Source organism: Netta rufina (assembly GCF_964035555.1).
Source record: "Netta rufina genome assembly, chromosome: 1".
Taxonomy (NCBI): Eukaryota; Metazoa; Chordata; class Aves; order Anseriformes; family Anatidae; genus Netta; species Netta rufina.
This window is the reverse complement of record NC_140123.1, coordinates 8,326,603-8,614,960: the sequence shown is the minus strand read 5'-3', so window position 1 is coordinate 8,614,960 and position 288,358 is coordinate 8,326,603. Positions and strand designations below refer to the sequence as shown.

The 288,358-nt window shown below is 44.2% G+C and overlaps 2 protein-coding genes across 3 annotated transcripts; one reads left to right on the top strand and one right to left on the bottom strand.

The window, feature by feature from the left end:
• Nucleotides 1-56,309: 56,309 nt before the first annotated feature.
• Nucleotides 56,310-64,591, bottom strand: PRSS23 (serine protease 23). Of its 2 annotated transcripts, XM_084292713.1 has the most exons (3): nt 64,361-64,591; nt 62,708-63,306; nt 56,310-59,578 (listed from the first exon to the last, which is right to left on the bottom strand). In XM_084292713.1, exon 3 carries the CDS (start codon nt 59,563-59,565, stop codon nt 58,450-58,452), a length of 1,116 nt encoding a protein of 371 aa, XP_084148839.1. In that variant the 5' UTR covers nt 59,566-59,578; nt 62,708-63,306; nt 64,361-64,591; the 3' UTR covers nt 56,310-58,449. The 2 variants fall into 2 exon arrangements, with proteins under 2 accessions (XP_084148839.1, XP_084148838.1); XM_084292712.1 differs by lacking the exon at nt 62,708-63,306.
• A 48,311-nt stretch (nt 64,592-112,902) lies between these two features.
• ME3 (malic enzyme 3) lies at nt 112,903-235,984 on the top strand. The gene is made up of 14 exons (XM_084282485.1): nt 112,903-113,259; nt 178,813-178,946; nt 179,833-179,982; nt 198,141-198,216; nt 203,129-203,290; nt 207,124-207,227; nt 221,286-221,395; nt 231,286-231,383; nt 232,061-232,174; nt 232,876-232,981; nt 233,562-233,704; nt 233,996-234,169; nt 234,822-234,920; nt 235,768-235,984. Exons 1-14 carry the CDS (start codon nt 113,068-113,070, stop codon nt 235,927-235,929), a joined length of 1,824 nt encoding a protein of 607 aa, XP_084138611.1. The 5' UTR covers nt 112,903-113,067; the 3' UTR covers nt 235,930-235,984.
• Nucleotides 235,985-288,358: the final 52,374 nt, after the last annotated feature.

Sequence of the window (288,358 nt, the reverse complement as noted above, 5' to 3'; positions counted from 1 at the left end):
ACAAACAAACAAACAAAAAACCAGTAAGATTCTTGGGAATCTACCTTGGGAATCTACCAGCACTAGCTATGAGGTGGAAAGGAGGACTGAAAAATTCCAGCCTGTACTCCACATTCCAGTGCATCATTGTAGCTCATTTACACCTTCTGCAAATGCAGATGATAACTAAATACCATTTTGATAATTCAGGTTAATCTCTCAGACTGTATCCACTTCCTGGTCAACTCAAACTCCCCAGTGCTTGCTGTAATTACCTGCTGTCCCTCAGCCATGGCTGTGGACATACATTGAACAAGCTATACTACGAACAAGCATTGGAGCTTAAGGCATATAGCTGGTGTATATGACACAGTGGTAGCTAAGGAGTTACTACAAAGCATAAGAAAATGGTCCCTCAGTTGTCAAGTAGTAAATTATCTACTTTGGAGTAGAGCTGCTGTTATTTTGGCTTGTGGAAGGCGTTTTAAAATGTCTTGATCTGGGACAAGTTAATGGCAACCTCCTAACTGCTTATGATTTCTTGGCCAGGTAGCAAACTATTTGGACTAGAAACAGTGTATTTTAGCTAGGTATTCCGTAATGCCTGGCACAATAGATTAAGATTATTTAGGCACAAGCACAGTATAAACAATAAGTATAATGTTGTAAATAAATAAACACTCACGGCACAAAGAAGTAGAAAGTAATTTTTGCGTTTCATTTTCCAATCGATTTACCAAGACAGTAAAAATATGTGGGCAGGGAAAAGATTTTATAGAGTAAGACATCACTTGCTTCATCAAGCAAAACTAGGCTTGCCAAACTGAAGGCACAAGTAATCCATAATTAATCCTAAACTAAGTAAAGACCCTTTACTTAAAAATCAGCTAATGAAAAGTCTTTCACCAGTTTATGTAAAAATAATTCAATGCCTGAATGTCTGAGTGAGAGATGTTTTCCTTTTGGGAAAAGCTTTTCCCTTCTCTCACCTGAAATAACAGATTTTTTCCAAACATTAACACAGAGAAACTTTTCTGTGATGGTGCTTTGAGCCCACAGCACTTTCAATGAAAACAATCATGAGATGTAACCTCCCTCTCCAGTGAAAGCCTCAACCAATGCACCCAGCAGGTGGTATAAGACACAAGCTGTCCCCAGACTGTCATGCGCAATGTGCATTGCTAGAATTTTGTAGACAAAAAAACCTGCCTGTTGCTTGGGAAAATCTTTTTACTTCCATTACTGATACATTATTCTGTATAAACACAAGCACTCTCCCTGTGCACATTCAGCTTTCTAGGCCTCTCTGCTGAGATGTAGCTAAGAAACTATTTTGTAAAATATGCATGTCCCCTTCCCGCCCACCTCAAGTATGGATTCCACATGCATGGATTTCTTTATCGTACAGACCACAAGCTCATGTCACAACTTTTGCTGCCATCTTAGAACCATTACAGAACCACAGGATCACAGAATGGCTGAGGTTGGAAGGGACCTCTGAAGATCATCTAGTCCAACCCCCCTGCCAAGCAGGATCACCGTGTGCTTAGATGATCTCTGACCCTATCCTCTTTGACCAAGGGAAACTCCTCCTGTCTCTGGACTTCATCTCTTGTCTCCAGGGTCTGAGATTCCTGAGGGCTAATCTTAGCAGTAAAGACTGAAGCAAAAAAGGCATTAAGCAACTCTGCCTTTTCCATATCTTTTGTCACTAGGGCACCCACCTCATTCAGCAGTGGGCCGACATTTTCCCCAGTCTTCCTTTTTCTACTGATATATTTGAAGAAGCCCTTCTTGTTGTCCTTGACAATCCTTGCCAGATTTAATTCAAAATGGGCCTTGGCCTTCCTTGTCGCATCCCTGCATATTCTGACAGTGGCCCTATATTCCTCTCAAATGTCCTGTCCCTTTTTCCACATGCTGTAGACATGTGGAAAAGCTTGATTTATAGCAGGCATGGTTCATCTCTGTTCCAAGCTCCAGCACAAATCCACAGATACCAAATGATTTTGCAGGTATAAAGCTGAGATATGATGATCAGCATGGAGAGCTCGAGTTTGGGAAGAAAAGGAAGAACTCTCTGATGGTTGGATTTTGGCCAGTCATCTGCTGGTGTGGAGCCAAAGCTCAGACCTTCCAGCTATTTATCTCCCATGTCCCCAAAAGGGGGTAGTGACTGTGGATAGGAAGGTGAAGGAGAAGAAGGAAAGGAAAGCAGAAAACCTTCAATTCTTCTGAACAAATGTTCAGGACATACTGCAATACATTTCTTCTAACAAAAATAACCTGGTAGTAATGTGCTTTTCAGTGCAAGGAATATCATTGTAAAGAGAGGGTGTGGGAGCAATACATTAGCTGTATATGAAAGAGAAGGGTTGGCAGCAGAGGACATCTAGTGGTGTTTGGCTGTAAATTGCAAGAACAAACAGGAGTATCAGTTTGTGCAGTATTTTTTTGGCAATGCTGGCTCCCAGAGTAAGGTCGTTGTGTTCAAGTGCTGTGGCAGCAGCTGTGTGCCTTCGGAAAGCACTTGAATGCCTGCTCTTTGCAACTCAACAACACAGACCTGCATTGCACAAAGATGAGGTATTCAGGTACACAGTCTAGGAGCATAATTATAATTTATATACACATGTAAAGATGGAGGAAATCTACTACAAGCTTGTCCTTAATGCAGCTATGAATTAAGCTTATACAGGTGTGTGAACATGATCACTTATAGCCTTTACTTACAAGAGTATAATGCTGAGGTGTATCAGAAAAATAAATGTATTTTATTATCCATCTATAATCTATTTGTCTATCTATTTGTCTGTCTGTCTATCTATCTATCTATCTATCTATCTATCTATCTATCTATTTTTAAAAATGTAGTTGAAAAGGAAGACAAAGAGAACCATTGAAAAATCTGTCTCTTTTGTTGAGCAAAAAAGCATACCTTTGGCAGGAATTTTCAGCATAGTAGCCTCCCTGGCCTTGGTCCAGCAAAGCACTGAAATCTAAGGTTGAAGTTAAGCATTTACTTACATGCTTTGCTGGCCTGGGGCCAGAATGCTGGCTACTTCGCACAGCCATATCTCAGGACCATTTGTACAGTAAAGAAAAATAACATCAGTCTCCAGAAGTTCCAACTGTGTTCTGAGAATTTGTGCATTTCTCGACTACTGGAAAATCAATTTGATTGCTGAGCAGAAACCAATCAGTAGGATGAAATCCAATGCATAAGGCAAACTGTTTGGTGTAGTTAACACTGTGAGACTGTGTTTGCAGTTTTTCACTGAACATCCAGTCCTGTAAACAAGAACTTTTAAAATTACCTTATTGTTGAAGACAAAGACAATTAGGTAATTCTATGATTGCTCAAATTGTCAAAACTCATATAAAAACATTTTTCTTGCAGTAATATATTTCCTTTCTTAATTTCCAAGCAGAGGACTTTGCATCTGTCTTTGCTGAATTTTGTAAGGTCGACCATTGGAGGAATGGTCGACCCATTCCTCCAGCCTGTCCATGTCTTTTTTAACAGCAGCCCAGCTCTCAAGTGTACCAGCTGCTCTTCCCCTCACTGTCCCTCAGTTTAGTGCCACTTGTAAAATTGATGAAGTGTGTTTTATCTCCTCTTCCAGGTCATTGATAGCAATATTAAAAAAGGACAGTACAAATATCTGACAAACTCCATTTATAATCAGCTTTCAGGAAGAGTACAAATCCTTCATAAGAACCCTTTGAGATGGACAGCCCAGCTAGCTTTTCAGCCCAACATAAAAATCCACCTAGTCAGAGCTTAATAACCTGGCTTGGAAACAGGGATGCTGTAGCAGATTGTGCCTAGGCCTTGCTAAGGTTAAGGTAAGCAACGTCTATCATTCCTTCTTCATCCACAGATGTATGTGTGTCATCTTAGGAGTTAGAAATGGTTTACCCTTGGCAAACCTACATTGACTATTAAATATGTGACCTTACTCTACTGTCTTACTACAAGTAAACGCTAAGTCACTTAGATCAACAGAGTACTATTACAATATGCTAAATTCAATTTTTTCTTGTTATTGAGTGGGTAAACAAAGGAAGAAGTGACACAGCAGGCTTTGGAGGGAGTGAGGAATTTTATTTCACTTATACCACGCTGGTGACTCTTAAGCATGGCTGCAGTCTCTTCAGCTGAATGTTTTTACCTCATCAGAGCTGCTCTTTTATATGCCTGATATTGTGTGATGTGAGATAGTAAACAAAAATTTCCTTTCCTTTTTAGCTCCTGAATATAAAGAACACAAAAAGCTCAGTAGGGGAAAAGTGGAATCATTTTACAAGGAATCATGCCTCATAATTTTACAAAATGAGGCAAATCAATGGTTATTTCTTTATGTTTCTGGAGAGAAAGAGAGCACCACTTTTTTTGCTTGCTGGTTTTCTAACATAACTTCTGCATAGTAAGACTGAATGTAAATACTGAGAAGTCCACTGATGTCTGACACATCTCCCTGTCACTCATACACTTTCCCTCAAGAAGACCTCACCATGACAGAAACAGTAGTAGTTAATTTTACGCTGCAAGCACTGGTGTCTAACTTGGGAAAACAAAACAAATGAAACCCAAAACAAAATAAAACACAAAACTCCACAACTTTATTACCATTTCTTCCTTTCTTTCCTATACACAAAACTCTAACTATTCCTGTGCACCATGGGAGGTTTTTGCTGCTTCAGTTGGAGCACAGCTTCACAAGCAGTAAATGTCCTAAATGAGCTGAAACTTCTACCCTAGGGCAAGGTGGGAATGAACAAGAGAGGTCTGGGGCAGGACCTTCTAAATATGGATATGCTGCTGACTGGAAAAGACCTTTGATTTTTTTTTTTTTTTTTTTGAAAAGACCACGATTTTCCTTCTCCCTGTTGCTCTGGGGTCCTCAGCAGAGCTAGACCTCATTAACAGAAAGGAGGGCTGATTGAACTGGCCATGCTCTGGGTTGACAGAAAGCATCGAAATAGAAAACTTGTGATTAACAAGTGAGTTGGTGGCAGGGCAGGAGTACACCACCCAGAGAGGTTTTGGAGTCTCCGTCCCTGGGGATACTCAAAACTCACCTGGATGCCATCCTGCACAACATGCACCAGGTGATCCTGCTTGGCAGGCGGTTGGATGAGATGATCTCCAGAGGTCCCTTCCAACCTCAACCGTTCTGTGATCCCATGGCAGTCCGAGGGCTGTTGTGCTTCAGCACCCTGGCCAGCACCCAGCCATGGGCGACCAGCGGCCGTGCCACGTGGCTGCTGTGGGGCTCTGCTGGGCACGGTGCTGCCAGGGGCTGCAAACATGCCTCGTCTGCCGACTTTGTGGAAAGGAACAAGAGTACACAGCCCTCAACATGAGGCGAACATTTCTTAGGTCTCTTCCACAAAATCTGCAAAAGCCCTGGCCTTTAGGTGAAGGGTGGAAGAGGATTTGGATGCATCTGTTTGTGGGTCTGGGCTATGCTTTTCGTGCTGGGGAGGAAATGTTGCTCAGCTTTTTGAACATCGAGATTTGACCTGGCTGAAAGAGAGTTGTTTATGTGTCTCTACCCTCAGTCATTTCTTGGCTTGTGTTAAAAGTGCTCACAAATCTCTTAGGAAATGTCAAGTTACTTTCCTGTGACATTTCAGACTTTTTCTTTCCTCTCTTCAGCTAACAGTGGCTTATTATTGTTCGCAATGCTTTTCAAGAGAAAAAAAAATATCCAAAAGCAAAACCACAGTGAACTTCTTAGGATGAGATAATAAATAGATGTCAGGAATTCTTGACTTTCCAACCCATTACATGCAATTAAATGGGTGAGTATGAAAGAAGAGAAAGGTCTGCAAAATGGGAGATGTCACAGTCACAGAGTGGTTGGGGTTGGAAAAGATCCCTGGAGGTCATCTGGGCCAACTCCCCTGCTCAGTAAGGCCACCTACAGTAGGCCTAGGAGATCCTGAAGCACTGGGGAGCCTGGAGCAGGAGAAGAAGAGGGATGAGACTAGGATGAGACTATAACCAGTCCCCAGCAGCAACTGTGGGATGTGGTGGTTTCATACCAAGGGGCAGCTGAACACCACCATGCCACTCTCTCACTCCCCTCCCCAAAAAAGAGGAGGAGGAGAAAATATAATGAAAAAAAAAAGCTCATTGGTTGAGATAAAGACAGGGAGATCACTCACCAATTACCATCATGGGCAAAACAGACTAAACGTAGGGAGATTAATGCAATTTACTGCCTACTGATAAGACTAGAGTAATGAGAACTAAAAGCAAACTAAAAACACCTTCCCCCCAACCACCCTCTTCCACCTCCTCCCCCTGAGTGGTGCAAGGGAACAGGGAATGGGGGCTGCGGTCAGTCCCTGACTCTTCGTCTCTGCTGTTCCTTCACAGTCACTCTCTGCCCCTGCTCCATGTTGGGTCCCTCCCACGGGATGCCATCCTGAGGACAGGATGGAAGTGAGGACCTCCACCTGTGTGGCAGGCAGCTGGAACGAACACCACAGCCACCCCCATCTGCCACATCTGTGGGGCAGTGGCATTGAATGCATCCCCAGACCTGTGGGGTGGCTGTGAGGACACAGCTCCCTCAGCTCTGGTGGCAGGGAGAGGATCCGGTACCAGGCAGGTACAGAGGATGGGACACGGTCCCATGGAGCAGGCCAGGGCTGTGCCACTACCCCCACTGCTGCTGCTGCTGGGGGACCCAGGGCCATGGAACTGGGGAAAAGACATGGATGAAGTCTTAGCCCCAATCCTGACCTGGTGGGGGCTGAGGTGAACACGCCTGCCTGTGTGGGGTGTTCAAGGTGGCAACTAGAAGATTAGAAGAAGTTAAAAAATAACAATCAACAAAAGAATTAACTATTTATTCCTTTTTAATTATTATTATTTTTTCTTTTTTAAAATTTAAATCAAAGCCTTATCTGTATTTTTGTAAAAAAAATCTGCTTGAAACAGAAATTTGGATGGGAGCAAATTGGTTTTGATTTGCTTGTTTGTTGGGAAATGCTAGCATGTCCTTTAGCAAGAGCTACATGCCTCATATTCATTTTCCCTTTTTTCATTGTTGGGCCTTGGCATACTTACATATTCACTGAGTGCTGCATTACTGCAAGACGATAGGAGGCGGCACTCTCAGCTGCCTGTGCTGCCTTCTCCCCCATGCATTCATAGAATCACAGAATTATTTAGCTTGGAAAAGACCTCCAAGATCACCAAGTCCAACCATCAGCCTGCCCTCCCAAGTCCCATCACTAACCCATGTCCCTTAGTGCCACGTCCACATGTTTCCTAAATACCTCCAGGGACTGGGACTCCACCGCTTCCCTGGGCAGCCCATTCCAGTGCTTGGCCACCCTCTTGTGAAGCAATTCTTCCTGATATTACCCTACAAAGAGCATGGGCAACTTCTGAGGTAAAGATGATGAGAAAATCACCAGAGTGAGTGAACCTACCCTAACTCCTCTGAACCTGCCTGAACTGCCTATCCAGCAGCCTTGATCTCCATCACCACCCACCTCCTCAGCTGCTTAAGTACAGCACTGCTGTTGTAGATCTAGAGAGACTCCTTTAGCAGGAGGCCTGGGGTGTCTAGTATTTTCCTCCCTCATTCAGCATTAACTTCATTCTCATCTCCTCTTCTGTCCCCATAAACTACCTGCAAAAGATGGAAGCATTGCTATCGCCATGCATTTCTCCCCCAGCCACGTATGTTCTGCTTTGAGGATAGGGGAGCAGTGTCATGGATCTCCACAGTCCCAACTCTTTCTCCTTCTGATGCTCCACAGCTGGAGGTACTCAAACTGTCAAGATCTCACAAATAGGCATCTGTGCTAATTTAGAGTTTGATGTCTCTCTCCAATCAGTTTGGTTTCCTTCTTTCAAGGAAGAAGGAAATATTTTGTGATCTTCAGTGAGGAAAGCACAGCTGAAATGTCTTTACGGTCCTTATATCTACTGCCTAGAAAGAGGCAGCAATAAAATAGCATAATTATTGTAAAATATAGCTGTGGTGGTTGGAGATATTTTTACTCATAATTTAGGAAGCATAAAGAAAGATAAGAGCCATATACTTATTTCCAGGACTAAGATTTCAGTAGTCTGAAAGTGAAATGTCTCCTGAGTAGGTTTAATTGTGGACTCTCAGGGCAAGTAATTATCGCTACTGTTCCAACTGGAAAAGGGCATAAAATATACACAATATACATATTCTGTTACAAGAAATAGCACTGAAGTCTACCAAAAGTGTTAATGCTGATGGAAAAAAAGAGACCTAATAGTAAAAAAGAAAAAAGAACAACTTTTGGTCCGTCCTGCTGCCTATTAAACTATGGCTGTGGATTAGAAGCATTTCTGCTGAATGAAATAGCTGGGGTGACACCATGAGAAACCAGGACAAGGCCACCAACAGTGACATACTAGAATATAGCAGAAACTTGGTAGGGGGAAAAAAAAATGAGAGAGAGAGAGGAAATGCTTTCCCATGAAACACATTGAGATCTTTCATGTTTTAAAGTAACAACCCAATTTTGAGAATGCTTGTGGACTTACTTTCTGTTGTTCATATCCTGAATTAATGTTCTGCTGCCAAGAACGTGAATGAGATAAATACACCATTGACAGCTGCTGTGAGCATCAGACACACATCAGCAGTATCTGTTATATACAGTTATCAGCCTGTCAAGTCCTATTAGAACAGATCATAGGTCCGCTGGACACCATAAGAACTCGGTGCAATTCACCTAATAAACCGAGTGTAACAGTATTGTTTTAACTCTTTTCTTTCTGCTGCATATTCTAAAAAGCGCGTTGTGTGTTTTTTATATCAACAGGTCTGTCAGAGCATTGTGATTTGGGCAGGAAGAAATCAGATGCCATGGAAAAAGTGTTTTCAGAGGCTGGTCAATGGAGAAACGTCCTTTGGACCCTGTGGCATGTGTCCAGCACAGACACACACCTTTAGGACAGAGGCAGCCTGTCCTAACAGCATGCATAGGAGCCCAAATGTTCTTGTGGTCCTAGGGCCATGGCTCTGTACCTAGCACTTCATTTGTTATCTTTAGTGGCTCAATGTCAGCTATCCTAAGTCCTAAGCTAGTGGAAAAGCCATAAGCTGTCCCTCCTTCATTTACATGAATTTATTTTTAGAATTTTGTAGATCTTAGAAGTTTTCTCTTCTGAACAGTGCCACAAATACTCTTACAGTTATCACTATAAGCACTGTGATCCTGCATACTGGCAAAATGCTAATGCACAGGGATATGGTTTCATGTCTTAATTTTTATTACTAAAAACTTATCTTTACATTGTTAGCTGCTTATAACTGTGTGTGTTCACCCCACAGTCTCATTTCTAATGACAAATATTTAACATTCAAACTTATGTTTCTGTCTTATGTGTCTAAAACATCTGCTCCCTTTGTACAACCAGTCTACCAAGGTAACAAATTCAAGATAACACATTATATTTCCTCATACCTACTAAGCTTTTGCAATCTGAATTATTTGCTTAATGTGTGGAGGACTAGTTTTCCATTAATAAGGGCAATGTTCCCCTAACAACCTTACCTTTGCTTTTCAAGAATGTCTCCCACTTAACTATGTGAAAGAATTGCAGAGGTATAGCTTGCTTTCATCATAAAGACGTGTGTGATGTTTATTTGGATGACCACTGTAGATTCAGAAATAAATTCAATATTTAAAAAAAAAATAATGAAAGCATAGATTAAAGTTTCATATAGTATTGCAGATTAATTAAGTAGAATTATCTGTTATGTTCTACATATTTTGTAAGAAAAAAGAAAAGCACACATTCAGACTCAGCCATAGACTTATGCTTTTCTTGAATTTGTTTGCAGAGGAGGTAGGAAAAATCTGATTTTAGATGAAGAAGCTATCAAATAAACTAAATACTGGGCTAGGTTAAAATAAAACAAAAAGGCTGAGTAAATAAATTATATATATATATATATATATATATAAAGCAAGTCGCAGATGATTTAATTGGCTGGGAAGAAATCTAACTAGATTACACTAGAGACTTCTGTGGAACAAACAAATTTGCACAGTCAGACTGCACAAATTACCTTGAGAAAACTGCAAAGCCTCTTATCATCCTCAGCTTACTTTACCATTTATTCACAATTTCCAGTCTCAGAGAAGCAAACACTAGTAATCTCTGCTCCATCAGAATTGTCAGATGAACCAGACATCTCTACATATGAGAATTTTGCAGGTCCACACTACCTTTTGTAAAAAAACATTTATCCAGTTTGTGAGGAGCAGGGACCTGCCTGATTCTTGTACAAACCAAATCACAAAATTACAGAATCACAGAATGGTTGAGGTAGAAAGGCACCTCTGGGTCCATCTGGTCCAACCCCTGCTCAAGCAGGGACACCCAGAGCAGGCTGCCCAGTACCATGTCCAGGTGTTTTTTGGAGATCTCCAAAGAGGAGACTCCAGAGCCTCTCTGAGCAACCTGTGCTTAAGGGACTAGAGTCACTACAGAACCTCCATGGTGGTTCCATCTCTCCCCATTTCCTTTGCCAGTGCTGCAAAGATTGGATACATCCCTGTGGGATATGTGAAAGTGGGATGGAGGATGCCAGCTAGTTCTTTTCCCGCTTCTGCTTTGAAATGCCAAAGAGTCAATTTGGGGATGATTTCTCAGTGTTTCCTGCCTCACCTGGAAATTAGACATAAACAAGTAATTCCACGAGCAGGAGAAGTGATAGCGCATGCCTTCCTGTGACCTCTCATCTCCTGTTTGGATGACTCTGCAACCATGAATGTGAGCTTTGTTCCAAGCTTTTCCTGCAGTGTGGATTCTTTACTATTCATCCTGCCAGAGGCGAGCCCTTATCCTTATGCAAAGAGGTGAGATAGATAGACGTGTAGGTTCAACGAACTCTAGGCAGTGGGGAATCACACGCACAAAGATCATAAAAAGATCAAGAAAGCAGTCGATGTAGAAGAACAAGCTGTAATAATAACAGTCTTCAGATATTTTGCTTCCACAAATTCCTTGTAGGAGCAAAGGGACCCTTTGCTTCATTTTTATTTTCCTCATTGGCATGGGTGCCTTTGGGGTTATTCTGGACATGCCACAGCTTTAATCCTGTTTGGCTAATTTTACTGTTGTATCTGGTGCCGTATCTGGAAAGAATAGTTTAGAAGAAACATGTGAAAGGAAATATTTGGAAACACAGATTACTGGAAAAGTGTATCTTTGGTTAGGATTTAGTAAATATGGGTGACAGATGTTAAGAATGACATATTACAGCAGATGTTCTATGTATGTAAGGAAAAGGAAGCTTTAAGGTTATAGCACATTGAATGCATTTGCTAACCTTTCTGGCAGGTGCTGAAGGGAGATATATACAGGAAAATGTAATTTCCATAAACTTTGGAAAGAGTAATCACCCTGCAAGCTTGGGTCAGATCCTCAGCTGACACGAACTGATGTCATAGATGTAATTCCACTGGACTCAGTGCAATTATCCTGATCTATACCAGCTAAAGATATCACACCTACCCCTATATGTAATTCGTTTTCCTAATTAAAATTTATATTAGAACGTAAGGCATGTTCAGCATTACTTATTCCCTCATTTTAATTGACAGTAGCACAGGATACTATAACCTTAATTTCCTACATTGAAAGTTACAGAATGTAGCTGAACACAGAATATGAGGGGAGGAGGAATTGTTCTTGATCGGTTTGCAATTTTTATTCTCAGCCACTTAGGAATTAAAATCAATTATGAACAGCCCAAAGGGCTCTCAATCAATATAAGCCAGGATAAAGCTTGGAGTAGGTTTGATAGGATCAAGATGATAATAACCTCCTGCGGGTCTTGGAAAAATCAAATTGTTAGAACCTACAAATAATTATAAGTCTCTAAATTAAATCCATTCCCTTTACATTTTTATAATGTACCCCAGTGATCTTGTTAACTCATGTGACCTGCAAAGAATTTAAAGAGTAATTTTATAGGCATTTGAAACTTTCAATGCTGCCCAGAAATATACAGAGAAAAAGAAAACTTTTCAAAGCACTTGAGTGACTTCATCTTCCAAATTACATTCTCAAAAGTTCATGCTCCGAAGGAGCATAAAACAGACAGAAAGTAGCAGAGCTTCTGGTGCTGCACACCTTACCACATCTGAGCTGAGCCTAGAAATCCGCTGTGCACTTGACCAACCAGCAAAGAACACGTTGCCATAAACCACCAAGAGAATAGCTTGGGTAGTTATAACTGTGTGACCATCTGTTGAGTTCCATGGTGTACTGGGTTTACATGGCAAGGGTTTGCTAGCAGGGGGGCTGCAGGGGTGGCCTCTGTGAGCAGAGCCCAGCAGCTTCCCCATGTCAGAGCAGAACCAGCTCCAGACAGCTCCAAAATGGACCCGCTGCTGGCAAGAGCTGAGCCAATAATTGATGTTGTTTGTGCCTCTGGGAGAGCAGATTTAAGAAAGGGAAAAGAACTGCGCAAAAGCAGATGGGAGAGAGGGGCGTGAACCAGCCTTGCAGCCACCGAGGTCATAGAATCATAGATGGTGTTTGAGCTCCCAGTAGAAAATCTCTCCAAGCCGTGCCAAAGGGTGAAGGCACCACAGAAGAAATAGATGCCAACATAAATGGAAATAAGAAGAGACTCCAACTGTCCCTGGTGTTGGAAGTCAGCTGCTGAGAAAGCAAGGGGCAGAAAGTTGTTACAGCAAGGGGAGAGAACTGCACTGTAAGGGCTGCAGAGGGGCTGTGGGGCTATTCCTGCAGCTTCTCCTTCTCCTGGCACTGGGGTGGGAAAGGAAGGGCTCCCTCAGTAGTAATTTCACATCTCTCAGTGCCCTCATCATAAGCTGCAATTTGGATGTGGTTTCTGAGAACTGTTAAGGGAAGAATGTAATGTACTGGCAGCTGCTGGAGGTGTTTTTTTGCTGGTCATTTTAGAGGCAACATGATTTTTTCTACTGGTTCTGAAAAAATGTCTTTCTGATTTCTGATGCCAAGCAGATTTCCTCATCCCGTTCAGTGGAAAATTCTGTCTTTTTCATCATTCACAGACCACAAAACAGGTGATGCCTGGAAATATCTCCAAAGCAATAATTGGCCACTTCTTAATCTTACATACTTGAGGAGATAAATTGGAAAAGCTTTTTCAGTTTAAAATGCTCTGTTTACTCTTGCATAGGACAGCAATGATTGGTCATACCAGAAATTACCAGAAATTCCAAAGTTATTTTTGAACTGTAGTATTTTGTTCGTCTGTTCTCTAACAGTTCTTTCACCTTTACCGTTGTATATTTCTTTCCTGCAAGTTTGATTTAATGATACTCACAATTACTTTTTATCTTTGCGCTAGGGATTACACTCCAAAGATATTTAGGAACTTAAAAGGCAGATAGGAAGGACATAAAATCTTTCTTCCAAGGTGCTTTTAAAAATCCTGCTAGGCAACCCCATGTTTCTTTAGGCATGCAGATACCTTACAAAATCTGGGTTGAGCCTTTAGAAAAATAGGCTCATGGAAACTTTAGTTGATTAAAATGTGCTATTAGATATCTACTGTCATCCACAGAGGCTGCTAAGGGACCAGTCTCAAACATCTTGTAGCTAGAATAGCTAAGAGATTGTTTTCAGGTGAAAAATATTGGAATTTTCCTGCTTCCTTTGGGAATCTATGAGTCTGAACTACCTCAGTGAAACTAATTATTTTTTCCTGTAATTCATCCTAAAGTTTCCTTTGCATAACTTCATCCTATTACTCATAGTCTTACCTCATGGCCTATCGTCCCTCTGAAATTTAAACTTACATGCGCCTGTATGATAGCTACTTTCTATGTTCCCTAGCAGTGCCATTAAATTTTGATAAACATGGCTAAATTTTGAAAATCTTGTTGTTTTTATAAAAACATTGTTGTGTCACTAATATGCAATCAATTGCTGATGTATTGCAAATACCTGATAAGAGAAGATAGGAAAGAGCTCCAAATGAAATCAAGTTTATTAATGTCTTTCAGTTGCTCTATTGCCACCCATCTGAACAGTGTATTAACCTGGACTGCTAGGTCGGTATTGCAACCAAACTGTGATAGAAATCCACACAATTCTAAACAAACCAACAAAAAAAACCCACCTTGTAGATGGTCTGATATAGTGTTTAAAAGGGGCTAGTCGACACATTCCCCTTCCTACACTCCATTTGCCTTAATTTTCTAGCATGAGGGCATTATCTTTTATTTTCCATGGCATTTCTTTCTTTTGCAACTGTATAAAATGTGAAATAGAAGGGGAATCTTCACTGAGAGTAAGAAAGTCTGCAGATTTTTATACTTGAAAGGAAATAGAAAATGGCAGAAGCCATTTATCTGTCTTTAAAAGTCTCTACATTTGGTATTGAGGGACACACAGAGAACAGAACATCTTTTTTTTCAATGAAGAGGGCAGAGGAGATAATACCCAGGAAAAATGTGCCCTGAGTGGTTCTACAGGTGGGGCCAGGGGGACAGCAGGAGAGTTACATTTGACTTGTGAAGAACTTTACAAGTTTATTTTTTTATGTGATTGGCACTTTCAGTACCATACAGCAGGGCTAATTCCTAATTCTGGAGCTCTTTCTAAGCCATTAAAATCCCAAAGCTAAAGCACAGCCTTTCCTTCCCCCTCACCTCAACTCGAAGTATCGTGCCCAGCAGGTGATACTTCTGTAATGGCAGGAGATGGAAGCCATTGCTGCAGCTCTTCCTTCAGTAGGCTTCAAGACTCTGCAGGAATCACAGTCAAGTGAACCAACTTGTGCCACTTGCTCAGTGTGGCACCAGTGTATGTGCAAGGAGGGGAGCTGCTGCCGAGGTGTTTCCCTGCTAGACAAAGCTACCCCATCACCATCATGAGAACTTTTTTTAAAGATAAACCATTGCATCTTCATATTTCTCAGCTGTTTTCTGCACCTTTGTCTCAAGTCACTTCGCATTTCCAAGCCTTTTTGCAGAGGAAGGTTCATTTACAACCCAAGCTGTGACAATTGCATGACCAGCATCGCCAACATCAGCATGCAGATAACAGCCCTACAGCCTGCCTCAGCAGACCAGCCAGGAAATGTGTTCAGAACACATTTTTAATTTTTAATGTGTTCTGACTAAATCCTCCAATGACTGAGTTGTCTTCTGATTCAGGATGAATTCTTCACCATTGACTTGGAGGAATGATTATTGTAACTTGTTTTATAAGAAGGGATAGCGATGGAGATGATAAATCAAGGGGAATTATTCTGTCCATTGGAGACAGAAGTTCCACTACATGCACTTTATTTTATTTTATTTTATTTTATTTTATTTTATTTTATTTTATTTTATTTTATTTTATTTTATTTTATTTTATTTTATTATTTTATTTTATTTTATTTTATTTTATTTTATTTTATTTTATTTTATTTTATTTTATTTTATTTTATTTTATTTTATTTTATTTTTTATTATTTTATTTTATTTTATTTTATTTTATTTTTTATTATTTTATTTTTTATTATTTATTTTTTTTTAATCAAATACTTTCTGTTCCAGTAGACTACAAAGCTTCTTGTTCATAAAATATAAGCAGTGTAAACTTAAAGAGAACTATAATCACAAGGGATATCCCCAAGATCAAAATTATCTTTTTAAAATGTCTTCTTTTGTTTCCTTTAATAACTTGGGTTACTGCAACTCAAATAAATTAGAAGAACCAAATTTCTTTTGCAAGTTGATAGACCAGACAATAAAATCCATTCATATAGTGCAAGTTTCATAAAATAAGTTTTCTGCAGGATGTCAGTCATTTTCAATTGCACTCATCTTGCAAAATTAGACAATCCACGATAACTTCTACAGTTTTCTGGGACAAATAAATGAGATCCAGAGCACAATCTCTGGCCATTTTGTATCTGTCCCAGACCCAAAGCTCTAGGTCTGAAACCTTACCTAAAACAAGATTTCAGTTTGGATCCAAACTTCATAACATGGGCAAGATGAAGACAGATGCAAGTCCTTATGGAGGATGAGAAGGCAAGTCAGTACTAAATTCATACCTTGGTGCACTCCAAGTCAGGAATATCTGAGATAAGACAGACTTAAAAAATGAAAGCAAATTTGATGGCCAGCTCAACAGCTTGGTCAGTCACTTCAGCAGTGCTACTCATATTTAAAATACAGGGAAACAGTGCAGAAGGCAGAAAAATACCTTCTCTACTCCAGGCTGGAGGATGTTATCAGGTATGATGTCTGTACTAGGACAGAGTCAGTAAAAGTGGTTTCTCAGGAGACCATAGTCTCAGGTTAGGAAATACATCTCCATGTTAACGAGTTCCTTAAATTCTAGGATAGACTCCCATGGTAGGAAGTCTAAAAAAGGGTACAGGAAACAATGAAATAGAGATAAACTGCTACAGTGACCAAGAAATATGCCTGAGTTCTTTCTTTATTGCCTTTGTGCCGAGCACATAAATTATTACGAATTAAATAAAAAATAAAACCTTAGTCACCCAACAGAGGAATTGAAAGAGCTTTGGCCTATGTCTTCTTTAAGTAGTGAGATTGGACTATTTCCTACTCCCTTACACATTAGCATTAATGTATTACTGCCCTGCAACCTTAAGAAAAAAAACACAAGGACTTAGCTGCTCACTGCTGCATCTTTCATAGGCATGGAGCAGGGTGGTCCCCAAGGCCAGGAGAAATGTTGGGACACCACCACTTGCTCATGGGCCATTTGCTCTTCAGTATGGGTCTGAAATCACAAACTGGGTCTGGCTTGGCTGGCACTGAACAAAAAAAGGGACACTCTTGGTCTGTACCACTGTCGGGAAGAGGAACAAATGCAAGACAAAGAGAGTTTCTTCATTGCTCATACTGGATGCTTTGAGGAACACATTTAGATGCTCAGAATGGTAGACAAAGAAGAAGGAACTCTATTAGTGAACTACTTGTCACGCTAGGCTAAGCATAATGAATATTTTGTGGACTGGATAATCAAAAACATTTGGTGCCTAGACAGAACAGCTGAAAGAAGTCCCAAGTATAAGACGTAATGGATGTGTGCTCTATGGCTGTGTCTCTAAGTGGCTTTCTTCCTGAGGCAACTCTACATTCCTAGAGATATGAACATCTCTGTGTTAAGGGTAAAATAATGTAAAATCTGGTAGTTATAGCATGCCTTCTGGTTATCATCCTCATTCAGTGAACCCTCCAGCACAGTGCAAGTCATCAGCCTGGTGCTTCTGTATGTCTACTCTGGATTATAGCACTTGACACGGTGAGTGAATTAGTGAGCCAGATCGGCTTCACAGTACCTGGAGGAGAACACTGCGTGCCTTTTTGCTGAAAGCGTGGCTAACTCCAGAGACAAATGCTCCGTGGATAAGACCCTGAAACTTTTACTTTACGCAGCCTTTGGAAAACAATTATACAGTTGATTCATCAGCAATCATATTAATATGTTGAATTGTAGGGTTTCAACTAAGCACTGAAAAAGGACCAAATAAACAAAAATGTTGTTACTAGAAATGAGAAATAAGACTTTTCCAGGCACTTACTGTTTGCTTTGGTAGCAAAACAAAAATGTAAGGCAAGAGTCAGGAAGGACAGCAGTCAGATATGCTCTACGCATCTTGCGAAATATGGTGCCTTTCTGAAGTCCCAAGTGCTGGAGCAATATGTCTACGTGACAGCCTGACCTTTCCTGTTCATATCTGTATACTTGAGTATGCAAAGAGAAGCTTGAATTCACTGGACCTTCAGTTTCATGGACAAGCAAAAATAGCCCATAAAGCAAAAAAAAAAAAAAAATTTAAAACCTTAAAATATATATTTTACTGTTAAAACATTATAGTGTTTTGAACTGGTGTCATAGACCTCAAACATTTGTAGTTAGTGGTGTTTTAATACAGCCTGAATCTAGATGGCTGCACAATTATCTTATGATGCTTACTAATAAAGCTGCACCAGAAGAAGACTAAAAAAAAAATAAAAATAAAAATAATAATAAAAAAGTTGAACATCTGGCTATCATTTCTCATCTATGTAGCCATGCCTTTTACATTTCTCTTACTCCAGGGTGAAGTAAGCTACTGTTGGAGGCTTGGTGGGCTTCCTCTTCCACTCTTCAGTATTGTTAGTAGGAGCTTGGGGGCACACAAGCTGGAAAAGTGCTACTGATTTCTCTATTTCTGCAAGTTCTTGCTCACTCATGGGCCCATGAGTGGATCTGCAGAGCTTACACTTTTCCAACACTCCATGGTCTTTTGAACTTGGTAATTCTACCTGATGCTTATATCTCCAAAAAGTTATTCTACAATTGCAGGCTATCTGAGCCTACATAGTTTTATCACAAGTAAAATTTTACCTTAAACCTGAAAAGGAAACCTAAAAGCCAAAATGCAGCCTTATAATACCCTTCAAAGACAACTGCTCTGCTCCAACATCAAATTCTTACTCAACTTACAGAAACCCTTGTTCTTTCTTTAATTCTTAGACTAACATTTTCAGTAAATAAGATAATGGATATTTTGACACAAGAATCCTGGTTTTCATTTCTTTTGTATCCAGTCCTCCATCAGAGATTTTTTTTTTTCTTCAGAGAAGGCAGATTCATTCCTCCAGTTAGTAATAGTGAGTTTAAAGGGATTTTTCATGGAAATTAGTGTTGCTTTGAAAAAATCTTGAGTTATTTTTTTCAATTGTTGAAGACGGTCACAAATGGCAGGAAATCTATGGAGCTTTATTCAAAAGCATAGTCACTTCCTGAGAGTTTTCACATTTTCCTTGGTTCAGATTTGAAAAATAAAGCATTAAGCCATATTTCTGGGTTTTTGAATACTGTGGACTGACTCCACAGGAATGAAAGCTATTGTATCACAGAAGGCAGAAGAGGAAGGGCAGGAAAATCACTATGGCTGCCCACTGTTTGTCCTGGCATCTTTGCTGTTTGCCTACCAGTCATTGAAATGCAATAATGCTTTTCATGAGTATGAAGCTGTGGCAACTTGTTTCATGTTGTGGTTAAATTCCGCTTTGGATAAATACAAGGAGGGGACTTTTATTTTTCCTGTTATTTCTTTAGCAGCTGCAGAGTCTCATTCTTATACAATACCATTTGCAAAACAACATTATCAGGCTCTACCATAAGATGCTTCACAGATTTTCTAGCACAATAGAAACACTGAGAGAAATGAGAAATAAGGATACAATTTAATATTTTTCACAAAAGCTTTGGATTTTACTCTCTTGAGTAAAGGCAAAAGATTTGTAGACAAGCTAAGGTGAGCATTTCAGTGTTAAGAGGAGTTATGAATCCATCTTCTACTTCTGCAGTAATTTGTTTAGATACCAGTCACTAATGACAGCATACTACACCAAAATCCCTTTGTATTTCCTTATTATTAGTGCCCCCAGCCTGATGGTACATGGGTCCTATGCTTATATGTGTTCCAGAAAATGTTCTTGATACTTCTACCTCAAATATCTCCAGAATTTTCTTCCCCTTTTTTGTTTCCACTCTCACCTGATTGTATCTCCTGCCTTCTGACTAGTTAGTTATGTTAATTCTCCCAGGTCCAACTGATTTACAGATAGGACTGAAATCTTTTTTGTGTGTGTGTCTTTATGCTTGCAGAACATACCACAGGTAAAGAAGATGTATAGAGAGTCTTCTTCAGGTAGCTGAATAGCATGATTTTTGTGCAATCTACTACCTAAAGGTACTGTGTTTTGCTCCCCCAGTACATTCTTATATATCACAGGCATTGTGAAATCACTGCTGTAAACTGAAGGTGGCAGACAGCGAGTGACTTGCTGAGGACAGCCATCTCCACAGGACCAGAAGTGGCCTCACGCTGTTACTCAGGATTTGATGAACAGGTGGCTGACTTTGGTTCTGACAAGCTGCAGGGTGAATTATGGGGCTGGAGAGAGAAAATGGCAGACAGGGACCTTGGAGAACAGCTGGAGACTTTACTGCTAATCGCATCTCTAGTGAGGTGTTCTTGGCATCGAGCTTTGTGACAGAAGGAATTACAGTGTCTGATTGCTGGCCAGAAATACCTGAGCATCAAATCCACCTTGTGAAAGGAGATGGGAGAATGGCTGGCCCTCTGCATGGGAAGAGGCTTAGGGGGCATACAGAATTATTTGCAATGAACTACATGATCTCATGAGCACTCCCCAGGGCCATATACCTTTTGTCCATGCAAGGGGGAAATAATTCCTTGTCTTCACATCATTACACTTGAGCAAAAAATGTGCCTTTCCCCTTAGCACTTGAAAAATCCTGAAAGGACTTTATGAATCCTTAAAAGTTTCCTGAAGGTAGGTACCATTATCCTAGGAATGAAAAGTTAAATTAATTGTGTGGTAAAATGTGGTTGTCAGACTTCACTTGACACACATCTCATTCCTTTGGGCATGTAAGCCCTGCTCTAAGGATTCAGTGCAGTACTACTGCAAGACCTTGCACACACACTATCATAGAGTCATAAAATCTCAGAACAAGGTAAAGAATTATGAAAGCTGCCAAATCAGTGAAACTAAATGTGAAAATGACTGAATTATCTGACAAACTCTTTTAAAAGCTCACAAAGTTAGGCTCTTTTGATCCAATAAATAAGGAGTAGCTTGCATTTCTGTGGTGTAGGCGGAATACTGTATTTTACATTTCAGGATGAATTTGCACAATCTTTTCCTGGCCTCCACCTCCTCTTCCCACCGTCTGGGCCCTGCAGGGAGTGAAATTAGCTGGACTAATGAATTCTGACCATGCCCAAGATTTGATGATTTGCTTCATGATTACTGAATTCTATTTCATGGGTCGTACCAATATGAACAGGATCCAAGTGAAAGCATATGTTAATAGAATCAGTGACTCAGAACTGAAGTAGTGATTCACCACTAGTTTATTTTCTAGACAACATCCCAGAGACCTTCCCTGAGTGCTGGGCTATGAACTCTGTGTTTGTTACCACGTGGCTATTTCAACAAAGTCCCGATGCTAAGAGCCAGTTCTCACAAAGCCGACATGCAGGCTTTGACTTCACGAGAGGTTTGCATTCAGGAAGATCTAAATATTAGGTGTGACTGGTGCTGAAAGCCACTAGAGAAGAGACAAATCCTGAGGAGCGCAGAGTGGTTGCATACTTGCTAGCTTTGCTTCACCAGCACGCCTCTGCAGGGTGATTGCAGTGTTGGTCTTTTCCACTTTGCCAAGAGCTAAAAGACCTTGGGTCTTTCGAGAAAATTTGTCCCAAGAGAAGGGATATCTCTTAAGAGGAGAATTGCTTAACCTCAGCCTGAGCTCAACTCCACTGTGCTCAGACTTTTTGATCCCACTCATTGTAGAGAGTACTCACAGTGAAGGAAGGAGTTGTAAAAAAATGACTTAAAAGCTGATCTCAAATTCTTTCCAAATCACTTAACATACTCATAGATGAGGTCAGTTTTAGTGCATTGGCTTGTATAAAAGAAAAACAAAAAGCAAGATTCCTGCATGCAATTCTGTAGATGCGTCCTTCTATGACCAAAGGCTTTATCTTAGTCAGTAACACATTAAATATATTATGGCAGTTTTATCCTGGAAATTTTTCCAGCATGAGAAGGCAAACAGAAGAATTTGAGTAGCTGAAGAGACAGTCAAAGAACACACAATTCTACTTACGTAAATAGCCTTTTTTTTTAACAGGCTAAGTAAGAGCTGTCTGGTTTTATTCATCTATAGGAGAATATCAGTAAATCAGGACACTTATGGACTCATCAGTTTTAAATGGTGCAAGCAGATCAGGAGTGCTCTCCACTCCACCCAGGATGTGCTGGTTGATTCTTTTACAAGAAGAGAGAATTAGGTCTTCAAGAGGACTTTCAAAGAGAGAAAGATTGTAACCTTCAAGATGAGCTCAGAGCAAGATGTAAAGTGTAAATAGGAACATGGGAAAATATAAACAAATATAAACAAATATAAAAGTGGTGTTCCCCAGGGCTCAGTGTGGGGCTCGTTCTGTTTAATATTTTTGTCAACGATCTTGATGAGGGGATTGAGTGCACCCTCAGTTAGCTTGCAGATGATTGCATGTTAGGCAGGAATGTTGGTTTTCTGGAGGGTAGGAAGGCTCTGCAGAGGATTTGGATAAGTGGATCGATGGGCCATATCCAGCTGTGTGACATCCAACAAGGTAAGTGCTGGGTCCTGCACCTGGGGCACAACAACCCCGTGCAGCGGTATGGGCTTGGGGAAGAGAGTCTGGAAAGCTGTCTGGCAGGAAAGGACCTGTGGGTGCTGGTTGACAGCCAGTGGTGTGCCCAGGTGTGTAAGAAGGCCAAAGGTATCCTTGAATCAGGAATAGTGTGGCCAGAAGGACCAGGTAGGTGATTGTCCCCTTGTACATGGCACTGGTGAGGCCGCACTTTGAGATCTGTGTTTCATGTTGGGCCCCTCACCACAAAAAGGGTGTGGAATTGATCAAGCATGTGAAGGGAAGTTCAACAAAGCTGGTAAAGGGACGGAAACAAGAGTTTTGAGCTATGTGGGTCCTTGGGTGTGAGGACACATAACTTGTAGCTGATGCAATAGAGACGTAAAATCTGAGCTCAACCTCTTCCTCTCTCCCATGCAGCCTTGCTTCCCATCCTGGTCTGTAAGGGTGACACTTGTTATTTTCCCTTCCTCGGTGGAGCAGCCTGCTGACAAAGAACTGCAGGGTCTGCGCTGTGGGTAGCCAAGCTGGCAATCACTCCATCATTAAATCAGGGGGCAGAGAAACTTAATAGGAAAAGTCAACACTGCAGAGAAAGAATAAGCCTGAACAGCCCTCTGTGTTCTCCCCGAGCAGGGGGAACGGCCCAGACACTTCTTGTATCTGTGCATGCAATTAGCATATCATTTATTTGCTGAAAGAGAGGGCTTGTATACCAGCAGCAGCTCTGATGGACATGATCCTGGGCCAGCTGCATTCCCCCTTTCTGTGGTGTTGCCATGCATCCATTTCTACAGTTGCTCAGATGCAGAAGCAAACAGATGGGTTAGGTGAAAAATGAACCCATACTTGGAGCAGCTGAGAACAGTGCAAAGGAAAAAGGAGACCTGCCTGTGGCATTCACGGATGCCAAGCACCCTTGTGTCACGATCCGAATGCTTTGTCAGTGCTGCACATTTTGCACTGACTTTGCTTTCTCTGCTGATGGCACACAAGGGCTGCTCTTGTTGCTTGTTTGTATGACAGGAGCAAGAAGTCGCTCTGCTCACAGACCCACCTTTCTCGTTAGCAAGCCCTGGGCACCCATTTAACGAGTCCTTGCACTACACAACTTACAGCCTGTACGCAAGGCAAGACAAAGGGCAGGGGAAAAGATAATAGGTGAAAAGGAGAAAGTAACAGTGAAATTATAAATTTAGCTAGTTACAACGATACTTGATGCACCCAGAATCAAGCCTGGCATTCCCACAGCCAGACTCTGCTGGGGAGTATTTTGTTTGGCATCCTAACAGAGGTGAGTGTTTAATTAGTAGGATCCTGAAATCAGTGGGATATCAGCACAGTAGGAGCAGTGGCTGTACTTTGAGACCTCCCATTTAAAGTAGCTAAAGTGCTGGAGAGAGAAGTCATAGATGAGAAACATAAATATAAGCCACAGTTTATTTCAGACTTCTGAAAACTTTAATCAGAATCACTGTTCTGCTCACAAGATGAAGGATGGAAAAATCTGGCCCCTATTAAAGAAAAACTCTTGATTAAAATGGTGATTTTAGTGCAGCTTTCAAAGGAAAATCCTATTTAAAGCTCCTGTTTCCTCATTTTGATAGATTCCCCTGGGAAATGTACATAAGGATAACTCTTTTAGAAAACACAGCATGCTGTCCTTTGAACTTAGATGAAATTGCAGATGGAAAATCTAACAGCTTGGTCTTCTTTTCGCTAACAGTCTGCAGAGAAATATAGGTATGCAGAATACACAACAAGTATATAGATAAATAAATTATTTGGGCCAAAAGAAAGAAAACAAGCTCAGGGTTAAAAAAGACGACCAAAAATAGCGAGTTTTGTTTCTGCTCTAACTTTGACAGCAGGATTCTGAAGCCAGGTCCTGTAAAATTGTCCTACCTGTGCTAAGAGAAAGTGAGTTTCTGTGCAGAAATCAGACCTATTTCTGTCTATGCAGAGGGGTAAACATGCTGTCACTCTTTGTGTCAGTGAAAAAATAGTTTTAAAAATAACACCAGTATAAGATATTCTCTATAAAGTACAGACAGGAATGTCTATGCTATAAAGTACAGAATTATACAGGAATGTTGATAAGCCAGGAACTGGAAAGGAAAACAGAAAGTAGGCTTAGACACAGATTTCTGACCAATCTTACCACATTCTTAACCCAAGCACATATGTGCTTTTCATGCTCCCCACACTCTTGATCAAGGACCATACAGGGACAGGATTGCAGAGCTCTGAATTGGAGCAGGGGGCATTGGCATTGGTTGGGACATTAAACAGCAACTCAGTGGGCAAGAATGATGTAGTCTGTGCTGCTGGACAAGTGTATAATATTTTTAAGCAGGATTCTGGGGAGAAACTGGTATACTGACTGGCAAAAAAATAAAATAAAATAAATAAAATAAAATCACAACTAAATATTACTGCTAGTCAGCAGAGCATCAGCCAAGTGACAGATTCTGGGTGTTCGTGGTTCTAAATGTCATTGCTTGCATGCAGGGAGCATCTAACCCTAAGGTAAGTGTCAGTGCCAAGGACAGTTCAAATGGATTTATTAAGCTAAATCAGGGTCAAAGTTTATCAGAGAGCATCTTACCTTTCAATAACAGGAATGACCCCAACAACATTTCCAGGTACTATAGCAGCCTATCCTTGTAGTCACTGCACTGATTTTAATTCCCATGCCACCCATAAGGATGTTACCACAGAGCCAGGTCTAATAGCTGTTTTATATTTTCTTTTTCCAAGAATGAAAAACATCATGTGTGGGATTCATTTGACCAAATATAGCCATCTGTTTCCAAGCTAGTCAGCCTCTGACTTCCTTTAGTACCATTGCAGAGAAAAAGCACTTTGAGGGAGAAATCTGTCTCATGCTAGAGACAGCTAGAATTAGGCACATTAACTGTGTCTCCAAAGAGCACATTTCTTGGTTTTCATTGCAAGGAAGCTAAGAGAAACCAGCTCAGATGTTCACATGTACACTGAAAACATCTGAACTTAACTGAGATGAATGCCAATGTGCTCTATTATTTTTCTTTCTTTCTTTAAGTACCTCTGTGAAGTAGTAATTTTGTTTAAGCAACCTTTGTGAAAGGTTATGTATTTTTGCTCAATTCATGATGTGATTTCTGATGTGTGACTGCTCTCTTATTGCCAGGTGAGAGCATGAGTTGCCTCCCTTCTCTGCAGCAGGAGGACACCACTCAGTTCTGGACAATATGCTGTCACGATATCTTAGTGCCACAGTCATTACCATGGTCACTGACATCATACCTGGGAGTGCTCTGCTTATGTTTCCTGAAATACGTCTGCTCCGGATGCTGAAAACTACCCAAGGGGTACCAGCCAGAAGGCATGATCATGGCAGGTCTGAAGAACAAGTCTAATCCCACCTCAGCATTTTCTCAGGTGATTTATTGAGCATATCTGTAAAGCATATCTAGAACTAAAAAGAAATATCAGAGAGCAGAGGAGACATTCTGTTCAGTGAACAACAACTAACAGATCCCTACTTAATATCAGGGATTTGCCACACTATTTACTTTGTATCTGTAATTGATCCTTCCCAGGTATAGTTAATCTTCAGAAGCTTTCTCATGAGTTGCTAGTATAGGACACATCTTCCAGTACTATTTGGCTCTCTTGAAAATGTCTTTCAATCTCTTTGATAACATCTGGTTTAATGCATTTTTCTTGATACCCCTCTGCCTTCATACTTGATAATGGACTTGGTTCCAGAGATCTGCCATTGCTACCAAACATTCTCTTATTCTCTCTTAAGTTGGGGGAGAGAGAGAGGGAGAGAGCAGGAGAGCAGGATTGGACACCTTGGGAAGTATCTGAATTTGCTATCTTTTGAAACTGTAAAGACAAACTGGGCAAATTTCTGGAGCTCCAGAGACAAGGCTTTGGTCTCCATAAACAGGTAACTGATCAGGTAACAGATACACTACAGTTTGCATTATATCAGAGGGCAAAATAGATGTTTTAATGATCTAACCTTAAATCTATGTGAACAAATGCCAATATTTCTGTTACTAGCAGATCTTTAAAAGTCCATATGTTGCTTTTTTTTGTGCTGTTTAAACATCCCTGATTTGCCATGTAACCAAGATGTTAATGGGCATAATAGCTGTAGCCAGCACTACAACTATATTGACCTTTTTATAAAATTCTCAGTGGATAGCATTCTGGCCATGCAAGTGCTATTCCTTCAATTGCATATCCTATCCAGTGAGTGAAACATATTTGAATCATGTTAGCTGTAGGGAAAAAATAGTTAAACAAACAAATAAATAAATAAAGATGAAATGCTTTTCTTGGGGCACTCTAGCTTCAATTGAACAAGGAAGTACTGAAAAGCTGTTTTGGAAGAAAAATAGAACTGTGGGATTTGCCGTGCAGTTCCTAAAGCAAAAGAGGTACAGATTAATAAAGTTAAATATCCAGAGATGTCCTATTTGAAACCTACTGCATCAAGCCTTTAAAATGTGTGTTGTTTATCAATAATAAGTTCACTGAGGCAAAATACAACTATATTTGCTCTCTTTTAATGGTACAGCTCCAGGAGACACTGCTTAATGCTAGCCTCTCCCCTCCCCTTCCCCTTTAAAACAAAACCTAAACACTTCTGGTCTTTGTGTTTACACTAAAAAGCTTGAAAATGGGAAATTTGAAATGCCCAAGAGGAAAATTTGAAAAAGAAAGTAGCTCTTATTTTTACAAATCTGCATGTGCAGGCTGAGCCAGTTCACATTTTTGGAAGAGCTGAGTTGCCAACAGTGGATGCCAGGCAGGTTTTGGGCCTGGTTTGTGTCCCCTGGGCATCCTGAGCTCCTAATCCCAGCTGCAGAGATGAAATACAAGAACCAGAACCAGTGTTATTGTGGGAGAGGGCCAACAAAAAGCAATGCAGATCTGCATTCAGATCTGGATATCATAGTGTGGATAAAATTTGTTATTTTTATTCAGATTTCACCTGCAATTGATCAGTAGTATTTATGCTCAAAACTGAAATGTTTATCAAGCCAAGTCAGCACTGTATATTGTGTTTTGCCTCTTAAATCTCCAAGTATCTCATTAGCATTATGTATCTGTGTCACTGATAAGTAAGAATGGTTTTGTATCAGATGAAGACCAGCCTTAAGAAATCTACTTCACAGCTGTGCATATTGGTGAAGAAAACAAAATAAATCTTGATTCCTCTTTCTTGGTATACAGTGACCACTGTATTTTTATCTGTAAAAGTTTCCATGGCTCTTCATTCCATACCAGATAGCTATTTGTGAATATCATCCAGCAAGCCTCAGAAGTCCAAGAAAAGCTCATGAGCTGGGCTGGCAGCTATAAATATATGCTGGTAGTTGTCAGTATTTTGACAACTATATTGACAACACAGTACTTAGTGCTTTGATTGGACTGTTTTCATTAAACCCTTTTCTCACATCTTGAGCATTTCTGACTAATAATTCTAAACAAATGCATAACACCAAACAGTTTTGATTACTGATGTGTTTGGGTTGGTTGCTTCCATTGCATGTTCCTGTTCTGCTTGTATATGGAGGGGTTGTTCTACCCTTGTTTGTTCTGACACGCAATCACCCTGCTGCTGGGGCATGGCCAGCTATGAACAAGGACGTCCCCCTGTATAGGCTGCACCTGGATTTCTTGCTCTTTCATGGATCTTCTAGGTGAGCATCACTGAAGCTTGGGAGGACCTACACCGACATTTCCCACCCAACGCCCACCCACTTGGCTGCAGTTTCCTTCCTTTCCTCCACCGGGATCTGCTTCACTGGGCAAATACCTTAATTAACTTCACCAAAGAAGAAGCAGAAACAGCTCAGTGGGTGGGGTTCTGCCTCAGGAGGTACAGGCAGTGCTCCCTTTCCCCAGGACTTGTTCCTGTATTTGCCGTTAACTTTTGGAGAAGAGCACACAACTGGTGCTGGCAGCAGACCAGCAAGCACTGCTCTCCCAGGTCAGCTGCCAGGTGAGATGGAGAGATGTGGGCCTGATTGATTCATAGCATCACAGAATGGTTGGGCTGCAAGGGAGCTTAAAGCCCATCCAGTCCCAGCCCCCTGCCATGAGCAGGGACATCTCCCATCAGACCAGGTTGCTCAAAGTCCCATCCAAGGTGACTTTAAACGCTTGCAGGGATGGGGCATCCACAGCTTCTCTGGGCAGCCTGTGCCAGTGCCTCACCATTGTCGGAGTGAAGATTTTTTTCTGAATATCTAACCTAAATCTACCTTCTTGTAGTTTAAAGCCATTCCCCCATGTCCTATCACTGCATCCCCTGACAAAGAGTCCCTCCCCAGCTTTCCTGTAGCCCCCTTTAGGTACTGGCAGGCCACTGTAAGGTCTCCCTGGAGCCTTCTCCAGGCTGAACAACCCCAACTCCCTCAGCCTGTCTTCACAGGAGAGGTACTCCAGCCCTCTGATATCTTTCTGTGGCCCTCCTCTGGACTTGCTCTAATACTTGTAGGTCGTTCTTGTGCTGTGGGCCCCAGAGCTGAATGCAGGGCTCCAGGTGGGGTCTCAGGAGAGCAGAGCAGAGGGGGACAATCCCCTCCCTCGCCCTGCTGGCCACGCTGCTTTTGGTGCAGCCCAGGGTACAGCTGGCTTTCTGGGCTTCTGTGCCAGGCAGCAGCACCGAACATCACAAGAGCTGGAAGGAAAGAGGAGAAAGATAAAAAATAAAAATAAATAAAAAAATAATTAAAAAAAAGGGGCATCAGATCCAAGGAACCAGTGTCGCACAGGGCCATCTTGACCCTTAATCCTCCCTTTTTTTTAAGCCCATTTTGCAAAACTCTCCTTTTTTCCTCTCAGAAGCCCTCCCCTCCCAGCGGCGGCGGCAGCCAGCAGGGGGAGACGCGGCCACGCGGAGGGGTTTGGGGCGCCGAGGGCCGTAAGGGTGCAGGGCCAGGGCCGGGGGCTGGGGTGGGGTTGGGGCTGGGGCTGGGGAGAGCCCTGGGGAGGGCCTGGAGGCAAAACCCGGCGGAGTTTTTGTCCAGGCTGCCTCCGACAGGGCTGAGGCCTGTGGCTCTGCCCTAGAGGAAACGCTGAGATGATGGCAGCCACCCTTAACATTGGAGAAATCCCTCGTTTGGCACGAAGCTCACCTCTCGGACCCATCCACCTTCAGCCAAAGCACCCTTTTTGTCCACTTCACCTTAATACTGTTCCCAGCCTAATGGCACTTCACATCCCTTTACCACAGTCTGCCAACCCTTCCTGCGCCCCTCGCCACCAAAAAGCAGGCAAAGGATGGAAATGTGTCATGGAAATGTCCCAGATTAAAAATACCGTATTAGAGCTTTTGTTTAGTGCCTCTCCTGGGTCTTGAACAAACTTTAAATGATAATAATAATAATAGCAATAATAATAATAGGAATAGGAATACAATCTTTAAATAAGAATAATAACCATAACAACAAAACAATAATGAACCTAAATAATAAATAAATAAATAAAGATAAAAAGCAGAAATGTTCTTACTCCACCCTTCTGGACAGCTCAGTCCAAATTCTTCTTTATAAAAGAATAAAGGAGCACAAGGAGTTAATCCCATTTATGTACTTTGACACAACTCCTAGCTCAAGGCTAGCAGAGGCTGGGAGAAGATATTAAATGAAGGTGGTATTCCTGCCCTGATGAGATTATTTTCTAATAAGAAAAAAAAAAAAATAATAAGGCACAACAATATTAGAAAAGGAGCAGGTTGTTGTTTCTGTGCAGGAGCTGTCAGAGGAACAGGAGAGGGTTAGGACATTCCTGAGCCAAAATTCCAACCCCAAAAGCAGCTGACCAGCAGCATAGCCCTTTGTCACCTCTCCTCCTCTGTGAACCCAGCCTCTCAATACCCCCACTTTTCACAGGAATGCTGAACAAAATGTCTTGAAGATGAAGTGCCTGTGTAGCTGTCACGCCGCCAGTTCTCCTGTGCTGGGAGGATTCATATGGTAACAGGAGACAAGGCCAAGGAAGCATTAGTCAGCCTGAATTTGGCAAACGGGGGTGTCCGTATCTGATGTCCCTCACTGGTGGATTAGATAGGTGTGAAATGCACCCCTGGGTTATCCGTCACCATCCCCTCAGCTGCTGCAGGAGGTGGTTGTGCATTGCACCACCAGATGGTTACCTTCAGCTGGCCTTTGCTTCGCCATCCTGACCTTCTGGGTTGACAGTGTTGGCTTAAACATCTATGATCAGACTGTAAGTATCCCTGGTCTCTTTTATGGGGTGTTATCAATCTGCTCATATTTAAGCTGATGTTGCCTCCCTGTTTTTCCTCTTTTCATATTTTTTTCAAGCATATCTGAAACATACCTGCTGACAGGCCATTTTCAATGAGGTTTCCCTCGCTGTGGAGTCTGGTCTGTTCTAGCTGGGGCTGCACATTTGGTACAATGAAACACTGTAAAAAGACCATGATTTAAGTCTTACTGAGCCCACACATCAATGGGGTGCAGAGCAACACACAATACTCGTTCAGCAAAGCAGGACATCCACATCAGTGCAATTTTTTACCTGACGAGCCATGCTGTAAGCACAGCTGATGAGCTTGTGTACAGTGCCCCACGCCTGTTGCACTCCCATTTTGGGGACAGCCAGCTGTGCCCCAGCCACCAGGCACCACACTACGCTGGTCCACAGAGACCACAGTGGGTCCAGCTTTCTCTGCTGCAGTGGAGAAAATGTCTGGCAGGTAACCTGGGTCCTGTGACATGAGATGAGTAGGTCAGGTCCCTGAGGCTTGTTTGGACCTTAGTAAGAATGTCCTTCGCAAATCTAACATATTTATTTTAAAAATATTTTTGTGATAGAGAGGCAACATTAAGAGTGAAATAGAGAATGCCAAGTGGGTTCTCAATACTGTTTGCCAGTCACCTTTCGTCTGGTGTCACTTGTCGTCGAGGGAAAAGGCAAGTCCTTTGAAGTACCACTGATATTATTAGAAATCTAAATATTTGCACTACCTCTCGGTGTCTCCATGAGTCTCACACAAGACACTAGCTTCTCTGTTAGCAGCCAGGCAGGTTAAAGTCCCGATACCAGCCGTGCTGTGCTTGCCAGGAGGCTGGGTCACAAGGAGGTGGGGAGTCAATGTGGATCCAAGTCACCTCGCTGCTTTTCTGCCACTGTGCATAAAATGTGACACTTAAAAGGATGCTCAAGCTGGCAAAAGCAGGGCCTGCTCTTGCTTCAGCTCTGCTGCATTTATGCCTCTTCCCTCCTGCTCTCAACACGTGCACCCAACCTCTTATGGCAAGCTTTTGTCCCCTTTGCAACACTAAAAAAGCACAAAGTGAAATGCCAAGACCAAGACTCTATCATACTTGGGAAAAATGCCAATAAACCTTCTCTGGAGCATTATTCATTTAATTCCATGGAACTCTGACAATAAATATATGTTCTTGTGGTAGTCCTTGCTATTCTACACACCCTGACCTCCAAAAGAGTGTGAAGCAATCATCCCAGAGGGGAGACATCTCCCAGTTCTATAGTCATCCTGTTGGAGGCCTGTTTTGCTCTATACAGGCAAATCAGGTTCCAAAAAGCATCATGTTTCTGGAGGAAGAACACTGACAAAATCAAAGCATGCGTGGGGAAGATCCAAGCTGAAGCCAGGAAGGCGTTCATCTGTCGGTAAGTACTCCCCTCCCTTTGTTCCCTTCTTCTCCCTTATCCCCTTTTTCTCTGGCACAGGGAAAGCATTCCTGATGGAGACACAAATGACACAAGGAACATTTAATTGTTGCAGTGAAACCAGTGCAAAAAAGCATTGAATTGAAGCCACATAAACTGGGAATAAGTCAGAGAAGTTTGTGTAGGAGCATCCTAGGGCAGTCGCAATGCTGCTGAAGCCTGTGATGGAAGCAGGGCCAGGCATCACATGGAGATGAGTCTTTGCAAAGAATCAGTCCTAATATAATCAAAGTCCAAATGCAGTCCAAAATGAGATTGCTGTAAATAAAAGAGAAATTTATTAGTTCCAGATGGCTTCATAACACTTAAGTTTCAGAGAAATCAAAGCCAACGTCTTGGAGAAAATAAACACCCCTTTTGGACCATCTTGTAGATTGAGGTATTGGCATAAACCAGATGCTTAGAATATGGAAAAGGTTATTCATATACATGCTCCCTACAAAATAATAATAATAATAGGAACAATATTAATAAGAATGAAAAAAAAATAAAAAATAAAGGTATTCTTTCCTTCATTCTCCACATTTCTGTTACAGTTTGGTCTCTATACATTTCACCAGGTGAGACCATGGAAAACTTTTTTTTTTTTCTTCCTGATTAATTTTGTTTGTTTCAAACTTGTTTAAGTCACTAATTTCAGCCTGAAAAGTCAGCTATGCTGTGCACTGCTACTGGCAGGGAATAGAAGTCAGGGCTATTTGTGCCTTGATTCTCTCTGAAGCAAGAAAGCCAAGTTTATGAGAAAATTGAAAATGGAAAATTGAACCCCAAAATGTATCTTAATTCAGCAATGGTGGGTTCAAGATTTCACCCCAAATGTTCTTCCTGCAGTCTGTAAACTAAACCTGAATCCAAATCTGAAGTCAGATTTGGCCCTTTCGTACTTTTCCATCAGCAATAATCTGTTTGGAATTTTGTAAACATTAATGTTTATAATCCATAATGTTTATAATCCATAAACCAGAAACCCACTTTAATGTTGTGAACTTTGTTGTCTCTACAGAGCTCGCAAGGAGAAGCAGCAGTGCAAATTTATTTTAGTCAACTGAGTCAGTTGGTAAGGTTCTGTCTGTATGCAGCAATTCAGTCTGCTGTATAAGCCAGGGTCAGACATGTTTACGTTTTTCCATAGTCACTTCATAGCCACCACCATATACAAAATACCCACATTCTGCATGCTTTCAGATGAACAAAATTGCACCTGGATCTTAGACGCCATCCTGTTCCCATTAAGCCTTCCCTAGCTTTAGCTGATATTTTGGGGCTCAACAAAATGGTTGTCTACACTTTGCCCGGATGTGAAATAATAAATTTTTGCTCAGTTCTGGCTACTTGTTTGGCTGGCTGTTTCTATCTGTACCTCTAATTCTCATAAACATTGTAAGATAGCCTGTCCACATTTTTTAAGTGATTTGCTCCTCTTTGCCCTTCCTTGCTCTATGCATGGCTTATTCCTGTTTACAAGCTGCTATGGGCCTTTTTGCTGATGTTTCCTTTCTCTCTGCAGCTGGGATGACAGCATCTCTTCCAGGAAACCAAAAAACCTCTTAAAACATCTTCAGAAACTTAACAGGTAGGTATAGTTTCTAGTTTTATTAATTCCTCTGCTATGTTTGGAAGTCATTGACATCTCAGAGTAGCAAAACTGAAAACACTCACAAGGAAATAAAGTCCTGTCCTAATAGCATGAAAAATGACATTTTTTATAGCTGTGGCCTCTGCTAAGAGGTACATTTCCTTTCTGAAGGGCTCCTCTGCTGCTCTGGGATGCCCCAGCACCCTGCACTGCAGCTGTGGTGCTGCAGGTGCCCAGCAGGGCGGTCATTGGTCATTTATCTCCAGTAGTGAGGTGATACCTAAAACCATAGCCTCTGTCTGGGGGGGTGTCAGGGAAATGTTCACTCTTGTTCCACCTTCCAAGCACAGGTCTCTCCACTGGCTGCCAAGCAGCTCCTGACACTGGCAACCAAGCCCATTTTAGTTCAGGAACCATGGTGCTATCCCAGGAGTAATGAAAAGATAGGATAAAGCTCAAGCTGAAACAAAGAGATATTTTTTTTCCCCTCACTATTAGAGGAGATCAGACAAATTCAGTCCCTGAGAATCTTTAGGAAATTAGGTAAACCCTTCCTGCCTGGATCATCTCTGTCAAGACGTGACTCAGTCTCTGTGACTGCAAGCAATTATTGTTTCTGTCTCAGCTGCAAGGTCATGGCTGAAAATATTTACTTTTGATGAATATTCACCATCTGAAGGCAAATGACGAAGGCATTTCATTTTCCTCCAAAACACTTTGTCACTTACACAGACATAACCATCCCTTCCTCCAGGCCAATGTCACTTACATGAAGCTGAACTTCCTAAATAAAGCTAAAACCAGCTACTAGGAAAAAAATGAAGTTCACTAAACACTAGGAAATGAGGGAAATGCCATTACACATGGAAAATTTGGACATGTATTATTTTTTCCAAAGCTTTTTCTTATTATAGTTAGTCTTACAATAGCACCTACATAAAGCAATTCAGATAAGACCCCCCCTGAGATAAGTATTGTGCGAAGTACTTATAGTAAGAGGCAATCCCTGTAATTGCAAGGAGATTAATGTTAAAGAGATTGAAGCATTTCATAGCTGAACGTCCTGTCAGTGAAGCTGGATAATAAGCCTTCTTTTCACACACCATTTGCCTTTAATGAAGGAGGATAAATTAACCTGCACGGTTCACTAATGGCTTCCAGTACCCAGGCTAGGTCACTTTGGCTAAATCTACATGGGAGAGGTTGGGCAGACAAGAACTCAGAGCAGGTGGAATGGAAGCCAGCTTTGATCTGAAGGCTGAGCAACTGCCTTGGCACAGTGCTGAGGTTGCATTCCTCTACCTTGCTGATGTAGCTGAGGGAGAGGGCGAAGAGTAGGGGAAAGGATGACTCAACAGATAGCAAGAGTTGAAGAAGAAAGCATGTAAATGGCTTGCCTAAGGTCACCCAGAGCTTGTGAGGCCGTGGCTGGGGTTACAGCAGGGCACACTGGCAAAGAGCAGCAATGACCGGCCTGACATGGTGCAGACAAAGCATTTGTCTTCTCTTTCTTACTGTGCTGGCTGTAACTTTATCAAGCTCAAATTTTTCTTCACTAATTTCTCTCAGACTTTCTCTATTCCACCACAGGAGCCCAGGGTGAAGTGTTAGGTAGCAGTGGGGAAGTTGAGTGTGCACAGAAGGAATGCAAGTGTTGGAGGAAGCTGGGCTGCTGGACAGAGTCTGCATCTACTGCTGAAGGCCACATTGGTTCTGACACACTGGGTTATTTCTGCCGTGATATTACCCGGGTGTCCAATTAAAGGCAAGGTTAAATATGCTTTGAGATTTAAAGTTGTGAATACTTCCAAGAGGAGATTTCAGATTTTGCTTTAGTGTTTGAAAGGTCAGAAGCTTTACAGCTCCTGCTAATCTCCACTGAGATGCCTCCCAAACAACCTCTCAGGTAGCACAAGACTAGTTGTAGGACATTGGGACAGCAGGGATTAATGGGAAAAGGTTGCACTAATGGGAAAATTACTGAGATTTGTTTGAATTTAAAATGGTTGGCTGTCCTCCCTCCCTCCCCCCCCATTTTCTTTTCATTTTTTAATGTAGGGTATTAAACAGCTTTGTTATTGCAACAAAGTCAGTGTATTTTTAAGACACAAAATGCAGGGATAAATAATATTTTTCCACTAGACTTTATTTGGGAATCAAAAGTACAAAACCATATTTTAAATCTAGCTTCTTATCCATGCCAAAGAGTGTGAGTCACACATGATGGTATTCACAGAGAAGCCAGCAGAGCTTGGAGAAATATTTTGGTGTTAGATTTCTGTTCCATATCCAGAACCAGACAAACTGAACTGTCCAAAGGGTGAAATCCAAGAATAACAACAGCAGTCAAGATTTTCAAACTCAGGTGCCTAAGAGATCCCCATGTGGGGGGATTATGATAAAAGTTAATATCTTTTGACTCCTATAAAATATATGAACAGGCATAGTCATGAATATGTATATGAATATATATATGAATATATATGAATAGGCAAGGTTTGTACCACAAAGGAAACTGGGATGGGATTTGGGAACCTACTTACAGGTGTCTGCATGTGAACGAGGGACTAAACTCTCATTATATTAAAGAAGGATGGAGAGTCCAATAGCTTCATAGTCCACGGAGTTTGGAAATGAGTCAATTGACTAACTGCCAAGTGACTCCTTCAGAGTGAACCAATTTATGCTGGGGGCTCCATGGTCTGTGTTGGTTGGATCTCCATTGACTATAGTGGGAGCATAGACAGTCCTCATGTCCTCCACCTGCACTTAGGTGTTTGATTGTCTAAATCCCACACTAGATTTTAAACTATGAACCATTTGTGTAATTGTAGTTGACGTGTCTCAAGCTATGTCTAACCAGCAGTGTGTCCCAGGTGCACCCATTCTGTACAGAGGTTGCTCATTCGTGCACACTGCTCTTTTCCCCGAGTACATCTATTTCTTTACAGCAAGGAAACTACAAGTTCTCAAAGCACCCGTGAACCAAACCCCAGAGGTGAACACCATAGCTCAAAGCAAAGTGACAAAAGAGTTTCTAGCTCTGTCCTTATGAAAAATACAACCCAGTCTCAAACTGCATGAAATGCTGCACCATGTTCTGTATCTACAAGTAACAGGCTCTCCTTGCTTATAACCTGAGCCTGAAGTTTGGATTCTGACCATGAGAAAATTACAGAATCATAGAATCATTAAGGTTGGAAAAGACCTCCAGGATCATCTGGTCCAACCATCACGCTACTACCACTGTCACCCAATAAGCCATGTCCCTAAGTGCCAGGTCCAACATTTCCTTGAACACCCCCTGGGATGGTGACTCCACCACCTCCCTGGGCAACCCATCCCAGTGCCTGACTGCTCTTTCTGAGATGAAATCTCTCCTAATTTCCAACCTGAACCTCCCCTGGCACAACTTGGGGCCATTCCTTCTAGTCCTATCACTAGTTATGTATGAGAAGAGGCCAACCCCCAGCTCCCCACACCTTCCTTTCAGGTAGCTGCAAAGAGCAATAAGGTCTCCCCTGAGCCTCTTCTTCTCCAGACCAAACACCCCCAGTTCCCTCAGCCACTCCTCATAAGACTTGTGTTTTAGTCCCTTCACCAGCTTCATAGCCCTTCTCTGGACACACTCCAGGTCCTCGATGTCCTTCTTGTAGTGAGGGTCTCAAAGCTGAACGCACTACTCAAGGTGTGGCCTCACCAGAGCAGAGTACAGGGGGACGATCACCTCCCTGGCCCTGCTGGCTGCATTATTCCTGATCCACGCCAGGATGCTGTTGGCCTTCTTGGCCACCTGGGCACACTGCCAGCAGCTCATGTTCAGGTGAGCATCAACCAGCACCCCCAGCTCCTTTTCCTCTTTACAGCTTTCTAGCCACTCTGCCCCAAGCCTGTAGCACTGAATGGGGTCAGCGCTAGCCCTGACAGCCTGGACTATCTGCTTTGGACTGTGCTGTCATGAAAGATTTTGAGATTTCTGACCAAACCCACTTTCTATCATGCTGTTTCCATGAAATTCAGTCTTAGAAACCAAACACATACAAACAGTCTACTACCAGCCCTTGCAACCTCCCCTGGCACATCTGAGAACTGGCCCAAACTTCCAAATATTTTAAGAAATCTTCAGGGACTTTTTTTTTTTCTTTTCTTTTTTTCCTCCCTTGTTTTATCCATTTTTCCATAGGGAAATTATAACCTGCTGGCTCCTGCTACGTGGACCTACACATTTCTGCAGGGTGACCCTGGAAATCAAGGTCTTCATAAAGCTCCCCCAGCAATATCTAATCTATATAACAGAAGACAGGAAGGGAGAGAAAAGCAGCCCCGAGGTCCTCAGAGTTAAATGTCCGAGAGGGTGAGGAATGCCAGCGGGGGGGGGAGGCGTGTGCATGCAGACCAGCCAGCTGAGATGCTGCAACTGTGCTGGAGCAAGGCTGGTAATCAGAAACACCCACAGCACTCGGCTTCACCCTCGCTGGGAAAGGCATCACGGAGATCAGAAGTGTATAAAATGACGAGTGCTTTGCTTTTCTCCTGGGGTTAAGCTTCTTGAAGGGCCAGGGCTGAAGTGTGGAGTGCTAAGTGGTGAGTGCCCCATCGTGCAGCCCAGCCACGCAGACCTCATGTGATCCCACAGGGGTGATAGAAGAACACACAGATGAAAGCCTGAAAAGGCCTCCTTGGAAGGGGTGGGCCTCACCAAATATCCAGTATATTTTTATAACCCTGCTACTCAGACTGAGATTAAGAAAACAACAAACAAGCCGATCACAAAGGGTCACAATGCCAAGTAAGGCAGTTGAAACTAATGATATAAATACACTTTGAACAGGGCATCTTTATCAAGAGAGGAAGTAATAAGGGCTGCAGTGACCAGGCAACATGGGAGAAAGGAGGATAAAGAAGGACTGAGATAAGGTTAATGAAGAATGACAAATAGAGCCAAGTGGCTTTTTCCTGTTAAAATAAAAGCCCCTGTCCTTATCTAGGTCAAGGACAGGGAGGGGAGTTTCCTCAGCCAAAGAACTGCACAAAGTGATCCCTGGCAGCTAAAGGGACATGGGGACACTGCTGCTCCTGCCCTCCCTGGAGCCAGGAAAAGGCAGACACAATCAGATGCAGGTTCAGCCCTACAAAAACATTACTCCATTGGCCAGATTAGTCATTTTGTCATTCCAGAAATGTTCCAAGAAGGATAATAAATTGAAAGGATTAAATGAAGAGCAAGAATTGGCTGAAAGCAGATCAGTGCCTTCTGGCTACCAGACCCCATTGCACTTACAGCAAGAGCTGTTTGCAGCTCTCCCTGGTGTGGTTTTAATTTCTAATAAGTGAGCTCCTCACAGTTGTTTGTGAGCAGACATCCCTGGCTGTCACCCGACATGGACCTCTCCCTGATGATGGCCTTCTTGGTGGATGGAAAATGCTGCGTACTCAGCAGCAGTGCCGGGAGACTGGGAAGAGCCCATGAACTGGCTGGCTTGGTTAAAACCAGGGCCAGTGGAAAGAATCCAAATTACTTTCGAGGATGCTGGCTCAGGGCTTTTGAGACTTCAGGCCAAGATGACAGGGCTAGATGGCATAAAAGCAGAGCAGGTGAGAAGGTCAGACAGAGATTTATGTGACAGCACTTGTGGCCTGTTGCAGCGTCCTCCTGAGTAAGGCCTGCCTGCCACCACACCATCTTGCTAAAGAGTGAGCTTTGGCAAAGCAGTGTCAGGGCCCTGAGGAGAACCATAAGCATTAATTACTGCCCAGACCTCCCCACACCCATGCTGTAAGCAATTTTGTTTCCAGTTCTGTCTCCGGCCCCTCTCCATCTGCTCCTGACCAGGTTGGCTGCCTGGACCCCAGACGTAGCCTTGTCAGATGGTTGGCAGATGGTCAGCAGAGGTGGTTGGACATACTGAGACTGTGCCCTGTTTGGGGTGGCACCACCCATGCCAAGGTCACAGCCAGCTCCCAGTTTGGCCCCACTCTTGCAGCTGGACAGGTACCTAGATATCAAATACCTAGTGCCCACGTGGGGACCCCAGGAGTAACAATGGTTTTTGCAGGCACCTCAAAGTGCTTTCCATACACTGTGACACCAACTTTCCCAGCTTTGGTGAGTGTGCTAGCGATGCAGCTAGGCACAGGTCTCCCCACTGCGAGCTGAATTGAGATGGCTGACCTTCAAGAGCACCTTGAAGACATTTGTATGTTCTTCAGGAGAAGAGGGATTCAGTTTCCAGGCCAGCCAACACAATTCTCCATCCAATTTTAGATTCTGAAGAAAGGGGTTAAGTGAAAGCTTGGATTTGAACATAGATATAAGCAGGTTAAAGGTACAAAGTTATGTTCTGGTAAGCTGTATGTTATATCCAAACTAAGGAAAAAAACAAACAAACAAACAAACAAACAAACAAACAAACAAAAAACCACTTCATATACACACATCCATGCACTTTCGTGGCTTCTTCTAGCTCAGCTTGGAAAAAAAAAGGACCCAGACATTCTTATCATGCAGTCACAAAATCAGATTTGGGAACTTTGGCAATACTATTTATAGCCTAATTTACCCAGCAATAATATAAGGTTGTAATGTCCCTTATCATTTCACAGAATTGCTCTCAGTCTTAACACATTACTGTTTACAAAGAACGTGAGCAACACAGATGGGTGCTTTCCTCGTGTGATGTGCACTTAGATTGCCATCTGAAAAGCATATGTGAGCAGCAGAGCATGATGCAATGATCACCTGTGCTTTGATAAGAGTGAAAAAAAAAAAAAAAGAGAGAGAGAGAAAGAGCTGGGGTAATAATAATAATAATAATAATATATATATATATATTTTTTTTTTTAAAGTGGGAAACTCACAGTAGCATTTCTTTGCTGAAACAAAACTGAAAGATTTACAAACTCCCATGGAAGCTGCAGAGGGACATCCTAGCTCTTGCCTCCAGACAACGCACTGAGACGTTGCACTGAGAAGTTGTTGCTGCTGAGGATATCTGAAATGAAATATTCCATATGGCATCCTTTGTGTTTCCACATGGAGCCTCTTTTGACCTCTAAAAGCTAGTCCTTCTCACTGCTTTTATCCCATGAAGATATAAAAGTTCATCATAACTTCATTTCATTAGCGAACACGTGTATGTGAGAGGACTCCCAGCTTCAAAGCAGCCCATTCTTTACAGGTGGAGGTGGGCAGCACAGGCAGGTCTCTGCCCAATTACCTCATCACTCAGGATAGCTGGTGATAATTTGTTCCAATAACTTCTTAAATATTCTTTTTAACAATAATTTAGTTTTGTCTTTTAATAAAAAATGCAGATGTAGGCTCCAGTAGAATAAATCCTGCATGAAATACCCTCTGAACTCCAGACAAATGTTTTTTAATAGATTTGCGTTACATATAATTTAAGGAGATATTCAGGTGTACAGACTTCGCTGGCAGCTGCTTCACAGGCCTTTCCTTCCACTAAAAAGAAGCTATGAAAAATGACAGCACAATAAAGACATGGCCAAAACGATAGCACTTGGTAAAAATACCATCTGCTCATTTAAAAGCAACAAGCATTTAATATCCTGTAGCAACTCTTGTTTTTGAAGCATTTTACTATACTGAAATATTTTCAGGACAAAGGTCCCAGAAGTCCTAGGAGAGAAGAACCACTGCTGCAAGAGCAAATGCAGAACCAAACAACTCATCGACCAGCTCAGCAAAGAAATGTCATTTGCTCAATTGTGGCACATGCAGCCCCTGCTTAGAGCTGTCCCCTTGCTCAGCAACACCCCTCAATATCCCCTCACTTTGCACCCATCCTCCTTAGAGAGAAGGAGAGGAAATAGCTCAAAATCCATGCCCGAATCTTTGAAAATACTAACTCATCTGAGTTCATGCTGTGCAAGGATTTCACAGCAGAGAGAGCGTAGGAACGCAGCAGATCTGAACATGTGGAAGTGCTTCTCTGTTGACCCAAAGGTTTTATGGAAGCTAAACCAGGCTTATTATTGAATTTCTTTTTTGTATGCTGTAAATTACTAAAGAGAGGTCCCAGATTTCAAAATCTGGCCTGGATTTCAACCTCCCAAAGTGCTTGGTTGATTGATTCTGTGGTTTTAGTTCAACTGCTGTCAAGCAGCCAGTTGCAAAACTGGCATGTAGTTCCAGCCTCAGATTTTGATTATATTTGGACCAAGCAGAGGGTGCGTCTGGAGCTGGGATTTTACATTATGTCTCTATTAAGTAACATTTTGCAAACACTCAGTCCAGAAGGAGAGAGTACATTCCAAGGGGCACAGTCTGTTTAAAGAGAAAATTGTATTTTAAGCATCATGTTCCCATCTTCTGCAGAATCAGGACCAGAGCAGCACTCAGCACAGCATTTACATAGGGGGTTTATAGCTTGCAGGACAAATCCAGCCCTCAGCACAGGTAGTTTGCCAGTTCCTAGCACAACAAAGGGCTCCATACCAACATGTTGGAGCCCTGGGCATGGCTGCTCGAGCATAACCCTTGATGGAGCAGTCATAGACCCCATCCAAGTCCTTTTCCACCCTGTGAAACTCGAGCCGTCATCAGCAAATTCAGTGTGGGTCTTGCAAGAGAGGACTCCCAGGCTGGCCACACCACACCTCTGACAACAAACGGGACCATGGCATTAAGGACCTATCTGTGCAACCCCATCACAGGGCTGTGACCAAGGGGCCACCAGCTAGTCCTACCAGCCTTGGTACAGATGCCCAGCCCTGCCAGCCCTTCACCATGCCAACCTAGCTCCCAAAGCCAAGCCATAACAAGGGATTTTCCCAGCATAAAACCCTCTGAGCAAAGCAACAACCACAGTGACATGCCCTGGAGGATGGAAAGAAGGAAAAGCGGGATATCTGGTGACCTTCCAGGCTCGGCACATTTTCAGCTGAACTGTGGGTGATGGGTGGGTAACAGTCCTGTGGGCTTACATGAAGCAATAAGGAAACTGTACTTTGATCAAAGCAATGGGAAAGCCTCCACACAGTATTTCTTTATCTCTAGATTAATCTATCTTAAAGGTCTCAAACTTATCTTGCCTCTGCAGTACTTTTTACCATTTCTGGCTATGTGAGTTTTGCTGATGATGATGTCCAGCATGCAGCAACCATGAGCTAATCCTCACACTGGCCCGACAGTGGGTGTGGGTGAGAATCCCATAAAACAGCTCACGAGCTCTTTGAGGGTAGGTGTCCTGCAGGGGTGAGTGGCTGTACCATGCATTTTCTGCATATTCAACCAAAAGAGGTTTTAGGAGTTATCCATGTCCTTGTGGCTCCTCATATCCCTTTATGAAGACAAGATAAAATAGCTTCTCCTATGGGATCTGAAGAAAAGAGGCCTGTCTCCTGCCTTACAGCACTGTGTTAATCACCTGTCCCTGCTCCCGCTTACCAGTAACAAAGTCAGCGTGTCTAATCAAGCCTGACCTGAATGAATTATGATGCATTTCTTACCTAAAGTGACAGCCAGAGATAAGCACCCTATTAAAAATGGAATTCCTTGAAATACTGGTATATACAGATATTACTCAATAAAGAGCGCGCTTCTAAAATTACTGACTATATTAATTGCAATATGATTTCCTTATCTTCCCCTCCTGATTGCTCTAAAGTGCTAACAGAGCTATAAGACAGTGAGGTTCTTTTTAATTCTGGATTGCAAACCATCAACACAGCTGCAGATTCATTTCCAGTGGAGGATTCTTTCTGGTTAATGAAGTTAGAGCCGGAAGAAATCCAGTTTGGCTTTGATGTTTTAAACAGTTTATGGGCCTCACTGTTGGGAGGGGAAAAAAAATAACCTTTTATTTGTACTTTGGGCAAATTAATTTTTGAAATGGCTGAAAGGCAGACAATGAGCCTTGCACTATCATGCTTGCAGAGCTGCTTTTGAGATTGAAGCTAAGCATAAAAACGTCTTGGACGGAAGCCTGAAGTGCTCCCCGGGGAATAATTGTGCAACAGAAGAGGGATGAACTAGATAATGAAATAAATCTTTTTTGCCATTACAGTCTGTGATGCTAAACTTATTAAAGTGCTGCTAAGGACATGATAGCAGAAGAGACTTTTAAGACTCTTGTAAGACTTACGAGAGAAAAAAAAAAAAAAAACAACCAAAAAAAAACAGCAGCTGTAAAAGCCAAAGGAACTGCCAGGGCTGCTGATACACTGGGCAGCCCAGGCAAAATTGTAATTCTGTGAATTTTTAGAATTCCCTAAAACTGCTAGGAAAAAAAAGGGGGGGGGGAGACATAGTGTGAAAAGAGGGAAAAGGCTTAGGAGCTACTGGAGCAAATGTTGAGATAAGAACCAGGAGCAACAGATGGTGGAAAACCATCTCCTGCCTAGAGGACAAAACCACCCAGAGTACTTGTGAGGGGCAGGACCTCTCAGGTCTTATTGCTCCAGGTCATATTTGCAGTGGCCAGAGCAGGTAATCCCTTCAAAGGGATGGAAAACCACCATTCTCTGGAGGCAGATGAGTGTCTCCCGATGGCGTGGGCAGGGAGAGCTGGGGTCACAGCTCAGCACTGGGGTCTTGCAGCTCTGTGGGGAAGCTGTGAAGGAGCTGAGAAGGGTAGGAGCAAAGAAAAGAGGGATGGAAAGGGAAAGCATTGACCAAGGACTCTGTGTGGTTTGCTGCAGCTCAGAACATTTCAGAGTTAGCCAAAACCTTGCTTCCAGACATGTCATGAGGACCCAGCAGACATGTATGAGTCTTGTTTCATTGTCTGGTGTTCGTGCTCTAATAAAATTTGTATTCAAACACCCTTTTCTTGAACTTGTTATAGGAAAATTTGTGACAGCTTTGAAGTCCTATGTTCTGCCTCTGGCTGCCTTAGGATCCCTGCTCAGTATGTACCAGAGCATCTTGGTGTCACCTTCCTTTCTTATGATAAGCAAGGTGAGATGTCTCAGTGTTTTATGGGTAAGAAGAGGCAAATTACCTGCAAAAAACCTGGCTCCATACTTCCTCACCAAATACTCTTGCAATCCTTTGAAGAACATCATGAACAACCTTTCATATCTTTTTTTTTTTTTTTTTAAGTTGGGGGATAAATTTCTCCACCACTAACAAAGCATTAAATCATGCTCAGTGATACTGCGCTACCCTGCAACAGGTCCATAATGTTTGGGTTTCACAGCGTATTAAAACAGCGCATAGCATCAGCTCTGGAGAAGCCTGTATGACAGCACATGCACGAACTTCAAAAGGAGAAGGTAAGAAAAGAAACAGTGGAGGGGAAAAAAGGTGCTGTGAGCTGCCTGGACGAAGCAGAACATACTGGGGCTTGGAGATTTGTGCTGTAATATGTTGCATGGCTTTGGAGAGGTCACATATGAACCTGAGAGGGAGGGAGAAAATGGTTAGGGGCTAAATGCTGCAGAAAGCAGCTGGGAGGAAACAAGGCAGGAAGAGATGGAGCCTTTCTTGTAAAATTCCTGTGGATAAGCAATAGACTCAGCCACCTAAAAATGGTGCCACAAAAACAGGAAAGCCTGTCTGAAGGTCAAAGCAATTTTCCTGTTCCTGAACCAATACAGAGGGGATACGATGGAAGTAGGCATGCCTTTCTGGTGACTGTGGTTGTTTCTGCTTACGTTTGGTATGTTCAGAAGATCAGAACAACACCAAATGTGGAATTAGATATGAAGCATGGTTTTCCTGACTTCAAGGTGGTTTCCAGAGCGTGACGCTGGGCCATGTATCCAGAGTGACATAACCAGCACAAAACAAGCATACCTTGGAAACAGAAGAAGGGAAGAAGGCATTGAAAGTGGGAAGGGAAAGTGCACTTACAAAGTACAATGAAATGATGCAAAGCCCTGTGAATTATGCAGAGCTAAGAACTAAACTCATCATGGATGATTTCATTTTTTTATTTTTCAGTACAGAATTTATAGTTTCTTTAATTTATTGAGTCTGTGGAACAGTAAGTCAAGTGGCAAGAGGAAAGAAAGGCTGTGCTGAGGCCCATCCCAGGTCTTTCTGGTGATTATGGAGTATGGTGAGAGAAGAACCGGCTTGTGAGTTCCTTTGAGGCCTTCCCTCATATCAATGACTTTCACTGAATCCCAGAAAATAAGAACAATTCTCAAAGGTAGGCAGAATCCCCAAATACGTGCTGTACAGTACACATTTGACTCAAAGCCCTCTGAATTTTAAGAGGAAATGTAGAATGTTCCAGGCTGACCCATTAAACCTATCTACAGTACTTTGATGTTGCTAGACCAGCTTCTGAGTACCTTCCAAATTTAACAGTTTTAGCTGTCAGCTACCTTTCTAAAACAGGAAAGTTCTGCTCTCCTGTAACTAAACTAGGAGCCTTCAGCTCCTCTGACAGACAATAGAGAGAAACAATTTTATTCAGTGACTCATCTGACCTACTTTATACATCAACTTTCGGGAAACTTGAATCATGGCCTACAAGATGGCTTCTTCTCTCCATTGACGGTGAAGTGTTTATCACTTTGTAGACATCTGCATTTACTCAGCCCAAATTGCAACCAGAGAAACTAAAACTGAGACCTAAGTTTCTTTTGTTTCATTGGCACATGACATTTAATCTTCTTCCAAATCTGTGCATGTGAACACAGACAGGAGAAGTAAATCTAGGTCTGAATTCCAGGCTAACCAATGATCGCTAAATTATTCTTACAGCTTGGTATAAAATCAGAAATGGTTTTTTTTCAGCTTCTCTTTCAATTACAACTAAATTTTCCAGACAGCCCAGTATGGTTGGAGTTCTTCTGTTCAACAAAACATAAATATTACCAGTAGGACAAATCTCAGTAATTCTTCTATGTTAGAATTCTTTCTCAGACTTATATTACTTGTCTGATCATGGAAAGCTTAATCCTAACTCTAATCTGTATCAAATTTGAACCACACCAAATCTTTCTAAAATGACCTGTGCCCAGATTACTTTACTTCAGAGTATTTACATTTGAATTATTTCAGGGAGCTGTATGGGTGTTTGAGCTGTCATCCTCTTCAGTTGGTTAGATGAAGGGTGAAAACTGTTTATAGGATTTCTTTGTGGTGATATCACTCAGGTAATAGGTTTGCAGTAAATTTTTGTTCTCTCTCTCTTTTTTCTTTTTTTTAAATTCTTTTTTTTTTTCTTCTTACTCAACTAAAATACTGTATCTTCCAGGAAAGATGTTATTTTGCATTTCCCTTCCCTTTATATATGTCTCTTTCACTTCATGTCATTTTTTTTCCACTTTTAGTAGAGCAAATTTTCCTCTTCATGTGGAGAATGGAAGGGGCTTCTACCCACTTCTACCCAACTTGCAGTTGGTAAACTCAAGTTGTAAGGTAGTGATGCTCCTGATGTTCAGCTTTCTGTTGACACATTTCTGGAGACTTCACTCTTTTCTGGATTGAAATAACAGTTTGAAAGAGATTGTTGCGTAGAACAGAAATGCTAGTTATATTTTGGATAAAAGAAGCTGCTCTAGTGCTGCTGGACTTGGAAGAGGAGCTTACATTTTAGCAGATCAGGGTTGTGCAGCAGTTAAACATCTCTTCTTGTTTTCTGTAGCCTGCCCAAGATCTGATCAATCTCTAGGCTCTCAGAAAAAATGTAAATATGCTCTACAGATGTTTCTTCTGTACAAATAGCTACAGTCTTTGAAGAGCCCATCCTTACTGCACATGCTCTAACTTCTTTTTCCACATGTGCTCAAACCATTCACACTCATGAGAGTGTGGTGCTAACCAGGGCCTGGCACTAACCTGCCTGCAAGGGCAACAAATCCACCAGACCTCTAAGATTACTCCAGTTGAAGATAACAGGGACAAATGTGGGTTTTGCCAACAATGGGAAGCTGTCATTGGTGCTGGAACCAAGGGCTGTGAGTTGGTATCTGTTCTGCTCTGAATGACTGCTTCTGGCAGATACCCCCCAGCAGCACCAGGAAAGAAGTGTTTGGTTTTGTCATGGAAATGATTAAAATAGGAGTGGGAAAAGGGAACAGATTAACAGAGAGCTCAAAATTTAGGATTATGAAGGATTAGCAGATGTGACAAGGAAGTTGAGAAGAATCTAAATTTTCATGTGGCTCCATGACATGGGGGATATGTATCAGGACAGGTAGCCAAAGATACAGAATCATTGGAATCAATGCAGAGGTGCCATACAAGCTGAAGAAGGGAATGCATGACAAGCATATTATTTTCTTAAGTCTCTGTGGGGAGATGGGGAGCCATCTCAGACCACTGGTGAAAGAAACCAATTCAGGTGAAGCAGTGAGATTAAAATGAGGGAAAGAAAAGAAAATTTGAAAAATAAATAAATAAATAAATAAATAAATAAATAAATAAATAAAAAGGCCATTAAAATGGTGATTAATTGGGGAAGGAGATGGGCACTGGACAGAGAAACCTGGTGAGTAAGCATGGGAGCAAAAAGTTTTTGTATTGACTGTGTTCAGGGAACTTGCAGTCTTGGTTAATTTTTTCACTCAGACAGGAGAGGAACATTTCACATTGATGTAGTGCAGGGGTGGAGAAGGGTTCTGGTTGGCTCATTCACAGCAAACCTGTGTACCTTAACCTTGTTATTTTAATCTCTAAAGCAGTCTATTTTCTGACTGGATGGGCTTTTCACTTGTTTATAGATCAGCTCCTTCATGTGGTCCCCCTCCTGGCAGAGGTCCACTCTTCCCGGCCTCCTGGCCTAGCACTTTTATAGACATCTCACAACTTTGACCTTACTAGAAAAAGCTCTTGGTGTTTACACAGTCAGCAGTCAAAAGAAAGAACTGAATGTCATGTATCACCTTTGTGGAACATGATCTCGCAGGTGGACCCCACTAGACATAAATCCCATACAATTTAGACTTGTTTTCAGCCTGCTAGTATTGAGACCTCACAACAGCTGGTGGATATATATATCACGGAATCACAGAATCACAGAATTTCTAGGTTGGAAGAGACCTCAAGATCATCGAGTCCAACCTCTGACCTAACGCTAGCAGTCCCCACTAAACCATATCCCTAAGCTCTACATCTAAACGTCTTTTGAAGACTTCCAGGGATGGTGATTCCACCACTTCCCTGGGCAGCCTGTTCCAATGCCTCACATTGCCTATATATATATATATATTTTTTTTTTTTTTTTTTTTAATAAAAAGTCCTTGGGCTTGACAAACACAATACTGTGTTTGATACAAAACTATGATTCTGTTTCTGAGAAGGTTTCTCCCTCATCATGTCCTTCTTCTTGAGAATGGCATCCAGAAGTGTCCTTATCTTTCTTCCCTTGCAAGGCTGTGCTTGCTCATGCCTATTGGCCTTTGAAGAGTTGTTCAACACTCCAAAAGAAATGGAGCCAGCTTTGTTTCCAAGCTCCTACTACCCCTCTTCTTTATCTCTTAGTTAAAAGCTTTAATGGATCAGTTCAGCTAGACCATTTGAGGTTGAAGGGTATGAAGAACTTCAAAGGTTCGCAGCTTTATCACTGATTTTGTGAAAAGACCATATAGTTGGATTAAAAATAAACTCCACTCACAACACCACATGGAACTTTGCTGATCTATTTTTACTGCATCACAAATAAAGCTGCGAAGAGGGGGAAATCCCACTGACTAAACAGGATGTGTGGGAAGGATGGAACATGACTCCATCCCGTATTACCCAGGTACTCATTAACTCTTAGAAAATCAGTTTAGACAACACGAAGTGGAATGTCTCCAGCACCAGATGGTAGTGATGAGGAAGAAAGAAGAGTGGAGCAGACAAGATAAAACTTGGCAGGAAAATATAGAGAGGAATTTCTGTTCATTAGGACAGATATTGGAATCTGAAAGTGCTAAATTTAACCATTCCTTTGTTGTCAGGAAGTGTCTGAGAAACTTAAGGACAAAGATAACTTCCATCCTGGCTGAGATTGTTGGCCCACCCTCAAAAAATCACCCAACTACCTAGTAACAAAATTTCTGATTTAGTTTTCGAGATGGACCATCTGTAGTATAAAGCCATTGCTCCACATGTGCTGCTGACCAGTGCGGGTACCAGCTGGATCCCTGTAGAACAGTTTGCAATTTCCAACCTATTCCAAAGTTCAGAAATGTGAGCATCCTCTTGGTCCACATGGCTTTAACAAGGTTGATGCTCACTGATATCCCCTTAATTGCAGAAGAAAGAAAGAAAGATAAGAAAGATAAGAAAGATAGAAAGAAAGACGGAAAGACAGACGGAAAGAAAAAGAAAGAAAGAAAGAAAGAGAGAAAGAAAGAAAGAAAGAAAGAAAGAAAGAAAGAAAGAAAGAAAGAAAGAAAGAAAGAAAGAAAGAAAGAAAGAAAGCAAGCAGGCAGTATTAGTATGGAAGGTTTATCCTTTAGAAATGATCAGGTACCCTCGATAAATTTCTAGATGCATGAAAATGAGCCATAGTAATGAGGAAAGCAGTTTTCCAAACTAATGAAATGTCTTTGTGGAAAGAAAAACTTCATTGAAAAGGATCCTATACAGACTTTCATACACGCACTGTGTAGATAGACAGATATTTTTGGAATGTCTCTTCTGATGAAATACCAGGGCTGTTATTAATCCTGCCTGTCAATTTTATTGAAAGCCTAACAAATTGCATACAGCATATGAAGAAAGAGCAAATGTAAACCTTCAGTGGCAAGTAGGGGAAAAATCCCCAAGATTAAAGGAAGTCATGTTTTCTCTTTTACTTGCCTTTAAATGTAGCATGTTCTGCCTTAGTAAGAACATTTAGCAGACACAAACCAGACTTGCAACAAAACTGTGTGCAGAACTCAGTACCTGCAGACCTTCGTTGCCATGTTTATTCAAGGACATAGTAGCAGGGGTAGTTGGTCTCTTGTGAAGTGTTGTGAGATCTACAGCCTCCATATGAAATTCGGAGACATCATGTGTAATAGTTCATTAAACCCTTCAGTATTCCCATTTCAACTTCAGCCTACAGATCTTTCACAAAAGCAAGCCTGCATGTCTGGGAATATGGTTTCCTTTTTTCACATGGCTTTTCCCTCCAGAGCCAGCAACAGGGTTTTGGAAAAATAATGCCCATAACAGTGATGAGGCCAAAGTTTGGTACAAACATAACTAAAAGTCTCCTTGAGCATCAGTCCAGAGATCGCTGTTTTTCCTGTACTGCAAGACATCTTTATGGAAATCTGGGAGCAGCTAACAGAGATGAGCAAAGCAAAACACAAACAAAAACCCAAATAACCCAACAAGCAGCACTGGAATTTCCTTAGTCAAAACTAATACTGAGTGAACAGGATTTGCTCAGGTAAGGTGGGTATGTGACTTTGGCTGTTGTACAGTGATGGTGCTGGAAACCACAAAGCTCAGTTTGGTGCCAAGCAGCCAAGACTCTCTGGGTTGCTCCTGCTGTGCTGCCCTGTGGTGGGGGAAATTGGGGTGCTGGCATCCCCCAGCTCATGCCAGGTCACCCCAACACGCTGGAGACCTCCCTGGGGCTGCAGCCAAAGCAAGGTGGTCATGTGGGAAACCATGCTCCTTGCACTGACAGCAGCACTGAAAAAATGGGATTGTGCAACCTTGTGCTAGTGACTTTCATAACTGTGATTCCTGGTTTAACTCTTGCATCCAAATATGCAAAATACTTCCTATGACAAACAGAGGATTGCTACTAAAGTCTTCCATAAAGTGACTTCACAGACTGTTTTTTAATCTTTCCAGATTGTAAGAGCCAAAACTGAGAGTAAAAAGATGGCAACACTATTTTTTTATGGGGCAAAAGAAAATATTCTTCGATTTCCAGATGTCTCACAGCCCTTTCAAGTACAGGGGAAGATAGGGTGACAGCAGATTTTATGATTCTTGGCTTTAGAATTACATCAAAATTGTGTTTTATCTGACATCAAAAGAATGAGCTGTTTTATCATCATGACAGTGCTTTCTTCTGCTTGGATTAGTAACAGTACAAATAAGGCAGCTATAGAGAATGAAAAAAAAAAAAAAAAAAAAAAAAGTTTTGTCCTTAGGCTTAGGCTTTATCTGTGGTTTACCAGCTTCTAAACAATCAGCTATATGATGAAAGAGAACCAATAAGGCATTTATATTCTGCATTATTGCTAAACAAAAATGAATGTGTAACTTTTTCTAAGCTTGAACTCTAGACAATTTTGAGGTTTTGTCCCATAAGACCCCAAATTTATTTTGGTAATATTACACCAAAAGCTATGCTATACCACAACCTTAATTTAAGTATTCCTTTCTGGTGAAAATTAAAATAAAAATTAAAGTAAGCATACTGAAATATGCTATTTTGTACATAACTTATTGCAGATTCCTAGCATTACTCAAGCAATGACTTAATTTGTAATAATTGTTTTTGGTGGACCACATCTAACTGGATTTCAGCAAAGCAATTGAAATGGGGTCATATGGGGAATTACTGGTAAACGGGTCTGGCTGGAGCAGAGACAAAAGGTGCTGAAAGGGGAAATATCACAGCAGAGAGAAGGTGCAAGCAGGTTCCCAAGCATAATTCTGAGCCAGACTTAACTAAACATATTCACCAGCAGCATATGCACGTGAAGGAGCACATCAATGAAATTTGGTAATGACAGGAAGCTGGGAGGAGCAGCAGAATATCTCACAGGAAGAACTCAGGGAGCTGATTACTGAAAAGTACCCTAAAGATATTTCATTATACAAAGCCTAAGATCATATACTTAAAAGGAGATTGTGTTTCCTGGATGACCTCTGCTTGAAACAAGGAGACAGAAAGTCTGTTTTCATGATGAAGAAGGGAAAGTGTGAATTTCCAATGCAGGTATCTGCACAGGCCCTCTGAGGGCCTTCAAAGCACCTACAACTTCATGTCCAGTCACAGGACCTTTTTTTGGTCTTCCTTCTATTAAAGAATGCCCTCCCATGAGAGGCAGGTGTTGAGGGGTTCGTCGATAAAGGCAGGAGTGTGTCCGAACCCTCATGCAGCTGTATGCAGAGCCATCTCGAGCCCAGGGAGTAGGCCCCGCTGGGCACAGCTGCAATCCTTCCACCTGCACAGCTCTCTGAGCCTAACCCATTATTTCAGGCAAAACGTCTTTCAGAGAGATCCGCACATCTGGAACCTTCCCACCAACATGAAGGATGGCTTTTCCCCCACCCACAGGCTCTGGGAAAGTCTTCCGTGCCCTTTCATTGCCCACAATGATCCCTCAGAAGGGTTGGCTGGATACAAGAGCTCCCACACGACTGCTGACATTTAAGATGGGTGGCGGGTCCTGTTGTGCACCGATCCCGCTCCCACCAAACACAATAGCAGGCTTTGCTGGGTGCAGGATTGAGCCCAGGGTGACATTTTCTTCCACCCCACGCCTCTTTGCTGACTGAAACTTTTGTGAGACCGCGGAGGCCAGAAAGCCCCTGCGGTCCCACCTGCTTCTGCAGGCCATGGTCCCACGCTCGGTTCACCCTGAGGCAGTGTCCACCCCCTTGTGTGCTCATTTCCCCACCAGTAATGAAACAAGGCCCCACATGCCCCATCCAGAATGAAAAATTCTTTGAACTTTGGACAAGAGAAATTTGGTGGGTGCTGTTGACAAGCCATGGCATCATCCTCCAAGCAGGGACACCATCTTCCCCAGCATGGGGACCAGAAAAACACCACAGTGATATTAGGTGAAGCAGCAGCTGATCTGGAATTCATTAAAAAATAACAATTTATAGCAATTCATAGAGACTGAAATTTTGTTGAAAGATCCCTGATTACAAAGGAGTATTTATCAGAGAGGTTTCTTTCATCCAGGCAGAAATTTTCAGTCAAAACTAGAGTGAATGCCAACTGCCTGCCCCAGAACAGCGAGGTCACCGGGTAGGCACCCACTTACAGCAGGAAAACACAAATGTAAAATTTAATCTGACTCCTGACATGATTTTTTTTCCCTTCTTTTTAAGGATCTCCATACTTTGCCATCAAGGGAAGTTTTATTTTCCAAGAGTGGGCACAAACAGAAGGAGAAAGATGAAGACAGTAGGAAAAATACCTAAAGGAACATTTTTCTAGCCAACTCAGGTTTAAAACAATCTAAACTAAAACATTTAAATCTATCCCTTTCAGTATGGTGGCAAAGATAGTTCAACCTCTGCTCAGAAGTGGAACTTTATGTTGGACAAGCCTTTAATGAACTTTTGCTGATATGAACATTTTTGTCCTTTTCTTAACTGCCCATGGTAGTAAATACACCTGGCTTCACAGGCTAGGGGATGCAGAAAAAATATACCTAAACCATAATTAAATTATTTTTCTATGCAACCTGTGGAAAATCACCAAATCTAAATGATTTCCTATACATGTTTATGCTGTGTTATAGGAATTGTATAGGATTTCTTTAATAACACAATTATTATTATTAATTATACATTATTACTGCTGTCATTCCAATGAAGAGCTAAAAATGTTCATATGTCCATCACATGACAATATTTCATAAACACTCTTTGTTAGAGAGTTGGACTTGGAATTGGCCTGGCTTGCCAGAAAAATACTCTTCCTTCATCAAATCAACATGAAAAGTGATTTTCAAAACTGGAGTGAGCATAAATAAGCAAATATCAGGTCACATGCATCAGATACTTTCATTATATGTGTCATTTAAATGGAATATTTTATATCACAATCATTTGAGTGAAGTATTAGAAGCATTTAACTTCTAGTAGTTTTCTACTGATGCATACTTATCTCTTAAGTGCAATTTAGTGTAAAAACAAAACAGAAACAAAAACAGCAACAAAAATAAACAAGAACAATGTCCACAAAATGTTTGCAGAACATTCATTGTCTCCCCTTGAGCCACAATCACTTAATTACTGTGTTAGTGATCTTTGGATAAAGAGCAGCATGAGCCTGCTCTGCAACTCAGCCACTTCCCACTTAGTTTATCTAAACAGAAACACAAAGCATCACTGTTCATTTTGTACTAGGTATAGCCAGTGTTGGTAATTGTGTTTGGAGCCAGTGTTGGTAATTGTGTTTGGAGCATGCTAAGATGTTTCTGTTCCGGAGTTGTTTAATCATTGACGTGTAAAAACCCACCCTAGCTTTAACAGCAGGCACAAAGCACATACTAACAGGAAAAAACATCTTCTGAGTGGAAGAGACCGGGTTCCTAATACTCCTGTCACTGACATTTATGCTTTTCCTGTGTACCTACAGACAAATCACAGTCTAAATTTCTCACACATGGGTGTTATACACTGGCCTCAGATTTAGCATTTACACATTTATTTTAAGAGGCTTGACGTAACTCAGCTTGTAAGTTTTTATTCTACATTTAGTGGATCAGAGAATGGATAAACAGCATCATACGTACTACTCACGTGCAGCCCTACATGTGCACGTACATGTACATACATAGCAACCAATTCACTAAATTTCTTGCACTTGAGGTATAGAAAATATCACCGTCTTGCTCTCCTTTCCTGCTCTGCTCTGGCCGTGCTTCCTTTTTACTCCAAGAAAGCAGAAAAGTTTTTACCCACCCATCATACTTTATCCACTCTTTGAAAGCTTCCCTTCTAAAGGCCTGCGCATATTGCATTGGCACTCTACCAAAAAACGGCTAACAAATGGCAGATTAAGTGGAAACACGGAAAAGAATTTCAAGCATGTATTATACTTGCCTGGAGTTCAGCGTGCAACTTTAAGACAAGGGCTGCCCTCTAAACAGGCAGGCCTGGGAATTCGGTTGCAAAACAATTACAGATGCAAGGAAAATACCTTTCCTCTGAGCAAGAAACTTGATGATATACTGCAGTCTTCAGTAAACCGAGTTCACTGTGTGCTCTGGAAGAGCTCGGCATGTTCTGTGCTGTCTTGAGACTTTACCTTCCAGCTCCAACAGTGCTCTCTGAGGGAGTTATAGCGTATTAACCAGAATTTATGTTATGTCAGCCCCTTCAAGATGCAGGAACAGAAGATTAATAACCATTGCCATTCACAACCAGAAAAGCCTCTGTATCCCCATTTACTGCTCCGCCTTAAAATACAAAAATAATGAGGCACTTAATTCAGTTCTGCAGATTATCAGCAGTCATGATCAGCTGGACAATGAAATTTCTAGTGTCATGCTTGTATATAATTTATTTACATGTGTTTCCTTGATGAATTATTTTGGCTGCATGACTATCTTCCTTACAGTTTAAATCACAACTCCACTCTTCCCATCATCTTGAGAGAATAAAAGATCTCAGCCTATAGTCTGAGAAAGTATTTGAGAACATAGGCCTAGTGGATGGGAAATACCTACACTAAACCAGGTTTTATTTTCTCAAGCCCACATCCAGATATCAGGAAATTTCATGGGCAGCAGTTCCCAAATCCAGTAGAACACTTCTGCACTCCAGTGCTCCCCTAAAAACTGTCGGTCTCATTGTTGGCTTCGCAGGAACTTTTTTCTTACTGCATCAACTGAAAGAGAAAGATGGACCTGACTTATGTCTTTATACTGAGTAGTTCAAATTTGTCTACGGTTTATTGGCCCTAAATTTAATAAAAGCAATGTGACACTTTAGTCTAGTTAAAGCTGAAAATAACCTATTAATCTGCACTTATGACTGGCTTTGGAACTACAACAATCATACAAAAGCTAAGATTGACTTCTACTGTCCAAAAAAACAGTAATTAATCCCACTGAAATATATATATATATATATATATATATATATGTGTGTGTGTGTGTGTGTGTGCATAAGAGGTGGAAAGAAAAAAAAATGAAGGAAAACAAGCAGCATTTAGTATGTTAATGTATCTTTTCTGCATTTGAATGCCTTTACAAATAAGTAACTGTGCAATAAGATTGAAAGTGTAACACAAGTATAGTACAAATACAAGAATATCTGCATTGAAATTCCATAACTTTCTTTATTCACTGTGATACATTCAAACAAAAGTGCTCCAGACAACAGTCATAGAGTAAAGGAAATTAAAAAGGCAGAAAAAGACCATCAGATACATGTGGTGATTATTCATACGTCAAAGCATTAGTAGCTGCTTGTATCTGAGTGCACCAAAAACCCATGAGGGTCCATGTTTTCATATGCTGCACCTATAAAAATAATAATCATAGGCAGCTCTAGCACAAATGGCTTTCAGAACTAGAGCCAAAGCCATCACAAAGATAAAGCACCATCAGGCATATGTTTACAAATGCCACAGTAATTAGTAGAGTGAAAGAAAGGCTTAGCTGAATTAACATTTTCCTTGTATAGCATAGGGAAGCCCTGCTCAGACTCACTCCTTCCAGCTCTGCCATTTCACACCAGGGCCTTGCCTTTGCCCCATAACATCAAGAGCCAGGGGCAACTTGGTAAGCTTCAGGAGACAGTGAGAGATGGATGGAAGAGGAACTGGAGCCAGTGTCTATCCTCCTATTTAAGAAAATAATATTGTCATGGCAGCATGTACTTAACTATGTTACTGTAAAACAGTGGCATGATCCACCTGAGAACACCGTTTGTACAGACCATGCTGACTTCCCAATGCTGTTTGCTAAGCTACAAGTGTTTGGCTGGATTGATGTTACTTATACAAGGCACTTCTTGTTTTAAACTACAATTCCGCTGTAGTAAAAATATAAGTTGTTGATGTCTATAAAAGACAGCAGAGCATCACTTCCTAGTAACTCAGATTACATCCTGCAATTTGGCTCTGTTTCAGCAGAATTACTGAACTGTGCACTTGCCAAGAACTATTTGTAACTGAAAAATTTGACAGGGAAGGTGGTCCCTGCCTCAAACAACACAAGAAAAGGAAGTCAAAGTGCTGTACAAATTATGCTGTGAAAGGGATATGATAGAGAGACACTTATAAATCTAGGGTTCTTCTACTTCATTTATGTTTAGGTAGACAGCATGGATTGTCAACAGAGAGCGTGGAAAATTCAGTAAAACCCTTGTCCTGCTCTACCCTTTGCCTGCTTTACAGTCAGCAGTTCAGATCATCATCAAGAGCAAGACAGGCTTCCCCTATGAAATGTCTCAGTTGCTGACATTAAATTTTCCTTAAAAAAAAATAATCTATGCAGGACATAACAGAGGACAAACCTCCATCCCCATATGCTTTCTATAATAGAATATTCGTAGGGATCCTGATAGGTATGAGGCTGTGCCCCAGCTGCTAAAAAGATTTAAGCCCATGTGTGATCTATGTTTCCCAAAGCAGGATGCAATGGCACTGCTCATGTGACCAACATCACCTTCACAGTTAAGTCCTTGCAACATCAAGGTCTGTTTGCTTAAAAAGCATTTTTCTTAACTATGTTACTAATAAAGTCTCAGATCACTCAGGCTGAAAGAAGGTTAGAAGTGTTATGCAGTTATTTACCCTTCACGCTATTTGTGTGGCATTCATCTCCCACAGCGCATGCCTTGCCCTTTTCACACTCCCTTTCTCATGCAGGAACACAAAGCTGTAATGTTTGGGTTGCAAACACTATTAAATGCCCCTCTTCAGCCCCCAACAGCATAGAAATATTTTCTTTTAAAAGTTCAGATCAAAGCATTTCTACTAATCCTAGGATTTATTAAAACAAACATCATAGGTATGAGATAGTCAACAGCGTCCCTTTTATAGGATTCTTTGGAGACGGTTCTGATTTTGTACTGTTTACTGATCCGCCCCTCATTAATCTTCAGTTGCTCAGCTGCAAATTCAGCAAGTCCACCTGCTCCTTCCCCTCCCAGATGATGTTCCTTTAACCCCAGTTTCTAGTTGTAATGACAGCAAGTTTCTAGTTGTAATGACAGCACCACATAGCCCCAGTCCTGAGAACAAGGTGGCTTGCTCAAAAAGCTACATCTCACATCCTGATGTTACAAGAATGTATCACACACGTTTGCAGCAGAAGTCTAGCCTCTCCTCATATGAGTAATTAAAACCAGTCATTAAGTGCTTTCATGGAGTTTCATTGTCTTTATCCTTCCCTGCAGTCAAGGTAGTTGCCTTTGATCCAGTAACAGATCTGTGCGTATTTGAGGGGTGTGATGCGAACAGCTACATTGAAATCCTGTGGGGTGCCATTCATGTCCACCCACTGATGGCCTGAAAATATTCCAATAATTTTACGTTCCCATTTGTGATTCTGCCTCTTCCACATCCTCACGTACACCCCAGATCCACTCGCACCTGGCTGGGCATCACACTGCTGGTACAACAGGTCATACGTTTCATCTTTGACATCACAGAAACGGTACACCAGATTTCCTGGACGATCGTTGTCGTAGCCAGAGAAGTGAATCCTCCCTCCAGGCAAGTGTCTTGCTGGTGGGCTCACACCTATCTTCATAAACTTTCTTTTATGAGGCTTCTTGAGCTCCAGCAGGGCATAGTCATAATCCATGCCAATATCATTGGCGTTGCCTTTGATCCATCCTTTGGGGACGTGTGTCCGTTTCACTCGGATCCACTGGAATTTCATTTTTTCAGGCATTGCTGAGTTGGTGATATTGGCCCCTTTGCTGCCATCTTTCAGTTTTGGCTTCAGGAAGCCCACCCGCAGTTTCTGAGCTCCTTTGACATAACTCTTGCCATCATGGATACAGTGAGCGGCAGTAAGAACATGCTTCTCAGCCACCAGTGTCCCTGTGCAACCTGTGGATAGCTTCACTGACGTGGAGAACGGGTAATTCAACAAGAAGTCCTTCCCAAAAATGCTAAACCTGCTGTCATAACCATAGATCTGCCTCTTAGTTCGAGATTTGCCTTGAGACCCATCACTGCTGCTCAAAATGTATATGCCCACTTCGGTTTCAGTGAGGCTACCGTTAGCGTACAAGGTTTCATAGGACACGTAGTTCTTCACTTCTTCGTAAGTTGGCAGCGGAGAACTTTTGTGGCAGGCTGGGCCGCAGGGAGATACCACATCCAGTCTGGCTTCAGCATCAAACTGTGGCTTGTCCAAGTTGAGGGTAGATTGTGGCAGGATGACTGGAACTCTGTAGGAAGGCCATGTTGGCTTCCAGTGAGGACTGGAGGGCATCACATCTTTAGCAGCACACAAAAGGAGGATTAACGTGGACAAGCCTGCCATTCTGAATGCTGGTCTGTGGAAAGCAAAAGAAAGTCCAGTTACTCACCCAAACTTGTTGCAAGATCAATTTGCTTTGCTAAGCAATGGTTTGTTAAGCAACTATGATACTTGGTCAAAATCAAGCAATTTGAGCGGAGCAAAATAGCATTAAGTTCTTCAGGCTTCTTAGCATTAAACTAATGCCTCAGCCTGTATCTTGAAGCAAAAGTCCCAGGTTAACACATGAAACCCAGGATATTTAACCTCCAGGTGTGCTGAGCCACCAAGTCCCAGTTACCGTCAGTGACAAGTTACGGTATTTGTCTTTACTCCGTGTCTAGAAAACTCACATTATGCATAAATTCCTGCACCCAGATACCGTAACTCCTGCAAAGAATAAATGCCTTTAGAGAATGCTGTAATCCAGCTGCAGTAGAATTCTCTGAAAGCTCCCACCTACCCTCTGACATCACTGAGAGGGGTCCCTTCAAACACCTCAGTTTGCTGTCTTAGCCAGAAACATCATGCTAATGGTAGGAAAAGGCAGGAGGAAAAAGATAACCCTAACAGAACAGGCTGGCACAACGTGATCGCACAGGAGACTTGCTTCTCCTTGCAGCTCACACCAGAGGAAGGTTTCTGCTCCACATAGCATTCGCCCTCCCCTAAGCTTACATGAGAAAGGCCAATCGTGATTACACAGTCAGCTAATGAAGCAAGCTTACAGCTCCTGAGGGAATTTTCAGTTAACATACTGACTTATTCCTTCATAAACTTAATTAATTAGAAATGCAAACCAACCCCCTCTGAGCACGGGGAGGCAAATGGGGCTGTAAATGTGTTTATGAACCCCAGGCAGAGTGCCTCAGACTGCAGAGAACAGCGTGCACTAGTATTGTGTCAAGAAAATGTGTAACTTTAGTTTACTTGAAAATTAGCCATACAGCTGAATCGCTGCAGGAGGCACTGTGCCCTGGGCAAGAAGGCAGGCAGGATCTCCCTCATACAAGGATTATTCAAACAAAACTTCACAATTATGTTGAGCTTACACATATTTAAACCCTGCTGAGATTACGCTGATCACAACTGCAAGATCATTCCTGAAATACCTCAACCAAGCAAATCAAAGCAAACCATGCAGGAGATGACCACAGCTATCTAAGAATAAAAAAGAAAAATCCTTCTCTCCAATGCTGCTCACACGCCATTCCTAAGCCTTGCTGAAAAAGACTTCGAACACTGCAAACTGATGAAGTCTGAAGGTGTCCAACTCAAATATTAGGCCTGGATCCCTTCTTTGTTGGTAGCGTCCTCTTTGGGAATGGAGGCTATAATTAAAGCACACAATGTTCAAGATATCAATTGACTCATGAGAGGAAATCAAAACATTTTGATTCCAAAAACCAGACATAGATGAACAGAGCTGATGCTACTGATACCCACAGAGGCAGGTACTGACTCTGTCAGAAGCAACCAGTCATTCCGTTGATAATTTTTTAAATAACAAATAGGATGTCTTTAAAGGGATATATTTTCTTCTGGAACAACTAAGCTCTAAGCTCTACACATGGAACTAGATGATCTTTAAGGTCCCTTCCAACCCAAGCCATTCTATGATTTCTATAGAATGAGTTATTTAATACCTAACAGGCAAATCATGCCAGAAAATTCAGGCCATTTTAAACATAAATCAGACATGCATAATCTTAAATGCCACAAAATCAGAAAATACTTGCTTATTTATTCAAGGAAAACCAGCAGCTCCTCTGGCTCTATCTATGGCAGAGATTAATACTGGGTGCTGGCTGTGTTTTGCAAGCTATCAAATCAGATCGTCTCTGATTCATGTAATAAGAAACACTTGCTGTATATCAGATGTATCTGTTGTAAAAGAGCGATTAGGAAAATACACAAAAAGAAGGTAACAGTGATGAATGCTGTATCCTCACAATGGTGATATACACTAGCATCAGTCAACTGTTAACTGTCCTCACTGGTGACAATGAGGAGTGACACAGGAGCGCTTACTGTTGCTGAGAAAGACTAAATCACACTTAGGCAGTGCATCAGGTAGCAGATCTCATTATTAGGAGCGCATATTTATATGCAGCCTGCTGTCATTTGCTTCACACCAAAGTAATTCCCATAAATGACATCTGAAGCTTTTTTGATAGATGGAATCTCTACTTAAATTGCACCACTCGTGCCACTTCTTGGATGTATAAACCATTTGTGCTAACTGAGTCAATGCCGGCCTTCAGCTGATTTATTTAGCTGTCAGGGGATAACTGGAAGCATCTTGTCAGTTGTTATTTGCACGAGCACCAAGAATCCCCAGTGCCTGTCAGCACGGCGACCCGATGAAGGGACAGCATGCCCAACAGTTCCTCTGCTTCCAACGAGAGCATCAGCGGAGCTGGGAAATTGCCTCTCCCGGCAACCTGCCCTCCCTCACCTCCCTACCATCCCCTCCACAGAAGCACCAACGCTGGAAAGGCAGTTTTAGACAGCAGAGGGCAGCCGCCCGATGAAGAGACCACGGCAAGAGCTGCGACTCCACTCTGTCCTGAAAAAAGGCTTCAGAAAGACCGTATCTGTATCTACACCGTGCTCTGTCAAAGCGGTACGTATTCCACTTCATGTCCCTAGGCAGGCCTTCCCACACCCTCCCCGCAGCTTCTGTGAGGTAATCGCATCGCAGATACACGGGATAAAGCAGCCTTTTCATCTGCTACAGAACTTTGCTATTATTTCAAAGGTTATTAAAACCTAACCGCAATAAAACACAGTCATAAGTTTATACCTGACCACAGATGCTCACAAACCAAGGTATTTACAGATGTCTTTGTAATTATGTCTCATCTGGAGACATAACTGGTAATAAATCAGCTGTCAGTTGCAATAGAGTAAATGTCTTATTTTTTAACAAGATGCCAAATTAGTGCACAGAACGTCTTGCTGTGTAGATCCTCCCTCTTTAAAAATAAGTGGTTAAGCAAAAGAATGAAGGAATTAAAAAAACAGTGCAAACTTAAAGAGAAACCTACCGGATAGCCTCTTCTCTTTTTTCCTTTTTGTTTAAAATAAAGCATATACAAACAAACAAAAAAATAACAATGCAACCGCAACAATGTTAACAAACACACTCTGCTCAGCTACTTACTTGTGGGTGACTCTGAGAGATGTTCTCAGACAGAGCAAACTGGTAAGAAGCAAGCACTTCCCTGAACAGCTATCACAAAACGATAGTGAATGAATTACGACGTGCTGTTCTACTGTAGTACTGCTCTTCTGTTTCTATTTAAACTGTGTCATAAACTCAATCCACCCTTTGACTCAGTACAAAGCCCTGCTCTGATATCCAGCATAGGATCCCCCTAGAAAGCGGTTTGTACATAATCACACTTGCTAATGGAATTAAAATTGTTTGGAGAATGGAAACACTGACAGCTACCCTGGGGCTCCCCACACCACTAAAACACTTTGCAGACACATTTCCCTGCCTGCTATGGGTATTCATGCCTTGAGATAGATGTTGGTGAAAGAGAGCTGCCTTGTTCAGAATGGACACGAATCATTTTCTTATAAGCAAGTAATTTTTCTGGAAGAGTTCACTGCTTCGAGGGTGGTTCTTGTAATAGATGGTTAAATAGCAATAAATCCTGGGATGTACAGTATGAAAGCCCATGAACGGAACAGTCTCTGTTACATTTTGAAATGAACAAAGTTCTTCCACAGCACTGGAAGCCAGAATGATTAACACTGCAAAAGAGAAAGAAAAAGGAAGAGAGCATGAGAGAGAAAAACCTGCCTCAAACCGAACTATAGAGGTGAACCAAATTACCGTTACCACCGTGCCAAAGCACCTCAGCTGCTTTTCCTAGTCGCAGAACTTGTTAAAGCACAGCAGAAGCAATCAAGTCGCGCTGCAACAACTGCGGGAGCGTTACTGCCATTACCCTGCAACCTCTGCCCGCCTGCCCGCGATGCTGAGGCGGTGCAAGAGTTACAGAGCCTCACCGCCAGACGGAGGGCTGGAAGCAGAGACGTCTCAGAAAACCCTGAAACAAACTTTGATACCGGCAGGCCAACGGCGTCTGCCAGCACATACAACAGTGGGCACTGACACGCGCATCGGCAACACGCACACACACACACACAGAGGGCTCGTGTTCTGCCTGCTTACCTCTCGGTCCAATTTCTGTCAAACATTTTTCCCTGCCTCCTTCCACCCTCCCTCCTCTCCTTTTTGTCTCTCCCCGCTTCCTCGCAAGGGGTTGCGGCACAGCTGAACAAAGCACACGGCAGGCAGGGACACGCGTGCCAGGGGCTATCTGGCCACCTGGGCGATGTGCTGTGGGGTGGCTGCTGCTGCTGTGGGGTGGCTGCTGCTGCTGTGCTCCACAGACCTCACTCCTCAGAGCTGTCCCAGCTACAGCTTCAAGGAGACCCTCGCACACGCTTGCAAGAGCAAGCTAAGGATGCGAAGCCCAGCACAGGGCTCGCAGGACTACTTCCAACTCCTCCTGTGCATCCCGATGCGTGCACCGCCACCAAGTCGCCCTGCCACCAGCGCCTTTCGCACCAGATGCTCCCCGATGCCCCGGCAGCCCCCTTTGGGGTCTCTAACTCTCAGCGGGCAGCCGGGGAAGGGCTGTCCTCCCCCTCCGGAGCCGCTTAGCCGCACATCAGCCTTTTACCCCTTTTGTCTGCGGCGCCGGGTCATGCTCCCGTTCAGAGGGGCTTCCAAATTCAGTCCCCCTCCCGCAGCCCTCACCGGCACCCCGTGTCCCCCCAGCACCCCGGCGGGACCTACCGGGGCTCCCCCGCTGAGGAGGCGGCGGCGGCGTCTGCGGGAGCGGCTCAGGCAGGTGGCGGCGGGGCCGGTCCCATCCCTGCCGCCGCCTGCGAGGGGGCTCGGGGGCGCCTTCCCCCGGCCGCCTGCTCCGAGCGGGGCGGAGCGGGGCGGAGCGGAGCCTCCCGCAGGTGGCTCCTCAAGCCGCTGCCGCCGTGCCCCGAGCCCCCGGCTCCGAGCCCTCAGCCCCTCAGCCCCAAATCCCCAGCTCCGAGCCCCGACCCCCGGCCCCGCTGCCCCCGGCGCAGGCGCCCTGTCCCCGGCCGGCCGGGCGGGAGAAGCCGAGGTCGGGGCCCGGCCCCTCCCTCTCTCCACGCAGGCCTCCCCCACTCAAGCCACCGCCCCGCTTTCTTTTTTCCTCCTTTTTAAGTCTTTACACTGTTGTTTTTATTAGTTTCGTGAGGAAAAACACCTTTTTTTCCATTCACTCTTTTTAGTCCCAACACTGCGCCGCTGCCACCTCAGCCCCGGGGTGGCCCTGTGGTGGGAGGTTTTGGGGTGGCTCTGTGGGATCCCCACCAAGGGTGCCAAGGTGTTTGCAGAGCTGGGAGTTCGGGGTCGCCAATGTGATGGGTCCCTTCTCCATGACCCTCCTGCCATCACAGGGCCCAGAGGTGGATGGTCCATCAGACCTGCAGCCTGTCACCTCCACTACTTCATCAGATATTTGACTTTAATTGTCAGACACACTCATTTTATGGGTTTTAATTACTCATCCTTCTTGAATCCTTATAATGACACCTGGCAAGGAAAAGGGAAGCTGGAGCCAAGGAGGCAAAAATCCTGCAATGTGTTTTAACTCCGAGGGAATAATCCACAAAGGTTTTGCCAAAATTCCCAGCTGATCACCACTGCCCCAGAAAGGAAATATAAATTTCACAAGAATCAGTTTATTTGCTGCCTTCTGCTGACCTCCTCTCCCTGCTGCTACTCAAATAAAGGGCCAGTGAAGCTTGAAGCACAGTGAAAGCCCTGCCCCACTCACAGACCCTGTGTGAGGAGCTGGGGTGTTACGGGACCTTAAATTATTTGGCATGAATTTTTAAATTTGCATTTACTTGGGCCTAGCACCAAACCCATTTGGGTCTGCAAAAAAAGGTTTTAACAGATGGCTGGAAAATGTAAGCGGTACAAAAATCATTAATACTTAGACTAATCATTCTCAACTATAAATGATAAGAGGACAATTATAACGTGAGGCAGAGGTGCCCAGGGGTAGAAGCCAAACACCTCTAGCAGAAACCCAGATCGCAAATGCAACAGGTGCCAGAGGGAAGCAGGGCTGGCAATACTAGTTCAGCTGCAGGGGGTGAAAGTGTTGTGAGGTTTGGTTATGTGGGCGGAATCAGAGCTGCAGCCATGATCCAGGGGGGCTCTTGCATTCCATGGGCACACAGCTTCTTTTGTCACAACTGCCAGGTTTGTTCCAGAGCACTTCCCGGCTTTCCTCCCACAAGTCTTCCTGGCTATAGCAGGTCACCACTCCAGCTGAGGCCTCTTGACAACTCAGACTCTTCTAATAAAGTACTGATTGCCCAGCGGTCATTTCTGGATAACCCCAAATCTACCACTGAATAAACTCTCTATATGTCCCTTCTTTGTTTCAGCTTAGTTATATCAGCCTTTCTATGTGACACCAGTTTTCAAGAATATCAGTGGGAAGAATGAATAAATGTTAGTATAAATGCTTCCTTCTTTGTGTGGTTTCCACATTATTTTACAGTGACTGTGAATAAGTTCTGACTGACTGTAGGACTGCTTGACTTCAAGACACAAATTCAAATAGACACTGTCCTAGAACGCATGACATAGATTGAAATGTTTGCAGCAGATAAGGAGGCAGAGATAAGATACAAAGACAAGATACAGAGAGAAGATACTGCTGAGATACCTGTGGTGGGATTTACCTCACATAAGTGTAAGGGTTTGGGATGTCCTGGCAGATCCACAGTACAATATATGCCTACAGATCTTTCCCATCTGGAGAAATGTCTGAAAGTCAGGTAGGGTGCCCTAAGGCATCTCAAATGAGACTAGAAACCTGTCTTTGGGCAATTCATTCAAACCATAAACATTTGCATGTAGAGGTCTACATCTGAGGTGTTCACTCTGTGTGCCCTCATTGTCAATGAAGAGAAAGAGGCGCTGTCAGGATTTAATTGCGTGACCTCTTTTGGACACTTAGGACACAGGAAAAGGAGAAGGACACCCTCCAAAATGAAGTGTCTATGTAAATGTCCGCAATTAGTCAGAGAAATCCCACCACACTTCCCATGGTTTCCCTGCGTGTCTTTATCATCCTGTGACTGGCAGCCATCTCTCTGTATCTGACGGGGGGAAAGATCATCTTTTTGTGTTATGTTTGGGCAGCACCTCCCAGTGTGGCGAGCTGGTCTGTAGCATGTGGAAGGCAAGAAGGTGATCAGGAGTAGTTAGCATGGATTCACCAAAGTGAAATCATGCTTAACCATCCTGATTGCATTCCAAGACTGGACAACTAGCTGGTTAGATGAGGGGTAAGCAGTGGATGTTGTCCGACTGGACTTTAGCAAGGCTTTTGACACTCTCTCTATCTATAGGCAAGCTCAGGAAGTGTGAGCTGGATGAGTGGATGGTGTGGTGGACTGAGAAGTGGCTGAATGGCAGGTCTCAGAGGGCTGTGATCAGTGGTAAAGAGTCTATCTGGAGGTCTGTAGCTAGCAGTGTCTCCAAACAGTTGATGCTGGGTCCAATATTTTTTAACTTATTCATTAATGACTTGGATGAAGGGACAGAGTACCTCCTCAGGAATTTTGCTGATGACACAAAACTGTGAGGAGTGGCTGATACCCCAGAGTGCTGTGCTGCTATTCAGGGGGAATACTGAACACATAAGAGAGATGGGCAAAGAAGAACCTCTTGAAATTCAGCAGAGGCAAGTACAGGGTCTTGCACCTGGGGAGGAATAACTCCAGGCACTGGCACAGGCTGGGGGCTGACCTGCTGGAGAGAAGGACCTCTGCAGAGAAGGACCTGGGAGTCCTGGTGGACACCAAGTTAACCATGAGCAAGCAACATGCCTGCGTGGCCAAGAAGGCTGCCTTAGGAAGAGCATTGCCAGCAGGCTGAGGGAGATGATCCACACCTGGAGTGCTATGTCCCAGTACAAGAGAGACATGGACATAATGGAGAGAGTGTTTAGTGAAGGGCCACCAAGATGAGCAAGGGACTGGAGCATCTCTCATGTGAGGAAAGGCTGAGGGAGCTGGGCCTCTTCAGCCTGAAAAAAGAGAAGGCTCAGAGGAACTGATCAATGCTTATAGATATCTGAAGGGAGAGCGTCAAGGGGATGGAGCCAGACTCTTCTTAGTGGTACCCAGCAATAAGACAAGAGGCAATGGGCACAAACTGCACCACAGAAAGTTCCAGCTGAACATGAGAAAAACTTTACAGTGAGGGTGACTGAGCACTGGCACAGTTTGCCCAGAGAGGCTATGGAGTTTCCTTCCCCGGAAATATTCAAAAGCCACCTGGACACAACGCTGGGTAGTGTGCTCCATGGGTTCCTGCTTGAGTGGAGGGATTGGACCCTGGATGCCCCTTCCAACCTCAGTCATTCTGTGATTCTCTGATTCTGAAGCTAATAGACCACAGTATTTTGGTTACAGAGATTATCAGGCATAATGTCGCTCTGTGTACAATACATGTTGATGAATGGTAGCCACAAGGCATGGTGTGTACATGACTTCTCCAGAGAAGGAAACCTTAAAGAAGGCACTGGGCAAAACTTTTTTCAAGCCAAAACTTGTGGAGAAGAACCTTTAGTTTGAAATTGAATTACAAGACAATTAGTTGCTCCCCATAAAACTTCTAGATCTCAATTATTTTTAGAGCATAAGTTGAACCATAAATGCAGAAAGGACAGTTCACCTAGCCTATCTCAATGCTTGCCTTAAGAAGAAAAAAAAAGAAAATAAAAGAAAAAAAAGAACTACTGCACAGCTCTCTGCAGCAGCTCTGAACAAAATATAATGCTTTAGCTTTCCAATTCAACAGAGGAAAAAAATATGAATTATAGATTATTTTTTTCTAAGTGTACATATCCTAAGAATCGAGAATTCTGGTAGAATTGAGCTGCACGAGCTTTTTTTAAAAAAGAGCGAAGTCCAAGATCTGAGCATTACTGTGAGCCATTGTTGAGGGAAAGAGCAAAAAGTGACAACATACATAAAGGTGAAGAGGTATTAGCTCTACTATATTGTCAAGTGATAACACACATGCTGACTTTTCAGCACCTTGCGAGTAAGCTGAAAATGAAACAGTCTACAGGTGGGAGCCCTAATGAATGGCACTGTCAGGAGATAATTTCTCATGGTTGAAGAAATCTTTTATTCTGCAGGGAAGTGAAGTAACCTGGCATTATGGGCCTGTGCCAGATTCCGACGCAGACAATGGAGTGATTTCAGAGGCCACTGAGTCTGGAAGGAAGAATGACAACCCACAATTGGCTCAAATGAGTCCTCCCATTGCTCACTGCTGATGTAATGCAGCAGAAAAGGGCTGCAGCTCCCCACTGTAATAGCATCTATTCAGCAGGCTGCCTTTTCCTTGTGTGGGATGAAGACCCCCGCACACAGGTGCCCTGTTTCCCAAATCTGGGAGGAAGAAGTTCAGTCTGAAGGCTGTATCCCTTTGAAGACAGGCTATTTGGAAGGCAAGAATGATGGAGCAATGAGAGCATGAGTATTGACTTTGGAGAAGCAAGTCCTATCCCTATCTCAGCTCTTACTTCATTTCAGGACTCCTGGAAAGGCTTTTTTGCTGTCTCAGTTCCCAATCTGTGCAGCGTGTGTGGGAGCACGTTCTATCTCTCTGTAGTTTCGTGATGATAACACAGTGGTGACTGTTCAATGACCGGGTTCTCTGATGGCAGGAAGGGGAAGGCCATGCGTTTACCTCAGATATGTTACACCAGTAGATGACACCACCCAGAAAAAATGAATTTTGTTCATAGTTTTCAAAGACTGTGGACAGAAGGGTGTGGGGGGGAGGCATTTAGCCCCAGTTCTCAGAAGCAATATGCTTTTACTGGCAGCATATGAGGACCCAGACTCAGATGTTTGTGTTATGAAAAGGACTGCCAAGCAGGAGAACTGGCAGCTGAATGTATGCAATGTCCTTCCTGTCTTGGCAGAAATCTCATCAACAGCACAATGGAGCAGATCATGGTAGAGGTCTCTGAACCCTTGGAGAGGATTCCTCTGCTCAACCAAAAGCAACTACAAGCTAGACATGACTACTCTAGGTTCCCTTTGCTTGATGGGATGCTTCAGAGCATGATTTATTATATCCTTACATCCTAAAAGAGCATTTAAGGTAAGACAATCATCCTTTAAAAATGCTCATTTCCTTCCACTGTCTATTTGAAAGGGTTAAATCAAATTTTTAGATGCTTACAGTTACATGAGGTCAACCCCACTCCATGTGTCATCTTTTTTTTCTGGGTTAATGGGAATAATTTGAGCATCTAATTGCTCTAATAGGAGAAGGTTTCAATTGCATAATTCCATCTGCAGACGTAACTGTGCGATAAATACCCTTGCCTGAGACAAACCAAGCTTGGTTTTCTTGCATTTTCTAAGATTTTGCAATTTCTAAAATTATTGGGAAACTAAACTACTACTACATGGGAAACCCATGAGGTAACATTGGACTGAATATAAGTGAAGGCCAATCACTGGCCTTTTACATTTACACATACATTTAGGAATAATCTTGCAGTTTCTTTTCCCAGAATTCTTATTTGAAAGGCTCATTGGGAGCCTACATCAGTCTGACAGGGCTTCTCTAAATATCTGCTTGAAATAGAGTCTATTACATAGAAATTCTTGATCAAACTGTGAGATACATAAACTAAGTGAAGAAAACAAGGAAGGAATAACATTTTGTATTCAGCTTGGTTCAAAGTTCACAGCTATATATGACATATGTTCTAAACTTTACAGATCTTAGGAGTTGCTGGTAATCATATTACTGAAAACATTTCTGACAAGGGATATTTAAACTAACAGTGCCCCTTTAATTTCATGATAGTGAAAACACGTTGAAATAGAACAGGCACCTGGATTTACTCCAACAAGGCTGAGATTCTTGTAAGACACTGCATCTTCACCATTTGGATAAACAACATATCAATACGGTGAAGTAACTGCAAAATAACACCTTAAAAATAAAACATCCACTGCAACTGCACTCACTGAGACCCTCAAGAATTTCCTGAAAAAGGGAATCTTCAGTCTTGTGCAAAGCTGGGTCACATTCATCACTACTGTTTTTATTTTCATGTTAGGCTGTGTCTTTCTGCAGAATCTGTTTAGATTCTTCTCTAGGTTTCACCACTCTGTCTGGAAGTTTTGAATCTGCAGTGTGCTCGTCTAAGAATAGTGAGCTATAATATTTTTAAGTGCTGTATGTGCCCATGAGGTTACTATATAGTTATAAGGTCATTGAGGGTATTAATAGACTGCTTTTCAGCTCCTCGTTGGGATCATACTCACCTTGTGCCCTGCTTCTTTAAAGAGAAGCCTGTGTTCAGTGAGCACAGCAAAGAAGAAGGCTAGAGCTTGTGTCATCCCCTAGAGAGAGCCCACAAGTTTTGGCACAGTGTTTGATGCAAACCTTTCACCACCTGCCCATCAACCTTTGCACTGACGTCGTGTGGCTAATGCTGGGAAGGGCCTTTCCTTGTCCTCTTGTACAGCAAGAACTGGTGGGCTTTTTATGACGCCTGAGCCCAGACTTAGCCTGACGTCTGGTCACATTGCACCCAACATGGAGACACCCTGAAGTTAGCAGCGTGACTCATAAGTGAGGGCCACATCATATTTCAGCTATGTTCTAGCTACATGGGGCCAGGCAGCGCAGACAGAGCCTTTTAGTTAAAACTTTCCTTTGGGGGGAGGAAGGACTGAAGATGCTGCTGTTGGCAAGATCATCCTGGGATAGAAGCAGGGCTGTGGGGATGCCTGAAGCAGGAGCATCACTCTGACTTTCACTGAATGACAAACAGAAGGAGTGGGACTATTTTAATGAGTTCTTTTGCCTTCATTTCTTGGTCAAATAAGCCTTTGCTAGTAGAAATTCAGTGAGTCCACATAACACCCATGAATCAGCTCCCAGGGGGAATGAACACAGGGGCCTGGAGCTAAAGGAGGCCGTACAGTCATCGTGGCACTTGGGACAGTGCGATAGGGGCCTCTGGTCTGAAACATGAAGAGGAGGCATCTTAGAACCAGGAGAGGTCAGTTATGATTAGCTTGGGAACAAGTAAACAAGATTAACCTCAGCTAATTTTAGCCACCTAAAAATTATGCCAGTAGTCTCAGCAAGGCTGTCTTTAAATCAGAGGAGAGGAGGCATCTCAGGAGAGGAATCCATCCCACCCAGATTTGATGCTGCAGTTATTATGGGGTGAACTGCACTCTGGAATCATTTTCTCTTGGGTGTCTGTAGAGGCAACCTAGACATGTCGTGTGGAGAGGACACTTTAGTTTTAAAGTTAGATGACAATATGCTGTTCAGAGTTAAGCGCTCCTCAGCAGAGAATGCTTTTGGGAAGCTCTTCTTCACATCTTGTTGAGATGAACTTGGTTTGTTTTCCCAATCTTGCGTATCCAGCTATGAAAACAGTGAAGGAAATTTTTCTTCCAAATAGGCAACCTGTTTCACTAACCTATGATCCTTTCCCTTCCCTTGTGGCAGATGGCAACTTACATTTGCAAGGTAATAATTGCTATTTTATGCATCTCAGCTGTGACTGCAGCTGCGGTACTATATGCAGTTCTGGCTACCTAGTTCCATGTGAGACATAGACAAATGGAGGCAGTTAAGGAAAAAAAAAAAAAAAAGATTAAAGGTAAATAAAGAAAACTTGTTTAGTTTAGCAAGGGAGGAATCTAACAATCTATACTTGGAGTGTAGAGTGTATAGGACCCTAAGGAGGAATTATTTCACATAGCATTGAAGAGTGTAATGACAAGAGTATAAGCAACGAGATAAGAAAAGACGTATTTGAGCTAAGTGTCACCAGAAAAAAAATCTGACTGTGCAAACTGCTTGTGAAATACTATCCCAAGGGATTTATTTATTTTTCTGAAGAATATATAAATTGTGTGAGGAATAACATTGGGAAAGGGAATGATCTTGAATATCACATAGCAGTTTAGGTGATTGAATAGGTCTTTCCTAGCACTAATTACTGCAATTCCTAGATCAAAGTCTAGCAGACAGAATTGTAGAATCATGGAATGGTTTAGGTTGGAAGGGACCTTAAAGATCATCTAATTCCAACCCCCTTTCCGTGGGCAGGGACAGCTTCCACTAGACCAGGAATAGGAATAGGAACAGGAAAATTATTTGATGATATGTCTTGAAGAAACACATTGCATAAGGAATATTTATAGCAAGCCTGTATTTCTTATAACTTATTTCCTACACAATGTGCTTCCTAGTGAATTCCAGAATTCAGAGATTAGTGTCTAAAAATAGCTTTGTGCCACTCCATACTATGTACCAGGTACATACTGGTGACCTGTAAATATTTTCTCTCTCAAATGTACTCAGCAAAACAGTCTGTTTTCTAAGTGCCAAATCTACACACTTGGTCTGCATTCTTTCAGTCTTCTGTTCTTTCAGTCTTCTTCAGTTTCTTCAAAACAAGATGACAGGTTTATGTGGACAAATTCAATTCCTAATAATGAGTATGTAGCCCCACAGAAGCCAACTCAGATAAATACATGGGTACTACAGACCCGAGTCTAGGGCATCAATACCAAGAGCTGACTGATGCATTAAACACGTGTGTGTCATTTAGAATTTAAGACAACTTTCTCATCATCACCAAAAACATGAACTAAGACAAGGAGAGTAGAGGTATCTGCCTACATTTAGCAACAGCCTAAGGCAGTAACTCAAAGAGGCATCGTTCCATGGCCACCTTGGCCAGAGGACCTCCTGTGGCAGAAAAGGAATGAGCAGTTCATCCTACACAGATGTCCTCACAGATACTCTCTGACTGGCAGTTCAGCCACACTCAGGAGAAATAAAGATCCTGACACTGCCCTCATCCTGGTGGGTGGGTAACGGGTCCTATATAACTGGTGTTTGGAGTAGTGGACCTAGGCTACGAGGGCAGACGCCAGAAGTACCAGCTTTTGTTGTACCTTCAGTGCCACAAAACATCTTGGTCTGTCTTTGTCTGATAACTTGACTATAAAGTCAAGTTATCCACACAAAGAGCGTTTTGTAGCTGGAAGGTACCAATGTGATCTACCCTAACATCCTGCACTCCCTGGTAGAATTCTCTGCCCTGGTCACTAGTCTTTTTTGAGCTAAAAACACATTTCAAAGAACAGTCAATTTGAAGCTAATAATTATCACAGTGTAGATATATGTTACAGCCTTTGGTTCATCATTGGCTAAGGATGAATTATTTCTATTTTTACCTCAGCTGTTTATCAAGATATATTATGGTGAAAGGCCTTAAATGTCTAACTATAGTGTATTAGTACAATTCCTGTTATTCTAAAACCTGCAATTGCATCAAAAGCAGTATTGTTCTTTGATAAGAGCTGTTTCCATTAATCTTCACTATATTCATTTAACCCTTTATGAAATATATCATCTGCCAGATTATTTAATCAGAGATTGGAATCAAGTGAAGAAGCACACAGTCATCTGGGTAGTTCCATACATCCTATTCAAATATTTGTATCACTTTAACTTTCTTACAGACCTTTATAGTTTTCCTTCTGCTTTACGACTCACTAAAAATTGGCAGTAATGGTCAAGAGAGCTTCTAGACAAGCTCTTTAAAACTCTTTCTAAAAAGTCTAATTTTAGTAACTGCTGTAAGCAATTATATTTAACTCTTGAAATGATACCTTTGTTAGCTGGCCAGGCTAATATATACCTTCAGTGTTGATTTTCAGTATAGGAAACTGTCATATGTAATTTTTAGAAAGTCCCACAGTCACTGTGGGAAATCCAGAATATATCATTCTGACTAGGTCACTTGCTCTACACATTGTAGAGAGGGGCTTCAAGTAGATGTTTATCGTGTGGTTCAGAAACATTTGAGAGCAATGGTTTCCCTTATCAGTGACAGAAAAGGGCGAAGCCATTTCTGACACACAATTCCAGTTTTGCTATTTTGAGGTCATTACTTGCTGGCTCAGTTATAACAAGTGATTTTAACTGTCTGATCACAAAAATCCTGCCATTAAATTCAATAATATCAGATAGGTCAAATTTATGCTTACTAATGAACAGTCAAATTCCTCTTGCTTATTATCTAGTCTCTGAGTATTAGCCTAAAGGAAATGAGATAGTTTCTTTTTTGTAAGTCTCTTGTTTGCCGTCTTCATTTAATTTATGATGTTTTAATTTTGTGCTTAGGAGCACATTTTTGTTTTGCCTTTTCATTTTGCTCTTTTCCTATCAGCCTAATGCCACAGCCTGGTCCCAGAGAAGTCTATATGCCTTTCTTGGAGGCCATCTAAACTGCTCCCTTTCCATAGGAAAAATAGGCCAACATTTCTCAAAGCTTCTAATTTAAGCTCTTTACCTAGCTTCTGCCCAGCATTTACCAGGTCCTCCAGAGCACATGAACATTATTCTTAGCTGCTTCCTGCTGAGATCTCTGTTCTCAGTAGTACATGAGATGTTCTCTCAGTAGTATTCATGTAGTCATGAAATCAATTTAGAGAACTGTGGTATATTTTACGTTGCTTCTGGTTCACCTCCTCAGCCCAATAAAGCTCCTCTCTTGCAGAATATCCAGCAAAGACCATCCAGTGCCTTTGAGCAGGTTGGGAGTTCTTTGTGGAAATGTGTCCAGCCTCACAGACTGAGATATCTGCATCCATCTGCACCATGCAGACCCCTCTGTTTTTTTCTAAATCTCTTTTGCATATGTGGCTGAATAAAACAATACAAAGTTTAGTGGTTATGTGCAAGAATGGTTTGCTCCTGTTCTCAAAGACAAGTCAAAAACAATCAACACTTTTTTCCCATTTTTTTTTTCAAATATCTTTTAACAAAATTATTGTTGTGCCATTTTTCATAAATTATTTACAAGACATTATTATTTATTTACTGACTTTGTCGAAGCTGGGCTGACAGACCTGTGGCATACAGCAAAGCAATTTCCCAAGGGCTTAATCTAGTTACCTGCTCTTAAGAGCTGGGCTTGATAAAGTGAAATAGAGTGAAATGTTGTGTTATACAAGAAAGCAACTTGGATTATCCTCTACATCTTTACTATTTCAATCTGAATTATGAAAGTTATGGATTGTAATAAAGGTGATGTCCTGATTCAAAAGTTAAAACATGCATGCGTGACTCACAGTGTACTAACTTCATGGATTTGGAGACACACTGTTAACATATTTTAAAACAAATACTTACCAAGCACTTGTTAAATATTTCCTTGATTGTCAGCATGAAGGAATAAGGACACAATTCTCCATTATACTGCAGCAGGCATAATGATAAATGGAAAGGCAGTTTTAAAGTAACAATTTCTCTATGATGTTTCATTAAAAGCCAGCTGTTTGCTACTGGCAATGAGCATAGAAGAGTCTGTGGCAGCACTGCTCCAGGTTATACTTTGTCTAAGTGTACATTGCTTATAGTATTATGCTGGTAGCTGCTGACCTGTTCCATTGTATGACTTTCAGACAAACTCTCTTTCACCCTTGCTGTAAAGATAAGCCCATTTTTTGAAAGTTCTTGGTAAATAACAGCCAGATCCCCATTTACAAAAACAGAATGCACTAGAAATTCCTAGCTCAGCCTGCACGGCTGGACAAACGATCAGAAATGTTTAAATATTGGATTGGAGAAAAGCCAAATTTTGAATGTCATGGAGAGCGGCCGGTGCCAAGCATCCAATTCTTCCACAGGGTCTGCACGTTTGAGCTGGAGCTAATTGTTTACCCAGTCTGTCTGCCCAGGCAAACAAGCTCCTCAAAGCTCATTGCTGTGAGCCTGCCCGGATCCCCGTTCCTTGGCCTTTATGTACTTATTAGGCTTACAATAAAGGACGGCACCGAAGCAAGCGCAGATGTGAACAAAGCCAGGGGAATGCCAGGCCTGGTCAGAATTAAATCAGTGTGTCGTGAATGCTCTCGTTCTGAATGTGAATATGGAGTTTCTGTTGTGAGGGTGGCATGCAGGACAAGGAGGGTGAGATGAAGTTGAGTCCCCTGTACTGAACTCGTCGGGGAAAGCTGACAGCTGAGTCAGCCTTAATTAGGACCTGACGACCTGATCCCATGGGCAGTATTCTCACTGAAATAAATGGGAGCTCTGTCCGATTAAGGACAGTATTGTATTATATTGCAGAATATATTATTTGTATTTCCCCAGAACCCACAAATCCTAATTCAGTTTGGAGCTGCACTATATATTAAAAAAAAAAAAAAAAAAAAAAAAAAAAAAAAGAGAGAGAGAGAGAGAGAGAAGAAAAAAAGATGCTTTCTTGCACTATTTTGCAATTAAAGTAGAGGAAAGTTTATCTGCCTATGTTTGCACACTGTATTACTGGTGCAACCTGTAATAAAGCTGAGGTCCCCTGAACCTCAGTCAGAAGGCAATATTACTTTCATTGCATTTGTGTTCTCAGCTACTCCCCTAGCCTTACTACTTAATTCACCTTTACATTTCATATTCTTTCCTAGTCCATATTTTTATTAGTAGTTTCAGGAGACCAACAGAGATCCCATAATAAAACCCCATGTGACATCAAGTGAAGAAAGACAGAAATTCTAAGTTGACTTTAACATGTATGAGGAGATAGAAATAAATTTGTGGGGCTGATTTTCTTTCTTCCAGGAAATGTTTGAGGGACAGAAAGCAGAAGAAATGTGGAGCTGGAAAACAGCAGCTTTTGAGGTTAAGCTGATTCTCTTCTCGAAAATTATCTCATGAGCTGTTTGCTTCCTCATAGTGGCCAATTCATTTTATAGTTTGGCAGAGATCATCTGGCATGGGAATTAAAAGGAGACTCGCTTTAGGTAACAACAACCACAGTGATTTCCCTCTGAGAGCGGTGGTGCTGCAAAACTGGAGGATGCTCCGGCAGCCGGCTCCATCTGTATGTGGCAGTCTCTGTTCCAGCCTGGGGGGATGCTGTGATCTTCCTCGCTCCCTCAGCCCCCAGCCTTTCTGCTCAGACAGCTGATAAATATGTCAGAAAGCGGTGCTGCTGGAAGGCTGGATTTAGATTACAAGCCCACGTCTCCAAAGTGCCAGTTCTGGTTGCTGCTGCTGTCAAAAAGCTCCTCGGGCTGTCATTTCTAACCTACTGAGGAAGACTTTGAAGTTAGTGAATACTTACTTGTTAGGAAAGACAGGGAAGGTGGGAAGAAGGCTGTACTCAGTGCAGAGGAGAGCTTCAGCGTGCAAGACGTGGGACTAGAAACCTCCAGAGGTCCCTTACAAACTGAATTTCTCCACAATTCCCCACACCACATTTCCCATGGAGGATTATTCTTCAGACCTCTCATCAGGAAGGCAGTCTACATTTTCCATTCCCCCTTGTCAGTTCATTCGCCTTGCATTCTCCTAGATAACTTTTTTCCTCTGGGTCACTTGCCAAAATCAGTGATAAAACTTAAATTGCAAAGACACTGCCAAGAAGACAAGTTCCTGACATCCTCTGCTGAAAAAATCGCTTGTGTTTGGGAATGTCAGGCAGTAATTAGTTTGTGTTTTGGTAGACTCACATTCAATTGCTTCTTGCAAGTATTGCAGCTGTAGAGGAAAACAGGGCTGCATAGGAAACTGCAATTGATTAGTTGATGGAGGAGAAGCAGGACAGGTACAGTCCAAATAGGCATTTTACTACTGCTGAGCATGAGAAGATGAGAAGCCTTTTAAGGAACAATATTTTAAAGCTGTGGGTCTCATGAACAAATGGGTTTGGATACCTCTACCCTAAAACAGAGGGACAGGAGGCATAAAGGGAATTAAACCTACAATGAGCAGCTGCTTTACCTTTACCTGGACCTTCCCTAAAGCACCTCATGATATTGTGTCTCCACTAGCCCTCCATGTCTCCTTCTGGCCTTTCCCCCTCAAACCAAGAGCCATCAGAAGAGGAAGCTTTTGCCTTCATGTCCAGCTGCAGGCAGGATCATTTTCCATCATCCCAGCATGATGGATGTGGAATAAGAATGGAATAAGAAGTAACTTTGAAAGCTGCTTTGCAAACCATTGTTTGAAGGGATATTACTGTCAGAGCCCTAACGTAAAGAAACAACAAATGAAATTCAGAAAGCTTATATTTAACCTTTCTTACAGTTTTTGAGTAGTGATTCTGACAAATTGCTTTACCTATTCAATTGTATTAACTTACAGCAGGTGAAAAGTTAATGTTCTGTGGTGGAAGCAGTTAATAATTTTATTATTCTGTGTTTTAAATATACCTAGTACCATGCTTTACTGCTTTTGGTATTTCTTATGGCCTCCTTGTTATTTGGGGTCCAGCCCTGCTAGACCTGGTCAGAAATAGCCTGGGGGGAACGCCACCTTAGTCCTGTAGTCTTGTTTTCCAATGATTTCTAAGGAAGAGGTGCTTTGGCATTTACCTGGGAGAGACTGTAGACTGGTAAAGTCTTTTTCACTTAGGGGTCCCACTGTGGCCAAGAGCATAGCATTTTTTTCCCCAAAACAGAAGAGATTTTTCCCAAAAGCTGACTGCAGCCAACTTTAAATACTCAGTATAGTGTTAGAGTCAGGCACCACTACTGGCTGCTAGCAGAAGGAAGGGAATGGCAGCAAGCATGTAGTTAAATGATATATGAGTAGGTAATTCTTTTGATCTTTTATTTCTGCCATCTCTGGTCTTCTCACCATAGGATCCAGACCATGATATGGAGAAAAGAAGCACCATGACTGTGAGGGACCAGGTTGCCTGCAGCTGAGAGACGCCATTTGTGCAGGGAGCAGCCAGGGCTCTGCGAGGCAAAAAGGAATTACGGAGATAGAGCAATCAAATCCAAGTCCTGGGTGAACTTGAAGTGTTGTCTCAAGGACAAGGAGCCAGTGGCCAGGCAGGGGGTTGTGCCAACTGCTCTGAAATGTCAGCATTTATCTTGCTCCGTGGCTTGGATACATTATCTTTTCTGGGTCAGGCAGCCTGAAAATATCCCTCTGGTGAAAACAGGTGATTCAAAGCCTGGCAGCTCAGCTGGTTGCATGCCCTTTGTGTATATCCCTGAGAACCTGCTACAACACGAGGCAAGGGTGCAGGTGTCTGTAGGACTGATAGCAGAACTGATACACAGCTTGTCTCATCCAGAGATGAGGATGAGCTCTGGGCAGTGCTCATGAGGAGAGCAGCTTCTTCTGTGGTCACCCCTGGGAAAATCCTCACTGCCAAGGGATGGCTTATTCTTCCCTCATAGGTAGTCATGCTGATGTCTTCTCAAAGCTGGAGATTTTCTTGCTGAAAGTCTTCCTACCCCAATCTTGGAAGTGTAAAACCGTGGAAAGTTTTTATCCACCTATTTGCTAGGTTGTACCAAGCCCCTCTGGTGTAAGTTCGCTGCAGCTCTCACTAAACTCTGCCAACACTGTGTGAAAGGATACCAAAAGACATTTTGACTTAGAATCTGGATTTTATGAGAGAAAAAGAGCCACAGGTTTATTTCAGTTTTGTTTACCTATAAAATAATGCAGCTATAATTAAAACATCACTTGCATCTCTGTTTGCCTGAAACTATTCTGACAACGTATTTTTTTCTTTCTGATTCATCTACATTGAAAACTTCCTCTGTTACAATGCTGACTTTGATGATATTTTGGGTTGAGCCCTTTAAATGATTTTTCGCTTCACAATGACTTTCTGTCCCCAGACATATTTTGTTCTATATCACATTATATTAATACTCCATAAAGCTTAAGTTAGAATAGCATTCTTTGTTTTTACCATAATAGAGCTGACATTAAAATGTTGGCATTTCTTGTGGAATGAGGTTTCAGCTAGATCTAATAGCATCAATTTCACAGAAAGGGAGGAAAGTGTCCTTTATTCCCTTTATTATTTTAATATATACTAAAACTTTCAGGGCATGGACTCACACCTGTTTTGTAAAATACAGCTGTCTCCTCATAAAAGCAGGGAGGCATGCTTGTGTCATAAAATGATCTTAACTTCCATGAGAAATTTAGTTAGAAATCAGAAAATGTACTTCCAGCCAAAATCAGTCAATAGGGATTCTGTCTCTGTTTGCTGCTCTGATTAATTTAAACTTCACATGTCACAGGGGGGGGGAATGAAATACATTATTTTTGATGAGCGAGGCTGGCAAGCTATCTCAATAAGGCAAATGGAGCCAGGAATGATGTGCACAGCTCCACTTACCACCCATTTGCTCCACAGAGTGACCTCCCTCCTTATTTTGGGGGACTGGGGGGTGTGTGCTAGAGAAAGGATTCTGCCCAGTCATTTTATTTATAGGCATTGACAAAGCCAAAGCTTTTAAGTTTTTACATCTAATAAAATGCAAATCACAGCAAGGAACACAGCTACAGCACCTTTTAACAGATAACCATTTGCACAGGCTTTGCCAGTGGAAAGAGGAGACAGTTTTTCCATGCCAAATGAAGGTGAGAGAGGCCAGGATTAAGCTTGCATCACATATCTTTTCCACAGTCCCAAGCCAAACCACTGCTATAGATTTCCCCCTCTCACTCGCTGGACTTTCTAATATGAGAAATATCTTCCCATGGAAAGCAGTGGTTGTGCTGTCACATGGGATCCCGCCTTACTCATACCACTGGCTTTTGGCTCTGTTTTATGAAACTGGGCAGAGATGCCAGAGTTACCCTCAACCTATGATCTGCTCCAGTCAGAAGCAACAGAAGAAGTCAGAAGGGAGTAGAGAGGCTCCAAAAAACCCTCCCAGTCATCACAGAAAGTGACTTTTGTTTCACAGAACAGCAGGCAGACATCCTCTTGTACATTATGGCTCATGTACTGCTGGAAGAGGAGATACAGATCTGAGGACCAAACCACCCATGCTCTCCAAAGACCCTGAAATCTTTTTTCAAGACAGAGCTGTAAAGTTCTGAGTCTTAGACAAATTCCAGCGTAAACACAATGTACTTATCTGCACTGCTTTGACAATAGCAGTTGGACACACATGCATCTCTCTCCGGACTTATCAGCTCTTCAGTGCTGTTTGAATAGTTGCTCTCCTGTGCATCAACCTGGATAAGAGTGTCTCAGCATTAAGCACAGGGTGCTTTAATCATTACGTTTTATAAAATGCCTTTGGAATGTCACACTATAAATTGCAAGCTTATTGCAGACCATGAGCAGAACCACCCAGAACGTGGAAGGTGAGTCAAAAGGCTTGGTGCACCCAGACATCCCCAGCATCATGGGGCCAGCATGCTCACTGCCCTGCAGCTCTGGGCCCTTTGACTGTGTTCCAGTTGATCAGAACAAGGTGGACATTCAGCACCTGAACTGCTTTTCTGCCCCAAGAGGTGGTCAGCAGATTGGTAACCTTGGTTATGATGTAAGGGGCTGGCTGTGCTTTATGTGCAGCATCTGAGGCTACACCACGGATGTGGGTGGGCAGGTACAGCAGGCTGTATGGGGCCAGGCAGACCTTTCTGCTGGGGCTGCTGAGAGGGACAAAAAAGCAAAATTGTGCTGTGGAGCTCCTCTCCTCACTCCATGGCTGCTTTGCCCATCTTCTGCTGAGTGCAAAGACAACATTTCCTTCAAAATGAGCCCCAGTGGAGACACATCAGGAGAGGAAGCTGAAGCAATGTGAGCTGATGGCACTGTCACCTGCATGAGCAAAAGAAGGGGTCAGCCAGGCTCAGCAATTGCTCCATCTTCTTAGTCCTCTTCTTCTGCAGGGGCTTTATATGTGGTATGAGGAAGAGAATTTTAGCATGGGATCTAGAACTACCAGGCAGAAGATGACCATCATCATTACATTTAATTTTCTTGAAATCACGGGTTGTTTGTAACATGCTTTAAATAAAGATTAAATAAGTCATTCTTTCTCTAAAAGCCTTCTCCCCAAGTGAATAGGGATGAAAGCGGGTCTGTAGCCATTTGGACAGCCCTTAGATCCTATTTCTATGGTTCTGCCAAGGCTCTAGAACTGCCTAAGGTGCAGGAGAAAAGGAGAAGGCCAAAGTTCATGTTTCTCTTCGCACTGATTAGGGAGAGCCACTATGACCTTGCCTTTTAACAGTGCCTCCTCCTCCAATATACATTAATATTTTGTGTAGGGTGGCACAGTCGCAGAGAGGATATGGAACAAAGCAGCATCAGAAGAGGACATGTGCTATTGATTGTATTAAGTCCCTCTTTGAGATCTGAGAGGCAACCAAGTGCAGTGGAACCTGCAGCAACTCTATGAGCATGTTCCCTGGAAAGTCTGCACAGAGCATGGAAAGTTAAATTACTCTTGATTGGGATAACTGTTCTGATACGCCTATATCTGTTTTTCTCTGCCATTCCTATGGGTAGTGGCTTATAATGTCCAGAACACAATCAGAAGACATATATGACAACAGTAAGAGACATTTTCCTTCCTCCGAGAACCTCGGGATCTACCACACCAAGTCCCTAACCCCAAAACACTCCCTGTGGAGGCAGGATGGATACAATGCTAAATAAATGAGTTTCAGGCTTCCATCCCTTCTTACCCTTGGGCCACTCTGACTCACAGGAGCCTACAGTACTGCCTACAAAACCATAATGGGTTTGGTTTTGATTTGTTTTGTTTTGTTTTTATTTTCTACTGCATTATAACAGCAGTAATAACAGTAACCAAGCAGAAGAAATCCTGGCAAGTGAAGCTGTACTCATGTACAGCTCAAAAGCAGCAAGGAAAGGAACTGTCCAGAGACTAAAACATTTCCATGTTAGACTTATGATTTAATACTTGTTTAAGTTAAACATTAATATGGGTAAAGCAACTTCTAAAACAGAGCCAGTGCAGGGTTGATCCAAAAGTCAACAGAACAAAAGAGTCTGGAGGAAAACTCTGAGCCAAACCACTGAAGCTGATAATGTCTGGCAAGAAAACTCACCTCAGAGAAGAGCTTGAGGACAGCAAAAGTGCAGTACAAAATACAAATCAAACCTCGCCCCTTATTGCCTGTCTCTCTGCCTTTATTCTGACCAGATGTAAAAGACTCATGGTCTTGCAGGCCTGGGATACCTTTCACAAGCAGGCTTCAGGATCAGGATTGCTTCTGCAGTTGGGGGTTCAACATCCAGGCTGAGCTGCAGCTGACTGGGACACAAGGACAGAAACCTTGAAGTGACTCTATTTGGCCCAAACTGTGTTGATCTTCAGCTTGCCAGCTATTAATTGTACTTCAACAGATTGCAAAGGCTTCCTGTCATCCATCAGGGTACCCACATTTCATTATTCTGGTCTAACAGCCTGTAAAATGAAATGGCAAACAGAGCTTCATTAAAATAGAGTAAGACAGTATCTCAGCTGGCAGGTTTGGGAGACGAGGAATCAGGCCCCAGGGGTTGCTCTTCCAGCTTCATCTCCAACTAGCTGTATGGGAAAAAGGACAAAAACTTCTCTCAGCTCTCTGTGCCTCAGTTTACACATTCATCAAGTGGGGGCACCAGTTCTCAAGAGTCCTCTTCAGAACATTGTAGAAATTAATTACGATTTATAAAGCATTCTGTGATCTTGGGTGAATGCAAAGTATTAATTTCTTATTCCAAAAACATCCAGAGTAGCTGTCAAAGCATTAAAGGTTTTTATTCCAGTGACTGAAGACACAGGATAGGAGTATTAAAAATGATAACAATCATTTCATTAATTTCTCACCCGGTGGAGTATAAGGGAAATGACATTCCCCCAGTCCAATGCCATATGCCTTGGCTTCCCCTGGCTATCTGAGCTGACCTGACCATGCCTGCAGCTGAGGCAGCCACAAAGGACAATAACACCTTCATTTCCCAGTGCAGATAGACAGACAGACACCTCCAGGAGTGATTCAGATCCTGGGTGGGCTGACTCAGTCTCTGGAAGTCTCTTTATCTTTCCAGATCTTAGGCATTGTCTCTATTAGCAAATAAATGAGCCCAAGCTCCAGCCCTGAGGCCAGATGGCACAATGCAGCCGCCATCCAGATGAGTAAATACTGCTGCTCCCCAGATCCAGGTGTCTCATAGGGACCACAGCTGGGAGCCATCCCAGCCCAGGTATGCTCCCAGGTCAGCACAGAATCATAGAATCACTGAAGGGATGCAGCTGAGGTCGGAAGCCACCTCTGGGTCCATCTGGTCCCACCCCTGCTCAAGCAGGGCCACCCACAGCATGCTGCCCAGCACCACGTCCAGATTTAGGAGATCCACAGCCTCTCTGGGCCTGCACAGCACAGAAGTTTTTCCTGATGGCCAGAGGGAACTTCTTGTGCTCCAGTTTGTGCCCATTGCCTCTTGTCCTGGCACTGGGCACCACTGAACAGAGCCTGGCTCCATCCCTCTTTGCACCTTCCCTTCAGGTGTTTATAGACACTCAGGAGATCCCTCTGAGCTCCCCCTTCTCCAGGCTGAACAGCCCCAGCTCCCTCAACCTCACAGCAGAGATGCTCCAGGCCTTTGATCACCTTGGTGGCCTTCTGCTGGGCCTTCTCCAGTATACCCAGGTCTCTCTTGTACCGGTGGGCCCAGCACTGGACCCAGCACTACAGATGGGGCCCCACCAGTGCTGAGCAGAGGGGAAGGATCACCTCCCTTGGCCCGCTGGCCATGCTTGGCCTCATGCAGCCCAGGATACCCTCGCCCTACTTAGCAGCAAGGGCACATTGCTGGCTCATGTTCAGCCTGGTGCTCACCAGGACCTCAGGCCCTCTTCTGAGGTACACCGTTGTGTACCAAAATACAGGTATGGGTACCCTGGGCACATGCCCTTGTCCCAACCATGGGTCAGTGTGACGGATGTGGCTTTGCAAGCCAGGATGTCTGAGTCACAGGACTGTATCTGAACCAGCAGATCACAGTGGCTCACAGCTATAATCTGAGCCCTTCAGGTCCCACGGCTTTAACCAGCCCCTAATGAGTACCAGACACATCCACCTCCACAAGGAGACAGGGAAAATGGGGGAGGACTGCCCCCCTAATGCCACAGAGAGAAGAGTAGTTCCTGGAATATTTATCAAGCCACTGAAACAAAGCTTTGTTTTTATAGTCCAGCTGACTGTTTTTCAGAGGTTTCCAGCTCCTCTTTTTACATGACAGCCATTTTACAGCCCAAATCCTTGACTGTCACTAGAAACACACCGTGCAAAGGCAACAAGGCCAGTATGCGGTGTCCTGACATCCAAAGAGCAACAGCTAGTAGCAGCTGAACAGAAGCAAATGGAAACCTGCATATATTTTCCAAAGTGAAGATCTATTTAGCATTGTGAGTGGACATCTGTTTGCATATATTAATATTTCTGTGATGAACCATATGCTTTTAAGGATTAGGTGCTATCTTCAAAGACTTGCGGTTACAATTAGTTGGAGCTCAGGTAGACCCTATGAAGAAGGAGGTGTGGGAATATTTGCATGTCTAAGCCTACTGGGCTTAATCCTTAGCACCTAAAATACTGCTTTTAACTTGTCTTAAAATATTAAGGAAAGGAACTAAATCTTTACATGCCAATTAAGAAAGCTGCTCTAGATTTGACTCTTGAAGTGCTTTGATTTGATTTGAATATAACTATTTGGATTGCATGGATAGTAAAAGACACATGCTTCAGAGGGGAAGCTTTCATTCCTTTAGGGCAACCAGCATCCCCTCAGTGCAAAGGATTAAATCAAAAAGAAATTAAGAGACGTTCTACAGGGAAGGCTGGCTGTGTACTTTTCAATGTGGACAAAGCAGCCCTTCTACCTACTGGTAAAAATTCATGCTAGTGCATGAAACCAGCACAAAGCCTAGACGCCACTTAAACATCCTGCCGAGGGGCTTAAGTGTTGGCTAGGCTTTGTGTTAAGCCTCAGTAACGGCTTGAATATCACTCACAAGAAAGAACACGAACAAACCGTGTTTGGATTTTGCCTGGGCCTGATTCTGTATTTCCACAGCCCTTTTCTGATGAGAATTTGGAGACAGGAGATGTGGCTTCCCTTTCTGCTTTGTACATGAAACCTGTTTTTGTGATGAAAGGGGCATATGAGTATATTATCCACGGAAATATTTCCTCGGCGTAAATGGACACTGCAAATAAAATATCCACAGACTAATTACCACCCAGCAAAGGTAGTGCCACTCATCTGAAGGCAATGTTGTGACATGAGTCATTTTGGCTCAGGGTCTCCCATAGAGATTTTGCAATTTGGGTCTTCATTCCCAGACTAAAAGGCATTGTGTTGTGTCCATACAGCGGTGAGCTGGGGTTCACCATGCAGACAGACCCACGCGCACGATCCCCTGGGATCCTGTGGCAGGCATCGCTGGAGCTCCATGCAGGAACAAGGCTTCCTGTGCAGATTGTTTTCTAAGATTGATTCTTCACTTAGGCATCCCTGTATTTTTTTTCATATAATGGCCACATTTGTGCTCCAGACTCTGCCCTCCGGAAAGGGGGTGCAGATGTTTGTGACTACTCCAAACTTCCTGTAATCTATTGCCATTTCCAGCCAGGGGAATCGTGGGTTGGCTGCTGTGAAGAATCAGTGCCTTGGCTGGCTCAGCCTGCCCATGCTGCCATTGCTACACAGCTGCTTCGACCCCTTCTTCTTCAGCTGCTGCTTTTCATGGACTTTCACAAAAGAAAACTCAAGTGGAAGCTGCTAAAAGGCCCCAACCCATCACACCACAGGCATGTTTGGAACATGATCCTGAGTTGCAGGAGTTCCTGGAGGTAAGAGAAGGGACCCAGGAGACAAGCCATGGTATGTGTGCATGCGAGAGACAAAATGTCTTTGTTTATTTGTATTTAAATAAGAAAACATAGAAAAAAAGCTTAAGCTGGAGATCAGTTAAAGAATTCAGCTCAAAACCCATGACAGAGAACTTAGCTGTATACTTCCCAGAAGTATAAAAATGTCAGGCAGTAAAACTGCATTACAAACCAAATCAACATTTTCCCTGTCCCTCAGCTTCCCCCAAGGACTCAGTCCCAGCCACACCAGCCCTTCCCAAAGGGATATGCAAAAGCACAGCTTTACTGCCCATTTGAGGTAGCTCAGGTCGAGGAGGGCAGTGGATTCCCAGTGGTCCTAATAGCTTTTTTTGGCATCTGAGCATGAAAATTGCCATGCACAAATTCCAGATTGGCAAAGCCTTTTGCTCTGTGAAGGTAGTGGAGCAATGCAGCACTTTGCCCACAGTGGAGGTGGAATCTGTCCTTGGAGATACTCAAAACCCAACCAGGCATGTTCTTGAGCAACCTGGTCCGGTCAGCCTGGCTTTGAGCAGCAGGTACGACAAGGTGATCTCCAGAGGACCCTTCCCCCCTAAATTACTCCATGTTCCTGTGATTCTTCAGTGTTGTTTCAATACCCGTGTGGCACACAGAAGGAGGGAATTGCTTGTTTAAAAAGGTCCTGGGCCTCTTTAGGCTGCGCAGGTGAGAACCAAAGCTTTCAGGTGTTGTATCAGAAGCAAATGAATTAATAAATTACTTGAATGAAAACAGCTTTATCTGGGAACTTAGACCACAGAGCTTCAATCTCATCACCCAAGGCAGATGGGTGGGTGTCAGACAAGTTGATGCCATGTGGGCAGCCGGGGAGATGCATGCAGCATATTGCAGTATGAGGCAATCACCCCTACGACAGGTCTGGATGAGGCAGTAGGTCTTCAGTGTGCAGTGCAGCACGGTGTCATTGTGCCAACCCAGGTATGAAGCAGCACAGCTTCATTCAACACCTGTGTCCTGTGAACATGCAGCTCTGAGCAAAAGCTAGCTGTCAGCTTCCATCTCCAAGCTTTACCCTGTGCAGATCATGGGACAAGTCAAGAAAATTGGAGGTTCTTAGAATTATTTTCACAATCTCTACATGTCTTTTGCTAAAGGTTTTAATACAGCATGGCACTTATACAACTGCCATAACAGTGTGGGCAGAGGGCCACCAACTCCAGCATCCTCTTCCCAAGCGCCTGCAGAGCCAGATGTTGCTGGGAAGGATACCATAAACCATGTAAGGAGCATTTCTGTGTAATGTTCCCAGAGGAACTTCACACTTTATCACTTCCAAAAAAGCTATTCTAGTTTTGTTTTTTTCCTTTTGACGTATTTTTTCCTGTTCCTCTGGATATTCTTATTAGCTATATAAATACATTGTCCCTTTCAAGAATCTTGCTAAACTCTTGATATTAATGGCTATGTCTAGACCAGTAAGTTAAACAAGGCTATGACACTAGCTTTAACACTGGCTTGTGACCATCTGTATTGTTTAATGGTCTCTTGACACGAATTAACATCAACTAGCAGACAATACCTGAGCCCAGCACAGGGAACAGCACATTCCTGGGACCATTCCCAATAGGCAGCCTGGGTGTGGCCACCCTGTTTTTAGGGGTGAAAAGAGTTTAGTCATGTGGATATGAGTCATAACGTGCCCTTTGGCTTCATGCCAGGCAGCAGTCACTGCTCCGTTGCATTTAGTATGATAGATGGAGCCAGTGGGACCTTTTAATAACAAGCTCCAAGGACCAGTTAAACAATCTGTAAAAAACATCACTGGGTACCTTTTGAAAAAAAGCCCATAATCATGTGGATACTGGCTCAATCCCCTCCAGTGGAAGAACAGAACACTTCCACAGAGGGCTTGGTGCTGTGTCAAAGCACAGGTTGTGAGGTTTTCCTCACAGCTCCCCAAACTTTATCGGCAACCTAAGATTAAACTTGCACAAAGAAGACTCAGCACTGTCCCTCCCAAATACCTTTCCATGCCTGTGGGCATGTTCAAGGCTTGTTCAAGACAGCTTGTTATCTTCAAGGTAAACACAAATATCTCCTAACCTGAGGCACTTGTGTGTGAGTAACCAAATGGGAGGGTTTGGATTACCTAGGCCAGCCACCACCCTAGGTAGGTCTTTAGATTGACAGTACACAGGTATTTTCACAGAGACAGAGAATACCTTTTTGCCCCTGTTAGCCATTTGTGTAAAGAATTTGGATGCTGGAAAGGATCAGCTTGAGAACTCTGCTTCTTGCCAGCACTCTTTATTCCCTCATTTCATCTGTTGAAGGCCACTGAACCCAGAAATCTGGGGGTATAGGCTGGGCATGCAGATACCTAGAGGTCAGGGTACTTACAGCAAAAGACAAAAAGACAAAGCAACATCACTGTGGTTTGGAAAATTAAATATTGAGATAAAAACATGCATGGCTGGGCTTGCTATATTTAAGACACAGAATAAAGCTCATGAACATCTTAGAGGTATTCTGTATTATTTCTGCATTTTTTTCGGTGTTATATATTTGCCATATAAATGTCAGTTATAGACAAAGGACAAGCAAAAATAATATACTTAGCATTTCAGAAAGCCTGGGCATTTGCAATGAACAGTTCTGGCAATGCTAAATCACTCGGGGAGGTGGAGACTTGCAGAAAGCTGACCGAGCTATCAACCTCTACTGAACTCCTCTCCATGCATATATCCAAAGCCTTTAGCTAAAACTGAATGGAGTTGGGGGGATGCTTGTTGGGAAAGAGTGGAAAACACAGAAAAGCTTCTCTGTTCAGCTACAACAGGCTAGGAGTATACAGTCGTTTTAGGAGTATACAAAAATGGTTTTCTGGAGTACAGACATTAAAATCAAGGTTCATAGTGGACTTTAAACATCAAAATCCTTACTTAGGTACAGAAGTTCAATATGTGAGTTCCACTGGAAGCCTTGGAGCAAGCCTCTACATCCTACCACTGCCTCATTGCTAGGGGTCTTTATTAAAGCTGAAGTTCTGGTGGGGCCTTCAGGGTGGGCTTTTCTCATTTCTATTCAGTGCCCAGACCATATCAACCCACCTGGTCTGGTACAAAAACCAGCCAGGGTTTTTTTCAAGAGGGCCACATCTGGGATATCTGGGAAGTGCCCCTGTTTCACACGTTCCCCCACTATCTAACACCTCAGCAGAACTCACCTGGGGCAGGAAGGAAACCCCTGTTCAATCTCTTCCTCTGTCTGAATTCATCCATATACCAGGTGAGAGATATCCTCACCAGGGTCTGCTTTCAGTCATTCCAACATGTTGTAACCACTCCACTCTGTACAACTTATTCATCATATATCAGAGTGGACACTTCTGTCTGACCTGAAAATCTTTGTTTATTTAATACAGTGTAGCAACTAAGAGAGTGGAATAAAGACCAGTTTCGTAAGAACAGATAAAATGATGCTTGCAGCAGTCACCAAAGGTAACAGCAGCTGGAGAACAAGTCCCTGGTGTGAGAAGATCTTTGAGTACAGACATTGTGGGTTCCAAGGGATTCCCCTAACTATGGTACTGTGAAATTACCCATTCAGCAAACTACCTTTTCACAGCCTCCAAATGCTCCCTGCTCAGTAAATGGGCAGTCTAGATAACTAATGTGGTGCTACAGAGAGAACGGGGTGTAGGCTGCTCAGTGGTGAGTCACATCTACATACTACCTTGAATCTGATCTCAATTCACTCAAATTTGGGGCCTGTGATGCTGTCCTATTTTCTCTTTCTTCTCTGTTTCTTCCTATTATGAAAAACCAAGTGGTTTCAAGGTGCCTCAGCACTGGTCTTCCTTTTACTGATACTCAGTAAATATGCGTTGATGATTTAAGGGTGGCCCGGCTCCTTCATTCTGTAATTTCTTAATCACCCTGAGTTATAGGTTAATATTGTCCTGGCATTAGAGACCAATCTGAACCTAGTTTGAAATGTCTAAATCCTAGCCACTTGTGCAAGTACTTTTCTAAGAACAGAAGGAAGTTGTTCACAAAGTCTCTCTTGGCCTTTGTAACACAAATAAGAGAATATTTTGCAGTCAAGCAGTAGAAAATGAGTCCAAACAATATTGAGTAACCCTGCATGAGCAGAGAAGTGTCTATAAAGTCAGTGGGAATTGATAGTGATGTCTCAAAGGGCATGGGAATAAGTCACCAAGGCAAGCCAAAAAAGGCATAAGTAAATCTTTAACTGAAGACCAAAAGTACTTTTCCTTTTAGGTAAAGCACTATTCCTATCTGAGTTCATCCCAAGGTGAAACAGACAAAAGACAATTAAGTGGGTATCACTCGAGTAATTCCAGAAACAAACAGTGTTGCTTATGGGAAAATCATTAACAAAGAATGAAAGATAAGCACTCTGAAAAAGAATTAGATAACTGATGACACTGTCTTACAGAGAGAGGAGAGATGGATGTTCTGTTAGTCACGTCTGACCTGAAAGAGTCTGGCAGATCCCTCCGCAAGCACTCTCCACAAGGAGATAGGTATGTTTGGAAGAAAGGGCCATATGAGATGAATCCAATTTCTGTGTCCAGTAATGTTACATCAAATTTTGCCTCCTGAAATCAGTGCAATTCTGGTTTGGACTTAAATACGCGCGTATATTTTCATACATACACATGATTCTGTTGGGTTCCTCTGTTGTGTACACATCCAGGCCTTATCAAAGTAGTTGGATGCTCCCAGGAGAAGAAATAGGAAGCTGGGCATGTAGGTCCATGCCTTGCCAATCTAGCAACAAGTCAGGTGTGCAGAGTCATGTGGCCCTCTCGAAAAATTATTGCTTAGTTTTATTAACCTATTACGATCTTAGGAAAAATGTCTTTTATTAACTTACCTTGCAGGAGAGCTTGGTTAATGTATGGTAGGTAAAAGAGATACTGGTAGGATGGAACTAATTCAAGACTCCATCAGGTCAAAAGGTGAGAAAGCTGAAAGCTGTATCCGTGTAAAAACTAAGAACTGCTGAAATCAACTGAGAGATTATGGCTGTCTTTGATAGGAACTAGGCTTAACCTACTAGAGACCAGTGAAAGCATTTCATATGGCAAAAATCTTAATTTATCACTGCTGCTTTTAAAACTGCACAAATGACACTTTTATAAAGATTTATTTCACTCTAATGAACAAAAGAATCTACTTCACTTTAATATTAAGCATTGTGCAAGCTCATTCTGATTGAAAGGATGGTAATTTTTTTTAATGTCGGGTAGTCCTTATGACAAACAACTGAAAAAATGCATCTGAGCTCTTGGGCTTATGGGACTTAAATCATTAAAATATTTTAGGGGAAAAACAAAAACAATAACAAAAAACTTATGAGTACAAAAAAAACCCTACAGTTTTGCTCTGAGGGAAAGTTCATTCCAGTGTACCCTATTCAGAGCACACAGAAACACTATTTAAGCAGAGATATGCCTCAAATGCACACTTTACAGGTACGTATTACACATTGTGTGTGTGTGTAAAGTTCACATATCTTCTCTTACACTTGGCCACATTTTCTCTTGTATCTGACAGCCCAATCAGAAGTGTTCTTTGCATGGGTAAGGATCAAACTTCTGGAAAACAGAATGACAGAGTCTTTTTCATACCAGATGATACTGTGTAAACACAAGGCTTTGTTCAGCCATAAGAAGGATAAGTACGGGGCAACTGGGTATCCTGCACCTTTGATACCTCCCTAAATTCAGGGGCAATGCAATGATTATTTAAAAAAATTACTTCTTCATCATAATCTGAGCAATCATATCTTAAAAGGCTCAGTGGCACTGAGCTGTTTTTTTCATAGGAAAAGACTCTGTTGAAATGGTTTTGTAAAAAATGTGTGACCTCTGGACAGCTGGTGTCAAAAATAGGCTCTGTGATTCTCCAGTGCAATAGCAGTGGGGGAATATGGCAGGAAATTGTTGCATGAGATAGAAGGCAGTTTGTTTTTTTTCCAAGAGAGTGACGACAAGGGCTTGAAACTTGTGCTCGTAGTCAATATCTCCTTCACTAGCTAAGAGGCAAAGGGGTACATTTCGGAGAACCTTTCAGACACAGGTAATACAAAGACAAGGACTTTCACAGAATCCAAGAATGGGGGACATTGGAAGGGATCCCTGGAGGTCATCTGGTCCAACCCACCTGGGGCTTTCTGGCTCTGTAGGATCCCCCCAATTCACCTGATCCCTCACTAACACAGTGAATATGGGGCAGTGGGCACAAACTGGAACGCAGGAGGTTCTGAATACCAAGAATCTGTACGACGCAGGTGATGGAGCAAAAGCACAGGCTGCCCAGAGAGGCTGTGGACTCTCCTTAGAGATCTTCAGAAATCACCTGGACATGGTCCTGGGCAAGCTGGATTAACAATCCTTAACTCCACCCCTTCTTAGGGATTTATGACTCATTTGTGTGTTCTATAATGCACAAGGGATACCTTGTGATCTGGGCTTGGATTGCACACACCAAAAAAAAGTGCAGCTGTGGGTATGCATCTCAGACTTCTCACTTGTTCCTGAGGCAATTTCATAATATTCGTATTTCTTATTAATACATGTTCCAAAGAAGAAGGGAGGAAATATGGCTCTGGGAATTGGCTTGGGGTGTGTTACAAGGAAAGCAGTCAGCCCATGTGATATATAGGGAAATAACCGACCATAGACTGTCCAAAAACAAAACCATAATGGTTTACAAGGCTACATGAATAAAAGGAAAATGACTACTGTGACTTTGCCATGTGTCAGACAAGATGCAGTAATTATCCTGGGGTTGTTTTAAGACCATTCATATAGATTAGCAACGTGTATTTGCTGAAACTCCCTTCATAGAGCCTTGTAAGGGATCCACCCCCGTGTCAGGGCCAGCTAACACATCTTGTCTTGCAGGTGAAATTGTCATACCCTGGCCCTCTCAGTAGGATGCCTGAAGTGGCAGCCCTCTTGTTCCCCCAGAACCCTCAAAGCCTCAGTTCCCTTCTACACCCTGAAACCACATCCTTTGGCCTCTCTGCAAGGATGCCCACATGAAAGAGGCCTTAGAGATACCATTATCTTCATTTATCTTTTAATTTCCCTGCTGTTTCCCTAGTGTCAGGATGAAGCTACTTGGTGTATCTCAACTGATTGGCCCTTGTGCACTCACTTCCACTGCTTCTTTGTATCAACTCTTTCCAGGCCCTATCCCCTTTCAGATGTTTCTGTTGGATTCATAAGGGCAAGGTATAGAAAATCACCTCCTGTGCCTTTCTCCTTCCCTCTTCCCTCTCTATGCCTTCCTCCTGCCATCTGTCACCTTCCTCTTGCTGCTGTACCCTTTCTCCAGGGATCTCACAGGCATCTCTCTAGGAAATGGGCTCAGGCTCAGTGTGCTTTTAGTTTCACGGCATATTCAGATAGTTGCATGGGAGCCAGGAAACAGTAGGAAGGAGCAAGGCATGAAGAAAACTAGAGGCAAGGACAACAACCGATGTATTTCAATGGTGCTGCCAAAAGATACAGCATAAGGCTCTTTGTGTAAATCCCATCTCAGGATTTAAACCGTGCAGAGGACCTTGTTCATTATGGGTGGCAACCTAACCCAGGGAGCCGGCTGTCCAAATGCAGTCTCGGCACCTGCTGGTTCCTTTACCCTGAAGTCTCCCAGAAGTTCACCCCTTCGAGCAGATGATGTCCTTGAGCTGTAGGTAACACTGCACCCCATGAAGGAAGATGTAGCTCAGAGCCCTGCCCCAGAGAGAGAGGGCAGCCCCAGCACTTGAACTAAAGAAGAATCACTGATAGCTGCTAGAGTGTGGGGCTCAGAGCTGGGTTTGATGGCCTGGACAAACATGAGTAGTTATTTTCTGCAGGCCTATTTGACAATGAATTCCAGTGTTTAAAAGCAGTGGAATAAGTGTTATTAGAATGTAGATTTTTTTCCTTCAGTAAGATAAGAAAGATCCATTCTTAATTCTTTCTTATAGAGCATGAGTAAAATCTTCAAGGAAATAAGTAAGGAAGTTTGCTTCTGACAAGTTATCTTACTAAATAAAATACATTAAAAAAAAAAAGTGCATTTGTATGTGAATTGAATGCATTATAAAAGACTTCTATCATCTGATAATTATCCAAGAACAGGAAAGTGATCCAGAATATATGATTCATCGGTCTCCGAGGAGCATTCCCTGTGGGTGTGTGGTAGTGGTCTGTCCAGTCTGGTTGAAACTCAACCAGGGGATGGAGTTTCCTCTGGTCCTTTTGGGTAACAAATTCCCAGCCTAGCAGTCCTTCTTGCCTGAGAGTTGTTTGTTCTGCTTTGCATTCATATATTACATTATTATTTATTTTGTATTATTCACTACTAATCTGTTAATTAATCCCTATACTATTTTCCAGTAACACATTACACAATGTATACAACATCTGGCACTTGGTATTTATTCTCCCATCCCTTCCCTATGGGTAAGAGCAAACACACAGCAGCACGCTCCAGGGGGAGCTGGGACTGAATGTGGTCAGGTTTTGAGGTTAGCTTTGTTTGCTTATAAGTGTTCATAACCCTGTGGATTTGTATGAGAGGTGCCTGTGCTCTTCTCTGTTTCATTACTTGAAGAAATAGCAGTGTAGTGTACCAAGGCACGTATAGATGTGTGCAATTAAGTCCTTGCCCAGTAAATAAGAAAAGCGTAGCACCTGCCATCACCACAAAAGGCTGACTGGGGGTTAGAGAGGTACCAGGGCTCCAGAAACAGATGAGCACAGTCCAACTCCACCCCAGCTTCCTACACAACCATGGGGGAACCGTGGAAGGCACGGCATCCTTCCTTCTTCCACATACTGCCCCTCTCACTCTATACCCCTAAGCTCCTGGAGGGCCTTGCCACCACTTCCATATTTTTTGAAGCCTAAGTGCCAGTCTTAAGTTCATGCATTTGAGGCAGGTTATCCTCAAAACAGATCAGCACAAGACTTTTTGGCAGCTGAGGTTCACATGAGCTCTTTCAAGATAATTGGGACCTCCTCCTGCTGGCACATCCTTCAGGTGTTGAGCCTGATCCAGAGCACTTCTCAACCCTCCCCGCACTCCCTCCCTCTCTGCTCAGTGCTCCATTAAGAGGATGTGGCTGTGATTTAAGGAATTACTCCCTTGTGACTTTCGTGTCAAAGAAATCCTCTGGCTCTCCCAGATGACAGATATTTATCTAACACACTCAGGAGGAAAGCGAGTCCAGCACAAGCCGAGCTCACAGATGCAAAGCCCGATGACCTTCACCCACCCCATGCTTCTGCCTGCAGATAGGTGAGATGAGGATCTGCCCCAGTGCCTACGTAAACCAGACAAAAGGGTGGGGAGGACAGGCCAGGACATAGCTGCTTCTCAAACAGCACCGTGCAGCAACCAAAAACACCTTCTTGCACCGTGGTTGTTTCCCACTGTCGGCCTTTATACGTCAACAAAAAGAAGTGTGATCTACCTTGCTGTGCCTCTGCCAGGGTTGTGGGCAGCACACAGCCACCATCCAGCACTGTTTTTCCAGATGTTGCCTGTCAAAATGGAAGGAATGAGTCAGTGGTGTGCAGACTGAGAGCACGATTAACACCTATTTCATGTGCGTTCCTGCCTCCTCATTGAGTTGTTAGGGGTTTTCAGCACGTGTCCTGCTAGGTGTCATAGACAGTGCCCTACCTGCGCAGCACGTAACTACCCACACCTTCACTGCTGCAGACTAGCTCAAACATTAGGATTAGGAAAAATCTTGCTGGCACCTCTTCAAAGGCTGCTTCTCAGCTCCAGCCGTAGAAGACTCACTAAAGCTGGCCGTGGGGACTGCCCGTGCCACCGTCCTGCTGGGGTCCCAGCTCAGCCCCATCACCCGAGCACGATGCCCAGTCTGGTGCCATGCCTGGCACTGGGAACCAGACGTGGCCGTGCCCAAGGGGATGCTTATGCACTACAAGCTGCTTCCTATAGGTGGAGTGATTTGTTTAATGCTTCGTGGCTGCTCTTCGCATTTGCAGGTTATTCGGTAGGTGCCGTGTCATTCAGGGCAATCTGAGAAATCCATCTCAAAACAAGTTTTTGACGTGTAATAATAAGAAAAAAGAAATGTCTTCAGCATTCAGACAGTGGAAGGAAAGTTTCCTGCTAACGGAAGCAAGGAAGACAGTGGAATTGCTACAGGATTAATTAATGGGGATTTAAAGCAATATTTCAGCTGTTTCTAATCATTCATCATCTCCCTCCAGTGTCTCAGGGACTCGGGCTGGGCAGATCCTGTGGTCACAGCTTGGTTATTTGGAGGGAAAAAAAAGAAAGCCATATTAGCACTTCAGGCTTTCTGCACTCCAAGAATTCTCCCTCCCCTTCCTTCAAAGCTCTTCTGAACACCCACTCACTGCTAAGGCTGTCGCTCCCACCCACTGTTAACATCCCAAATCTTTTGCCTGTTGAAAGCATTCTTCCTCCAGTGCCAAAGGGCCCCTGTTATCCTCTGATGTAAACGTCTGGGGCTTCAGCCCATGAACAAGTTCCTGGTGGTTGTTTGGGACGCTGGTTCGCAGAGCATCAGCCCTGGGAACAGCAGCGGTGCCCACTCAGCCTTCGTGGGAAGCACGACCCGACTGCAGTGAGCTCCTTCCCCAGCATCAGGGGATGAAGAGTGCTTAGGGCTGCTGCCCCGAGAGAGCTGGAGTGTTACGGGTTCACACCCAGCAGAGCTCCCAGCTGGCTGCTGGGAAGACTGTATCCTGTTGCTGTGCTCCCCAGTATAAATCTTAATTGTTCAAGAAGGACTTTTAGCATCCAAATGAAATAACTTCCAATAACAGGTAAAACAATCCAAAGGCATCTAATTTTCTGGCATTGGCCTTAAAAAGGAATAGTCCATTATAAACCAGGCTGTGTTTTGAAACCAGCTTTTTATACAGAGAATGACATTGAGGCAACTGCCCCGGGTGTGGACATAAAATGCCAAATCGGGCTTTGGTCCTTCCAGCCCACAGAGTGCTTACCCAAACACACCTCCCATGTGGTGCCTCTCCTGCGGCATGATTCATGGCAGTCTGAAAAAGGTTCATCTGCAGGCAATGGCAGATATTTACTGGCATGAGGGAAGAGCAGTGAGAGGACTGTTAAAGCAAATCATAATAAACTATTCTCGCTGGTCAGGACTCATTACGTTTTTATTAGCCTCGTCTGCAATTCTCTGTACATAGGTTTTGAGGATGATCAGCAAGCTGAGCCAAAGTACGTATTGTGAATTGTTCTGACCTTGCTTGGAACAGTTTTATGTGTTTGCATATGTGCCTTTCTCATAACCCATATCTGAACACTGCCAGATACATTTGCCACATTGTAAAATGCAGAACGTCATCCACCTCCAGGGATTAAAGGGAGCACTATTTAATGACGGGGACTGAATGTGCTGCCCTTGATCACAGTGGGCCATGCCCCAAGCAACCTATTAAAAGGGTGTTTATACCACCAGCAGCGGCCCCGGGTGAATCCAGACAGAACAGAAACCAGTGAAAAAAAAGATGCAACCTTGCATGCTCTTACATAAACCAAAGTCTACACCCCATACGCACCTTGGGAGCTACCTCAGGCTACAGTGCCGCTCTTGCTGTCTGTGCCAAATGTTGGCTTAATGCCACCTCCTCTCGCTGTTTGCAGCATCTCCTGCTTCTTGCACAGTGCCATGAGGATTATTTCTGTCTGTATGTACTGCACTTGCAGTCAGAAGCTCTATTACACTCAGTGTTGCAACAGAAAAGATGATTAAACCCAAGACCCTATAAAAAATCTGAGCATATTTAGGGTACTAGGCTGTGCAGAGGAAACTCCTCTGTTTTGACGCAGACTTTCCATGTAATCCTAACAAAGCCACTGTGTAGTAATGGTGGAGATCCCATACAGAAATGTGGGAATCGGAGGAGACTGCAGCAAGAATTTCCAGGGTAAAGACTGGGATACAGAGAGCTCCTTGGTGGGAATACACTGATAACACAAAAAGGATCATTTCATGCTTCAAGTTGTTCAGTTACAAATTCTGGAAAGAGATACTATGAAAAAGGGCCAAGTTCAATATACATCTATTATTTCACTGCTGTTTTTGGGCAGCTGCCTTGGTGATCAATGTACTTTACAGCTGGGCTGTCACTTCCCTCGAAGCCACTGAGTAATGCATGACTCTGCAATATTTCCAGCATGTTGTGCACCCTGTAATCATCAGCAATCGAGTATATTCCTGCCCCTTGCTTTTCCAGGGTAACAGCTGAAGTACAAGTTCTCCTGATAAAGGTCTGCTGTCCTGTATGCAAAGTTTGGCATTGCAGTCTTTTGGGGAATTTCAACAGAATGCAATAAGAAGTTTAAATTAATTTGGTTGAAGGGAAGCTGAATTGAAATACCAATGCTCTTTGGTCCCAGTTATGCCATAACTGGAAAACACTGGTGGTTAATCCCTGCGCTGGAGATGAGACCATGAGAGGAGCAGACGTGGTTGTGTATGGGATGGTCCTTGACTTACTGAAACGTGATTGATTGTTGAAATTGCTGGAGAAAATTTGTGCAGAAAAAGAAATGGAGATGAACAGGACTTATGAAGACATAACCCTCATGTTTCTATTAACTGATGGAGTAAATGTGCAGAAAGAGAAACCAACAGGACTAATGAGGTCTTACTCCCCAACCTGTCTCTCTGCAGTACCACAAACAGAGCCTATCTTTGTTCTTCCTTCCAGGACTTATGCTTCTCACCTAAAGTGTTGGATTGCCTTGTCCCAGAATGGTTTCTGACAGCATGAAATATTTACATGCCACAGCCTGATGCTCCTCACCAGGACCAGTCAGCTCAGCAGGCCTTCAAGATGGATCAGCTCTTTGAGGTAAAGCACAGAGAGTGCACCTGGCACTGCTCGCACCTCCGATGTGACACTGACAACGCCATTGTCTCTCCAGACCATTTGTCTACCCAAGTATCAGTGGCAAACTGAAAGTCACAAATCTTGATATTTAGGCAAGAATATCAGAGCACTGATCCAGATTGGTCTGATTTCATGAATTCCAGGACTCGGGAGATGATTAGGACCTTACCAGCCCAGCTTCTGCTCCTACACTGTGTCTGTTAGCTTTTCGAACACCTGCTGCTACATTTTTTGCCAACTTGTTCTATGATGTGTACAGAGAAATGGCAACTGCAGCTGGGCAGGAGAGGCACCTCATCTCTCTTTCATTGATTTTGCACTTACTTCATGTCATTTATTCTTTTGTAATTACGTGACTTGAAACCTCTTGCTTGTGCATTTGTTAGCGCTATGTAATCCTGTGGTTTCCTATAACTTCAATTTTCCTTCTTCAGTTCCTTCTGATTGCTTGTTACAACCACCTTCTGCAATTTTCCATAAATCAGATGGCAAGGTTAGAAGGGGAGAGTGATCACTTCTGATTTGATCCTTTTTAGATCATTCCCATAATGCACAGAGCACCCACAGGCTTAGTCCCAGTGTCCCATCATGCAAAGTTGGGTTGAGAAATCTTCCCTGCCACGGCGCAGAGCATTTTAGCAGCTGTTCTGCCTGAGCAGAAGCAGGATGAGCAAGAAATAAAATTATTGAGCCTTTTGTACTCAATTCTTTGTCCTGTAAATATAAGACTTTCTCCTGTGTTGTGAATATTGTGTCATATTGTGTCATGACCTTACATGTTCTCATGGAAGAGGCCAGCTCCAGCAAATGGAGTAAGACAGCCTCAGGTAAGCCCTAAATGTTGTAGCAAGTACTGAAATGATGCTGGGGATTGAGGGTGGCACCTGAGCATTGAAGACTCAACTGCAGTTTTTGTAGAGCATCAGAAGGAGACATGCACCCACTCTGTCTAAAGGAAACATCTAGCTGTACTCTGAATTTTATTCACCTCTGAAACAGTCTTTAAAAGGTCAGAATCCATGTGTTCTGCAAGGTCAACAGAAAGAGGTAAGTGTCTTTGGGAAACTCCAGAGGAAGATCCTTTCCACCTAAACTGGGTGCCTAAACTTAGTCAGGTTTTTTGACCAGAGATCTCCACCAGCAGATAGCTCCTGCTACAGGAAACCCAACCTAGAATGGGGAAGAATTGTATGAGGTTTTGGAAATCTATGGTGTAATTTAGTAGCCCACATTACCCTGACTAAACCTCATCCGGACCCTCAATAGTCCCAGGACTAAGGGCCAATTCTGTCACAGGTAATGACAATTTACAGTCCCTCTTCCCATTCGCATTAGCTGCTTTAAACTCTGCTGCAGTGCAGCTGTACTGTGCCGTTAATATTTGATGCTCGACACCCATCAGATGGCTGCAAATCAGCAGTGGCTGGCTCCCACTGTTTTGTTAATGAGGTCTGTTACAATCCTTCCGGATGATTCTACAAACCACGAGATCTGTTTTATTATTATCTGTTAATGATTATCTCATATCATTAAGCTGTATCTAGCTACATTAATTTTTAGTTATGTAATTGCTTCAGATTTGTTCAGTGTGAAAAATAAGAAAGCCATCTTTAATTAGGACTTGGAAACAGTGATGGATTCAAATGATTAACAGAACTAATGAACAAAATCTGAGTTTCTGCTGTTCCCTCTGTCATATTGCTAGGCAAAATGTCACCATGGTGTTTGACCCTGAATGCCTCAGTTTCTCTTTGAAAGAATGCCTGCATCTCCAGTGATGTTGGGAATCTTAATTGATTAATACTTTCAACACACTTTTAGTTGCTCAGATGAAAGACTTCCCTAATGCAAAGTATTACTACATGCTAGGTTCATGTCTGGAGCAAATTTTTAAAACAAACCATATGAAAAGCTGAATTAAGAATGGAAATGCTGATCCAGCCATTAATTACTCCACATCAGAGAGTGGGCAGAGGGTCTCCTTTTATGTTGTTTATTTCAAACAAACAACTCTGGGAATCTCCTGTGGAAATGAAACACACACACACAAAAAAAAAAAACCAAAGCCCTTTCATGGGTATTTTTGGTTTATCTCCACATGAATCTTAAATTCGTCATGTGGAGGGAATGTGGAACACATTTTTTTCTCCTGTACACACACTCACTTTCCCACAATGAACAAAATCCATTTTCCTGCGCCGTATGTCTGCTTTTTCACCCAAGGGTAACAAAATAACGCAGAAAGCAGGAGCACCCCATCTATGAACCCTGCTGAAAAGCAAATAAATAAATATGAATAAATATATAAATAAATAAATAAATAGGAAAAGAGCGGTGGCTCGGGGGGTTCCCAGGAATACCAGACGTGTTTAACACAGCGCATACAGCACATACCCCCGCAGCTCCTAATTCTTTAGCTATTGCTCAGCAGTGAGTCAGAAACTCAGGCTCGGCGGTGACTCACACGGGGCCCCGAAATGCTGCTGAGCTTCCAGGTTTTAGAAAATCTGAGTGGGAAGGGGAAGGCAATATGTGTGTGTATGTGTGTGTGGCTGGCTGCGTGTGGGCGAGGTGGGCGGCTGGAGGGTACCTCTGTGCGCCAGTTACAGCTGCTAGTCTGAAGCCTCTTGTACCAGAGGGTACAGCACGTTCAGTGCTCCGAAGGCATTTCACTTACGTATTTTGTCTTCTTTTCCACCCTTCTTGCAGCACACGTGTGTGCACCTCGTTCTTTCCCCAATTTAATTCTTAAAAAGATTTCGCTGCTTGAGATGTAACATCTCAAGAGGAGTTAGCTGTCAGCAGAAGCCCTTCTCTGGCTGCATGAAAAGCTTAGCTTCTCACAATGAGTACTGATTTAAACATGCGCTGAAGGAGGCAGATACCTTCCACAAAAGGTAACTAATCTCTGTTGTAACTCAGTTTCTGAACGGTAATGAGCATGGCACTCACACCGGGCTTGTCACAAGAGGTCTCTAGGGGCAGGATTAATCCTAATCAGTTTTGCTTGTCTGAATACGAGACACCAGCTCTGAGATATGCTTTAGGATTAGTCAGGCACCTCTATCAGGTGAACCACAGCCCCTGAAACTCAGCTTAGCAGGGGAGAAAGTGCCCTCCAGAGACATCTTTCTCTGTTGGCTCAAGATGTGATTACCTGGCTTGGATTAGCTTCTTGCTAAGTCACCTTGCTAGCTTCTTGCTAAGCCACCACTTTTTGGCAGCAGCTAATGGTCTGAGAAGCATTTTTACTATTTTGGATTTCAAAAGATCATTCATTCATTGTCTTCCATTACACAAAATGATATTACATTGCATTGGCAATTTGACGCTTGAACCGGTGATAGTCTGCCTTGGAATAAAGAGATGATATCACTTTCCTTTTGTTTGTTCCAGGTTTGTTCCCATAACACTTGGATACTCACTGCTCTGAACCCTCATGAACTCTGCTAATCAGGTACCAAAGGAGAGGAGGGTATCTAATAGCTGTTTGTGGCTGTGCTTGCACTCACAGCTCAGTTTCAGTGAAATATCCACTACTGCACAATATGAACAAACACCCCACCCACACACAGTTTCTAGATCCATGATATAACCCAAGGAAATATTTTGATTTTAGCAGGTCTTCAGATTTTAGAGATGATCTGTAATTTGTGCATGCACTTTGAACCTGGTGTGCCTCTCTATTTTTTTCCTGCTACTCCCTTTATTGCTGTCTGTAGTGATGCTGGGATACAGACATAGGTACACGTCTATTTAGATATGAGCTTTGGACATGAAATTACTTTGACATCAGGTTGCTTTGTAAGATTCCAAGGGAGTGTCTCCTCGCTGCAGTCCCTGCTGCTTGCGGATCTCTCTGTGCTGTGATGAATTGCCTCTGCTCAGCCCTGGAGCATGAGCTTGTTCATCAGCATTATATGTGCCACGAGGTGATAACGGTGGTAGTCTGAGCTCCCTCAGGACAGACTTTTGGCTCGCTGCATCCTTTCCTCTTATTTTATAACCAATACAAATTAGTTCATTTTTGAAGGTTCATTATAGTGTCAACCAGCCATTTCACACAATGCACCATTACAATGAACTAGGCTTTTCCCAAGCAGTAGATGGCAACTGATAAAGTATTAACTCTCCCATGTGGCATTTTTCATGGGTTGAAAATGCCTTTGCAAGCTTCCTATGCTTCTGCATGGCTCTGGCCTGTGCTGATGTCCTGGCAGCCTTTGCACATTACAGCTAGAAATGATGGGTGTTCTTATTTTGCCTACTCATTTGTACACCCTCATTGCAGTGTCAAAACCCCCCACTGTGGCTTAAAGAAGGTCTGTTTGCCAAAAAATACCCTTGTTTCTGTTTGGTACAGTGTTATGATTGATGTTTCTCTCCATACTTTAGAAAAAAAAATAAAAATAAAAAAAGTCTGACACACCAGCTCTGGCAGCGGGTGCTGCAGAAGTTCAGATGTTAGCAGAGCCAGCTGTCCGCCCCCTTGCCAAAAATTAATTTCCCAGAGCAGAGTCAGCAGAAGCGAACACACGCCCAGTCCCCAGCAGCTTCAGTGCAAAGCCCAGCTTCAGCTGGAACTTGTCAGGCCACAAATTTTTAATGATAGGCAACAATTCTGATTAGAAAATGATCACATTCATTAAAATTCCTTCACTCGAGTCCTACGGCTGGATCATGCGTGCAGACTGTATGACATAAAGTACGTTGCGCAAACTCTTATCCCCTTCCTCTCAGCAGAATATTATTTCTCAGCAGACTATCTAAATTAGTTGGCTTTTACCACTCTAAGATCTCCTGCTCGCCTGTTAAATGGCCTTTTTAAGTGTTAATTTCCTATTTTTGGCCCTTCTTGTCTCTGTAGTAAATATGCATTTCTAAGTTCAAGCACTCCGGAAAAATGCTTTGTGTCTGGAACGAAATAATCAAGTCAGTGATATAAGTCTGTTAAATTTCTGCTAGCGTAAACAAGAGGAACACTGATCTCAAAAGAGCAAAGTGATTTATATCAGTCAAAAATACAGGCCTGCTGTCTTCAAAAATGTTTGTCCTCATTTATTTTAATAGGCATAAGAGACTCAAAGTCTCCTAAAATCAGACCCAAAGGCTTTTTGGAGGATTATCTCGGAGGTTACAGAACTGACTGAAGACTTGATGGAAAGATAAAATTTTTGCAAACCAAAAAAAAAAAGGTGTTTAATGAGAAAACCAGCGACATTTTCTGCTTTAGCTATATACATAGCATGCTTTTATGGTCCATGATTTATGAAAGCTGATGCTTTTTACTTTTATCACTGCACAGGACACTGCAAAACATGTATGAGGACATTATGCACAGCTTTGTCAAGTGGCAGGAAGACAGCGCAGACTGGAAGTGCTGCTCCAGGTGCAGCAGCGTGTCAGTTGCCAGCTCCAGCTGTGCTTATCAGCACTGCCGCTGACCTTTCAAGCCATTTCTCACTCTCAATTTGTTTGCACTCCTTATCAGCCCTGAACCTTGCCAATACAGCTCTAAGAGAAGTCTGTAGCACGGAACAGGATGCACAGAAGTGCAGGAAGAGGTTGGTGCCCTCTGTGACCTGGTTATCTGTCAGGAAGTCAGTGCAGTCACTTTCCCCTTGCCACAGAGCTTACAGAAAGCATACTTTCCGATACAGATAATTTTACTAGGAGGTGGTGGTTGCAATTCCCTTTATAGCTACTGATTGATAATTGCAGAACTAATGTAATTATACTGCAGCCAGTTGAGTTAGAGAGAATTTCTAAAAGCGCCTTGTGCCATACAGCCACTGGTTACTGAGAGCCTGAGAAATCTCAAACAGATGAATTTTCCATTCCTTACTCTTACTACAGCTCACATTGGAGGCTCGTCTGTTAAGAAAGACACTCGCTGGGACCAGGGTGAGTATAGAGTCTTACATAAATATAGCACTTGGAAAACGCTCCACCTGACATTAATACAGCTTGTCTTCTAGGAATGAGATTCAAAACTGAGGGGATGACAACTGCCCGCTCATGGAGAGAAGGGTGAAGATATGCTCTGTGCACAGGCATGCAGCTTTCTTCAGGATGTTTTTTGTGGAACACAGGTTTACTTGGCTTTGCAGGTATTTTTATAATGTTCACTTATATAGAACCTGGAATTTTTTAATCTCATTCTGCAGTATTCAAAAGTAGCAATCTTTAAAACTCACCTTTTCACACTTATAAGTAAATCTGTAAAAATTACTTTGGCTAAGAAGGCAGTGAATAAGTTTATGAAGTATAAATTATCATCCTTCATTAAAAACTTGTCACCCTGTTTTGTCCCTTCATCATATAGACTTGTGCTGCCTGAAAAGATGCAAAAATGTCAGTACATGACCTAAAATAATTCGACTGATAAAGTCAAGTGCTAATTGCAGTCCTGCACAATCAAAAAAGACTGCTCAGGAACACATTATGCTTACATTTGTGGCAAGTCACTCATTGCTGAACCCTCCTTTGCCAAACTCTTTTGCAAATGCTGTTATGGTGGTAAATATTTTACTGGCTTAAAGTCAGCGGGGAAGGTTAAAACTCTTGTTATTATGAACTTGCTGCACATCAGCTGTATGTGACATGTTCCCATGCCATGGCAGATGTGAGGTGTTCAGAAGTGGGTTAACCCAACGGTCTGTATGCTCGCCTCAGTCAGGCTCAAGGTAATTAGGATTGCTATAGCATATTTTTTCACTTGTTATTAAGCTGCCTCAAACTGCCTTCACAGCAGCAGCGAGTGAGGATGTGCATGGGTGGATCAGCTGGCATAGTAATTTTACCCCTCAGTAACTTGTATAACAGCTTTTCATGTGCCTGAGTCTTTGATCGCCTTCTTGACTTCTTTTATATCACAAGGTGTTATCAGGACATCTCATCATTTCTGCGGGCTGCAAAGTCTCACTCAGCATCTTTTTAATGAATCCATATTGTTAATGCAATCTTTCAATGGCACGGAGTTTTCTTGCAAAAATAAGGGTTGAGATCAGACTTGTGGCACGTTACTAGCTGGAAGGTCAGTTGGGCTTCTTCAGATGACAGACTGACTTCTAAAGAAAAAGACTATGTGCCTACTATCAAAAGCAGTACCATCATGGTAAAAGTAAGAATGTACTCTTGTACTGTATTGAGAACAATTTTTGCATTAAAAATGACTGCAATTTATAGCTGGACTATAGCAGTATTCAGTGCAACTGAATTCTATTCTTCCATTGAAGCTAATTGTGAAACCTTCACAGGGGAGAAAGCTCCAAACCTATGCCTATAAACAACAGTTTACTTTTGAAATAAATCAAAATATTTATATGCTTATGTTTCACTATAAATTGATTCTGTTTAATAGAAATCAAGATGCCAAATAGTGTGTTTTCTTTGCTGTACTGTTCATTTCTCTTCAAGTATTTAGATATTGAGGACCATGCATGTACACTATAGAGTTAATGGAATGCTTAGGACATCAGTAATAAGACGGCAGGAAAAGGGAAAAAAAACAACCCAGCATTTATATTAGACAGGACAGAATTTATTGACTGAAGTGTGTTATTTCATTTCATGCTCATTTTTCATTTTAAGAGGTATAAGCGTAAACCATCATCATTATCATTTAAAACTAGCCACAGCCAGGAAAGATGTCCAAAGGTCTGATTAAGGCTTTAATTGCACAACTACAGATGGTTTTTGTCTTGATGTTAGAGAAGTCTCTCAGTGCTGAAGAATAATATCATGAGAAGCATATGTCAGGGAAATAAACTATGACAAAGGGAGACCAGTGATAGATGACCAAGTGAATGCAAGACTGGCAGCCAAGACATATGGATCCAGTTCCCAGCTCCATCACTGTCTGAGTAAGTGGCCGTGAACAAGAACCCTCTGCGTGTCCATCCATCTGTAATGTCCATGAGACAATATCGAGTTAGCACAAGGGCGTTCACCATGTTCATATTCAAAAAAAAAAAAAAAGACTGAAATTTGATGCATTGGACAAGCTGCAGTAACAGAGATTTTTAAGATGAGAGAGGATTGTTATCCCATTGCAGGGACCTGCTACTTTATGGTGTCATGGGATCATCTGTGGCTTTTTGTTAGTAACCTGGTATCCTGTATTTGCTAGAGGTGAGCAGGAGGGTTTTGGGGCTGCTGCACATGGAGCAGACTTGTGAATCCTTGTGGATTAAGCATCAAATATAAAATCGCTTGTAGATGGGAAAGGCTTGCATGATGTGGTGACTTCAAACCCCATGGTCTGACACAGTCAGACCCTGTGTATGCCATATAAACTGAGCCCATAACTTCTAACTGGGTTAAAGCACATGTATTTTACTATATAAGTATTACACTACAGATACTCTCTCTATGTATAGATATACATTATATTTAGCAGTGTGAAAAAGAAGAACAGGCCAAATGCTATAGCTCATGAAGATGATGTTGCCTTGCATATGGGGAACTCACCGTAACTGTGGTTCGTCTGACTCCAGATTCTTCCATTGCACTTTCAGTTCTTCTTGTCTCTGTTTGTTGTACAGAAGGGTCCCAATCAAATTCATGGCCTCTGCTGCAGTAAGCTTTCTTGTGTTGTGATGAATTTAAATGAACAGTTGGCACGAATGGGTAGCATATCTGCAAAATGTAATAAACCAGGAGACACACAGCTGCACAATGCCCAGAATTCTCAAGGTATGTGATTTGAAAAACACTACAGTGGAAGTTTATAATTGCAGGTCAATTAATTTCCTGAGAGGAAAGATAATGCTGCAGGAGAATAGACACTATAAATAGACACTATAAGGTCCCTCTTTATATGGCAGGGATTCATTTCAAGTTTATTTCATTGGTGTTCTCTTCGATGCCAAACTGCTAAATGCAAGGCCACAGCACAAAGAGGTTTCGTAAATTACTGGAGGAATAAATTAGCTCTTATAACATGCTTTGAAACTTCAAGTGCATTCTGCAACAACCGGCAAATCCCCAAGTGTATATAGAATCCCATTCTACAAACCATTGTTTCCTTCCTGCTGCTGAAAAATAGCTTAAATAAAATCCTAAGAGTTCAATCTGGAATATAAGTGTGCATTTCATTGCTTTTATAGCTTTTTTGTAACATTCTTTCTTTTTTTTTTTCTTTTTTTTTTTTTTTATCAAGAATTTAACCTTTGCTTTGATCAAATTTGCATTCATGAAAGGCTTGCATGTTATACAAAGTGCATTCATGTGCATCTGACAGTAAGCACTTTGCATCTGTGGATATAAAGAATCGCAATCAGATTCTTTATTTTGCAGTGCCAGGCAAATTTTGGAAACCCAGCATTTGTAATTGTTTCTCACTGAGATGCAAAAAAACGTTTGAAGGCTACTGTCAACCAATAGGAGGTAAAAATGAGAAACCCCTTGGCAAGGCAAAGCTCAGTGTTTGTACAGCAGTAGGGAGACAATTAATGGCTGCAGAGAAAATCTTATTTTTACTTTTAGAAATACACAATACTCCAAGAGGCAGAGAAGCCAGAATTTTAAAATGAAGAAAATAAAAATGTATGTGAAAGAGTCTATACAGCAGCAACAGATAAAAGCACATACATGCGTATGTACATCATCTTTTCCTGTGTGGCAGTATATGTATGTGTACATGGCTAAATGCACACAAAATTCTGTGAGCTTGATTAAAAATAACCTTTCTAAAAACCCTGTCCTATATCCTCCATGGTCAACGGTGGGAGACCTTACATGAAGCCATTTCTGTAGCCCATTTAGAATTGAGATACTAAGGTACAGCCCTTTCTTCACATCCCATCTCATGCTTTTTTTATAGCTGGTTGTGGAAGGGGAGTGTGGGAATTCCCACCTTTGCCATTTGACCTACTGTGTAGCCCAGGACAAGTGATGTCTCCATTCTCCTGCCCACATTTGTCCCTCTTGCACAATAGACCATAAGCTTTTACTGAGGAGGTACTGTGCAAGGCCGCTGAGATATCTCCAGGCACTCTTCAAGTCAAGACAATAATTCTACCAATCCATGATCCAGAAAAGAAACCAGGCTTCAATTCTGACCGTTCACATGCAGCTTTATTGTTTTGACATGACTGTTGATCCAGCACTGATGGGAAGAAGAGAGATGTACAAAGTCCAGATTGACATGGCAGCTGCATCCCAGGGATAAAATGAGCCCCCAGCCAGACGATGAACAAACTTCTTTGGGAGGTTTCTTAATTTCAGATTGCTGCTTTGGGAAGATGTTGTCTGACAACCTTCCAAACAAACTACGAAGCCTCTTTATCTTAATGTATTTTGGAACAGCATTAGGCAGGAAAAAATGATTTATTTCTGGGAAAACGATGTGAAATCCTTTCAGTCATAATCAGTTCATTATTCATTTAGCTCACTGTGTGCTATCTTACGGGCATTTTTAGCAGAAAAGGTGTTCTGCTAAAGAACACCCTTTTTTTGTTCATACAAAAAGAAGCTGAGATTCACTAGTTCTGAGAAGGCACATTAAGGAACACCAAGAAACAGAATAAAATTCCTGTGGTGATCAGAAAATTGGAGCCCAACCTGATGAGGTGTCACAGTTACCTTCCCTCACTGAGATACAAATTCAGGAAATGACAGTTCCGTACACCATCCTGGAACAGACCAAAGCTATCAGACTAGCCAGCAGTCCCATGGCGTGGGAAAGACCTTCCAATGTTTTCTTTTCTTCTCTGACAGCTTCCCTGTTTTTTATCAAGCAAGCATGGACCATAAATTTATTTTTCAATATTGCTGTCTGCTTTCTGTGGTACTGTGGTGATGTTTGTGCTTTCACATCTTGTCTTTAATATGATTTTTATTTTTAAGGATTGGGAAACTGCAGGCAATATGGTCTGTAGATAAAGAAGCCATCAATGTACTGCACTCTTCCCAAACAGGGAGGTGTTATATCTTCACTATTTGCTACAGATAAATTTCAGCAATCAATTCTGCAAAAGACCCAGTAAAAGTTGTTTTTGTTTGGGTTGATCTAAACATTCTAATTTATTTCAGATGAAACTTGGGAACTTTTTTTTTTTTTTTTAAATGCATCAGATGTAGTAAAATAAACTCAAAAGTCAATTCACACAGTAAAAGATTCTTATCAAATCTGTTCCGAGTAAATTACTTTCTTATACTTTTTTTTTTTTTTTTTTTTATCAAAATCAATTAATTTGGATTTTAGCTCCTCTGAAAAACTGGAACACCTCTGAGGGAATGCAAACATTCTGTGCTAACACTTTCCTCAACAAAACACCATTATTGTAAGAAAAAAAAAGTTGTTTTCTCTAGATAACATTCATATTTAGTATTTTATGCTTCCTCTATAGTATTTAGCATTTATAGCTTCCTGTGTTATATAAACGTATATATAAAATATATAAGATACATAATGTATACTGGATACATGTATACAAAACATAAATTCAGTATAGTGTATATAGAGAGACTATATAGACAACAAGCAGATTGAAATGCTTAACTACCCATGCTCACACTTCAGGAAGAGGCAAAACATAAAAGTCCTTATTAATTACTTTCTAGTGACTAAGTGCAACTCCTCCAAGAAGCTATACGCTCTGTCTATACCATGCAGACAATCCTGCACATTGCCCAGGGACCACAGCATGAAAACAAGGTTCTGCAGCACCTATCTTGTCAGGGCCCCTGCAGCAAACTCCCTGTCTGCTGAAAAGTTCTAGCAGCATCTGGGTACATCCCTGGGAAGCTGGGAAAGGATAACTGTAAAAAGATTTTAAGTCTGCAGGCCCTGTTGCTATGGGTGTATGTAATAATAGGTAAAATCAGAAAGTCGCTCTGCCTCACTTGTGCCTCAGTTAGATAAAAAGATTTGTTTTTAGAAAGTAAGTTTCACTTTTTCATATATTTTTTGATGCCTCTGCCAGTACAATGATGTCTGATGGTTTCAAAAGTGCCTGTAACACACCCCAAACCGAAAAGAGGTTCTTGTGCCTCAAACAGGCTTGGGTGTCTCAACTCCAGAAACAAGACGAATGCTAAAAGAGAACAAGGTCACAGTGCCTTTGCGCTCTTCACATTATGGGTCTAGTTTTTTTCTTATTATTCACTTTGTTAAGTTTAATGGAGAAAATACAAATCCATAGGGAGAGACATCATTGTTTAGTTTGGCAAGGGCAAGCAATCCGTGACCCTCTCCGACAAGGTCTTCACGGCTCCAGACATCTTGCTGCAGCAGATGCCCCCAGCTCCACGACAGGCAGCACCTCCAGTTGTGGTACCTGAGAGTAATTTTAGAAAAATTAATGACTGGGAGATTAAGTACTTTATCCTTAGCAGCGAATGGTCATGTCTTTCCACGGGTTGTGGGGTGGGTTGGGTTGCGACCCAGGCTGGGCCTGAACCCCTCGCAGGCCAGGGGCACGAAGGCGCTCCCGGCTTTGGGACCAGAGCCGTGAGGGGCTGGGGGCTCCATCAGACCCCAAATCAGAGGAAAAGCGAAGCGGGGCCGAGCCAGCCCCGCTCCTCATGCAGCCGAGGGGCGGGCAGCCCCGCTCTCCCCGGCAGAGGCGGGGCCCAGGCGGGCACCCCCCGTTCCTCCTCCCGCCGGCGGCGGCCGAGCCTTCCCAGGTAGCCGGGGAAGGAGGCAACCGCCGCGGGGTCGAGCCGACATCTCCTTCCTGGGTTTCCTTTCGCTTCGCACCTGGGCCGGGCCGGGCTGGGTCGGGAGGCGGTGCCCGCCCCGTAGCCTCGCCCTGCCCGCCCCGGGCTCCGCCGGGTCCCCGCTGTCCCCGTGCCGCAGGTCGCCATGGTGCCGCTGTGCGGCGGCGGGGCCGGAGCCCGCCTGCTGCGGATGGCGGGGGCCGGCCGGAGGCTGCTTCTCCTCAGCGCCGCCCGGGGCAGCGGCAGCCAGGCTGGGGGAAGCCCCTATACCCACGGCAAGGCCCTGGCTGTCAAAAAGCGAGGCTACGACATCACCAGGAACCCCCACCTCAATAAGGTAGATGCTGTTTGCCTCCGCTCCGCTCCCCGGCCGGCCGGGTGCTGGTGGTGGTGGGGGGCGAGGTGGGGGCTGGAGGAAGGGTCTGGGGGTTGTGAGCTTGGGGGATGGCGGCTGGGGTGCAGAGGGGTAAAGGGCTTGGGCACGGCGGCTGGAAGTGGTTTCTGGGGTGGGTGGGTGGTGAGGAAGGTGCTTGGTTTCGGTGGCAGGTGCCTTGACCCAAAGGTGCTTCTGTCTTCGACCACCCATCCCCGAGGAGCTGCCCTGCGGGGAAATGCTGGATGGAGGTGCAGGGACCTCTCCCACTGAGTTCAACTCAACAGCGAACAGAGATGGCTTTGTAAGTGGTCGCTTTCTGGGTTGGCATTGATTTTGTCCTTCATAGCTGGTCACCCTGCTTCTCTTCACCTGCTGCTCCATCCAGCCGTGGTGGTGCTGGAAGAGCCCCGGTAGGTCAGAAGTGCCATCAGCCAGGACCAAAAGCTGCTCGTTTCCAACTCACGGTGAGCTAATGAGAGAAGGAGTGGGAGAAAGCATGTCCTCTCCTAAAAATCTAATACCAACCTAGGATATTTTGATATACTTTCTGGTTAGTAGTGGAATTGATCATCTTCATCTTAAGACAAGCGTATTTGGTTGTTCTGGTAAAGCTTCCCTTTCATTGCACGTCCATAGCAGTAAATTTCAGAGGGAGACATCCTCAGAACTGCTGAACCTATACGTTGGGCTTTGTTTGTTCATATTTAATAAAAATAGAAGTTTTAGGAGAAGAGTGTTCAACAAAGTCTGTAAGCTGTATAAAATCAGATCCTATAATTTAGCCTCATACTACTTTTCTATCCTTTTCCATAGCTTGAGCCACCCAAAAAGTCTGGATGTGAATTTTGGAATTACAGAAATACATAATTCAGGAATGTTGGATTTCCAGTTTCTTGTGTTAATGTTGCTAGAAATAAATTCAAATAGGACAGGTATCTTAAAAATATGCACATATTAAAAACGGTGTCGATAGTTGACAGGGCTGAGACTACTTATCCGCCTCCTGTGTCAATTTCTGGACTGTAGGCTGTTCAGATCACAACTTTATGTAGTATGGGACATGCCGAGCTCCTGTCTCCTAGTGCCATTGCAGCATTCATCGAGGTGCACCCCTAAGGACAGTGTCGCAGGATGTTATTGAATATTCAACAGCTTTGCAGGCAATCTGTTCTGAATCATGCAGCGAAAGTCTGTAAGACTGAAGAGAAGAGGAATTGTCAACTATCATCTTAATGCTGATGAATTACAATTGTTTATGTGGTTTAGAGAGTTTTTTCTTCAGCATCTGGCTTGTTCTCTTGGGTATTCAGTGATAGTTATGGGATAACATTGCTAATGTTTCTAGTAGCATTACATAGAACAACATGAACTGAAAAATTAATACTTTGACCTTTGCTCCATGTAGTGCAGTAATAATGCATAACTGGTTGAATCTATCACGTTTCTTAAACTGACTTAACTTCCACAAAAAAAGATTTGGAATGTCGCGTTTGGTGCTTTTCTGAAGGCTTTTTCCCCTATCAGTGAAAGAATTTCTCTTTAACTCAAATTTTCGCCCATATGAAGAGAAGAAAACAAAACTGCTTCTGTTGGAGGTAAATTACATTCTAGTGTGCCATGCTTAATTGGCCATGAGAAATCTCCCAGCTGGTCTCCAGCCTGGATGTTTGCTGTTTATGTTACGTTCCTCTGTCAGTACAGGCCTTACAATCATCAGTATGTCATCCTGAGAACATCCACGTGAGGAAGAAAGGCTGACATCAGTGGTAAGAGATAAGGACTGCCAGTTTATGCACCTAGGTAACTAGTTGGTGGTAAACGTTCAGCCTGTTCCCAAAGCTGTGGACTGTTTTCAGTTTGTTCTTTACAGTTTGTTGCAGTAGCTAAGGGATTAACTGTGTTCAGCTGAAATGGGATATTTCAGGCAGCTCATATGTGGTCAAGGTGTGATTGATGGCCCTTCATTCTGCCTTGCCACAGTACTGTAAATCAGAATTAGAGATCTTGATAGGTTTTCAGCTGTTGTAATCTCATCATATAGTACTTACTGTTTACACCTCTAGTAGCAGGGGGTCATTGCCATTTTTCTAAAGTGGCTCTTGCTTTTATCTAAGTTTTTATCTGATCGAAGGCTTCAGTGTGGGGCATAGTCCTCACATCTCTCCAAGAACCTCTGAAAAAGTTTTTTTTTGTTGTTCGTTCGTTTGTTTGTTTTTAAGTAAGGCATTGGGCAGCAAGTGCTTTATCGCTTTATTCAATGCACTGGCTATTTTATAGCTTCTGGGTGAAGTTTAAAGACTCGGTCTAAAGCAGTGAAGTATGGGTTGGTTTGTTGAATGAAGTTGACTGTGTCCCTCCAGCAGAATCACATACGGATTTTCAGTCTGAGGTTATTGATTCAAGTCTTTGCTTGATTACTAGGTCGGAACTGCTTTGTACAAGCCTTTCAAACTTAGAAGTCACTGCTGCCAGGTCCTGTCTAATACTCTCTCACTAAAAGCAAGCTGTCTTCTGAAATGCTCATCTGTTTTCCAAACCTGCATGAGATGAAAAAAAAAAAGAAAAAGCTGGTGATGGACATAAGAAATATGCACTTGTTTCTTTTATTTGGTCATTGTTTACTCCATGGAGTTAGCTGGATTTTGTGATGTAAGGAGTGCCAGCACCATAGTAAGCATGGATTATGAATGAGTGGCCTCCAGTTCTTAAATTATTTGGCCAGTCTATGTATTGCATTGTGTATAAGAGCTTGCTTAACTATCACATTTTGGAGTAAATTTAGAGGAAAAACTGATTGGCAGCTAAGGCGAGACTGGGTTCCACCTCTGAGACTTGGCTCAATTATCAGTTATGTCTCTGACTTCCTGTGACGCTGGGGAAGTCACGAGCAAGGGAATCTTGTAGCTTAAATCCTCTGGCAGTAGGAAGAACTTTGAAGACAGAACTTCATCTATGTTGTGCATGAGCATTCTGCATGTTCCTGTACAATTCAAACACTGCTCTTCCTTGTGTTTTGAAGAGTTATAACCCCTGTCTGATCCAAGGGCAGGACTCGGGAATTGTCAGTGTTCTTCTCAGAGGGTGTTTGTGGACCTAAAAGGCAATAGCAGTTGTTCTCAGCTGATGAAAGAGTCACAGAAATAATAGAAGGAAGGGCTTGTCACATGTTCTTATGAAGCACTTCATAAAGTAGTTCCTATTTTCCTGCCTTTGAATGCTGCAGAATTGGAAATCCTAAAAAAAAAAGATATCAGACAACCCCAGAGAGCTGGTGAGACCATTCTGTGGAGATCCAAGTGTAAACTGAGCTCCAAGAAAATTTATTGGAAGCTTGGACAAGTTTAAGAAAGTGCCCTGCTGACACGGCAGCAGCAGTACTGGGCTTGCTGAGAAATGAGCCTGTCCTCAGCCTTGTGAGAAGTTATTTCAACACTCGGATCCTGGAAGGAAAGATGAGGCACATCCTACCCATGGCTGTCTTTCTCCAAGTTGCCTTGTGGTTGGTATGGTCATGGCCATGCTGTCTCCTCTCTCCGACACTGTCTGCTGTTCTTAGCATCTGTGTAGTTCTGTTCATCTTGGATGTGCTGTTCATGACTCCCCACTTCTGCCAGGAGCTCTGTCACATCCACGTGCCCTCTCTGTGTTTTAACATACACAGACTGAGCTGAGGTTTAAACTCACCAGCTGAGCAATTCCCAGTTTGACTACAGACCTGTAGGGACTCAAAAAAATCTTACCTTGTCCAAAATCATCTATAATTTTGTTCATGACATCAGACTGCCACGGGTTCTGCACTGTTCGCTTGGAAGGTTGATGGCACTTCACGTGTTTTCCTAGAAGTCTTAGCTTTGGCGTAAGTCATGCCTCTTGGGAGAGCTGCCATAACAAGCAGATGCCAATCTAGAGGTCAGTTAGTTCTCAAAGTGGCGGGTTATTGCTGCATTTCAAGGGCTGAGATGTTTAACTGATAACACACTACATTTTTCTGCAAGCTGCAGTGCAAAGAGTGTGGAGCCTTCTGTATACATCTGGATAACAGCCTGTACTTCTTCGGTGCACGTACACACTTGATTTCATGAAATGTGTGATAAAGAATTATCAAAACAAAAATACCAGTCTGCAAATGTAAGAGTGAAACTTGACAACTAACTGCTGTAGGTTTCTGCAGCAGCTTTGGGATTTACTGCTGCACACAGCATTACAATGCAGAAGGTTTGTTTGTCCTTCAGCTTTGTTGGGATCAGAATTAAGCTAATTGAGGGTTCTTTGAACACGGTGTCAGTGATCTGCCGATGCAGCTGAGACAAAATGATAGCCTTGCACATGGCTGTACCCAGCAACTACGGTGAAACCAGCCTAAAAGTAGCTGGATTAGTAGAGTGATTGCATTTAAACAAACTTAGTAATGAGCACGAGAGCAGTGCCTCTGAAACGGGAGTTGGCAAGATTAAATTGAGGCAGGATTCCACTTTTAAATGATTAAATCTCTGATGTAAGCTCACATGGTTGTTATATTCTTACAACTAGAGTTTCCTGTTGTCTGTCTGTGGGTCTCAATAGACATTTAACCTCTGGGGAGGGCTCAGGGGTTTTCAGTGGCTGTGTGACTCCCAGCGCTTGTTAACTTAACATCTGTTTGTGTTTTACAGTGTAAGAGTGTGAGATGAGCAGAGTCTGGAGGCTGCCCTCTTAGCTTGTCAGGAATCTATGGCTACTTAGAGGACACTGGATTTTTAATTAAAAAAAAAGCCCACTGAGGGTTCTTAAATACATTGAAACCACACCTGGCTGGGAGAGTCTCCAAATGGAAAATAAAGGAAGGATGGAAGTGCAGGGGAAAAGTGTCCGATTTGCCTGCACTATTGCCTGAGGTTTATGGGTGCTGCTGGAGACAGGATGCTCACACAGGTGAACCTGCTAGGTCTCTGGTGTCTAGGGACAGCAAAGAAGACACGTTCTTGGCCAACCCCTACAGCACACAGGTCACCCCAAACCCAAGCTAAGCCCCAGCTGAGAAGCAGCTCTGTGGCAAACGCTGCTCCAACCCTGCTCTGCTCTGGAGCTGCAACAGGAGTGAGCTGGTGCAGACCACAGTGTACACCTTCAGTGGTGTCCCGGGCAGAGAGGCTGTTCTCATGTTTGCTCTTGCTCTTCAGTTCATCAGGTACATCTCCATTGACTTCAAGGGAAGTGGACTCTGAAGAGATGAGCTTTGCTCCCGTATTTTGGCATATGTGTTGCTCTGGAAATGTGACAGCTTAGATTTTTGGCCTTCATCCTGGTGTGAGGAGTTTCATTGGTTGGTTGTTGTTAATGTGAAGCAATTTTTCTTTGGAGCCTGAAGTATCTTTTGGCAATGACATTTCATTTAAAGACAACTTGGCCTGGTCAGCAAACTACACCCAAACTAAATCTGTTGGTGGTGCTTTTGGTGTTGGCGGCAGCTTACAACAGTCCCTTTGCTTGCCCAGCTTGGAGTCCAGTCCCTTTCCCTGATCATTCCCAAACCAGGAGGCCATCTGCCTTCCTGTCCCGCTGCCTAATCCCTTGCCAAGAATCGCTGTCTGCTTTGGCAGCCCGGTAATAATTCGGGGGCAGAGTGGGAGGGCTTGGAAATGCCGAGGAAGGCTGCTGCTGCCAAGAGGGGTGCTCATGCAGCCCCTGACCCTGTCTGTGTTGTAGCAGCCCTGTAGCACCTCAAGGCTTGTTTTGGCTTCAGCACATGCAAATGTCGTGAGGGGTCTTGGACATATCCGTCAGGCAGCTCTTATAGGTGCTGGGGTTATGCTCATAGCCACCATAAGGTATTAACAGAGAAAAAATGGGACTCGCACCAAAATACTTGTTTCTGTCTTCTGAGCAGTTTCTATCATAAAAATGCCTTTCAAATTGCCTTTAAGCTGTGGAATTTTATGAGTTTGGCAGCTGCCTATGTTGTTTTCCCTTTATCATATCCTTTCCCTAAGAGAAGCCTTAATCCTTACACCAGCCATGGCTTGGTGTAGGGGCAGAGCGGAGTTTGAACATAGTTCTTGTTTGATAGGGTGCACCAGGCTTTTTTGACACTTGAGTAAGAATTGCCTTGAAGCAACACAAGCTGTTTGATCAATACTATGAAAATCGATATTGTTGCAGTTACAAGGGATCCAGGGCTGAATGGTGCATGTTCAGCATTCCTGTTTATTGCATCTAGTGAAGTGTGTGGCAACCAACCAGTTGATTACTTTGGAAACCCTGTGGATATTGAAGGCAAGGCTGAGCGTATTATATGTGGGTCCTGTAAACATTTCACTCCGCTGACCTCAGCAGGCTTCAAACCTTGCCCCACGTAAATAGCAGGACATTATATGGCCTTGATGTTAGCAATTGGGTGCTGCAGTGCTACAGATGAGTTACTGGTGCTGGTCAGAACGGGTGGTGATCTGGCTAAAGCTGCTGAAAGGCAGTGCTAACTTGCAAGATGAAGCAAAGAACAAAATTTTGTAAGCTGGTTTTGTTTTGAGATGGATTTGTCATGCAGTTGGTCACTAACAGATGGGTCTCAGCAATTTTGTAGTGTTTCATGGCAGAGTTTGACCTGTGAGTGGTTATTTTTTATGTATTTGTTTATTTATCGTGGGTCTTAGATCTGGCTGAACAAAAAAAAATGCACCTAGGGCAAATTCAATTTGATTTGGTTTTGGATAAAAAGCCCATAAATGGAATTAATCTTTACCTTCTATAGCAGCCACCTCCAGGGGAACACTCAACCTGCTCTTACTGGCATGAGCTCAGAGCTGAGAAAGGAAAGGTGGGGCCTTTAAAGAAGAAACAAACCAACCCAGCAATTTCACAAGATTGAGAGGTGGAAACTGGTCAGTGACTTCTGTGGTCTGATTGTAAACCTGGTGGTATGATAAACTGGGTGGCTGGGATTCAGGGGCTTGGGTCTCAGTCCACAAGGTCCCTTCTGCTAGGGAGAAATGTCCCCTAGCTGGTGGGACTTTGTGTTCTGTATACCTGAAAGTCCTTTACACTAATGCCAACTTTCTAACAGTTTTACTTTAGCAGGAGCAGCACGTGGATTTCAATTCCTTTACTATAAAGTATTATACTGAGAGTGTTTGATATAAAAAGTGCTACTTTGCCCCAGTTTTACCACTTGAATTATACTGGTGATAGGTGAGTGTCAAAAATGGGTTTTGTTAGGCTTATGGTGGGCTTAGATATGCAAGCTCATTTTATAAAATTACTGGATGACCTCAGCTGGGTAGTTTGACCCTTAATCTTCTCTGTCTGATCACCATATTACACCTTGTTTCTGTTCTGTGCTTCATCTGCTGGCACAATCAAGCATAGTCTGCAGTTTATTTAAATCAGCAGAAATTCCATAGCTTTTATGTGGCATGTAAAAGGGCATAATGATTACAAATGGTACTGTATATTTTGAAACTTAGAGCACGATAAATGGAATTCACTGCAATAAAAAAGTATTTTTTTTCAGATTAAAGCACTTTAATATTCATCTTGCCATAGCCTATTTATCCCCTCGCACTTCCCTCCATAAATAATTCTTAGTTTTCATGGCAGCTGCAGAACCCTGAAGTTGATTAACCATTTTTTTTTCCCTTTAGTAAAAAAATGTACTGGAACACGAGTCCACAGATGTGCCTTATGCTTACAGAGAAAGACTTGGGCTCCATAAACGTGAGTGAGAGCCCAGTTTGGTCTGACTGTGAGTGATGCCCTTCAGTCCGTGAGCTTGCAACAAGCAATTGGACTTATTGATACCTGTAGCTGCATGAGGAAGTTATGACTGCTTGTAGTATTTCGGCTTCTCTGTTATTTAGGGGTGTTTTGTTTTTTTTTCCTTGACTTCCTATTGATGATGCTGGTTTGCCTTCCTGAACCTCCCCACACGCACTCAGACTTGCCTGGCTGTTGCAAGTGCTGTGCAAACCTCTGCTTTTGGCAACTCTTCTATGCTTTCAGGGTTTTACTTTGTCTTCAGTTCCAAGAGTGCCACTGCCAGCATATGCCCCGTGCAGACAGCATCCAGGCATTTTGAGCATCAAGCGAGTGGTGTGCAGGAGTACAGATTGTCCTGTTTTGTGTCGTTTTTGTTCATTTGGTTTTAATCAAGGGTGCAGGGAGCTAAGAGGCAAATGGTTATTTTAACTATCCCAGGGGTTCTGGATCCAGAGATCCAAAGGCAAAATCTAGGAGACAGGTCAGGTTGAAAAACAGAAGTGTTTGCTTTGTCTTTTGTTTTCCCTCTGGCTGCTACTTAATTTTCTGCCTTTTTCTCACAACCTTATCAAACCTGCTATCAAACACTGGGCAGCCCATTGTAGTTTTTACTCAAATAAATTATTTTGGGACTTACTTAGCTTTAGAGCCATTGTGAGTGGGTCAGACGTGTCTTGATTCTTGGGGAAGAATAAACACTGTTCTGGAATTCTGTCCCTTTCAATAGAAGACCTAGCACAACAGCAAACTTCACTACTTCCAGCTCATAATGTGCTCCAGCAGAGATGATGAGCATGCTTTTAATTTTTAACCTCCTCTTTGAGGCCTGCTTGCTATCTGTCTCCCCAAACAACATGACATTTTGATAAATGACATATATTGTCAGCCTAATACAATATCTTTCTTTTATTATTTTTTTTAAATGACAAAGCTTTTTATAGTTCTGCAGCTGCCAAACACAAAGCGCAGACATAAACTTTGCAGACTAGGGTTCTGACAAAGAAAATAACACCAACACAGACGTTTTCTGCATATCAAAATTTTCTGCTTCGCTTCCCTTTGCAGTTCTTGTTTGTGCATTGATCCTTTTTTAACATGTGCTATGGAACCAAAACAGATTTTCAGTAAATTTTTGTATTCTATAAAGAAGATTAGCTCCACATCTCAGAGAAAAAAAAATCTGTGTCCAGCTTATAAAGTGATAAGTCTGTTTTGTAATCTGTCCATATGGATTAACTCTGTTCAGCCTCATAAAACATGTAGTTAGTTAGGCTTTACTGTGTTTCTCAACAGAGGAAGGAATTAGTTATTTTAAATCCAGCAGTGTTATGTTCTCCTGGACAGGACATCTTGAACTTTAACTCTTTGGCCTGGCTAATGGATTTGTCACTTCCCCATGTGGTTAAATTCATTGTGGAAACTATTAAACTCTGTTTAATCTTCATTTGCAGGGTTTGATGTTAAACCTATGGGTAATTTTAGCAATGATTAGTTGCAAATGAGCGCATGTATTATACGTGCCAAGTCCTGTCATTTCTGGAAGTGTCCAGATTATTAGTTTCTGTTGTCAGGCTGATCTAAGCATGTAGGCAGGGCAGGGGCTGGAGGGAGAGATGATGTACTTTATAACTGGTTTATGTGGGGGAGAAAAAGGTAAAACCTGGGATTTTCATGTTCACAGCCTTTCTTCTAGGAACTCAATTTTTTCTTATCCCCAACTACATCAGTTGATCCAATTTAAAAAACAAGCAAGCAAAAACCACCTAAACTTCCCCAGAGACATTTTCTACCTTTCAGGTAATTAGATGAGTTAATCTTGCCATTTTTTCCATAGCTAATTGCTGGCATAAAACAACCTCTTCTGTAAATCAGATCCCCAGATCACAGGTACTGGAGCGACCAAGGATATTCTCTTCCCTTATGTTATATGAGGGTTTATAAATATAAATGTAGTCTAAAAAGGTATCATTGGTACATTGGTTTAGATTTGTTTGTTTGTTTGTTTGTTTTAAACAGATATTCTTTCAATGCAAAAAAACATACCACAGCTGAGAGGGTGAACAATTTGACTAGTGTGATGTGCACAAAGGCACAAAGGCTGAATTCCTGCAGAGACTCCTGTAGGGAAGAGAAAAGAGCTGTACAACAGTTGTAGGATCATAAAAACCACTCATCCTTCTCCCAGAATTGTTTAGGTGGTTTCTGGGTGAGAGATGGAGTTTGTGCAAGGGGACCTGAAAATGTGTGAAGTGAGCAGGACGTTGAAAAGAAGAATTGAAAAGTCATCTCTCTTCTCCCAGTGCCAGGCAGAGGGCTTGGCAGGCTGGGTGATGGTGCCAGAAAGCGATGATTAAATCCAACCATGTGCTCCAGGTAGTTGCATCCACAGAAAATTTCTCAAGCATAAGTTAATGTTGATCCCAATGCAGATGGCTTGCATTCTGCAGTATCTGCTACTTTATATTCACTAGGGAATTTGCTTACATTGGCGTCTTATAAGCTTCTCAAGTACACCATGTTCAAACATAAATTCAGTTGCTCAAAGAATAATAAAAGTTGTTGTGTTTTTTTTCCCCCTTAAGTTTGGAGGATTTTCAGTGCACATACCACTGGGACTTGTTTCTCATTTCACACATGCAATAGATTCCTCTTAGGCTTGGTAGATTGCCTAGGCTGGGATGTGCAGCAGTATTTATTAGAAGGAGACATGTGTGACATGCCTTTCACTTCATGTGCTGATGCCAGCAGCTTTTACTGGCTTATGTCTGGGGAAAAAAATGCCTGCTGCAGCACAGAGGTATCCCTGAACACTGCTGTTTGGTTTTTGAAAGGCAACATAGGCTTAAGCCATTGGGAGAATTTCCACTGATTTCAGTCAACTTTTCACTGAGCCTTGCTTAAATTTAGGACCAACCAACTGCACCTTTCAAGATGCGACACTGTTTAATCACAGAAGGATAAGATTAAAGATAGCGTAGTGTGAAATTTTACCATATTGCTCTGTTAAGAGATAGTAACTAAAATGGAAACAAAAATTTATGCATACTAATTGCTTAAGTCAAAATCTGAAAGAAAAAAAATAGAATTTGCCAATATAATCAATTTCTGTTGATACAGAATCACTGAAGGCTTCAGCCGATTCCATAGTTAACATGTCCCAAAAAATTAAAAGTACTTTGTGGTGCTCCTTATCTTGGCCTCATCTGTCCAAGCTGCATCTTCCTTCTGAGCTTTGGGACAACCAACTTAAAGTGTTACTTTTCCAATGCCAAAATCTGTCCTCTGGCACGCAGGCAAGAGCTGGACTGAATGAAAGATGTGCACTACATGAGATCCTGTGGAGAGCTTGAGGCTGCCTTGCACAGCTCTTGTAGCTGCTTCATAAAATGCACAAAAGTGCCTTTGAATTATGACCTTGCAAGTGGTCACTGGTCAGGGGTAACTGGGATTATGAAACCCGAATAAATGCATGACTGGCACTGAAACTGGGCCGCACTCCCTAAAGGCAAGTAGGTGTTTTGGGTGTAGCATGTTATATCTTCAAATAGAGCTAACTAAATCATTTGTCATATAAATAGAAAAGAAGTGATGCAAAGGTGCTGGAAAACAGCAGCAAGACTCTGGCTGCTGCTGGAAAATACCTCTGGCATTGGGCACTTATTAAAAGCTAATTACATTTTAAAGATAAGCTTTAATGGATTTGGCAGTGGAAGCGCAACTGTAATCAGATCTTGTTGTTTTGTACAAGTGCCTTTCAGGTTTCTGTGCAAGGTCAAATGTCCTATTGACTGGCAGCTGAACTGCTTTGCTTGTAGGAATGTAACTGAGATTTGGTGGAGCTGCAAAATGAGTTTCCCACTGCAGCCAAATACACAAGTATACGAGAATCCAGCAGTTTCACTTCCTGCAAAGCTGAAAACCCCCGTAGCATTTATTAGGATTTCCAGCGGGGAAAAAGGGATATTAACGTTGTTTGACTTACAGAATCATAATATTTGCACTGCAATTTGTAACGCAGGGCAAAAAGTTTTCAATTAGTGTTTCCTGAGGAACAGCAAATTCAGTGAAGTGGATGCTTTTAGCTTTTTATTTTTTGTCAGAGAATAAATAAAGCGGTTCACAGGACCTTAAGTGTTCTGCAGTGCTGGAGCAGGGAAGAGCAGTGAATGGGGTTACAGATAGGAAGCAATGAACAGCTGAAACCTTCCTCAGTGCCTTCGTTTGGCATCGTCATTATTTAATCTCTGAACTGTGGCACTGGATCAAGTGTACTTGGGGCAGGCACAAACTTCAGTCTTGTTGATAAAATAGTCACTTGGTCACTTCAGTGCTGGTTTTGATTTGCCTAGCATTAAAAAATTGCACTGAAGGTCTGGGCTGCTTGCAGTGAACCCTGCTACGGGGCCCAAGCCAGATCTGCTTCAAGTCCTGGGAGCCTCTTCCCTTTCAGGTTCTTAGCAATTTCAATATTTTTAGTAATTTCAGACTATGGGAAATCCTTTATGGCTTTGAAAGCAAAGATTAAAACTTAATTTTGAGGCAGCACAAGCTTTTCCTATCCAAGACGGTCTGAAGAGCCATGTATGTGTGAGCTTCCAGAGTTGTGGTGTGCATGCAGCAGTGGGATCATCGGGACGAGTGGTACTAGGGAGATGGGTACTCTTCAGGGCATGTTCTGGGTGAGGTGCCTCACACTCCTGTCCCTTGAGTAAGGAGAACCTGAGGTGATCAGTTCGCCACAGACACCTGCACTGTGGGTATCCTGAGGTAGCCGAGATGAATTCATCCTGTGAACATGCACATATTGGATGCAGTAATGGAGCTTTGTGCCAGAGCTGCTACTCTGTCGCTGATATCTGAGGTACCCTGGCAAATAATTTCACCTCTATGCTTCAGTGCACCTGAGCATTGCTGCGCAGACCTGCTTTGCGTGGCTGTATGTGGAAGGCCGGCTTCATCCGCCTGTTTGCAGGACCTTGTGGGCAACAGGATACCCAAGGACAAAGAAATGGTGCAACAGAATGAGCAGTTGGTCTGTTTGAACCGGTGTCATTGGGTTGCCTGTTTTGGTCCTGGCCTTACTCAAAAGAGGTGGAGAGAGGGACAGAGAGGGAAGAGCAAAACAGGGAACAGAAGGGGAAGTACGGGAGCTCTCTACTTTGGGAGGAGGAGGCTTGCGTAGGGATTATGTGGCAAGGTTTTGGTAGCAGGGATGCTGCAGGGGTGGTCTCTGTGAGGAATCCAGAAGCTGCCCCATGTTATTATCTAATAACAGCCAGTAAGATATGGCCTGGAGGTGGCTGCAGCCTGTGGAGAGCCCCCACAGGAGCAGGCCCCAGGCCAGAGCTGCAGCCCATGGAGAGGAGCCCATGCAGGAGCAGGGGGTCTGGGGGGAGCTGCCACCCATGGGGGACCTGTGCTGGAGCAGTTTGCTCCTGGGGGATGGACCCTGTGGTACAGAGCCATGTGGGAGCAGTTCCTGAAGAGCTGCAGCCTGTGGGCAGCCCCCGCAGGCTCAGTTTGGGAAGGATGGCATCCCGTGGGAGGGACCCCATGGGGAGCAGGGGCAGAGAGGGACCATGAAGGAGCGGTGGAGACAAAGCGTCAGGGACTGACGGCAGCTCCCATTCCCCATTCTCCCGTGCCACACAGGGGAAGGAGGTAGAAGAGGGTGGATGGAGGAAGGTGGTTTTAATTTGCTTTTAGTTCTCACTGTTTCAGTCTGTTATCAGTAGACAATATTAATATTGTTAAGGGTTGCTATTTCTACGCAGAGCTTGAGTATGCTGAACACCCTGGCTGCTGGTAAATGTGCAGAAGATACTGCGTCTTCACAGTTGCTATTACCAGTGCCCGTTATTTCCAGAGGTTTGGCTCGGTGGATGGAAAATGTTTAATCTGAGCTGTTTGTAAGACTGAGCTAGCTATTGTCCAAGGTTACCACAAAAGCCTCTCTCAATTGGCGTGCTCTAAAATCCCGAAAGCCTGTTGCAGCTCTGCTTCCTGTCAAGTATAAATATGTTTGATACTGTTTATAGACAAATTATTGCTGTTAAAACTTGTCTTGAAGCTGTTGTTTACATGTACATATTTGAAGTGCTTAACTTGTATGGGTTTTGTGTGTACTGCCCTATCGAATGTTTGCCAAAGTCTCCACATTTTTCAACCTTCTGCAGATTGAGAATTTGGTGTCAGTTTCAGGTAAAAGAAAATCTGTGGTTTAGTTTGATGTTAAATGATCACTGGTGTCGGTTGCCACCGTTGTGTTTGATTGCACTGATTTCACACTGTCCCAAAGGACTTATTTTGCCATAGCAAACATTTGATAGCTCACGACTGTATTGCAGTGGTTGGGTAACTGTAGGGGACAGGGTGGAGGATCAGGGAACCAACCTGGGCCCTGTGTGGGTCTTGAATGCAGCAAGGATGTTTTCTGAAGCTAAGGGTTACAAATCTGACACTGTCTCAGATTTGGGGATGAGTAGCACAAATTGCACCTTCTAGAACCTTTGTCTTCTCCACGCTTGAAATGTAGGATATAAAGGGATGTGTACGCCCATATAATTGTCACCCCCTTGACATGTGATGGGTACTGATGCACCTTTCATAAATTGGCTACGTACGTCCACTCCTGTGGTCTCCAAGCCCCAGGTTCTTCATCAGCAGCAGTTTGGTTTGTACTAGAGCAAACACTTAATAAATTCTTTCTCTTATTTTTTTCCTACTTCTTGCTGTTGCTTCAGAGCTTTGGAGCTTAAGACCCAGAGTCACTCAGGCTCCTTCCATGATCAGTAGCAGTTTTTTCTGTATGATAACTTTCTTATTTTAGTACACTAGTGTTAAAAGTTTGTGGCTGAGAATAATGTTTAAATCTCTCTTCTTTCATTTATGCAGGCTGCATATCGAGAGCTTTATCACAGTGACTGAGAGGAATGGACAGGACTCTGGATCCTTAGTGCAAACCAGCGCTCCAAAAGGGCTGAAAAAACTGAGACTGATCTGTAGAAAAGCTATTCCTCCTTTTTCGTATAGCCTTTTCCTTGGGCAACTGAGCTTCTTAGGCTGAACCTTATTTGAAGATTTTCACCAGTTAGTGACACCATCTCGATGCAGACATTAGTACCTAACAGTGTACCTGGCTTCACATTCAGAGTGGATTGAAAGTATCTCCTAATTGCATGCCATTAAATTCTCAGTGCTGTGTGCATACTGTGGTAAGGGATACCGTGCAAGCACAAAAGGGAGGGAATCAGACATCTGTCCAGGATACTTTTAACTTTCTGATAAATATATAATTTAAAGTTTAAAGGTATCACCTGCAAAACAATAGGTAAAATATTCTGTATACCAAAAGCTTACGTTCTTCTATCAAGAGTTTGTGGTTATTTCCAAGGTTCTTATGTTTGCATGCACGATTTCCCTGAGATAAATACGAAGTACCTCCATGGTGAGAGCAATGTGCCAGATAATGTGCTGGCTTTACAGTGCCCTTGTATGGTTCTGCAGCACAGTTAGAATGCTTCTGGGCAGTGCATTCACAGAGGTCCGATATGTTCAGATCATGAGAATAACTTGCATCTGGGAATTTTGGAGCTGATCAACATGCGCTCTATGGCCACGTACCTGGGATTTCCAGGCATCATTGCTTTGGATGTAGTTTGTACATATGCAGAGGTGCAGATCATCTTATGGATGCATTGGATTTACTGTCCACTTGCACGTTAACTCGTTAACTCTGTGGATAAGACCATAGCTCTGAGACAGCTTCTGGACTTTCAGAAATCTTGGGGCAAAGATTTTTTCTCCCAATCAAAGATCTATGTGGAAATGATGAGTATGCCTTGAGATACTGGTATGTGAGAGAGTAGATACGAAATTCCATTCTTCAGAGAGGAGATCTATATAAGTGTTGGATAATTCACAAATAGTAGATGAAGGAACAACATACAACAAGTTGTAAAGATACTTATTTATTGCTCCACAAATTAAGAAATATCTTCATTATCAAGAATGAACCACTTAAACTTAGAATTTTCTGCAACTTGAGCATGAAGTGGAAACAAAGCGCTTTTTCACTCCAGTGAGACTGTGGTTAGATGTATCATCCTTGGTTGCAGTTGCCAGATTGTGGTAAAACGTAGGAACTACTAAATTTGACCATCAAGATGTGTGTGTGGGGAAATGAAATTAATGTGAAGAAGTACTCGTGGTTAATTTATTTTTTCCTCATTCTTGGAGGCATTCAGTACATGACATGACTTTCAAGCTATGTGTCATTCAGCTTCTACTTTTCCTTAATGAGATTCATTGAGGCATTGACGTTCATGTTATTGGAGTCCTAACACATTTGCTGCATTAAATGTTGCCAATTTTGAGCTCTGTTGCAATTGTTATCAAATAATTATCAAAGGCAGTCTGTGAATCAGTCTGGTATATTTACGAGAAAGGATAGAGGAGTCAGGGGCATCATGTTGGAGCCATATGTTTCTACAGTCACATTTAGTTTTGGAGCACTTTTCTGTGGGAAATGCATTTATTCTTACTTAAATGGGGAACTGCGTTCAACTTAATCAAGGTAACGTGGGGTGTTTGTGGCAGACCAAGTAAGTGAGCACAAGTCTCTCAAAATCAATGCCTTAACCACGCAGCCAGCATACCTGTTTGCTCAGCTCCCTTGTCAGAGCACCTTTCATCTACCAGTGATGATCTCAGCCCCAGCATGTTAGAAGCACAGGTGATGTGTCAACTGGTATGTCCCATCCCTGCCACCAAACTGGCATATTATAAAATGTAAAACATTTTGTGAAATATTTCCCAGAAATTATGTGCAAAGAAAGCAAGCCCTGGTAAGCAGCTGTTTTAGGAAGATTTTTTTAATTCTGTTTACCAGAATTTGCTTCATTTTTTTTCCTGTTAATATGCTTAATTAATCACTTAAAATTTCTGTCAGTATACTGTGACAGTTCAAAATCTGTACACTGTGTGTATTACAGGCACCAACACCTGTAAACTTGGAGTAATTACCTTATCTACATAATAAAAGTAATAAGGTGGAAAAAAAATAAGGTGAGTACTTAGAGCTAGTGGGACAGAGACCTGGGTGTGATGTGTGGTCTGCCTCTTGCTGCTGCTTGAGCATCTTACTGGGCAGCCTACAGCCAGTGATTTCTTAGAAATCAATAGATTATTGGCGTGATTTGCCTCTCATTTTATTTAATGACACCTTCCAGCAAATGTCTAGGACCAGATCCAAAGCAAATTGAATTTGATGGGAAACAAATGAGTAATTGCAGCCCTTTGCAGTAAAGTATTCAGAGTTGTTGTCTTGTTGGCTTCATACTGTTTAAGAAAGTGCGTTGCTGAAATGGAGCATATATTTTTGATTTAGTATCCCACTGCTGTAAGACTCTATACTTGAGTGTCTTCTGGCCAAAGTCTGTCTGAGGAGTGGCGCTACGGGAGCACAGCTGGGCTGGGAACAAAGGACGACGCACTTCTGCTCTGCATTCAGAGGGGAGAGAAGAAAAATAAACAATAACATCTCTATGTCAATGAGTCCCAGACAGAAGAAAACAACTGCAAAGGCAAACTAAATTTATAGAATGAGGTTCAGACAGCCTATAATGTGTTCAGTTGGAGTTTGCTTTATTAAATAAAAACAAGTAATACTGTACAAAGTGACGGTCACTTCAGGTATTAAAACTTCTGAGTGCTATAAATTTACTCTCAGCTTTGCACTGTTGAACTGACGTGAATTTCTTTTCATTGATTCACTTTTTTCTTCTAATTCAGAAGAGTAATGGATGAAAGAAATGAGGAAAGTTAGGCCCGAAGCAGTATGACAGATCCTTATTTTAATATTGGTCTTATCCTGCATTCTCATGCTAGCACAGGAGTTTGAGCTGTCCTTCTCATGCACCATGAAGTAACTGAGCAGTTTGACTAAGGTAGGACTGATGAAAAAGACACATGCAGGGTGTTTGGAGATGGGGTCTGCTCCTAAGCCATGGAGCACAAACCTTTCTTCCTCCATAGAAGCGCAATTACCCACAAATAGTTAGATGTTAAATTCTTGTTCATCTAGTCTTGGCACAAAAGTTAGTATTTTGATACATTTGCCCTTCTGGTTCACTATTACCTTGTCCCAGTTCCCTTGGTTTGGGAAGCTGGGGGAACCAAGCAAAAGTAGAAATAAGAAAGAACATAGTGAGGATTGCTTGTGAAACATGACACAAGGAACTAAAGCCATGGCAAACTTTCTCTCTTTTCTTGATAGCAGGCCGTTCACAACCAAGAAGGATGTGTATTGCTTGAAAAGAAAGCTGAGATAAGCAACATTGTGTAAATCTTTGGGGTTTTTGTTCCTGTAGGACCTTAGATGCTTACAGTCAGGAAGTGGGGCATAGGAAGGTTTATTCCTGATGGCATGTTCAGGATGACACACAGTGCTCACAAATTCTTCTGAGATCTGGTGGGAAAATTCAGTGGTGGAGAGATTTACAAATGATACGAACATGGATGACCTGGTCTGTGTAAAAATACTCAAAGGCATGGATTTTCAGTGAGGGAAAAAAAAAAAAACAAAACAACAGAAAACAGAATGTTTGCTTCATGCTGAGTCTTAGTAATGCTGTTCCAAGAAAAACGTGGTTTAGAATTTGGTGGTTTTTGGAAAAAAGTAATTTTTCATGTCTTTAAGTTATTCAAGTAACCTTGAGCTTTGCAGAGCTGCTTTCTTCTGGTGGGGCAAGTGGGGGAACCTGGAGAAGCATCAGGGCAACGTTTATGTTTTAATATAATTTGGATACTCATCAAAGTACGACTTTGTGCAAAATTTGTCTGAAACCGCTTTTTTTTTTTTTCCATAAGCAAGCACATGGTTGTGCCTAGACCATGTTTTTTTGGCAGAATCTGGCCTCTTTATTTTGCATAGTCCTAATTCACCCCTGCTGTTCTCTGAAATTAAAACCTTCTGATCCTCTTGCAGGAAGAGGCATTGCTACTGCCATCTGCAAAGCATCAGCGTCTTCTACATCACGGTAAAATCACTCTGACCTCTTAGCATTGATGACTTTTAAAGAATATTCAAGGGCATATCCTTATCTTCCATTAACAGTGAGGTTAAGAGATTGAGTATGTCTTGTCATATTAGCAAATCATTCAGTGGGCACCAGTTTATGGTGTTTCTTATCACCTATTAAGCCACATTCCTGTTCTTTTATCCTGCTGTTGGAAATGTCTGCTTTGTATACTTTGTATTAACCCATTATTTTGTACTTTTCTATATTTTACAATTAAAAACATCTCTGTGAAGCAATACTAGCTTTCAAATGCTGACTTGAGTACGTTCCAAATGTATTTGCACAAGCCATCTTTTGTAGAGCTCTCCTTCTATGAATGGTGAATGTAGATCTTGGATGGAAATGCTTGGGTAAGTCACAGCTTCAAGGTTGAATATACCTTCTGTGGGTAGTCTGTCACACTTCTGGGAGAAGTCTGAAACATTTCATGTTATTATTGTGATCTTATTTTGAATAAGATACACTGAGATACATGTCAGAAAGGCATTTGAAGGTAACAGTAGGAATGACTGTTTTTTTACTGTCAGGTGTACAAAATAAGAAGATGGGAAGTAAAAATCTCTGTCTTAACGTAAAATGAAGAGTGATACCAAAAGCAGTTTGTTGCAGTGCCTTTAACTGTACTGTGCTTGAGCTGACTTGGAGCACTTCTAGGTCCTGGTTCTGTCTGTTTATTCTGATAAGCTGCCCAACTTCAGATTATTTGTGAAATTCAAAGATCCTCAAGCAGACTGTACCTGGGACCTTTCCCAAGTCATAGCAGCCTGGTCACTCTGGGAATGTTCCCTAGATGGCTTTGAGGGGTAAACAGGATGGACAGTCAGTAAAACAAGCCTTGAACCTGGCTTTATAGCAGCACTTAGAAAACTTTGTAGAAGTAGGTGATATTTCTGTTCTGAAGTCTTATATACTTTTTTTTTTTTTTTTCCAGTGAGTTTACTGCTATACATCTTTGAATAAAAGTAAGCCTCTCAGATTGTGGAAAAGCAAAACTGATGCTGTACAGGAGGGAAGGGATTGAAGTCTGCATGGTTTTCAAATGCAAAATACCCTGTAGCTGCGGCACAGTGTGCTTTGTTTATTCAAAGATGATCCGTTTAGGTCATTTCATTCTGTGCCAAGAGCCCTTCGCAGCAAATTGGTACGGGTACAGGTGTCTTGTGCTATCCTAAAGTCAAGGAGAGGATTATTCTTTTATGCTTTCTCATATATCTCAGGAGAGCAAAGGTAGGATGAATACATATAGACTTGTTGGCTCTAGTGTTGAAGTAATTATTTTGTTACAAATTAGTCTTTATGACTACGGCTATGCTGAATCATTAAGAATATAATGATGAGGATAAACGCTTGCAAAACTGCATGTCATTTTAATAATTTCTTAGGTTTATTTCTCCATTTCCCTTCAAATCTCTTGATCATTATCACCATTAGATATGAGACATCTTCACTATGGGTTCAATAAAGCTATGCAGTCTGAGCAAGTTGCTCAGACTGAATTGGATTATTCTCCATGTATATAGAAATATCAAAACATAAAGTTCCTGTTAGCTGGGCACAACTTTTCTCATCTTTATATAATATTCTGGAGTCCAGCAGTTCCACGGGCAAATCTGTAATTGCTGAGTGCTGCCCCTTGACATTTCCAAAAAGACTGGATTTGAGACTAATCATAGGATTATTTAAATATTTGGTCAACACATTGATGTGTGGTATCTGATGGATTTAGCACAGCTATTTCTTTCAATCAACATTAAAAAGGAGATTGTTTGCTAATGCAAACAGTGCTCTGGTTTCTATCCTACTGGTTAAGATTAATTTATCTTGGATTAGCAAGTGCTAAAGAATCACTTAACTGCACCTGGGTCTGTTGTTCCAGAGAGATTTGGTTGGGTCACACTGCAGTAGGTGGAGTGGCGATGAACTGGCATTAAGAACTGAAACCACAAAGGAGAGCTTCATCTCTCAGACACAGCAGTACTGGCTCTAATCAGACTCTCCATTCTTGCCCTTTGAGAACTTAAAATATGGTGGGAATTTACAGTCAAGTTTAGGATTTTAGAGATTTCCTATTCATCTGGCAACCATTTCAGCTAACAAGGGAAGAAGAGAGAAACTTTTTGCCACAAATCAACCCATTCATTGGACCCATTTAATTGGTCATATTTACCAAGCTTTCTGGTACATCTAGAAAGACACAAGGAAAATGCCTGATTTGAATTGAGGATTTTCCTTTGGTAATATTTATCTTCACCATGCTTCATCAGACATCGAGTTTTGGTGATATGATGGTGTCAGAAGAGGCATTTGTAATCTTTTGACAATTGTAAAGCGTAGGCACTGTAAATAATAGCATAAAAACCCCTGTGGAAGTGGGAGCCATAAGGTATTTGAAAGTGGTCAGAGGTTTATGTGTGTGATACCCAGCAAGGATGTAGCTTGACTTCTACAATCAACATAGGATGATTACTTATCTCAACCTCCAGGTAATCTGCCAGATCTCAACTGTGTTGTGATCACTGGCAGCCTTCCTTAGAATATTAATTGACAAACACATCCTGACATTCATTTAAAACCACAGCTGATGACATGCCTTGCTGTGAGAGCTAGTCTCAATGACATAATTAAATGTTTGCATGCATAATCTGCTTGCGATCCGTTAATACAGGCTTTACAGCACAAGTTCATTCCTGTCTCATGGTAATACTTCAGTCAACACTTCCTGTGGATGGAGCTACTTTGAATGTTGTATTGTACTGCATTCCTGCCTAAGTAAGAACTCAAGAAACCCCAAATAAAATGCAGCATACAAGTGGGCAGTATCTGTACTAACAAAATCTACCCAAGACCATTTGCTGCTGAGGCCAGTGTACATACTACTGAATTCTTACCATCCAGCACAGCATGTCTGCTGACCCTGGGTATGGTCTGTGACATGTAGCTCCCAGATGGCCATCCAGGAGTCAGCAGTACAATAAATGACTGCTGCAAAAGTTTTGGTTCTAACTGTTATTGGGAGACATCATGGTTTTTCAGTTAAAATGTGTTATTGGTAATTACTGGTTTTGATAATCAGCAGCTGTTGTGCATGTTTTTTAATTATTCCCCTACAGTTTTCTCTAATATTGTTTATGAAAAGTGCAGTTCTACTTTTAATATGAATAAACACAATTTAGTTCTCATTAGCAAAGTTTTCTTCAAGTCTCAAAATACAGACAAGGGTTTTCTGAGACTGATTTACTGTCTTTCATTTCACCTTACTATTTCCATTTTTTAGCTAGGATACTTTTCATACTGTGTTTTTTTGATTATTATTATTATTTTTGGAAGTGATGACCCCAGATACTCGTTTCTTGTGTTACATACTTGCTATGTAACATACTTGCTAGGGACTGGTGTATGAATCCCAGTGTGAATCACTTAAGGATAGAAGTAGAATTTCTGTGTGATTTTAGAACCTGTGTCTATTTCTAGTCTTAAAATCCAAAAATGCAAATGCACTTCACATTACCTTACTGCCCCTGATGATGTGTCTTGGTTGTGCTGTTATGTCTGTTTCTGTTCTTTGGAATAGGGTGTATAAATTAAAGTAAAAATTGTTTGGTTCCTTTTTTTTTTTTTTTTTTTTTTGTGTGTGTGTGTGTGTGTGTTACAGTGTCTTGCTTTAATAAGGCTTGCAAAATGGTGGGTAAAAGCTTAGAATATGGAAAAGTTCATTGACCCCTTTGGTGTCAGCACAACTCCGCTTCCACAAACCTCTGTGTCTGCACCTTTTCAGTGTGAATCCCATGTGCTCTGCGTGGCAGCTGCTTGCTGATTTTTACACTGGTCTAAAACAGAGTCAAAGAGTTGAAAAGCCTGTGTGCAACAAACAGGGATTTCCCACTCACATATTTAGAAGGAATTCTTCAAAAATTATATTTCTTGTGGGTTGCCTCAACGTTGGTGAATCATGAGGAATTAAAGCCACAAATTATAGCTTGGTTAAGTGGTCTAGAATCAACAAAAACTTCCAGTATTTGAAAAACCATTGTGACCCCAAAAGCTTTTTTTTTTTCCTGACTTCCATTAGAGATACCTGGGTGGAAGAGGTCCTAAACACAGGGCAAGTAGTCTGATGGACTTCCAAAAAGTGGTACTTCACAAGCCCCACAATAAGTGATGACTTGTGTTTCAAATCGTAGCTCATCTTCCTTCCAGAAAAGATACTCGTCAAGGAAAGTATCTTGATTGATGTTCAATAATCAGGAATATCATGAATTAATGAGCCAAGTTCAGAGGGAATTTGAAAATTAGGTCTATCTTGCTTCCAATTTGTCCCTTTTTTGTTGTTATAAGGTGGTTGGTTCATGCTCTGTGTGGATGCTGCAGAGGGAATAAGCTTCAGTAAGGCTGAGGGGGCAGGCTGGGCCTTCAGGGGCTGGAAGGGCTGGAGCTGCACTCACCAGTGGCTATCTGCAGGCCTTGCTGCTCGTATTCTGCCCTAAAAACCAATGTTCATTCATGAGCGTAAACCTCTGCAGTCGTGGTAGTTCACAGACCCCTATCTGTCATGGCAGAACCTTTTCTATGTGGGTGTTCGTGTTTTGAAAGAATTTCTTGCATCTGTGAGCCCTGACGGGGCTCTGCTAATTTGTACAGTGCCATCACGTCTCCTTTCTACAAAAAAAGAATATATTTCTGTATAACAAGAGAAAAGGACGTTTGCGGATATGTTTTCTTCAGCCGTCTCGTTGGTTAAATCACCACGAGAAGCCAGCTGTCTCACGCTCAGCATGCCTCAGTTCAAAGGCACTGTGAGGTGTCTGTGGAGGGGTTCAGACCTGGCATGGGCATGAATGACACGAACTTTTTGTGTTAGCACTTCAGAAAGACATTCAGTTTAGATAGATTAAGCATTTTTCAAGAGGCATTGCATTTTAGTTCCTAGCTTCCCGGGTTTGTAAGACACCAGTTTTGTCTTGACTGTTTATCTGAGGGAAACATGCATAAATCCTATAAGTGCTGTTAGCGGCCTACATGTAAACATGTTGGTAGTGCGGGGGGCTGATAGGTTTTATGCTCTTTTTCCAAAGGATGCTTGTGCCTTGCTAGGCTTCTGAGCCTGTTTTTGAAAACCTCCTGTGTGCAGAGAGTTCCCCCCAGCAGAAGTTTGAGACATACTGATCTTTTTTAGGTGTTTTCCTTGTGTGTACATCAGAGAAAAACAACAACAACAGCAACAAACCTCTGGAACATGGAGCTGCTTTCTATGAAGTAAAATTTCTTTCTGGATAGCCTTGCCTTAACAGTGGTGTTATATTAAGTTTCACACACCCTCTCATCATTACTTTACAGCCTGTTCATCCAAAGCCATCCATACTCGAGGCGCTGTGCTCAGGGCGCTGTCTCCACAGCCCTACCTCTACCACACTTAGGCTGGTTTCAGCATTTTTGCCTAGCTGCTGTGCCTGGAACTATGTGCATTTCAATTACAGAACACATTCAAGTCAGAGTGGGGATTTTTGGCCAATAACTGATGCTAGATGATACTTGGCTCTGTCGGCAGGGTTTGGCTGGTCAAGCTGACTCTTATTATGTCCTCCTTCCACCCACCCTTTGATTTGTTTTCCCCTGTTCCACAGCTTGGAAAGGAAAAATGTGAAAGTGAAGAAATCTCAGAGATTCCACTACTTCATTCCCAGTCCTCTGCCATTAGGAAATCCAGTTCCCCCGGAATCATAAGCACCTCAGTGTAAACAGTGCAAAGTTTACTGTAGAGAAAGTGCAACCTTGTGCTGGTGTTAAGAACCAATTCTGTGATGTGCAGCTGCCTGAGTTGTTCCCAATGCTGTTTCAGTGCTTTGTAAACTACTAGAACATACTTTTGCCTTTTTAGGGGATCTTGTTACAAACCACTATTTAGTAGTTACAGAATTCCAGTTTCTGGACAAACTGCGGTAAGATCTCCTGGCACAAGCCTCAGGGCTGCAATGAATTGTCCTGGGAGCATCAGTGCTAAAGATGCCTGCGGAGAGCCCCACAGCAAGAAACAGAATGAAAAAAAAAACAAAACATGAGAAATCTGAACAGGCTTGGGGTTTCTTTCTATTCTACCAGCGAAATGGCCCTTTGTATCCTGCCTGCTCTTGTGTCTCAGGTAGTTGGATAATTTTGCTGCTTGGATGTGTCTATGTGGCTTGAATTACACTAGACCATTGATTCTAGCACCCAGTTATTACTACCACCCGACAACAGATGCTCAGTGAATAATGGGGACAAGCAAGAGAGCAGTAAACTCCATATGAGAAGAAGTATTATAGGAGGGAAGACATTCCTTAAGGTGACTGCTTGTTGCCGAAATAAATGTCTCATTTTACTTTGAACCTGCACTTTGGTGGTATTGTTTCATGCCTCCTTGTTCTTCTATTAGAAGAGACTGTATAAACACAGATTTCTGTGTCACTCCAGGAGAACCACAATTTCCAGCAGCTTTTTAAGAGACATTTCTGGAGAATCTCAGAGCCTTCAATGATGATGGGATGGAGGCAGTATTGATGAAGGCCTCATGGTCCTGAGATAAACACTCTGCTGTAGGACAGTGTGTATTAGCCTGATGTGGTTTCTCAGATTTAAGGACCACTTACTAGGGCTAGCTAGGTAGGGTGGATATCTCTTCTTTATTATCAAGTTTTCTACTTTATCTAGTACATTAATTCTGTACAGATGTTAATGCCTCCAGAATGTCAAAACCATTTTCTCCAGTGTGTGTCAGGAGAGAACAATGCTAAGAGTTAGGTGATATGGATTCCCTTTGAAGCGGATTAATTTTGAATCACATTGAGGTTAAAAACAAAACAAACAAACAAATAAAAACAACAACCACAAAAGCCAGCCCCCACTGATATTCATGCACGATGATCACCAAAAATTAGTGCATTTAAGATCAATGATTTTTAAAAAGTAATTTATTCTTAACCAGATGCTTAAATTCGTATCGGAAATCAGTAGAAGGTTTGTGAATAGAGAGAATGGAGAATTGATAGTGGAAAGCCCAGATGCATTGGAGTATAGCTAGAAAATGAATTTGAAATGTGCAGTTATATGAAGTCAATTTTCTCACTTCATAAGAAAATAAGAGTTCTAAGGTAAACAACTCTGCAATGGAAATTACTTCTATAAACCGAAGCTGTAACTTCAAGTGGATCACATAAGCACATACTCCGCAGCTTCAGAACATATTTAATAAATTGATATGTTAGAATTTCAATGCAAATAGCTTTTTCAAAGAGTAAGCAATACCGTGGTGGTAAAACTATACAGATGATCTGTAGGGACTCCCTGTGATGTGATACACACCGACATGGAGCTGTGAGGGCCAACCTGAAAGCTCGTGTATGCTCATGTATGTAACCTCCCAGTCCATGCACTTGATCTTCCTGGGCACTCCTTTTCCGGCTTCACTGAGGGGTGTCCCAGAGCTCTCTCATACTGGGTTTGGTTGTGCAGAGAATGTGAAAGAAGATAAAATGGAAAGATAGAACCATGGGGGAAAAAATGGGAAGGAAAGCTCTGTTGCTTTGTTCAATATCGTGGGGAGGTTTATGGCACTTAAATGCTGGAGATGACATAGGAGGGTGACCTGCGGGCTGTAGGGGAGTTGGGCTGACTGTGGTGATGGCCTTCAGCATCTTCCTCACAGCATCAGTGTCCATAAAATCACCTGCATGGACCAATACAACCAGTGGTGCTCAGCTGCTGCCTGGAGAGATGCTGCTCTGGTAAAGCACTCTCCAACTTTGCCTCTAAAATACATTTTTTTTTCCTGACTGCATCGTTTGTTACAATAATCTGTCAGGTTTTACATCCCAGATGACTAAGCAGCCCTCCTTGCGTGCTTTCAAGCTTCTTTGTCCAAGAACCTCCAAGAAGTGGTTTCATCTGTCTTGGCTGTTTGTCACCGTGGTTGGGTTTTCTGTTTTTTATTTTGTTTTATTGTCTTTCAGGCTGTAGTTGGTGCCTGTCTTGTGGTTGCCATAATTCATCCCACTTGCAACCAGGGAATTCAACCTGGAATTCTTTCTGTGGCTCTCTGTTGATTTGTGGCAGAGCACAAGAACAGGAATTTGTCCTGAAGCCCTCTGAGAATTGTTCATCATCTTTTCCAGTAGGACTGGTAGAGCTGGGCAGGCAGTCAGCCCCAGGTCTTCGGGAACAGAAACAGCTGGAAATACCCCTTCAGTTCTAAGGTGAGAGCTGAATTTTGGGGGTTCGTTTCCTTATTTATTTTTTCTGTTTAAAACTTTTAACCTTTAAAAAATCTCTTTCAAAATTTTTCGGTGATAAACTTTTCTTCAAAGTTTTCCAGTTTTCAGTTAAAATGAGAGTTTTGAGCACTCTTATTTTTATTTCATTTACTATTTTTTTTTACAAAGTTTTACTTTTTGTCACTAAGTGCAATAAAAACTCAGCTACCTGAGCTACCTGCTGTTCTTTGCTCTCCCTCCTGTTACCATATTGCAGAGTTTTTTATTTTAATAGCTCAAATTAAGAAGCTAGAATAATGAAAAGGGAGTTTAAAATGTGGAAAGGGGAAGGAACTTATACATATAGATCTTTTAGAAAGACAGAAAAGAGAGGAGGAAATAAATTTTAAATAAAAAATTCAGCCTCCTCCAAGGGTCCTGCAGGTAAAGATAAACTCACTGAACCCAACCAGTTGAGATTTTTAGTAATCCGTCTGAGGAAAAAATGAGGCAGAAGGTGAATATGTGCATGGAAAAATTCTTAAAATAAATGTGTTCCATAATTATATTGTCTAGTGTTGCACAGCATATGTGACCTGGGGTCCTGTTGTGATAATTATGTTTAATTCAGATAGTGAGAGACTCTGTTCTACAGCAGGAGATGGGAGAGGGAGCAGTGTACGATCAGGAGGTACCTGGCTTTGGTGAAGAACGATGCAGAGCCATGGTCAGTGAGTGTTCGGTGCATGATGGGGAAGGCTGGTGTGCATGGTTCAGGTCACCTTGCAAAGCCTGCCGCATCTGGGCAACAATAAAAAACTGTTTTTTGTCTGGTGTTGGGCATATTTAAACAAACAAACAAAAAGAAACACAAAACAAGAAAACAACAAAACTTGGTTTGCCATGAGTATCAGAAAAACACATCTGGAACAGCAGGTATGTCCTTGTGCTTGAGGCTGTGAGCTCAGGGGCTTGAAGACTTATTTCTAGCCATTGAACTCTAACTATTAAAAGGTTCATTCCTTTTTATTTAGCTTGACACTGATGCTTTGTTGCTGCTTAAGGGATATAAAATGGAGGATTTTAATGCTCTGTGATGTTTGTTTTTCAAATGAGACCAGAACTAAACTACAACTTTTGGCAGAAGGCATATTTTGTTTAAATCTCTGCCAAGGAAAATTGTTTCATTTCTCCATTTCTATTCCAGTTAAAATGCTTACAAATAGCATCTTTAAACCAAACTGCCTCTATATTTTCCAGCATTTTTTCAGACTCTTTTTTTCTCGTTTTTACTCTAAAATGATTTGTAAATAGGGGACTTGTTTCCTTACATCAGGAAGACTTGTCAGTAGCTTATTTTAGACATAAGAGAAAGCAGAAGAACTGTATTTACAGTGCTTAGATATCACCTGCCACCAGGAAAGGCTTAATTCATGGTATGGTCAAGTCTGGACATGAATTTGTGGTGTTTGACCTCATTCCAAAAAAAAGTAATAAAGGCTAACCCCACAAAGTATTTTAAAGATCAGGCAAGGTAGCACGAGTTGTCAGGGATTCTAGACAATGTGAATTGAAATTTCATGTTTAAATAGGAAAAATAGAATATTTGGTCCTTGTAATTTGCTCTTCTGCTAGGACTGGGACAGCGTCTGCACATACTGAGATCACAGGGGCAGAAAATACTATTTTTATGTGGAGATTCCAGTTACCACCACATCAGCTATTTCATGTATTGTCTAACATTTGTCCAGAGATTAAATGTAGAGATGCTACCAGTGATTCTTTCATGCACATCAAGGTACTCTACAAAAGAAAATACAGTCCTTTGCTTGGCATTAAGTAATATGCCAGGTCGGGCTGAAAATTTTGCATTTTTAAGTGCTGCTCAGTACCAGTGACTATGAGGTATTTTAGATCCAGTGTCCTTACACAGATAAAACCCACAGTTGAGCATGTCACGGTTGTGCTCAGCTTTTATAAGATTAACAATGTGTGTGAGGAAAATTGATAAAAGGATGGCAAAAAGGGCTTTTAAGAGAATTAAATCCTAACAGGAGGTATGGGGATGCTGAACACTACCACACTGGAATCACTGATATAAATCCTCTGTAAAACCTCTTAAGAAATGCTTGGAAAATGGTCAAAAGCAGCAGGTATGGCTGAACAGCAAAGTAACTTCGGTTATGTAAAGACGGGAAGGCAGTCTTTGAAAAGCTGAAATTGTATCCAAAGAATAAAAATGGAATAAATCCTAATATCTTGCAGAAGAGATAAAAAAAAAAAAAAGAAAAAAAAAGAAAAAAAAAAAAGAAGGAACAATTAGCTAAAGGATTCAAAACTAGTCCAAAATTCTTCAAACGTATCAATGTATCAAGAGCAAAAGCCAGCCCGAGAGTCTGTAGGGTCAGCTGATGACCTCTGTATAAAAAGAAGCCATTGGAGATGATAGGCACCCAACTGCAGGGAAGCCAATTGAATTATTTTTACAGCTATTCATTATAGAAGAAACAGGTGAGAAACAGGTGCCGTAGTGTTTTCTGGGGTAAATTCAGGAAAGATGTCCAACAATGAAGTACTAAAGAAGAAGGTATGATACAATAGATTCTGCAATCATGACAGTGTTTTTGAGCTACACCTTTGAGCTGTAGGAAATTTTATAATAAAGTAGCTGTGTTGCTTACAGTAATAGTTAATGCCACTTAAAACTTCCTCAGTATCTGAAGAAAACAATGTCAATTGTTGTCAATGTCAACGGAATATGGGGAGCTACAGGCTTGCAACACCTGCATCAGCAAATTAGCAGGGACTATCTAATAAAGGATGGAATGAGCAGATGCTTGGACAAATAAAATCTACTGGGGAAGAGTCCATATGGCATCTGTAAAGGTTTCTGTAAACCTCATGGTTTGTAAATCACTGAAGGGATCACAAATAACCTGGGAAATGTGGTTTGGTTGATACAGTCTAGCTGGATTTTGATAGATTTTTTGATGCTGCCCTCCACAAAGATTTTTTAGGTGACAAAGCAGCAGTGATAGAGGAGGAAAGGTCCAGGTGTGTTTATGTCAGTAATTAACAAGATAAGAAACAAAGTCTTGGAGTGAACGTAGAGAAGTTGCCGCTGAAGTTATGGATGGGTCTGTGCTGAGATCTGGCCTACTCTGCTTGCTCATAAATGCCCTGCACAAAGGGATGACTGGCACAGGTCCAGAGAAGGGCAGTAAGGATGATCGGGAGGGAGAATGGCTTCCACATAAGGAACAATTGACCCTACTGGGACTATTCTGTTGACAGAATTGTGAGTGTCATGGAAAGGATGGGCAAAGATAACTTTTGTTTTCCCAGCATTTGTGAAATGTAGAATAAAATTTTCATGGATTACTTCTTGGAAGAACTCCCCCTGGAATTAAAACAAGGAGATGAAAAGTCACAAGTTTTCCATGCCCCTAAATTGACATGGGGTGTGTTTATTTGTTTGGTTTTGGCCTTTCAGTTTTCAGTTTGTTTTTGAAGTCCTTGCCATCTCCTGAGCTTCTAAAAAAGTATCTAAAATTCAGACACATAGTGCTTCAATATAGGCACTCAAAATCAGTGATGATTTTGAAATTGGTCCAAGTTTCTCATCAGGGAATTTGTTGTTGTACCTACCAAACTGAACTCAGATCCCCTGCACACCAGATTAGTGCTCTTACAACGATATGGCAAACTGGAATGGATCAGGAGAGTTAAGGTTCCGAACTACCATGTTCCTGCTATTGAAGAAGAATTTCTTGCATTCTGATGGAAGAATTACCTTGTTCCTGCTATTGATAATGTTCAAGAAGACTTTGCTTTATGGATGGAGTTTCCAGGTTTCCAGTTGGATATTTTCACCAACTGACTATCTGACCCTTCTTCCTTTTTTTTTTTTTTTTTTTTTTTTGGGTAGACACACATTGCATCTACATTGCATCTAAACAATTGGCTTTAGAGAGACTGGAGTTTACCTGCTTGTGCTAGAAAACTAGCCAGAAATAGTGTTGCTCCAGTTTAGGAGCCTGTGGCCATATTTGTTACTGATTAAATGGCCCCTCTTAGTTTCCAGAGCGCAGCAGATTTGGGTTCATTTAGATTGGAATGCGAGAACAGTAAAGTTGTGCTCTTTCATGCTGGTATACGGTATGGCTTGCAGATCATTTGTATTCTTCTAAAGGATGTTATAAACCTGGCAGAAAAGAAGGAAGTGCTTAAGTGAGTAAAGGCATTTTCAAGTTTATTGGTATTGAGGGAAAAATAATATTAAAGCAATTTGCATTCACTGAGTAAATAAGAGATGACGAGATTAGAAGCAGCCAAAAATATTTCAGTGTGCATTCTCTTTCAAGTTCACATTGTTCATCTCCTGCATTGTACCTACTTGCTTTTTATGAATACACATGAGAGTTAGATCAACCAGGCCAAGCTTGGATCTCCTAGAAATAGACACAAAACTTTTAATCTCTGGTCCTGAGTCTCTCTTTTCACTTAGCCTGATTTTACCCTGATGTTATGTTATTAATGTTAGTGGAGTTGCTCCAGGTGTTGCTGGTAAGTGGTACCAAAATCTGTTGATGAGAATCTAGCTCACTACTTCAAGAAAAAACTGGTCCCTTAGCTGTTTGTTGCCAGAAGGAGGGCAGAACTCATTTCCAAACAAGCCCAACTGTTGCTGACATTTATTTGCTATGAGAGTTGTTACAGAAGTATCGGGGCTTATGCTGATCAGTAAAGGGACTCCCTTAAGCCGTATTGTCCAAAGTATTAGGACTGTTATCTTTTTCTCTGTGGATCACTTCAAAGACTTACTTCATTAAAGGGGAGTGGATGTTAAATCACTGCCATGAACATAAGATCCTGTTGTGTTCACGTGCAACACAATTAAAGATTTCAGGCATTCCAATAAGGATCAGCCCACGCTGATGTGAATCACTGAACAGGAAATGCTGCTAGGCAAGATCCTGAGCTTAACTAATTAATTTTAATTTATATACTAAAGTGTTGATGTAGATAATACAATAATTACAAACGCTTGTGTTTGAAGACCATGAAATGCTGAAAAAAATGAAATTTTGCAGTCAGAATGTGGAGGTTGGTTGCACTTGGCAAAGAAATGTTTGTCTTGCCTCAGGGCAATGTACTTGTCATTAAAATACTAGTAGAGGCCCTTGAGTAGACTTAGGTCTCTGAAGCACACACCAACTTTTAGACTCAGTAGTGCACTATCTCTGTGGGTATTTTTATAAGATGCCCAGCAAGTAATTTAAAAAACAGCCCAAAGTATTGAAAAAAAAAAACCAACAAACAAGCTTTTAAAACTATCCTTCAAATGACTTTTTCTTCCCAGGACATTTAGTTTAAACATATTAATTTCTGAATGATGGAATGAGACAGTGTTTTCAGGGTCAGTAGCTGATTTCAGACTCCTGCTCTTTGCCTTTAGGCCATGGTTTGTCACTCACTGAGGAGACCTGAAGAAGTTTGTTGTCTCACCAGTCCCTAAAACAGCTGTTTGCAGGAAGGTACAAAGCTTATCTCCAGCTTTAAAGAACTAGTTCATTTATGTCTGAGAGTATTTGCAATTTCACTCTGTTTGTTTTATGAATTGCTACTCCCAAAAGTGCCCTGTGACTGTCAAGTCACTGGAAGGTAGCTTTTTTATCAGATGAAAATAAATGGTAAGAATTAGATTGGCCATATGAGATTCTTCATAGAATCAGAATGGTTTGGGTTGGAAGGAACCTCCCAAGATTACCTAGTATAGTCCCCCTGACATGGGCAGGGACATCTTTCACAAGATCAGGTTAGATAAAGATAATCACGTTATGATTGTACTGTCCTATGAATAGTTACAAAAGAAAATCGTAACAAAATGTACTTGTAGAGAGTATTGAACAAACATCCTTCCTTTTCAGTGCCTGTGTCTTGGTGCAAAGCAGCTGACCTTGCTGGTTTGCCAAAGAGCTGTCTGTCTTCTCTGTTATTTGAGGTAGCTGCAGGACCATGAAGTTACTTGGGGTGAGACTTGGCCTTCTGTAGATGGGATGATGTTTTCTTCTTTCTCTGTTCTTTTAGGCTTCTTGTTTCAGTCTTTTCCCAAAGGAATTCTGCTTTAGGACTTGCATTAAATATGTGTTGAAAATGTATACCTTTTCTTCCCTTTGCATCTGGGCTCTGGGAGGGTACCATTCCTCCATTCTGCTTCTAGGCTGGGCTTCTCCAAGCCTCCAAGCCTTGCTGACCTTGTGTAACATCCTCTGCACTGTGTTCCTCTGTTACCATATCTTTTCTGGCTTTAAGCTGATTTTTCCTGTTTACAGCCTTCAGAAGACTCAGGATGTTTAAACGCACTCATATGTCTTTGGATTTATCGTGTGGAGCTTGCTGCAAACATTTAATACTTCACACGCAGTATAGTAACATATCTGACAGATTTGGCATTGAGTCCCATCCTGAATTACTCCCCCCATCTGCCCACCCTCCCTTTGTATTCCTTTGGGGATTTTGCTGTTACAGCAACCATGGATTGTTTTGTTGCATCTGAGTGTATTCTCCTAAAGGCATAAGAAGATTATGTTCTGCCAATTCCACAGTTTGTTTCCTTTTGCAGATGAAAATACAGAAGCTTGATACACACTGTGAATGCTACATTTATATTAGAGTAAAACTCAGAATCTCCAGGAGGCAGCTCCTACAGGGACTTTAAAATCTAGAAGATTCACAGTGCCACTCTGGTGTCTGGACTCTGTCTCATCTGTGAGTTGCCACTGTATTTGCCATCCACTCTGGCCATGCACATTTTATATGAACATGTAGTGTTTTGTTTGTTTGTTTTGTTTTTGTTTTAATGTATAGGACACAGAAAGTTTAACTCATTAACAACAGAAGGTAATAAATCTCTAATATCTTCATACTCTAATTTTTATCTAAAACCTAGGCTAAAATACCTATTGCTGTTCAGAGATAAATGACTATTAACCAACCATTTTTTTTTCTTAAAGAGTTTTACAGTTAGCATATTTCCTATCCACATCCACTTCAACAGCTATGTGCCTGTATACAATTATGGAAGAAAAACTACTTGCACTAGTTAGAACCAGACCAAGATGTAAACTGAGGCCTCATGTCAGCATGATTTCAGTTCTACTGAAATTAATGAGACATTTCTGCATGCTTTTATGCTAATATTTCCTGACTTTGGGGCCATCCTACAGATAAATACCTACTGCATCTTCTGTGATGCTAATGTAGCCAAGGAAACTGAACATGAGGCTGTAGAAGTGATGGGAGGAGAGCAAAAAAGAAATTGCTGCAGCTTATCATAAACATGGACAGCAGGGTCCAGAGATTTGAAATGTGCGTTTGTTGTCTCCTTTCATCAACTTTCCCCTGAAACTGTTTACTTAAGAGCTCTTCAGCTATTGCCAGGAATGCAGTTATCCTATTTTAGGCTATATGTACTCAATAAAGCTCTGAGCCATTCCCACAGTGAGAGAAGCTTAGAGCTAGTGTTTTGGTGCTGTAGTACTGTGGTCCACCAAGCTCTGCAGGTGTTTAGAAAAAGCCTCTTTGCTTCAAGGTGCTTAATCTCTCTGATGTAATGAGCAAACACTTCAATGTAGCTTTGTTGTTAGGTCACGTTTCTGTGACTTGTATAAACTGAACCACCTAAAAGGACAGAAAGTTGATGCCACCAGCTAATCTACCTAAATCAGCTGCAAAGAGAAGGGGAGGAGAAGTTTTGAAGTAGGAGTAGCCGATAGACATGAGAGGCAGTATGGCAGATGGAACGGAGGAACTGATATAAATTCAGCCTCATGTGTGTTGCATAGCATTAGTGCTTCTGCTGAATCATAGGGTCTCGTATTTTCAACAAATATACACTGAGTGTGAAAATACAGCAGACACAGTGAACATAACTGGAAAAAAGGATTTTATGTTTGTATAACCTTCTGCAGAAAAGTACTTACCAAGCTGGTAAGCTATGGGGATCCTAATGCCTTTGCAACTGTATCTGTGAATGCTTTTTGTATACCTGTGGCCTGTATTCTGAATTTAAACAAACCAACTTAAACAGCCTTTCCTGCCAGAAGGTGAGGTCTCCATATGTATCATCTCCATCAGCATCCATATCAGATGGAACAACTTTCATTTATTTGGCATTTGTTCTTTGCACTGTGTCTTTATTTTGTTATTATTAGACCAAAAGGTGGAAAAATAATAGCAGTTTGGGGGTAGAGGGTAGGAACCGACAAAACCTTCTTGGAACTGTTGGATCCAATTCAGCCAACACTGACTCCAGGAAGGGCTGAGGTTGGCACCAGCAGACACAGCTCTGCTGCTGACAGGGATGAATTTGGCCTGCCTGGAATTTGAGAAACAGGCTGTTTCTTGTGCTTTCTTCACTCTGCTGCTTATTAAGAATTTGACCTTTTGAGAGGTCAGTGTCATTGTGCACCCTAGAGTCTTGTAGGTGAGTGGATATTCCAGCTAAATCTTCAAATGCCTGTCAGCCCTGGAGGTATCCTAAGGAGCAACGTCTTCTCTTCTGCTTATGGCTGACTTGCTGCCACTCCGCTGTGGCTTTCTATGCTCACCATCCCTCGTTTCTGTAAAGGCTTTTTGTTGGGACCCCTAAATGCCGTGTCTGCGTTAAGCTGTCTGTTATGCATTCAGCTCATGCTGAAATCCGTGTGCTACTTCGTCTCACTTCATTCAAGTGTACCTCTGGCAGTTATTTATTCTTTCTCATTGCTCTCTACCAGGTGTAAAAGGGTCATCTGTTTATAGCTATGAGCTTTTCTACTAAGGCAGTAGCTTAAAAACAAGCTCATTTTTGCTTAGCGATTGCTCACGACCTGGTGTCAATGTGAACGATTTTAAAAAGCCTGTTTTGGCTGGAATAGCAGGCTGCCATTCAGGGCACATGCCTAAACTGATCGCCTGCTGGGGGTCGGGAAGGGAATTCCGCTATCAGGAGCAGCACACAAAGAGCCAGCAGCATTTATGAAGAAGGAAAGAGCTGACATTCCTCCAGGGCATCAGCTACCTGAGGCTGTCTGCAGGATATGCAATACTGGACATGCCAGCAGCTTGCTCAGGGGACCCGCTTGGCTCTGGTATGTGGGTTCGCATATCTTTTGACTCCCTGTTCACCACAGCATTTGTTATACATTCTCCAGGAGGAAACCCTAACATCCAGCTCTTACCTGCTGTATTAAAGCCTGAAGGCCTCCTTGTTTTCTTCCAGTCTGAGTGAGTCGAAGGCACTGTGGTCTGTAGCTCCCCATAGTGGTAGATCTCTGGAAATGCTGGGTAATGCTTTAGGCCTTTAGGCTTGAGCGAGTTTACAGGGGCGGGGTAGATTTATTTATTTATTTATTTATTTGTTTGTTTGTTTGCTTATTTATTTATTTTTCGTGCCTTTTTCTTAACTGTCTCTGCACTTGACCTGTTTCACCCTTTGCAGGAGGTAAAATATGTCCCAAGTAATGAGATTTTTTTTCTTGGTTGGTCTGCAAGGTTCAAAGCGGCAGAAACACTTGGTAGCTTTTGTGTTCCATTTGGGAAAGAAAAATGCAGTCATCAGATTCCTGCTGTGCTGCTGGTGAGTGAAATCTGTCCTGAACCACAGCTGTACATCAGTATGGGCAGGCAGGGGAACTTCTCTTATGCAGAGAGAGTACAAGAATGCAGGCATCTGCAAGCCAAATAAAATCCTCAGTCATAAATGAGGAGGGGAGGGATGTAGAAGCAGATTCTGATTTTGCTTGGGCCAGTACCCTTTGATAAGGTTTGACTCAAATGAGGTGGTTAACATCTCTCTCAGGTTTTATTTTGCTTATCTGAAGAGTGAGCTGATGAGGGTGCCTGGAGAGAGCCTCAGCTCTGTGAGTCTATCCTGGGAAGCAGCTAGGCAAATCCAGTTGGGATTTCCCTTGTGGTGTCTGAGCTGATTCCTCCAATGTCATGGGATTTGTTGGTGACCACAGGAGAGAATGAGGGGAAGAAGATGGGAAGCAGAGTTTTAAGCCTTGGTTGAGTCCTTTCTGAGACATCTCAAGTGTGCACAGTCTGTGTGGGAAGGGAATGGCCTTCATGGGAAGCCTTTAGCTGCATCTGATCTTGTCTAGGATGAGTCGTCCTCTAAATTAAAACTCAGAAAGATCTCTGTGGCTGTTTCCACAATGTACTCATCATGGGTAGGACACCAGCAAGCAATGGACCCTCCCAAGGTGTTGGGTCACACCTAGGGGAATGAGTCAACCACCACTGCTGACCAAATGCATTGAACTGGGGCTTCAGTTATTTCAGTAAACAAGCACTTATTTCTAGCTTTTTCCAGGATGAAGCAACACAAGCTAAGACTTCCATGGACCATATGCTGACCATGATACAAGTGGCTGTTACACAAAACAGGACAATCCCTTGTCCATAACCCAGCCTCACATTTGCTTTTGAGGTTGAGGCAGTCATGAAGAAGTGAAGATCGAGTTCTTATTGATATTCACCCCAATATGTTTCTCTGATATGCGTATTTAATTTTTATGTCTATATCTAGAGGAGAAGAGCAGGCTGAGGGGAGGCCTCATGGCAGCCTGCAGATCCCTCACGAGGGGAGCAGAGGAGCAGACACTGAGCTCTGCTCTCTGGGGGGTCAGGCACTGGGACATGCTTCCCAGGGTCACGGAACTGAGCCTGCTGGTGTTCAAGAAGTGTTTGGACAATGCTCTGAGGCATAGGGTCTGATTTTGGATGGTGTTGTGTGGAGCCAGGAGTTGGACTCAATGATCCTTGTGAGTCCCTTCCAGCTCAGGATATTCTATGATCTGTGGGTAATTCCTTAAAATGGATTTGAAGGTTTCTTCTGAAATCTGATTTACATCTTACATTTGCTGCTAATGAGCTTATTGTCCGTGTGTGTATGTTTGCTGCCTCTTGGTATATTTGCATTTCACTCAGCTGAAATAATAAGTATCTCCATGGTCAATCTCCTGTTAATAATCTGTTTTGATTCCAATCAATTCTTTATGTGCATCAGCACTGGGATTCCAACTCTCCATCCCTTTCTGCACTGTGCAAATAGAAGAGGTATATTCTAGACAGGAGGACAGAAGACAACCAGGAGAGGTCTTGGTGTGGACACGGAGATCTCCATGTGGAAAATTTGAGAAGCAATGCATTAGTTTAGCATTGAAACTTTTGAACTAGACAGGCAACAGGAAAACAGGAGTACTCTGAAAACAGATTTTTCAGACCATTCCTGTTGGTCTATTTTCCAGATCAGCTGCAAACCTTGACAGATATTGTTTGCTTCAAGTCATTATTTCATTTCTTTTCCTTGTACCCATATGTGTATTTTTTATAATGTGCCTGCAGTCAAGGAAAGAGAGCAATCTTTCATACAGATACTAAGAACCAGCCTCTCATATTTTCCCTACAGGTCAGTTCTCGCTTGAAATAGCCCAAACTATTTCTTGACTCATTTCATAGTGTTTAATGCAGCTGTGATTTCTGCTCCCTGTCTTTTTCCAAAGAAGTCAGAAATTGAAGGAAATAGAATCATAACAGATCCTTATTTATTGATTACAGAAATTGTATTAAATCAAGCTGTAAGAATTGCTGGCTTATGTCTTATGATAACTTTTGTATATAAGATAACTTTTGTAAAGATGATAGTGAAGAGCAGTAGAGGGTTGGGAAAAATTATTTATAGGAATGATATTCAATTTGTTTCTCTATAGTCATACTCAGGTAACATCAACAGGAGTAGCTGATCAGCTTCATGTTGATATGCCTCACATTCGTAGGACTTTCTCCTTTCAGTATTTCATGGAATGATTTCCAGAAATGATATTATTGTAATGATAAAAAGCATGTAGTTTTATTTGTTAAGCCTGCCATGACTGCTTGTGTGCATTTCAGCAGGCTTGCTATATACTACAGCTGGGAATTGGCCCGCAAGCACTGAAAAGTCCTTTTTTCAGTTTTGGTTTTGTGGTGTTTTCTTTTTAATTTTTATTTCTTCAAAGGAAAGTTTATTTCCAGGCATGTTGTGGCACAGGTCTGTATTACTGCTCTAATTCTCACACTATTTTCTGAAGTTGTGGAAGCCAAAAGACAGTGCACTGGAAACTTAATTTTGCTACAGATGCAAGTTGGTAAGGGCTTTCCAGGAAAGAGGGTTCGTGCAGCACTGGGTGTCCAACCATTCCTGTTTCATGAACTCAGTGCTGTAATGGAGGGCTGCAATAACATCTTTGCTGCAAGCAGATTTACACAGATACACCCAGAACAAACATTTCCTGTCATTTTTTATCTTCTTTGTTACATACAAACACAAATGTCTCCAAGGACAATCAAATAGAAACACTTTGAAATGAACCCAAGCAGTGAGCAAGTGCATTAACATGCAGGATCCCATTTTATTTTTCTAATTAAGCTCAATTGTGTTCTCTGACCTGCATTTTAAATACTGAATATTTAGTGAGATTCATACTTTTTTTCCCCTACCCTGCTTCCTTTCAGGCTTTGTTCAGCATGTGAATAGCTCCATTAGGGAAATGTGAAAACACTGGACTATGCATTGACTTGCTGTTTTGACATTCCAGTGGGAGATGCTACTAAGCTGTAAATTACAGAATTGGACATCACTGGTTTGAATTCAGATCAGTTTGGCTTGAAAAGCGAGGTTTAGCTATTTGACCTGCCCTGACCCAGCTCTGTCCTTTGTTTGGTAAGGTACCTGATTTGTTTGCAAATTTCTTCCTACGCCAGGGAACACAGAAATCTGAAGTATTCAAATGTTTTAGCTATGTCTCTCACTTCGGTGCAGTAAAAATCCTGTTGTGACTCATCATAAAGTGAGACTTCTAAACATATTTGTTGCTGCCCTTTCACACACACACGCACACCAGTGTGAGATAGTTTCAGAAGTGGACCTGCAAAACCTGGTATTTGTTTATAAACCCCATGAAACTCTGGACATTGTTAAAGCTAAAACTTGATGGTCAAATCAAAAATGGTCAAAAAAGTATTCGGAGTCACATGAGATGGGTTTGGAAGGCTATAGGGTTGTAAACCTTGACTCCGGGAAGAAGTACAGTCCATAATAGTCTCTGCTTGAATCAGAGTGTAGCACAGAGCTTTGCTTACAGGTTGGAGGAATGGAGCTGAGGAGGTGAGGCCAGGACTGATGTGTGAGTGCTGTGCTTCTAGAGCCAGGCACTGAACAGGCAGCAGTGGCAGCCCTGAGACAGAGGGAGAAGGGGAAACAAGCACTGAAGTGTGCGACTTTTTAAATACTTTTACAAAAGTATAAAACCACCTCATTTTTATACTTTCATAATGATCTTGACCCACAAAGTAAAACAAACTACAGTTTCCATATGACTCTACCCACCTCTCTCTCCAGGCCTTCATGCACTGGGGAGGGTTAAGCAACGTGCATTTATCAGATGCTGATGGTGACTGCTGCTTGAGATCATGTGAATGCTGTTGGTACTGAAAGCAATACTTCCCTTTCCTGAATTTACTGAAACTGAAGGAACCTCCCATCATGCTCCCACACACTTTGCTGTGCTAGAACACAGAAGTTGAGAAATTATTCCTCTAAGTAAGTTGTTAGAAATTCAGATGCTAGCAGTGATATAAAAGAGGTCTCTTTTTCTCTGCTTTTTACTGCTTTTTGCATATTTTAGGCTCAAAGTTAGCAGTGATTTCTTAAGTTAAGAAATTGAACATTGCATTTGTTTATTACACTTGACGATGGTAATGAGCTCTGGAGGGTCTGTGAGCACATCAGAGGGCAGAACTAGAATTCAAAATAATTTGCACAAACTGGAGAAATTAAGTGAAAAAAAAGCATACATGCAAAGTTGATTTGCAATAATTAACAATGCAAGCTCAGAATGAGGAAAGAAACCCAGCCAGAGAGCAGTTCTGCAGGAAACTAGAGGATGTGGTATGATGGATCTCATACAAACACAAGACAATAATGTCATACTGTTGTGGAAAAAACAACAGTCTTCATACTAGGATGTATAGACTGTGGTGTCACGTGCAAGACACGTTTAGTAAACCTTCGCCTCTCTTTGTCCTGTCGCATTGCATGGGTGCTGTGCCTTAACTGGGGCACTGTGTTTGCAGAAAAGATGTGTCCCTCCTGGCCAGACGGTGACATGACATGAGTGAGGGTGACATGACAGTGGTCTTCAGATGTATAAAATGTAGTAACACATGGGATAAATTGTATTTTGTAGCTGTGGGAAACACAACTGGAAGTTGTGAGCTTCACTGCAGTGAGGGTTGGACAAAAAGAAAGCCTGGAGTGAACTGAATGGGCAATATGAATTTTGTAAGGTAGGAGACTGTTAGGGCTAAAGCAAAGGTCTATTCAGGGAGACCTAAGTGCAGCTTATTTTGTGGTAAGGGATTGAGCATGATGGCCCTTTCACCCCCCTTCCCTTTTGTTTCCTCTTCTGATTCTGAGACTGAAGGACAGTGGGGTTGGAACTAGATGATCTTTGAGGTCCCTTCCAACCCAAGCTGTTCTGTGACTCTATGCCAGTAGCTTTGAGCTGAGTATACCTCAGCCCCCAAAGGTGTGTTGGCTGTGGGATATTTTTATGGAGGCTTGAGTGAGTGGGAAGGAAATGAATCCTCTCCCAAGGTAACTTGATGGGGAATGTGATCTCTTTGAATAGATCACTGATATGTGCTCTTCCTTCTCCCCACCGCAGGAGAAGAACTAATAACAGAAGGCAGTATCAGGCAAAAGAATTAGTTCATGGCTGCAAAATTTTGCATAGATATCCCTCCAGATGTATTTCCAGCCCTGTGCAGATTTGCAGTGACATTATGCAGTCTATGCCAGCAGAGCACTGGCAAGGAGAGGGGAGCTGGATTTGCCCATTGAAGCATTCAGCTGGGGTAACTGCAAAGGGAATTCTCTTTCATTAAGGTAGCAAGTTCAGCTTGAAGCATGGGATTTGCAGAAGCTGCTGTTATCTGTGGATTTATGCTCATGCTGCAAGCACAGTCTGAGATCTGAATGATGGAAATGCAGCACCCAGAAGAGCAAATTCCTATTCGGTGATTTTCATAACAATTCTTGTTAAGTCCAGGCTCTATAAACAGCTCTGAGCACTTGCTTTCTCTGTCCTTAAATGCATCAAACAACCACCTTTCTAACCAAGGAAAAAATTGGAATCAGGTTAGAGTTTACTTTAGCAAAAAAATAAATATAAAAAAATTACTATTTGTGCAGAATATGAAGCAATTGGGGCTTTGCACAGTATGGAATAAGATGGTAATTGCACTTTGTCTTTTTTCTCTTTCTCATTTCTACAAAATAAAAGACCAAGATGATTTGGGATTTATTTTGGTAGATTTGACACCTGTGCTTACTTCCTGAGATTGAAAGAGAGAAAACAAATTGGAAAGTTTAGTCACAGGCAAAAAAAGAACCATCAAGGGGAAAAAAATGATGCTAATAATTCCAATGTGATGCCATCACGGTATGTATAGACTTAAGTACAGTCCAAGGAGCTTTAACATCCTGAATACTAATTCAAACACGTTCATATAAAGTGGATAGTATACCTCAACCACAAATAAAAGGGATGAGGGAAGAGTCCTGGGGGTAGTTTTGGGTCAAACTTGCTTTTAACGCAGCCCCTCAAAGTTTTGCCACTAACTTCAGGAAGGTCAGATTTCACCCTTTGGAGCTGATATTCTCTAGAACTAGAAATAAGCTGTACTTTTATATAGGTGGATGGAATTTGTCTCCAATTTCTATGAATTTTCCAAGTTAGCTTTGGGAGTTAAGCTATGCAAATAAATTAAAAGAAATGGGGAAAAGTGTGCATGTGTGTGCCTGCATGTGGTTTCAGAAAAACATGTTGTATATATTAACGCTGAATGAGAGTGGAGGAAATTCATAAAACATTTTACATTCTACTAATTCCTGAGCTACGCAACAGATGTAAGAGTAAACCAAGTGGCAGTGGTAGAAAAAGCTTTTTGCAGAGTTCAGTTGACATCTGGCTACAGTTAATGGCATGCTTTTCTAATACAGGATGAATATCCTTTTAAAATATGCAGTCCTATAGGTTGTGAATTGGGAAGGGCCTACGTTAGTCAAGGGGACTATAAAGAAGGATGCGTGCTATTGGGAGAAGTGTTCAATAACTTGCGTGTTATGAACATTCAAATTGCTTTGGCCCTGGATCTAAGAATCACAGTGATGAGATGTGCAGGATTCAGAAGGAATCAAAAGAGCAAGACAGAAACAGGCAGGGACCCTGAACTGCAGAGGATCTCCTGTCTTGATGGCTGCCTTAAGCTGCGTGAGGGTCTGGCTCCACTTGTGACCTTGTTCCAGTTCCTACCAGACCCATCCCCACATGGTGCTGTTGCCTTGTTTGCAGGCTCCATGTAGAGCCCAGTGCAGAGATGTGTAGGTTTGGACAGGGCAGATTCCTCAGCAGGGCTGTTGAAAACTAAGAATTTACTTCTAAGGAGTAGAAGAACTTCAGAGAGAAAGAGACTAAGCCAGACTCTGTACCTTATGGCTGTTTCAAGGCTGACACAACCTTTTTGCATTCACGTTTGACCTGTTTGCATGGGACAGGAGTTGGGCACTCCTCGGGTATTTTTAGTCCATTGGCTGCACTACACCTACTACACCCTTTCGGTGCTTTTCTTGGGGTTTTCGTCCATGTTTCTCATTATCTCCAACCTGCAACTCAGCTGTGCCCTTAGGAAAGGCATAAATCCCACAGATATTTTTATTTATTTATTTTTTTCAGACAGCATGGCTGTAACATTAGGAATTGCAAGTTAGTGGACCAGATCCTGATGATGTGGGATTTTTTTAATAAAAGTTCAAATGCATCATTTCTTTGCGCTCTAAATAACCATCTGATACACTCTGCGTTCTACTGCTGGAAGCAATGTTTTTAATGACCTCTCCTTAGGAGCAGTTCAAAGTCAGGATTTTATCTGTCCTACTTACCTCTATCTCATTGTCAACCACCTTAAACAAGTCCATGACATCTTATTTTTCTTAAGTTCTTTGTCTTCTGTGGCTAGTTGCTTCTACTCGTACTTCTTTCTTCATTTCTTTTCACCAGTTGGCTTCTTGGTGAAGGATCTTCTGTCATTTGCTCCTTTCTCTGCTCTTTTTCCTTTGATCTTTGAGAGATCTTAACCATAACTACAAATGCAACTACTATCACTATGTGTATCTCTTATAGTTATATTTCTCCCTATGCATATTTCTTTCCAACCTTTTCCCCTTTTTCTCCAAACTACAGTTTTAGCCTAATTCAGATACAGTCTTATCTGAAATATCTAATAGCTAATGGCTAGATATCCCTTTGTTGATATTTTGTCCCCTACCCTCTTTCTGGATCCCGGCAAGCAGCAGCATCCTCCTTACCGATGCTTGACCTGTACGTTGGGTCTCTCCAAGGGTTGCACTCAGTGTGTCTGCATGTTGGCAACTGCTTTTTGAGTAGCATCTCTGCTGTATGGTCTTTCTAACACAAAAATTTCACACAGCTATCATTTCATACAGGCTCTTTATCATTCTGTATCTGAATTAACCCAAAGCATTTCAGCCTTGTTCTGTGCCTTTCTACGTACTTTCTCCACTTTTCTGCAGTGAATCAAAGCAGTCATTGCTGTATGAGTCATTCACAGGTGATCATCATTGCATGGCTCTTTTTATTTATTGTCAAGAGGTTGATTCCCTATTCAAGCCAGCCTGCAACATGAGCCTCAATCATTCCCTTGTTATATTTTCTGTTTTCCTCCCCATTCCCCTGACATTAGAAGGAACTTCCCCTGAGTATCACCAAAGCTACTACACTAACAAGCTTTCAAAACCAACCTTACCAAGTTAGCCTACTGATATATCAAAATTGTTGCTTATCCTGCAGGCATGTATTTGTGCTTTCCTGCATGCCGCTACCACTTAGCACTTTGTATGCTTTACAAGCTATATGGGGCAGGTATTTGCTCTGTCAGTACCACCACCAGAACAACCTCCCTCCCCTCACTGGCTCAGACACCCTAAGGTGCTGTCGTAATTCAAGAAGAGAAAGAAGTTTGCCGAGTATTTGGTAGGCTCCATCTGCTTACCTCAGAGCCCTGGCCTTTGAGAGTCTTTCTTTAACCTTTTGTCCTGTATGGAAACAATGAATTAATTCCTTTCTCATTTTAGGGAAAATTCTGTAAACCTTTAGCCTATGACCTCCCTGAAGAGCTGTGCTGGCAGGAGCATACTTTGTGCGTGCTTCTCAGTCCTTCCTGCAAGGCAGAAACTAAACATCCCTGTTTGGCTGTAGTTCCTCTGCAGTCTGGAAAAAAAACTTCCCTTTGGTGCAGTAAAACTGAAAACTCATTTTGCACGCTTCAGCCACAGACCATGAAATTCAACTTGTGAACTTTGCATGGCAGCAGCATTGGAAAGCTGAAGTGTCTTTGTGTTCGCAATAAAATGTATATGGAAAGTGAGCCATTGGGGGAATTGAGATCATATTGAACTTATTACTTACTGCATGTCAGATTCAGAGGATCATTCACAAAATTTGTGAATGAGTGTAGTAGGACTGATGTACAACCTCCATGGAGATGGAGTATTACCATGAGCCTCCTGTAGCCTTCAATGCAGAGCCATCCCAAACACCGTACAGCCTCGTGACCTGCATTACCCTGGTCTGCCACTGATACACAGGGTGCTGTGTGGAAGAGTTTGGGCTTCTTTGAGATCTAAGAAGAGCCCTTATGTTGCCTTTTTTTTTTTTTTTTTCTTTACTTTAGAAATGATTAAGTGATAAGAATAACGTCCTCAGGGATTCAAATATTTGATTTCTGAGCATGCAAATATACCCTGCTTGGAACAGTAACTATCTTTTAACGTTTGGTTTCCAATATCTGTCTGAATTTTTGTTGTCTGCTAGTATAAATAGATAGATGATCTATAACATATGTAGTGTTGTTACAAGCTAAGTCTGGTCAGCCAAAATATATATATATGCAAGTGTTCAGCGGAAATATGCCTGTTACAGGTAAATGACATGAAATTATATTCGAAGCATATGATGATGTTTCCACCAAAGAAACACAAGCTCTTCCTAGCCCCACAATTTCCCCTTTAGGATCTTCCCCAGTTTACACCAGTTCTGTAATTCTCATTTTGAGGGTCTTAGTGTGAAGAACCACATGCATCATTGTTGGCATCACACAATTACACTTTTCTAGCCTTTGTCTATTTGAATATCCCTAAGAAAATGTTTGGAGGTGCAGTTAAGGCTGGTCTGCTGCATCTATTAGGTAAGTGGAATGAACAGGAAAAATTGCATATGGTGTTACTGTCAGCTCTACTTTTATTCTGCCCTTACGGGTTCACACAATTAATTCTGGGGGCAACTGTTGCATATTAGGTAGCTAATGAACAAGTAATTTATTCTGATTGCATACATCCTGTTGCTGGTAATGCATCCCAATTACGTGAAGCAAGGCCAAAAAAAAAAAAAAAAAAAAAAAGGACTGTTCCTTGCTTTTACAAAGAACAACAAACTGTCTTTTCCTCTCTGCTCCACAGATCCATAGTGTCTGTTTGATAGATCTGCCGTTCCTCTGAGGAGGCATTCCTTGGCTGTCTGTTATGCTATAGCTTGATTTTCCTGCTTAGCCACATCTTTCCCCAACAGGCCCAGCTATTGCCAGAGCTGGTGCTGTGAGCTTCTCTAATTTGCACCACATGCTCAGCTGGGTGTTATGCAGTCCGTTGGGAGTAGCCTGATTTTCTATGCAGACAATTCAATGGAGCCATAGGCAATAAATCAGTGTCCTATGGTGAGGGTTTTTAATCCATGTCACTCACAATAAGAATTCAGCCAAAGATCCTCTGTGTTTTACCTCTGAGATGAATGTCATCCTAGAGGAAAACTACTTGCACAGAAGTATTACTTTAACATAACAAATATTTCTGAGCTGACTTACCGACTTGGCTGCCGGCGTGCTGAGAGTACTGCAAGACTTGTGTAAAGGATGAAACTCATCTTGCTCATCAATATTGCTCCTGAGTTGTCTCTTGCCTCTCTTTTGCAGTTGTCTCTTTGGGACAGAGCCTATCTTTGTTTTCTTGGTTTGTTTTGATCTCTTTTTACAGTGTGCTTTGGGCCCTAGGGATGTGATGCATGACAGGAGCTATTCTAATACAAATATTTTTGAGGGCTTGTTCATAGAACAGAGGAAAACTTTGTTCAAATTTATTGAAAAACAACATGCTCCCACTCTTTCATACTGTCCACAACTGACAATCTTCTCCTAGTACCTGGTGTTTATTGAGCTCGTTTGTCCATGCTGCTAAGCAATACTCCGAAGTGTAGTATTCTAAACTTAATGCTGCCAAGCTGTTTCTATAAAGGACTGTGTCTCACTGCTGATGATTTTCATAAGGAGAATTTACATTGATTAATTACTTAAAACAAGTAAAATATTCAGAATGCTATAAACCATAGTGTGTCTTCCTTATTTTCAAAGGGGAATTTTACTGATAAATGAATAACACAGTACACCCTAGATTTAGATAATAAATGACAAAGAGAGGGAGATAAGTTACAAAGTAAGAAAACAAGCACAGGACTCTCATTCTCTAGAGAATTATGTGTACACTTGACAGTGTATCAAATGAAAAAAAAGCCTTTGTAAGGTCAGGAGGCCTTCGTTTCTGGTGTTTGGAAAAGACTGAAGTCAAAGAAGGGAAGTTTTCCACATGCAAGAGAGAAAATGACCATGAAGAGACTTTCAGTAGGGAGAACAATGGAAAAAAAATATTCTCCTCACTCAAGATTTATTAAACAACCAACCAAAGAACCTGGATTAGAAATATAGTTTGAAACAGCAGTAGAGAGATGCTAAGGTTACTTTTATACTCAGTTCCCATGGACTGTCAGACTCCTCCAATTATGCCTTTGTAAAAGCTTTCCATACAACAGTCCCACCCGACAGTGCTCAACAAGCTTTAAATCAGGATATATGTGTATAAGTATGTGTGTATATATAATGTATATATAGTATTTAGTGTGGGCAGGCATCAGTCTTTGTTGGAGGCTCCAGGTGCTACCAGCATCCAAACTGGAAGCCCTGTGCTCCGAGCCTGTGCCAGAGGAGGGAACGGAGTCCAGAGCTGGCAAGTCCCAGTGTGATGAATTAATTGCAGCTTTTCTTTCCATCATGGCTGGAGCATGCAGCTCTTGTCTCATTTGGAATTTGGGCGCTTCCCCACAAAGGGACTAGCACGTCCTTATGTGCTGCAGAGGCCACGTGTCAGGAGCAGAGCTGTTCTCTGCGCAGAGCAGGGCTGCGAGCGACAGCCGTAGTGATTTCTGCTAACACCCTCTGAGCCCCCTGCCACATGCAGTAAAAGGAATCGGATGTTGTGCACCCCAGGGTTTGCTCAGAGGTAGCAGCTCGGTATTTTGACCATCTGTCAAGTTCCCTTTCCCTCTTCACCTGCCGAGTTTCTTCTCCTGGAGTTGGTTCTGTTATAAAGGAGGAGTGTGAGAAGAGGTGAAAAGGGGTATTCACACTGTCATTTGTTCCTCTGGTGCAGGCATATCTGGATGAACTCCTGGTTTGACCTGAAGACTTCCTTTTTTTTTTTTTTTTTTTTTTTTTTTTTTAACCAGCATTAGGGAATTCCTTACCACCTTGTTCTTGCAGTAGCCAGGCCAACAATGACAAGAATGTGGAAATCAACTAAGCAATTATATTCACAGTGGTGGTTAACAGCATCCCTTCATCTGAAACAAATCAGTTACAGTCCAGTGAAACCTGCTGCACCTAGTGTGTGTACATAATAGAGCCCTTGTTGTACATTTCCAGAGTGTGCCAGATCACTTAAATAAGTTCGCTGAGAGGCAAGAGGAGAGAAATTTTATGTTTTATTAACAAGAGAGACAGAAACCTGTGTATCATCTTATTTAATCCCCTTCCACACACACAAAAAATCTGCCATTGTATTCCTAAAGTGATTTCTCCAGGTGCTGCAAAATGTTGTAGGAACAAAGTGCAGGAGTGTAACTTGGAATTAGCTGTCAATGAGCGCAAGGAGCAATTGCCGAGGTAGGAAAGTCAGCTAACAGACAAAATTAGTGAGAGTTACCCTGGCATTGGTCACCTCTGAAACTGCTGCTGTACTGTCTGTAGTACTGGTGTTCACCTGGTGAACCCGTGGAGTCCGTGAAGTGCTTCTACGTGTGCCCATAAAGGGTGGTTAGGGACCTTAATGCCTGTATGCTAAACAGCAAATGATGTGCCTGGCATTTTAAAAAATAAATAATTGCCTCTTGCTGGAAAATGTTCAGTGACCTATAGATCAAACAGTACTACAAAAATGCAATGTGTTATAAAAATCAGCCACAATGCAGAAGTGGTGACTTGGAAGGCCTGCCCTAAGGTGCTCTGCCATTACTGTGATCCTTGACTTCCATCTAGAACAGAAGTTGGTCCTTAGCGTTCCCTGATCTAAGAAATCGTGGCATGGTTTGGGTTGGAAGGGACCTTGAAGATCATCCAGTTCCAGCTCCTTCCCTTGGAAGTGAAAGGCCTTCATGGGCCCAGGCTGTGCACCACTGAACCTCCTCCTTTATGGAGCTTTTGTTTTCTTTTTGTTGAAATGAGTGGGAAGACTCTTCTCCAGTATTTTCATCAGCTTGGTGACTGTTAGCATTTGGGGAATGTTCTGCAATTGGTTTGGCAGTGTCCGTCCAGCAGTCATATAGTTAATGCTGTTAATGCCCGCTATTGCAGAATTTGGTGTTCAAATTTCTCTGTAGTCTATGCAATGCTCTTTAAAGTGAAAACAAGCTGGTCCAGAGTAAACTGAACAACAGGCTCCTAAATGGGAGTGCAGTGTGAACTACAGTAGCAAATTTTCGTGGATTAATGACCAAATTGTTGTCTCATAAAAGTCTGATGGCAAAATTCCCATAGGCTACAAAAGGGACAGGGTTTAACCCTAAGAAAAGATTCCATTTAAAGCATTTGAGCATCTCCCAAGTGCCAATTATTAAATCAGAGGCACCATAATAACTGAGCTCAAATTTATTTCAGGACAAGGAAATGCAGTTGGGAGGTCAGTAAATGCTTGTCGTGGGATTTCTATGGTGACTTCGTTACAGAGCTTGGCCCTAGCCTGTGTGCATTGCTGACAATAAGGCTGGGATGAGAAAGAGCTTGAAAGAATCGCATTGTAATTGATGAAAAGAAGCAGTTTCCATCAGCCACCTCGTCAAGCAACTTGGCAGTGTGGAAGCAGAAAGGTCTCTTCTGGTGACTGACCTCCACCACATTTCTCTTCTTTCAGTGCCATTAATAGGCACCACTGGGCTCTGCTCCAGGCTCTAAGACAGCTCCAAGTAATCAAACAGTTGCTGACACAAACCACGCTCGCAGAATTTCTCTGTCTCCACTATCCAGTTTAATACCTGCGTATCATTATTTCCTCTTCCTCTAAACCAAATAAGTAGCTGACAGTGAAAGTACAAGTAGATGGCTCCATGTGAAAGGTGTGTTATGTATTTACTTCTAATTCTTTGCTTTTTTGCTGTTCATCATTAAATAGCAGAAAACTACTAGAGGCTTTCCAGAAAAATGCCATTTCATCCCCTGTGCTTCTGCTAGGGACACTAACATCCTAATTAGTCATTCTGGACTCTCTCATTAACAAAACAATAAATGCCAAGTACAAGCACATCATCTGCTGGGATGCTTTAAGCCTTGGAGATTGCAGAGATGCTTGCAAAACGTGAGGGTGAGGAGCTTGGTTATCTAACAGACTGTTTTCAGTCTGTTAGATAGACAAAAAAAAATTCACGTAGCCCTCAGAATGAGGTGAAACCCTGTAGTGGAAGCAACTTGCTGGGTACAATTCAGTGATGCAGAAACAGCTTCCAGCTGGACTAAATTATCTGGAGGGAGGAGCTGGTTCACTGAGGTGAGATGAGCTGACCTCCATTAACAAGCAAGAAAGCTGATTTTGAATTCTTTTCTTGTTTTCCTAAAGGTTTTTTCCCTTTGTCTGGCAATCCTTATGCATGTATTTGTCTGTAAGCAAGTTGTTATCAGGAGGAAGCCTCGCAACTTTGTTTTCTCTTAAGCAATCCCATAGCCTGTCTGGATCCATTCGTACACATTCTTTTTTCCTTTTCCAGATGCTTTTAGTTTGACTTTATATTGAGGCTATTTGGCTAGAAATTAGACCTCCCTTTGAAAACAATTTTAAATGGCTCTTTTAACGTTGTAGCCAGGCCCTCTTAGGATGATTGTATTTTACACAGAAAAGCAAATGTATAAAATAAATTAAATATGAAGAGGCACTAGATAATCTGTAGTTTCTTGTTGCCTTTCTGATCAGAGATGTGAAGGTATTTAGCCAGTGCAAAATGAAATCTCTGAACAAAGATATATGTATGTTTGATAATCACAGTAGGTATATTTCTGCACCTATAAGGAGCCCTGGAAAATATGGCTCCATTTTCATTAAATGAAAATCTCACTTTCATTTTGAATGGTTAGATTAGATTCTTGATTCTGGTTTTGGAGAGATTGGAAAAGGAAAGTAAGTTCTTCTTTATCAAATACAAGTTGGTTTTCCAACTTTGCATGGTTAACCCAACTGGTGAAAAAATTCTATACCTGCTACCTAAAATAAAATCCAAAGGCAATAAGGTGAGACATTTCAGAGTAGCAGAAATGAAAGAATTTGTGTTGGTAAGAATGTACTTTATTTGCATTTGTTATATATAGTATCTGATACTGGACTTGGTTGTATGTATATTAAGAAGCCCCAGTTTTCCTTCCAAGAAATGTAGCTTAATAATCTAACTTGGTGTTGTTGCTGTTACAGACGTTATATTTGTTTTTAAAACCATGAGTCTATAATGTGATTAAGCCTTGCTCTGCCTTGTTATTACTTCAAATATCATTTAAAGAAGGTTTTATTTTTAAATAATAATGAGATAATTGTCATAATTTGTACTTATGTTTTTGTCTCACAAGCAAATCCCGAAGACTTACCATATCTCATCTGCTTTGAAATCAACAGGAGTTTAGCCATTTAATTTGCTGGAGTCAGAGTTTTACCACTGGAATCCAAACTGTCCTGAGCTGGAAAGACAGGCTAGACTGAGTGCTACGCCAAACCCTCCGGCTAAGGAACAAAGAAAGCTTAGTCCACTTTGCTTTCCCTTTCAGTACATGCAGGGTATGGTTTTTCATGGCCTGAATACCATCTTCATAATTTCCACCCTAGCCCACTGCTGAACAAAGGCCTGCATCAGGCTCAGAATAAAACTGCAAATCTTGGGCAGAAGAGATGGTTGTCAGACAAATATAAAGTTGTCTTTAAAGTGTTCATGTTTGAGATTTATTCTAGGAGGAGTAACTCAGCCCTTCTGACTGCAGACCCTCCTGCCTGCTCATCTTTAGGCCTTTTATCCTCACTCCGTCCCTGGGATTGAGCCATGGGGATGCTGCCCTCCTTCTTTCAGGGAGTCCGCACTCAATTTGTGGTTAGGCTCTGCTTCTTTGTGTTTTTGAAGGGTTGAGTTGCCAGAGCTTTAGGAATAAAAGGTTGTTTTGAATTGCAAGGGGTGTAGCTGTTGAAGGGAGGGTCTTTTGGTCATTCCCAGAAGGTTAGACTCAGGGTCTACTTGACTGTCTTGTCCTGGGTTGTGGTGTCTGCCCTTTCCCTGAAAGACCAGGCACAGCAATGGTTCAGAGCCCAAGAGCTGTCAGAATTCAGTCTGTGTAACCAAGATCCCAGTCCACTAATTTCTTTAAAAAAGCAAGACACGAGATTCAACATTACAGTAGAAACTGTCTGGAAAGCAGTGTATAGACTCAAACATAAGGCTGATGGACTCACAGCTATCCCAACAAAAGCAGACAGCCCCTCTGTGCCCCCTGGAGTTACTTCGCGATCCTCAAATTGGTGCTGTGGGTCAAGAGTTGTCTGACACAGCCTAGAGCAAAAAACGGATGGGAACTGTCATGAGGTGGGCATTTGCAGGAGCCCTGTGTGCGCTTATCACTAGCATTATCAGTACACAGAACATCTTCAAGGAAGTAGCCAAGTTACTAATAACTGAAAATAAACACATTTTAGTGGTGACTTTTCTTTATTTATTGAGGAAGTGGTAGTAAGGTTTGTCCTACGGATTTGGCTCTAGTAGCATTTATTTCCTTAGGTTCTGACACGCACATATCTGGTCTAACACCAGATAGGGGGAAAAAAAAAAAAAAAAAAAAAAACACCTTTGCTTCAGGAAATCATCAAAGGAAATACAATAACTATGTATGACTGCTGCAGTCCACACAAAATGTTCACTGACATTCTTGGAAGCTCCAAATGTTAAATCATGGAAATAGCAACTTTAATGCTGTAATAGTGATAATTAAGTATCAGCTCTGCCACTTAACATCTTGGCATTTTCATGGCCATGCCTCGGGCTGGGACATCCCTCTGGCTCCCTCTTGGCCACCATCATGTGATGTTGGAGTGCTGCACAGTTCAAAAGCCATTTACTGCTCATTTTCTCCATACCCAGCCCATTCTGCTTTATTTCATTAGGTTGTTTTTGGCAAAAAGGTCTAGGATGTCTGTCAGCCTTGGTTCTTAACCTGCTGGCCAGACTCACTAGGTTTGTGTGCTACTTCTGCTACTTCTGCTCTCAGCCTTTCTGAGTGCAGGGTGTGATCCTGTGCAATTACTGACCATAAGACACAACGGCTTTAAAATCTGCAAGAGACCCTAACCTCAGGTACTCCTCTTGCTGCCCTGATTAGGGCTTTCCAGTGGAAAACATTTTCTTGAACCACACTCTAGCATTACCAGCTTGTACACCACCTCAGGGGAGGAGAAGCCTGCTGCCTCTCACCAACACTTTGCCGTGCACTGGAGTTGTGGGTCCGGAGGGACAGGGCCAGCACCCTCATGGAGGGACTGCCACTTCCTCGGGCATGGATCACTTGGGCTTTGCCACCTGCTCTGTTACTGTCATACGCAAGGATCTCAAACACAAGGATTTAGTATCGCTGAGACAATTACACAGAGATCTGTAGGCAAAAGAAAAAAAAAAAAAAAGAAGAAAAAAACCTATGCTGTCCTTCTCTAATTGCTCTTAGGCATTCTTCAAACCACTAAAAAAGGCTTTCAGGTTGCTTACACAGACACTATAACTGGGATCCCATCTCTAGGGATTCCAGACCTTTGTCCAGGACACTCTTTTTATTGAAGAGGCTGTTGATGCAGTTGTATGTGCATCCTTAACTAACTGCTAAATAACTCACTAGGGTGCCATTCGGCTTCACGCCTTCCCAGTGAGACCATTCTTTAGTTCACCATCATGAATAATGAATTAGTCAGTTAAAACTGCCGACCTCTTCTCCTGTGTTGGAAAAGGATGCTGTCTGTGGCAGCAAGAGGCATGGCCAGAAAGTAAATGGTGTTGGTTAACAACTGGCTGGGCAAAGTCAGAATTTCTGATGGAACAGAAGATGTGCCGCATGGATGTATGCTCTGACAAACGTGCTTTTATTGTAAGGGATAATAAAGCAGGCTTTTAATTTCTAGCTTTTGTTCAATACTAAATGTAATGGTAACCCAACTTCAGGAGTGAGTGCTCCCTTACCCAGTTTTTATGGATATTGTGATAACTTCTTATATCTGGGTTTGAACCCCAGGAGAAAGGCTGTTGTAATACATCAAGCCATTGAGAACTGACAAAATAACACTAATGTCAAAGTGTAGCTTTGTTTTCCCCATAATTTACATCTAGCTCTTCAGTTCTGAATATCCAGGACCTAATTCTTCAGTTAAATTATTTCAAACACTAATAAAGTTCAAAATCATTCTACATTTGCTTTACTCTGTTGTCACTACATGACTGTGGTGCCAGATAGAGGAGAATCAGAATCCTGCACTGAAGCCTGAGCCTCAGAGGCTTTTCTTTCTGTTCTTTGAAGAGAACAAAATCGGTGGCCATCCCTTTGTCCTAAATGCAGGTCTTTGACAGCAGGTCATAAGTGAAAAACACTGCAACCTTCCCAGTCTTTCCAGACTCTGGTGAGCTTTTCTTCTGGTGCTCCCCACACTGCACCATGGTCTTTCAGCAAGGCGGGAATTAGTTGAAATCCAGCTTTGAATGGCAGGTTTGAAGATTTGAAACACCAGCTGGTGTCTCCTAAAAGTGCAGGTGCATGACTGCAAGCCATGCTTTAGCCATTGCCTTTTCCCAATCACCCAGATAGTGGGCAAATTATTTTGGGCTAACAGTTGGGTATTCAAGGAGTCTGGACTGTGTTTGTTAGCCTTCCTGCAGTCACGCTTCATCTTTGCGTCATTTAGCCAAATTGTTTCAGTTACAGAAGAATAGATGTTCTGCTGGAGGAAGGAAGCTGCCATGTTGGCCTCGGCCGATCTTCGTCTGAGCTAGGAGAGGCAGGAGTAATTGTGCTGAGGTGGACAGGCAGCAGCCGTGCCAAGAACAATATTATTTGCATTTTAAGTTATAGCATCTAATGGAATCAAGAACTGAACCAGTTTTTTTTCTAATCTCATTTGAAGGTTTGCCAAAGGGGCGATTTACGACTTCCTAGTAATAATGAACACTTCAGCTGCCTTGACCAACATGTGGTCACGCATGTTGCAAACTGACATAAATATTTTACAACATGTCGCTGCAGTTCCTGTTCCACTGAAATGTTTGTCAAACAGCTCATGGAATCAAAAGGATTTTAATCTTTAAATTTAATCTCAAAGTAATTGTACTATTTTTTTTTCTTTTTTTCATTTTGAACTTGGATAACTTCTTTTGTACTGCCCTTGATTAAAAACAGTTGGAAGAGGAGGATGGGAGTTTTCATTTTTGAACTTCCTTGGAAAAATCTCAGGAACTTTATTAGTTATTTGATTTATAGTCTAGTGTAAAAATCCCTCTAGTGCAGTGGGTGCTTTTGAAACTGGAAGTGGTTAAGCTCAATCTCAAGAAAGTGAAAAAAAATTAAAGCACTTGTATGAAATTAGTGGTATTTTGTCACCTGGACTATTTGGACATAGTTCTGCTCACACCATGTGGAAGAAATAGAGCTACACGTCTGAGGAGCAAAGAAAATAGGAAATAAAAGGACTATATCACTGGAAGAATATTTAGAGGTCCTGGGGGGGGAAGTTTGGTAGAAAGGATGTATCGTTTTGTATTTGTGTTATTGTACAAATTGCAGTCCAGATGCTCCAGTATCAGGGCCAGACGTGCATTCGACTGCGTGTGATTTAGAGACAGCCCAGAGCAGGTTGACAGTAGACTAAGATAGCAGGGAGAGTGCATGCAAAGGTGTTGAGAGACATAGATCCGAAAGGTCAAATCACACATACGCGAGCACTTCACGCATCTTCCCTTTTCCTCTCTGTATTAAGGAGGAAGAAAAAAAAAAAATGAAGTAAAATATTCAAGGAAGGAGGAGGACGAGGGGCCAGGTCAGAGGGTAGTCACGGTAGGCTAGCTGCTCTCCTTAGTGATGCCAGAAGTAGTTTGGACAGTGGGATGACTGATCTCAGCACTGAAGCAAAACATGTGCTTGGCAAAACAGCAGCCCCTGAGGTCAGCCTAGAGATCATCACAGGGCTGCCTGGAGACTCCACACTTATATTTATGTGTGCACATACAGCTTCAGCTCCCTGACAACATTAAAAAGAGGGGTTGGGAAATACTGTTACAGAACTGCTGGAGGAAAAAGTGCCTTGGCCCTACAGACCTTACGGCAGCTGCAATTTCTCTGCTGAGCACAAGTGGCAAGGGAAAAGCAGCAGTGGCTTGAAGTCCTCACATGGGAAGTGGAGGCTCACACGGATGTCCTGTGGGATGCTCTGTGTTTACCTCTACGTTTATTTTTTCAAGTGGCGGTTTTATAATTGGAGGAGAGTTTGCTGGTGTTTTTTTTTTTTTCCATTTGTTTTACCGAGATGACATATTTCTTACTTAGGGCTTTCTTTATTTCTCATATTCCTAATTTTTACAGAAAAACACTGCCTTTCTCAAGAATCTTTCATCTGAGGGAGTATCTGAATGTTTTGCAAGCATCTCAAATGACCCACTGGGCCCTGAGGCAGGCATATATAACATCTCATTAAACAGCTATCAAAATAGTGGTTCAGGAGCCAAGCCTGCTGGTTCTAGATTGGATGGGAAGGAGCAGAGAGCAGCTGGTACTGCTCAGGAAGCCACTCCTGATGGTTTCTTTCCACAAGCCCTTGTCAGAAGAAGCATGCACATAGGAACAGTGGAGAAATCAGCTCTGATAAAATCAGTAACAAAACCACTCTTGGCTTCATCCAGGTTAAACTTCCATCCAAGTGATCTTGTGAAGCAGCTAGCTTAGGCAGTGTACATCAGTGACCAAGTACAGCCATAGATGATCAGCGATCATCCATGCCCTGTCATCTAGCTCCAACCTACCTTCAGAGCAACCTCCAAGGTTTCCAGCAAATGAGACATAAATTGCAGAGAGATACCCATCCTGCAAAACCATGGTGTGATGCAGTTTGCGTGTGAGCAGTAAGTGCACAAGTCTCATTTTATGTAATTTGCTGGAACCTCAGAAGGAAGTCAGTGCTCTCTGTAGCACTGAACCCAAATTATATGCAACCACAATTCACATGACCAGCTGTGTGTACAATGAGAGAAGTTTCCAGACATTGTAAAACTGGCTTTTAAAACTGTATTCTCTCAATGTTTTGGATCACATTTAAACCTTAAAATCGCCTTGATCTTTGTTCTCAGACATATTTGGTTGTTTGAATTGAGGATGAGGGCTGTTTTTCATAGACTCAGGAATGCAAGCTTTTTAATGCAGAATTCTTCCTGTCTAGGAAAAACATCCTAGTTGGGAGAAGTGTGTGTCTGCAACATCATAGAAACTGCCATGCTCTGACAGAAATACTGGGGTTTGTGCTTGGTGAAGCTCTTACGGAAACTGATTGCACTCTGCTCCTTCTCTGCAGGCAGTGAAAGAACAGCATCCCCCACAGCTGAGGTAGAAAAGAGAAGCTTGTAAGCACAAAACTGTCCTGGACCAGCTTGCTTTTCTCACTAACTGGCATAAAAAAATGTGACAGTATTATGTGTAAAACATGGAATTACACAGGGAGGCAGGGAATCATGTATATACTACCAAGGTGATTTCATTTTCTTGGGAGTTGGGAAAGGCAGTCCACTGGGATCTGTATGCCAAGATCATTTGATAGGAGGCACATCCACCTATATGCTTAGCAGTAGCACAAAACCTGATACCATTGCTATATGCTCCATCAGTCCTCCTTTCTCTATCAATAATTTTGTTATAAAGGAAGGGGCAACCAGCGAGCACTTCAGGTTTTACACTCATCCAGATAGGAACAGTCTTTTCCTCTGCTGCTGCTTAATTGTGTGTATCTACCATGTGTCCCACTCTCTTTCAGTATTCTTTGCTGCTATGTTGCTTGTAATAATTTATTTGGATTTTCTTTTTCCCGTTTTCACCAAGTGTTTTTCTGTAGCATGGTGGTCCTATCCTCCATGCTGTGACTTTACTGAAAGACATTGTGGCTTGCATTTAAACACTTCATGCTTGTAAAGAAACTTTTGAATCTAGTCAGGGGAAAAAAAATCAGCCTAATCTATTTCTCACTAAAGCCAAAGAAGTATTCCCATTAACTTGGATAGAAGTCTGTGTGCATCTTAATATTGCTTTTGTGGAAGGAAAACAAAGCGTTGAATTTAGCCCCAGATTTGAGTTTCTTAAAAAAAACAAAAACAAAAACAAACAAACAACAAACTATATCTCATCGCCTCTTACTTGGCATTAACTGGTTATCTCCACCTTTCCTGGTAGTTAAAAATAGCCTCCTTTTTGTCTTATCTGTAAAGTTCATAGAGCCTTCACAAAACCAGTCTGCCAAAACAGCTGCTCTTTGGGGAAGTTTGTCTAGGGCAGTTTTAAAAATCTTTTTCTTAATGACACAGAATCTTGTTTGCAGACAAAACACACATAATTTCTAGCATATGGATTTCTTTTGTTTTCTATGGAGCAAAAATTGGTGCCCTGGAGGCTGGCAAGCTGTGGGAATAGTAACAAGTTCTCTGCTAAGTTCAGTACAGTGCCATACCCCTGCAGTTCAAAAACACAGTGCGGGCCTAGAGGAGCTTAGAGCTGAAGTTGGTCCTATGGATTAGTGAATAAAACCCTGAAGACAGGCTTATGAGTTTTATTTATTGAGGTAAACCTCCAGTAACATGTGGGAACACCACGGCTCTGCTGCTTCTTGCCTGTGACCTTGTCACAGGCCCATTGGGGATGATTGGGTCCCTGGTCAGTAAGTGTTTTGGCCCAAGGGCTTTGTTACAGTCCAGTTCTGGTCACTCTTACATGGATGTAAATCAAAAGTCACAAGGTAGAAATGAGAACAGTAGTGGAAATATATCCCTGTAATACAGCAAAATGATGTTACTCACACAAAGCAAAACAGTTGCCGGCAAAACCTCATTACAGTCGGAACAATTTATGTTGTAACTGAATTAGTGGACCTCACTGAAGGTGGTTCCCCAGGAACTGAAACAAATATTGAATTGAATTGCTTAATTATCTTTGTCTTGGAGGGCTTTTTTAGAATTCCCAGGCTCCGTGGGAGAGGAAGGAACAACGATATGAAAGGATTAGAAATCCGTGATTATATCACTTTGTAACAAAGGGGATGGCCAAGAGTATGGGATTTTTTAACTTGTGACTTTGAACCCAGAAAGAGGCATAGACACTGTAGGAAGACTTTGTAAGTCATGGTCAACAAAAGATTTGCTCAGCAATAACTGCTGAGAAGGCACAGTGGGGAATCTCTCCAGGTTTCAGAGAGGACTCACTGAATGATGGTTTCCAACTACCCCAAAACATCATGGGTTTGGTTCTTTTCCAAGCTTAAGAGCACACTCACATACAAATTAAAGGTAATAAGAAGCTGCAAGACATTTAAAATAAGAAAATAAAGGGTGACCCCTCTAATGTGTCTCCTTCCCTCTTTTTTTATGCATATAATAATTTCAATACAGCTTTTCCAGGGTGGAAATGCTGTGCAGGACAGGGTCTGGGGCTGGCTCTCCATGCCAGCGCAGCTTGGAAGCACAAGGAGCGTCTGGATATGCACTGCTCCTTATTGAAGAGGGTTCTCCAGTCAGCTGGTGCCAAAGAGGCCGCAACAGCACCTGACCTTTGTAGAAAAGTCCTGCACAGTACAAAAAATGCATGTTATCTGCTGCTGCCCTCTGCTCCCCAGCCACTGCCTGCAGTCTCACCAAGGGTTGCTTTAACCACTGGCATGGACCCTGCTGGAAGGAAATTTTGCTTGCAGATAGTAAAGGTGTGTCCCTGCTATAAATCTGCAAGGTGCAAATATCTGCAGAAAACACGTTGCAGGAAAAATCAGTAGAGAATAACAAGCTCCATGACTATCAGGACGTCCCCAACGTGACTGTTGGTTTCCTAATTATAAAGAAGGTGCCTGTTCTTGCACCTTGCTGCCTGCAGTAGCATCCCTTTCCAAGCCCAAGGAACCAGGAGGTTCATTTTCAGCACAAAACCCCTCACTTAGACTTCCACGCAGTGTAAAGCCTTGTGGGCAGCTGATATTTTTGCCTTTGTTTTTGGTTAGTGACATAGCATCTGCCCTCTCCATGACAACTCATTTCCCACACATTTTAAAATGAATTGGAGCACCTGGCCTCAGCTCTGCAGGGCTGTGGCTCGCCATCTAATCATTAGACCTTTTAAGACCAGAAAAAGAGTGGTACAATATGGCTTTCAGGCAGTCTTAAAAAAAAAAAAAAAAATCTAGCCCCAAAAGCTTTAATCTTAAACATAGCATTACCTCTGTGAATTTCAGCTTTTGATCTGAGGCAGAATGTGTTTCCAAATTCATTTCACGCTGTGCTGTTTCGGTGAATGTAACCACTTCACCCAGGGGTCCCTCTCCTGGACCTTCAGAAAGCAGCCTTCAGAGGCAGGGCAGGCAATTTCTGCTCTGCTCCCGCGCCACAGAGCCACTCTGTGATGGACCAGCTCTGCACTTAGAAGTGTTTTGGAGATTTAAGTGATTGTGGAGGCAGCAACTTCTCATCATATATGATTATAGTTTCTCCAGTATGAAACTGCTTATACTGGTTGGTATAGCTCATTTGGATGCGATAAGTGTTAAAGTACAGTGAGCTGGAGATGTGGGGCATTAGTGACTGTGCTTACCCTTAGGCTATCAACAGCTCCACTGTGGCTGTGCTTAAATGAACAGTTTAATCTGCTCTCACAATCCCAAAAGTTACCTCCATGCACGTAGATCTCCAGAATGCTTAACATTCAAGAGCAGTGCATGAAAGGAAGGTGGGGGGAGTTGGGGGTAAGCCCCTTCTTTCAGATAACCAGTGACAGGATTAGAGGGAATGGCCTCAAGTTGTGTTAGGGGAGGTTTAGGTTGGAAATGAGGAGACATTTTTTCTCAGAAAGAGCAGTCAGGCACTGGGATGGGTTGCCCAGAGAGGTGGTGGAGTCACCGTACCTGGGGGTGTTCAAGGAAAGGTTGGATGTGGTGCTTAGGGACATGGTTTAGTGGGTGATACTAGTGGTAGCGTGATGGTTGGACCAGAAGATCTTGGAGGTCTCTTCCAACCTTAATGGTTCTATGATTCTATTCTATGATTCTATGAGTTTGCCTTGTCTTGAAATTTATGGGTTGGCATTGAAGACCAGAGCCCTGGCACTGTGCAAACATAAAAACTTGCCACAATTTAAACAGTCAGCAGCGTCTTGTCTGTGGTATGCATGAACAACCATCCCAGTCCAACTTACAGAGACAAATCATTCTAGAACCCCATGCTCCCTTTTGAACCTATTTAATATATTAATTCTCAATGCCACTTCAAGAGGTGACCCGGCGTGCTGCTGAACACTTTTCAGCCCTTTCGCTATTCAGGAAAGCAATAAAACAGGAAGGTGGTGGATGACAGCAGACAAACCTGGAAAGGGAGCAGCATCCTGGTGAGCTCCCACAAAAAAAGAGAAAAAAGCCACAAAAGAACTGGAGTGCAAGTGCCCAAATACAAGTGCTTCACCTCCACAGCAGTTGTAAACTGATTACAACTTCATGCTGCTCCTGGGTAAAGATGGATACTCCTGGCTACACTGATGATGATGATGTAGGAGATACTGTTAAGGCAGCTCGCAACCAATTCAAAAAGAATTAAAAATAAATAAATAAATAAGGAGGTACTGGTGGATGACTGCTGCTTCTGCAAGGCATCATAGCAGTATCTTGCATAGAAATGTGCTGGGTTTAATCAGAAAAAGAATGGTATTAGGTGTGGGATCATTTGATGAAATACTAAAACCACTATTTTAATTGGTGGAAAATAACTGAAATGCTTTTCTTGCCTATTGAAAAAAATGCTTCAAGATGATTTGTAGTGGGTTGGGGGCAGAAATACTTGGGATGTCATCTTTCTGCCTTTTCTATCGCTTTCTCTTATAGTGAACACCACTTGTTTGTGTGTTTGCCGAGCTTTGTTTCTGTTGCAGGGGATGAGCGAGGGTCAGGCTGTGACCCGGATCAGCAAGCCTGTGATGTGACTCTCTAGACAAGCAAGTGGAGTATTTAGTGCCAAATATTTGTCTCCCTTTATCTATCCTCCCCGTTCAAAGGTTGCAGGAAGTAAATGGCTCAAAATTGTGATTGTATCTTTTTTTTGCCTTTCATTGCAGATAAACTTTGACATTCACAGTAGCTCTGTTTTCCCTGCAGTGATACAGCAGTGTCAGTTCATAACCAAACAGTGCCTTACAGCTGATGTCCAGTGTTAATCTTAGCCTAGTATTTCAGCAGTCCCTGTTCTAGAGAATACAGATGGTTGCAAGTTTTCTGATGAGAATGTTTTTCTTTACATTGAAAAATGATGACTCACAAAAACTCCAGCTTTATCTTGTGGGAATGTACCAATTCTGCTAGGAAACTCTTTTGGGGAAAGGCTTCTCAGGTCCAGGAAGGAAATTTGGGTCAAAAATGTCAGGCACTTTAACGGAACCAGCCATGTCCTGGTACAACATCCATCAACGACCACAGAGATCACGGTGCCATTCCTGTGTTTGACACCAAACCCCTGACCTCCTGCCTCCCAGCAGTCTGCTGACTGCAGAAGGAATGATTTCTCTCTGCCATGCTCTTGCATCAAAGGTTTGGAAAGTACGTGGTTCTGTCCTGATACAGAGCAGAAAGAAAAGTAAGAAAATGCTTGTGGGATAAGGAACTTTTTTTCTTAGATTTCCTGGAGGATGGATGTCTTTTATGAAATATACGAAGACTTTTCCTAATTTGTGCTAGCATACTATTTAGTAATAGAAGAAGTGTCACATTATGTAGAAGGTGTGGATCTGGCAAGCAGGAGAATCAGTTCTAGTCCTTGCCTCCATCACTGCGTGGTCTTTTCCAGGTTATTCTACATTGCTTTATCTCTGCTGGTGGTTTGCCAAACATTTTCAGCAGCAGCCACACCACGTACAAGTGAACAGCTCTTCCAGCGGCCCATTCCCATAGCTGGATGTCCCCTGAGGCTGTGCAGAGCCATCAGTGGTGTGTATGGGCCACGGGAGCTGCTCTGAGCTCAAATGACCTGGTTATTTTTAATCCAGGTACTTCCTCTCCCTCGTTAGCCATGTGACCACACAAATGCTTGTGCTGGCACAAGTGTTGGGGTGGCACAGGGACAGGAACAAGCAATGGGAGGCGATGGAAGACTGCCAAAAACAAGTTCATCCAGATATGTCCTTGGTTTTTCTTGTGCGGCATTAATAACAGCTATTTGTCGTAGATTAGCACTCAAGCCATGGAAGAAAACAGCAGTTTAACAGCTATGTACTCATAAAGCTGCTCATTAGGATTTTTTCAAGCATTTCTCTGTTTGCTTGAGTAGATGTAGTGAAGTAATTACCAATCTTGAATATTTTACTGCCAGCTCTTTGTCGAGATACAAATCGGTTGGTTAGTTATGGGTAAAGTTTTCATTAGGATTTAAGCTCTTTAGACATTTCTGAAAATGTTTCCTTCTATCCTGCTGTCTAATCTGGTATCAGGATAGCAGAAATCCTATTAATTAAGGTCTAAGACCTTTCATAATCTTCCCCGACTGCAGAATGCATTTACCAGTGCTGTTCATCAGAGCTGTGTCCAGCGCAGGATAGTGCTGCTCCTCTGAACATCAGCCCCCACACACATGATAGCATGATGCACTCAGGTTTCTGCCTGGGAAGGACTAAATTGTCCTTTAAAAGCAGGGATTATCCATGCAGTCTAGCATTTTGAGCTTCAGTTTTGGGCCAGCAGGAGCTGCCTCATGGCACTTTGTGTGCTCCTTGAAAAGGTGAGCTGTGGGCAGAGAGGTTGGCACTGAGAAAGCATCCTACACATCAGACCTGTCTTCTGTGCTGTCAATATGCCATTAATATTTGTCATCTGATAGAAACAGTGAAAAATGTGTGCCTGATGGAGTAGTATGGAATGATATGCCTGGTGGAAACAGAAACTACATGGAACTGATGAGTTTGATAAGAGTATTTAGTATCTAAGTCTAAACCTGATACGTGGTTTATAAAGGATTAATAGTGGCAGTAGAGTTTTCAGGCCAATGAATCTAGTAGGCATGGGCTAATTAATTAATACAGTAAGAACGCAAACTGGGAGAAACCCTGAGTTTGTATACACAGTAGGTTTTATACACTCTGTAGATATATACACTGTATAAGTACAGATTCAGTACCACATTCATGCAGAAGAGCGTGAATCATCAAAGCCCAGCAGCTGTGGTGTTCTGGGGGATGTACCTGCAGGTCTGGGTTGGCACAGCCCAATGCTACCTGCACCCCAGGACTATTCTGGGGCCTCTGTGGCTTTGTGTCCGTGCTTGCTTTCCTCTCGGACACCCTGTTTCTGGCTCTATAATCAAGGTGTTACTGGTCTATATTTGTAAGGTCTATTTTTAGTTGCTCTGACATGGAGAGCAACTGCATGAGGGTGATAAAAAACGGCACGTGGCTCCTTCAGCAGGAACAAACCTAAGGCACCGTGCCTGGGGACACAGGGGCAGCTGGAAGCAGGGGTGCCCTTGCAGATGGGAGCTGCTGGCAAACACCATGCCTCCACAGCCCCTTGCCTGCCCAACCCACTGCCATCACACATGTGTGAATGGCAAGATGCCTGTGATCTGGGAGCAGGCATTTGTGCAGGATGAGGGCATGTTCTGTGGATCCTTGCCTCATTTTTCGCTGGGGTGCACATGGTAGTGTGTATTTTGCCAGCTTAATGTGCCTTCTCCTTTTCTCCCCAGGGAATGGCTTTTACACTTCAAGAGAGGCTGCAGCTGGGAATTCACGGCCTCCTGCCTCCCTGCTTCTTGAGCCAAGATGTCCAGGTTCTCCGTGTCATGAAAAACTACGAGAACAAATCGAATGATCTGGACAAGTATGTCAAAAACATCTTATTTCCTCCTTCCTTCCCCCTTAATTTACAGTTCTTTAAAGACCTCAAGAGGACTTGAGGATGCTGTTTCAAGGCACATAGATTTCCTTCAGAGTCACTTTTTTTCCACCTGTCAATACCAGGAGTGTTTATTCTGGCCTGTCTGTTGTCACCTCAGTTACATGCTGTCGTGGTCCCACAATAGCACCAGTATTTGCTATTCTACTACCATATTACTGGAGAGCTCTGATGTTAACCTGGGGGTTCACTGTCCTTTGTGTACAAAAGCACAACAAAAAGGCAGCCCATGCCCCAGAGCACTGGAGTGGTCTCGTGTGCTGCATGCACTTGTCTGTGTGCTCTCAACATATTCACTTAAATACGGAACAGAAGAGCAGAAAGAACCTGCCAACTGGTAGGAAAAAATATAATACAAGAACCATGTCGTATATTGATATTTTTGTCTTCTATTTTTCAAATATGGAATTTAGCTGTCCTGTGTTTAGTGATTTAGTAGTTGAGGAAGCAGGATAATGGAGAGAGGTTTTGTGGAAATATTTTAGGAAAGACAGTGCTTTGAAATTTACATATTAATATGCACGTGTGTATATACAATCTTACAGATTGCATAGCAGATTTTGATAATGAAGATTATGCCCCACTCTGTTTCCATTGCATTTGTGTCTACTGCAAATCCAGAAATTTTGCTCGAAGTCTCTGTTTGTAATGTATCTTAGTATTTAGATGTATCAGGGCTTTGCAGAACTGTGTATATACGGAGTGAGAAGACTATTGCTCTTTATGAAACTGTCATCATCTAGAAATACTGATATATATCTATTTTGTTTTGCTTTTGGTTTATATATATACATATATTTATTTTTTTAAGGTATATTGTTCTTATGACATTACAAGACAGGAACGAGAAGCTTTTTTACCGAGTGCTGACCTCAGACATTGAGAGATTCATGCCCATCGTTTATACCCCAACAGTTGGCCTGGCTTGCCAGCAGTATGGTTTGGCTTTCAGGAGACCACGGTGAGTGAAAAGGCTGTGCTAGGCCCTTTTTTTATATTTCTGTGAATGTTTCTTTTGTATTGACTGTCCATCTTTTTGTGGGTGGCCTGAAACATCTGAAACTTCATCCCTAATCAAAAGATAGGCTATCAAGCAGCTTCATGTGTGTACATCTGACGATGAGCTGGGGAGTTGAGAATAGCTCTGCCTTCTTCCTATAAACAGTGAACAGAGTGGTTTTGTTCTCAAACAGTACCGTACAGTCTGTATAGTTTAGCTCCAAATGTCTCTCTGAACTTACGGTTGCACCACTCCCTGTCTGCTGTCTTGGGAGCGCTGAGCTCTTTCTGCAGTTCTGGCTTTTTAGTAATTGTTGGATTTTGGATACATTGTGCTGATTTTGAACTTTAGTATGCACCTCCACAAAGCACCTCACAAAAAATCATTTTCATAGGAGATGATGCTCTGCATCAGTGCCCTCCTCTGTGCTCCAAACAGTTACTGAGAAAATTCATGCAACATTAAACACTGTGTACCGTGTTGGAAGGCCCTGTTCTGCATAATGGCTTTTAATGATTAATGTTTGGATAAACCTCTCATTACCATTCTGAAATACATTTTAGGTTTATCCTGAAAATTCAACAGCAGGTTTTAGTTTTCTTTGCAAGCTTTTTATTTTTTTTTTGTCCTTGAAATGTACCAGTAGGCAGATAAACACTTTAGCTTTTGCTAGAAGTTTTCACATGCATGGGGTTTAACTGCAGTTTCAGCTTATGGTAGTGTGATGGATGGGGAAACTGAGGAAAGTCATACTAACTGACTGAAGGTCACAGTGGAGACCATGAGGCAGATGTAAAAGGTGTGAGGGCTGTGTAGAGAGATAATGAATAGCACATATAGATAAAATTGCCTTGGCAAACACATTTGCATCCTGCAAATCACAATTTTCTAGTAAATCTATGTTTTCATCCTCATTGCTGAATTGCTTCTCTCACAGAGCTTAACATCAGGACTGCTTCTGGGCCTACATGTGTCCCAGGTAATTGTGCCCTGCCCCCTGATACCCAAATTCTGGATATGCTAGGCTGTGGTGAAGTGAGTCATCTAGTCAAGTCTTATACACATCCTCTCCTCCTCTTCCTCAGTGCATATGAAGAAAACAAAGAAGGAGTTGCCTTTTTTACAGAGGGAGGACACTTGCTTCCTCTGGGCAGGGGAAAAAGGTAACAGAGAGACCAGAGCCCAGGCTCTGTTCCCATGGGTCAAGTTTTGAGTTCTGTAAGGTAGGGAAGAGCACACCACCACTTGTCAACTTACTAGATGCACAGCAGCCAGTTCCTGACCCACAGCCCCATGCACAGCCATTACATCTCTGGCTTCAGCGTGCCTTTACCTCGCAAAAAGTTCAGACGAGATTTGGGAGTTTTACTTCTTTTTGTTTCCAGCCCTGCTGTTATCCTGGGGAAAGCAGAGGTGTCTTTCTGTATGCTGAACTCTTTCTGAATTTGTGACTATTCAAGAATTCCCCTTCTTTCTCATGTTTTAAATCCACATTATTTTACCACTGTGGTAAGAACATGTTCCCCTTGCCAGGCAGTTTTGCTGCTGAACTTGGGCTTGGAGATGCTCTGGATTGCAGCCCATGGCTTCAGCAAAAAGGGCAGAGCTTCATGCCCTTAGTACACCGAGTTTCCATGGCAGGGAGTTTGTTTCTCTGATGGTGCAGAGTGAATTTCAGTCTAGCCTCAGATTTGGTTTTAATCAAAGTCGTTTTAGCAAATTAGTGGTATTGTTCCAAAAAGAAAAGAGCTATTGTGCAAAGTGATGAGATTAAAATTAGCATTCATACATGCTTATTTTGTAGATCTGTGTCTAATTGTCCTACAATAAATACCTTCTCTCCTGGACCAAGTAACGTACATTGGAAGCTTACCTGCAAGGCACGCACCTCAGGGTAGGATGCCAACACTTTCTGCTAAAATTATTGGGACCTGCAGGTTTGGAGAGCTCAGGAATTAATATTAAAGATTAAATTATTAGCTTTTCACATATTAGTTGTCCTAAGCTGCATTGATAATCAGAGAAGGTAATTCTTCTAACCTATTTTTTTTTTGTACCGGAAGGTTTTTAAAACAAAATGATGACCACATAAAACTTACACCCTGATATATTTCACTATTGTTTTAGGAAGAACATAGTGCCTCGAGCTGAAGAGGTTTTCCAAGCCACTCAGTTTTGTTTTGCTGTCACAGGAAGCCTTATCATAATCCTGTTCATTAGCTGATTGCATTTTATTTTAAATCTGCAATAAAGCTGTCCTACATGACCCATTCCACTACTTAACTCTCATATGAGCAGAAAGTATTTTTCCACTAACATATAACCTAAATGTTCTCTGCAGATGTAATCCCCTCTACAATAGCCTTTTCAGAATGGAAAGCTGGGATCGTGTTCAGCCTGGTAGTTTTCTTGCCTGTAGCTGTTGCTGCTACATGCAGGTTGTCCCACTCTGGAGTCTCCCTTTTGGCTATGTTTACATCACAGAAGAGTGAGCACCGCCTCACGAGGGAGCGCTGAGGGGAGTGGAGCAGATATCTTCTTGCTTTTGCTAACACATCCCAGCGTGCCCTCATCATTCTGCTGAGTCATACACAGTGGCTGGTTGCTTCCTTGTCTTCTCCCTGTGAATCCTTTCTTTGATGTTATTACCCCTCCAGATACGTGCAAATTTATAATTGTACTCATCACTTCTCCTCGCTAGATGTTCTGCTGTGAACTTTGTCTTGTTGGTTTTGGATCATCTCTCCCATGAATCAAAATCTCTCAAAACCTCCCAGCTCAACTCTTTGAGCAACAGGAAAGTTTGAATGTTTGCTGAAGCAATTACCTTTTCATTTAAACTGTCACATTTAATGCTCTTGAGCAGGTAGGGGCGATGAAAGATGTCTCAGTTTTAAAATATCCCATGGTGCTCCAATGTGGATTGACTTGTATACAACACAGCTTATGCTGAGGAGGGAGGTCTCTAGAATATTATGCAGTCTTTCTGCAGCCTCAGCAGCAGAAATTAGTGACCTGTAAATGCAATAAGCCTCCTCCTGCTCTGAGGTCTCTTTTAGCCCCATTAGTGCTTGGTTTTATGTTTGAAGGCTGAACCTGGTAAGATTAAAGCACAAGTAACTTGCTTACAAAGCAAGTCTCATATAAGAGCATCCGAAATTATCCCCAAGAGGTCCAGCAGGGCTTCTCTCATCAGAATACATTTATCAGTGTTGGCATGGCTGCAGATTTTGTCTGCCATCTACTGCTGTCATAATCGCGGGGCTCGATGCCTCTTTTACCTTTCTGATCTCTGTGTACAATCTCTTAAGGACAAGCTTTTTACCTGCACTTCTATACAGCTGGTGTTTGGTTTTCCTCCCACGTTGGGGCTCCAGCATCCTGTACAGGTAAGCAGGCTTGCCTGCTCCCAGTGGGATTTGGCACCTTCTGTCCTTTCCTTTTCTAAAGCCAGGCAGCCAGCAGTCTAGAAACACAGGTTTGCTCTGTTTAGCAGTAGAAAAGAGCTACTAGAAAAAAAAGCACTTGCAAACATCCAATTCTTTACATCCTTATCTGTGATGCCTGTAGTCTGCCTGGGTAAAGGCCCTGCCTTCAGGTGCCCCGGCAGGTTCCTGTCTCTGCCTTCCCCATATGTAGGAGTTTGCCTTTCTCTAGAAGGAGTACCTTTAAATTCTCCAAGCAGGCTTTTCATCTGCTAAGGCCTCAGACTTCTTCCTGCGTGGTGGAAACTCTGGTTTTTAGAATGTCTGGAAGAGACGTGGAACCATCAAAATATTAAGAACATTCTGGCACTGTCCCCTAAGAACGCTGAAATTTTTGCTGGAAGGTGTCTCTGTTGAATCACTTTTTTCCTATCTTGTTTCCCAGACAGCTCCCTGCTGAGCTACCAATATTCACTTATTCAAAGTCATGCCATAAACATTAAAATCTTCAAGCCAAAGTACAGTTTTATTTTATAATAATTTATTCTGTGTTTTTAAATTTAAAAAAAAATAGAAATTGTGTAATCTGCAAGTGCAAATTGAGTGCAAGTTGAAATACGAAACTATAGGACCTCTGTCACATTTGTGGTCAGGACATTGTCAAAATCTCTCCTCAGTGCTAAAGCAGACCATTAAACAAGCGCAAGAGAAGAGCAACTGTATCCAAAGGGAAGTCTTTCTAGCTGTGGATCCTGCCTGCAGCAGTGGCCAGTAACAGGTACAAGAGGAGTGTAAATGTAGGGTAGGCACATGTGCTCACTTCTTGTGGGCTTCTCAGATTATGCTCCTCTGCAGTTGGTGTCGTGGGGTCTTGGGGTTGTAGTTTTCTTAGGAAAACGTGCTGCCATGTTTGTCTTCAGAAGTTCTGGAAATAGTGTCCCAAGGTAACAAGAAGTGTAAGACGTGTAGATGCTCAGGGTGACCTGGCCCTGGGGGAGGTTTTTGTGGAGCTGTACAACTTCAGATGCTGTCCCTCCTTGGAGAGGGAGCTCTGTGGTCCTCCCTGACATTGTTCATGTGACAGCTTTGCCAGCAGTGCCAGGGTCCCCAGCACAGGGCTGCTGTGGTCACGGGCCCTGAAGGAAGCAGCCCCACCTGATCCATCCCTGTTTATTCACTCCTCCCTTCCACTGCTCTCGTGCCTGCACAGATGTCCATGCAGCTGTGCGATGATCTGGTTCAGGAGTAAATCGGAGTAGATCCAAGTCTTTTTTGGGCCAGGCTAGCAGTAATCTGGATAGCCAGTTCACCGCCAGCTGCACGAAGAGTAGTGCTGACGAGGGGAAAGGGATGTGCAGAAGCAGGAAAACAAGTTGCTGAAGGCCTGAAGGCTTCAGGGAGGCAGCTTTGCTCATGGTGATGCCTTATTGTAGCTGGATGCAAGGGAGATGTTACCTTAGGTACTAAGGAACGTGGACCTAAGGAACGTGGGACCTTTGCTCTTCAAAGTCTGGGGATCCTTTTTCCTCATCAGAAATTTTCTAGAGTGAGGGAATTAAATATAAGAGAGCAGGGCTTGCAGCTTTCTGAGACACTAAACAAAGAAAGAGAGGAGGAATCTTAGTTGATTGATCCCATTAGCAGAGTCACTGTTATCCTATTAAATGCTTCCATTAGCCCTGAAAGTCTTGAGACTGTGGTTGGGAGTCCTTTTTGCTTTAGATTGAAGAAGCAAAGTCCTCTGCAAAGAAAAGTGCATATTATTAAGCATATTAATGCATAAGTGCATAGTATTATGACTTTTTTCACCTTTTGCTTTTTCATTCTTTTTCAGCGTAAAATGTACTTATAATTAATATTGTGGAGTTCCTTATACAGCACTGGACTGAACACTTGCAATGCAGTTTAAAAGGTATTTTTTAAGCTGGAGGATCAGTTTCACAATTAAAAAATAGTGACAGAATCTTTGAAAAGAGACTCCATATTTTTTCACAAAGAGAAAGAAGAGAAGAGAACTTACTTCAGGGCATGGAATCAGGGTTTTAGTTCTTTCATAACAGTAAGAAACAGTTTATTATAGTGGCATAAGCCCACAGCCTGTTGAGACAGCAGATAATTCATAAGCATATTGGTATTCAAAAATACAGAGCTGTCAGTTGCTCTGCAAAAGCTTTTGGCATCCCCTGAGAGCAGGACTGGAACAGGTTGGTGCATCACCACCAGAGGAAAGCTAGGGGGACAGACAAAACTTGCCTGGGTTCACTGTCCTTTTCTGGGGATGTAAATGTCCTCGAGGACTGGCTGCAGAACAATACAAAACATGTTGGGATGAAGTTGAGTTCAGAGAATGAAAGCTAACAGGATGCAGATGTGCTAAAATTAAGTCTGACAGAATAATGATCTTTGCCCCTGATGAAAAATGAAACATCAATGAAACAAGTGAAACATCAGTCAATCTACAAAACTGTCTTGTCAACAGATCTGGCTCTGCTGAGGGCTTTTTTTCAGTTGTGTTGTTCAATCAAAGCAGCAGGAAATAAAGTTACCTGCCATTTCTGGACACGTTAACCCCAGAACAAACAGATGTTAGAACAAAGGCGTAAACCTCATAGGTTTGTCACTAACCAGTGAATTGCCTGCGATCCCTCTTCTATAAAACAGTGAAGACCAAAAGTGAGTGGGAAGGATGGATTTTGAGTTGTTGGCCTGAAACTCATGTTTTGAAATCCTTCTAGGTGGTCCGTAATTCTTGCAAAAACACTGGCTGTCATAACGTTTCATGTTGCCACCAGCAAGGTTCAGACTGCTTCCAGAAATAGCTGAAATCAGTGAAGGATGAGTTTGATGTGTTTTATGATCTGTGTTTAAATAACACCACCATGAGCAGGCTGGTTTTGTAACAGGTGAAATGTAGGGATCTGTGGAAAGTACCATGGTGTGCAGTCAGGAGGCCCTGAGAGGCTGGCAGGGGTTAAGCTGGGAAACAGTCCTAAGTTTGGGACCAGCTTATGGAGCAACAAGAAGAGCATGGATGGAGAAGGTGAGGAGGAAACACCAAACACAGAGGGAGCCCAGGGCTGCTGTGAACACTCAGCCTGTCTCAGAACCCCTGCTGAGAGATGGTGGACTGGCTCAGGAGCTCCCACTGCTTCCCATGTGCTGACCCTGCTTTTCCCAGGCAGGTTGTTTCAGCATGCTCTACCCCCATCCTTGTCCCAGCTCTCTTCTCGCTTCAGTAAAGTGGCACACAAAATGGGGAGAGGAGCTAAAGGAGCTCCTGGGCATAAGGACAGAAAGTCTTTTGCATCACCTGTGATCTCAGGTACTGTGAAGACTGGAGACATAGGATGGATATTGTTGGGGTTATGAGGTTCTACCAGGCTTGTTACATTGGGATGGATATGAAGAAGGATTCAAATAGGTTTCTTCATTAGAAAATTTGTCAGTGCTCTTCCTTCCATATCTCCATTCTTCTCTCTTTCTCCCTTACTTTTCCTAAGAAAAAATATACATGAAAAAGCTCTGACACTGAAGAGACACTTCTGTGGACATAAAGTCTTGGGCCCACTATAGTTAGCAGCATAATCTCAAATTAACTTGTGAAGGTCAGGCATTATCCTGCTGCCAGAGATGATTTGGATTTTGTTGAAATTCCCTGGTTTACCAGGAGAAGCTCAAAGGAAGAGGTGGAGCTGGCCAAAAGAAGCGTTTGACCTGGAGAAGGAAATTCAAGAGGATGTGTTCACATTTAATCTGGCATAAATCTGTGCTGCTGCCACAAGGAACAACCCCACCTTAAACAAAAAATGTCAAAGGCAGGGAGGAGGGAGAAGAAATATTTAGAATAATGAATACCAGGATGTAAATTGGAGGGGAAATAACACCAACTATCATGAAAACCTTTGATAGCAATATCCATTGGGCTGTATTAACAGCCTTCCATAGACCATGCATTGTGACTTGGGGACAATTTTTAAAAAGGAACAATTTTTTTTTAACTGGTCATTTATATATTTATATTTTTAAATGTTGCATTTTTATTATAAAATTTTAATTGAATTTTTATTTTTTGCTTCACTGCAAGGCAACTGTGAGATTTTCTGTCATGCTGCTGTATAATAGCTGTGCCAGAGCACTCTCATCCTCTAGTAGCAGGGCATCCATGTCTGAAAGAGAAGAGAAATCAACAGGCAACATGAAGAAGTGTTTTGCAATTGCCACAGATTTTCCCAACAGGTCTATGGTCTACACAGAGTGTAGGGTTTTGTGTTTTGGTAAGGTAATTCTTGCCTCCTTGTTTTCTTCTGTATTTTCGGAAGTGCCTTTTTACTTACACCAAAGGGAAAACTGCATGCAAATACACAATTCAAATACACAATTCAAACATTTGGACAACGGGCAAATCACACACATCTACAGCATATGACTGTGGATGACTTACTGTAAAAGCTCCTGATAGGCTCTGTACTTGCTACAATTTATGGGACATAAAATAATAAAATAAAATAAAATAAAATAAAATAAAATAAAATAAAATAAAATAAAATAAAATAAAATAAAATAGGTGAATTCACTAAGACAGAACATGCCAGGTTAGATTTAACTTATTTGAAAGTTCATTGCTATGCTACTGTCAATATAATACTTTTTTTTTTTTTTTTTGGTCAAACTTTGTCCTGATTTTGTGTTCAATCTTGGGGTTCCCTGCAGGGTACTTTAAAAAGCAAAGGTGTGGGTCTTGGAAGAAATTTCTCAGTGCAGGAAGGAAATATAATCAGGGTAGGATTTAATTTAGCTTCCCAGAGAGTTTTGATCCCACTTTAACCTCTACTATGAAGGAAAATAGAATACATTATGTGCTTAGCAGTTACAAAAGATAAGGGCTTCTTGGTCAACATCCACGGGCAATAGCACTGGTTGCCCATCCCAACACATTTCTCTTTCTAATCCTGTCATCTTCCAATTGCTGAGATACTGCCAGGGTCCAACACACAGGCTGCTCTAGGATTCAGCCTCCAAAAGGCAAAAAATAACAGGGGTTAGCCAGCTTTTCATGTTCTTGAAGTTGTTCTTCAGATGGGGGCTTCAAGCTGCTTGAGCATGATGAGTTTAAATAGAGCAAAGGATGCTGAATTTGAGAAGTGCCTACTCTTGCTGGTTGGTAGGATCCTAGGGTCGTGTTATCTTATGTCTCACCTCAAAGCACTGGTCTTTACCCATGTGCATCTGTAAATTTATGCATAGGTGTCAGAGGAGCTATGAGTGTCCTGGATTCATGAGCAAAAAGGGAGCTCTGGGTGCTGAGGGTTAGCGAGAATCAGCCCCCACACTGCAGACCTGCTTGGCTCCTTCCCTGCCCTTGGCTCAAGGGGCTGAATCCCTACACAGACCTTCTCAGAGCTCCTCCTAGACACCACTGTTGAAACACCAATGATGAAAATGACATGGAAAGAATCGTTTTCTGAAGCTTTGAAACACAATCAGAATGTATCTGTTGAATTATGCCATGCTATGACAGTTCTCTGGTTAAACCTTTTCATCCTGAGAATCCAGTAGGAGCAAGCAACTTGTAACAAGCCAGAAGCGATGTGGGTTTGTCCGCCTCCTCCCTTAGTCCTAGACTATGAGTAGCAGAGATTAGTTGGGAACCTAATGCCACCCCTCCATGTTTTTACATTGCCGTGTAATGACCAATATCAGTGCTTATACTATGGTCTTTCTCCACCATTGTCCCCATGGGGAAGAAGAGAGGGCTATTTATTCTTCAGGCTGTTTCCTGACTAGCACAGCCAATGAATCCAGAATTCTTCCAAACACTGTCCACTGTCCCCTTACACTTCCCATTTTCAATACTTTTTGTTCCCTTCCACATCCCTTTGATCTCTTCCCTTATCTGCCTGTGCTCCACCATATACCCCCACAAGCTGTTGCTTCTCCCCTTCCATCACCAGTTTTCTAGGGAGCAGTGAGCACAGCTTCGGGTCCCCTCTGTTTTCCCGTCTCTGCATTTTTGACCCTGAGACCCCCATACCCATCCTCTTTTTTCATATGTTTTTCCCTGCAGGCAGCTTTCTCCTGCTGTTCTGCTTTCTGCTTACTCCTATAGCCGAGACAGGCTGAGAGGCTTTGCTAGGGCTGGGCTAGTGAGGGCTCGGTAGGAATGAGGTGTGAAGGAACGCATGTTGTGTCTGGCTGCAAGCTGTCTTTTTGGCCAGCTGTCAAAGTAATTGTCAGGGGCAGGTCTGTGTTACCCTCTCCAGAGTGCTGGGGACACGAACCCCTTTATCTTTTCCCTTAATCTCAACAGTGATTTCTATAAAACAGCATAGGAACAAACAAACATCTTTTGAGACCTTTGCCTTTCTGATAAATTTGTTTCAGATGAACCAGCAGGTAAGAGGGGACACAGAATGATTGCATAAGCTCCCATTTCCTGGAAAAACAGCTAAAAGTAGTGCTGAGTGTTACTGGCATGAAAGACTTGGACATGGATATGAAAGCTTAGCTTTAGGCTCTGATCTGAACCATCCTGCTGGGGCAGGGTTTGGGTTATGCCAAAGAACTTGAAGCACTGCAGCTTCCACTGAAGGCTGTGCGCATTGCTCTCTGCCTTTGGGAGCCATTACCCTTATGGACACATGCAAATCAGTCTGTTCCTGATCTTCAGCAGTTTCCTACAGCTTAGCTGCTTGCCTTCCCTTAGGATCACAGAGAGTTCCCTGTGTGTGTATAGGGGGTTATGGAGAGTGAATCTTCCATCAGTGTACCTTGGAGCCTGCTCCCACACTTTTGGTTTTCCTGCCTAAAATATATGATGACAAGTTTAAAAACACTTATAGTACTAATGCAATCATTCACCTTGCAGGTTATTTAAAATTAAATCTCATAGCATACTTAAATTACAGGATTTTGCCTTATGGATCTCTATAAATTTCATCAGTAGTTGACTGTACTCTATTTCTGTTATTTTTCCATAGCACCTCAGTGCACTGCTCAGTGCCCTACAATTTACAAACAAAATTATCTAAACCAACAGAAAGTTCTTGGCTTTTATTGTAAACAAATCTGAAAAAATAACTGGTGAATCACCGCAGAGATTTTGTCCAATGTGATGATAAGCTGTACTGTATTTAGACAAATCAGTGCATGCTAGCACATACTTTCTCTCCAAAGCCTGTAGCCCTCAGGCATTTATAATCTTGAGCTCCCTAAAAGAGCCAAGCAATTTCAAAGTTTATTTTGTTGTTCCTGAAGGCTCTTATCCTGTTCTGGCAGAGACCTGAACCAAAAAATCAACAGTAGGGGTGCAGCTGGTGGAAACGTCTCTAGAAACTCATGTTGCTCAACCTGTTAATTTTGTGCATGAGTCTTGAAGGTGTAAATAAATAAAACCAAATGTAGGGCTGTACTGTAACCACATTTTACCGCATCTCTAGGACAGACTAGCCTTGAATCCACAGAGTGTGTCATCTAGCATATTCTTCTGGCAAGGCAGGGACAATTTTCTGTGGTTAGCAGACAATGAAAGACAAGGCTGTCCGCTGATCCCTCCTGTGTGTATGTCCCTGTTGCAGCAGTCATCTGGGCTTCAGGTATAGTGCAACCAAACCCAAAACAGCACAGAGTGGCTTACAGGAGCAGTCGGCATCCTTCCACAAGGACAAGCCAACTTGTTTTCTTTCCTGAGCATGAAGATAATTTTGCCAGGTGAATCTCAGCATCATTCTGAGACAGTCTTGCTCAAAGCTTTCCAGGAGTGTTGTGCCTTTATGCGAGGCAATGGCTGTGATCACTGTAGAGGGCCAGCTTGTCCCATGTCTTTCAAAGGTGATATTTGGGTGATCTTCAAAGGTAAGAGGTAAGATCTTCCAAACCAGAGCCCTTTACAATGTATGATATCTCAGTGCAGGTTTCTGACCAGTGTCTCACAACTTCTTCATTGCTGTTCAGCAGCAGCCTCATGCAGTCCGTGGATGCTGGCAGAGATGTGACTCATCTCCTTTGTTTGTTGCTTCTTTAAATAATGGCTTCCTGGGGACTTCCTACCCATTTTGAGGGAAGTTCAGGCCCTACCAAGTCAAAACAGTCAGGGACTTTAATGTGGGCAGGTCTTCATGACCTTCAGTTTTTCAGATGTTTAACCTTTGTCTTGAGCATTTTTATTCTGCGAATGAGCCTTTCCTGTCTGGATGAAAGCACTGAATTATGATGCCTGCCTGTCTGATTTAACTATTCTGAGTATATTTGTTTTCTTAATGCTGACCCACCTGGGTCAGTCCTTACTTGTGGAGCAAATTCTCATCATAGCACCCAGACTAGAATTTAAGAAATGGAAAAAAAATGTAACAAAAGTTTGATTTTTGTTGCCATATTCATGATTTAGCCTTCCAGTTCATTACATGCACACACACAGAACAAGACTCCTTGCAAGTGTCCCTGTCTTTTCTTGGATGAAAAGCAGTGTGTATTAGGGACGTTGGCTACCATTTTCATTTTCTTCCCTTCGTCAGTCCCTCTTCTCAGGAACAAGTAGTTATATACAAAGAATGTTGGTAGACAATTAAAAAAAAACACATCCTTGATGCTTCTTGATGCTTCTGAGATCTGGTAAAGAAGACTGATGGATGGATTGCTGTGCATACAGCACTTGGAATTTGCACTTGTTTTTTTTGTGTTCTTCTTGCTAGATACCAAACCTTGACTGAGCCTGACCATTGCAGTATCTGTAAAAATTGGATAGTAGTGTGCAAATACATTCCTCCCTTACTGAGAAAGTATCCTCCTCTTCTTAGAATAGTCCTTCTAAAGTAGTGAGGGAGAAAATGAGTGAAGGAGGAAAAGAAAGATGAAGCTGCATTGGTTGGGTGGTTTTCTTTGTGCTTTTCAACTCTTTACAACTCCTGAGGTTTTTAGATCCTTCTAGAGGTGTTTCTTTTCCTCCACAAGGACATAACTACCATAGAAATATGTTCCTATCTCAGTCAGTGAGGGAAGTACACATGGAACAAAGGCTAGCTTCATGCCAGTATACAAATCAGTGAGCCGGTGCCATCATCTGCTCTGCTCTTCTGTGCCTTTTGACCAGGATGGTAACGTTGGTCAATATAATTGCTGCCCGTCATCACCTATGATAATGTAGAGAGGCCATTAATTTTCTGGGTATAAACAGGCAACTAAAGTCATCAGTGCTACCCAAAACCACAGCACAGAACAACACTGTAACAGAAGTACAACAGTGGCCAAAGAGCTTTACATGGAGCCTAGAAAAGCAAAGGCATGGACTGCAGTGGATTTCTGTTTGACTACATGTCAGAGGCAGCAGTAGGTATAAAAGTGGGAAGAGGCAACACCAGGAGTGCTGCAAGCACAACTGCAAAAGCACTAGCAGTTGCTGAAGAAAAAGGAGAGAGACTTTTGGGTAGAAAATGAGGAGAGATTTGGAGCTGTGAGGAAATAAGTTGCGTAAGCTTTTTCACTCCACTCTGTGTTTTGGGAAATGAAGCTTTGCACATTCTCTGTTAATAAACAACAGTGCTTTAGAGATAACACTCCTGGCTCCACCACACACTGTTTCTTCTAAGGAGAAATAGCTCACAATGCAGCATTGCTAACCATGAAGATCAGAAAGGGGAACACTACTTTGCCTTTTTGAAGAAGTAACCTCTCATTGAATAAAAGCATTACAGAATATATTTTTTATATTCTGGTAAAATTTGCATGTTACAATTTGCTCCTTCCAAAATGTCTTAAAGAAATTAATGTTATTCTAAAAAGCTACCACCAGTATCTGGTATTGCATCCTTGAATCCAATCTGTCCTGTCTCCCTTGTCCCTGAACTCTTTCTAAAATGAGCCTTGCAGTTCTGGGATTGTCTTCACTGTGTATCTTTCATAATGCCATCAGAACTGCCAAGATTTAACCCTTACAGCAGGATTCTTCAACTTGTGTGCATGGTAAGCTGTGTAGCTTTATAATTCTTGGAGCACTTCATGTAGCCAGAACAAAACCAGAAAAGAAAAGAAAATCTCTCTGGTTTAGGCATGAGAAAACGTGTTGTGTGGTGTGGGTGAACATATCCAACCGCTCTGACAGATTCTGCAATGATGGCCAGCAGTCTGCAGAATCCAGCAGTCCAGTTCAGACAGCTTGACTTGACTTGCTGAAATCCATACAGAATTGTTTCTGTGACAAATTAATAAGTAGTAACACTCCTTGAGGTCTCCTGGATCCTTACAGATGTGCTCAGTGGCACAATGAAACCTAGTCTGACTTCCACTGTAACTAAGGAAGGCTGTAGTGAAACCAGTGATATTAATGGAAAAAAAAAAGAGACTGAAGCTCTGAAACCCTAACAAATGCAGAGCGAAGCACTCCCAACTCTGAATTACCTGCACAAAGTTAACAGCTCCGCAAAAGCTACTGTTTAACCAGAAATAGCAGTACAGTTTGTACATTCTCATTTTTACTATGCTCTATTTCTTGTATTTTTAGCCCTTTATGTTTGTCTGGCTTCCAGCTGTACACATAGCTTCTTCTCCAAGGGAGAACGGCTAAATCCATGTAAAATGGCAAGTGCCTTGGCATAGGTGAGTTTTGAGGGCATTTTATTTTAATTGAATCATTTTTACTGAATCTCAAATGGATTCAAGTAAAACAGCTTCACTGACTTTTCATTTATCTGAAGCATTTTATCAAACATAATCTCAAGAGAGATGGAGAAGATACGGTGGTAAAGGCAGAATTTGTTGTTTAGTTTGCATTCTTTCTTCAGAATGCTTAGCCTGCATCTTTTCCTCAGTAAAAGAAAATCAAGTTAATTGATTTTCTTTCCACTTGAATGTTTCTTATTTACTAGTGGTCCACATGGACCAGCCTGTCTCTCTTAGTATTCAGAGCTCTACCTGCTGTCCTTCGAGGCACAAATAAGCTTTTGCTCCTGCTACCTCTCCTATAAACTACATACCCATGAGCGAAACCTGGCTGCTACTCTCACCTATTCAGTCATCAGCAAACCTTTTGCTGAGTTCAGCGTGCACAGCTTGTTTATTCCTTCTGCCTGGCTTGCAGAAGTGATTTTAGGATAGATTAACCCTCAGCCAATTTCAGATATCTTGCTGCAGTGGATAAGTTGGCCACCTCATCTCTGTGGGTAACCATTACTGTCAGGTGCACGAGCATGACTCTTATGGGGCTCACTCAGAATGAGGACTTACCTACGACCCCTGAATGCAAGGTCACTTTTTGACTAAAATCTGGTATGTGCCTCTGCCATCTTCTTAAAAACACGGTGAGGTTGCTGAGCTGGCTGTCAGAGTCATTATTTCATAGTACCTGCATCTTCCAGCTCACCACTACCAGAGTCACCTTCTGAATGCCTGAACACCAAGTGGAGGCCAGAGAGCTTGGAACAGCTTCAGGAATGTGCTCCAGCTGGGTGCCTAGAGGCACTGGAAGCTTTTGTGTTTTATTGAAACTGGGCCTTTGGCTCTCTGGTTCAGTGATGAAGGAATATATGAGGCTGTGCCCAGTTCCCCATGCGGTTGTGTCAGTGAGAGACATCACATTCCCCTGATGGATGGCCCTTTCTGCTCCTAGAGGCTTCCCTTCCAAAGCTGGTAGTGCCATTAGTGTGCTAATTGTTAGTCTAAATTAAGCCATCCAGTTTTGCCCAGAGTAAAACAAGGAGCAGTTTTTCTTCTGAAGTGCTCTATGCATGTGACTGCAGAGGGAAGCAGCTAGGACTGAGAACCTGGTCCATGTCACGGTCTGAATGCAGTGTCAATATATGTCATAGCCATTTTTTTTCCAGAAAAGGGTCCATGAAAGCCAGCATATGCAATGGAGGGTCCTGCTTAACATCAAATAAACATAATATTAAGAAAGGGAATGCAAATTTTGAGAGGGGTGCTTGGTTCTCAGCCACCAACTCAGCTATCAAAGCCAGGCCAGTCCTTCCTCAGGCAAAACATACCATGGTGATAGCAGGCAGGGCCCTTCTCCTGAGCAACACAGAGCAGTCTTCAGGTTTTAAAAGGCCCAGACTCTCTTCTCCTTGGTCCAACAGGAGTGGAAACCGTTCCACTGTCCTCCCAAGGAAACAGAGTCAGGAGCTCTTCTGAGGCAGTGGGCATTTGCCCTCTCTACTTTGTGTGAAACAGTTCACTGCTCACCTAGCAGCAAGACTGGTGGTGGGCAAACAGTTGGGTTTCAGCTTCTGCTGTGCTCAGTGAGTGTCTTCCTGAGGTTGAATAGCTGGTGTACTCGTGGCAGTACTGAAGCAATCAGAATGTGTGAGGCACACAGCTAGACAACTAAGAGGTTGCCTTTATTGTGTATGGAAAATGCTTATTGAAACCATACCACTCTTTTTACAAGCATGTCATAACTTGAAGTATCTGCAATGATGTTACTAATTTGTGCTTTCAAGTCTTGGTTAATAACTCCTCTAAACGTGGATGGCAGCAATACAGCACCCCTTGTTTATGAAGATTAACATCTGTGAATAATGCCTTTGAGATAGGCCATGCGTATGTGATTACATGTAGTTCATTGGTTACTGGGCACAGATTTAACTGTTTATTTTATGCTGAATAAATGAACCATTACTTTCCTTCTTTGTATTTCTGATCTTTCTCTGTGATTGTGTCTTGATCAGTGTTGAAGTCAGGACTTTTATTTTTCTTCTTTTCAGAGAAAAAGGCTTTTTTATTAGGATTCCCACAATTGACCGTGGGAAGATATCTGCCCTCCTGGAAGAGTTGTATGAGAGAAGTCCATGCCAGAGAGAGTAACCTAATGATGTTTGTTTATTCATCACTTATAGGGACTTAAAATGGAAGTTGTTTTCAATTCTCTAAAAATAAGACTTTTACTAGCTCACATTTCACTTTAGAACCCCAAACTGTGACCTGATCTGAACTTACAGGGGCTGAACAATAGTAGGGACGTGGAAGCAGCAAAACGCATTTCTCCATTGTTCCAGCTGCTTTCCAACGCAACGCTAATCACCAGCACAACTCTTGCTTTTGTGAGCAGATAACAAGGCAATGAAAATGTGTGCCTCGGCCTGCCAAGAGAAGTCATCAAGTTAGAGCCCCTGATTTGTGCTGATGAGCAACGTAAGCAATTTACCCTGAGACACATATGGAGGAGGCTGCTGCTTTGGGGTTAGCACTGCTAAAAAAGAGCATCAAAAAATCTCAAAGTATCTGAGCAGAGATTAATCAATGTGAATAATACTATCTTGGATGTTGGAAGAATCCCTGGTAAGGATACTGTTTATGGTAATAACAGCAAAGAGGAGAAAAGTAAGCCACAAGTCTAAAGCATGTTCCAAGAATGTTGTCTTCTAGTTCCTAATTTTATTAAAAAGAGAGCATTTTCATTTAAATCATGATGACCTTTGTGTTGAGTAATGTTTAGTTGTAGTGCAGTCAAGTATGCTATTGCCAGTGCTGATACTTTGTACTGAGGCTTCATCCAAAGATTTATTTTTCTGTTTCATTTCTTGTAATTTTGGATGTTTTTCATTAGGTGAATGCAAGTATCAAAAATTGGGGTGAGATATTCAGGAAAAATATGGTGTTGCAAGGGTAAGTTTGATGTGGTCGGAATGTTCACATTACATGGGTTCACAATGACCACTGATTTTGCAGTGACGGCAGAGGTATAGCATTTTGTTACTGAGTGAAGTCATATATAAATATATATAAATATAAATAAAGCCTGTGTTATAGACAGCCACTATCTCCACTTCTTAAATATGAGCCCTTTTTAAGGTATCTGTAGACTTGGCCCCAAGGCCACAGCTACTTATCAAGCTCAGGCTAGATGAACAGAGCAAGCCAAACTTTTCTTGACATGTTTACAGTCCCTTGAGACAAAGATCAAAAGGGGATACAGTTGCTAGGAGCAAAACAGACTTCTCTGAGATCACCTGGCATAGCGTGGCAAAGGCTTGGTGAGAACCCCAGACCCAGAGGGTCTATGCTTTAGACTGGCTCAGGCTGGATTTAACTTCAGTTCCTTACAGTATAGTTAATACCAAAAAATGTCGTTTGGACTCCCGGTACAGTCTGTTGATATAGACTGTATTCTGGAGCAATTTCTGTATTTCTGGTGATTCAGCTCCATCCTGGAGCCATCTCTCATATAGGCCAGGTGGTCAAACTCTGGAAGGGCTTACAAATTTTTGGAGCTCAGTTGACTAGAGAGGGGACCCAAAATGTCTAGCTCTGCAGTTGCTGATATTGGTAGCTGGGTGAGAAGGATGATACTTCAACTGTTTGAAATGCCAACAATAAGCTCCTCATGAAAGACTGTATAAGAAGGGTTAAGGTAAAATCATCAGGCTTCCTTGCAGTTACCAGAATTATTTTAACAAGAAAGCTCTTCTGAACTAAGGCAGAGTTTGCTCCACAAAACAATGACATTTCACAAGGGTGAAATGTGCAACACCAGTGGCTGTTGAGTAAAGTTGCCATTAAGGGTTTTGAGCCTTGGGGTTCTGAAATGAGAATTAAACTAATTAAACTTCATATTGGCAGTCTCTTGTCTCCTTTCCATGAAAGCAAATAGCCTGTTTTTGTGCTCTGTAGCTCATTTCCTTGATTTTTTAAGTTTCACCTGTTTTATTTTTTCTTGGAGTTTCTAATTTTATTACAAGTGTTTTTCTTTTTTTTTTTCTTCCCTAGGGGATTGTTTATCACCATCCATGACAAAGGCCATATTGCAACAATGCTAAACTCTTGGCCTGAAGAAAATATTAAGGTATGTGGCGTGTCTTCTATGGGCTTGGAAATTCAAAGGAGTTGGGTGCAAAATGGATATTGAATGGAACCATTTGGAATTATTACAGAATTACCTATTTGAAAGGACAAGATAAAAAGTCTTCCCTGCTTCAAAGAGTTTCCAGGCTAGTGGTTGGACCTAGGAGAATCTCTCATGTGTGCATGTAGTCAAGAACATCTTTATTAAAGGCAGCAGGACCTTGGTCAAAAAAAACAGCATGCATGATAATAAATTCATACAGAATCAGGGCCTTGGTGAAGATTTGAGATATAGGTGTTGAAGAATACTGTGGCTAACTCACAACCTGTTAGATATACAAAGGTCTTTAAGATATCTCTGTAACTGACTTGCTTGTAGGATTCTTCCCAAACCCAATGAGTCATGCAGCATCCAGAACACTCCCAACTTTGCAAATAATGTTTGATATCCAGCAGCTGAAGAAATTACTGACATCCCACCTAACAAGTGATCTTGTGAAGTGTTTTTCTGTAGGGCTCAGAGCTGGGCAAGTCCCTGGCATAAAATAAAGTCAACACTTTAGAAAGGTCATGCCAATTGCCTCCTTCCATCAGTTTGAAAGTACATGTGCTTGGGAATTTCCCTGGCTATTGACAGAGGTTCAGTCTCCTATCAATAAGCTGTTTCTTCCAGGAAGAAAGTTTGGAAGCAGTGAAAATCTTCCAAGCATATTCCATTTCTAAGAAGAAAAAAAAAAAAAAAAAAAAAAAAAAGAAAGAAAGAAAGAAAGAAAGAAACTGAACATGTTTCCAGAAAAAATATTTTTTGTCTTTGGAACCATAGAGAACAAATGCAAACTAGATATTTTGTCCTTGCTCTGTCCAAAAATCTCAGCGTTTCCATTTGTTTCTGATCAGGATTGAGAGCACAACTCATTATGGCCAATAGGTATGTTTTTGCAGATGGGGAAACTGGCACAGAAAGATTAGACTGTTGTTGAAACATCGCTCTCTGGCACCCAAACCAGACCATAGGAAGGGCAGTAGTCCATGAAGGAGATTCAGACTATCTACTTTATGAATTTGCCAGACTACAAAGGTAGCTAATTACATCACTATCTGTGTTTTGGGCCGCAGGGTTCCCTATGTGTTTGTACAGAGAATACTCCATGCCTGAACTGGTAGGCATTTAAACACTCGAGATTTTCAGATAAGTAGGGAGTTACCTGAACTGCATCTAAGTCCCTGGAGGGACCCAGTATTTGAACAGGCTCAGACCACATGGAACGCTAGCGGCAGTAAGTGCCATTAAAGGCAGTGAAGAAACATCTGGAGATGCTGTCCCACTTTTTCCTTTGTGGTTCCTTAGAGCTTCATGGCAGTAGCATTGACTGTGGCAATGGGAAATCTAAGTTATATGTCTGAGTCCTCTGCCTGGAAGGGCTGGAATAGTTCTCTGCTGTGCTTAGCAAGCTCAGCCAAGCTCTGATGTGCCCCACCTCCACCCCTCCTATTGAAGCTGGTCTGCTCTGAAAGAATCAAAGGGACAGAAGTGGAATGAGCAAGAAGCCATTTCTGAGCATAATCATGTAGGACAGTGTTTCTTTTGTGTGTCTCTTCCAGGGTGGCTAATGAATCTATGAAGAAACATTGGATAAAATGTGGGAAGCACTTATCAGTGCCTCCCCTTGTTGGTTTTCCCTCTGGTTCATTAATTTTGCACTCTTTTCTGCACCATGGCCCAGCTAGAGCAGGAGGAATGCAGGGAATCATACAAGATATCATTGTGATAGGATGTTATCCTGGGAAATGGATTCAAACCACTTCAGAATGAGGATAATCTAGAAATGTCCTATTCCAAGACAAGTGTGCTGCCCTGCAAGCTATTGGATTGACTTCCTTCCTTCCTTCCTTCCTTCCTTCCTTCCTTCCTTCCTTCCTTCCTTCCTTCCTTCCTTCCTTCCTTCCTTCCTTCCTTCCTTCCTTCCTTCCTTCCTTCCTTCCTTCCTTTCCATAGGGTGTTCCCCTGAAAAGCACACTCACCTTCTTGAGTCCCACACAGTATTACTGGTATACAAGGATACTCGCACTTATCTTTCTACATAGTGTTTTCTGTTGGCACACTCAAAGCAGAGTATAGGTTCATCCTCAGAAAGTTGTCCTCATGCAATCACTGCACAGAAGTGGGGATGCCAGCAGTGGCACTTAGCTTTTGGTGTTGCCTCAGCAGCTTGGAGATCAGCGTAGTGCTCTGGATCACCCAGCCTATGGTCCACAGTCATCTCAGTTAACATCAGCTGCCTGAAAACCTGGTGCGTAATCTCCACTTGTTAGTACTTCAGTGAACAATGAAGAGGGAGACAAGCATCTTCAAAGGGAAATGCTCCTTTCATCCCTTCCCAAAGCAGAGGGACGAGATGCACTCTGGAGGTTTCCATCTCTCCCCATCAACTATGAAAGAATCTTAGAAACTGGTTAGATGATTGACTTGAACACACACCTAAGTTTCAGCTAAAGACTTGACTACAACCATCAGGAAAATTTGTAACACAGCTGTAAGCAGAAAGCAAGTTCCTAACTGGTAAACCAGTGGTGCAGTCTGTGGGGTCTGTCCTGCCCAGACAGAGATTAACGTCATGTTTGTTGAGTTTTGATCACAAGAGCAATCAAAAACATTATTTTAATGTGCTTGTGCATCAGGTATCCACCGAAGCTTTGCTTTTTGTTGTTGTTGTTGTTGTTGTTGTTGTTGTTCTGTTTTTTAAATCCAAAGAACCACGAACAAATGTGAATCCAGTTTGCCCTCTCTGACACAGGCAGCAACGAAAATGTTGCTCCTGTATTTTTTAGTGTTACCTTGGAGATCTTTGGGACCAACAGAGAATGTAAGTGCTATGGAGAAGTTTTTAGGCTTGCCTGAAAACACTTATTTATTTGGATGAAAGGGAATCTGTGCTCCAGAGAAATATTTTGGTTCAATATAACTTAATATAAAAAAAAATACAAAAAATCTGCATAGTTAGAATTTTGATTTCTTTTCATGTAACGTGCATCAGTTTCTGGATAAACCTGTAGCAGTGCCTGTGCTTGCTGCTTTCCCTATTCCCAGTACTGCTTTCCAGTCCCAATTGCATCCAGGGTGTGGTAAAGAACTGAGTGCACACCCAAAAACAGATGGAGTACACCCAAAAAGAGACTTTCCCATCACTGACTAACACTTTGCATTGACTCAGAAAGAAAAACAAATAGGAAAACATCCCCAAATGGAGTAATTATGTGTATCACTGTCATGAATGTGAATTCCCTGTGGCAGGGCTTGTTCAGCCTCTGGCCTGATAGGTATATATAGTCATTCTAGTTTTAATAGTCTTTACATTGAATTTTCATTTACCTTTAGGAATTCTCACTCTTAATGACAAGGGACTGGCAACAGGACAACAATAAATATTCAGCGTGTAGGAGGAACATTTCAAAATAATCCTTATTACATATTGGTTGTCACTATTACTATGTACACTACAGCCCTGGAATGCATCATGCACATTACCACCATGAAACTACCGGAGTGTTTTTTTTTTGCTAAAGGGCAAAATAAATGTAAAAAGCAGAATAGATGCGTGTCCTGTGTATTTTTAGTTTATCCTCAGGCTTACTCATTAACTATGTAATGTAATGTAATTCTCTTCTCCTGTTACAAACAGCGGTTTAGATTGAGGGAGAAAATAGCCTAGGGAGGTGTGTATAGTTTATGTTGAATAAAAGCGTCTGATTGTTCATTGTAAATCCACAGTGCAAAAGTTTAAGTCCTTCCATGTCTCCTCCCTTTAATCATCTGAAGTATGCAGGGAAAGGACACCAAAAGAAACCAATGTGCTTCTCCCTGAAATAGAAAAGTCCATAAGGAGAGTTACTCCATTCCTAAACAAGGCAATGCTGATTCATCCCAACTCTAAACACATCTTTATTATCCACACCCAAAAAGGAAGCACATCTGTTGAGATAGCTGCTGATCCCCCATTCTCTTATTTCTTACTAAAGCACATGCATGTGTCTTCAGTTTGACATTAACATTGCTCATTAGCAAATAAAAAACTTCTCTGCATCTTCTTCTTTGACACCCAGGCTAGACTGTGCACTAGAGTTGCCCACAGTCTATTTGATGTGAGTGCCCTGTTCTTTGAAGTGCTGGGACAGTGATGGAAGTGGAAGTTTGTTGTGGTCTTTGCAGCTTTTCTCCCACAGAGGGACTGGACTCCAGTATTTTCCTGCTCTTACTGCATTTCAGAACTGCCCAAATAAGTGCTTCACCATGGGGACAAAGCTGACAATTACAGTAGTTAACCTAAAATTTGTGAAGCTAAGTGAAATCTGCTTGGTCATTTGCCTGCTAAGGTCCAAGTGCTGTACAGGGTGGGTTGAACAGCTCACCTTTGGGATTCTAATTTGGACATCTTTAAACATGCTTTTTTTTTTTTTTTCCCTTCTTGTCAAAAAGAAATGATACAGTAATGAGAATAACAGAAGGCTATGGGACGGAGGAACACTTTTGTACAGGGCTCTTTTTCCAGAAAAAAAAAAAAAAAGAAAAGGAGAGGCTGTCAAGGCCAGATCTGTTTTGTGCAGCTCCTGGTTGTACAGGTGAGGATGCAGAAAGAGCTGTGCTGGGTGTGTTCTGCTACACGTGGTTTGAAGTGCTGGCAAGCAGAGATGCTGCTCTCCCACACTGAGAGAAGCAACCTGTCAGCCACATTGCCTCCACTCCAAAATGACCAGCCCTTTGTCACTGACAGCCAATTTATGTGGTGTCACGTAGAAGGAACAAATATCCACTGCACAATACAACTGCAAAATGGCATTTGCATGAAGACAGTAGAAGTATTTTTGTTGACCAAGCCCTGACAACACCATACACCACTCTCTTTTCATCCTCCTAGGCTATCGTGGTGACAGATGGAGAGAGGATTCTCGGTTTAGGAGATCTAGGAAGCTATGGCATGGGTATCCCAGTGGGAAAGCTTGCTTTGTACACAGCTTGTGGTGGAGTTCACCCACAACAGTGTCTCCCTGTCCTGCTGGATGTTGGTACAGACAACGAGGTAAGATTTACAGTTTTTCGTAAATATGACAGGGGGGAGAAGGAATTGAGATTAATACTTAACTGAGGCCAGTTCCCTAAATGTGAAGACAGAGCCAGAGACATCCAAGATGAGACGATGGCTAGACCAGCACTGCAGGGAAGTGACCAGGTTGCATTCCTGTTTGATACTCGAGACACTTTTACGGGGAACTGCAATGAACGCTGAATAGTCTTATGGTCCCCTGGTGAGAAGAGGGTTGCCAGTTGGAACTGAAGGATCAGCTCCATCTTTCAGTATGGCAATGTGAGTTAAAAGATTTCGGAGAGCAAGATCAAGATTTATTCTTGTGGTAATTGTGAGAAAATAGACAGATACCCTTGTCTGCGTAGAGATGACTATATGCCAGAAAATAGAGAATCCCTGCTGGGTGGTTTGAGAATGATTAATTTCAGTGTTTTGTCAGATTGCACTCTTTACTACACATGATAACCAGACAGGAGGACTCCATCTGTTTGCAGATTTTTGCCTTATGACTCTGGCTCAGAAAGGCTGAAGTGCAACATCTTAGCAATGCCAGAATGGACATCTGGGAGGATGTATTTTTTAAAAGTGAATATCCTATAGTTATTTGTGATGGCCAGGCTTTGTCCATTGATGTAAAATGTGCTTATGCCTCACTTGACCCCAAGTAAACCAAACATATGTTTCTTGAGAGAAATAAAAAATCGGGGGGGGGGGTAAAAGCTTTAAGCTTGTGTATGAAGACAGATGTTAGCATGAGTGCCTGGTGTTTTCAGATAAGCCTGTGTTTGCTGGAAAGCTAGATTTTATGTACATCTTTAACTCGAGCCCCATGTGTCTCTCACTGGGCATTGTATAGAAAGAAAGAAAAATCAGTGACCATAGATGACATCTAGGATGAGATTCCCAATTACCTTTTCGGTCCTTGGACCCAAATCTGTTTTATTGCTCTGATATAGTGACCTGTCAGAGACTGATGGAATACAGGGTGTACCCATCTCAGCCTGATCCATAGTCTTTCCTGAAGAGTTGGATCTCAGAGTTCGGACCTTCTGAGGCTACAGAAGGAAATATCTTTTTGGAATTTCCAGTCAATAGTGCATTGTACTTCAGCTTAACTCTTTAGAATCGTGGAATGATAGAATCAGTCAGGTTGGGAAAGACCTCTAAGATCTAGTCCAGCCTTTAACCTAGTACCAACGTCCACCACTAAACCATGTTACTAAGCTCTAATCTACACCTTTCCTGAAGACTTCCAGGGATGGTGACTCAGCCACTTCCCTGGGCAGCCTGTTCCAATGCCACACAACCCTTTCAGTAAAGAAATTTCTCCAAATATCCAAACCAAACCACCCCAGTGCAACTTCAGGCCATTTCCCCTCAGCTTATCGCATGGTGTGTGGGAGAAGAGCCCAATCCCCATCTCTCTACAACCTCCTTTAAGGTAACTGTAAAGTACAGTAAGGTCTCCCCTGAGCCTTCACTTCTCCAGGCTAAACAATCCCACCTCCCTCAGCCACTCCTCAAGAGTTGTTCTCTAGACCCCTCACCAGCTTTGTTGCCCTTCTTTGGACACACTCCAGTATCTCAATGTCCTTCTTGTAGTGGTGGGCACCAAGCTGAACACAGTGTTCAAGGTGTGGATCACCAGAGCTGAATACAGAAGGACAATCACCTCCCTGTCCTCCTGGCCATGCTGTTTCTGATACAAGCCAGGATGCTGTCAGCCTTCTTGCCCACCTGAGCACACCACTGCTTCATACTCATCCAGCTATCAACCACTACCACCAGGTCCTTTCCCAACAGGCAGCTTTCCAGCCACTCTTCCCTCAGCCTGTGGCACTGCATGGTGTTGTTGTGCCCCAAGGGAAGGATCCAGCACTTTGCCTTCTTGAACCTCATACTGTCGGCCTCAGCCCATCAGTCCAACCTATCCAGATCCCTCTGCAGAGCTCTCCTACCCTTGAGCAGATCAACACTGGCACCTAACTTGGTGTTGTCTGCAAACTTACCAAGAGCAATGTCTTCATCTCTTCCTCCTCCTCCATGCTGGTCTGCTTCACCAACTGCTGGTGTGCTCTAAGCCTCCCAGCTGGAGCTCCTGGGTGTAAGTTCTTCCCCACCCATGGGAAGCTTCTGACCATGCATAACCATCTGTTTCTATTACAGCATCTGGGGAGGGACCACTGAAAACCAAAGTGGCACCACCAATTTCTTAGACATCTCCAAAAGTCAATTATTTTCAGAGAAAGAGACTCCCAGAATCAGTCTCTGAGGCTTGGGCACTTTGATTCTGCCCAAGGTTATGTGCATCTTGTGACCAGGAACATCTCTGTGGAAGTATTTTTCACAGTTGGGATTGCAATGTAGAAGTTGCTGTTTTCCAGCAATGTAAGCAATGTATTTACTCACAATACAAGTAATTTGTTTATTTGTTTAACGACTTTCTCATGTGCATACACCCAGCCTAACCCAACCCTCAGCACATCTTAGCAACACTCTGCCCCATGAATAAACTCATTTATCAGCGTAGAAATTGGCATCTCCTGTAGGCATTCATCCTGTTCATCTCTGCCTGTTAATACAGGGTGAGCCTAGGGTGACTGTCTTGCTAACACAGGCATCTCAGGTAGAATGGAGTAACACATATTGCATTTTTAGCAACAGCTTGTCTTTCTGACAGTCCATAACAATTTGTAGGCTCTTTCAGCAAATCAGTCTTTTCAAAGCTTGGCATTTCTCACCTTGCCTAAGAGACCCTCTTGTACTCCATGAACAGGCCCATGGCACCAAAGGAACAGTCAGCAAAGTGATGCTAACAGTCTGCTTGTTTCATGGCCCTGAAGAGTTAAACTATCACACTCAGAGGAAAACCTCTTTCATATTTCCTTCTAAAGCAAAACAGCTGTGGCTGTAAAAACAGATCTAAGTTTAGCCCACCTGCCAATATTTGGGGCCCGTACAGCTTCAGGACAATAGGTTTGTGATGGCTCATCCCCTTCTCATATTGATGATTCAGTTCCTGAAATCAGAAGGGAAAATGAGCTGTTTTGCAACTGACAAACCTAGGTGTTGGCCCACCTGTCTCCTGCCACTGTTTGTCCTGTGATTTTTCCCAAAATACACGCAGTTTCCATGCTGAGCCAGTCCTGTTTAGTTGGCTTAGGGGTCCTGACTTACCACCTGGTGAGCTGGCTGGAGGAGCGGCCTGGTTTTATATTCACGGCAGGCACTGAAAAATAAACTTATCTGGTATGAAAATACCCTTTCCTGACTGACACCTGCAGATAGCTGGAGCTGAGTGCTAGCTAGGTGAAAGGCTGAGGAGCATCTGATCGCAGGTTCTTGTCAGCTCTGGGCTAGCACCCAGAGGCCTACGTGACACTTGTTATTTCAGGTTACTTCAGGCAATCTTAATTTCTCAAAGTTCTGTTTATGGCCAGCACCTTTCCTGGTAACCTTCAGTGCAAAATCAAGTGCTGACTGAACAGTGAACAGCCCCACACAAGATCAGCTTTGTTCAGTGGGAATGAGACACCTCAGCAGGGAGTCCTGGTAGTGCTGTTTTGGGGATGCAGAGCCTCATTTCCTACTGCAGTCAAGAAGCATTAAATGCCTCCGACTTTATTTCCACAAAACGATAGTCCACAGCGCACCTTACTTCTTACAGAAACACTTTCTGCTCAGGAGAATCGAAGTGAGCTTGCCTTCACTGCAAAGTGAGTAAAATTAATATGACTGCAACAGGCAAAATTTTTGGGTAGGCTGGCACATAAATCTTCATCCAGCCATGGAAGAGACGCTGTCAACAGAATTGCTTTGTGTCCTAGGCTCTCCTGAGTGATCCACTCTATATTGGACTGAAACACAAGAGGGTTCGTGGGAAACAATACGACGAACTGATTGATGAGTTTATGCAGGCAGTTACCAACAAGTAAGTGGGATTATATACATGGCTTCTCTGAGCTGCTTCCATTTAAGAACAAATGTTGCAACTCTTGAAATAAACATTAGTGTAATTGATTGTACAAGCAAAGAAAGGTCATTTAAATGCAAGTCTCCTGGGTGGTCTACAAATGACTCTTTGTGCTTGAGCACTCTGTGTCAAAATTATTTATGTCTTTGGAGAACTGAAACGGGACTGACTATTTATAACCATTTCCTGTCCATATAGGCCAGAGGTGTCAAACATACGCCCTGTGGGCTGTATCTGGTCTCCATCATGCATTTATGAGACTCATTCAGCACAGGCAGAATCTAAACTTTGTTTATATTTTGTACAGGAAGTTTCTAGCTCTCACCATTGTGAAGGAAATCTTCTAATTGGAAATGTCGTGTTACTCCCTGTGATGATGTCTGCGTGAGCCTACAGACAGCCTGTCTATCACTTAGCAAAAATAGCAGCTTCCCTGCTGGCATTTAAGTCTGTGGAGTGAGGAGGCCAGGTTTATAAGCACTGTCTTTTGAATGCTGAGACAGACTGAATGCATGTTTCCTCTTACTGACTAGCAGGGATATGGGGTTTCTGCTGTAGCAGGGAAAGATGTGGAAAGAACAGAGCTACACCTCAATGCTGTGTGTGCACCTCTTGCACTGCATTGATTTCCTCCTTTGGGAAAAATTAAAATACATTAAAATCTGTATGACTTTCTGGAGGGATTTCCATAAGAATGAAGGTGGGAACAACTCTTTAAACAGAAAATAATAACGACCAGAAGACCCATAGCCCCTGAGCAGCCTCTGCCTTCCTAAAGCAGCAGATGACAAGATGACACTGATAAGGAGTGGCAGAGAGCAGAGCCTGCACCTGATTCATGGGCTGCTGCACATCCTTATATTGTAGGGTCTTGTCTTGCCAGCTGAAGGAGATGCATTTGATCTTTACTTGTGTCTCCAGCCAGCTACACGCGTGTGTTCCTACATAAATGGAAGGGAGTGGGTGGCACATGTTTCATCCGCACTGAGGCCATCATGTCTCCCTTGAGGTAGGAGACACAATGTCCAGTGTCTAATGACAGCACCTTCCTGTCCACTGAGAAGCATATAATATACACATACAATCCAACTGCCTAGCTGTCTGTGCATGGAAGGATGTAGGAAACAAGAGGCTGTAATGCTGAGGATGATTGAATCACAGCTGATGAACCAAGTTTGAGAGTTTGTCATGGAGAATTTCAGCATCTGTTGATGTGGTAGCTCCAGACAGCATTGTGCAGCACACTGCATGTGCAATGCTGCTGTTAGGACAGCAATCTCTCCTTCGCTGCTCAACAGCATGATGTAGACATGTCCCATATAACAGCAGGCTAGTACATCAGCCTTTCCAGCTGCAGGTGCCCCATACTGTGCAAAGATAGTCCCAATTGACCCCTGCTGTAGCTCCTATATCTGTGAGAATAAACACAGCAACACTGCTCTGCCTGTTGGGTTCAGAATACCTAAGGATGACTGCATGGGAGAGAATTTTGTGCATGTAATCCAGTTTGCCCTTCTTTGTATTTGATAAGAAAGCTTGACTTAAATGTCAGTTCATTGCAATGTAGTTTTACATTAGAAACTTGTGGGGTATTCAGGCGGAAAAAATCTTGGAGGCTAGAAAACTGGTAAAACACAGTTGAGAAATTACAGGAGGCTCTAGAAGTAGAAAAGATTTAAGAGTTGTCAAAATTGATTTGTGTTTTTTTTTTTTTTTTCTTTTTTTTTTCTTTTCCTGTTTTGATTGTAATCACTAATTAAAATTAATCCACCAAGGAAACTGTGCCATTTCCTTCTGGCCAGGAGACCACAGGGGTATTGCAGTGTCATTGCTGATGATGGAATGGGAATGATGGAACAAATACCCAGCTTGTGGTCTCAGCCAGCAGAAATATGGCTCTGAGATTTACACTTGCGATTTTAAATGCTAAGTTGGTTGCACCTACTTCTCCAGTGATGTCAGTGAGAGGGTCAGAAAGACAATTTGCCTTTTCTGTGCTTGCTGCTAGAGAAGAGGGGTTGGCTGTTACTTTCCTGTGTTTAGTTTACAAGAACTAATCTTCACATTGAAAGGAGAAGACACTCACCCATGAAACAATGAGCTCCTATCTTTTGAGAAGGCGATGTCATATCTAATCCTTTTCTCTGGGTACTGAGAATCAAGTTTCTGGGGTCGCTATACCAACCTTTCTGTTTCTCTCAGCTGGAATGAATTGTTTGAACACAGCAAGACCCAAAAAGTTATCTACAAAGTGGGGCTGGGAAATTCCACTTTGCACCTCTCCATTCACATCTGTAAAGTATTTGGAGATGCTCATGTGAAAGGAGACATTAACCTATACTATCATCTTGACTGCCATCATACTTTAAAGCATTGTTGGAGTGTGATCTCTTGTGAGCTCTGGGCTGATGAATATTACTGCTATCAGCCTGCTATCAGCCAACATATCTGAAACAGATTCATTTGGACTCAAGTTTCCGCTGGAATGACTGGATGCAACCCAGTAGGAGCTCTCACTTTTGTTACAAAAGGGAGGAGAAATTGCTTGGAAGGGCAAAAATGTGTTTCTGTATTGTAGCATGGTTCCATGTGTGAGGAAACCTGCGAGCATAAACTGCTGTGGTCTTTGGTCTGCTCTGATTTCACATGTAAGTCTATGTCACACACAAATTCAGTTATTTGGGAATTCAATCATATCTTTCCTCCTTCTCTTTTGGATTACCACAAATCTCTTGCAGTTTGGAGGGTTCCTTTTCAGCTTGATGTTCACGCAGAGATTCTGACTATTTCCTGAGGACACTTCAAATTCTCGTGGAAACCATTTATCAGTTCCTTTGCATGAGCACTTCCCACCCTGCCAAATCACTGCTGGCTCAAGGGACATTTGTCACTGAAGTGGAATGTGTCTGAGCCCACAAGAATGCCAGGGGATTGAAGAGTTACTGTTCTAATGGAATAATAATATTAAGCAGATGTCGAATTTCTATAGCTGGAGACTCCTACAGTCAGAAGAAGTGTCTTCTGGTCTCGTAATAGCCACCTAATAATGAAACAAGGAGAGCATCAGAGACTTCAGAATTAGTGCTTACAGTATGTTGAAATAAAGTGTGGCTTCTGGGCAGTTTTAGAAATAAAAGCCCTTCCTGAAGCACATGGATAAATTTCTGCATTTTCATGGTGCCTAAATCTCCATTCATTACTCTTTCACCTAAAATGCATAAAATGACTGAGCTTTCTAATAAGGGCTCCAAATTGTGCTCCTCTTGGGAGGCAACCACATGCAAAATTTGGCCCATTGAACCTAGCCCATGACTGAATGAAACAGACTGACAAATTGCTGTTTTCTCACAATGAGTAATAGGGCTTGTATGGGAAAATACACTACTTCTGTTTTCCTTCTCCTCAGTTACCATGGTAAAAGGTAAGTCAGTCTCATTCTTGAACTGGTACATTTTTTCTGTCTGGAATAATATTCATGTAATGTGTACAAGGATCATATCAGAGTAACCCACAGAATTTCTGGGGAATGCATATATGAGCAAATTAAGGTTGAAATGAAAATGCCATGAGAGTTGCTGCTGTGCTGGGACGTACTCTCTGTGCTCTGCAGAGCTTCTGCCCAGCCTCTCCAGTAACAGTGTTCTTTAATCCTCAGACTCTCTTTCAAAGCAAACTACCACTGGAGATTTCTTTACTTCTTCTCTTTTTCTCCTTAACTGATGTGGGAACTGGTATAGACCAATTCCTTCTCTGATGTAAGACTTTCTGCCTTACACCAGTCACTGCTTCTGTAGTCTTATCGTACAGGAACAGTGCAGCTTGCTGGCTCCAAGCAGCCAGAGGTGACGATGGACATCCCCAGGCTCCAGCCTCAATTTTGAGTGCTGGCCCCCGTGTCTCGCTGACAGATGCTGAGCACGCAGCCTGAGGCTGCGAGAGGCACTTCCACTCTTCAGCAAACCATGGTGCAGAAGCCTCATTAAACTGTCATAATTTCACTCCCGTTTCCTTTCCCATCAGCACTTATTAACAGGGTGACTGGGGAGACAGAAACACTCTCTTTTATCAGCCTCTGCCATATGGCAAAGTACAGAAGACATGAGATCAAGTGTTCAGCTTCTCAAAATGGGAGAAGAAGGAGAGAAAATAGCTCTGCTGACTTTGTTTTTCCATGTTTGTCCTATACCTGATCTCTCTTTGTCCAGTCCCTTCCCAGTACTTTTACCCACACACATACTGAATCAGGTCAACGTGCTTTCCAACAAGCAAAGCTTGCTCCACACAGGCCACCTCTGTTTCAGCAGTTCTCCAGTGAGACTTGGATCACAAATTCACCAGCATCTTTCAGAAACAAAATCACCACTACCTGTTCACCCGTGTTGTTTATTCAGGTGCTGGTCATGAAAGACAAGGCACCACTGGCCTTCACAAAGCCCTTGTGTAATATTGGTGACACCTAAAGCCCCTCAGCATCTGTGTGTCTGCTAGGAGACCTGCATGCTGTCACCAGCGCCTTGGAAGAGCTGATGGTGTAGAGCAACTCCAGACTTCATGGAGGAAGTGGATACTCTCCTTGTCCATCTGTCTCCTTGTCCATCTGGCCAGGGAAACTCTGCCAGCATGCAGAAGGGAGAGGTGATGGTGATGGGAAGAGCCAACCCTGTTGTCCTGCCTTGGTGTGGGATGAACTCATCAGCCAGCTTCTGTGATCTGCCTTTGGCCAAAATAAAATACTTAGATTTTATTAGCTTGGTTTTCTGCTGCTGAGAAACAGTTGAGTTCCAAACATGCTGCTGTAGGAACCTTGCTGTAACAGACTTTAACAACTTGCCTGCAAATCCTTTGGGATAATGCAGTTACAGACGTTGAAAAGCTCTCTGCCCTGGGCGTTCTGTCTGTGATTTTTCACCTAAGCCAGATTTACCACAGCTGGCTTAGAAAGACATAGCTGGAGAAGATCTGTCTGGGTGTAAGGCAGGTGGTGAGGCTCTGTTCCTTGCTGACTGTCAGAGGTAGCTCAGGGCTACGTCTGTGGGTGAGCACTAACACGGTCATTTCCCCTGCTTGTGCCCAGTCCCCAAGAAGCTTTGTACCTCCAGCTGCAGCCTTTTCTCAGACCCAGTGCAAGGAACCTGAAGTCATTTATCATAAAAGCACAAGAGTGGCACAGCAGCCATTAGCAGTGGTCTTAGTGCTTGAAAACTGAGACATGCTCTGCAAAAGGTATTTTATTTTATTTTATTTTATTTTATTTTGTTTTGTTTTTTGTTTTTGTTTTGTTATTTAAAGGAATATAATGAATGTTGACCATGATTTTTCCAGATATTTTTCCAAGAGCTTTGTGATGGAGCTTGGCTCAGTCTGGCCCCATATCTTCTCTCTAGCAGTAGCTGATAGCAGATGCCCAGGGATATGACTAAGAACAGGCATGCATGCAATAGTACATCCTTGGCATACTCCCCAGCTTCCAGTAATCTGAGATTCAGGGATTTCCTGCTATCTTTGTGTTTCAAGGGTCACTTTCATTGATTTAGCACTGACTGAACCCACAGCAGGCTCTTTGCCTCAGAGCGTGACTGTGTTTATGTTGGCAGAAAGCTGGTGAGACTCCTACCCAATGTTAGAAGTACTGTGCGGCTCAAGGAGATAGTTCCTGTTGGTCTGTGATGCAGCTCTCTGGCGCAGAATTTCTAAACCCAGTAACTACAGCTCTAAATTTTATGTTGGCAGCGGTTGATCTGGTTTTGCAAAATTCCCATCTGTTGGCTCATAACCTCGCATTCTAGGATAAAATCAACTGCATTTTTGTCTCACTCTGACAACTGTCATAACTGCTACATCTGCAGTCATGACCTCTTAATGTGGATCTTCGGGTCAAGCTTTCCCTGTGCTGTGATTAACGTGGCAATCCACAAACCTGACTCACGTCATTTCTTTTCAAAACAATTTTTTGAAACAATTCAGTTTAAACAAATTACTTTTCAAGTAATAAAACAGATCATGCTTTCTAATGTCTCTCTTCTCCCTTTAGCACTTTCAGAACTATTTAATGGGAGATATAAATGGTGCTATTAAATTATATCACATTATAAAGTGAGGGTTTGAAAGTTTTTTTTCAATGGTTTCAGAATCAGGTTAACTTTTATTTTAATTTTAGTTTTCATTGTCATTTTTTAAGGGAAAATTTGTCTTCCTCTCACTTATATGAAAGACTTAAAAATGAAAGGCTTTTTCTGACACTAAATATAACATCTGTTTACATCCTGTAAGAGAAGAGCTCCTCCTGAACCAGCAGTGTGCACTTGCCTGGCACTGTGCCTCCAAGTAGTAAACCTGTCTCTCTGTTGTCTCTTCACCTATCTGGGTTTCCTCTTCTTGGCCAGAAACACATGCAAATATGCAAACAGTGCAATCCTGAAGTGAGATTTCCCAGGCATGAATGACACTAGAAAAGGCTGAGCCTTCTGGGGCATACTTATGCTTTTGTCTACCCTACCTAATGCAAAGAGTGCAAAACCACTCCAGAGCTGCCACTCTCAGCATACTCAGAAGGGAGAAGGAATTGGGTCTGTGATAGGAAGAATGATGTCAGGCTTTGCACCATCTTTATGTGGAATGAATAAAAGTACTTCTTCCTTCTAAGCCTCTTCTTAGCTAAGCACTAGTGTTTGCTTATTTAGGTCTGCTGGTTCCATCTCTATTTCTAATGTAGATAAAAGCTTATCTTGTTCTGTCAGGTTCACCCTTGTCATTATATGGGACAGGTCTAGCTTTTTTCCACTCTGTGAAACCTCCTTTTGCAAAGACCTTATGAAAATGACTTGCCTTTTCTCTGGATGCCCAAGCTGGCCCACGACCCTGTTTCTGCCCTGCTGGGGCATGCTCAGGGAAGCCCCTGTAACACTGCTGAGGTGCAGAGGTGCTTCCTACTCATACACAAGGGCAATGCAGATTCTTGAGTCACTTCCTTCGTCTTCTCCAGGGGCAGAGCTCAGTCCTGGCTGGAGCTGAATGAGGGAAGTGCTTTGCCCACTTCTGAGCTACTTCTTTGCTATCTGCATCTCTACTGGTAAAACAAAGAGACATCAAAGCTCATATTCTGGTGCATAGTGCTTGCAGCTCGTAGCCATGCTGCTTAGCTCTCTTACCACTATAAAGCTACAGGCATGGTATTTCTTCAGTAGGTGCCTGACTAAACCCATCCCTAACCTGTGACCAGGAATTGTATGGCAAAACAGTGCTGGTCAGCCCAAAAGCCTGCCAAGGGTCATGGTAAACAATTTTACAGTAAGAATGGCCTCAGGACACTGACCAGATTTGGGTGCTAGTGCTGTTGAATTTGTTTGTGTGGACTTTGGTTTTCCAGTTCTGTCTGCTGATTACTTCCCAAGCATGATGATGGGTTCTTTTACAGAAAATTTCAGTTTTCTTGGAAATCACAACTTTGGCCCATCAAGCTGCAGTAATAAAATGTCAAGGACAAGGGCAATGACATTTTAGCTCTTTTCTGCCTAGATTCATACAAGACTGAGTAGGAGTTGCAGTGCATCGAAGCAAATGCCTTATGTCATGAATGAGTGGAAGTGGTGCTATAAAATGATAAATTCAGACAAGGCTTGGAATGCCCTTCCTGTGATTCTTTCCATAAAGGAACTGGACCTTCTTGCAAATACCTTTTATATATATGCATATACATGTAGGAATGTTTTATAGTCCTTATTCACAGTGAATAAAAAAACCCTTCTCATACTGGTTGGCAAACGTGCTGCACAGGCCCTCAGGCCACCCTGGAAGTTTTGACTTGTGCAATTCATTCAGATGCTTCTCAGATTGCAACTGCAGCCTCATGATTTTTTTACTTTGTGGCCTTACGGTTTATAATGAGGCTGGATGAACTTGAAGAGGTACATACAAATGAAAATTAAAGAAGCAAGTTGCATAATGAGATTGTTCAGGCAATTGAGAACTCTCTTGAATAAAGAAGCTAAGTGCAGTATCATCAGGAAAACATCTGCCTTCCACTTCTGGGATTCACACTCCTGTGTTCTATACTTCTGCTTTTCGAAGAGAGCTGTGTGTCATCATCTACAGGGGATACAGACTTTACTAACAGCATCTTTTGAGTTAGCATAGCTCTAAGTGGATAGTAACAGTATCAGAACAACAGTGCAGTGATAAACAAGGCACGGATCCTATACTTGTTTACTTTCCAGGAAATGGAATAATTTCATAATAAAGAGTTTCAGGTGGTAATTTTTACAACAGACTTGTACCATTGTATGTGTTTGGCTCCTAAACTCATTTGTTGTCAGGGTGACAGTCTTATACCACAATTTTTATCAATAATATATTATTTCATTAAAAATCTTGTTTGTGCAAAATCTATTTGGTGAGCTTTGGAGATTAGACTAAAATTAATGTATAGGAACATTCCATAAACCATTTCTCAGCGAAGTTATTGTTACAGGAAGCTTTTTTGCAAGGTATGGGTGTGAAATCCAGAGTTTGGGTCATAGTTATTTCTGGCACAAACCCCCAAAATATGCAAACTAATGAGATAGAATCATAAAATTTACAGTGAAAGACTTGCAGTTTTTTATTTTTTATTTTCAGTGAGGAAGAACTGACAAAGTACATCTTCTTGTTTCCATTTCTAAAAAATGGCTAAATTAATTCCAGGGAGGGTAGAGAACAGGGTCCACAGGTGGTCTGGCAGCCAACAGTGAGGTAGGAGACAAGGTAACTGTAGGAAATAATGACCTTATAATGTCAGCAGTTACCATTTTCAGTATTAATGCTATTGTAGCCATGACAGAGTGAGGATAGAAGAGAGGAACTGTTTTTAGAGAGGAATTAGGCTGAGTGTTTTATCTGAGAAACTTATAACTCCAAAGATCTCATATTTGCTGAAAAATGTGTAGCAGAACAGGGGGCTTAAGACATCAACCTGGGTGATATTTAGTGTCAGTAAACCATTTTGCTGTTATAGTATCTCTTGATTTATATCCAGTGTGCCTGAATTCCTTCAAAACCACCTCTGTCAGAAAGGCATAGAAATTAACTGACCAAGCTTCTCTTTCCACAGCCTGATAAGATAAGAATTACTTACAGCAAAGATAAGAATTTCTCAAACTGAGTGGAAAGCTCCAGTTTCACTAGGAGACATAGGGCTGCAGAGATCCCAAGGGATCTGCACATAAGAACAGACGTGATTCCAATATCAGAAAGTCAAAAACTAAAACCTTCGTATTCTGAAAGTGGGGGGAAAAGAATTGGGAGATGGAAGAAACCAGACACGACAAAGGAACTTGCTGTGTTTCAATGTACCTTGTCCATGTGAAATGCTGATAGTCTCCACTGGAGCTTTCCTTTCAGATAAAGACAATTAGATCCAGCGTATTTGAATGCTAATGTCCAGGATGCCAAGAAGATGAAATGAGGCTCTAGAGGGGATGAGTCACTGAGAGACAAGATCAAATTATTGAAGGGAGCCAACCTTAGCTGGCCATGACTTTCCTGGGCTGGAAATCCCTGTTCAAATATTCACTTTACAATCAGTTTTTCTATAAGGAGGCATCTTTGGCCTATAGACAGCAAGCATGTTGTAAATGCGTAGGTGTGTGCTAAGTGGGGCTGCATTCATATCAGATCTCGCAAGTTAAACAGAGCTAAATTTCTTAACTGGTTAGACAACTCACTAAAAATGATTTCTTCAACTAGAAATTATCAATTTGGTTTTCTTAATAGAAGCTACAATTCTTTCAGTGAAGCACAATAACTTTACAAAACCAGTTTTGTTAAATTACAGTTTTCATGTTTAAAAATATGATGAAGGAGTGACACTGACCAGTATATTTCATTCCATCTTGAAGTGCTTCCATGTCGCCTGGTAGAGGACCACTTGGATACTATCCATGTGGGATGCAGCAGGGAAATTTCTTTAGAGAAGATTGGGAAATAAATTAGAGGCTTTGAAGGAAACCAAAGCATTGCAGTAGAAAACATGATAAGACAGTGACCTAGGGTGCATAACATATATTTAAGATCTTCCTAAGCAGCTGTGATGATTAGATAACATGGGGAGAGGGGTATCTCTCCTAATTTAGGTGTTTAAAGGTAGATGCCTAAATTTAAGGTGGTTGTTTTAGACTGCATTCACAGAGAATGTGGAGAAAGAGGCATCTCCAGAACTTTTACTTCTATTTTCCATTTAGACTAGTTCAAAGAGCTTGCTACTGGATGTGCCTCTTATTCTTTGTTTTCTGTGAAGGCAGACAGAATTATCTAGCTTAGCATTACCCAGCGAACTTTTAGATATGTAAAGGTAGTGAAAGAAATCCGTCTGCACTGCTTTTTCTTGGCTGAATTCCCGTACAAGTAGCAGCTCTCTGACCACCCTTTCCGTTTGCAATACCAGCTATTCTCCACATTGACTCCTAAGCTGGATGTTTTTTTTAGCATTGGTACATATTAAAACACTTCTATCCCCAAATCCTAAATTGGCTACGTTCTGCTCTTGGATGCTACCCAAATACTCCTTTTAGAGTTCTCTGAATTCCCGGGGGATAAAACAGGTTACACAAATCTTGAGTTACTGTGCTGTGGAGAATGGGCAGTAAAACTGACTCATCATGTTGCTACTTCCAAGGATGTTATTGCAAATGGCTCCAGCAGTTGTTTTGTTCATTCTCCTTGCTAAATTTATCCTTAGGTTTATCAGGTCACCCTAAAAAGGAACACACAGCCACTGCAGTAATGTTAGAAAGGGCAGTAAAAATGAACTGGTTGATTTCAAAGACAGGGCTCAGTAAACTGCCCAGTTTATGTTTAATTTCAGTGACTTGGAGCAGCACAATTTCTTTGAAATCCTCTCAAAACCCCAGTAAAATGAGTAGTCCTTAAGGACTGTCACTTTAACATCATCCCGAGATTTTAATCTGTGATTTAGCTGTGAATATTTCATTTAAAGCATCAGGTCTTGCCATGAGCAATTTGTAATCTTTATTAATGAAAACTTTAGTTCTCACATTAAAAAATAAATTTCAAAAATGTGGTTTACACTTTAAAGAGGCTCAGTAGCAGAGGAAAAGAAACTAATCTTCAAAAAGTAGCTTAATGAGCAGTTTTTCCATTCCAACACAGTCCCATCATACTGAGAGGCATGAGAGAAATGAAGTGTTTATGGGCCACCATGCTTTTCTTGTGCTCTGCTTAATAAAAATGATCAAAGAGAAAAACGATAGAAGTTACTCTGCACTGTCACATGCTGCAGACCACATATGTGAAGTGAGGAAAGATTCTGTGCTCTAAACAAACAAACAAAAAAAAGTATTTTGATTAATATTCTTATAGACTTGACTCTGTAGTCAGGGAAACACACCCATCTACCCTTAACACTCTTGGAGAGCTGGTCACACACATTCATGCTGGTTGAGATCATTGATTTTATTCACCAAGCCAGTAATTTTACTTCCTCAGTGATACAAATAAATAGTAAGACTGGTGTTAGTTTCTATAGCAACTGAGGTCGCTTCAAGATTTGCTAATTCTTTGCTGTGAGATGTTAGCAGATGTTCTGAGTGGTGTGTCATCTCCCTGTTAGCCATGCTTTCCTTACACATCCAAAATTGTGGTCAAGAGGACCATCCATTAGAAAACTTTTTTTTTTTTTTTTTCTGAGATACTTTTTGTATTCTTTCTTTACACAAATTCCTTGGAGTTCAAAGTGTTCTTTTGATTTTCAAGATTTTACAGAGACAGAGAATCTGGAAATTTTCATACATGGCTCTTCAGGGTGTTGCTTAGCATTTCAAAAGAAATGTCGGTATTGGATGACTCTGATAGCTAACAGAATCTGCAGTGTGAAGGCTTGAAGTGTATAAGCAAACTGTCCCTCAAATATTCAGTGTAACTTGTAGTTAGCAGCACACCAAGAACAATTTAAGAGCATCTTGTAGATATGAAAAATTTCAATAGACTCCACTTGTTGTTGAGCCATGTAACATGGGCTGTCATACAGAGTGCAGGAAAGACTTTGTCCTGCTCAGTTACAAAACCAGTGGGAGCAGTTGGCAGCCCTTTTTCGAAATAGCATGAAGCCTAGTTTTGTTTCCCCTCTTAAAGTGTGGCAAGCTGGAATTCCTCCACCTTAGCATCTAGATCCTGCTGAATAGTAAAGTCTGTTGGTCCCTTGGAAAATCCAAGCCTAACCCCACATATCCAGGCTGGGAGGAGTGGTGTAACCACAACAGGGATATTGCTCTGGTGTTGCTCCTTCCAGCACAGAAAAAAAGACAAAAAGTTGCTGCCCTGCTGGCCAGTATGACCAGTAATGCTTGCATCTGTCTACCCAGAGAAGGTTTGCTGGACTCTGACATCGCAGAGCATGGAGTAAGTCTACCTCATGAAGTAGGAGCACACAACAGAAACAGACTCATCTTGAAAGTAATTTTTAACCCCTCTGCACTGTATTCTCTTTCAGAAGAAAATATTGGGCAAGGCAGACCATCTCTGATGGTACCCAGGTACTAGGAAGGCACATAGACTGCACAAGATAAGTTGAAGTTGACCTCCATCATTGTATTTCAGGTTAACTGGGAAGAAAACCTCCTGCTGTGGCATGTTACCCCTTACAGGAAACTGAACTGAAGCAAGGTGTTGAGTTGGATCTGAGCTTTTACATCTAAATTGTTTAAAGAGTCAAATATATCTATTATATCACTGTGCTACTTCTCTAAAAAGCATGCAGAGGAGGTGAAGTAAGTGCAAGAGCCGACCTGTTTCCCTTTGTGAGACCAGAGTGTCTATAAAGCACGAGTTTCTCATGATAGATGATTAAAGGAGCACAATCCTTGTGCTTATCACCATCTTCTTGCTGATAGATGAACTTGAAATGGGAAATAATAAGAATTAAAAATTCAGGGCCCTGCCAGGTGAGCCTGACTGCCCAGACTGCAAATGCCATGAGCTTTTCATGACAGGAGCCACGTTTTGTAAATGGAGCGTGTTTCATCCAGTATTCTTTTATAGATTAAAGCACGGGTGTACCCTACCTCAGATTTCAGTGGCAAAAGAGGAAAGCCTGAATCGGAGGGATGTAAGGTGATGCTGCCTCTGCACAGCTTTCAGTCTCAGAGAGGCTCATGTCTCTAATACAGTGCAGCTATTGAGAGCCCTGCCACCAGACTGCAGCACGGGAGTTGCTAATTTTTGCCATACTCTTTCCCCATGCTTCTCCCACTGTCCATCACATTTCTGTAAAAGAAAGGAATATTTATGGAGCAGTCTTGAGTATTATCCATTTTTTAGAAACTATACACTTGCTCTGATATTATTGGATAATTATGGAAGGTTTGCAGTTATTTCCTGCCTTTTGACTATCCGGGTCACTGGCTGTCCTCGTATGCTGGTTTCCTGCAAAGCAACTCATTGGAGAGAAATGTGTTTCCAAAGCACACAAATGTGGCTATGAAATCACACAGTGAAGTAGTTGGGTCCATGTGAACCTACAAGCAGTTTTCTTCTCATCTTTCCCTTACCTATGGTTGAAGTGGGCATTTGGTGATGTTACTTTAACTGATGTGATTTTTTTTGCAGTCAGATTTGCTGTATTGCAACATGACAATTGCAATATCCATTCCAAAAGAGCATCTCCAATGCTTTGAGAATATCATTGGTAAATATACGTGAAAATTTGTCATACAATAGTACAAAGATGTGTATATACATATGTGTATATATGCACACTCAGATAAATCAGGAAACCCTTTGTGTCCCTTGAGTAGGCATTACGAACACAACTTACTCTTAGTTAGAGACTCCATATTTCTGCATGTGCAGAGCTTGGGAAGGAGGTGATCCTGTTTGATGGTATGTGATGCATTTCTGTTGAGAATCAGTGCTTGTGATTATCTTAGCACTTGAGTCTCTAGATACATTGTCCTGATAAAAGGTGTATATATCATTCTGTGTTGTAGAAATATTTTTATCCATTTTAAATTACCCTTTATCTTTCAGGTATGGTATGAATTGCCTAATCCAGTTTGAAGATTTTGCCAATGCTAATGCTTTTCGTCTCCTCAATAAATACCGCAACAGATACTGTACGTTCAATGATGATATTCAGGGTAAGTACAGTTAGGAAAATGCAGACTTAACCTTCACCTTCTTACGAGGAAAAGCAATTAAGATTACAAGAGTGTTTATTACACAATACTCAGATGTGTGATAAGTTTTAGCATTTACTCATAAGCATGAAAAAAAAAGAAGCACAGCAGTCAGAGTGGAAAAGTGAGTCTCCATTGTTTTTAGTAATTTAGCTGTTGACTGCAGCAATGTTCTGTGCAGAAAATGGATCATGTGCTTTAGATTATTAATATAATTTAGAGAGTTCCATTAAATTTCTTACAATCTAGCTAAAACAATACTGATGTTTTATCAGTTGTGCAAGGCTTTCAGTTTCCGTGAGCCACGTGGTTATTAGCTGATCCTGGCAATGTCCCTCTTTTGTTATCCTCCCCATTATATGCACAACTGATAAGGCAAAACCAGCTTTTTTTCCTCTCCATGGATGCGAACACCAGGGTAGTCTGAGAACAGATGTTGTCTCCTAGGGTGGTTAACATAACTCTTCCAGCACCAAAGAGAAATGGCAACAGCAAAGCTGGGGTTAGAAACAGCATGCCTCCCAGGCCTTGTGAGGCTCATCTGTCAGCAGAATTGCTCAAATGCACAGAGGGATGCAAGCAGCATATTGGTGCCATCCTTGCCTGATGCTGACTTTGCTTCAAACCTTTGGAAGGGGTGTTTGCCCATCCCGCAGGGACAGGATCTTCCCAAGTAATTAAAAATAACCAGTTCTTCTGTGAGTTTCTTTTCTTTTTCTTCTTTTGTCTGGTCCCCCTTGCAACATGCAGAAATGTCGGCAGTTTGTTGACTTAATTATTTGCAGTCAGTAGGACTTATCGTCACTTGTATTTGAAAAAGATTGGGAAAAAAAAGTTACTGATGTTGTTTTTCACACAATGATGGCCCTTTTGTAAGCAAATTTTGCAGCAGTATTTCCGTATCAACCACCCATCTAGCAACATTTGGCAGTGTGCAATAGATCGTTCATATCTGTGAAGACACAAGAGTCAGTAAGACCTTGGCTTGTGGGAATACATTTGCTGTAAACGGATGCATCGTCCCTTTTCAAAGACACTTTCATGAAGAGGGTTTAGAAGCAGAGGAGCTTCAGGCATTTCATAGAAGGTGAGGTATATAACGCTGTACAAGCAGACTGCTAGCTCTTCTCGACACCTGAAAAAGCTTCCAGTGCAAGAGAAACACAGAAAAATAGAGTCCAGGGGATACATTTTTGATTGGAAGTTTTGAAGGAAAGAACCAAGAACTCAAACTTTCTTGGAGATGGATAGATGAAGCCTATAATATGAAGCAGATGATGTAAAAACTTACTTTGGATTAGTTGCTCTCTCTGCAGGTGGAAGGGGACTCAGTGGCTGAATGGAAAGGAGGCCAGGTGACGTGGCACATCTGTGGGGCTGGATGGAGGTTTCTGGAGGGACTGATAGGATTTTAAGTCTTACTAAAGCCACTAAAATAAAGCATCTAGCTGGCACTGTTTCCACAGTAGCAGATAAAGAAATAAATCCTGCTGATCCTTTGAGCAGACAAGTGATGAGTCAGGGAAAGCAAGCCACTGTTTCTGGCTTTCTTATGTAGCTGTCAGAAAGAAAAGGGGAGTCCAAGCCAGGGTCACAAATGAGTTTTAGGGACCTTTGTGAAGCTGAACAACTTGGACCCACTTAGCTTTGTCTTGGAGTAACGTCAGAGATAAATGGATTTGAAGTTGGGATAAGTAGACGATTTACCCATACTAATATATCCCTCCATTCCCCATATCAGAAAGGTAGAAAGTGCCCTTCTCTCATTTACACCCTCCTGTTCTTTGTTTTTCCTTCAGGCTCTCTCTTTTATAACATGCTGATGTTTCATTATTTGCCTACTTAAAAAAAAAAAAAAAAGTGGGAGAGTTAAATGCAAATTGTGTTTTAAATGATTAATGAGAATTGTGCAATGCCTTGCAGCAGTCCTGATTCATTTTGCTCCATTCAGACAAGAACAGACCTCCTGAAGCCTGAACTATCCTAGCTTCTGAGCTGGCACTGTTTTAGGTATATTGATTTAAAAACACATCTTAGGCACAAACAGTGCAAGGTAGGTCAGGCCTGAGCTGCTCTAGTTAAAGTCGTTGTCCATTGGTAAATGGGAGTCTGGATGCAGTATGCCTACACACACAGACGAGGTGTGGGAAGAAAATATAAATTGCTCCACTTCATCTCCCTTAGGCCTCTCTCTTGCTATCCCAGGGCCTTATACAAACAGAAGGCAATTTATAATATTAACGCCTACCTTTTTTTTTTTTTTTTTTTGGTCACTCAAATTACTATATTACCAAATCCATCCTAACCCAGCAAAGTTAAAATGACTCAGGCCCTTTCCAGTTGAAGCCAGCCTGCTGATGCTGAGTGGGATGCCTGCCAGGTACCACAAACGGGATGAGGTGATTGCTCTTATTCTGAAAGCCATTAGCCTGGGAGCGAGCAGCTGGCTCACAGTGCCCGCGCGTGGGAGCTCCCCATTAAGGGAGAGCTTCTCCTTCCTCTGTGGGGGTGATGACATCAGTCCTTTCCCAGCTCCGTCTGGGTTCATGCAAGGGGCAACAGCTTCAATTTCAGCTACGTGGGAGAAAATTGATTGTCCCTTCTCCCCGTTTCCCAGTGAAGTACCAGGTCAGGCAATGCAGCACGTGTGAAATTGGAGGGGCATGAGAATGCCTTGAATCCTTCTCTTTGTCCTCCTTTTGCGACTTTGCTCCACTGAACTGTGCACAGTAATAAACAGAAAGTAGGAAACTGAAGTCTTACAGAAGTGTCAAGTCTTGTGTACCCCTGCGATAACCATCTGTGCCTTCCTGCTTCATACTAGAAAATATATGAAATTATTAAAGAAGTCACTTTGGAACGAACCTTTGGACATCACCCAGTGCAACCCTTCACTCAAAGCCAAGGTGATTTCTAAGGTAGATCCAATTTAGACATTATATCAGGTTCCACAGAGAATATTATTTGGTCCAGCCAAATAAATTGCAATATCTCTATGGATGGAGATTTGAAACCTCTGAACTGTTCTGTTCTGTTCTGTTCTGTTCTGTTCTGTTCTGTTCTATTCTATTCTATTCTATTCTATTCTATTCTATTCTATTCTATTCATGGCACCTGTTCCAAAGTTTTCTTATCTTCCTTGTGCATTTTTTTCCCCCTAATATCTATTTGGAATTACCCTAGGTGCAACTTGTGTTCATTGCCCCTCATTCTTTTGCTGTGCACTTCTGGGAAGAATCTGACTCCGTCTTCTCTACAACCTCCCAGAAGGTATTATAGGCAGAAATTAGATGCCCTCTTACTCTTCTGCAGCCTAATCAAACATGGGTCCCTCAGTCCTCTTTGTACATCCTGGTCATGTTGATGGCCCTTCCCTGGACTCACTCCAGTTTGTCAATAAATTCCTTCTGCTGAGAGCCCCACGCTGGATATGGTAGTCTAATTAAGACCTCAAAAGTGCTGAAATAGAGAGAAATGATCGATTTCCTTGACCTACAGTTCTGCTGATGCAGCCTGGGAGGCTGTTGGCCTTCTGTGCCACAGGGGCACATTGCTGGCTTATCCTCTTGTCCACCAGGACCCCCAACACCTTTCTTGCAGAGCTGCTTTTCAGCCATCAGAGATATGCACTGAGTGCCCACAAGAATCAGGAGCAGTTTGTGCTTGGACTAAGCAGAAATGGCATCAGACCCATCAACCTGTGATTGGGGTTGGACTGCTTGGCTTGCTGAGTTGGAATCTTTATGCTCCTACAGAGATCCTTCAGTATGATGACCCAGTAAGACACAATAAAAAATATTCATTATGAAAGTTGTTGTACAGAGAGCCCTTGGGACTTTCATCCTTCGACAAGGCCCTAAACAACCTAACCTAACTTTGAAGCTGGCCCTGCTTTAAACCAACACTGGACTGACCAACCTCCAGACATATATTCCAACTGTAGTTTTTCTATGAAAAGCTCATCCTCCTCGTTGATCAGTGTGTCACTTTCCATATTCACATAACAAACATGAACTTTTTGGGCTCAGAGTGCTTACCCAGTACAAAAGTTGTTCTGCAAGTTAAGTGAGAGTTGCAGAAAAATGAAGATATTTCTAACATTTTATTTAATTAATTGTATCTGTATATGTCATTCAAATGCCTTTCATACATATAGGCAAGGCAGAGAGAATGGTGCACAGAAACATAAAGCCTACAATCTTCTGTCTCTGGGCACCTCTAGCAGTGTCTTAACACAAAACCTGGTAACATTAATAACATTGATAGCTTCTCAAAGAATCACTCATCTGTGTGTTTTAGATTTCCCCATGTCCAATTTGAGAACAGACAGGGTTTCTAAAATAGGCTGAACATCATGCAAATGAGACTTCCTCAAGGCACTTCAAGATGGGAATCCCCAAATCACTAGCCATGTTAAAAACACTCAGTCCTTTTATTTCCATGGTTCCTCCATGCCTAGAATCATGCATGGGGGGGACCACTTTTTGAAGAACTTCTCAATCTTTTCCCAGTCATTAGAACAATGGTTTCCTTTTGTTCTTGGCTGTACAACTGCTGCTAAGCCTCCAAACTTACCATGACCCACCAGGCACCTTGTATCATTATCCTAGCAGATAATCTTCCCATAAGATTTCCAGGATGCTTCAGGCAGCAGTGTGTCAGCCTGGAGGAGCACTGCTCGCAGACCTTAGCTGAGGTTGGGAACAGACCAACTCCAACACTGCAAATCTGAGCAGCTTCCAGCATCTGGACAGGTTAGAAATCAGTCCCATGCAAACATGGCCCATTTTGCACATTTCCATGTGCTTTGAGAAGCAGGGTTAGTTTTTGGCAAGGCATTGACAAATTTCAGCAAATTAAAATGATGCAGTATCTAACTTTGTTGTTTCAGCTGGTGTGGAAAATGCATCAGTAATTATCATCAGGAAATTAAAGGGGGGGGGAAGCACAATAGGAAGGGAGTGCTGGACGATGTCACGCTGCAGGACAAAGCAGGCTGTGTCCTGCCAGGCAGCTCCTGAGCAGCACGCTCTCTCCGTGGGGATTCACCCAGCCTGAAGATAGATGTGGAGATATTCTCAGTCCTGTAGGGGTTCACCATTACCAGGCCCTTTTGGACATGCTGTGCCCTGCAGCAAGAAAGGCTCCTGTATTTCCTTTTGATGCTAATACATTAACGATTCAAGAGACGGCTCCTAGACTTGTGTCTAAATAACTCATTGACTGCTAACCGAGCCAGATCAGGACAGCCTGGACTCCTGGGTGGGAATGGGCTGCAAGACCCTGGGCTTAGTGCAGTGCCCTAAAGATCACTTTCTGTCATTTGGGGGATTATAACATTTGCCCCCCTTTCCTCTCCTGCTTTTCTTGTTTGTTGTTTGGTGCATAGCCCTGTGCTGCAGGCCAGGGTTGTGCCATATTTTTAAGGCACCACACCGCATAGTCCAAGCACTTTACAGTGCAAGGAGAAAAAGCAGGCACCTAGAGATGACCAGCATTAGGCATCTGCCTTAAGGTAAGCTCCATCATTAGGGAGCTCTTCACCATGCCACCACCTCCAGAGAAGATCTGGGTCACCAGTGCCCCTAGATCTGTTAATGGTGGAAATTAATTTCTTCCCTGAGCATCAATGCTTTGCATTTTACTGCTGTTCTGGATGACTTACTCCATGCCATTTCTAGATTTATTTACTTAATATTTTACAGAGGCACTTTGGGGGGAGGATAACAATAGCCGACAGCCATGGAGGTGAAGACCTTGTGCTGCAAACACTTCGGCTGCTTTTTGCTTCAGCTTTCTTCTATTTGACTTTTGATTATGTACATGTATTTGGAGTGCATCTGGATGAGCTCCATTCTTCTTTCCAGTAACAAGCTGAATGGCTGTAGGGAGTTAATGTGAACCAGGATTTGGAAAAGCTCTATGCTTCTTCTGCATTCATAAATTTAGATACATTTTCTTGGTTGCCCTTCGCTGGAGCTGTTGAACAGGTGTTTGCTGTTTCCTGGGCCCTAACCTTAGCAGGGTTTTGATGGGGTGAAATATAAGCAGGCAAAGCAAGGGTGAAAAATGAAAATATGGGGCTAAATTTGGCCATCCCCTCCAGCAGTGTGAAATGCATGGGTGCCTCTGCCTTTCCCATCTCTGCTGCATTTTGAAGCTCTGGAGTAGATCCCTTCCCCTTGGTGTTGCTCCACTGACATCTATGGGGCTAGTTCTGCCTTACACTAGAGCAAGCAGATGATCAGCCTCGGGGCGGGGGGAATCTTTGCAATATTTTTAGTGTGCCTGATTGTCAGAGATTAATTCCTACTGGAATAGCCATCTTCCTGAATGCACCATATTTTTTAAGGGCTCTTTTTCTTTGCTGGTCCTCTGTCTGGACTCCCTGGAGAGACTCCTGAGGTCTGCTTGCTAGCTTGTGATATTATTTAGCATTCACTTTGACTCTTGGACAGATGGGATGCTTTGTGAGCATTTTCCTTTTTCTCTCTGTGCCCTTCCATATCTCACCTCGGATGCAGATCAGCCAAGCTGCTTCTTGCTAATTACTTAGGAAGTAGTTATCTGTAATAACAGCATTCAATCTCTTTGGAAAACAGATATGCTAATGTGTTGAAGGGTGGTTGTTTTTCCCTTGCCACAACTCATGGTGAGGGTTTTTCTTTTCCCCCATCTCGTTTTGTGGTCTTTTTGGAATTGCACTACAGTGATTAGCCAATTCCTTATACAAACCAGCTGTGAACTCTTCTCCACAGAGATGCTTCTATTGTTACATGCTCAGAAATTGTAATTATCAAAGAAAAATATTGAACTAAGGCCAAGGTACCGTAACTTTGTTACTTGAGTAATGGGGTTTGATGCAGTTTAGGAGACATGGAAGGATTATAAGCACTTTGGAGAGAGAGGAGGAGGATTAGGAATGGCAGAGCCCTGTTGTTTGTCTGCTCTGCAATGCAGGCATGGGGGAATGAGCAACGGCGTGCCCTGTCCCATGCGGCTCTGCTCCACAAAACACACATTGCTCTGCACGATGGATCCGTGCACCCTGTCTTTCTCCACATCCTGCTCCTCAAATTCCTGCTACTGACATGCTTAAAAAGACTCAGAGCCCCTCTGTTGAAAGTCCCATGAGTATTTTCCTCTTGTTTAAATGGGTTTGCTGATACCAGCATTTGTCCCATCAGACTTCTGGACAATGATAGGATATAAAACAACTTTGCCTGGGTCGGGACTAAGAGAAACGTATTTCTCCAGTTACGTTTCTTTCTTTTAAATACTCCCCAGGCATCTGTTGCTGCTGAGGCTTTGACCTGACACACTGTTGAACTGTAATGGCTCCACCCTGGGATTTTCCCCTCTGATCACTTACCCACACAGGGATTTGGGGATTTCTGTACAAAGTAAGCCTGGGAGATAGTGCAGGAGCATGTGTAAGCGTATACAAAGGTGTTCGTTTTCTACTGTATACCACAAGGTTGGCACTGCTGAGAACTGTGGGACCCTGATCTTTCCCCACTGCTTTGCAGTTCTGAGTGCCAGGGTGGGTTATTTCGTCTCTTAAAAAACAGTGGTGGCAGAGACACTTTCAGGGTGCATTTCATCTGACCCAGATCAGGTCTCTGCTTTAGCAAGGACAGGTTCATGCCTTCTCCAGAGGAGCCCCTGTCCCTAGCAGTAGCAAAGCAGTGCTGCTGCTGATAGACTTACTGAAATGCAGAGAATGAGCATGGGCTACCTGTGTGACACCCCAAAAAAGCAAAATCTAATATAATGCATCTATGCAATTATCTGTCATTCCTATAAATTCCTTGTATATTCATTGTCTTCTACTCTAATTTTTCTACTCATGTGGCATTTCATTTTTCCAGGTAAATATATTACTCTCTATATAGCTTAAAGAGGCAGAGGTTTAGAGCAAGAGAAGCAGGAGGAAATCCTTCATGTGTATACTTCAGTTGTCTGAGCTGGCAAACATTAACACTGAAGCAGGGGAGATTTGATTGACTGGTTCCTTTGGTATCAACATCCTTTTAAACTGGACCCAGATGGTCTGAATCTGGAAATAAACTTATGCAAACAGTTTTCTGAGCTAACAAAGGGAACTCATCCTTGTTGCTGAAGTGAGTGTCTTGAGTGATTCTTTCCAAGAAAGAGGTTTAAGAAACCACAACCTGCAATATTAAACTGTTAGGTTGGTCCATTTTCTGTCTAATACAGGGATACTTGCAATGCCCTCCTGAGTAAGAAACAGTGCTGCTGCCATTCTGTACCTGGGTGCCGTGCATAGACATTATGGTGCTAATGTTTGCTGGAGGACCATGGCCACTGCCACCTCTGCTAAACTAGAGTCCCTGTTAGGTCTAGTAATTATTCAGTTTCAGAGAACTGAACTCATCTGAGTTACAAAAGCAAGACTTTGGTGAGATGGTGGTACTGGCAAACAAGTCTCATTTAGCCATTAAAAAAAAAAAAAAAAAAAGATTTAATTTGTTCTTAAATGGGTTCCTTATGCAAAATAGGCTATGTTAATAAAAGTTACTTCTCGTTCAGAACAACTGTGCTCCCGCTAGGTTTCGTGCATGCAAGGAAATAATGAAAGAAAATCATTTTCCTAACACCATGATATACCAGGAAAGTAAGCTTTCCTAAGCTGTGACTGTCACACTGAAGAGAAGGTGCCGTAAAGCTCGTTATTTTCTCTGTCTTCAGCAGATCCAGCAGCACCATCTGCTGGCTTCACTGGTCATGGGCACGCTTTGCTCATGAGCTGCTCTGATTTTCCCTCCCTGGCTGTTGGCTGGTGCCTGGCAGCACCCCAGGGCTGCGAGGGATCTCAGTGGCGTGCTGAACAACTAAAAGGCCAGGAAAAGAGGAAATGCTGGAAATTTGGTGAAACCAGAATAGCCTAATAGCCTAAAAGGGTTCCTTGTCCCCCCAGCACAACACAAGACTTGTTACCTGTGGTCTCCCTTCACACAAAGCTCTGAAGATAGGAATGGAGAGAGCAACATCAGAGCTGGGGACAGATCCCAAGTAGTATCCTTTGAAAGGCAGAGGGGTAAAACTGCCTCCTTCGTTCCTAGTCCACCTCTAGCACTTGTAGCCAGCGTGCCCAGGTGACCTGATACCACCAGTGCCTGAACCCTAACTACCCTATGCCTTACTGATTTCTTTCTACTGTTTTCTGTCACCTGGGATAGAACATTAGATGAACACTAAATGTGACTGATGTGGGGTAAAGGCAGATTTATTCACTCTAGCCATCTGCCTCCCTGGATGGATGGAAAGCTGTACACATCACAGTACTGTCTGCTCTCCACATATTGCATTCCTTCTCACCAATCTGGGACAAACTCATGTTCCCAGACACTCCTTAATGCTTGGCAGGTAGATGTGATGCCTCTGAGTCAGGGGTGAGTCAGGGAAGTAAAAAGAGAGCAGAAAGTGCTGTGATCTGAAGGTGAGTGAGGAGAAGATGATGGTATTTCCATGATCACAAAAGATTTTGTGACAAGGGTGCCCAAGTTCAGTCTGCAGCTCTGTTACAGATGTCTTGTGTGATCTCTGTCTGATCTTAGACAAGTCACATGCACCTTAGACTCTGTCACTAAAGGACCAGAGTGCCTTCCCTACTTTGAAGTATTAACCCTCAAAGACTCCTGCAAGACAGGAGAGTACCACTTTCGCTCTACATGGAGTCAAAAGGACACTGAGTCTCAGAAAAAGTTAATGCCAAAATCCCGGTGGTTTAAGAGCGTGGTCCCTCCCACAAGGTTTCTACCAGTGTATCAGTAGGACAGACAATCCCCTTGCCAAATCCCCATGTCATGGTGTTTCTCTCTTTTCAGGCACTGCGTCTGTTGCAGTCGCTGGCATCTTTGCAGCCTTAAGGATCACAAAGAACAAGCTCTCAGACCACAAGTTTGTTTTCCAGGGAGCTGGAGAGGTAGGAATTTTCTTGAGTTTGTCCTTAAATATCACCTAAATTCAAATTTAGTGAGGGAAAAGTCAACCATGAATCTTCCTGCAAGGCCCATCCACCTGAAGGCAAAGCACAGAATCAGGTTCCTTGTCACTGGTCAGGAGTGGGGCCTACAGGTGGATCTTGCTGCTGCATAGAAGTTACCAAGAATTTTTCAGTGACATCTTGACCTGTGAGTCCTGGACAATCCTCCTGGATGCTCCGAGGCTGTCAGTGAGGCTAGCTTGAATCCTCAGGGTTGGTATTTAGGGTAAACCAGAGCATTTAAGCAACACAGTTGCAAGAATTGAGATTTAAAGAATTTTAAGAACATAAACTCATTCTGTGGAGTCAGTCGTATTGCCTGCAGGCCAGAAAGTCAGGTAGCACTCAGATAGTCTGTCTGGTGGTGTGCACAAAGAAAGAAGAGGAGGAAAAACTGTCTGAAGCCTGGACTGTGAACAAAAGAAGTTGGTCCAGGCCCTGGCTCAGCTGTTGCCCACCTGCGGGACTTTGGGTAAGGTGTGTCACTGTACAACCGCAGAGTAGAAAGCCTCCCAGCTTTGTGCAGTGCTGTGGGAGGACCCAACACAATTCTCATTCAAAATCTGCTCCGATCAGATGTTACTACCCCAATGAAATGTTTATTTACTCTGTTCCAGGCTGCGATGGGCATAGCTCATCTCATCCTCATGGCCATGGAAAAGGAAGGAATTTCACGAGAGGATGCCATCAAAAAAATTTGGATGGTGGACTCCAAGGGACTGATTGTCAAGGTAAATTTGTCTCCAAAGCTAATCTCCACTTCCTCAGCACCTCCTGCAAGCTAGAGAGAGGCCAGAGCAGGCAGACACCTTGAACCCTGCTCAGCCCTGGAGCAAGGGCTGCAGTTTCACTGGTGGCAGCAGAGCTGTTCCAGCTCTCGGAGGGCTCATGGTGGTAACAGTGTATCAGCAGCACTGGCTATCCCAAAGGCAGTGCTTTGGGATGAGCCCCTAAAAGTGGTAGGGTGATGCACTGCTGTCTCAGTGGCATTGCAACTGCACATGATCACGGCCTCAAGCAGCACTGGAAGTCGTGCGTGCTGGATACATGGGGCATTACAACAGCAGTATTGTGCCCTGCTTGGTGATCCAGCCTGGCCCAGCTCTGCTCTGCACTCTCTGGGTCCTCAGGGCATCTGCCCCCATCCCTTCTAAGACTGGAGGAGACTTGTGCTGCATGCATGACTTCTCTGCCCTGGCAGCCAAATTCCTTTCTCCACACGATGGGTGTATTTTGGAGGGTGAGATGAGTGGAGACCAGCCCCACATGACATTACACTGACTGCTCGATGCCTGGCTGTCTGATGCTGAGGGCTTGCTCTAAGGAGCCTGGTTTAAGAGGAGGGCAGAGAGATGAAACAAACTGATGAGTTACTACATTGTGTCTCCACCTTTTGCCAGAAGTATGAAGTTTGACTCCTTTTCCCTCACAGGGCAGGAGCCACCTGAACCATGAGAAAGAAATGTTTGCCCAGGACCACCCCAGTATGAACACGCTGGAAGAGGTTGTGCAGAAAGTGAAGCCTACAGCAATTATAGGTGGAGTTCCCTTAACATGACCTTTTCATGTCAATGCACTTCTTAGGAGAGTTTCTGTCTTTCTTCCAGGGCCTCCTTTTGTTCTCAGAGTCAAAAAATAAAGAGGTTGCTTCTTTTTTTTTTTTTTCTTTTTTTTTTTTTTCCCCTTTTTATCAGTTGAATTCTCCACATCATTCCCTTCAACTGTGGGACAGAGGTTTTCCCTCTGTAGGAGACCCCCAGATGGGCAGCAGATGGAGCTACCACTGCAGGCAGGATCTGGGGCTTTCAGCAACGAGCATGACCCAGGCAAGCGGGGCAGGGATGAGGACAGTATTCAGGAGGCAAAGTGCTGAGAGCTGCATCCAAACCAGCCCAAACCCTGATCCCTCCCTGCGCTGCAAGGAGGAGATGTGGAGGAGCAAATGGCTGTATTTTGAGACAGTCTTTTAATCTCTCTATAACACAAGAAACATTCCCATCTGCATCTCCAGAGATGGAGGCCTCCCACAGTTATTTTGTGACAGAGGTGTCTAGGAGGGATCAGTGCAGCTCGCTGCTCTCAGTCAGAAAGCACCCACTCACTCCTCTGTTGTTTTAGGTGTCGCAGCCATCGCGGGAGCTTTCACTGAGAAGATTTTGAAGGACATGGCAACCTTCAATGAGAGGCCCATCGTGTTTGCCCTGAGCAACCCCACAAGTAAAGCGGAGTGCACAGCGGAGCAGTGCTATCGCCTCACTGAGGTACTGGATCTCAGCACAGGGAAGATGGGGGCTCCAGACATGCTCTGGCCATGCCTGCAGCGTGACTTGCAGTTGGGCAGTGCAAACACCCCCTCAGTGCTCAGTGGCTTTGTTCATGACACTGTTTATGGCTCTGGAGACCAGGCCTTTCTGAAGTATGAGCAGGGGGTGGCTTTGCTGGACATTTGTCTACCTGGTCATCAGAGTTTCCTGAGTATACATCATAGAAAGCAGCAGACATATGAGATGTCTCTTCTGAACTTGGACGTTTCTTTCTCTCTCTTTGATCAGGGCCGAGGAATATTTGCCAGTGGGAGCCCATTCTCAAAGGTTACCCTGCCCAACGGACAGACTTTCTTCCCTGGCCAAGGAAACAACGCCTATGTCTTCCCAGGAGTGGCACTGGGAGTCATTGCCTGCGGAGTCCGACACATCTCTGATGATATCTTCCTCCTCACAGCAGAGGTTTCCAAGTGGCAAATAACTACTCTTCTTAAAAATTATTATAAGGGGCACATGCACATACTTAAGGCAATTCAAGAAGCTAACCTGGTGAAGTATTGCATGAAAATTGCACATCATCAGCAAAAAGCCATGGCTTTTCCCATGGGAAGGAAGTCCTGAGCAAGGTTCATCCTTCGTTGCACCTGTGAAGGCACCTGCAGGAGTGGCAACAGGGTTCCCCTCACTGACCACAGCTGCTACCCTTTATAGCAGCATTTTACCCAGTGAGGCTGTGGAATCTCCGCTCCATGGAGATTTTTAAAAGTTTTTGGACATGGTCCTAGGCAATCTGATCTCGGTGGCCCAGCTTGAGCCAGGGAGGTTGGACCAGATGGCCTCCAGAGATCCCTTCCAGGCTCAACCATTCAGTGATTCTGTGATTCTGATTTTGTTCATTACCTGCCCTGAAACAGCACTTCCATTGTTCTGGCTGCAGTTTTAAGTCTGTAATGAAATATATACACACAGGTATTTTGAGTAGTTCAGAACTACTTAGTTGAGAACTAATCCCAGCTCCATTGATGCCAAGGTTTCAACCATGTGTTGGGTGATCCTAGTGAAGGTAGCACACACTTGAGACCATCTCTGTAAACTGTCTTCCTCTTCTTTCTAGTCTATTGCTGCTGAGGTGACAGAACAGAATCTTGCAGAAGGAAGACTCTATCCCCCCTTGGACAGTATCAGAGAGGTGTCTTTCAAAATCGCTGTCAAAGTAAGTACTCATTTATTTCCACTTTTTGTGGTAGGGAGGGCATAAATAGCCCTGGCATTGTTCTTGTTTTGTGTTTTTTAAAATCATCTTATTCTGTAGCCTAACACAATGATTCTTGGGAATCCTTCCAGACAGAAGTGCTTCTTTGATCTCTTCTATCACTAAAGGCCACATTTAAAAAGTATCTCCTGATTTTGGATGCCTCACAGCTCACAAAGCTCTACATTATTGCTTGGAGCTGTGACTGCTCAGCACTTCCAAAAATCAGGTTTAGGGTCGACATCAAACATGAAGCAAGTTGCCAAAAGATTTTAGGTTCCAAATTGCTATTTTGGAACCTTTCCTTCTGAGTTTGATAGGGATCTAAGCATCTAAATACTCTTCCAGATCTGGGCTTGTTGTCTAATTATGGGATTCGTGCCCTGCATACATGAAATTTATAATTCCTTTTCAAGGGACACCCACTGAGAATCACATTAGCCTGCTAGGAGCTACTGAGAGATGCACAGCGTAACTTGGGAGCTTAAGACTACAAGCAGAGGTGGTTAATGGGCTGCTCACCTTCTTTAACTGAGCAGCACAACCATTTTGCCAGGGCAGGGGAAGCATTTCTAAACAGCCAGGAACTGCAGGTAGTTTGCATTCCCTCACCCAAGGGATGAAGTGCAGCCTACTCAGGGGGTTGCTTAAAGAGAAATAATGTGCAAAACCGGGCACAATTTTGAGGGCAGAAAAAAAAAAAAAAAAGGAGGGGGGGGAAACACAGCCAGTGCTAAACTGCAGTTGGTTTTAACTTTGTAACATGTCAATGTTATTTCATCAGATCTTTTTGCTTATCTTTTCACAGATTGTTAACTGGGCCTACAAGCATGGTCTTGCTTCTTGGTACCCTGAGCCAGCAGACAAAGAAGCTTTTGTGAAACAGCTTATTTATAGTCCCGATTACGATTCGTTCATTATTGATGATTACACGTGGCCTCCCACAGCCATGCAAACACAAGATGTATAAGATTCATGAGAACTGTTTTCTCATTTTTTTCCATCAGTTCCCGTGGTCCATATCATTGCTGATATAAATGCACTTCCAGCCTTGCAGAACGATAAAAGTAAATGAATCCAAGTACTTTTTTACTTGCTACTGCCTTTTCTCTGTGGGATCACATGAACGGGATAAAATAAAGTCCACACTGAGCAGTCAGTACTCCACAGAGAAAGGCAAAGTATAGTTCCAGCCCATCCCAGTCAGTTTGCACTACAGGCTTTGCCATCATTTAAAGTCCCATGAACCCCATGAACACTGATGTTCCCTCTACAGGTTTAAAAACACTACGTTTCAGCTGTGTAACAACAGGTACAGGAGGAGGCAGGGACTCCTCCAAGGACGGAGGCTGAAAATAGTCATGTGGTTCCTTTTCTCAGCAAGAATGCTCAATGAGTTCTTGCCAAAACCAAGAATCTCACAAAACATTGCCATTATCTTCTAACACTCTGGTCCCTGACCAGTCACCCTCACATAAGACAGGAGTAGCTCCTACCACTCTTGGAAGACCTTATGGGCTGTCTTCTCTGAAACCTGCCGCTGTCAGGAGTCTCCCAGCACTTGTAGTTACAGAGGTACTGTTCACCCCACACGCTTCCAAAGCCCCACTAACATTCAACAAGTAATTTAAGTACAGCTGGAATCCAAACCGAAAGTGCTTGGAGAACCCCCTGGAAGGTACTGACAGTGATCTGTGACTGAAAGGATCATTCTTGCAAGACTTATGCTAAAACAGCAGGTCCAGGGTGTGTGGGTTTGTTCCAACAACCTCTTTAACTGGTGCCATGCCATGAATATCCACAGGGAATATCCGTAGTTTTCAACCCCCAGGGAGTATCAGTAGTTTTGGGTTGGCCTCTTCTCACATATAAGACTAGAGGGAATGGCCTCAAGTTGCACCATTGGAGGTTTAGGTTGTAAATTAGGAGAAACTTCTTAGAAAGAGTGGTTAGGCATTGGAACAGGTTGCCCAGGGAGGAGGTGGAGTCACCATCCCTGAGGGTGTTCAAGGAAAGGTTGGACCTGGTGCTTAGGGACATGGTTTAGTGGGTGATACTGGTGGTAGGGGGATGCTTGGGCCAGATGATCTTGAAGGTCTCTTCTAACCTCAGTGATTCTCGGGATCGAGTTTCCCCAACGCACACATGCCCACCCCATACTGCATCACCGCATCTCCTGCTGTGCACTGCAAGGATGTGCTGCCCACAGCCAAAGGCACTGCTGGGGCTCTAGTCCTCTGGGGGTGGTCTGCGTGTGTCACAGAGGCCCAGGGAGGCTTCCCCCAGCCCAGCAAAATTGTCACGGCCCTTGCAAACAAACACTGTCCCGATGGGCTTATCGTGTTCCCAGCCAGAAATGGGAAAGAACAGAGGAGACTGCTGCCAGCTCTTCTCTTCTCATTTCTCACAGCTCATATGCAGCATGGCTGAGGCTGGTTACTGCCGCCTTTATCCAGTAATATTTAGCTTGTACATGCCAGCACCTTTCACGTTCATTCCATACGTAAGTCTTCTTGCTCAGCCCAAGGAAGGGAAGAGAAAGGAGGAAGGCTCTGGGATGCTGGAGACATACTCACAAATACTTGCCTTTTTCAGCAAGAGACCCCAAAATGGAGGTTTCCTTAGACCCGTCCTCATCTCATGAACTCAGCCCTGAACACTGCTGCCATCTCCTGTCAGTTAACCCCAATAGGTTATAAAATGAGCCCCACAGCTGCTCGCTCACTCCCCTGCAGTGGGGTGAGTAAGAGAATCAGATGGGTCAAAGTGAGAAAAGCTGCAGGTTAATGGGACGACATTTTTATAGGTAGAGCAAAAGCTGGACCTGCAAGCACTGCCAGGAGCCAGCTCTCACATTGCCTGCTCTTAGTGTCTTTCTCCATCCTCACTACTACTCCCTTGTTCATCTTCTCTGTGTCCCCTGGGGTGTCTGAGGAGCTGTTCATCTCCAACCCCTCCAGATTCTATATGGTCAGTCAGGGGCCACAGAAGTAAGTATACTCACTTGGGAAAGATAATGCTACCAGAGCTCATCTGTGAGAGGGCCTGACAGCGAGTGGCCTTAAAGGTGAAGTCAGGCTCCTGCTGCTCTGCTACGGTGTGCTGAGGAACATGAGTCTTCAAAGACAGTAAGGGATAATTCAGCAGAATAAGTAGAGGAGCAACCAGGAAAGTGAAGAAGCAAGGCAAAAAGTATCTTAGTGCTCAGATGGCTTGCAATCAAGTGTGGGCAGATGTCATGGGATGATTTGATTCATCTGGTCCAAGGCAGAGATTGACTGCCTCCCCCGTGTCGCGTTAAGGGGTGTAGCTGATTAACCGTTACGGGCCCGGTCAGATTCAGGATACTGAACCAGTCGGACATTCACCAAAAACACATTAACCGTCTGGGGGTCCAGTCAGACATTCACCATCAGCACATTAACGGCCTGGGGGTCCGTTCAGACATTCACCAAAAACGCATTAACCATCTGGGGGTCCGTTCGGACATTCACCAAAAATGCATTAACCGCCTGGGGGTCTGGTCAGATTCAGAACACTGAACTATCACGGATAACCACCCTCACCCTTGTTGCACTCAATGAGAGTTATCACAATGCAATCAAGTATGGTTTATTATAGCAACAGATAATCAGGTTCTTTTGGATTGCCGGTGATAGGGACTGTCTGCAAAAGCAAGCTAGTATGCATAAAATACACAGGTGTTATAGGTGTTTTAGGTGTTACAGATGTTACAGATGTTATAGGTATTTACAGGTGTTATAGATGTTACAGATGTTATAGATGTTATAGGTGTTATAGGTGTTGCAGGTGTTACAGATGTTACAGGTGCGCAGCCTAGAAATAAACGCGTTAAAAGGATCAAAGACTCTATAGAGGTTTATAAGCAAGTATTCAGATCTCACCCAAAGGCGTCCCAATGGGGGGGGAAGAGAGGCTCAGCCCGTCGACTGATCCCAGGAGTCAGGAGGTCCTAAGGATGTTGTCCTCGGGATGGTATCTCCCCTGACGGTGGTATCTTCCCTAACATCCCCTTTTTCTTGGGCCAATTTATATTATTTTCTATCTTTTAGGTGGAGCTTGAGTGGCTCTAGTCAAGCATATCTTGGTTATGATTGGTGTAAAGTTTTCCCGTCTCCGTTTAAAGTAATAGGCTCCGAGAAATTCAGAGCGCATGCTCAGTGAGGGGTGGTCACACCTTGGAGGCGGGTAGCTTTTGGGATGGAGGTGTGTTTTGGTATTATAATAATATTATAATGAGCAAAAAGTACACTAGGGTACAGCATTTGTCAAAACATGACAGGTCTTTGGCTTAGGGTGGCAAAAAGTGCAGCTTTGTGCACAAGAACAATCGAGGCCCCACCTGATTACAGAGCCTAGCCGTGGTGTCTCCACTCCACTCTACGCTCCATGCTGTTCCTTAGAGCTAGAACACCAAGTTTCCCCAGCGCGATAGCATCTAAGGCTGGGAGCCTAGGGAACGCTCAGGTAATGCAGTTATGCCCTACCCTGAAAGCCTCTTCAATGCTGTACCTTTTCCTAAAAATGTGAATGTTAGTTTTATTTTCCTAGTTACTTCAGGCATTTACACCACATCTCGTCACCCTGGAGAGGCTGGCTGGAGAGTCACTCTGGCGCGTGAGCAGCCTGCTCTTAATAGCAGGAGGGATCCCTGTAAGGAGGAAACGAGAAGGACAGTAAGAGCTGCTCCTTGGTGGCCACGCAAGCTGGCAGGGAATGAGCCTCCCTGCTTGGTCGGGTGCTATTTCTAAAAAGCAGAGCAAGCTGGGAGAAGGCTTGGCCTAGAAGGGAGTCTCCTTGGCCACTGGCATTTCACAGGTGGGGATGGGAGTGCTGGCACTCTCTGCTGCCATCGTAGCCCCACGTTCTCCCTTTGGGCACATCCAGCCCACAGCAGGGTTTTCAGTGGACAGGAGCTGCAGGGGGCCAGTGCGCAAGAGACCTAAGCACTGCCGAATGCTACGGGAAGCTCTGGGTTGCTCTGCCGTCATGGTCCCTACCAAGGCCCAGCAGAGCTACTGCCGCAGGGAATTGGGGTCAGATCGGCCTCATCCTTTGCAGGGCACGGCCTTCCAGCCTCGCCTCCGTACCCCTTGCCCTCAGGGAAATGCACAGGCAGTGGAAGCAGGGACATGTGGCCTGGGAAGAGTACAGAGATGAAGTCTGGATGTGCAGGGATGACATCAGGAAAGCCAAGGCACGGATGGAACTGATCTTGGCAAGGGATGCCAAGAATAACAGGAAGGGATTCTATAGGTGCATTGCTCGGAGAAGAAATGCCAAGGAGAGTGCACCTCCTCTGGTGGATGATAAGGGTGAGCGGGTAACGACAAACATGAAGAAAGCTGAGATACTCAGCAACTTCTTTGCCTCAGTCTTCACTGTCCATCAGGCATCCCAAGTCTTTCATTTCCCTGAACCTGTAGATAGAGGCTGGGGGAGCAAAGTCCCTCCTACTGTAAACAAAGAGCAGGTTTCTGTGGAACACTGCAGTCATTGGTCCCAGCCAACATGTGTTCATGAGGGGTAGGTCCTGCCTAACAAATGTGATTTCGTTTTATGATATCTAGTCAATAAAGGGAAACTTTTGGAAAAGTTGGCAGGCCACTAGGGAGGACTATAAGGATGTTGCGAGGCTGTGCAGGGACAAAATTAGGAAGGCCAAAGCTCATCTGGAGCTCAATCTGGCTACTGCCGTTAAAGATAACAAAAAACGTTTTTATAAATACATCAACACAAAAAGGAGGACTAAGGAGAATCTCCATCCTTTACCGGATGTGGGGGGAAACTTAGTTACAAGAGATGAGGAAAAGGCGGAGGTGCTCAATGCCTTCTTCGCCTCAGTCTTTAGCGGCAATACCGGTTGTTCTCTGGATACACTGTACCCTGAGCTGGTGGAAGGGGATGGGGAGCAGGATGTGGCCCTCACCATCCACGAAGAAGTGGTTGGTGACCTGCTACGGCACTTGGATGTGCACAAGTTGATGGGGCCGGATGGGATCCACCCGAGGGTACTGAGAGAACTGGCAGAGGAGCTGGCCAAGCCACTATCCATCATTTATCAGCAGTCCTGGCTATCGGGGGAGGTCCCAGTCGACTGGCAGCTAGCAAATGTGACGCCCATCTACAAGAAGGGCCGGAGGGCAGACCCGGGAAACTACAGGCCTGTCAGTTTGACCTCAGTGCCAGGGAAGCTCATGGAGCAGATCCTCTTGAGAGTCATCACGCAGCACTTGCAGGGCAAGCAGGTGATCAGGCCCAGTCAGCATGGCTTTATGAAAGGCAGATCCTGCTTGACGAACCTGATCTCCTTCTATGACAAAGTGACGCGCTGGGTGGACGAGGGAAAGGTTGTGGATGTGGTCTACCTTGACTTCAGCAAAGCTTTTTACACCATCCCCCACAGCATTCTCCTCAAGAAACTGGCTGCTCTTGACTTGGACTGGCACACGCTTCATTGGGTTAGAAACTGGCTGGATAGCCGGGCCCAAAGAGTTGTGGTAAACGGAGTCAAGTCCAGTTGGAGGCCAGTCACTAGTGGCATTCCCCAGGGCTCGGTGCTGGGGCCAGTCCTCTTTAATATCTTCATCAATGATCTGGACGAGGGCATCGAGTGCACCCTCAGTAAGTTCGCAGATGACACCAAGTTAGGTGCGTGTGTCGATCTGCTTGAGGGTAGGAAGGCTCTGCAGGAGGATCTGGATAGGCTGCACCGATGGGCTGAGGTCAACTGCATGAAGTTTAACAAGGCCAAGTGCCAGGTCCTCCACCTGGGGTGCAATAACCCCAAGCAGAGCTACAGGCTGGGAGAGGAATGGTTGGAGAGCTGCCAGGCAGAGAAGGACCTGGGAGTGATGGTGGATAGTCGGCTGAATATGAGCCAGCAGTGTGCTCAGGTGGCCAAGAAGGCCAACAGCATCCTGGCTTGCATAAGAAGCAGCGTGGCCAGCAGAGCTAGGGAGGTGATCGTCCCCCTGTACTCGGCTCTGGTGAGGCCGCACCTCGAGTACTGTGTTCAGTTTTGGGCCCCTCGCTACAAGAAGGACATGGAGGTGCTTGAGCGGGTGCAGAGAAGGGCGACGAAGCTGGTGAGAGGCCTGGAGAACAAGTCCTACGAAGAGCGGCTGAGGGAGCTGGGCTTGTTCAGCCTGGAGAAGAGGAGGCTCAGGGGTGACCTTATCGCTCTCTATGGGTACCTCAAGGGAGGCTGTAGTGAGGTGGGGATTGGTCTGTTCTCCCACGTGCCTGGTGACAGGACGAGGGGGAATGGGCTTAATTTGGGCCAGGGGAGTTTTAGGTTGGATCTTAGGAAGAACTTCTTTACCGAAAGGGTTATTATACATTGGAACAGGCTGCCCAGGGAAGTGGTGGAGTCACCATCCCCGGAAGTCTTTAAAAGATGTTTAGATGTAGAGTTTAGGGATATGGTTTAGTGGGGACTGTTAGCGTTAGGTCAGAGGTTGGACTCGATGATCTTGAGGTCTCTTCCAACCTAGAAATTCTGTGATTCTGTGATTCTGTGCAACCAGCTGATATGATCTTTTTGGACTTCAGCAAAGCTTTTGACATGGTTTCCCATAGGATCCTACTGGACAAAATGTCCAGCATACGGCTAAACCAAAACATCATAGGATGGGTGAGCAATTGGCTGACAGGCAGGGCTCAAAGTGTTGTGGTAAATGGGGTCACATCAGGCTGGCGGATGGTCACCAGTGGGGTTCCTCAAGGCTCCATTTTAGGACCAGTCCTCTTCAATGTCTTTATAAACGATTTGGATGTAGGACTAGAAGGTGTTTTGAGCAAATTTGCCGGAAACACCAAACTTGGAGGAGTTGTAGACTCGGCTGAGGGTGGAAAGGCCTTGCAGAGAGATCTGGGCAGACTGGAGAGCTGGGCGATCACCAACCGCATGAAGTTTAACAAGAGCAAGTGCCGGGTCCTGCACCTGGGACGGGGCAACCCTGGCTATACGTACAGCCTGGGCGATGAGACGCTGGAGAGCAGCCCTGCAGAGGGGGATCCGGGGCTTGTGGCTGACAGCAAGTTGAATATGAGCCAGCAGTGTGTCCTGGCAGCCAAGAGGGCCAACTGTATCCCGGGGTGCATCAAGCACGGCATCGCTAGTTGGTCGAGGGAAGTGATCATCCCGCTCTACTCTGCGCTGGTGCGGCCTCACCTCGAGTACTGTGTGCAGTTCTGGGCACCACAGTACAAAAAGGGTGTAAAACTGTTGGAGAGGGTCCAGAGGAGGACTACAGAGATGGTGAAGGGACTAGAGGGGAAGACGTGTGACGAGCGGCTGAGGTCACTTGGCCTGTTCAGCCTGGAGAAGAGGAGGCCAAGGGGAGACCTCATCACAGTCTACAACTTCCTCGCAAAGGGGAGTGCAGGGGCAGGCATCCACCTATGCTGCTTAGTCACCAGTGATAGGACCTGTGGGAATGGTGTCAAGCTGAGGCAGGGGAGGTTTAGGCTAGACACAGGAAGAGGTTCTTCACCAAGAGGGTGGTTGCTCACTGGACCACGCTTGCCAGGGAAGTAGTCACTGCACCAAGCCCATCTGAATTTAAGAAGCATTTGGACTGTGCACTTAGTCACATGGTCTAAAATTCTGGGTAGACCTGTGTGGCGCCAGGAGCTGAACTCAATGATCCTTATGGGTCCCTTCCAGCTGGGATATTCTATGATTCTATGATACCACCTGATGAAACTACTCAAGTATAAGTAAGTCTGTGGGGCCCCACACAGCCCCACCGACTCTTTCACGGCGCTGCAGGACACAGCACAGTCTGTTGTGTCTGAAGTCATGTCAAAGACGATGGCTAAAATGCGGGAACAAGGCCAACGACCGGCAGCACTGGGGGACCCGGCACGCATGGGGTGCCCAGTGACAGCAACAAGATCAGCCGGCATCCAGACTGACATGGAGAGCAGGTGGACCGCTGCTCTGCCAGCGTTCGATCGTCGGGGAGGTGCAGGAAAAACAACTGCCAGCAGAGACCATGCACCAGCCAGCCCAGGCAGGGTTGAAAAGCAAGAGCAAGAGAGAGCGCAAAACGTCAAACCCAGGCAGGGGAGCAGCAAGGAGGGGACAAGCCAGGGCCGAGGCAGGAAAGAAAGCGGTTCTGTGGGATGGGACAAAGAGGAAGAGATTGTCATCTTCAACTCCTGGATCAACCCCAGGTTCGCCAGACTCTTCCAGGAACCAGCGGCTTTTCCCCCGGAAGAAGGCGGCTCATCCAGCACCGTGGACAGGGAGGCCGCAGCAGAAGAAGCAGAAAACCCAACAAGCGCCTCTCTTGGCTCATCAGAGTCCACGGACACTGCACTGTCAGCTGCTGCCCTGGCAGAAGGTCCCGGGGAAGAGAGGCACGGCACGCCTCTCACAGCACCAGCACCAGCAGAGAGGACGCCAGCAAGTCCTCCATCAGCCCCTGCTTGCGAAGATGAGGGGTACAGAGCGCCTCCCCAGACACCTGGAGGTCAGGAGGCAAAGCCATCAGCATGTCCCAGCCCCAGTGAGCACAGCACTGCAGTGGTGGTTGAGAGCCAGGGACGTGCACGACATGCCTCCAGTGTCTCTGCGGAAGAGCTGGATGAAACAGCCGAGATCGTTGTCGCTGCAGTGCTACTCCATTCTGTAGCCATCATGCAGGGAGCCACCAGCAAGGCACCCACTGCTCCCTTGGCCGCATGGGCCAGGGTGCCTCCTCCCACCCCAGAGCCTGTTGACCATACATCTTCAGCCTCTGCCTTGGCCAGAGGCCCTGTGGGGGAGGCCAGCAAAGCCCCTCTTGTTGGAGCAGCAGCACTACAAGAAGGAGAAGTGTCTTCCCCTTTGACTACAGAGCCTCTCAGGGAAGACATGACAGATCTCAGCCCAGCAGCAGTTGACGAAACCGGAGCAGTGGCTACTGCCTTGGCTACGGTTCCTGGGCACCAGGTGAGCCCAGCGCGTGTGGTGGTCTCCAGGCACCGAGGGCAGCCCGAGGCAGAAGCGGTGCGTGGGGTGTGCGTGCTGGGGAGCTGCCTGCTGCTCTCCATTCCCAGACGCCCCAGGCACAAGGGCTGACATCCCTTCCATCACCTGCCTGTGCTCTTGCTCTCCCCATGCAGGTTGCCGCCGAGCAGGGAGGCCAAGCGCAGTCCTCCTGCACCAAAGCTACACCAGCAGACGAGCCAGCAACGTGCCAGAAACAAGAGTCGTCCCGGGGACTTTTGGATGGGCCTGTTCAGAGCAGCGAGCAGGAGCAAGGGCTCGGTACGCGCAGGGGGGCTGGCTGGTCCTGGGCCACCCCTCCTCTTGGGAGAAAGGCCTTGGTGGTGGTGTGGGGGGAAGGCAGGGGCTTGCCCATCACCTGCTCAGGCACTAACCTACACCTCTCTGTCTCCCACAGGCATCCATGACCTCGCACAAGCCCCGGCACGCCAGCCCCGGCCCACTCACATCAGGAGACAGGCGCTTTGGGCTCTGTGCAGTGCTTTGTGCTGCAGCTTCATCGCAGAAGAGTGGGAGTAGCAGCGCCCAGCTGCCAGCAACAGGAGGGCGCTCGGTGCTGGCAGCTGACATCACTGATAGGAACAGGACAGTGCCCCAGGAATTCAGGACAGTGCCCCAGGAATTCAGAGGAGGGCTGTGGGGTGGCAGCTCCTGGAAGGAGCAGGCTACGAGGGGAGGACGAGACTGCAAAGCCCACCTTGTTCGGTCTGACTTGACATCCAATGGAGTGGGATACTGCATCCCAAACTTTCACAATCCCTGAAAAGCAAGGGAAAGAGAGGTCATGCTGCAAGCCAGCCCGCTCCTGCAGCACAGCCCTGGTGGCCGAGGGAGCCGGTGCCCATGTCCTGGGCTCTTGGCAGTGACAGCCCCTGGGACACCTCTCTGCCCTTCCCTTCCGAATGTCACAGATGCCACAGATGACATCTCGATGGCTCAAATCTCCTCTTTCTAAAACGTGGTGCCTCTGCCAAGCCTACCTTGTGGGAACAGTTGCTGGCCCTATACTTTCCATTAGGGTGTGCCCAGATCAGGAGACTGATAGCTGCCACGGGGCTGCAGCAAGTTTTAGGTCTCTGGATAACCATGGGGTGGTGTCTGGGAACCACAGCCCAGCCACGCTCTGTGTTTACAGCACATGTAGCCTTAGAGACTGAAATGCAGGAGTAAGATACTTAGAGTTTTAATAACAGTTTTCATCTGATGAACAAGAAAACAGGAAAACACAGGAGATCTGTGAACAGAATCAGCATCTTCACTAATGTTCAGTAAAAACATTGACCATTTTCTGCTGTTTTAGGTGGCTTTGTTATCTCTCAGGAACTCCTTGCATTCCTCTTCTGCCGGGACCTTTTGCAAAGCCGTTAAAAACTCGCCTTTACCTGAGAGCTTCTCGGCAGCTAAAGCAGCAAGCTTTGTATTAAACCTATACATCGTGGCTGCGCTTGGAAAGCACTTCTGTGAGATGAAAGGTGTAAGGTGTTCTTAGCATCACCTTGAAACCTAGCTCAGTAAGGTCTTTATAGTACTAGAGAGAGTTGCACTTGTCCTTGAAATATGCAAGCATGTGCCGTTATGCTTATACAGTGCTGCGTATTTACACACACCATAAATAAGTTCTTACCTGCTGAGCCTGGGTAACCATATCCTTATGGACTGTGTCTAAACTGACATTCGACTGGGTGATTAATGCCGATACAATGGTCTCTGCTTGTTCTTCGGCAAAGCCTGAAAAACAGGTGAAGGATGAGAAATTAAGGTAACATTAGAAGGCTGGGTGACGAGTAGAGCAAGAGGTCCACAATAAATCGGGACACTCAAGTGCTGTACCTAACTACAGTAGCAAATGGGAAATCGCACAGTTACTGAAAACTGATGGTGAAAGCTGGTCGCTGTGACGTCTCACTACGTGAAAAACAGACAATGCTGCAAAAAGATCGTTGCCTTTTAATATACTGAAACAGTCTTTGCAAGCAGCTGATGGGACTACCAATATTTCTGTACCGTGTTTAACTGCTCATGCATTATAAAAAGAATTGAGCAAAATTTTACTTTACCATAAACTTAGGCAAATTCTATTAAACCGAAACTTATCTTGAGCTATGCACCATGTATCCTATAGAATAATGCAATTAAAAGGTGAGCCTGCATATGTTCAAAGTTTCCTGCGCAGGTGTCCATACATGTAAAACTGATTTAAAAACTGCTGTATGTATTGACTTTACAATTCAGGCTACAAGATGTGTGCTTTCTGAGGATAAAAATTACACTTTCTTGATAGCTTAGTGCAATTTTGACCTGTTTGAAGATGATGTTTGTAAAGAGTGGGGAAAAAAAAAAAAAAAAAAAAAAAAGCACCACAAGCGCCAGGCAGAACGGATCCCGTCCTTCTGCTGGAGCTGGGCTCTTCTTTTGTGCGTATTGCCAGAGCAGCAAGGGGCAGATCCCGGGCTGCCAGGCCCAACGAGCCACCGCCAAGCAGGCGCCAGCTGCCAGAGGCTGCAGGAAGGTTCCAGAAGCAGTGGCAGCAGCCCGGGCAGGGGCAGCCGCGAGTGCAGGAGCCGCTCCTGGGCTGTGGGCTCAGTGGCAGATGCCAGATGCCTGCCCCTGCAGGGGACGAGGCCCACCCAGAGCCTGCCCAGCGGCATGGGCCTTGCCCAGACATCCTGGGGGGAAGCCCTGGCCGCAACAAGTGAGCGGGGGGGATGCAGAAGCCCCTCACAAATGCTGACGAAAAACAGGGCCCACAAAGTGAGAGGCAACCCTGCAAGACTTGGAGCAAAGAGGCACTGTCTCTCCAGAGAGCACGTTTCCTTCAGCACAAAGAAAAGGAAAGGCCTCTTGGCTCTAGGTGCCGCCCACCATCACTGACAGCCGTGCTGCGGACAGGCCAAGGCCTCAGCCAGCTTGTGGCGCGGGGGGCAGGCAGAACTGCCAAATGGCTGCCAGGGCTGTCAGAGGAAGGGTCAGGAGCTGCCCTGTCGGGGAGCAGCTTTTCTCTCTCTCTCTCTGTGCACTCAGGGAGCATCTTTCCTGTAGGGCCGCCAGCGAGCTGAGCAACCCGGTAGCGAGAATGAAGCTCTCTCATTTCTGGCCAGTACAAACGTAGAGCAGGCCCCGCGGAGCATGCACAGTGATCCATTCGGGTGTGGAAAGAAAAGTGCAGAACAGCCATTTATTTATTTATTAAATCTTAATGAAATAAAGATAAATCTTAATGAAATAAAGATAAATATTACATCTTAATGAAATGAAATAAGAAATGTGTGTAGAGCGCAATCCTGGAAGCAAGACAGAGGCAGTGCGCCTCAGCCCAGTGATTTTCCAGGCTGTGGAAAACTGCATTTGGACTTGTTGCAGAGGAGCAGCCAGCTAGTATCCTTCAAGATGAAGACAACACCCTGCTTTTGGGCTAGGGCATAGGACAGAAAGAGCAGGGTCTCTGGATTGCAGCGCTGCACAGTGTCTTGCGGAATGCCGGCGTGCAAGGACAGCCAGGCATAACTCAGGACACCTATCGGAGGTGCACCTAAGGAAAAGAAGCAAGGAGTAACATAGAGTAGATGGGCCTGCAAGGAGGGCAGTCCCGTCTGGGCAGCTGCTGGGCCCTGCATTCCTGCTCAGCCACAGCATCTGATGCCCTGATGCCGGCCTGCACCTGCAGCTGCGCCAGCTACCCCGAGCGCAAGTCAACCGCCAACGCAGCCATCAGGGTGCCAACAGCACGGACAGGGACGTTTCCAGGAGCTGCTGTCTGGAGGGAGGTGCAAGGCATTGCTGGGCCTTGGCTTGTGAGGAGCTCAGGCCTTTCTGAGGATGTTCTGGAGGAGCTGTGTAAGTGACGTTTCCAGGAGCTGCTGTCTGGAGGGAGGTGCAAGGCATTGCTGGGCCTTGGCTTGTGAGGAGCTCAGGCCTTTCTGAGGATGTTCTGGAGGAGCTGTGTAAGCGCTCCGCTGCCCTCCTGGCAGCAGCAGCTGAGCAGGCAGCCTAAAGTGAGGGGAGCCCTGCCATTCATCTGTCTTCTCACCGGGAAAAGTTTCTTTCTTATATGGGAGCCCGTGAATTCTGGCAAAGTGTTCTGAAAGCTGGAAGATGGGCTTCTTTACATCAAGGAGCCCAAAGTCTGCCATGGGTAGCTCCCAGTTAATAGCGAAGACCGTGCCCAGCCCAGGGATTGCGACCCCCTGAAACACCCCTCTGGGGTGTTTCTTCTGCTTGAGGAGGCGGGCTGTGGGGTGGCAGCTCCTGGAAGGAGCAGGCTACGAGGGGAGGACGAGGCTGCAAAGCCCACCTTGTTCGGTCTGACTTGACATCCAATGGAGTGGGATACTGCATCCCAAACTTTCACAATCCCTGAAAAGCAAGGGAAAGAGAGGTCATGCTGCAAGCCAGCCCGCTCCTGCAGCACAGCCCTGGTGGCCGAGGGAGCCAGTGCCCATGTCCTGGGCTCTTGGCAGTGACAGCCCCTGGGACACCTCTCTGCCCTTCCCTTCTGAATGTCACAGTGCAGTCATTGGTGCCAGCCAATATGGGTTCACGAGGGGTAGGTTCTGCCTAACAAATGTGATTTCCTTTTATGATAAGATATCTAGTCAATGAAGGGAAGCCAGCTGATGTGATCTTTTTGGACTTCAGCAATGCTTTTGACACGGTTTCCCATAGGATCCTACTGGACAAAATGTCCAGCATACGGCTAAACCAAAACATCATAGGATGGGTGAGCAATTGGCTGACAGGCAGGGCTCAAAGAGTTGTGGTAAATGGGGTCACATCAGGCTGGCGGATGGTCACCAGTGGGGTTCCTCAAGGCTCCATTTTAGGACCAGTCCTCTTCAATGTCTTTATAAACGATTTGGATGTAGGACTAGAAGGTGTTTTGAGCAAATTTGCCGGAAACACCAAACTTGGAGGAGTTGTAGACTCGGCTGAGGGTGGAAAGGCCTTGCAGAGAGATCTGGGCAGACTGGAGAGCTGGGCGATCACCAACCGCATGAAGTTTAACAAGAGCAAGTGCCGGGTCCTGCACCTGGGACGGGGCAACCCTGGCTATACGTACAGCCTGGGCGATGAGACGCTGGAGAGCAGCTCTGCAGAGGGGGATCCGGGGCTTGTGGCTGACAGCAAGTTGAATATGAGCCAGCAGTGTGTCCTGGCAGCCAAGAGGGCCAACTGTATCCCGGGGTGCATCAAGCACGGCATCGCTAGTTGGTCGAGGGAAGTGATCATCCCGCTCTACTCTGCGCTGGTGCGGCCTCACCTCGAGTACTGTGTGCAGTTCTGGGCACCACAGTACAAAAAGGATGTAAAACTGTTGGAGAGGGTCCAGAGGAGGACTACAGAGATGGTGAAGGGACTAGAGGGGAAGACGTGTGACGAGCGGCTGAGGTCACTTGGCCTGTTCAGCCTGGAGAAGAGGAGGCCAAGGGGAGACCTCATCACAGTCTACAACTTCCTCGCAAAGGGGAGTGCAGGGGCAGGCATCCACCTATGCTGCTTAATCACCAGTGATAGGACCTGTGGGAATGGTGTCAAGCTGAGGCAGGGGAGGTTTAGGCTAGACACAGGAAGAGGTTCTTCACCAAGAGGGTGGTTGCTCACTGGACCACGCTTGCCAGGGAAGTAGTCACTGCACCAAGCCCATCTGAATTTAAGAAGCATTTGGACTGTGCACTTAGTCACATGGTCTAAAATTCTGGGTAGACCTGTGTGGCGCCAGGAGCTGAACTCAATGATCCTTATGGGTCCCTTCCAGCTGGGATATTCTATGATTCTATGATACCACCTGATGAAACTACTCAAGTATAAGTAAGTCTGTGGGGCCCCACACAGCCCCACCGACTCTTTCACGGCGCTGCAGGACACAGCACAGTCTGTTGTGTCTGAAGTCATGTCAAAGACGATGGCTAAAATGCGGGAACAAGGCCAACGACCGGCAGCACTGGGGGACCCGGCACGCATGGGGTGCCCAGTGACAGCAACAAGATCAGCCGGCATCCAGACTGACATGGAGAGCAGGTGGACCGCTGCTCTGCCAGCGTTCGATCGTCGGGGAGGTGCAGGAAAAACAACTGCCAGCAGAGACCATGCACCAGCCAGCCCAGGCAGGGTTGAAAAGCAAGAGCAAGAGAGAGCGCAAAACGTCAAACCCAGGCAGGGGAGCAGCAAGGAGGGGACAAGCCAGGGCCGAGGCAGGAAAGAAAGCGGTTCTGTGGGATGGGACAAAGAGGAAGAGATTGTCATCTTCAACTCCTGGATCAACCCCAGGTTCGCCAGACTCTTCCAGGAACCAGCGGCTTTTCCCCCGGAAGAAGGCAGCTCATCCAGCACCGTGGACAGGGAGGCCGCAGCAGAAGAAGCAGAAAACCCAACAAGCGCCTCTCTTGGCTCATCAGAGCCCACGGACACTGAACTCTCAGCTGCTGCCCTGGCAGAAGGTCCCGGGGAAGAGAGGCACGGCACGCCTCTCACAGCACCAGCACCAGCAGAGAGGACGCCAGCAAGTCCTCCATCAGCCCCTGCTTGCGAAGATGAGGGGTACAGAGCGCCTCCCCAGACACCTGGAGGTCAGGAGGCAAAGCCATCAGCATGTCCCAGCCCCAGTGAGCACAGCACTGCAGTGGTGGTTGAGAGCCAGGGACGTGCACGACACGCCTGCAGTGTCTCTGCGGAAGAGCTGGATGAAACAGCCGAGATCGTTGTCGCTGCAGTGCTACTCCATTCTGTAGCCATCATGCAGGGAGCCACCAGCAAGGCACCCACTGCTCCCTTGGCCGCATGGGCCAGGGTGCCTCCTCCCACCCCAGAGCCTGTTGACCGTACATCTTCAGCCTCTGCCTTGGCCAGAGGCCCTGTGGGGGAGGCCAGCAAAGCCCCTCTTGTTGGAGCAGCAGCACTACAAGAAGGAGAAGTGTCTTCCCCTTTGACTACAGAGCCTCTCAGGGAAGACATGACAGATCTCAGCCCAGCAGCAGTTGACGAAACCGGAGCAGTGGCTACTGCCTTGGCTACGGTTCCTGGGCACCAGGTGAGCCCAGCACGTGTGGTGGTCTCCAGGCACCGAGGGCAGCCCGAGGCAGAAGCAGTGCGTGGGGTGTGCGTGCTGGGGAGCTGCCTGCTGCTCTCCATTCCCAGACGCCCCAGGCACAAGGGCTGACATCCCTTCCATCACCTGCCTGTGCTCTTGCTCTCCCCATGCAGGTTGCCGCCGAGCAGGGAGGCCAAGCGCAGTCCTCCTGCACCAAAGCTACACCAGCAGATGAGCCAGCAACGTGCCAGAAACAAGAGTCGTCCCGGGGACTTTTGGACGGGCCTGTTCAGAGCAGCGAGCAGGAGCAAGGGCTCGGTACGCGCAGGGGGGCTGGCTGGTCCTGGGCCACCCCTCCTCTTGGGGGAAAGGCCTTGGTGGTGGTGTGGGGGGAAGGCAGGGGCTTGCCCATCACCTGCTCAGGCACTAACCTACACCTCTCTGTCTCCCACAGGCATCCATGACCTCGCACAAGCCCCGGCACGCCAGCCCCGGCCCACCCACATCAGGAGACAGGCGCTTTGGGCTCTGTGCAGTGCTTTGTGCTGCAGCTTCATCGCAGAAGAGTGGGAGTAGCAGCGCCCAGCTGCCAGCAACAGGAGGGCGCTCGGTGCTGGCAGCTGACATCACTGATAGGAAGAGGACAGTGCCCCAGGAATTCAGAGGAGGGCTGTGGGGTGGCAGCTCCTGGAAGGAGCAGGCTACGAGGGGAGGACGAGACTGCAAAGCCCACCTTGTTCGGTCTGACTTGACATCCAATGGAGTGGGATACTGCATCCCAAACTTTCACAATCCCTGAAAAGCAAGGGAAAGAGAGGTCATGCTGCAAGCCAGCCCGCTCCTGCAGCACAGCCCTGGTGGCCGAGGGAGCTGGTGCCCATGTCCTGGGCTCTTGGCAGTGACAGCCCCTGGGACACCTCTCTGCCCTTCCCTTCCGAATGTCACAGATGCCACAGATGACATCTCGATGGCTCAAATCTCCTCTTTCTAAAATGTGGTGCCTCTGCCAAGCCTACCTTGTGGGAACAGTTGCTGGCCCTATACTTTCCATTAGGGTGTGCCCAGATCAGGAGACTGATAGCTGCCACGGGGCTGCAGCAAGTTTTAGGTCTCTGGATAACCATGGGGTGGTGTCTGGGAACCGCAGCCCAGCCACGCTCTGTGTTTACAGCACATGTAGCCTTAGAGACTGAAATGCAGGAGTAAGATACTTAGAGTTTTAATAACAGTTTTCATCTGATGAACAAGAAAACAGGAAAACACAGGAGATCTGTGAACAGAATCAGCATCTTCACTAATGTTCAGTAAAAACATTGACCATTTTCTGCTGTTTTAGGTGGCTTTGTTATCTCTCAGGAACTCCTTGCATTCCTCTTCTGCCGGGACCTTTTGCAAAGCCGTTAAAAACTCGCCTTTACCTGAGAGCTTCTCGGCAGCTAAAGCAGCAAGCTTTGTATTAAACCTATACATCGTGGCTGCGCTTGGAAAGCACTTCTGTGAGATGAAAGGTGTAAGGTGTTCTTAGCATCACCTTGAAACCTAGCTCAGTAAGGTCTTTATAGTACTAGAGAGAGTTGCACTTGTCCTTGAAATATGCAAGCATGTGCCGTTATGCTTATACAGTGCTGCGTATTTACACACACCATAAATAAGTTCTTACCTGCTGAGCCTGGGTAACCATATCCTTATGGACTGTGTCTAAACTGACATTCGACTGGGTGATTAATGCCGATACAATGGTCTCTGCTTGTTCTTCGGCAAAGCCTGAAAAACAAGTGAAGGATGAGAAATTAAGGTAACATTAGAAGGCTGGGTGACGAGTAGAGCAAGAGGTCCACAATAAATCGGGACACTCAAGTGCTGTACCTAACTACAGTAGCAAATGGGAAATCGCACAGTTACTGAAAACTGATGGTGAAAGCTGGTCGCTGTGACGTCTCACTACGTGAAAAACAGACAATGCTGCAAAAAGATCGTTACCTTTTAATATACTGAAACAGTCTTTGCAAGCAGCTGATGGGACTACCAATATTTCTGTACCGTGTTTAACTGCTCATGCATTATAAAAAGAATTGAGCAAAATTTTACTTTACCATAAACTTAGGCAAATTCTATTAAACCGAAACTTATCTTGAGCTATGCACCATGTATCCTATAGAATAATGCAATTAAAAGGTGAGCCTGCATATGTTCAAAGTTTCCTGCGCAGGTGTCCATACATGTAAAACTGATTTAAAAACTGCTGTATCTATTGACTTTACAATTCAGGCTACAAGATGTGTGCTTTCTGAGGATAAAAATTACACTTTCTTGATAGCTTAGTGCAATTTTGACCTGTTTGAAGATGATGTTTGTAAAGAGTGGGGAAAAAAAAAAAAAAAAAAAAAAAAAAAGCACCACAAGCGCCAGGCAGAACGGATCCCGTCCTTCTGCTGGAGCTGGGCTCTTCTTTTGTGCGTATTGCCAGAGCAGCAAGGGGCAGATCCCGGGCTGCCAGGCCCAACGAGCCACCGCCAAGCAGGCGCCAGCTGCCAGAGGCTGCAGGAAGGTTCCAGAAGCAGTGGCAGCAGCCCGGGCAGGGGCAGCCGCGAGTGCAGGAGCCGCTCCTGGGCTGTGGGCTCAGTGGCAGATGCCAGATGCCTGCCCCTGCAGGGGACGAGGCCCACCCAGAGCCTGCCCAGCGGCATGGGCCTTGCCCAGACATCCTGGGGGGAAGCCCTGGCCGCAACAAGTGAGCGGGGGGGATGCAGAAGCCCCTCACAAATGCTGACGAAAAACAGGGCCCACAAAGTGAGAGGCAACCCTGCAAGACTTGGAGCAAAGAGGCACTGTCTCTCCAGAGAGCACGTTTCCTTCAGCACAAAGAAAAGGAAAGGCCTCTTGGCTCTAGGTGCCGCCCACCATCACTGACAGCCGTGCTGCGGACAGGCCAAGGCCTCAGCCAGCTTGTGGCGCGGGGGGCAGGCAGAACTGCCAAATGGCTGCCAGGGCTGTCAGAGGAAGGGTCAGGAGCTGCCCTGTCGGGGAGCAGCTTTTCTCTCTCTCTCTCTGTGCACTCAGGGAGCATCTTTCCTGTAGGGCCGCCAGCGAGCTGAGCAACCCGGTAGCGAGAATGAAGCTCTCTCATTTCTGGCCAGTACAAACGTAGAGCAGGCCCCGCGGAGCATGCACAGTGATCCATTCGGGTGTGGAAAGAAAAGTGCAGAACAGCCATTTATTTATTTATTAAATCTTAATGAAATAAAGATAAATCTTAATGAAATAAAGATAAATATTACATCTTAATGAAATGAAATAAGAAATGTGTGTAGAGCGCAATCCTGGAAGAAAGACAGAGGCAGTGCGCCTCAGCCCAGTGATTTTCCAGGCTGTGGAAAACTGCATTTGGACTTGTTGCAGAGGAGCAGCCAGCTAGTATCCTTCAAGATGAAGACAACACCCTGCTTTTGGGCTAGGGCATAGGACAGAAAGAGCAGGGTCTCTGGATTGCAGCGCTGCACAGTGTCTTGCGGAATGCCGGCGTGCAAGGACAGCCAGGCATAACTCAGGACACCTATCGGAGGTGCACCTAAGGAAAAGAAGCAAGGAGTAACATAGAGTAGATGGGCCTGCAAGGAGGGCAGTCCCGTCTGGGCAGCTGCTGGGCCCTGCATTCCTGCTCAGCCACAGCATCTGATGCCCTGATGCCGGCCTGCACCTGCAGCTGCGCCAGCTACCCCGAGCGCAAGTCAACCGCCAACGCAGCCATCAGGGTGCCAACAGCACGGACAGGGACGTTTCCAGGAGCTGCTGTCTGGAGGGAGGTGCAAGGCATTGCTGGGCCTTGGCTTGTGAGGAGCTCAGGCCTTTCTGAGGATGTTCTGGAGGAGCTGTGTAAGCGCTCCGCTGCCCTCCTGGCAGCAGCAGCTGAGCAGGCAGCCTAAAGTGAGGGGAGCCCTGCCATTCATCTGTCTTCTCACCGGGAAAAGTTTCTTTCTTATATGGGAGCCCGTGAATTCTGGCAAAGTGTTCTGAAAGCTGGAAGATGGGCTTCTTTACATCAAGGAGCCCAAAGTCTGCCATGGGTAGCTCCCAGTTAATAGCGAAGACCGTGCCCAGCCCAGGGATTGCGACCCCCTGAAACACCCCTCTGGGGTGTTTCTTCTGCTTGAGGAGGCGGGCTGTGGGGTGGCAGCTCCTGGAAGGAGCAGGCTACGAGGGGAGGACGAGGCTGCAAAGCCCACCTTGTTCGGTCTGACTTGACATCCAATGGAGTGGGATACTGCATCCCAAACTTTCACAATCCCTGAAAAGCAAGGGAAAGAGAGGTCATGCTGCAAGCCAGCCCGCTCCTGCAGCACAGCCCTGGTGGCCGAGGGAGCCAGTGCCCATGTCCTGGGCTCTTGGCAGTGACAGCCCCTGGGACACCTCTCTGCCCTTCCCTTCTGAATGTCACAGTGCAGTCATTGGTGCCAGCCAATATGGGTTCACGAGGGGTAGGTTCTGCCTAACAAATGTGATTTCCTTTTATGATAAGATATCTAGTCAATGAAGGGAAGCCAGCTGATGTGATCTTTTTGGACTTCAGCAATGCTTTTGACACGGTTTCCCATAGGATCCTACTGGACAAAATGTCCAGCATACGGCTAAACCAAAACATCATAGGATGGGTGAGCAATTGGCTGACAGGCAGGGCTCAAAGAGTTGTGGTAAATGGGGTCACATCAGGCTGGCGGATGGTCACCAGTGGGGTTCCTCAAGGCTCCATTTTAGGACCAGTCCTCTTCAATGTCTTTATAAACGATTTGGATGTAGGACTAGAAGGTGTTTTGAGCAAATTTGCCGGAAACACCAAACTTGGAGGAGTTGTAGACTCGGCTGAGGGTGGAAAGGCCTTGCAGAGAGATCTGGGCAGACTGGAGAGCTGGGCGATCACCAACCGCATGAAGTTTAACAAGAGCAAGTGCCGGGTCCTGCACCTGGGACGGGGCAACCCTGGCTATACGTACAGCCTGGGCGATGAGACGCTGGAGAGCAGCTCTGCAGAGGGGGATCCGGGGCTTGTGGCTGACAGCAAGTTGAATATGAGCCAGCAGTGTGTCCTGGCAGCCAAGAGGGCCAACTGTATCCCGGGGTGCATCAAGCACGGCATCGCTAGTTGGTCGAGGGAAGTGATCATCCCGCTCTACTCTGCGCTGGTGCGGCCTCACCTCGAGTACTGTGTGCAGTTCTGGGCACCACAGTACAAAAAGGATGTAAAACTGTTGGAGAGGGTCCAGAGGAGGACTACAGAGATGGTGAAGGGACTAGAGGGGAAGACGTGTGACGAGCGGCTGAGGTCACTTGGCCTGTTCAGCCTGGAGAAGAGGAGGCCAAGGGGAGACCTCATCACAGTCTACAACTTCCTCGCAAAGGGGAGTGCAGGGGCAGGCATCCACCTATGCTGCTTAATCACCAGTGATAGGACCTGTGGGAATGGTGTCAAGCTGAGGCAGGGGAGGTTTAGGCTAGACACAGGAAGAGGTTCTTCACCAAGAGGGTGGTTGCTCACTGGACCACGCTTGCCAGGGAAGTAGTCACTGCACCAAGCCCATCTGAATTTAAGAAGCATTTGGACTGTGCACTTAGTCACATGGTCTAAAATTCTGGGTAGACCTGTGTGGCGCCAGGAGCTGAACTCAATGATCCTTATGGGTCCCTTCCAGCTGGGATATTCTATGATTCTATGATACCACCTGATGAAACTACTCAAGTATAAGTAAGTCTGTGGGGCCCCACACAGCCCCACCGACTCTTTCACGGCGCTGCAGGACACAGCACAGTCTGTTGTGTCTGAAGTCATGTCAAAGACGATGGCTAAAATGCGGGAACAAGGCCAACGACCGGCAGCACTGGGGGACCCGGCACGCATGGGGTGCCCAGTGACAGCAACAAGATCAGCCGGCATCCAGACTGACATGGAGAGCAGGTGGACCGCTGCTCTGCCAGCGTTCGATCGTCGGGGAGGTGCAGGAAAAACAACTGCCAGCAGAGACCATGCACCAGCCAGCCCAGGCAGGGTTGAAAAGCAAGAGCAAGAGAGAGCGCAAAACGTCAAACCCAGGCAGGGGAGCAGCAAGGAGGGGACAAGCCAGGGCCGAGGCAGGAAAGAAAGCGGTTCTGTGGGATGGGACAAAGAGGAAGAGATTGTCATCTTCAACTCCTGGATCAACCCCAGGTTCGCCAGACTCTTCCAGGAACCAGCGGCTTTTCCCCCGGAAGAAGGCGGCTCATCCAGCACCGTGGACAGGGAGGCCGCAGCAGAAGAAGCAGAAAACCCAACAAGCGCCTCTCTTGGCTCATCAGAGCCCACGGACACTGCACTGTCAGCTGCTGCCCTGGCAGAAGGTCCCGGGGAAGAGAGGCACGGCACGCCTCTCACAGCACCAGCACCAGCAGAGAGGACGCCAGCAAGTCCTCCATCAGCCCCTGCTTGCGAAGATGAGGGGTACAGAGCGCCTCCCCAGACACCTGGAGGTCAGGAGGCAAAGCCATCAGCATGTCCCAGCCCCAGTGAGCACAGCACTGCAGTGGTGGTTGAGAGCCAGGGACGTGCACGACACGCCTGCAGTGTCTCTGCGGAAGAGCTGGATGAAACAGCCGAGATCGTTGTCGCTGCAGTGCTACTCCATTCTGTAGCCATCATGCAGGGAGCCACCAGCAAGGCACCCACTGCTCCCTTGGCCGCATGGGCCAGGGTGCCTCCTCCCACCCCAGAGCCTGTTGACCGTACATCTTCAGCCTCTGCCTTGGCCAGAGGCCCTGTGGGGGAGGCCAGCAAAGCCCCTCTTGTTGGAGCAGCAGCACTACAAGAAGGAGAAGTGTCTTCCCCTTTGACTACAGAGCCTCTCAGGGAAGACATGACAGATCTCAGCCCAGCAGCAGTTGACGAAACCGGAGCAGTGGCTACTGCCTTGGCTACGGTTCCTGGGCACCAGGTGAGCCCAGCACGTGTGGTGGTCTCCAGGCACCGAGGGCAGCCCGAGGCAGAAGCAGTGCGTGGGGTGTGCGTGCTAGGGAGCTGCCTGCTGCTCTCCATTCCCAGACGCCCCAGGCACAAGGGCTGACATCCCTTCCATCACCTGCCTGTGCTCTTGCTCTCCCCATGCAGGTTGCCGCCGAGCAGGGAGGCCAAGCGCAGTCCTCCTGCACCAAAGCTACACCAGCAGACGAGCCAGCAACGTGCCAGAAACAAGAGTCGTCCCGGGGACTTTTGGACGGGCCTGTTCAGAGCAGCGAGCAGGAGCAAGGGCTCGGTACGCGCAGGGGGGCTGGCTGGTCCTGGGCCACCCCTCCTCTTGGGGGAAAGGCCTTGGTGGTGGTGTGGGGGGAAGGCAGGGGCTTGCCCATCACCTGCTCAGGCACTAACCTACACCTCTCTGTCTCCCACAGGCATCCATGACCTCGCACAAGCCCCGGCACACCAGCCACGGCCCACCCACATCAGGAGACAGGCGCTTTGGGCTCTGTGCAGTGCTTTGTGCTGCAGCTTCATCGCAGAAGAGTGGGAGTAGCAGCGCCCAGCTGCCAGCAACAGGAGGGCGCTTGGTGCTGGCAGCTGACACCACTGATAGGAACAGGACAGTGCCCCAGGAATTCAGAGGAGGGCTGTGGGGTGGCAGCTCCTGGAAGGAGCAGGCTACGAGGGGAGGACGAGACTGCAAAGCCCACCTTGTTCGGTCTGACTTGACATCCAATGGAGTGGGATACTGCATCCCAAACTTTCACAATCCCTGAAAAGCAAGGGAAAGAGAGGTCATGCTGCAAGCCAGCCCGCTCCTGCAGCACAGCCCTGGTGGCCGAGGGAGCCAGTGCCCATGTCCTGGGCTCTTGGCAGTGACAGCCCCTGGGACACCTCTCTGCCCTTCCCTTCCGAATGTCACAGATGCCACAGATGACATCTCGATGGCTCAAATCTCCTCTTTCTAAAACGTGGTGCCTCTGCCAAGCCTACCTTGTGGGAACAGTTGCTGGCCCTATACTTTCCATTAGGGTGTGCCCAGATCAGGAGACTGATAGCTGCCACGGGGCTGCAGCAAGTTTTAGGTCTCTGGATAACCATGGGGTGGTGTCTGGGAACCACAGCCCAGCCACGCTCTGTGTTTACAGCACATGTAGCCTTAGAGACTGAAATGCAGGAGTAAGATACTTAGAGTTTTAATAACAGTTTTCATCTGATGAACAAGAAAACAGGAAAACACAGGAGATCTGTGAACAGAATCAGCATCTTCACTAATGTTCAGTAAAAACATTGACCATTTTCTGCTGTTTTAGGTGGCTTTGTTATCTCTCAGGAACTCCTTGCATTCCTCTTCTGCCGGGACCTTTTGCAAAGCCGTTAAAAACTCGCCTTTACCTGAGAGCTTCTCGGCAGCTAAAGCAGCAAGCTTTGTATTAAACCTATACATCGTGGCTGCGCTTGGAAAGCACTTCTGTGAGATGAAAGGTGTAAGGTGTTCTTAGCATCACCTTGAAACCTAGCTCAGTAAGGTCTTTATAGTACTAGAGAGAGTTGCACTTGTCCTTGAAATATGCAAGCATGTGCCGTTATGCTTATACAGTGCTGCGTATTTACACACACCATAAATAAGTTCTTACCTGCTGAGCCTGGGTAACCATATCCTTATGGACTGTGTCTAAACTGACATTCGACTGGGTGATTAATGCCGATACAATGGTCTCTGCTTGTTCTTCGGCAAAGCCTGAAAAACAAGTGAAGGATGAGAAATTAAGGTAACATTAGAAGGCTGGGTGACGAGTAGAGCAAGAGGTCCACAATAAATCGGGACACTCAAGTGCTGTACCTAACTACAGTAGCAAATGGGAAATCGCACGGTTACTGAAAACTGATGGTGAAAGCTGGTCGCTGTGACGTCTCACTACGTGAAAAACAGACAATGCTGCAAAAAGATCGTTGCCTTTTAATGTACTGAAACAGTCTTTGCAAGCAGCTGATGGGACTACCAATATTTCTGTACCGTGTTTAACTGCTCATGCATTATAAAAAGAATTGAGCAAAATTTTACTTTACCATAAACTTAGGCAAATTCTATTAAACCGAAACTTATCTTGAGCTATGCACCATGTATCCTATAGAATAATGCAATTAAAAGGTGAGCCTGCATATGTTCAAAGTTTCCTGCGCAGGTGTCCATACATGTAAAACTGATTTAAAAACTGCTGTATCTATTGACTTTACAATTCAGGATACAAGATGTGTGCTTTCTGAGGATAAAAATTACACTTTCTTGATAGCTCAGTGCAATTTTGAACTGTTTGAAGATGATGTGTGTAAAGAGTGGGGAAAAAAAAAAAAAAAAGAAAAATAAAGCACCACAAGCGCCAGGCAGAACGGATCCCGTCCTTCTGCTGGAGCTGGGCTCTTCTTTTGTGCGTATTGCCAGAGCAGCAAGGGGCAGATCCCAGGCTGCCAGGCCCAACGTGAGGCCACCAAGCAGGCGCCAGCTGCCAGAGGCTGCAGGAAGGTTCCAGAAGCAGTGGCAGCAGCCCGGGCAGGGGCAGCCGCGAGTGCAGGAGCCGCTCCTGGGCTGTGGGCTCAGCGGCAGACGCCTGCCCCTGCAGGGGACGAGGCCCACCCAGAGCCTGCCCAGCGGCATGGGCCTTGCCCAGACATCCTGGGGGGAAGCCCTGGCCGCAACAAGTGAGCGGAGGGGATGCAGAAGCCCCTCACAAATGCTGACGAAAAACAGGGCCCACAAAGTGAGAGGCAACCCTGCAAGACTTGGAGCAAAGAGGCACTGTCTCTCCAGAGAGCACGTTTCCTTCAGCACGAAGAAAAGGAAAGGCCTCTTGGCTCTAGGTGCCGCCCACCATCACTGACAGCCATGCTGCGGACAGGCCAAGGCCTCAGCCAGCTTGTGGCGCGGGGGGCAGGCAGAACTGCCAAATGGCCGCCAGGGCTGTCAGAGGAAGGGTCAGGAGCTGCCCTGTCGGGGAGCAGCTTTTCTCTCTCTCTCTGTGCACTCAGGGAGCATCTTTCCTGTAGGGCCGCCAGCAAGCTGAGCAACCCAGTAGCGAGAATGAAGCTCTCTCATTTCTGGCCCGTACAAACATCGAGCAGGCCCCGCGGAGCGTGCACAGTGATCCATTCGGGTGTGGAAAGAAAAGTGCAGAACAGCCATTTATTTATTTCACAGAATCACAGAATCACAGATTTTCTAGGTTTGAAGAGACCTCAAGGTCATCGAGTCCAACCTCCAACCTAACGCTAACAGTCCCCACTAAACCATATCCCTAAGCTCTACATCTAAACGTCTTTTGAAGACTTCCAGGGATGGTGACTCCACCACTGGGCAGCCTGTTCCAGTGCCTCACAACCCTTTCAGTGAAGAAGTTCTTCCTAACATCTAACCTAAAACTCCCCTGGCTCAACTTAAGCCCATTCCCCCTCGTCCTGTCACCAGGCACGTGGGAGAACAGGCCAACCCCCACCTCGCTACAGCCTCCCTTGAGGTACCTATAAAGAGCAATAAGGTCACCCCTGAGCCTCCTCTTCTCCAGGCTGAACAAGCCCAGCTCCCTCAGCCGCTCCTCGTAGGACTTGTTCTCCAGGCCCCTCACCAGCTTCGTCGCCCTTCTCTGCACCCGCTCAAGCACCTTGATGTCCTTCTTGTAGCGAGGGGCCCAAAACTGAACACAGTACTCGAGGTGCGGCCTCACCAGAGCCGAGTACAGGGGGACGATCACCTCCCTAGCCCTGCTGGTCACGCTGTTCCTGATACAAGCCAGGATGCTGTTGGCCTTCTTGGCCACCTGAGCACACTGCTGGCTCATATTCAGCCGACTATCCACCATCACTCCCAGGTCCTTCTCTGCCTGGCAGCTTTCCAACCATTCCTCTCCCAGCCTGTAGCTCTGCTTGGGGTTATTGCGCCCCAGGTGCAGGACCCGGCACTTGGCCTTGTTGAACTTCATGCAGTTGACCTCAGCCCATCGGTGCAGCCTATCCAGATCCTCCTGCAGAGCCTTCCTACCCTCAAGCAGATCGACACACGCACCTAACTTGGTGTCATCTGCGAACTTACTGAGGGTGCACTCGATGCCCTCGTCCAGATCATTGATGAAGATATTAAAGAGGACTGGCCCCAGCACCGAGCCCTGGGGGACGCCACTAGTGACTGGCCTCCAACTGGACTTGGCTCCATTCACCACGACTCTTTGGGCCCGGCTATCCAGCCAGTTTCTAACCCAACGAAGGGTGCGCCAGTCCAAGCCAAGAGCAGCCAGTTTCTCGAGGAGAATGCTGTGGGAGACGGTGTCAAAAGCCTTGCTGAAGTCAAGGTAGACCACATCCACAGCCTTTCCCTCATCCACCCAGCACGTCACTCTGTCATAGAAGGAGATCAGGTTCGTCAGGCATGACCTGCCTTTCATAAAGCCATGCTGACTGGGCCTGATCGCCTGCTTGCCCTGCAAGTGCTGCTTGATGACTCTCAAGAGGATCTGCTCCATGTGCTTCCCTGGCACTGAGGTCAAACTGACAGGCCTGTAGTTTCCCGGGTCTGCCCTCCGGCCCCTCTTGTAGATGGGCGTCACATTTGCTAGCTGCCAGTCGACTGGGACCTCCCCCGATAGCCAGGACTGCTGATAAATGATGGATAGTGGCTTGGCCAGCTCCTCTGCCAGTTCTCTCAGTACCCTCGGGTGGATCCCATCCGGCCCCATCAACTTGTGCACATCCAAGTGCCGTAGCAGGTCACCAACCAGTTCTTCATGGATAATGAGGGCCGCATCCTGCTCCCCATCCCCTTCCACCAGCTCAGGGTACTGGGTATCCAGAGAACAACCAGTATTGCCGCTAAAGACTGAGGCAAAGAAGGCATTGAGCACCTCCGCCTTTTCCTCATCTCTTGTAACTAAGTTTCCCCCCGCATCCAGTAAAGGATGGAGATTCTCCTTAGTCCTCCTTTTTGTGTTGATGTATTTATAGAAATGTTTTTTGTTATCTTTAACGGCAGTAGCCAGATTGAGCTCCAGATGAGCTTTGGCCTTCCTAATTTTGTCCCTGCACAGCCTCGCTACTTCTTTAAAGTCCTCCTTAGTGGCCTGCCCACTTTTCCAAAGCTTATAAACCCTCTTTTTCCTCCTAAGATCAAGCCACAATTCTCTGTTGAGCCAGGCTGGTCTTCTTCCCCGCCAGCTTGTCTTTGGGCACGTGGGGACAGACCGTTCCTGCGCCATTAAGACTTCCCTCTTGAAGAGCGCCCAGACTTCCTGGACCCCTCTGCCCTTCAGAACCACCTCCCAAGGGACTCCACCAACTAGTGTCCTGAGCAGCTCAAAGTCAGCCCTCCGAAAGTCCAATACAGCGGTTTTACTGGTCCCCTTCCTGGCCTTGCCAAGAATAGTGAACTCCACCATTGCATGGTCACTCTGCCCAAGACAGCTCCCGACGATCACATCCTCCACCAGTCCTTCTCTGTTTGTGAAGAGAAGGTCTAGCGGGGCACCACCCCTGGTAGGTTCACTAACCAGCTGCGTCAGGAAGCTATCTTCCACGCTCTCCAGAAACCTCCTAGACTGCTTTCTCAGGGCTGTGTTGTGCTTCCAGGATATGTCAGGGAAGTTGAAGTCCCCCACGAGTACAAGAGCTGATGATTTTGCAACCTCTGTCAGCTGCCTGTAGAATTCCTCATCCGTCTCCTCATCCTGGTTCGGCGGTCTATAGCAGACCCCGACCAGGACACTAGCCTTGTTGTCCCTGCCGATCCTAACCCAAAGGGACTCGACCTTGTCATTCCCAACCTCGAGTTCTACAACCTCGAAAGACTCTCTAATATAGAGAGCCACACCACCACCCCTTCTATGCTGCCTGTCCCTTCTATAGAGCTTATAGCCAGGCATTGCAGCACTCCAGTCATGAGACTGGTCCCACCACGTCTCCGTGATGGCAAGCAAGTCGTAGCCTGATTTATTAAATCTTGAAATGAAATAAGAAATGTGTGTAGAGCGCAATCCTGGAAACAAGACAGAGGCAGTGCACCTCAGCCCAGTGATTTTCCAGGCTATTGAAAACTGCATTTGGACTTGTTGCAGAGGAGCAGCCAGCCAGTGTCCTTCAAGATGAAGTCAATGTTATAAGTTGCCCCCTTAATTAATTTTCAGAGAGCATTTTATTAATCATAGAAAGGAATTTATTGAGTAAGCAAACAGCAAGCAAAACAGCGCTGGGCGGCCGGGGAGTCTCGGCTCCGCCAACGGCACGCGCCTCACCCTTTTTATATCTTGGGGTCCCTTTTTATATCTTGGTAATTGGTAAAAAAAAGCCAGGGTCCCTTTTTATATCTTGGTAATTCCGGGATTACGCAGCACGTCTGGGTATGTTCTGCGACTGCGCGCACTGTTGCTAGGGGGTCGTCTCTGTCCCTCTGGTGGTCGTGAAGATGAAGGCCGTAGTCTTCCTCGGCGTTGTGGTTCAACTTCTTTTCTTGATTTGGTCATGTTGGCCCAGCGTGAGACAGGAAGGCAGGATGTTGATACACTAGTTTAGCAACTTATCAGGAGGTGGTTACATGAGCTTTGCAACAGTGTCTTTGAACAAAAGAGGCAACTGAGATGCAGAAAGAGGGAAGGGGAGGGGGCTCTCTTTTTTGTTACATTAAGCAAAAGAATTTCATAGTGTCTAGCCAAGCATTACACAGCTCCTTATTTCAGCAGGGAGCTTTCGAAACTCCTGCTCCTCAAACAGAATTCCTGCTAAAGAAGCAAGGAGTAACATAGAGTAGATGGGCCTGCAAGGAGGGCAGTCCCGTCTGGGCAGCTGCTGGGCCCTGCAGACCTGCTCAGCCACAGCATCTGATGCCCTGATGCCGGCCTGCACCTGTAGCTGCGCCAGCTACCCCGAGCACAAGTCAACCGCCAACGCAGCCATCAGGGTGCCAACAGCACGGACAGGGACGTTTCCAGGAGCTGCTGTCTGGAGGGAGGTGCAAGGCATTGCTGGGCCTTGGCTTGTGAGGAGCTCAGGCCTTTCTGAGGATGTTCTGGAGGAGCTGTGTAAGCGCTCCGCTGCCCTCCCGGCAGCAGCAGCTGCGCAGGCAGCCCAAAGTCCTCGCACGTGAGAGCCCTGACATATAGGCAACCCATGTAAGAACTCGGCAATGAGTAAACAGATCCACGTGGGGATCTGTCCTGCTCTCCGCTGACCCTCCCAGGCAGGGGCTTGAGTCTGGGGCCAGGCCGCAGCACAGCGCTTGCCCTTGCCCTCTTCTGCCATCCTCGAGGAGCTTTCCTGACACACTGTTGGCAGTCTGCAAGCACACAAGAGGAGGATTTGCTGCTACAGCTTTTGCTCAGCAACCGGCTGCCCAGCAAGGAAAGGGCAGTGGGTGGGACATGTGTCGGGACCCCTGTGGAGTTGGCCAAGTCCCCGTGTCCAAGGCAAGCCGCTCGCTGACTCAAGGACAAGAGCGCAGGGGCTGCCTCCTCCAGCTGCCCCCCAGCCTCACCTGGGAGAAGGCTCTTTTCCCGCGGCAGCCTGGCCCAGCTTAGACTCCCCCGTCACCCTGGAGAGGCTGGCTGGAGAGTCACTCTGGCGCGTGAGCAGCCTGCTCTTAATAGCAGGAGGCATCACTGTAAGGAGGAGACGGTCGAGCTGCTCCTTGGTGGCCACGCAAGTTGGCAGGGAATGAGCCTCCCTGCTTGGTCGGGTGCTATTTCTAAAAAGCAGAGCAAGCTGGGAGAAGGCTTGGCCTAGAAGGGAGTCTCCTTGGCCACTGGCATTTCACAGGTGGGGATGGGAGTGCTGGCACTCTCTGCTGCCATCGTAGCCCCACGTTCTCCCTTTGGGCACATCCAGCCCACAGCAGGGTTTTCAGTGGACAGGAGCTGCAGGGGGCCAGTACGCAAGAGACCTAAGCACTGCCGAATGCTACGGGAAGCTCTGGGTTGCTCTGCCGTCATGGTCCCTACCAAGGCCCAGCAGAGCTACTGCCGCAGGGAATTGGGGTCAGATCGGCCTCATCCTTTGCAGGGCACGGCCTTCCAGCCTCGCCTCCGTACCCCTTGCCCTCAGGAGGGCATTCAGAAGGGAAGGGCAGAGAGGTCTCCCAGGGGCTGTCACTCCCAAGAGCCCGCTCTCACGTTACCTGTTCTGGTAGACTCTCCCTCCAATGTTGCATCTCTCTGCTTTTTCAAAGCACGCCCCTTGGGTGCTTGAAGAGGCCCTTCCTCTGCAGCTCTTCCCCGAGGTATGCAGAGCCCAATTCTGGAACCAAGACCAAGGCAGTGTGACTCCGGGGCACCGCAGCCAAGGGCTGTAGGGCGCTGGTCTTGGTGCCAGCATCTGAGAGGGGCTTGCTGCGGGCTGGGCAGGCAATAGACATTCCCCTTGGTACACAAAGAGAATGGCCCCTCTTCCAAAACAAGCAAGAATCGGTGTGGAGTGGAGGAGGAACCAGTGCTTGGAGAAGTCTCCCTCCAGCTCCTCCCTGAGCAGCGGGCAAGCCCCAGCACTGCTGATCTTCCTGAGAGGAACTGAAAAGCTGCCAAAAGGCTCAGCCACGGGCTGCAGAAGCAACACGCTCAGCTGGGAAAGATGATGACGCCTCCAGACGTGGGATGTGGGGCAATGCCTTTTCTCTCCAGTGTGGCCGAATCCATTGTCCCTAACCTCTGCAGGAGAGACAGTCGTGGGTGAGACCATGGCCAGGAAGCGATGCCCTTGCCAACGAAGGCATCGCGGCTGCTCAGGCAGAAAGCAGCCCACAGGCAGGGCTGGCAGTGCGTAGCGGTCACCCCTCCTTACAAGCAGCACAAGCTGCCCAGCGAGTGCCTGCACCCGGCAAATCACTGCCTGGCTTTGTGCAGGGGCCAGACTCCTGTGCCTCATCAGGAGACGCGTCTGACCCAGAAGGAGAAGTCCCTCCCAACGGCCTCTTGGGACATTTCCCAGGAGCCCTGGGCTGTGCTGGTGCAGTGAGAAACTGAGAGTGAGGCAAGATTTCGGCAGCTGGCCGTCGCTATTCAGGCCTTGAACAAAGCCCGTGGAAAAGTGCATTTGGACTTTGCTCTTGCGGAAGACCAGACAGCCGATGCCCTTGAAGATGAAATCCACACCCTGCTTCTCGGAGAGGGTGTAGGACAGAAAGAGCAGGGTCTCCTGAATGCAGCGCTGCACGGTGTCCCTAGGAATGCTGGTGTGCAAGGACAGCCAGGCATAATTCAGGACACCAGCTGGAGGTACACCTAAGGGAAAAGAAGCAAAGTAAGTTGGACAGGCCTGCAGAGGAGGGCAGTCCCATCTGGGCAGCTGCTGGGCCCTCCAGCACTGACGCCCTGCTGCTGGCCTGCACCTGTAGCTGCGCCAGCTGCCAAGAGGAGAAGTCAAGCACCAATGCAGCCATCAGGGTGCCAACAGCACGGACAGGGACATTTCCAGGAGCTGCTGTCTGGAGGGAGGTGCAAGGCATTGCTGGGCCTTGGCTTGTGAGGAGCTCAGGCCTTTCTGAGGATGTTCTGGAGGAGCTGTGTAAGCGCTCCGCTGCCCTCCTGGCAGCAGCAGCTGAGCAGGCAGCCTAAAGTGAGGGGAGCCCTGCCATTCATCTGTCTTCTCACCGGGAAAAGTTTCTTTCTTATATGGGAGCCCGTGAATTCTGGCAAAGTGTTCTGAAAGCTGGAAGATGGGCTTCTTTACATCAAGGAGCCCAAAGTCTGCCATGGGTAGCTCCCAGTTAATAGCGAAGACCGTGCCCAGCCCAGGGATTGCGACCCCCTGAAACACCCCTCTGGGGTGTTTCTTCTGCTTGAGGAGGCGGGCTGTGGGGTGGCAGCTCCTGGAAGGAGCAGGCTACGAGGGGAGGACGAGACTGCAAAGCCCACCTTGTTCGGTCTGACTTGACATCCAATGGAGTGGGATACTGCATCCCAAACTTTCACAATCCCTGAAAAGCAAGGGAAAGAGAGGTCATGCTGCAAGCCAGCCCGCTCCTGCAGCACAGCCCTGGTGGCCGAGGGAGCCAGTGCCCATGTCCTGGGCTCTTGGCAGTGACAGCCCCTGGGACACCTCTCTGCCCTTCCCTTCCGAATGTCACAGATGCCACAGATGACATCTCGATGGCTCAAATCTCCTCTTTCTAAAACGTGGTGCCTCTGCCAAGCCTACCTTGTGGGAACAGTTGCTGGCCCTATACTTTCCATTAGGCTGTGCCCAGATCAGGAGACTGATAGCTGCCACGGGGCTGCAGCAAGTTTTAGGTCTCTGGATAACCATGGGGTGGTGTCTGGGAACCGCAGCCCAGCCACGCTCTGTGTTTACAGCACATGTAGCCTTAGAGACTGAAATGCAGGAGTAAGATACTTAGAGTTTTAATAACAGTTTTCATCTGATGAACAAGAAAACAGGAAAACACAGGAGATCTGTGAACAGAATCAGCATCTTCACTAATGTTCAGTAAAAACATTGACCATTTTCTGCTGTTTTAGGTGGCTTTGTTATCTCTCAGGAACTCCTTGCATTCCTCTTCTGCCGGGACCTTTTGCAAAGCCGTTAAAAACTCGCCTTTACCTGAGAGCTTCTCGGCAGCTAAAGCAGCAAGCTTTGTATTAAACCTATACATCGTGGCTGCGCTTGGAAAGCACTTCTGTGAGATGAAAGGTGTAAGGTGTTCTTAGCATCACCTTGAAACCTAGCTCAGTAAGGTCTTTATAGTACTAGAGAGAGTTGCACTTGTCCTTGAAATATGCAAGCATGTGCCGTTATGCTTATACAGTGCTGCGTATTTACACACACCATAAATAAGTTCTTACCTGCTGAGCCTGGGTAACCATATCCTTATGGACTGTGTCTAAACTGACATTCGACTGGGTGATTAATGCCGATACAATGGTCTCTGCTTGTTCTTCGGCAAAGCCTGAAAAACAGGTGAAGGATGAGAAATTAAGGTAACATTAGAAGGCTGGGTGACGAGTAGAGCAAGAGGTCCACAATAAATCGGGACACTCAAGTGCTGTACCTAACTACAGTAGCAAATGGGAAATCGCACGGTTACTGAAAACTGATGGTGAAAGCTGGTCGCTGTGACGTCTCACTACGTGAAAAACAGACAATGCTGCAAAAAGATCGTTGCCTTTTAATGTACTGAAACAGTCTTTGCAAGCAGCTGATGGGACTACCAATATTTCTGTACCGTGTTTAACTGCTCATGCATTATAAAAAGAATTGAGCAAAATTTTACTTTACCATAAACTTAGGCAAATTCTATTAAACCGAAACTTATCTTGAGCTATGCACCATGTATCCTATAGAATAATGCAATTAAAAGGTGAGCCTGCATATGTTCAAAGTTTCCTGCGCAGGTGTCCATACATGTAAAACTGATTTAAAAACTGCTGTATCTATTGACTTTACAATTCAGGCTACAAGATGTGTGCTTTCTGAGGATAAAAATTACACTTTCTTGATAGCTCAGTGCAATTTTGAACTGTTTGAAGATGATGTGTGTAAAGAGTGGGGAAAAAAAAAAAAAAAGAAAAATAAAGCACCACAAGCGCCAGGCAGAACGGATCCCGTCCTTCTGCTGGAGCTGGGCTCTTCTTTTGTGCGTATTGCCAGAGCAGCAAGGGGCAGATCCCAGGCTGCCAGGCCCAACGTGAGGCCACCAAGCAGGCGCCAGCTGCCAGAGGCTGCAGGAAGGTTCCAGAAGCAGCGGCAGCAGCCCGGGCAGGGGCAGCCGCGAGTGCAGGAGCCGCTCCTGGGCTGTGGGCTCAGCGGCAGACGCCTGCCCCTGCAGGGGACGAGGCCCACCCAGAGCCTGCCCAGCGGCATGGGCCTTGCCCAGACATCCTGGGGGGAAGCCCTGGCCGCAACAAGTGAGCGGGGGGATGCAGAAGCCCCTCACAAATGCTGACGAAAAACAGGGCCCACAAAGTGAGAGGCAACCCTGCAAGACTTGGAGCAAAGAGGCACTGTCTCTCCAGAGAGCACGTTTCCTTCAGCACGAAGAAAAGGAAAGGCCTCTTGGCTCTAGGTGCCGCCCGCCATCACTGACAGCCGTGCTGCGGACAGGCCAAGGCCTCAGCCAGCTTGTGGCGCGGGGGGCAGGCAGAACTGCCAAATGGCCGCCAGGGCTGTCAGAGGAAGGGTCAGGAGCTGCCCTGTCGGGGAGCAGCTTTTCTCTCTCTCTCTGTGCACTCAGGGAGCATCTTTCCTGTAGGGCCGCCAGCGAGCTGAGCAACCCGGTAGCGAGAATGAAGCTCTCTCATTTCTGGCCCGTACAAACGTCGAGCAGGCCCCTCGGAGCATGCACAGTGATCCATTCGGGTGTGGAAAGAAAAGTGCAGAACAGCCATTTATTTATTTATTAAATCTTGAAATGAAATAAGAAATGTGTGTAGAGCGCAATCCTGGAAACAAGACAGAGGCAGTGCACCTCAGCCCAGTGATTTTCCAGGCTATTGAAAACTGCATTTGGACTTGTTGCAGAGGAGCAGCCAGCCAGTGTCCTTCAAGATGAAGTCAATGTTATAAGTTGCCCCCTTAATTAATTTTCAGAGAGCATTTTATTAATCATAGAAAGGAATTTATTGAGTAAGCAAACAGCAAGCAAAACAACGCTGGGCGGCCGGGGAGTCTCGGCTCCGCCAACGGCACGCGCCTCACCCTTTTTATATCTTGGGGTCCCTTTTTATATCTTGGTAATTGGTAAAAAAAAGCCAGGGTCCCTTTTTATATCTTGGTAATTCCGGGATTACGCAGCACGTCTGGGTATGTTCTGCGACTGCGCGCACTGTTGCTAGGGGGTCGTCTCTGTCCCTCTGGTGGTCGTGAAGATGAAGGCCGTAGTCTTCCTCGGCGTTGTGGTTCAACTTCTTTTCTTGATTTGGTCATGTTGGCCCAGCGTGAGACAGGAAGGCAGGATGTTGATACACTAGTTTAGCAACTTATCAGGAGGTGGTTACATGAGCTTTGCAACAGTGTCTTTGAACAAAAGAGGCAACTGAGATGCAGAAAGAGGGAAGGGGAGGGGGCTCTCTTTTTTGTTACATTAAGCAAAAGAATTTCATAGTGTCTAGCCAAGCATTACACAGCTCCTTATTTCAGCAGGGAGCTTTCGAAACTCCTGCTCCTCAAACAGAATTCCTGCTAAAGAAGCAAGGAGTAACATAGAGTAGATGGGCCTGCAAGGAGGGCAGTCCCGTCTGGGCAGCTGCTGGGCCCTGCAGACCTGCTCAGCCACAGCATCTGATGCCCTGATGCCGGCCTGCACCTGTAGCTGCGCCAGCTACCCCGAGCACAAGTCAACCGCCAACGCAGCCATCAGGGTGCCAACAGCACGGACAGGGACGTTTCCAGGAGCTGCTGTCTGGAGGGAGGTGCAAGGCATTGCTGGGCCTTGGCTTGTGAGGAGCTCAGGCCTTTCTGAGGATGTTCTGGAGGAGCTGTGTAAGCGCTCCGCTGCCCTCCCGGCAGCAGCAGCTGCGCAGGCAGCCCAAAGTCCTCGCACGTGAGAGCCCTGACATATAGGCAACCCATGTAAGAACTCGGCAATGAGTAAACAGATCCACGTGGGGATCTGTCCTGCTCTCCGCTGACCCTCCCAGGCAGGGGCTTGAGTCTGGGGCCAGGCCGCAGCACAGCGCTTGCCCTTGCCCTCTTCTGCCATCCTCGAGGAGCTTTCCTGACACACTGTTGGCAGTCTGCAAGCACACAAGAGGAGGATTTGCTGCTACAGCTTTTGCTCAGCAACCGGCTGCCCAGCAAGGAAAGGGCAGTGGGTGGGACATGTGTCGGGACCCCTGTGGAGTTGGCCAAGTCCCCGTGTCCAAGGCAAGCCGCTCGCTGACTCAAGGACAAGAGCGCAGGGGCTGCCTCCTCCAGCTGCCCCCCAGCCTCACCTGGGAGAAGGCTCTTTTCCCGCGGCAGCCTGGCCCAGCTTAGACTCCCCCGTCACCCTGGAGAGGCTGGCTGGAGAGTCACTCTGGCGCGTGAGCAGCCTGCTCTTAATAGCAGGAGGCATCACTGTAAGGAGGAGACGGTCGAGCTGCTCCTTGGTGGCCACGCAAGTTGGCAGGGAATGAGCCTCCCTGCTTGGTCGGGTGCTATTTCTAAAAAGCAGAGCAAGCTGGGAGAAGGCTTGGCCTAGAAGGGAGTCTCCTTGGCCACTGGCATTTCACAGGTGGGGATGGGAGTGCTGGCACTCTCTGCTGCCATCGTAGCCCCACGTTCTCCCTTTGGGCACATCCAGCCCACAGCAGGGTTTTCAGTGGACAGGAGCTGCAGGGGGCCAGTACGCAAGAGACCTAAGCACTGCCGAATGCTACGGGAAGCTCTGGGTTGCTCTGCCGTCATGGTCCCTACCAAGGCCCAGCAGAGCTACTGCCGCAGGGAATTGGGGTCAGATCGGCCTCATCCTTTGCAGGGCACGGCCTTCCAGCCTCGCCTCCGTACCCCTTGCCCTCAGGAGGGCATTCAGAAGGGAAGGGCAGAGAGGTCTCCCAGGGGCTGTCACTCCCAAGAGCCCGCTCTCACGTTACCTGTTCTGGTAGACTCTCCCTCCAATGTTGCATCTCCCTGCTTTTTCAAAGCACGCCCCTTGGGTGCTTGAAGAGGCCCTTCCTCTGCAGCTCTTCCCCGAGGTATGCAGAGCCCAATTCTGGAACCAAGACCAAGGCAGTGTGACTCCGGGGCACCGCAGCCAAGGGCTGTAGGGCGCTGGTCTTGGTGCCAGCATCTGAGAGGGGCTTGCTGCGGGCTGGGCAGGCAATAGACATTCCCCTTGGTACACAAAGAGAATGGCCCCTCTTCCAAAACAAGCAAGAATCGGTGTGGAGTGGAGGAGGAACCAGTGCTTGGAGAAGTCTCCCTCCAGCTCCTCCCTGAGCAGCGGGCAAGCCCCAGCACTGCTGATCTTCCTGAGAGGAACTGAAAAGCTGCCAAAAGGCTCAGCCACGGGCTGCAGAAGCAACGCGCTCAGCTGGGAAAGATGATGACGCCTCCAGACGTGGGATGTGGGGCAATGCCTTTTCTCTCCAGTGTGGCCGAATCCATTGTCCCTAACCTCTGCAGGAGAGACAGTCGTGGGTGAGACCATGGCCAGGAAGCGATGCCCTTGCCAACGAAGGCATCGCGGCTGCTCAGGCAGAAAGCAGCCCACAGGCAGGGCTGGCAGTGCGTAGCGGTCACCCCTCCTTACAAGCAGCACAAGCTGCCCAGCGAGTGCCTGCACCCGGCAAATCACTGCCTGGCTTTGTGCAGGGGCCAGACTCCTGTGCCTCATCAGGAGACGCGTCTGACCCAGAAGGAGAAGTCCCTCCCAACGGCCTCTTGGGGCATTTCCCAGGAGCCCTGGGCTGTGCTGGTGCAGTGAGAAACTGAGAGTGAGGCAAGATTTCGGCAGCTGGCCGTCGCTATTCAGGCCTTGAACAAAGCCCGTGGAAAAGTGCATTTGGACTCTGCTCTTGCGGAAGACCAGACAGCCGATGCCCTTGAAGATGAAATCCACACCCTGCTTCTCGGAGAGGGTGTAGGACAGAAAGAGCAGGGTCTCCTGAATGCAGCGCTGCACGGTGTCCCTAGGAATGCTGGTGTGCAAGGACAGCCAGGCATAATTCAGGACACCAGCTGGAGGTACACCTAAGGGAAAAGAAGCAAAGTAAGTTGGACAGGCCTGCAGAGGAGGGCAGTCCCATCTGGGCAGCTGCTGGGCCCTCCAGCACTGACGCCCTGCTGCTGGCCTGCACCTGTAGCTGCGCCAGCTGCCAAGAGGAGAAGTCAAGCACCAACGCAGCCATCAGGGTGCCAACAGCACGGACAGGGACGTTTCCAGGAGCTGCTGTCTGGAGGGAGGTGCAAGGCATTGCTGGGCCTTGGCTTGTGAGGAGCTCAGGCCTTTCTGAGGATGTTCTGGAGGAGCTGTGTAAGCGCTCCGCTGCCCTCCCGGCAGCAGCAGCTGAGCAGGCAGCCTAAAGTGAGGGGAGCCCTGCCATTCATCTGTCTTCTCACCGGGAAAAGTTTCTTTCTTATATGGGAGCCCGTGAATTCTGGCAAAGTGTTCTGAAAGCTGGAAGATGGGCTTCTTTACATCAAGGAGCCCAAAGTCTGCCATGGGTAGCTCCCAGTTAATAGCGAAGAACGTGCCCAGCCCAGGGATTGCGACCCCCTGAAAAGCAAGGAAGGAGGAAGAGTATTTCAGTATTTCTGGCACTGGAAATCCAGCGTGGGGCTTCTCCTAGCCAGAAGATGGGCCCTTGTGCTTTGGCCACTGCTCCTGGGAAGGTGCCAGAAGGCGTCACTGCGGAGAGCCCTGGAGATGGCCTCTGTGTGGGAGTTTCCCAGCTCCCCCCTTTTTGTCCCCTACAGAAGAGCTGGGCTAGGAAGAGCACAGCCAACAGCCTCAGCTCAAGTGGAATCCCTCCACGGGGTTCCTAGCTAATAGTAAATGCCTTCAGAACCAGCTCCGGCTCCATGCTGGCTTGCCCAGTCAGGCCATAGGCAATGCACAAGTGCCAGGCAGTATGGACCCCATCCTTCTGCTGGAGCTGGGCCCTTCTTTTTTGCATATTGCCGGAGTAGCATGGGGCTCTGGGCACATCTGCAGCTTGCAGGCTACCGCTGGGGTGTTTCTTCTGCTTGAGGAGGCGGGCTGTGGGTTGGCAGCTTATAATTTTGAGCTGTTTGAAGATGATGTTTGTAAGGAGTGTAAAAAAAAAACAACTGCCATATCAGTTAAATCTGATTCAGCGCTGAGGGCTTTGACCCTAACAATCTATTTCCAGCAATCTATCTGATGTGTTGTAAAGGAACTGTAAAGGTACTATACAAAGAAATAGCTGAATGTGTACTCAGGACAAGTAACATCTAACAAGCTATCCTGGCTCCTCGAGTACTGGAAAGTGACAAATACAACATCACTTCTAACAATAATTCCCGAAGAGATGTAAAGAACTAGGGGCTGACAAGTCTGACACACATGCAGCAAACGAACTAAAACAGCAAAAAATAAAAGATAGTGAACTGTTAAGGGTCTTCTAGGTACTAAGACACATTAGTAGTAGACCTTAACAGTGGAAAGTATCCTAACTCAATTGGATAAAGCTTCAGCTGTCAGAGAAGCTGTCAAGAGAAAGATCTTGGGATTGTAACAGGGAATTGATAGCCTGACAAAGACATCAGCTCAATGCTTAGGAGGATCAGGAGAGCAAACCAAACTTGAGGAATTACTTAGAAATAAAAGAGTAGAGAATAATAATAGATGAAATGTCAGTTTTCAAATCCATGGGACATCCAGTTGTCAGGTAATGCCAGCAGCTCTGTTCCTTCCCCTATGAGGCAGCTACTGCTTGGGAAAATCCAATGAACTAAGAATCTTCTGTTTGGAAAAAAAAAAAAAGTTAGGGGAACATGACATACGTTTACATAATCTTAAGAGACGTGAGAGATCAAATGTTCATTCCTTCTTCTTGCAAAAGGACTAAGGGCATCAAATTAACACAGTTGAAGCCAGGTTCTACATAAACAAAAGGAAGTATTTTTCCACACAATGAATGTGTGGCCTTCTGAAACTCCATGACAAAGGATGTTGTGGGTACTAACCGACCCAGAGTAGTTCAGAGGCTTAATGAACTTACAGAAGGAATTCCCTTGGAGGTCACCAAAACTCCTACCCAGCACAAAAGACCTCCAAGGTGAGAGCAGCTGGAGACCTAGAAGGTACGAGGACTATGCCACTCATCTGCCCCATTTTTACACTCTTCTGCAGACAAAGACTCGCAGTCCTGCTAAGGGACAGAACCCTGGGCTAGACAGATCTTTCAGCTTTCAACAGACAGACACATTCACTAAATAAAGGAACAGGTATTAAGGATGTATTACAGCACAATGCTTCTGGAAATATTATAATTAGGAAAAATAAAAAAGTTCCTCTTAGCAGCCAGTAGAACGTTCTTCAAATAAAGCTGCATTTTTTACCAGAAAACAGTTCTTCACCCACCATCAGTGCTCTCCATTTCTGAAATATATTATGCTCCTCAGCTGGAAGATGCTATGTAAACTTACCTACAGCTACAAAAAAAAAAAAAAAAAAAAAAAAAAAAAAAAAAAAAAGAGGTAAATTTAATGTAAGAGTTCATTTGTATGGTTACAGAAGCATCAAAGAGTATCAGATGCCTCTCCTGCACCAGACTCAGCTAGAGACTTCCAAAACTTTCAAACACAAAGTACGCATAATTTGGGAAAACCAATAGCACTCAAAGTTATGGTACTTTAATTCCAAGCTTTTCTGTGAATTATTTACCAGACATCACTTACTGTGGGCTTCCAGATCCTGCACTAAGGCATGAGTATCAAAAGTCACTCTCCTCTGCTCCAGTGAAATGATAGCAACTCTTCTCACATTGTAGGAATTCCTAAGGAGCATGGCAGCAAAACCTGGAAGTGACAAACAGGTCTTTGAAACTTCACCCAGTTGGTTTATCATGCGATGCGGTAATTTTCTTTCACTGTAGCAAAGCCACATGGAAGTTGCAACAAAAAGCTGCGTCCTTTTGGTTCCCTGGTTACAGTACACATCTGAAGTCACCAGTCCCCCCTTTTCCTTAGGAAATCTATACCACCCAGGACTCGCACATCAATTTTAAGTGTGTTCGTATAACTAGAGAGCCGTGCAGGACAAGCATCCCGATACACAAGAAATAAAACTACCGCAAGTAACAACAATAGGAGAAACCTGATTTAAGTGATGTTTCTCATCTTTTAAAACATGACCTTTCCAACACACTGCTGCTTACGGTTAACAATTGTTTGGCTCTTCACAGAATCCCTTGACTATATTCTCTTTACACATTCTCCTACCGCTATCCAGCGGAGAGTGCCAGGCGTGCAGATAAAGGTACACACACATTACACAGATCTAACATTCAGAATTAATTTGTTGCTTCACCAGTAACTGGGTGAAAAAGCGATGCTGGTACCTAACACATCCTAGATCTCCTTAGATCAAGACCCACCTTGCTTATTATGTTAGTACCTTCCCACAGGACGCTTTTGGTTTCTCTGCCTTTATTTCAAGGATGCTTTTCAGTATCTTTTCAGCTCTTTGCTAAACGTGTCGATTGATAAATTCACTGGGTTTACCAGGGCGTGCAGTGACAGGGCTAGGGGCAATGGTTTTACTGAAAGGGAGTACATTTTGACTGGAGAGAAGATAGATTGTTTTTTGTCTTTTTTTTTAAACAATGAGGTGGTGAGGCCCTGGCACAGGCTGCCCAGAGGAGCTGTGGATGCCCCATCCCTGGAGGTGTTCAAGGCCAGGCTGATGGGGCTTTGGGCAGCCTGGTCTGCAGGGAGGTGTAGGGAGGCTTGGAACTTGAAGGTCCCTTCCAACCCAAACTGTGATTCTGTGACACATGACTGTCACCGCCTCTCTCAAAAAAGCTAATATTACAGCACAAATCTTTTGGTAGCCTAAACAAGCTGCTTTTTTCCTCCCTTTGTTTCCACTCCTGTGTGCTTGCACAGCTCTCAGTCCAAGGCTGTCTCCAGGAGCCCGTGGTGTCTCCACAACCCATTACCTGCAGCACCTCCACAGCACACTGCTAGCTTCCTTTCGCCAAGCCCTCACCACCAGCTGAAGCAGAAACAAGGAACGTTTTTAGAGGGGGGTGCTAATGTGGGAGCTGTCCCATGGCAGTGGGGCAGTCGTCCCCTCAGGGTTTCCGCAGGCTCAGGGCAGTTTCCCTGCAGCCTGCTTTCTCTCAGAAAGGCAGCATGAAAGGGTAACACCCTCAGCCTCTGAAGCTAAGGGCAAGAACACTTCCAGGGCAGTGGGCTTTGCAGGAGCCCTTGTCCTTCACAAAGGAAAACAAGGCTCAGAAAGGGCAGGTTTTTCTCTTGGAGAGAAGCTTCTTGGCGGAGCTAAGAGGGGAAGAGTGTGCACATGGCCCCCTGAGAGAAGAGAAAGGTTCCTTCTCGAGTGCTTGAAAGCACTTGTCATACCCAGGCCCTCTCTCTTCCATTCCTTTTGCCATGAGCCTTGCACGGGGCCCACATGTGCTGTGCCTCCCACTCTTTCTTCAGCTGCTCCTCAACCAGCAGTTCCTGCAGAGTTCTTTTGTCTTGCTGACAGCACAGGCAGCCTATTTCCTACAGGGGAGAAGGGCATGAAGTGGTTAGAGAAATGTCCAATCTTCAGAAGCACTACCCTTGTAACAACCCTATCCCTGTTCTGCCATCCTTGTGGAGCTCACCTGATGCATTGCCAGCATCTTGCAAGCACACAAGAGGAGGATTTGCTGCTATAGCTTTTGCTCAACAACCTGGTCTTGCTTTTCCAGCAGGCGGCAGCTCTCTGCGAGGACCAGTGTCTCTTTTCTGAGGTCTGGCCCAAGGAGAAGCCGTGGTCCAAGCTGTGGCAGCCACCTGGCAAATCAGAGAAGAAGATGCCCTCATCCAGACCCTCCCAGCAAAGAGGGGAGTGAGAGAACTAGAGATAGGGGAACCCTGTCCCTTGCTGTACCCAGAGGCCTGGAGTTCCCCGAAAAAACGGAGGCTCCCTTGCAGCTGCATTGGATGAGTGAACAACCGTGGCCTTCTGCTCTGAGCTGCTGCAGCAGCTGCTTCCCTGGCTGTACACTGGCAGTGTGCGCAGGAGAGCAATGCCTGCAAAAACATGCTTTGTGCTGAGCATGCAATGATTAGAGAGAAACATCAAATCTCCACAAAGGCAACCCGTGAAACAGCCTGGCAATGGGCACACAGATGCAGTGGCTACTTGTCCTGCTCTCTGGTGAGCCTCGCAGGCAGGGGCTTGAGTTTGGGGCCAGGCCGCATGCAGCACAGCGCTTGCCCTTCCCCTTGTGAGATATGTTCATCTGATTCGTGTCAATACGGAACAATGCTAGGGCCACATGGTATGATGAATGTGATCTTCCGTCTTACATACCCTTGTATAACCACAAGTCTAAGAAAAACAGAGTGGTTAATGTATATCATTCTTGTATCTTGCAAAGGAATGGTTTAGCAATTCGTGTCAATAGAGAGCCTGAAGGGAAATGTATTTGTAGGCTTTTCCTTGAAGTCTCTGATATCTGGGGGGTTTCAGAATAACTGCTAACTATTATGACTATTGCATGGGACACTATGCAAGTCTCTGATATCTGGCCAGGAGATTAAGGAGATGGCGAGAGCTGAAGAACAACTAAAAGACAAAGCTTGCAGGGGACGTTGCACAAGTCTCTGACATACAGCCAAGTTGGACAAAGGAGAAGGACAAGAGGGAGGAAGGCTATGAGCCTTCAGCATGAGAGACCCCCAGAGACCCCCAGAGGGACCACCAGAGACTGATACACATGCTCCAGTTTGGATTCCAGAAACTAATTTTAATAACCCTGTGTTTTTTTTAGAAGTAGTAATGAATATGGTTTAGTGGGGACTGTTAGCGTTAGGTCAGAGGTTGGACTCAATGATCTTGAGGTCTCTTCCAACCTAGAAATTCTGTGATTCTGTGATTCTGTAATATGTATCAGCCTAGGAGCATACAAATCAGCTGCTTGATGTAACTGGTGTGTGTCTTGGTGGAGCAGAGACTCCCAGTGCACCCATCGCTGTTTGCTTACCTCTATTCCTTTAATAAATTGTAAACTTTTAGTATAGCCCTATTTTGAAGACTGAGCCATTTATTACACCCCCTTCTCCTATCCTCGAGGAGCTTTCCTGACACACTGTTGGCAGTCTGCAAGCACACAAGAGGAGGATTTGCTGCTACAGCTTTTGCTCAGCAACCGGCTGCCCAGCAAGGAAAGGGCAGTGGGTGGGACATGTGTCGGGACCCCTGTGGAGTTGGCCAAGTCCCCGTGTCCAAGGCAAGCTGCTCGCTGACTCAAGGACAAGAGCGCAGGGGCTGCCTCCTCCATTTTCCCCCTCTGTTTCACCTGGGAGAAGGCTCTTTTCCCCCAGCAGCCTGCCCCAGCTGTGCCTCCTCTGTCACCCTGGGGAATCTGGCTGGAGAGAGACTCTGCCATGAGAGCAGTTAGCTCTTGTCAGCTGTAGACATCCCTGTAAGGAGGCAACAGGAGGGCTGGTAAGAGAAACTCCTTGGTGGTGTCTTGGGCATGACGGCTCTCATGTTACCTTTTCTGCTGGAGTCTTCCCCCATCCTTGACTCTCCCTTCTTTTCAGCCTGCTTCTCGGGACTTTGAACTGGATTACCCCCTGTAGCTCTTCCAGATGGAATGTAGAGCTCAATCCTGGAAGCAAGAAGAGGACAGCAGTGTGATTCCAGGCCACCACACTCAGTAGTTGCAGTACCCTGGCCTTGACGCCAGCCATGGGCTGCAGACGCAGCACCCTCACCTGGGAAAGACGATGACTCCTCCAGACTCTGGCTGTGAGAGGACACCTATTCGGTCCGATGTGGCCAAATCCGTTGTGCCTAACCTCTGCAGGAGAGACAGTCCTGGCTGAGATCATGGCCAGGAAGGGATGCCCTTGCTAGCGAAGGCATCGGGGCTGCTCAGGCAGAAAGCCAACGCAGCCATCAGGGTGCCAAGAGCTCAGAGAGGGACGTTTCCAGGAGCCGCTACCGGCCAGAAGGTGCAAGGCGTTGCTGGGATGCACTGGGACACTGCACCCCAAACCCTCCCAGTCCCTTGAAAGCAGGGGCAAGGGAGGTAAAGCTGCAAGCTAGCCCACTCCTGCAGCACAGCAAAGTGTCAAAAGAAATTTGAAATTTAACAGGCCAGCAACCGAAGGCCATGCCTTGTCTGTAAAGCATCAGATAGATTGTGAACCTGGATTACTCACTCAGTGGGGAAACAGGGGAGGGTCCTGTCATCAAAAGGTATATAAACTGTGTTTTGGAACTAGTAGGCGTGCTCTCCTGCTTGTGGGGCGCCCGCCATTGCAATTGCAAATAAATTACTACTTCACTGAGATCCTCGCCTGAGCCTAAGTTATTGGCTACGGAGCGTTTCTCACAATTTGGGGGCTTGTCTGGGATCCAGTCACCTACTGGGGAGCCCCACTGCCGCAGCAGCAGGAAGGCATGCCTCGCTGGTTTCAGCGGTCCTGTGTATCGACGGTGGCGGTTCTGCAGATAGTTGACAGAGCGCCCGAGACTAATTAAAGAGGCAGGATCCGTGAAGTAGTGGGGAAAGGAAGAAGGTAGGCACTCTAGGTTTTTAAGAATTGATCCAGTAACTCTGTGCACAGACCAAGGTAAGAAATATTAAGTATTGCTTTGGGGGTCGGGTGAGACTCTGTGTGATGTGTGAGTGAGACGTACTTCTGTACGAAGCGAGTGTGGAGTCCTGATCTGCGGTTCCGTAGCTCCGCGAGGGGCGCGGCCGGAGATGGACGAAGTGTGAGATAAAGGAGAGAAAGGAAGAGTCTCGGGAAATTTGGTGTATGGTAAGTCCTTGCACAGGGAAGTGCTGGCACTACACAAGGGAAATTTTATGTATGGTAACCCTTGCACGGGAAAGTACTGGGTAATACACCAGGGAAATTTGGTGTACGGTAATCCTTGCACGGGGAAGTGCTTGGAAGTACACCAGGGAATCTGGTAAACTCATAGGTGTGCGGTAACCCTTGCACAGGGAAGTGCTTGGCAGTACACTCCCATTTTCCAGAATCAGAACGTTAGTGTGTGGTACACTGCAGAAGGGAAATTTCTGTAGCAACATACCGACGAGGGCTAGGAAAAATGGGAAATATGAGTTCCAGGGGACAGGGAGATATCCCTGGGGGAGTGCCTACCAACTGTCCTTTAGGAAGGATGCTGAGAAATTGGAAAAATAACCCCAAAACTAAGGAGAAAGATAGGAAGAAAATGGTTAAATATTGTGTATCAGTCTGGACAAAAGAACCAATTAAAGGAACTGCAGTATTTTGGCCAAAATACGGGTCTGACAAAGATTGGGTATGTCAGGCCTTAAACTTGTATGTTAATAACAAATTTCCATTTTTGGAAGAAGAATCGGAGTATGCAGCTTGTTGGATACAAGGATCTAATTTGGTTTTGAGCAAAAATCAAAATAAAGAGGAAAAGAAAGGGGAAGAGACAAGTGATAAATGGGACCTTTTGGATAACTTACCTCCTCCTTATAACCCCCAGGCTGCAACAACAGCAGCGGCCACTGTAACACTTTCTCTGAGAGAAGAAACAGGAACTGTAAATAACATTAACTCTGGGAAAAGGAGGCACCCCAGAGTTGTAAAAGAATTGGAACAATGCAAAAAAGACCTTGAGAATTTTCCACTCCCTGGTGCTAATACTACTAACACTACTGAAGCTGTTATGTATCTTCTCTGTGAAGTGCCTCTGGGACCTAGGCAGATAGGATATGTAAATTCCCTCCTTTCTAGCGGAGAAGTGAGAAATTTTAAAAAGGAAATGAAATCTCTGATTGAGGATCCCATTGGATTAGCAGAACAGTTAGATCAGTTTTTGGGACCCAACCTATATTGCTGGGGAGAAATGATGGCAAGTCTGAATCTGCTATTCTCAGGGGAAGAACGAGGAATGATCAGAAGGGCAGCAATGTGGGAATGGGAAAAGGATCATCCTCCAGGAGATGGAGTGATTCCATCAGAACACAAGTTTCCAAATGTGGACCCCAATTGGGACAACAATAATGTGCAGGATAGGGTTAATATGAGAGACTTGAGAGGAATGGTAATGAGAGGAATTAGAGAAGTCTCAGAGTTTTATTAAAGCATTTGAGGTTCAGCAGAGTAAAGATGAAACCCCAAGTGATTTCTTGGAAAGGTTCAGGGATAGGATGCGAAAGTATTCAGGAATGAATCCTAACGACCCTGTAGCACAGGGTCTTTTGAAGATTAATTTTGTAATGAAAGCGTGGCCGGACATACAAAGGAAACTTCAGAAATTGGAGGGATGGAATGAACAGCCGTTAGAAAAACTTTTGAGGGAAGTGCAGAAAGTGTATGTTAGAAGGGAAGATGAAAAGCAGAAACGAAAGACGAAAATGATGATCTCTACAGTGAATCAAGTGGTGGGGCAGAGAATGGGGAACCATTGGTAAAACGGGTTTCAAGAAAAACAAGGTTTGGTATGGGATCAGGAAGAAAAAGGAAACAGGAATGTGAGATCAAAGTGGCCACTGCCTCCTCAGCCATGGCAGGTACGGGGAAGATGTTATAAATGCAGGAAAACAGGACATTTTAAACGAGAATGTCCTGAATGGAAAAGGGAAGAAAGATTGTTTACCATCATAAACTCTGAATAGGGGGGTCAGGGGCTCTTTGAACAGTGGTCCCACCCAAAGCCCTTGATAAATTTAGAAGTGGGACCTAATAAAGAAGAGGTTGCATTTTTAGTAGATACAGGAGCAGCCAGATCCTCTTTAGCTTATAAAATTTTGGGACTCAATTTAACTAATAATACTCTACGAGTAACGGGGGAGAAGGATTTGGTATGGTAGTGTCACTTTTTGAAAATACTGAACTATCTTGGGGAACTAAAACCGTCACTGGGCAACTGTTGTATGTACCTGAAGCAGGGACCAATTTATTAGTGTTATAAATGAGGTCTCAACTCAATCTGAATTTTGTATAAAACAAATATTTCTAAAAGGTATAAAAGCTATAAAAGGTATAAAAGGCAAGTAAAAACCCCCATGGCCACATTCCTAAATCTCCCCCTTCTTTATTAATATCAACCTTTTTCTCGACACGAATTACCACTCCATATATAACAGTCCCTCCTCTTCTTTTGAATATCATTAATTCGTGTCTTGTTTTCAAATTTGGCAAAGGCCAGTTGAACCACAAGAGAATGCTTTCACAATATTCTCTGCAAGATTTGTTAGCAAGTTTTTAGCAATGATTTGAATCACATATATAGAATATTTCACCCAACTCATTGTTCCACAAGGTGTAAAATAATCGTCACTAGCAATATCACAATTAAATTCAATTGATCAAAGTAGATCAACAATCCTCTAGGTATATTTCCCACCTGTTATTTCAATTGCTACAATTAGCATCCAACAGGGGTAGCTATGCCCTGATATACTTCAAGTTCATGTTATGGGTCCCTTTTCACCTGACCCATCCTGGAACTTTCAAATAAGTTCCGAATCCCTGGAATCCAAAAAGAGGTTCCGAATCCCTGGAACCCTTCAAGAGGTTCCGAATCCCTGGCTCTGCCTGTGTCTAGAGGTGTCTTGCAAGTGGTTAACCCACCCATGAATTCTTAGCTTCAGAACTAAATTCCGTCTCAGTTACACCCCTACACAGTCACACAACCGAATCCACCCAACCAAACGGTATCTTCGTTCAGGTCTTGCGCGCAGAATTACGGGTCACAAAATAAGAGCTCTTGGTTCTTTACTTGCCTCTTATGTTTGAAATCTTGTTGGACTCTAGCACTGCTATTGGCAAGGGCCACTATGTGGGGCGCCTCCCTTTACCGGTCACAGATTCAAAGTCCAAGAAGATCATGTCGGGGTCACCAATTTGTTATAAATGAGGTCTCAACTCAATCTGAATTTTGTAATATTTATAAAACAAATATTTCTAAAAGGTATAAAAGCTATAAAAGGCGTAAAAGGCAAGTAAACAGCGCTGGGTATGCGGGAAGTCTACCTTCCACCAACATGCACACACGAACATCAAACATTCTAAATATACAGAACATTGCTTTATATACTAAACCCAAGTATGCCTATACATACGTACAATCAGGAAAGGTAACAAACAATCCTTTAAGTTCCATAACATACTAAAATCAAGTACACTTAAACATATTGTTATAAATGAGGTCTGAATTCAATCTGAATTTTGTAATATTTATAAAACAAATATTTCTAAATGATATAAAAGGCAAGTAAACAGCGCTGGGTGTGCAGGGAGTCTATGCTCCACCAACACGCACACACACACATCAAACATTCTAAATACATGTATACAGAACATTGCTTTACATAATAACCCGAGTATGCCTACACATACATACAATCAGGATAGGTAACAAACAATCCTTTAAGTTCCGTAACAGTCTCCATTTTCCATTCTTCGGGCCTTATGTATCCCGTTCTTCCCAGATCGAAGAAAAGCAAATCCATCTCCTTTTCAAGGCCAATAGGCCTGGGTCAAAAGGCACGTCCAGGTCAGCAGGGGGCGTAACAGCAAAGGCCTTCGATGGCTGTAGCAGCAGAGGGGCCCATGGCGTAGCAGTCCGATCAGTAAAGGAGTCCACAGCTCCCTCACTATCTGGCAAAACACATGCTTCTGACTGTGGTCCCACAGGGCTCTTTAAGGCCTCAGAGACTGCCCGCCAGATGCCGAGCAATCCCACTGCAACCTTGCCATTTGTAGTTGCAGAGTTCCACACCTTGACCTCAGTTTGGTCCCATATTTCAGGCTCATAAACTGTCCAATTGTTAATAAGGAGAATAAGCTGTAAGGTTACCAGGACAGTCTTTGTTCCTAAGGATGTATGATTCCCCATAATATGCAACTGCTTACCAGCCAGGGGCAGTTGTGTGCGTGGGTCCGCTTCTCTCAGCTCGAGCTTCTCTCCAGCTCCAGTGCGCTTGTTTCCAGCAACTTTCTGTACGAGCTTCTCTGAGCGGTTTGCTGAGTCTGGCCGAACCTATCTTCATGAGGCAATCAAAATGCCTGTTGCCGTCCTGGTCTGCGTTCTGCCAGCCTGTTCCTCTTCACTTCGTTTTCCTGCTTCTTTATTGATGTAACTTCATCGTGCTGCCTTTATTATCTTGAGGGCGGTTTCCCCTCTTATACCCTTCTCCCCACAGCAGTTCTTTTCAAAACAACTTTTCATTGGTCAAACAACTTTGAATGTAACAACAACAGCAAACACACAGAAACATCCATGCCTTAACTGCTGGAGAAAAAGAGAACCAGCTGGAGAACAAGAAACCGGAGACTACATGGAGTCTCCTGAATCACCCTTTGTTCCCTCTAAACTCTTTTATATTCCTGATGGCCTCGTCGTTAATAGTCTAATGTTATCTCACTCATGGGGTTTTCCAATCCCCATGGCCACATTCCTAAATCTCCCCCTTCTTTATTAATATCAACCGTTTTCTTGACACGAATTACCACTCCATATATGCCATTTGCTGAGGCGATCAGCTCCGGGGCAGACGTGTTCTGCAGCGGAGCAGGGGACTGAGGCGGGCAGGGCTTTTTGTCCGGCATCAAGGCCACTCGGGGGAGCCGCCGGGACCCGGCTGTCCTCGCGAGGGAGGCTGACGAGGCGAGGGCGGAGCCAGCAGCGCCCCCTCCCAGGCTGTTTAAAAGTTGCCCCTAGGGAGCGCGAGCGACCAGGAGCGCGGCGAACAGGACGGGCAAACAGGGCGTGGCACGTCGAAGGGCGTGGCAGTTCGCGCGGCCAGGGCGAGCGGGGGGCCCATCGTCGCTCTGTTGCAGCTGCCTCTCCCTTCGGTGCTTGTAACCTGCTTGCGTAGAACCTGACCATGGTATCGACCAGGCAGAAAACCGTGGCCTCCTCATCTCGTGCGGCATCTCCAGCCACGGTCGCCAGTGTGGCTACTCAGACGGAGGGCTCGGGGAAACACGCAGCCATCCAGGTGTCGTGGTTCCGCTCGAGTGGGCAGCCGAGCTCCACCACAGCCGCTCTCTCACTCCCCCTCCTCAAAGAGGAATGGGGAGAAAATATGTGAAAAGGGCTCAAGGATTGAGATAAGGACGAGAAAATCACGCAATAATTATTGTAACGGGCAAAACAGACTCAGCATAAGGAGATAGTAAGATTTATTGCCTACAACTAACAAGCGAGAGAAGTGAGAAAACAAAGGAAAAAAAAACAAAAGCACCTTCCCCCCCCATCCACCCTCTTCCACCTCCTCCCCCCGAGCGGCGCAGGGGAACGGGGAATGGGGGTTATGGTCAGTCTACAGCACTTCTTCTCTGCCGCTCCTTCTCGGTCACTCTCGTCCCCTGTGCTGTGGGGTCCCACCCACGGGATGCAGTCCTTGATGAACTGATCCGGCGTGGGCTTCCCACAGGCAGCAGCTCTTCCAGAACTGCTCCAGATATGGGTCCGTACCACGGGGTCCATCCCTCAGGAGAAAACTGCTCCAACCTGGCTCCCCTACGGGCAGCAGCTCCTGCCAGATCACCTGCTCCTGCGTGGGCTCCTCTCCACGGGCTACAGGTCCGGCCCGGAATCTGCTCCGGCAGGGGTCTTCCACAGGCGGCAGCCTCCGTCGGTGCAGGGCCACCTGCTCCACCGTGGTCTCCTCCACGGGCTGCAGCGTGGAGCCCTGCTCCACCGTGGTACTCCATGGGCTGCAGGGGGACATCCTGCTTCACCATGGTCCTCACCACAGGCCGCAGGGGACTTCTGCTCCGGCGCCTGGAGCACCTCTCCC

Excerpts from the sequence above, each read along its gene's own strand:
- PRSS23 (XM_084292713.1), bottom strand. The coding sequence starts at position 59,565 with ATGGCAGGCTTGTCCACGTTAATCCTCCTTTTGTGTGCTGCTAAAGAT.
- ME3 (XM_084282485.1), top strand. The coding sequence starts at position 113,068 with ATGGTGCCGCTGTGCGGCGGCGGGGCCGGAGCCCGCCTGCTGCGGATG. Across the intron at positions 203,291-207,123 it reads ATGTTGGTACAGACAACGAG|GCTCTCCTGAGTGATCCACT; the intron begins GTAAGATTTACA and ends TTTGTGTCCTAG. Across the intron at positions 207,228-221,285 it reads ATGCAGGCAGTTACCAACAA|GTATGGTATGAATTGCCTAA; the intron begins GTAAGTGGGATT and ends TTTATCTTTCAG.